This window comes from Saccopteryx leptura, chromosome 1 (assembly GCF_036850995.1).
Source record: "Saccopteryx leptura isolate mSacLep1 chromosome 1, mSacLep1_pri_phased_curated, whole genome shotgun sequence".
Taxonomy (NCBI): Eukaryota; Metazoa; Chordata; class Mammalia; order Chiroptera; family Emballonuridae; genus Saccopteryx; species Saccopteryx leptura.
In genome coordinates this window covers 218,941,798-219,185,590 of record NC_089503.1, presented here as the reverse complement: position 1 = coordinate 219,185,590, position 243,793 = coordinate 218,941,798, and the positions used below count along the sequence as shown (strand labels likewise).

General features: G+C 41.3%; 3 protein-coding genes, 2 non-coding genes and 1 pseudogene across 8 annotated transcripts; 2 read left to right on the top strand and 4 right to left on the bottom strand.

Moving 5' to 3' along the window:
• The first annotated feature begins 2,801 nt into the window (after nt 1-2,801).
• SH3D19 (SH3 domain containing 19) lies at nt 2,802-198,257 on the top strand. Of its 4 annotated transcripts, XM_066386462.1 has the most exons (22): nt 3,140-3,198; nt 92,556-92,595; nt 120,630-120,670; nt 125,389-125,429; nt 126,997-127,039; nt 135,224-135,362; nt 135,494-135,647; nt 136,382-137,386; nt 148,847-148,954; nt 152,616-152,728; nt 158,230-158,291; nt 159,351-159,615; nt 162,793-162,861; nt 163,027-163,167; nt 179,747-179,819; nt 180,758-180,888; nt 183,687-183,748; nt 186,481-186,683; nt 188,130-188,182; nt 192,069-192,255; nt 192,592-192,689; nt 196,329-198,257. In XM_066386462.1, exons 4-22 carry the CDS (start codon nt 125,414-125,416, stop codon nt 196,443-196,445), a joined length of 3,039 nt encoding a protein of 1,012 aa, XP_066242559.1. In that variant the 5' UTR covers nt 3,140-3,198; nt 92,556-92,595; nt 120,630-120,670; nt 125,389-125,413; the 3' UTR covers nt 196,446-198,257. The 4 variants fall into 4 exon arrangements, with proteins under 4 accessions (XP_066242549.1, XP_066242569.1, XP_066242559.1 ...); XM_066386452.1 differs by lacking the exon at nt 125,389-125,429 and having other exon boundaries at nt 2,802-3,198; XM_066386480.1 differs by lacking the exons at nt 3,140-3,198; nt 125,389-125,429 and adding an exon at nt 90,756-90,865.
• PRSS48 (serine protease 48) lies at nt 42,380-47,786 on the bottom strand. The gene is given in 9 exon segments (XM_066361511.1): nt 42,380-42,481; nt 42,484-42,591; nt 42,594-42,746; nt 44,441-44,607; nt 45,314-45,526; nt 45,529-45,578; nt 46,526-46,688; nt 46,844-46,888; nt 47,732-47,786. Coding segments are annotated over 9 exon segments (1,044 nt in total). The 5' UTR covers nt 47,775-47,786.
• Nucleotides 198,258-205,830: 7,573 nt separating the features above from the next.
• On the bottom strand, nt 205,831-210,610 carry RPS3A (ribosomal protein S3A). Its single transcript, XM_066386408.1, has 6 exons — nt 210,458-210,610; nt 209,716-209,819; nt 209,140-209,327; nt 207,109-207,317; nt 206,549-206,658; nt 205,831-206,003 (listed from the first exon to the last, which is right to left on the bottom strand). The coding sequence occupies exons 1-6, from the start codon at nt 210,517-210,519 to the stop codon at nt 205,882-205,884; spliced, it is 795 nt and encodes a 264-aa protein (XP_066242505.1). The 5' UTR covers nt 210,520-210,610; the 3' UTR covers nt 205,831-205,881.
• Nucleotides 206,763-206,832, bottom strand: LOC136389767 (small nucleolar RNA SNORD73). Its single transcript, XR_010748341.1, has one exon. It is a non-coding gene; the product is annotated as a small nucleolar RNA SNORD73 (small nucleolar RNA).
• LOC136389766 (small nucleolar RNA SNORD73) lies at nt 208,134-208,206 on the bottom strand. Its single transcript, XR_010748340.1, has one exon. It is a non-coding gene; the product is annotated as a small nucleolar RNA SNORD73 (small nucleolar RNA).
• A 249-nt stretch (nt 210,611-210,859) lies between the features above and the next one.
• Nucleotides 210,860-216,741, top strand: LOC136406393 (mitochondrial pyruvate carrier 2 pseudogene; annotated as a pseudogene).
• Nucleotides 216,742-243,793: the final 27,052 nt, after the last annotated feature.

The following is a 243,793-nucleotide window of genomic DNA, read 5'->3' as shown; positions in this document are numbered from 1 at the left end:
AACTGCCTTATTAAATATATGGTTTACATGTTTTTTTCACATTCTGAGAGCTGTTTTTTCACTTTCTTGATGATGTCCTTCAAAGCATAAGTTTATTTTTAGTGACTTCCAATTTATTTTTTCCTTTCATCACTTATACATTTTGTTGTCACCCTAAGAAACCATTGCCTAACCCAAGTTCAGTGATTTAATGCTTTCTTTGAAGAGCTTTATAATTCTAGCCTTTACATTTGAATCTATGATCCATTTTAAGTTAATTTTTTTTCTTTTTTTGGCAAGAGAGACAGAGAGATAGACAGACAGGGACAGACACACAGGAAGAGAGAGAGATGAAAAGCATTAATTCTTCATTGCGGCACCTAAGTTGTTCATTGATTGTTTTCTCATCCTCCCCCCGGGGGGGTCTACAGCAGAGCAATTGACCCCTTCCTCAAGCCAGCGACCTTGGGCTCAAGCCAGTGACCTTGGGCTTCAAGCCAGCGACCTTTGGGCTCCGGCCAGTGACCCTGCACTCAAGGTGGTGAGCCTGCACTCAGGCCAGATGAGCCCACACTCAAGCCGGCGACTTCAGGGTTTTGAACCTGGGTCCTCTGCATCCCAGGCCTATGCTCTATTCATTGTACCACTGCCTGGTCAGGCTTTAGTTAATTTTTGATATAGTATAAAGAAGAGGTTCAAATTCATTCTTTTGCTTGTGAATATCCATTTGTAAAGACAGAGCCTTCTCCATTGAATTATCTTGGCACCCTCATCTGAGGTTATACCTTTATTATAGAATTTACCAACTTTTGCCTTGTTTTGTGGTAAACAGTGTATATCTTCCTATGGAAATGGAGGACTGGGAACTTAGTTTGTTCATTTAAAATGAGAAAAGCTATGTGAAAAGCATCTTTCCCAGGATGGCAGAGTAAGTATTTTGTTTCTTCTGTAAATGTTCGCTGAGCATGCACCCCAGCATAAGGGTGGAGGTTCTTAAAGCTTTGACAGTGCGCGAGTTCCAGAACACTTCAGCACTTCTCAAACCAAGAATCTGAAAAATAGTAGGGGAGACCCCAACAGCTCTGCAAAGTTGTGCTGCTGTCAGGGTAGGCGCCTCCAAATGAGTTGTCATCCTTGAAGGTGAAGTGACAAATACACTTTCACTTAGAGTGAACCCAAACACTTAAAACTAACCCTGAAAGTCTAGAATCCTTTTTTTAAAATTTTTTTCTTTATTAATTTTTAGAGAGGAGAGAGAGAGAGAGAGAGAGGGAGGGAGAAAGAGAGAGAGAGAAGGGGGAGGGAGGAGCAGGAAGCATCAACTCCCATATGTGCCTTGACCAGGCAAGCCCAGGGTTTTGAACCGGCAACCTCAGCGTTCCAGGTCGACGCTTTATCCACTGTGCCACCACAGGTCAGGCCTAGAATCCTTTTTTTCTTCTTGTTTAATTCCAAGTTCTCCCGATGTCTACTTATTTAACTGCTTAACAGTTAATAAAGTTTTCACTTGTGGATTTGACCTCAATTCCACAAAATCGATTGTGGCTCTTATCTGCTTAAAAGCAGAAGGATTTTCTCAGGCGGTAACAACCACTATTGAAAAGGCAAAGAAAGAACACTCAGTTATGGCACGCAATTCTATTTCCAGTGACCTTTTTCTCCCTCTCTTTTTCTCTCTTACGGACTGAACATTAGGATCTCTCACAATCTCTCAGAAATAGAGCAAGAGGCTGAAGATAAAGACCTGTTCGTGACCCCAGGGAGTTTCCTACAAGTTCAGGTCCAGGCAGTGCTGCGTGGGTATCTTTCTCTGAGATTCCAAAAGCTGCCCCTCTCTGTGTCCAAGTGCTGAACCTAAAATGTCTGCTCTACAGATACACAATAACTTTCTTGCAACATTCTTCAGCACGGAAACACTTCTCACAGGTTTCGATGTGAAGAACATTGTCCAACATTCAGCACTGAGTCTCACAGCCAAGTGCTTCAAATTACAGCTTTTGACTCCAGAGCCCGTTCCTGCCCCTTCACCAAATCGCCTCTCTACAAAAATAGTCAGGTTCCGGGCTCTGAAGGACATTTTCTTGTTGGGATTGTGGCCATTTTGTTTTTAAATAAAATTTTTTAATTAAAAAGAAATTTAAATATAGACTTTATATTTTAGAACAGTTTTTGGTTCATAGCAAAATTGAGCAGAAGACAGATTTCCCCATACAACCCCTGCCCCACACATGCACAGCCTCACCCAGTATCGACACTCAGCAGAGAGTGGCCCATTCTACAGCCTAATAATTACCTTACCTACAGATTACACTGGGCCCATGCTTGGTCTTGCAGTCTATGGCTTTGGACAAATAACAACATTCATCCAGCATTACACTGGATTATGGAGTAGCTTCACTGTCCTAAAAATCCTGGCCTCTGGCGAGGCTCGATTTTATAAGGCAAAAGAGAGGAAAAGAAGAAAAACAAACAAACTATGCAGTCTCCACCAAAACTGCAAGCCAAGTTTGTTCCCAAGTTCAGCGGTTCCCAGCTGTCCCACGTCGCCTAGTCCCGCTAGGGGCAGGTTTCTCCTCCTCCTCTTCCTCCTCCTCCTTTTGTTTAAGTGTCAAACAAATGGGTTTCCTGTTGACACCGGAATACTGCGAAAGGGCAGGAAGAGGCCAGGCCACCTCCCCCCACCTTACTTATTTATTTTGTACACGTTTGTTTTGGTCCTGCGAGAGGGCGGTTCCATTCCAGCGTGTATGGCAGTGGGACGGGCCCTGCGGGTAACCCCTCCCCAAGGGGGCGAGGCCAGGCCCGGCCCGCGCCCTCCCGGTTCCCCTCCAAGTCCGCGGGGCGGGGAAGGGAAGAAGGAAGGGGGAAGAGTGGAGAGAGCGCAGCGAGCGAGGCCGCGGTCGCGGTGGAGGAGGAGGCGGGGAAGCTGGCTCTGCCCGCGCCGGGCCGCTCCCCCGCCAGCTGCAGGCGGAGTCCGCAGAGGTAGCAGACTCCGCGGCCGCCCGCGCCGCCGCCGCCACCTCGTTCCCGGGGCCGCCTTCCAGACCCCGAGGGTGCTGGCGTGGGGGGCCCGGTGCCCGTCCGCCGTCCCGCGGCTGCGCCTCCGCGCCTCGCCCATGGCTGAAGGCCGGCGGTGGGAGGACGAGGAGGAAGAGCTGCGGGAGCTCGGGGGCTCGCGCCGCGCTCGGGGCCGTGCGCGCTCGGGCCACCCCGCTGCAGGTGAGGGGCGCGGGGGCACGATGGGGGACGCGGGACCGAGGGCAGGGAGCCCCAGGGCCGCGCAGGTCCTGCCCGGTCAGGCAGCGGCTCCGTCACCCAACCCGATGGGACTGGTACATCTTGGAGGCGAGAGGAAGGGAGGGTGGCTTTTCCATTCTCATCCTCACTTTCAGGCGGAGCCCTAGAAATTCACACTGATCTACCTGCTAGGGTCTGGGAGCGAAAACTACAAATTTTCTGTACGCACACTAAATCCGGGAGCTGCTGGCGTGGACCTTCTGGCCCAGGTGATCACTTACCTCTAGATGAGTCAGAGACCAGAGAAAGACGACCCCTCCCGGCAGGTTTGCCTGGGCTGCCGCATCCAGGTCAAACCACGTGCTAGTAGTCTAGTCTGGTTTCGGTGTCTCTGAACTTCGGACCTGTGACTTTCATTCCTGTCCCCAACACCGCCGTAGCTCACCAGTTTTCTACAGGACTTGTTTTAGAGTTATTTTGTGAGCGCCCCGGCCCAGATGATATAGCATTCCAAAAGGCAATTCGTTTGGTTTAAGAGTCATTTCTGGGCCTAACATTACTTTTATCATCTTTTGTTTTGGGAGGGCACAAAGGTGGCATGGATCAATAGTTTGGCGCATAAATGCAGGAGTGAGTAAGTATAGATCCACACCCCTTCTGTCTTCCTGGCAGCTTTTCAATCAAACATAATAGAAAGGAGAATCTTTGGTTCTTGGTTCCAACTGGGTAAGCCAGGATAATGGCAAGAGAGAACAAATGTAGGGAATTGACTACAGAAGGGAGCTGGAGAAGTGAGAAAGATGGAGATGAGGTGAGACTCATTAAAGCCTCTTCAGAAAGTGAAATACAGTGAACATTCCATCAAGTCATGGGCAAGCTTGTACATGTGGCTTAACCTGAGAGAAGGGGAAGAATTAGAAGATACTGGATCTGTGGGGAACAAATAGAAGGTAGAAAATAGAGTGAAAGGAAAGAATTTGAATAGTATGAAGAAACGGTCAACTTGATGCCCTTAGGGCCTTGGGACCTTAAAAATAGTTCCCAATGTCCATTACTAGGGCTTTTTAATCAAAATAGTTCATCAGACACCATGCATTTTGAAAATGATCATTTTGTTCAGTATAAATCCAGACCTCATGAGAGAATGGGAAATGAGAAAATATTTCTTGTAAGAATACAAAGAAAAAACTTCAGAAAGATGTGCCACCATTGAATTAATGATTTAAACATTGTAGGCTGCCTTGGAGTCCTGTTACCTTCAGCAAAAACTTTACTTTTGTCTAAGGAGAAACATACAGTGAGTAGCTGTCTATACTGGAGGTCAGACTAGATGTGATCCAGGTATATGCTTGTCATTTAGTTACAATCTGTATTTATTCCAAGGCTAGTGGAACTGGCATTTGTATAACTTGTTTTTACCAGTTCCTTAATTTCCCAAGGCTGGCAGGGAGGCTTTTCTATGTTCTGTTATAGTGTTTTGCTGAGACATGACATGGTGTATTTTTTCACTAAGAAACTGGTATTTGCAGTTTCTAACCATTTAACATGCCCTGTCTCCATTAAGGGGTAGGGGACAGAGACATTAAGGAGTGGACAGCGGGTTAAACTTGCAATTACTGGTCTTCTTTCTTTTGGGATACATTATTTAATAGTTTACATTTCTTTACAAGCTGGGTTCCTCCATCCCCTCATTAATTACTGTGTTTTGCAGACACCATCGCATTCCTTACCAAGCTTGGGCATTTGTTCCTTATGGCTGTTGTGCATCTTGTTCTCTTTCCAAGTGAAAGTATGAACTGACCCAGAGGCTTAATCTTTCTTCCACTTAACTTTTCTTTCCAGTCTTTCCCCTTTTGTGTTCTCATCACTCCCTCCTTCCTCCACCACTTTACAATCTAAAGATGGTCTCTTTCTTTGATCTCGCATAGCTTGACACCATAAACTTGGGGTTTAGGGACTTGAGGGAGTCTGAACTCCTTCGCACCTTGCTAGTTTCAGATGTGGTGGTGGAAGTGTATTTGTTTATTTTTGCAATGTCTATTCAGAATAGGGTATAAAACCTAGAAATGATAAAATATAGGCATACCTTGGAGATACTGGAAGTTTGGTTCCTGACCGCTGCAATACAGTGAGTTGTGATCTTTTTGCCAGTGAAGGATCTACTCTTCAACGCAACATCTGGGAAGCACAATAAAACAGTATGCTTGTAAAACTCCTGTAACCTACATCCAAGTCAAGAAAGAAGACATATTATCAGTAACCTAGAAGCAGACTAATCCCTCTTACTTTCACTTTTTTGGCTTTTGTGATTATTTTCTTGTTCTTCTGTACCGTTTTGCCTGTATGCATATGTTTAACATATGCATCCCTATACAATATTATTTAGTTTTACCTATTTTACAGGTTCATGGGTGGAATCATCTTGTATGTATTTTTAGTGTCATACTTTTTTCACACACTATTAAGTTTGTAAGATTTACTCACATCGTTACGTGCAGCTGTAGTTTATTTTCACTGTATAAATATGTCACACTTTCTGTTTTATTGATTTGTTGGAGTTCTTTATACACCCTTTGTGGTTGCATATATTGCAAATATCTTCCACTCTGTGGCTTATTTTTGAAATTTCCTTATGGTCTCTTGACGTGGAAATTTCTTTTTTTTTCTTCTTTTTTTGTGAGAGAGAGATGGACAGACAGGGAGAGAGATGAGAAGCATCAATTCTTCGTGGTGGCACCTAAATTGTTCATTGATTGCTTTCTCATATGTGCCTTCACTGAGGGACTACAGCAGAGCAAGTGACCAATTGCTCAAACCAGTGACCTTAGACTCAAATCAGTGACCTTGGGCTTTAAGTCAGTGACCTTTGGGCTCAAACCAGCAACCATGGGGCCATGTCTACGATCCCACCCTCGAGCCAGGGGCCCCGGGCTCAAGCTGGTGAGCCTGTGCTCAAGCCGGGTGATCCTGTGCTCAAGCCGACAACCTCAGGGTTTCAAACCTGGGTCCTCTGCATCCCAGGCTGACGCTCTAGCCTCTGCACCACTGCACGGTCAGGCTGATGTGGACATTCTTAATTTTAATGTAGGTATAATTATGAATCTCTTTCTTTATAGTGTCCCTCCTCCCCTCACTGTCCCCTTTGGTTGATAATGTTTTCCCTACCCCAGGGTCATGAAGATATTCTCCTTTATCCCTTGTATTGTTTCCTAAAAGTTTTGTAACTTTCTTTGGAGAGAAGTGGTATAACTTTCATCAGACTGTCACCGGGTCTGAGAACCTCTGACTGATAGAGTAGGGAATATAAGATTCTAGGTCCTCCCCTAACCACCCAGAAGAGTAGTAAAGGTAGTTAATAGGCTTTAACAAATATTAAATACATGCATTCTTTCTATATGTTGATGTCTTTATGGTAAACTCTGGAAGGACTGATGTAACTTCTCTGATATGTTTTGAGTAAAATAACTAATATTGTCAGTATAAGGGCACAGAGTAAAATTTGTTGTGTTCACTGTGAGCTGGGTGCTTCTTATTTGTTATACCGTTAGGTGGTTATTATTTTCTCCATTGTGTAATTGAAAAGATTGAGGCTCAGAATATGTAAGCAACTTGCCCATGGCCCCTCAGCTAGTAAATGGGAAAATGAGAACTTGAGTCCGGGTCTTTCTGATTTGAAAGTTCGTGTTTTTTCAAACTGTCCCATTGGCTGTTAGTAATGGCCAACTGCTATCAATGCCTCACACATTTATACCTGCATGTTCCTTGTTATATATTTAGAAATATTTTACATGTGTGTTTTTTCTGCTTAGGAGGGGCTTTCAGAGCCTCATTTAACTTGATTCTTGAGAGGAAAGAGGTACACTTTACTATTCCCATGTTAAAGATAAGTAAATTGAGACTTGGAAATATTGAAGACTTAGTCTAAAATACCACAGTTAGGTATAACTGCACCTTAGTTACCTGTATGGTGTATTTCTAATCATAAACTATTGTTTCTTTGAGTTGATTTGTATAACATATGGCCCACAGTTTGTGGCTCTAATATGTTAGTTTTGAAAACTGCATTAGCACTTAGCACTTTTATCCAAGCCCAGTGATTTCCCCGTGTTGCTTTCTCCCGTCTCTCTAATCTATCACCAAGTAATTTCATGTAACCCCCTTACATCTTCCCCTCTGATTCTAATACATAAAATAAGTGGTGAAACTGCCATTTTTTGGAGCACTTTCTCAATTCATTGAGACTTTGCTTTCTGGCAATTATCTACAGTTTGGCTCAAATAAAGTCATAAAAATTCTTAGAAAGAGGCCCTGGCCGGTTGGCTCAGTGGTAGAGCGTCGGCCTGGCATGCAGGAGTCCTGGGTTCGATTCCCGGCCAGGACACAAAGGAGAAGCGCCCATCTGCTTCTCCACCCCTCCCCCTCTCCTTCCTCTCTGTCTCTCTCTTCCCCTCCCGCAGCCGAGGCTCCACTGGAGCAAAGTTGGCCCGGGCGCTGAGGATGGCTCTATGGCCTCTGCCTCAGGCGCTAGAATGGCTCTGGTTGTAACAGAGCAACGCCCCAGATGGGCAGAGCATCGCACCCTGGTGGGCATGCCAGGTGGAACCCGGTCCGGCGCATGCGGGAGTCTGTTGGACTGCCTCCATGTTTCCAACTTCAGAAAGAAAGAAAGAGAAAGAGAGAGAGAGAGAGGGAGGGAACTGCACTAGTTCTGGGCTACCATCTTACCGATTTTGTTATTAGAATTCCAAAGTTCTCTAATAAAGTCATAAAAATTCTTAAGAAAAAAAGAAAGAAAGAAAGAGAAAACTGCACTAGTTCTGGGCTACCATCTTACTGTTTTTGTTATTAGAATTCCAAAGTTCTCTAATTTATTTTGAGAAAGTTATTATGAGTCCCAAGGAAACTATAGATATATTTATACATTATTTTAAAATCCTGCACTCACTGAGTTTTTTTTATCCCCATCAGTATAATGTATGCAAAATGGTGTAGAAAATACACAGGCTACAAAGAAATATATAAAATAGGCTCCCTACTTTTAAAGAATTTGGAAATTACAGAATTACAAAAGGTAAGACCAATACACTTAAAGAAGATAAGTATATAAAGTAGTTGGTGGTGACTATCAACTGGAGTTGAGCATAAGATAACCAGACTATCTTGGTTCATTTCTTGGATAACCTCTTATTAACTGTGTGACCTTGGACAAGTTACCTAACCTCTCTGTGCTTCTACTCTTAATTTGTAAAATGAAGATATTAATAAAACCTGTTTTATAGGGTTTGCAGATTGAGTTAGTATATGTAATACCCTTAGAACACAATTAGGCACATAGTATATACCTACAAAGTTATTAGCACTCATTTACGTTCTTAACCTAAAGATAAAAGGCCAAAGTTGGGAGGCAATAGTGTTCATTTGATATCCCCCATCCTCCCAAAATAGCTGTTTGTGAAGCACTGATTCAGGCAGAAACCTAAATAAGTGTTCTGATTGTGAAGACAAAGGATTTTATGAGCAAGGGAAGGGGAATAATTGCCTGAATAGAAGGAGGGAATTTCTAAAGGTGCAAATAAGTTATTCTCTAGCTATACATAGAGCTAATTCTAAAGAATGTCTTTGCTTTTTAGTCTGGTCGTCAGAATGTCTGCTTTCCTATTAGCTTTGCAAGAATTTCTTTGGGACACAATATTGCTTTGGCTCAGTCAAGAGGTTCTTTTCCACAGTTTAAACATTCCAAAGGTTTGAGGAGTAAGACGTGCAAGGTCTCTGGGATGGCAGCTCCAACTCCATTTTGAAGTTGCTCCTTTTACATCGTTCTTCAATGTATGTCCAATTGAGCTGACTTCTGACTAAAACTCATTCATATGAGAGTATCAACAGGTACAAAGAGGACTAATAGGAAGTCCTTTCCAATTTTGGAAACAGAGAGGAAGTTACACTAAAAGAATTTGAAAAAGTGCTGGATAGGATAAGCAAATAATCATGAGTTAATATTTATCCTGCCCTGGGTTCTAGGTAGTATTCTAATTGTTTTACATATATTTTTCTTATTTAGTCCACATACATGTGCTGATTTCTTTCATTTTTACAGATGAGGAACCTGAGGCTTAGAAGGGGTAAATAATCTACTCAGGATCACACAACTAGCAAGTGACACAGTAGGATTTTGTGGCAGAGACTCCTAGTTGCCTACCCAGTATTCATTTCCTTTGTCTTTCTGAGTCAATGGAACCCTGTGTTGCTGACTGTGGCAACTTGCCCACCTACAAAACCACCTCTCCCAGCCTGCTAAGGAGATGTGGAGTTTGTACGAAAGTTCTTTTTTTTTTTAAACAGAGACAGAGAGAGAGTCAGAGAGAGGGATAGATAGGGACAGACAGACAGGAATGGAGAGAGATGAGAAGCATCAATCATTAGTTTTTCATTGTGACACCTTAGTTGTTCATTGATTACTTTCTCATATTTGCCTTGACCGTGGGTCTTTAGCAGGCCAAGTAACCCCTTGCTCGAGCCAGCGACCTTGGGTCCGAGCTGGTGAGATTTTGCTCAAACCAGATGAGCCCGCGCTCAAGCTGGTGACCTCGGGGTCTCGAACCTGGGTCCTCTGTATCCCAGTCTGACACTGTATTCACTGTACCACTGCCTGGTCAGGCAGGAAAGTTTTTTAAAGAAGACTCAACTGCACAGAATATCCTTTTATCATCTTCCTTCCCACTCCTACCAGGAAAAAGGATGCGTAGCTCACAGCAGCCATTCTGGGGCATGAGGTTACCTTGAGGATGGAATCCATGCACTCAGAATGGTGGAGCAGAAAAGTAGATGGAATCTCAGTTCCTAACAATAATAAGAGTAGTCATCCGATTTTTTTTTTTTAATTAGAGAGAGAGAGGGATAGATGGGGACAGACAGACAGTAACAGAGAGATGAGAAGCATCAATCATTAGTTTTTCATTGCACATTGTGACACCTTAGTTGTTCATTGATTGCTTTCTCATATGTGCCTTCAGCAGACCGAGTGACCCCTTGCTTAAGCCAGCGACCCTGGGTCAAGCTGGTGAGCTTTTGCTCAAACCATATGAGCCCGCGCTCAAGCTGGCGATCTCAGGGTCTCGAACTCAGGTCTTCCACATCCCAGTCCAATGCTCTATCCCCTGTGCCACTGCCCGGTCAGGTGTCATCCGAGCTTTTGATTGTATGACTCCTCCTTTATTTGAGGGAAAAAACACAAAACTCTTACCTTGTATAAGTGACTGTTATCTTAGGTCTCTATAGCTAGCTCCTAAGTGCACTTCCTACCTGATAGAAGTTCTAACTTGATCTTGTTTCTGTCTCCTTACCTCCAGGCTACAATGCATTTTGTTAACATGAGGTTTCCTCATGATACCTAGATTCTTGTTATTACCATGTTTCCCCATGTATAAGATGCTCCCATGTATAAAACGCACCTTAATTTTGAGGCTTGAATTTTAGGGAAAAAAATGTATTACATAAAGTTATTGAAGTCAAATTTTATTCATCATAAAATTCATACAACTCCTCATCACTGTCAAAACTCTCATCCATTAGCTTGTCCTTATCTGCATCTGATGACGAATCACTGTCTTCAACAATGAGCGCAAAAACAAGCATGAAAAAGTGGGAGATGCAAGTAAAAAAAATATACAACCACTCTATAAGACGCACCCAATTTTTAGACCCCAAACATTTTGGAAAAGGGTGCATCTTATACACGGGGAAATGTGGTATTTTATATTTTATTATAATGTGACCTTGGGCAAATCATGTAGAGCCCCTCTTCTTTGACTTGCACCTTCTGAATTGCAGTTATTCTCTAACTATTCTGCAACTTTATTATGGGGAATATGCTTGTAAACGTCAAGTTCTCATGTGTGACGTACTAAAAAGGAACCCTGTAGAGTCTGAAAACGGTTTTCTGTTTTTGTCATTTTGCTTAGTGCCAGGTGTGAGTACTTCTCAGGCAAGAAATAGAAGCCATGAAGGGAGGTGATTTTGTCCCTATGCTGATGCATGTGAGCAGATTAACAACTGTCGTTGCTGATGAGCCCTCTCTCGCACGCCAGGGCTGATGCTTAGGATTCGGAGTTCATTTGTTTTCAATATGGCTGCCTTCATTGTACCGGGGCATTGTTTCTTGAAGATACATTAATCATGAAATCACTTTACTGGAGGATAGCTAAATGCTTTTTCTCTGAGAGCTGGCCAAGAACAAGGTGCACAGAAGAAAGTGTTTGCACAGCGTATGGCTAATTAGTTTTTCTGGCAATAAACACTACCATTTCCAAATAGTCCTTTGAAACTAGTAGTAAGAGGTGTTCACACACAAGAAGCGTGTTCCCCTCCCTCCACCCCCAGCATGGGGCCACCCGTGTCAGTGTTCCCTTCTTGTCAACACAGTCCTTGTTTATTGTCTCACAAGGACTCTCCCTCAACATAAACCACGACTAGCTCAGGGGAGATAGCTGGAGCTGTCTGGAGATTACAAGGTAGATTTGTGTTTCTCGGCTAAGGTATAACTCCGTGGAGGATGTGGTTTGTAAGTGGAGTTCTTTTGGAATAAGGAGTGGTATTGCAAGTTCTAAAATGTGGGGATTTGCATTTGAATATCACTCTTTTTTGTGTGTGTGACAGACAGAGGGACAGGTGGGGACAGACAGGCAGGAAGGGAGGGAGATGAGAGGCATCAATTCTTTGTTCAGGATCCTTAGTCTCCTTAGTTGTTCATTGATTGCTTTCTCCTATGTGCCTTGACCAGGGGGCTGCAGCAGAGCGAGTGACCCCTTGCTCAAGCTAGTGACCTTGGGCTCAAGCCAGCAACCTTGGGCTTCAAGCCAGCAACCTTTGGGCTTAAGCCAGTGACCATGGGGTCACATCCATGATCCCTCGCTCAAGCCAGCAACCCTGTGTTCAAGCTGATGAGCCCACGTTCAAGCCGGTGACCTCGGGGTTTCGAACTTGGGTCCTCTGTGCCCCAGACTGACACTCTATCCACTGCGCCACCGCTTGATCAGGCTATCACTCTCAATTAGATGCTTAATAATGGGAAATGCCTAATATCACAAACATTTGACCTCGTGTGCTGTTCTATTTCTGTTTTCTTTTTCTTAGAAAATTTCTTGAAGTATTCAACTACTAATGGTTTGGAATTTCTCATGTTTCTGTAGCAGTTGAACCTCTAAACAGTACTTTTTATATATATATATATATTTTTTTTTTTTACAGAGACAGAGAGAGTCAGAGAGAGGGATAGATAGGAACAGACTATCTGCCTGTCTGTCCCCATCTGTCCCTCTGTCTGTCACACGCAGAGAGATGAGAAGCACCAATCATCAGTTTTTCGCTGCAACACCTTAGTTGTTCATTGATTGCTTTCTCATATGTGCCTTGACTGTGGGGCTACAGCAGACCGTGTAACCCGTTGCTCAAGCCAGCAACCTTGGGTCCAAGCTGGTTAGCTTTGCTCAAACCAGGTGAGCCCACGCTCAAGCTGGCGACCTCGGGGTTTCGAACCTATGTCCTCCACATCCCAGTCTGATGCTCTATCCACTGCGCCACCGCCTGGTCAGGCTAAACAGTACTTTTTAAACTTTAATATGCCTACCGATCACTTGGAGAGCTTATACAAATGCAGGTCCTGACTTAGGTTTGGGGTGGAGCCTGAGGTTCTGCATTTGTGACAAGCTCCGGATGCTGCTACTGCTACTGCTGCTGGTCTGGACCACATTTTGAGTAATAAGACCCCCCAGTTACTTCTTCCTCAGTGCCAGGGTTCAGAATGCTGGTGGGGCATCAGAATCAAACGGGGAGCTTTGAAAAAGACATGCTCACGACCCCACCCTCAGATTTCCAAATTAGTCACTTCTGGAAAAGTTGCTGGGAGCTGTTGGATATTTGAAGTTCTATGTGAGGTGAGATTCAGCTTAGGCTCCTGTAAAAAAATATGATGTGCCTGACCTGCGGTGGCACAGTGGGTAAAAGCATTGACCTGGAACACTGAGGTCGCCGGTTCGAAACCCCCAGCTTTCCTGGTCAAGGCACATATGGGAGTTGATGCTTTCTGCTCCTCCCTACCTTGTCTCTCTGTCTCTCTGTCTCCTCTCTCTAAAATGAATAAATAAAATCTAAAAATAAATAAATATGATGTTAAGTGGTTTCAGTGTGATTTCTTGTAACTTGAACTGTTATGTTCTTCCATCATAAGCTGTGATGACTTTTAGTCAGACAGAATAAATAAATGAATCCACCATCAATTTTATACATGAAGTTTACTCAATCTCTCTACTATCTTATATGGAAGATAAGACTCCACATTTAGTCAGGGGCACTGGCCTTGTTTTCCACAATGAATGGGGTAAGGAGCTACCTACCACTGAAGTAACTGGAAAGTAATGTATGTGATGGTTATATTATCTGATTGTGAGAAATAGAGGCCCATTCTGCTAACCTCAACTGCTACAGGCATATTATAAGGATGCACAGGTAACTTGAAAGACACAGGAAGTATTGTTAAAAGTCATTTGAAATAAGAGTAGTTCTAGGAAAGTGACAGCAAATAGCTACTCCAGAGAACATTCCTTTGTAAACTGGGATGACTATTACTCCTATGTCAGTAACATCACCATTTTTGTGACTCGTTTAATCTCTGTTTCCATGACTTCTGAAGTTACTGAGCAATTGGCTCTCTTTTGTTTTGCTTACTGTCAGCCTCCCCAAAAGAGAGGCTCTAAGTAGGATGGCCAGCCACCATTCTGCTCTGAGTGCCCCTTTTGGCTAGGGTTCTCATGCCAGTTTACCTCAGGGGCCTATGACAAACTAGGCCTACTTACCTTTTCAGACCCATCCCTGCCTGGTTCCTTGTCCTGGGTACCCCCTGGCTACCTGCATTCCAGAATTGAGAATCAGGGGCAGTGGCTGCTTCTGTCAAACGAGATCCTGGGCCTGGGGCTGTTTGAGGTTTCCTAGAATGGAGAGAGGGTAAAATTGAGGCAGACTCCATGCATGACCCAGCACTCAAGTAATGAGTTTTGTGAGGAAAGCCACTTACTGTACTTTGTTCATTGTTATAGCGCAGCAATTTTCAACCTTTTTCATCTCATGGTACCCATAAACTAATTACTAAAATTCTGTGGCACATTGAAAAACATATTTTTTGCTGATATGACAAAAAAAGAAGTATAATTTTGATTCATTCACACCAGACAGCTATTGTGGTGTTGGCTGTTGTTATTTTTTTATTTGACAATATAAGGGAAAAAGAGGTCAGTGCCCCTGATTAAATAGTCAGGTATTGCATTTTTTTAAAAACATGTTTTACGTACTGATTTTAGAGAGAGAGAGAGAGAAACATGATTTGTTGTTCCATTTATTTATGCATTCATTGTTTGATTCTTGTATGTTCCCTGACTGGACCCACAACCCTGGCATATTGGGAGGATACTGAGCAACCAAGCCAGGGTCCAGGTATTACATGTTTTATAAATTCTTATGGCACATGGGTTAAAAGTCACTGTTAGAGCCGGTGACGCAGAACAGTGCCTGGCACTTATGTTCAATACATAACTATCAAATAGAATAGAGTGTGTGTGTGTGTGTGTATGTGACAGAGGGACAGATAGGGACAGACAGACAGGAAGGGATAGAGATGAGAAGCATCAATTTCTTAGTTGCGGCACCTTAGTTGTTCATTGATTGCTTTTTCCATATGTGCCTTGAAGGGGGGGTGAGGGGGGGGACTACAGCAGACCGAGTGACCCCTTGCTCAAGCCGGAGACCTTGGGTTTCGAAAGTGGGCCTTCATCCCAGTCTGACACTCTATCCACTGTGCCACCACCTGGTCAGGTTAGAATATAATTTTTAAAAAATGATTTAATGTAACCTTTTTGTTGTTAGTTTGATTCCTTTTATTCTAACCCAAATTTTTACGTACACAATGATGGAAAGCGAATACCTATCCTGCCTGTAGCTTTCCATATTGAGAGGAAGCAATGTGATCTGGCATGCAAAAACTTCCACATATTCCAGTTCTCCTTTTAGTCATAAGAGCTTGAGACGTCTGGCCATCATTACAGCGGGTGCGACACTTTGGGCTAAGGGGCAGCGCACGGTAAGTCCAGTGCTAGGAGTCCCCGTGGACACATCTCTTACGGTCAGCTTCGTGGTGTTGGGGGGAGCAGCTCCGCAGGGCCTCAATTTCCTAGGCTCCGCCTCCCTTACGCACGCACGTGGTTCTTGCAGCCTGCAAAGCGCCTGCGCACAAGCGTCAGCTGCTGTTGGTTGGTTTCTGTGCCAGCAGCTCCTCCTGCCCCGGGCGCTGCCATCTTGTGTGCCAATTGAATCTGAGGATGAAGTTCTAATGCCTTGGTGTTTTGGCCTAGAAAAGGTGGCTGGTTTTCAGGTAGAGAGAGAGAGAGACACTGGGAAGATAGGAGTCGCCATTAGTTGCAGCAGCTGCTGCTTCTTAAAACCCCAAACCTCGCCCGTGTGTGGAATGATGTGGAGGATGGATGTTAGAAGATATTTCTGAGAAAGGGTTGACTGGCTAGGGACCTGGGATGTAGGGCAGCAAAGCCAATGACAGGCCCAGCGTCCCTAAGGTTTCCTGAATTTGGGAAAGAAGGTTGTCATTTCACAAGTCTCTCCCGGAGAGGGGTGATGACACGGAACATTTAGTGTTAAGCCTTAATTAGAGCACATTTGTTATTAGTGTTAAATATAATGACAAATACTTATGTAGCACTTTTAAACCTCTCAATCCCCCTTTGAGTGCAAGGATTTTGTAAACCTTGAAAAACGTAATTTGGAATGATCACCTCACAGGCTTCCGATGAATGTTTAATAAAGATAATGAGGAATTAGGGGATTTAATTTCAATATTCTTTCTTTTTTTTGCTCTTTTAATTGAAAACTAGGTTTCTTACTGCTGTAGTAGGTTTTTATAAAAGTACCAACTTTTTAGCATGTCTGAAAAAAGTTTCATTTATCAGCCACTTCAATGTACCAACTTTATTTTTTTTTTAATTTTTATTAAACTTTTAATTTTATTGTGTTAACATGGATTCAAGTGTCCCACTCAAAATAACACCCTCACCCCCAACAACGTGCACCCATTACACCTCTTTGCCCCCCTCCCCCGACTCCCTTCCTCCCTTCCTTCTGGGATATGCTGTCCTGCTATCTGGATCTCTGTGTTATGTATATATAATTTCACTAATCCCTTCACATTCTCTGATCCCGTCCCTTCATCCCCCTTCCCTTTTTAATTTTTTTAATTTTTATTAATTTTAATGCAGTGACATTGATAAATCAGGGTACATATGTTCCAAGAAAACACCTCCAGATTATTTTGACCTTTGATTATGCTGCATACCCCTCACCCAAAGTCAAATTGTCTTCTGTCACCTTCTATCTGGTTTTCTTTGTGCCCCTACCCTCCCCCCCTTCCTCACCTCCTCCCCCCCCTCCACCCCACACCCTGTTACCATCACATTCTTGTCCATGTCTCTGAGTCTCATTTTTATGTCCCATCTATACATGGGCTCATATAGTTCTTAGTTTTTTCTGATTTACTTATTTCACTCCGTATAATGTTATCAAGGTCCATCCATGTTATTGTAAATGATCCGATGTCATCATTTCTTATGGCTGAGTTGTATTCCATAGTATATATGTACCAAAGCTTTTTAATCCACTCGTCCTCTGATGAACACTTGGGCTGTTTCCAGATCTTCGCTATTGTGAACAATGCTGCTATAAACATGCGGGTACATTTCAACTTCTGGAACCGTTCTATGATGTCCTTGGGGTATATTCCTAAAAGTGGGATAGCTGGGTCAAAAGGCAGTTCAATTTTCAATTTTTTTTCTTTCTTTTTCTTTTTTATTTCTGAAGCTGGAAACGGGGAGAGACAGTCAGACAAACTCCTGCATGCGCCCGACCGGGATCCACCCGGCACGCCCACCAGGGGCAACGCTCTGCCCACCAGGGGGCGATGCTCTGCCCCTCCTGGGCGTCGCTCTGCCGCGACCAGAGCCACTCTAGCGCCTGGGGCAGAGGCCAAGGAGCCATCCCCAGCGCCGGGGCCATCTTTGCTCCAATGGAGCCTCGCTGCGGGAGGGGAAGAGAGAGACAGAGAGGAAGGAGGGGGGGGGGGGGTGGAGAAGCAAATGGGCGCTTCTCCTATGTGCCCTGGCCGGGAATCGAACCCGGGTTCCCCGCATGCCAGGCCGACACTCTACCACTGAGCCAACCGGCCAGGGCCCAATTTTCAATTTTTTGAGGAATCTCCATACTGTTTTCCACAGTGGCTGCACCCGTCTGCATTCCCACCAACAGTGTAGGAGGGTTCCCTTTTCTCCACATCCTCGCCAGCACTTATTCTGTGCTGTTTTGTTGATGAGCGCCATTCTGACTGGTGCGAGGTGATATTGTGGTTTTAATTTGCATTTCTCTAATGTTTAGTGATGTTGAGCATTTTTTCATATGCCTATTGGCCATCTGTATGTCCTCTTTGGAGAAGTGTCTATTCATTTCTTTTGCCCATTTTTTGATTGGGTTGTTTGTCTTTCTGGTGTTGAGATTTACAAGTTCTTTATAAATTTTGGTTATTAACCCCTTATCAGACATACTATCAAATATGTTCTCCCATTGTGTAGTTTGTCTTTTTATTCTGTTCTTATTGTCTTTGGCTGTGCAAAAGCTTTTTAGTTCGATATAGTCCCATTTGTTTATTCTGTCTTTTATTTCCCTTGCCGTGGAGATAAATCAGCAAATATATCGCTGCGAGAGATGTCGGAGAGATGTTGGAGAGATGTCGGAGAGCTTACTGCCTATGTTTTCTTCTAAGATTTTTATGGTTTCATGCCTTACTTTTAAGTCTTTCATCCATTTTGAGTTTATTTTTATGAATGGTATAAGTTGGTGGTCTAGTTTCATTTTTTTGCAGGTTGCTGTCCAATTTTCCCAACACCATTTGTTGAAGAGGCTATCTTTACTCCATTGTATGCCCTTACCTCCTTTGTCAACTATCAGTTGTCCATAGAGCTGTGGGTTTATTTCTGGGTTCTCCGTTCTGTTCCATTGATCTATGTGCCTGTTCTTATACCAGTACCAGGCTGTTTTGAGTACAATGGCCTTGTGGTATAGCTTGGTATCAGGAAGTGTGATACCTCCCCCTTTATTCTTCTTTTTTTAAGATTGCTGAGGCTATTCGTGTTCTCTTTTGGTTCCATATAAATTTTTGGAATATGTGATCTATATCTTTAAAGTATGTCATTGGTATTTTAATTGGTATTGCATTGAATTTATAAATTGCTTTGGGTAATAGAGACATTTTAATGATGTTTACTCTTCCTAATCATGAGCACGGTATATGCTTCCACTTGTTTGTATCTTCCTTGATTTCTTTTATAAATGTTTTATAATTTTCCGAGTACAAGTCTTTAGTCTCCTTGGTTAAACGTACTCCTAGGTACTTTATTTTTTTTTTGGTTGTAATAGTGAAGGGGATTGGTTCCTTAATTTCTCTTTCTGACCATTGTTGGGGTATAAAAATGTCTCTGATTTCTGTGTATTAATTTTATATGCTGTCACCTTGCTGAATTCATTTATCAGGTCCAGTAGTTTTTTGACTGAGACTTTAGGATTTTCTATATACAATATTATATCATCTGCAAATAATGATAGCTTCACTTCTTCTTTTCCAACTTGAATGCCTTTTATTTCTTCTTCTTGTCTGATTGCTGTGGCTAGGACTTCCAGGACTATGTTGAATAAGAGTGGTGAAAGGGGGCACCCCTGCCTTGTTCCTGATCTTAAGGGGATTTCTTTTAATTTTTGCCCATTGAGTATGATGTTGGCTGTGGGTTTGCATTGATGGCTTTTATCATGTTGAGGTATGTTCCCTGTATTCCCACTTTGTTGCGAGTTTTGATCATGAATGGGTGCTGGATTTTATCAAATGCTTTTTCTGCATCTATTGAAATAATCATATGGTTTTTCTTCTTCCTTTTGTTTATGTGATGAATAACATTGATAGATTTGCAAATACAGTACCATCCTTGCCTCCCCAGAATAAATCCCACTTGATCATGGTGTATGATTTTTTCCATGTATTGTTGGATCCGGTTTGCTAATATTTTGTTGATGATTTTAGCATCTATATTCATCAGGGATACTGGCCTATAATTTTCTTTCTTTGTGTTGTCTTTGCCTAGTTTTGGAATCAGAATTATGCTCGCCTCATAAAAGGAGCTTGGAAGTCTTCCTTTCTCTTGAATTTTTTGAAATAGCTTGAGAAGGATAGGTGTTAGTTCTTCTTTGAATATTTTGTAGAATTCACTTGTGAAGCCATCTGGCCCAGGACTTTTCTTTGTTGGGAGTTTTTTGATAACTGTTTTGATCTCATTTGGTGTAATAGGTCTGTTTAGGTTTTCTGATTCTTCCAGATTGATTTTTGGAAGATTGTATGTTTCAAGGAATTTGTCCATTTCATCTAGGTTGTCTAGTTTTTTGGCATACAGTTCTTCATAGTATTTTCTTACAATCCTTTGTATTTATGTTGTGTCAGTTGTTATTTCTCCACTCTCATTTCTAATTTTATTTGAGTCCTCTCTCTTTTTCTTGGTGAGTCTAGTTAAAGGTTCATCGATCTTGTTTACCTTTTCAAAAAACCAGCTCCTAGTTTCATTGATCCTCTGTATTGTTTATTTAGTCTTTATGTAATTTATTTCTGCTCTGATCTTTATTATTTCCTTCCTTCTACTACATTTGGGCTTTACTTGCTGTTCTTTTTCTAGTTCTTTTAGATGCAGGGTTAAGTTGTTTATTTGAGCTTTTTCTAGCTTCTTAAAGTGTGTCTGTAGTGCTATGAACTTCCCTCTCAGTACTGCTTTTGCTGTGTCCCATAAATTTTGAGTTGTTGTATGCTCATTATCATTTGTTTCTAGGAACTTTTTATTTCTTCTTTGATCTCATTTTTAATCCATTCGTTATTTAACAATCTGCTATTTAGTTTCCATGTGTTTGAGGATTTTTGAGCTTTTCTGTTGTGGTTGATTTCTAGTTTCATGCCATTGTGATCAGAGAAAGTGCTTGATATGATTTCAATCTTCTTAAATTTGTTGAGACCACTTTTGTGCCCTAACGTGGTCTATCCTAGAGAATGTACCATGAGCACTTGAAAACAATATCTATTCTGCTGCTTTAGAGTGAAAGGTTCTGAAGATATCTATTAAATCGAGTTGATCTAGTGTGTCCTTTAAGTCTGCTGTTTCTTTGTTAATTTTCTTTCTTGAGGATCTATCTAGTGATGTTAGTGGGGTATTAAAATCCCCTACTATTATAGTGTGGCTGTTGATCTTGCTCTTTATATCCACCAAAGTCTGCTTTATATATTTAGGTGCTCCTATATTAGGTGCGTAGATATTTATAAGAGTTATATCTTCCTGTTGGATTGCTCCATTTATCATTATGTAGTGGCCTTCTTTGTCTCTTACTATATTATTTGTTTTAAAGTCCATTTTGTCTGATATAAGTATTGCTACCCCAGCTTTTTTTTCATTTCCATTTGCATGAAATGTTTTTTTCCATCCTTTTACCTTCAACCTATGTGCATCTTTTGTTTTAAGTTGTGTCTCTTATAGACAGCATATGTACGGGTCCTGTTTTCTTATCCACGCAGCTACCCTATGTCTTTTGATTGGATCATTTAATCCATTTACGTTTAAGGTTATTATTATTATTATTATTATTATTTATAAAATCCTGTTTTTTTTTTTTTAATTTTTTATTTATCATTTTAGAGAGGAGAGGGAAAGACAGAGAGAGAGAGAGAGAGGAGAGAGACAGAGAGAGAGAAGGGGGGAGGAGCTGGAAGCATCAACTCCCATATGTGCTTCGACCAGGCAAGCCCAGCGTTTCGAACCAGCGACCTCAGCATTTCCAGGTCGATGCTTTATCCACTGTGCTACCACAGGTCAGGCTAAGGTTATTATTGATATGTAGTTGTTTATTGCCATTTTATTCTTTAAAACTGTATTCCTCTTTTGCTATATTCTTTTCCCACTTTGATCTGTTTACACCATGCCCCTTAACATTTCCTGGAGCATTGGTTTGGTTATAATGAATTCCTTGAGTTTTTTTTTTGTCTGGGAATCTTTTTATTTTTCCTTCAATTTTAAATGATAGCCTTGCTGGATAAAGTAGTCTTGGTTGTAGGTTCTTGTTCTGCATTACTTTGAATATTTCTTGCCATTCCCTTCTGGCTTCAAGTGTTTCTATTGAGAAGTCTGATGTCATCCTTATGGGAGCTCCTTTGTAGTTGATAGCCTTTTTTTCTCTCGCAGCTTTTAATATTTTCTCTTTATCACTTAGCTTTGGTATTTTAAGTATGATGTGTCTTGGTGTAGGTTTCTTTGGTTTCTCTTTAGTGGAGTTCTCTGTGCTTCTTGAACTTGTGAGAGTTTCTCCTGCATTAATTTAGGGAAATTTTCAGCTATGATATGATTGAACAAAGCCTCTATCCCTTGTTCTTTCTCTTCTTCTTCAGGAACCCCTATTATGTGGATGTTATTTCTCTTTATGTTGTCACAGAGCTCTCTTAAGAGTTTCCTCAGACTTTTTGAGTCTCTTTTATCTTCTCTGCTTTCATGCCTTCATTCCAGTTGTCCTCCAACTCACTGATTTGATCCTCAGCTCTATCCATCCTGTTTTTAATTCCTTCCATTGTGGTCTTCATTTCTGATATTGTATTTGTCATCTCCAACTGATTCTTTTTTAATATTTCAATATTCTTTTTTATACTTGCTATTTCTTTATTTAGGTGTTCGTGATGACCATCCATTGTTGTTCTAAGATCCCTAAGCATCCTTACAATCATTATTTTGAATTCCGCATCCGGAAGTTTGATTATTTCCATATCACTCAGTTCATCTCCTGAAGGTTTCTCTTGTGGTTTCATTTGGATTGCACTTCTTTGTCTTCTCATTGTGTCTGTGTGTTTGGGTGTTTTCTTTGTAGAGCTGGTTGAGTCTAGGCTTGGTGTTGTCTGCCTCCAGTTTTCACTTGTGTTATTTCTAGGTCTTCTTGGGTTGGCTTCAGCTATTATTTGTAATCCACTTTCAGATTTGGGCCACTTTGAAGTCTTGATTTGTTTGTTTTCTTAACAGGTTATTGTCTTGTTTGCTGATCTCAGCAGGGGGCTTATTTGAAACTGTATCCAGGAATGCAGTGGGTGTGACCTGAAGCTCTGAAGTCCTCTTCTGCCAGTTAATCTCTCTGGGGGTGGGTTGCTTTCTCAGCCTCATTAGGGGGAGGTGTATCTCAGATCTCCATGGAGATCTGAGTTACTGCCCCTCCTCCCCACTTCTTGTTTTCAGCTGTGTCCTATTGCGCTGATTGGAGCTGGAGAGATGTCTGTTATGTCTTTGACCTGGAAGAACTTTTGTATTTTGCTTTGCGGAAGGATCCGCCCCTCCCCCAGTTGACCACCTCCAGCACTGAATGAGTCATCTTTTCATGTTACCACCTGTATTCCTCTCCCCCTCACCATCTGTCTCTCTCACTCTCTCCTTTCTTTTTGGAAGACAAGCTGGCCCTTTCAACACACCTCGTTCCCTGGTTGCCAGGCAAGTGGCTGTGAGCAGTATTTACTGCTCTTTTCCTTGGAGTGAGAGCCCAGCCTCACCCCCCCACACACACACACACTGTTCCTGTAAGCAGGGGAGATTCAGGCGCTCTCTACCAGTTTTGTTGTGGCTTCTTCTTTGCCCCTTGGTTTTTGAAAGCTGTTCTTGTAGTCCAGATTTGGTTTTTCACACTGATTGCTCATAAATTAGTTTATAATCCAGTTTGGTGGTGTGAGCTGGCAGTCTGTGCGTCTGCCTACTCCGCTGCCATCTTCAGGTCTCTCCCCCTTCCCTCTTGACAGCTGTCCCTCTACTCCCCATAATTCCACATCTGCCTCTATTCTGTTCCTCAGTTCACCTTTATTAGATTCTACATATAAGTGAGATCATTTATTTGTCTTTCTCTGCCTGGCTTATTTCATTCACTTAGCATAATAACTTCCAGGTCCATCCATGCCATTGCAAAACATAAGATTTCCTTCTTTTGCATGGCTGTGTAGTATTCCATTGTGTATATTTACCACAGCTTTTTTATCTACTTGTCCACTGATGGACAGTTGGATCTTTCTAGATCTCGGCTATTGTAAACAATGCTACAGGCCCTGGCCGGTTGGCTCAGTGGTAGAGCGTCGGCCTGGTGTGCAGGAGTCCCGGGTTCGATTTCTGGCCAGAGCACACAGGAGAAGCACCCATCTGCTTCTCCACCCCTCCCCCTCTCCTTCCTCTCTGTCTCTCTCTTCCCCTCCTGCAGCCAAGGCTCCATTGGAGCAAAGTTGGTCCAGGCGCTGAGGATGGCTCTATGGCAGCGGTTCTCAACCTGTGCTATAGAGATTGAGAACCGCTGCTCTATGGCCTCTGCCTCAGGCGCTAGAATGGCCCTGGTTGCAACAGAGCAACGCCCCAGATGGGCAGAGCATCGCCTCCTGGTGGGCATGCCGGGTGGATCCCGGTTGGGCGCATGCAGGAGTCTATCTGACTCCCTCCCCGTTTCCAACTTCAGAAAAATACAAAAAAACCCACAAACAAACAAACAAAAAAAAAATCAAACCAATGCTACAGTAAACATGAGGAAGCATATTTTCTTTTGATTCAGTGTTTTGGGATTCTTGGGATATGTTTCTAAAAGTGGGATAGCTGGGTCAAAAGGCAGTTCCATTTTTAGTTTTTTGAGGAAATGCCAAACTGTTTTCCACAGTGGTCCCCAAGTCTGCATTCCCACCAGCAGTGCAGGAGGGTTTGCTTTTCTCCACACCCTTGTCAGCCCTTGCATATTGATTTAGCAATGAGAGGCATTTTGACAGTATCTCATTGTGGTTTTAATTTGTATTTCTCTGATGATTAATGACGTTGAACTTTTTATGTGCCTTTTGGCCATCTGTATGTCCTCTTTGGAGAAGTGTCTATTCAGTTTCTTTGCCCATTTTTTAATTGGATTGTTTACCTTCCTGATGTTGAGTTTTAGAAGTTCTTTATAAATTTTTGTTGTTAATCCCTTATCAGACATATTGACAAATATGTTCTCCCATTGTGTAGGTTGTCCTTTTATTAATGGTGTATTTTGCTATGCAAAAGCTTTTTAGTTTGATAGGGTCCTTTTTTTTTTTTACAGAGGGAGAGTCAGAGAGAGGGATAGACAGGGACAGACAGACCGGAATGGAGAGAGATGAGAAGCATCAATCATTAGTTTTTTGTGTGGCACCTTAGTTGTTCATTGATTGCTTTCTCATATGTGCCTTGACCGTGGGGCTACAGCAGACCAAGGAACCCCTTGCTCAAGCCAGCAACCTTAGGTCCAAGCTGGTGATTTTAGCTCAAACCAGTTGAGCAGCGCTCAAGCTGGTGACCTTGGGGTCTCGAACCTGGGTCCTCTGCATCCCAGTCCAACGCTCTATCCACTGCGCCACCGCCTGGTCAGGTGATAAAGTCTTATTTATTTTGTTTCACTTACCAGTGGAGCTATATCGGCCAGAATATACCTACAAGATATCAAAGCGTTTACTGCCTGTTTTCTTCCAAGATTTTTATGGTTTTGCGATTTAAATTTAAATCTTTTATCCATTTTGGGGTTTTTTTTTGTGAATGGTGTAAGTTGGTGATCTAGTTTCATTTTTTTGCATGTACCTGTCCAATTTTCCCAACTCTATATACTTTATTTTTTATTTTTATTTATTTCTTGTATTTTTCCAAAGTTAGAAGTGGGAAGGCAGTCAGACAGACTCCTGCAAATGCCTGACTGGGATCCACCCAGCATGCTCACCAGCGGACAATGCTCTGCCCACCTGGGGCATTGCTCCATTGCAGCCAGAGCCATTCTAGCATCTGAGGTGGAGGCCCGGGCCAACTTTGTTCCAATGGAGCCTTGGCTGCTGGAGGGGAAGAGAGAGATAGAGAGGAAGGAGAGGGGGAAGAGTGGAGAAGCAGATGGTCATTTTTCCTGTGTGCCCTGACTGGGAATCCTACCAGGGACTTACCCACACTAGGCCGATGCTCTACCACTGAGCCAACTGGCCAGGGTCCCAACAACATTTATTAGAGAGACTGTCTTTATTCCATTGTATATTCTTGCTTCCTTTGTCAAATATCAATTGACCATAAAGGTGTGGGTTTATTTCTGGGTTCTCTGTTCTGTTCCATTGATCTGTATGCCTGTTCTTATGCCACTACCAAGCTGCTTTGATTATAGTGACCTTGTAGTATAACTTGATATCAGGAAGTGTGATACCTCCCACTTTATTCTTCATTTTCAAGATTGCTGAGGCTATTCACCTTGCCAAATTCATTTATCAGTCTTTTGACTGAGACTTTAGGGTTTTTTATGTACAGTATCATGTCATCAGCAAATAATGACAGTCTTGCTTTTTCTTTTCCAATTTAGATACCTTTTATTTCTTCGTCCTTGTCTGAGTGCTGTGGCTAGGACTTCCAGAACGATGCTGAATAAGAGTGGTAAAAGGGGGCACCCCTGCCTTGTTCCTAATCTTATGGGATTGCTTTTCATTTTTGTCCATTGAGTGTGATGTTGGCTGTGGGTTTGTCATAGATGGCCTTTATTATGTTGAGGCATGTTCCATGTATTCCTACTTTGCTCAGAGTTTTGATCATAGTGGTTGCTGGATTTTGTCAAATGCTTTTTCTGCATCTGTTGGTATAAGCATTTGATTTTCATTCCTCATTTTGTTTATGTGATGAATCACATTTATTTATTTGCAAATATTGTATTAGCCTTGCCTACCAGGAATAAATCCCACTTGATCACGATGTATGATCTTTTTAACGTTTTGTTGGATCCGATTTGCTAATATTTTGTTGAGAATTTTAGCATCTATGTTCATCAGGGATCATTGGTCTATAGTTTTCTTTCTTTGTAGTGTCTTTACCTGGTTTTGGAATGAGGATAATGTTTGCCTCATAAAATGAGTTTGGAAGTCTTCCCTTCTCTCAAATTTTTTGGAATAGCTTGAGAAGGATAGGTGTTATTTCTTCTTTTAATGTTTGGTAAAATTCACCTGTGAAGCCCATCTGGTCCAGGACTTTTGTTTGCTGGGAGTTTTTTGATAACTGTTTCAATTTCATTTGTTGTAATCAGTCTGTTTAGGCTTTCTGATTCTTCCAAATTGAGTTTTGGAAGATTGTATGTTTCTAGGAATTTATTCATTTCGCCAAGGTTGTCCAATTTTTTTGGCATATTGATCTTCATAACATTTTCTTACAATCTTTGTATTTCTTTTCTTTTTTTGTGTGTGTATTTTTCTGAAGCTGGAAACGGGGAGGCAGTCAGACAGACTCCCACATGCGCCTGACCGGGATCCACCCGGCACGCCCACCAGGGGGCGATGCTCTGCCCATCCGGGGCATCTCTCTGTCGCGACCAGAGCCACTCTAGCGCCTGGGGCAGAGGCCAAGGAGCCATCCCCAGCGCCCGGGACATCTTTGCTCCAGTGGAGCTTCGGCTACGGGAGGGGAAGAGAGAGACAGAGGAAGGAGAGGGGGAGGGGTGGAGAAGCAGATGGGTGCCTCTCCTGTGTGCCCTGGCTGGGAATCGAACCCGGGACTTCTGAACGCCAGGCCGACGCTCTACCACTGAGCCAACCGGCCAGGGCCTTGTATTTCTTTTTTTTATTTTCCAGTGAGAGAAGGGGAGGCAGAGACATATTCCCACATGCATCCTGACTGGGATCCATCCAGCAAGTCCACTGGGGGGTGATATTCTGCCCATCTGAGGCATTGCTCCATTGCTCAGCAGCCAAGCTCTTCTTTTTGCTTGAGGCAGAGGCCATGGAGCCATCCTCGGTGCCTGGGCCAGCTCGCTTTAATTGAGCCCTGGTTGCAGGAGAAGAAGAGAGAGAGAAAGTGAGAGAGGGAGGGGTGGAGAAGCAGATGGGTGCTTCTCCTGTGTGCCCTGACTGAGAATCGAACCTGGGACATCCACATGCTTGGTCACTGCTCTACCACTGAGCCAACTGACCAGGGCCCAATCCTTTGTGTTTCTGTGATGTCAGTTGTTACTTCTCCATTTTCATTTCTAATTTTATTTATTTGGGTCCTCTCTCTTTTTTCTTGAAGAGTCTGGTTAAAGGTTCGTCAGTCTTTCTTACCTTTTCATAAAAACAGCTCTTGGTTTCATTGTTCTTTTGTATTGTTTTTTAAGCCTCTATATCATTTTTTTCTGCTCTGATCTTCATTATTTCCTTCTACTTCTTCTGGGCTTTATTTGTTGTTCTTTTTCTAGTTCTTTTAGGCGCAGGCTTAGGTTGTTTATTTGAGCTTTTTCTTGCTTTTTAAGGTATGCCTGTAATGCTATGAACTTCCCTCTCAGGACTGCTTTTGCTGTGTCCCATAGATTTTGGGTTGTTATATGTTCATTTTCACTTGTTTCCCAGGAAAATTTTATTTCTTCCTTGATTTCCTTGTTAACCCATTTATTATTTAATAACATGCTATTTAGCCTCCAAGTGTTTTAATGTTTTTCAGTTTTTTATTGTAGTTGATTTCTAGTTTCATGCCATTGTGATCAGACAAGATACTTGATATAGTTTCAATCTTCTTAAATTTATTGAGACTTGTTTTGTGTCCTAACATGTGGTGTATTCTAGAAAATGTACCATAAGCACTTGAAAAAAATATAGATTCTGCTTTGAGATGAAAGGTTTTGAAACTATCAATTAAATCCAGTTGATCTAGTTTGTCATTTAATGCTGCTATTTCTTTGTTAATTTTCTACCTGGAGGATCTATCCATTGATGTTAGTGGGGTATTAAAATCCCCTACTGGCCCTGGCCAGTTGGCTCAGTGGTAGAGTGTCGGCCTGGCGTGCAGGAGTCCCAGGTTCGATTCCCGGCCAGGGCACACAGGAGAGGCGCCCATCTGCTTCTCCACCCCTCCCCCTCTTCTTCCTCTCTGTCTCTCTCTTCCCCTCCCGCAGCGAGGCTCCATTGGAGCAAGGATGGCCCAGGCGCTGGGGATGGCTCCTTGGCCTCTGCCCCAGGCGCTAGAGTGGCTCTGGTTGCGACAGAGCAACGCCCTGGATGGGCAGAGCATCGCCCCCTGGTGGGCGTGCCGGGTGGATCCCGGTCGGGCGCATGCGGGAGTCTGTCTGACTGTCTCTCCCCGTTTCCAGCTTCAGAAAAATACACACACACAAAAAAATCCCCTACTATTATAGTATTGCTGTCTATCTCGCCCTTTGTGTCCATCAAAATCTGCTTTATATATTTAGTTGCATAGATATTTACAATGTTTATATCTTCCTGTTGGATTCCTCTCTTTATCATTATGTAGTGACCTTCTTTATCTCTTACTATAGCCTTTGTTTTAAAGGCTATTTTGTCAGAAATAAGTATTGCCATCCCAGCTTTTTTTTATTTCCATTTGCATGAAATTTTTTTTTCTATCCTTTCACTTTGAGTCTATCTGTTATCTTTTGTTCTGAGGTGGGTCTCTTGTAGACAACATATATATATATGGGTTCTGTTTTGTTTTTAGTTTTTTTACAGAGACAGAGAAAGATTCAGAGAGAGGGATAGACAGGGACAGACAGACAGGAATGGAGAGAGATGAGAAGCATCCATCATGCACATTGCAAGACCTTAGTTATTCATTGATTGCTTTCTCATATGTGCCTTGACCGTGGGCCTTCAGCAGACCCAGTAACCCCTTGCTTGAGCCAGTGACCTTGGGTCTAAGCTGGTGAGGTTTTGCTCAAACCAGATGAGCCCGGCACTCCAGCTGGTGACCTCGGGGTCTCGAACCCGTGTCCTCCGCATCCCAATCTGATGCTCTATCCACTGTGCCACTGCCTGGTCAGGCTGGGTCCTGTTTTCTTATCCTTGCAGCTACCCTATGTCTTTTGATTGGACCATTTAATCCATTTACATTTAGAGTTATTATTGATACGTGCTTATTTATTGCCACTGTATTTTTTAAACCTAGAATCCTCTTTCTCTCGATTTATTTTTTACTTTGCTCTTTTTATAGCAGGCCCCTTAACATTTCTTGCAGTACTGATTTGGTTGTAATGAATTCTTTGAGTTCTTTTTTTCTGGGAAGCTTTTCATTTCTCCTTCAAATTTAAATGATAGTCTTGCTGGATAAAGTAGTCTTGGTTTTAGGTTTTTATTTTGCATCACTTTGAATATTTCTTGCCATTCCCTCTGGCCTCAACTGTTTCTGTTCAGAAGTCAGATGTTATCCAATGGGGGCTTCTCTTTAGGTAATTAACTGCTTTTCTCTTGCAGTTTTTAGTATTCTCTCTTTGTCTCTTAACTTTGGCATTTTAATTATGATGTGTCTTGGTGTAGGCCTCCTTGGGTTCATCTTTAATGGGACTTTCTGTGCTTCTTGTACTTGTGTGACTTTTTTCTTCATCAGTTTAGGGAAATTTTCAGCTATGATTTTTTCAAACAGGTTCTCTATCCCTTGTTTGTTCTCTTCTTCAGGAACCCCTATGATGCAGATGTTGTTTCTCTTCATGTTGTCGCCGAGGTCTCTTAGAGCTTCCTCAGTCTCTTTGAGCCTCTTCTTTTTGCTGTTCTGCTTCTCTGCTTATGTTCATCTTGTCCTCTAAACTGCCGATTCGATCCTCTGCTTCATCCAGCCTGCTGTTGATTCCTTCTAGTGCAGTCTTTATTTCTGATATTTGTCATTTCTGATTTTTTTTTTATTTCAAAGTCCTTTTTGATGCTTGCTATCTCTTTAACTTCTCATTGTGACCATCCATTGTTGCTCTAAGATCCTTGAGCATTGTAAAAATCATTATTTTAAAATCTGCATCTGGTAGTTTGGTTACTTCCATTTCATTTAGTTCTTTTTCTGGGGATTTCTCTTGTTGATTCATTTGGGTACGGTTTCTTTGCCCATTTTGTCTGTGTATTTGATAGTGCTGTCTGATTTTGAAATTTGTTGTGGTGTCTTTATGAGGAAGATGGGCTCAGTGGTACTGATCTCCAAACCACCTGAGTTCCTTGCTCTAAGAATGCTTCTTGAGCATAATAGTATTTACTCTCCTGTTTTGAGTATTGAATGCAGTTGGTCCTTTCATGGGTGCTGTTATCTCTTCAGACTGGTTGACTCTAAGGGTCAACCTTGATCATGTTTTTTTAGATACTGTGCAATGTCTGTCTTGTTGGACATATTTATTCTCCACAGTGTCAGGTGCCTGCTGGACTCCTCCATTGGGCATGCTGCTTCTGTAGCTATCTGAGTCTAGCATTGGTGCTGTCTGCCACCCACTACTGATTATATTGGTTCTGGGTCTTCTTAAGTTGGCGTCAGCCATTGTCGGTAACATGCCATGGGCTACCTGTCTGGAGCTATTGCTCTGTTTGCTGTTTGTGTCTGCGTTTTCTGTGCCTGGGTAGTGTGGGAGGGGCCTACTTGTGTATAAGGACCAGCTCCCTCCTGCTTAGAGATGGTGGCAGCTCCATAAAAGCCCCAAGCTCCATAATATTTGCCTCCACTTTTCAGCTGCTCCACTACCTCTGCAGCTGCCTGGTCTTCCAACAGAGTCTCCTGTAGAAAGACTGTAGTGTGAGCTCAGACTGGCCTCACCCAACCAACCCCACTACAGGTTGTGCGCTTGGTGGTTAGGACAGCTGATGTTGGGAATACAATGTTAGTGGGACCCCCAAGGGATCTGTTGATCAGGAGCTCAGTATGGGGAAAGTGGCCCCTAAACCCTCAGGCACTGCTGGATACTCCAATTCTATTTCTTTCCAGCGAGATGAGCAGCAGGTTCAGATTGGGTGGGGCCGACAGTCCTTTTTGCAGAAGTTCTTCTAGCTGGTCCCCCCAGAAAGTGGCTAAGCCCCTCAACTGCACCAAACAACAGGCTTGCAGGGACCCACACTTTAAATGTCCGTGCTCCAAGCCTCTCCCCCATCCCCTGTGAAACCTAGCCCAGCAGGGCAGGACATCCAGCACCCAGGCTGGGCCGGCTGACTGAAGTTCCATCCTGTCCAATGCACATCAGCCACTGTGCCGGTGCTGATCACAGAGAGCAGAACTCACCTCAGCTGGGCCTGGTGTGATGAGCCCTCCCTTAGGACATGCTCCTTGCAAGGGTGTTTAGGACCTAAACCAATGCTCTCTGCAGCTGGCCACTGGATGTGCCAGCCCTGGGCCTCCCTGGCGGGAACCTGGCACAAACCAGTGGGGGACACTGCCTGTGACTGGCCCTCAGCAACCTTCTTGGAGCCACAAGCAATCCAGAGTTTGTAGCTGCCTCTGCTGGGCCCAGGTGCTCATGGAACTACCAAACCAGGGGTCCCCAAACTTTTTACACAGGGGGCCAGTTCACTGTCCCTCAGACCGTTGGAGGGCCAGACTATAAAAAAACTATGAACAAATCCCTGTGCACACTGCACATATCTTATTTTAAGGTAAAAAAACAAAACGGGAACAAATACAATATTTAAAATAAAGAACAAGTAAATTTAAATCAACAAACTGACCAGTATTTCAATGGGAACTATGGGCCTGCTTTTGGATAATGAGATGGTCAATGTCCGGTTCCATATTAGTCACTGTTAGCCGTAACAAGTGATATGACACGCTTCTGGAGCCGTGACGTGTGTGTCCCATGTCACCGGAAGTAGTACTGTATGTGAGCGACGCCGCACTTTGCGGATGCATCCTGTGCCCCCTCACTGACTGCCAATGAAAGAGGTGCCCCTTCCAGAAGTGCGGTGGGGGCGGGATAAATGGCCTCAGGGGGCCGCATGCGGCCCATGGGCTGTAGTTTGGGGACCCCTGTACCAAACTGCACACCTAGGCTGGCTTTTATCCACACCGAGTCTGAGGAAAGGTCCGCAAAAGGTCAAAGTTTCCTGAGCCCTGACTCCTGCAGCCTCTGGCTGCTTGTTGGGCTCAGCCACTAAAATAACGCCTCTGGTAGAGTCTGGAGCCTGGGGCAATTCAGGGATTAGGAAGGGTGGTGGGTGTGGCTCTGCCCCTTGGCCCCAGATGTCAGTCTGTCCAGACTTTTTTCATAGACCTCAGTATGGTGTGGCCCCAGGAGTCTAGTGGGTGTGTCCTCTGAGACTCAGAGGTGTGGTCTCCCCAGTTTCTACTGAGTCTCCCATGAGGCACAATCACCAGTTGTAGACTCTGGAGAATGCAGAGGAAAAGCTCCAGCCTCAACGCCAGAAAAGTGACATGCCACCTGCTTCCTGGTTTCTCAGAACGTCCCAGTCTCCTCAGGCTGGGGCAGGAGAAACTTCTGAGGGTGGGCCAGTTGCTCCCCCAGGCTGATGCTACATGAAGGGGACTGCTCCACCCCAGAAAGATGGCGACTGCAGTACTGGAGAATGACTCAGCACAGGGGTTCTGGTGGCCATCCCCACAGTGTCTCTCCCTGGGCCTCCAACTTCACACTCTCCTCATGCAACACCAGTCCTCTCAGTCCTCCCTCTGCCAGAGCCCTGGGTAAGCGGGTGTGAACAAGGGTTTCTGTGCTGGTCCTTTAAGATGGAGCCTGCATCCCCGAGAGTTCTGTCTCTTTCTTGCAAACAGAAACCTTGGCTGTTTTCACCAACAAATGATGTGTGGGCGCCTCTTCTAGGCCCTGGGGCTCTAGGCTGGGGCTCTGGTCTGGGGCTGAGGCCCCTCCCCTCTCAGGATAACCCTCCCTGTAGTGAGAATCCCTCCTGACCTTCCCCTGCAGCTCACTCCTGGGAGCGGGGCAGCCCTTTTCACATCTCTGCCCTTCCTACCAGTCTCGATGTGGCTTCTTCTGTGACCCTTGGTTATAGACTCCTCTTCGTTAGTCCAAGGTTGGTTTTTCAAAATAATTGCTTTTAAATTAATTTGTAATCCAATTTGGTCCTGGGAAGTGGCAGTTGGAACATCTGCCTACTCCATCACCATCTTGGAATGTCTGTCAACTATATATTTAGTTTTAATGCTAGTGGCCGAGGCCAGGTAGGTCCACATTGGATTTGGGCAGGGTCCACATTGGATTTGGGCAGACAGTAGAGAAACTGCAGAGCCCGAAAACATTGAGCCATTACCATTTAATAAAGTCTTGCAATGGTGGACAAGCAAACAGGCAAGGGAAAATGGCTTCTCAGATCCCTCACAATGGCGGGGAGGCAATCTGCCACCTGCAATTCGCGCTGAGCCTAAGCACCAGTGGCCTTACATAGACTATCCACACATGGTGCTGCCACATGCTCACACACTAATCAAGCAAAGTGCTTCCAGCTATTAAACCAGCAAGCAAGTCTAACACAGCTCTTTTCCCCACATTAGTGGTTAATATATGCCAGTGGCTCAATTGGTTCAAGCATCTACCCAGGGCATGAGAATAGCTGGATCCGAGTGTCAGTGTCAGGTGCTAAAAATAACTCAGTTGATTCTAGCATTGGCCCCAGACTGCTATTGCTAGGTGGATCCTAGTTGGGTTGGTTAAAGGTGGGAGTCTGTCTCACTATCTCTCCCATCATTAAAAAAATAGAGATTTATTCTCTTTTCATATGGTTAAAAATGAGTATCTTTTTATGTGGTTAATTACTATCCATATACAACATATTATTTTGGCAAAGAATGCTCAAATCTTTGCATGTTCTCATATTGTGTAGTGTTTTTTTTTTGGTTTTTTTTTGTATTTTTCTGAAGCTGGAAACGGGGAGGCAGTCAGACAGACTCCCGCATGCGCCCGACCGGGATCCACCCAGCACGCCCACCAGGGGGCAATGCTCTGCCCATCCGGGGCGTCGCTCTGTCACGACCAGAGCCACTCTAAGGCCCGGGGCAGAGGCCAAGGAGCCATCCCCAGTGCCCGGGCCATCTTTAGCTCCAATGGAGTTTGGCTGCGGGAGGGGAAGAGAGAGACAGAGAGGAAGGAGAGGGGGAGGGGTGGAGAAGCAGATGGGCGCCTCTCCTGTGTGCCCTGTCCGGGAATCAAACCCGGGACCTCCACATGCCAGGCCGACGCTCTACCACTGAGCCAACCGGCCAGGGCCTTGTGTAGTTTTTAAGAATTGTTTATATATTCTTTGTTGCTATGACACTTTAAATATTTCTTCTAGACGTTTTTGTTCTTCTATTAACAGTCTCGGGCCCTGGCCGGTTGGCTCAGTGGTAGAGCATCGGCCTGGCATGCGGGAGTCCTGGGTTCGATTTCCGGCCAGGGCACGTAGGAGAAGCGCCCATCTGCTTCTCCACCCCTCCCCCTCTCCTTCCTCTCTGTCTCTCTCTTCCCCTCCCGCAGCCAAGGCTCCATTGGAGCAAAGTTGGCCTGGGCCCTGTGGATGCTCTGTGGCCTCTGCCTCGGGCGCTAGAATAGCTCTGGTTGCAACAGAGCAACGCCCCAGATGGGCAGAGCATCGCCCCCTGGTGGGCATGCCGGGTAGATCCCAGTCGGGCGCATGCAGGAGTCTGTCTGACTGCCTCCCCATTTCCAACTTTAGAAAAATACAAAAAAAACCAAAAACAAAACAGTCTCTGAATATATTTTAAATAGTGGATTTGATATCTCAGCCTCTCTATGTGGATGTCTAATAGGCGTCTCAACTTTAACATGTATATATTAGTTTCCTATTGCTGCTGTAAGACATTACTACAAATTTATTTTTTTTTACAGAGACAGAGAGAGAGTCAGAGAGAGGGATAGACAGGGACAGACAGACAGGAACGGAGAGATGAGAAGCATCAATCATTAGTTTTTTGTTGCGCATTGCAACACCTTAATTGTTCATTGATTGCCTTCTCATACGTGCCTTGACCGCAGGCCTTCAGCAGACCGAGTAACCCCTTGGTCGAGCCAGAGATCTTGGGCTCAAGCTGCTGAGCTTTTGCTCAAACCAGATGAGCCCACACTCAAGCTGGCGACCTTGGAGTCTTGAACCTGGGTCTTCCGCATCCCAGTCCAATGCTCTATCCCCTGTGCCGCTGCCCGGTCAGGCACATTACTACAAATTTAGTGTCCTTAAATAACATGAATTTATTGTTCCACAGTTCTGGAGGTCAAAAGTCTGAAAAGTTTCACCGGGCTAAAATCAAGGTGTTCTTAGGGCTGCGTTCTGTCCCTAGGCTTCAGAGGAGAATCGCGTCTTTGCCTTTTTGAACTTGTAGAGGCTGGCTGTACTCCTTGGCTTGTGGCCCCTTGCTCCATCCTCAAAGCCAGCAGCATAGTGTCTTTGCTCCTCTTTTGCTCTGTTTCCATCCTTATGTCTTTTGTGTAGTCTCATAAGCATCTGAGTCTCCTGCATTCCTCTCACAAGAATATTTATGATTACACTAAGCCCAGGATAATCTCTCCATCTCAAGATACTAACTTGATCATATGTGCAAAGACCCTTTAACAGGAAAGGGAACATATTCACACGTTCTGGAGATTACAACATGGATGTCCTTGGGGGCCAGTATTCAGCCTCCCACTGGATTTGATAGCCCAACAAATCTGTTTTTCCGTGAGTCTTCCTCATTTCATTTAATAGTATGACCATTCTCAGACCAGTAACCCAGGAGTCATTCTTTTTTTGTTTTTTGTTTTTTTTAATGTTTATTTATTGATTTTAGAGAGAGAGGAAGGAAGAGAGAGAGAGAGAGAGACAGAGACAGGAACATCAATCTGTTCCTGTATGTGCCCGGACCAGGGATCAAACCGGCAACCTCTGTGCTTCGGGATGATGTTCTAACCAACTGAGCTAACTGGCAAGGGCCAGGAGTCATTCTTGATTGCTCTTTTAAAATCTTTATCTTTACCCTCCTCCACTTACCACCCTTATGTCAGTTCATTAAGTCAGTCCAAATCCATACAAACTGTTACTTCAGTTCCACTTTCTTTGAAATATACCAACTGTATCTAGACCAGGCATGGCCAACATATGGCCATGAGTTTATGCGGCCCGTGATTAAATTTTTAATATTTTCCACATGATGCACTGTGGAAATGAAATAAGTGGTACTTTTAAATCGTTATACATAAACTACGATATCTAACCATTGTACAACAATGAAAGTTAAAATCTCAGCTACTCAGAAGCAGAAGTGTCTTTGATTATTGGAAATCAAGATATTTAAGAAGATAGTGATACATGGAAAAGAATTCCGCATGTGACTAATCTAGGGTTAACTTCCAGTAATTGGTCGAATGGATTCGCAATACTTCTTTATTTTTTAAAAAAATTTCATTATAAAGATTTTTGTTAATTTGTTGTATTATACTTACATTTATTCATAAACAAATTACATAATAAAATTTTGTTTACTTAAACGAATCGTTTTTGTATTTAACATTTTTTTAATTTTAATATTTCATCTGGCCCTTGAAAAAAGTTTTCTTTTTAATCTGGCCCGGGGGCAAAAACTGTTGGCCACGCCTGATCTAGACTCCACCAACTGAATCTGGAATCTAATCTGTTCTCATTAATTTCCACTAAAAATAGAGTCCCTTTAGCATTTTGGATCCTTAGGCCCTCATCCTATTCTATCCTATCACTCTGGAGTGTTCATAGCTAACTATGGTATGAGGCAGTGTGGGCTAGGTGTCATAGAGTGGCACAAAGTGGTACAGAATAAGGTCCCAATCACTTTATTCCAACCACATGGAGATAGGAAGTAAAAAAAAATTTTTTTTTTTTAACAGAGACAGAGATTCAGAGAGAGGGATAGATAGGGACAGACAGACAGGAACAGAGAGAGATGAGAAGCATCAATCATTAGTTTTTCGTTGTGGCACCTTAGTTCATTGATTGCTTTCTCATATGAGCCTTGACCGTGGGGCTACAGCAGACCGAGTAACCCCTTGCTCAACCAGCGAGCGACCTTGGGTCCAAGCTGGTGAGCTTTTGCTCAAACCAGATGAGCCTGCACTCAAGCTGGCGACCTCGGGTCTCAAACGTGAGCCCTCTGCATCCCAGTCTGACGCTCTATCCACTGCGCCAACGCCTGGTCAGGCAGGAAGTGAAAATTTACGTGGTACAAGATGCTATGGAGAGAATTTGGGTCGGTCAGGAATAATTATCCTGAAAGGCAATTAGAATTTCCCATTAAAGCATTCAATTTTTTTTATTCTTATAATAGTGAACATTTTCTCTTAATTATTAAAAGTAGAGAATGAAATCTAATCTCTGGTTATATTGAATGACTCCTTCTCTTCCTCCCCTTCCTGAAGAAGAAACATGTTTTAACAAAATTATCAGGCAGCTGATTTCTTTTTTTTTTTTTTTTTTTTGTATTTTTCTGAAGCTGGAAACGGGGAGAGATAGACAGACTCCTGCATGCGCCCTACCGGGATCCACCCAGCACGCCCACCAGGGGGTGACGCTCTGCCCACCAGGGGGCGATGCTCTGTTGCGACCAGAGCCACTCTAGCGCCTGGGGCAGAGGCCAAGGAGCCATCCCCAGTGCCCGGGCCATCTTTGCTCCAATGGAGCCTCGCTGCGGGAGGGGAAGAGAGAGACAGAGAGGAAGGAGAGGGGGAGGGGTGGAGCAGATGGGCACTTCTCCTGTGTGCCCTGGCCGGGAATCGAACCCTGGACTTCTGCATGCCAGGCCGACGCTCTACCACTGAGCCAACCGGCCAGGGCCAGAGGCAGCTGATTTCTAGTATGCAAATAGCCGTAGATAGTCAGATTGGGTGGGGAGAACAGTATTGCTCCAGAATGAAGTTAAGCGTATGAAAAGTTGAAATAATATCCAAGTACAACTTTTGCGTTTAATTGTTCTGAATCTTTTTTCTGTAATTTTCTGTTATTTGGGGGCGATACCTTTACAATTTAGTGAAATAAGGAGAAAAATGGATGATTACTTGAAATAGTTTATTTTCTATATGAATAGATCTAAAAATAGATAACTTTCCCCCCACTTTTAGGGGGAAAAGTTGCTGACTGGATTTTCAGCAGCCTTGGTATACATAGCTTTATACACATAAAATTTAGCAAATCCTACCTTCATTGAAATTCCTCAAGATGTGAAAGTTGGAAAGGGGAGTATATCAAATCAGATATTCCAAGGAATAAGGTATTCTGTAAATTGAACACGGGTTTTTAAGGCAACAATGCTCTTCAGCCCTTTCCAAAATAGAGTGTCAAGATGTCCCTATTTATTTCCTCCTTGTTTGGTCAGTTGTAGTGTCACTGATTAAATTCGTTACCAGGAAGTGCTTGACATTTTAGTTTTGTGAATACAGATGTTTATTGATTAATCTTTTTCCTCCTGTAATGTGTTTCCAGGTGCTGTATCTCCTGTATTTGGTTAAGCTTTATATGTTGTGTTTTAGCACTTGAAACAGAAAATGTATGTAGTTAGTTTGAGACGTTTTTTGAAATATAATCACAAGAAATATTTAGAAGATCTTCAGAAAGCCCTAAATACATCACAGATTAGTCATTTGTTGTTTAAGCAGGAGAAACACTTCCCTGTTCATTTAAAAAAAAACCAACTTTATTGAGATAGAATTCACACGTACGTGTATGTGCACCCATTCCTTGTTAATTTAATAAAACATTTCGTAGAGTTCTGTCAATGTGTGTTTCAGATATTTATTGCCTACTTTTCCAATCACTGGGCAGAAATGATGGATTGAAGTGTACAAGAGAAGGGTATTCCAGGTACAGAGGGGAGATAAAAGAAGGCCTTGTGGTAGAAAGAAAATGAAGGAATGAGAACATTGGTGTGGGAAGAAGAGAAAAACAGGAGCTCTTGCCAGCTCCCGAGGTGGAACATTGGCTTCTTAAGGTCAGAGGATGGAGAGGCAGAAGTATCTGGCTTTCTTGAGCTTCTTTATGTCCCCCTGCTGTGTCATCTTGACTCGTACAGTTGTGGGCTTTCTCTTCCTATTTGTTGGTGTCTGGTTCTTCATCTTAGTCTGTCCTCTGTCCTTGCCCCTCCTTTCTTTCACAGTTGCCATTTTGCTTTGCCCTCTGTGTCATTCTAGAGCTTGCTTAGCTTGAATTCTGGTCTCTGAGAAGCCTTTTAATTTATTTGCTTTGTGTATTCTTTTCTCTCCGTTTTCTTTATGGCTGGAGAGAGCAGGCTGAAACATTCTTTCTTTATCCTTTTTTCTTTTTCTTTTTTGTGACAGAGAGAGAGAGACAGGAAGGGAAATAGATGAGAAGCATCAATTTTTCACTGTGGCACCTTAGTTGTTCATTGATTGCTTTCTCATATGTGCCTTAACCGGGGGCTAGAGCAGAGCAAATGACCCCTTGCTCAAACCAGTGACCTTGGACTCAAGCCAGCGATCATAGGGTCATGTCTTTAATCCCACACTCAAGTCAGCAACCATGTGCTCAAGCTGGTGAGCCCGTGCTCAGGCCAACGACATCAGGGTTTTGAACCTGGCTCCTCTGCGTCCCACCCAGTTCAACACTCTGGTCAGGCTTTTTATTTACTTTTTATTTGTTTAAAATTTTTATTTATTTATTTTTATTTTTTACAGGGACAGAGAGAGTCAGAGAGAGGGATAGATAGGGACAGACAGACAGGAACGGAGAGAGATGAGAAGCATCAATCATCAGTTTTTCCTTGCGACACCTTAGTTGTTCATTGATTGCTTTCTCATATGTGCCTTGACAACAGGCCTTCAGCAGACTGAGTAACCCCTTGCTCTAGCCAGCGACCTTGGGTCCAAGCTGGTGAGCTTTTTTTTTTTCTCAAGCCTGATGAGCCCACACTTAAGCTGGCGACCTCGGGGTATCGAACCTGGGTCCTTCTGCATCCTAGTCTGATGCTCTGTCCACTGCGCCACCGCCTGGTCAGGCTTATTTACTTTTTAAAAATGTATGTATTGATTTGAGAGAGAGAGACAGAAATGTCGATCTGTTTCTGTATGTCCCTAACTGGGGATCAAATCTCTGTATATCTGACAATGGTCTAACCCAGTGGTCTCCAACCCCCGGGCCGCGGACCGGTACCAGTCCGTGGGCCATTTGGTACCGGTCTGCAGAGAAAGAATAAATAACTTACATTATTTCCGTTTTATTTATATTTAAGTCTGGACAATGTTTTATTTTTTAAAAATGACCAGATTCCCTCTGTTACATCCGTCTAAGACTCACTCTTGACGCTTGTCTTGGTCACGGGATACCTTTGTTGTCCCACCCTAAAGGCAGGTCCGTGAAAATATTTTCTGACATTAAACCGGTCCATGGCCCAAAAAAGTTTGGGGACCACTGGTCTAACCAACAGAGCTATCCAGCCAGGGCATCTTGATCCTTTTGTTAATATTGAAAATCTATTTGTGTAAGATAACATGCCAGGTTCTGGGCTACCTCAGTAAATAAAACCCCCAGGTTTTCAGTTGAGGAGTCGAAAAGAGTGAGTGTTATTCATTGATTGATTCATTCATTAGCTCAATAAATATTTATTTAGAGATTGGGCTACAGTTGTTGGAAAAAATAAAAAATCTTCCTCTCATGGACAATACATTTTGATAAGATATATGTACATTAAGTAAATGATTATACAAACTAATGTTAAATTATAGATAGTTGAGCCTGACCTGTAGTGGCGCAATGAATAAAGTGTTAATCTGGAACGCTGAAGTCATCAGTTCAAAACCCCAGGCTTGCCTGGTCAAGGCATATATGAGAAGCAACTACTCTGAGTTGATGCTTCCTGCTCCTCTGCCCCTTTCTCTCTCTCTGTCTCTCTCAAATCAATACATAAAATGTGTTTTAAAATTACAGCTATGCTGAGTCCGTGAAGGAGCGCTCCATAGTGTTGTGCAAATATATATTAGGGGGGTCAGGAGAGCTGGGGACTGCCTCCCTGAGGAAGTGAAGGGTGAAATGCGATCTGAAGGCCCAGTAAGAATTAAGTAGGCAGAGGCAGCAGGAAGGAGGAACAGCAGATGCAAAAATCCAGCACTGAGAGGGGGCTTGGAGCATTTGAGGAAGTGGAAACATGGAGCTGGATGGAATGAGACGGAATGAGGATGAAGAGGCCAGTTGGGGTCACATCCTGCAGGGTTTGGTGTGTCCTGTTAAGGACTTTGGTGCTTATTCTATGAGTGATGGAATGGGTGCTACTGAAGAGCTATAAGCTGGGGATAGGGGGAGAAAAGTAAACAACACACCTTTATTTTTGAAACATAGTCTGCATACTGTGGAGAATAAATGGAGTTGAGCGCAGGTGTAAGTGAGGGAAAGGTCATGGGAATGCCAGTTAGGAAGCTGTTGCAGCAGTCCAGATGAGAAGTGAGGGTAAGGGTCAGCAAGGATTTTAAGTTTCCAGACCTACCTTCAACTTCTTATTAAATGTATTATTTATTTATACCAGAAATTATTTTTGAAAGTTGACTTACACAGATGTGATAAAACTTAAGTTCATTCAAATGAGAAATGGGTTATTTAAATAAAAAGGTATGAGTGGAATTATACCAGATAATCAAGGGTAAAAATGATGGCCGAGCTCAAGTTTAAAACTTAGCTCTGAGCTGCTGGAAACCTAGGCAGAGGAGGAAATAGGTAGTATAGATCATGTGATTTAATGTTTAACAGAAAGAAGCATGCTAGTTAAGTGAGGAATATAATCTTTTCTTTATGAACATTTAAACTACTTTTACTATACAATTGCTGTTAAACAACCTGGATTGGCTCAGGTTATTGAAACCTAAGACTTCAGCTCTTGTGGTCATGGCATTAATCCATTTTTGGCAGTAGATTACATTGGTATTTCAAAGAGTAAAAATTTCCGAACATTCCAGAGCCGAACTAAATATATGCGTTTCCCCTTGCTACAGAGGGGAAGCATAGGCTAGTAGAGGAGGTAAGAAATAATGACCAGGTAAGAGGCTCATAGTGCAGTCCATGGGCAGGAGGTAAACCCTGAATTTATTTCCTTGGCTGCTTCTCCAGTAGCTATTTGTTTCCATAAATACTTGCTCATAGAAGGCTTCCTTCTTGCTACACTTGCAAGATGCATAATCGGGGACAAAGAATGCCATGCACAGAAGTGTTAGCCTTATTTCTCAGCTCACATTTCAACCACTAAAATATACTTCTAGAATCAAGAACTTCAAAAACAGAATTGTTTCTAAGTATTTTAATGAAGTTGTCTGGAGTTCCCAGTGACTCTCAGGTCAGTTCTATAACCCTGGAGTTTATTCTGTTTTCCATTGCATTCGCTTCCGAGCCCTGTACTTGACCAATGGCTTCAGCTTTGCTGCTGACTCTCCTGGTAAGGTGTTAGCCCCAAAGGAATTGAAGAGTCCCAGGAGAGCCAGAGAGAACAGTAAAATAGGAAAAAGGAAATCAGATAAGTCCAGATTGTTGGCCTCCAAACCTCAGCTCTTGAGATAGTGGCTTCAATCCATTTTTTATAGTAGATAACGTTGGTGTAGACTCCAGGAAGAGATTTAGCACATTGGTATCCCCAGCTTACCAATCCTATCACGATCCATACACCGTTAGTATAGCATGACAGAGGCCCTCCAGAATCACCCTAAGGAAGAGATAAAGGTCATGAGCATAGTGAAGTATCTCTCAGTCTTACTTTTTCTTGTTATAACAGCCTTATTGTTATAATTCACACAGTAATACAATTCCCCCATTTAAAGTATACAAGTCATGGTTCTTAGTATATTCACAATCAATGTTCAGTTATTACCACATTGCATTTTAGAACATTTTAATTGCCTCCAAAAGGAATTCCATACCCATTAGTGATCACCCTGTTTTCCTCCCAGCACTAGGACAACCAGTAATCTACTTTCTGCCTTATGGATTTGCACATTCTGGACTTTTTGTATAAATGGAATAATATAATATATGACCTTTTGTGCCCAGCATCTTTCATTAAACATACTCCTTTCAAGATTCATCTATGTTGTAGCATATATTAATACTCTGTTCCTTTTAATGGCTGAATAATCATCCCATTATATGAATATACAACATTTTGTCTATCTAGTTATTAGTTGATGGACATTTGGGTTGTTTCATTTTTGGGCTATTATGAATAATGCTGTTGTGACCATTTATGTACAAGTTTTTATATAGACATGTTTTATTAATCTTGTGTATATACCTGGGAGTGGGATTCCTGGGTCATGTGATAACTCTAGATTTAACCTTTTGAGGAACTACTAGGCAATTTTCCAAAACAACTATACCATTTTACATTTCCAGCTAGGTGTATGAAGTTTCCAATTTTTTTCCACATCCTGTTAACTCTTGTCATTACCTATCTTGATTGTAGTCATTTTACTGAATGTGAAGTCATATCTCATTATTTGATTTACAAATAATGAATATACAGATAGAAAATCTTGGTAAAGATATAGAAAAGTATGTGTGTTAATAAGAGAGAAGTAATTCTAGAACTAAAAAATAATATGAAAAATTTCACTAGATGAATTTAATAGGAAAATATAGATGACAGGAGAAAGAGGCAATGATGCTGAATATGGATTAATTTAAAAGTATCCTAAAGAACAGAAAAAGAGAGTAAAATGAACAGATTCAGGGACCTGTGTGAAAATATCAAATGGTGTAACATAAATGTGTGGTTTTAAACAGAAGACAAGAAGAGAGAAATGAGGCTGAATAATATTTGAAGAAATCATGAATGAAAACTTTTCAAGTTTTGATGAAAGATAAAAGAGTAGACTAGCCCTGACCGGATAGCTCAGTTGGCTAGAGCATCATGCTGAAGCACAGAGGTTGTCAGTTCAATCCCCGGTCAGGGCACATACAGGAACAGGTCAATCAATATTCCTGTTGTCTCTGTCTGTCTCTCTCCTTTTTCTCTCTCTCTAAGATCAATAAAATAAACATTAAAAAAAAGAGTAGATTAAAGAAAGAAAAACTCAACAAATACCAAGAAGGATAAATACAATGGAAATCATACCTAGTGCATAACAATCAAACTTCTAACAATCAAATATGAAAGAAAATTCAAAGCAGTCAGAGCAAAACATGTCACACTCAATGGAGGAAGACACAAATGATAGCTGATTTTTCATCAGTCATGATCAGAAGACAATGGAATGGCTTCTTTTAAATGTAGAAGGGTTACACAAGAATTATTGTTAGGACCCTTGTCTTCTGATTCCTAATCCACTGTTGTTTACAGAGCAGAATACCTGGATCCACATTAAGACCTTATGTTAAAAAATTTCACGAGTAAACCCGAACCTGGCAGCTATCCTTTCTGTCACTATCACCAGCACAAATCATGTCTTCCTTGATGAACGCTTGTTCTGGCAGAAAGGAGCTGGTTGGGTTGTAGAGATATTCACAAGCTTGGCGGTCAAAGACGGATACTTCTGCTTCCTGGAGGGGGTGAATGGGATCATCAGTACCTGTAGAGATAGACGGGAAGAAAAGAAGCAACCTGGAAAGGTGCAGGGGCAGCATTCAGTCATGATGTGCAAAATTTCTGAGTGGGAATCCAAAAGCAGAATATAATCACTTTCCAATCATATTTGCTAGTGGAAGAATTTATTGGGTACATTTAATCTAAAACAATGCATAATTCAAAATTATTTCTATTCATTTGAGGTTTTTCTAAATGTGCCAGTGTGCGGGGTGTTACTAATGTTCCAAGTAAAGAGAAAATCAGATACATTTTGATTTAAGAAAGGTGTGAGTATTCTAAAGTATTCCAAAACTTTTTCCTTTCCCATTTTTCTGCTCCCAGATCTCCTGTCTTGTTTTTACTCCAGCCTGGGACAGTTGACACAACACTTTAAAGACAGATTAAAAACACACTACACTCTCTCAGGTTTCTTATCCTCTGTTTCAGAGAGGTATTTGTGTGTTTCAATTGTTAGTGTCTGCTCTTGCAGATATAGCCAGACTCTAGGCAGGATATAAGAGTAAATAAATATAGAAATGTCAAAAAGAGACATTTTATTTGAAGACTTAGAGATAATATCAATGGGTTGATTTGGTTTTGTTGAAAAAAATACTTGCGTTAGTAATGATGTGTCTAGAATCTGAATGTTCTGGAATGGGTACAAGGGGGTTCTGAAATATAAAACAACCACTTTCTCTACCCATTCTCACTTTCATTTTCCTTAACATTTCCCCATCCAGTCACCCAGCAAGCGTCAGGAAGAGTCTGCTGCTTTGTGACATTGGGCAGGCAGATGGGCAGGACCAAAGAACTGAAGGTGACTCTAGAGAGCAGTTTCAGTAAGGCGATGTCTGCCATTGTATCTTCGGATTTGGCATGCAGAATGATTTGGGACACATAATGTTTCACCCATTTTCTGAAAAGCCTACTTGTGTTGATCCCATCCACACGGTGTATAAGAAAGGAATCCATTTCCTAATGGGAAGAGAAAGAGGATAAAGGTGGACCACAGGGGTGTTACAGCTGGGTCAGAACAAGCTGCTGAAGTGTAGCGAGCAGTAACACCTGTAAGAGAAAAGTGGCAGACTTGGAGTTAGCCAGGCTGCTTCCAACTTGGACTAGGCGTGGTTTGCCTGCTTTTCTCCTTCCCTCCCTCCCTGACTGCTCCTTTTTTGTTGGCTACTCTTTCTGTGGTCTCCTCGTACATGCTTACGACCAGTGTTTTGTCCAACATCTTCTCCCTGCTTCTCTTGTTCACCTCTCCCACTCTCCCTGTCAGCCATCACCTATATGCTTAATAGTCATTGGTCTGTTTTATTGCCAATTTTGATTTCTGAGCATGAGAGCTTTATTTCTAAATAACACTTTAAAGCAAAGTATAATTACCAAAGTTATACATATACTATTTAAAATGTCAAGTAGCTTGATAAGATGTACATATTAAGTGAATGAATAAATAAATAAATACAAAAATTCTCTGCCCTCCTGCCCTAATCTAAAGGCAGTCACTTCAGGGAGGGTGTCTGCAAACTCACTTATGTTGGCAGGCTTTGAGTTTTCACTAGCTGTGGGCTGGAAGCATTTGTTTTACATGGGCCTCTCCCTAGGGCTACTCACCACATGACACCTAGCTTCTCTTGTCAGAATAGTTCAGAGAGAAAGCTTAGATTGTGTTTATGACCCCCAAAAAGCTTAAGACAAAACTCCCCGACTGGTGGTTAGGAAGTATTTAGCAAAAATTAAATGTTTCTAATATAGTGCTTCTTTTTTTTTCTTTCTATCTGTATGTCTTGTCCCTAGTCCAAGGTGACCTAGGATTTCTGTTACCCAGCTGACCACTTTCATTTGTCTGTTGGTTCATTCATGAAATCATCCCATGTTCAGAGACTCCATCTGTGTGCTAGCCACTAGCTAGAACTCACATTTGTATGCAGTGTGCTGCCGTCAGTATCCACCTGTCACTGATGAGGCACCCTCCACTGATGGGCATCTGGCTGAAGTGCAGGCTGACCTGCCAAGGCCAGCGCCCCGCAGGGACATCCTGGCCACCCACAATACGACCTGAGTATACAGGTCGTCCACACACTAGAGAAAGAGGAGAGAGGGGAAATGTGGGTCCGACTGTCTCGTGGTCCCCTTTGCTCGTCACCGCCCGCATCAGCCTCCCTAAGCCTCCACACACCATCCTAGCCCAATGCCAAACCCAGCGGTTCTGGGCCCCGGGGCGGGGGACCACTCACCTGACTGCAGATTCTTCTTTTTGGAAGAACAGCATGGGTAAGACCCTAAGACAGATAAACCGTATCATTAATGTATAATAACGCAGCATCTCAATTCACTGTACAGAGAGGTGTCCACATATTTAAATTCCTCAGATTGGTGTTGAAGGCATAATTTCTATAAATGTTTGCCCGTTAATGGGAAATTTGATAATTATGATATACCTACATGCCTTCTTTAGCAGCATACATGGAGCATAATTTAATTTTTACTCAGTGATTCAAGGCTGTCATCGGGAATATCAAGGTGTCGGTTGTAAATACGATGCCTCCAGATGCTTTGGAGGCTTATGAGCTATTTTGTCCTGTTTTCTAACTGAACTGGCATTTTGCAGTATTCATGTCCCTTTTTTTTGCCACCTGTTATCTTTTGGCTGCTCTCCGCCTACCCTGACTTTAAATCACCGTGGGCCAGAGAAATAAGCTTAGCCTGAAATCGCGGAACAGCATTTGTACGTCAGCTCCCTCTGCTTGAAATGCTCTTTTTCTAGATCCTCTTCGCGAAGTCACTGGTCTCCTTCCAGTCTTTGCTCAAATGCCTCCCTTTTTATGAAACCTTCCTTGACTACCCTATTTGAAATTATGTCTCTTGTTCCTGCAGTCTAGAGCCCCCTTTCCTCTCACCATATTTATTACTTTCTAACTGCTGTGTAATTCACATATTCAGTATGTGCGCTGAGGGCAGGGATCTGTGTTTTGTTTACTGCTACCGTCTAAAATACTTGGAAAGGTGCCTGGCATCTAGTATCCTCTCAGGACTTTGTCAGGGTGGTGTCGTCTTATTCTATACCATAACTTCTTGAGCCAAAAAACCTCTCCTCCGCCTCCCACCCCACCTCAGACTCTCACCCAGCACAAGGTACAGCAGGAAGACACGCCCGGCAGGGCCCATGTTTCCGTCCTCGGGTCAGCACTTCCTGCTTCCCGGACTGGGGCTCCGAGGCAGAGGCCAGAGGAGGGGACAGGACCAGCTCCTCTTCTTAGATGGATTCCTCTGCTTCAGCCCCTCCTCTCCTTTGATCACTCAGGGCCAGGCCCTGTGGGGACCAGACTTTAGAAGTGCAGCTGCAGGACCCAGGGGGAGGAGCCGAGCCTAGGGCGCCCCTGCTGACTAGGGAGAGCCGGCTCTGGGCTTCCTGCCTCCTGGGTGTGGGAGGGTGGTTGCAGTATCTGCCTGCCCAGGCAAGTTGGAGGGCACTGACGTAACAGGACCCTTTTCCCTAGCAAAGAGATGGAAGATGGACAGAATTCTTCAAAAGCAAACAATGGAAAAAAAGGAAATTAACCCAGCACCTGGCTAAATTTTTCCTAATTTTTTGTTTTCATCTTAGTCACAGTGTTAGCCGGAGAGTATACTGTAAGTCAGATTTTCTGGCAAATAGACTTTAAGGAAGAGAGATCTGTGTGCAAGAAGTTTATGGGGAGTGGTCTCAGGATCACCACCTCAAGGGTGGACAGAAGCAGGACTGGGCAGAGGTAGTAGAGTCCAACTCTACGGCATTTGCAGTAGAGGCCTTCACCAATTCCAGAGGTTTCTCTGCAGCTGGGGCAGCCCTTCAGAGGTGTTCTGAGCTGAGACAAGAAGGCTTGGCACCTGGACTTCTGCGGGACTGGATGCAGGCTGCCTCCGAGTAGGGGAAATTGCCTTGGGGAGGTGGTTCTGTTGGCAGTTCTTGGAATCAGACTTGGCCATGACCTGCCAGCAGCCCACACTCCTGGTTGCTAGGAGACTGAATGCTTAGGTTCTGAAGGAAAATCTGGGCAGTATAGCACCATGCCTGCCACAGAATTCTCTGTGCCTTTTAAGTTTTCCGTAACAATTGTTTATAGGGTACTGGATCTGTGGAGGAGGCAGAATTCAGTGAACTGTTAAAGCATGTTATTGTTCTCTTGTATCTTAACATACTGGGAGGTTTGAAAGATACACATGAAGCATTAAAAATAATAAAAGCCAAAAAAAGTGAAGCTGGTAAGGTTTATTCCGTTACAAGCAACAGAGACTCAAACCAGCTTAAACAAAGAGAAGGTTGTTTCAAAAAGATTGTTATGCACTGAAATGTACCCCCCCCCCAAAAAAAAATTCATATGTTGAAGTCCTAACCCCTCTATAAACACCTCTGAATGTGACCACATTTAGAGATTGTCTTTTTATTATTTGTTGAATTTATTGGGGTGATGTTGCCTAATAAAATTATACAGGTTCCAGGCGCTGGAGTTTGTTTTTATAGAGATAATTAAGGTACAAAGAGGTCATTAAGATGGGCTTTAATCTGATATTAATGTCCTTCTCAGAAGAGGAAATGTGGACAGAGGCTCATACAGAGCAAAAGATGGCTATCCACAAACTAAGGAGGCCGGATCAGATTCTCCCCACATGTCCCTCAGAAGGGACCAACCCCATGGACACCCTGATCTCAGACTTCTCACCTCTATAACTGTGGGGAAAAAAAGGTAAATTTTTATCATTTAAGCCACCCAGTCTGTCATACTTTGTTTGGGCATCCCCAGCAAAGGACTGCAGGTATCTATGAAGCAGTAAGGAGAACAGAGTAACAAGGACATCTGGACCTATCATAGGGCAGACCGGATGTCCAGGGTGGGAGAGTAGAGCTGTAAGGATATAAAGTCATGTCGCAGGTGCCCCTGTGCATGAAGGGGAGAAGGTGAGGATGCAGAAATATGGTCGGCTAAGCAGCAGGGACTGTGAGGGGCAGATGCCAGATTTTCTGTGTCCTAGTACAGTGAGATGCTTACCTCTTCAAATACTTTTTTTTTTTTTTAAACAGAGACAGAGAGTCAGAAAGAGGGATAGACAGGGACAGGGACAGAGACATGAGAAGCATCAATCATTAGTTTTTTGTTGCGACACCTTAGTGGTTCATTGATTGCTTTCTCATATGTGCCTTGACCACGGGCCTTCAGCAGACCGAGTAACCCCTTGCTCGAGCCAGCGACCTTGGGTCCAAGCTGGTGAGCTTTTGCTCAAACCAGATGAGCCTGCGCTCAAGCTGGCGACTTTGGGGTATTAAACCTGGGTCTTTCCTCATCCCAGTCCAACACTCTATCCACTGTGCCACCGCCTGGTCAGGCTCAAATACATCTTTAAAGATTTTAGAGCCTGACCTGTGGTGGCGCAGTGGATAAAACGTCGACCTGGAAATGCTGAGGTCGCCGGTTCGAAACCCTGCGCTTGCCTGGTCAAGGCACATATGGAAGTTGATACTTCCAGCTCCTCCTCCCTTCTCTCTCTCTCTCTCTCTCTCTCTCCCCCCCTCTCTAAAAATGAATTAAAAAAAAGGATTTTAGAAGTGAACACTTAAAAGAAATTCTCCAGTTCTCCAGGCCCTGGCTGGTTTGCTCAGTGGTAGAGCATTGGCCTGGCACGCAGGAGTCCCGGGTTCGATTTCTGGCCAGGGCACACAGGAGAAGCGCCCATCTGCTTCTCCACCCCTCCCCCTCTCCTTCCTCTCTGTCTCTCTCTTCCCCTCCCACAGCCAAGGCTCCATTGGAGCAAAGTTGGCCCGGTCGCTGAGGATGGCTCTGTGGCCTCTGCCTCAGGCACTAGAATGGCTCTGGTTGCAACAGAGCGATGCCCCAGATGGGCAGAGCATCGCCCCCTGGTGGGTATGCCGGGTGGATCCCGGTTGGGCGCATGCGGGAGTCTGTCCGACTGCCTCCCTGTTTCCAACTTCAGAAAAATACAAAAAAAAAAAAAAAAAGAAATAAAGAAATTCTCCATTTACTTTTTACTGACTGCCACACTATGAATTTTTACCTCATTTTGCTTATCAGATCTATTTGTTTTCATTTGTGTCTGCTTATGGGGATGAAAACCTACTACTACTATTAAATTTATGTTAGTTCCTCTGTACATTTTTAAAATCTATTTATTTATTTATTTTTGTTTATTTTTGACAGAGACAGAGAGTCAGAGAGAGGGACAGATAGGGACAGACAGAAAGGAAGGGAGAGAGATGAGAAACATCAGTTCTTCATTGTGGCACCTTAGATGTTCATTGATTGCTTTTTCATGTATACCTTGACTGGGGGGCTACAGCAGACCAAGTAACCCCTTACTCAGGCCAGTGACCTTGGGCTCAAGCCAGCAACCCCATGCTCAAGATTTTATTTATTGATTTTAGAGATAGGAGAGAGAGAGAGAGAAAGAGGGATGGGCGAGGAGCAGGAAATATCAACTTGCAGTCGTTGCTTCTCCTATGTTCCTTCCTTGACGGGCAAGCCTGGAGTTTCGAACCGGTGACCTCAGCATTCCAGGTCAATGCTTTATCCACTGTGCCACCACAGGTCAGGCTCTATACATTTTTAAATGGTGGTTCTTTGTGCAGTCTATTTTTGGGGGTTTATACATTTATTCAGGTTATGTGTCTATCATTCACTGCCCTTTTTATCATATATAATGATTCTCTTAGTACTTTTCACATTAATTTTTTTCTGAAATTAATATTGCAACCTGTGATTTTGTCCTGCTCATTTAACTGAAGAAAAATATTTGTTCATATCACAACCATCTATGTGAGTATTCCAATTAACTTATGATATTCACAGCCCATTTTAACTCTTTAGTCAACTTACTGTTTAAATATAGCTATAAAAAACGTCAGACCTTAGTTTGAGATTTGCCTTCTAGTCATGGGTGGAGTAAAGGTAGTCATATTGCAAAGACACCAAAGTTCTGGACAGGTCTTTATATTGATTTATCAAAGGAACAACACTTTGACCAGATATTTTTTTCCCTCTAAGGGTCTGTGGTTGTCCTAAATCTTTGGACTTAGTCACTATCAATAGTTTTTACATATTAGTTGGATTGTTTGCAGAATCTCTTCTTTTTCCTTTTGTTTCCCTGTTTTATAAAAATATAATTTTGGCTTTGGTTCCAGTTCAGTTGGAAATGAACTTTATTTGGAAGTAACTAAGATACCACCTTGCTCTGAAGTCGAAAGAAAAAGGAAAGAATTAAATAGTTATCTTGCTTTTCCTGCACAAACTATAGTTGACACTAACAAAATGGTTTAGTTGATGAGGGACGAATTCCAGCTAATAAATGGTGTTGGACTGATAGAATTTGAAAATCACCACTAACAGCTCCTCATGAGGTTGATTCAGGGGATGATTATCAGTAATTGAAAGCTTGAGACGAAGGGCTGGTGGAGTGCTCGAATTGTTAGAACCCTGCGATCAATCTTAACATCATGAAAAGTAGGATGAAGCAAACAAGTGCTTCCTGATGTGACATAGTATAAAGTCATACCCAATGAAACACTCTTCTTTTTTCAGAGAGAGAGAGAGAAAAAGGGGGATAAGAGTGAGAAGCATCAACTGATAGTAGTTTCTTTTTTTTTTTTTTGTATTTTTCTGAAGCTGGAAACGGGGAGAGACAGTCAGACAGACTCCCGCATGCGCCCGACCGGGATCCACCCGGCACACCCACCAGGGGCGACGCTCTGCCCACCAGGGGGCGATGTTCTGCCCCTCCGGGGCGTCGCTCTGTCGCGACCAGAGCCACTCTAGCGCCTGGGGCAGAGGCCAAGGAGCCATCCCCAGCGCCCGGGCCATCTTTGCTCCAGTGGAGCCTTGGCTGCGGGAGGGGAAGAGAGACAGAGAGGAAGGAGGGGGTGGGGGTGGAGAAGCAAATGGGCGCTTCTCCTATGTGCCCTGGCTGGGAATCGAACCCGGGTCCCCCGCACGCCAGGCCGACGCTCTACTGCTGAGCCAACCGGCCAGGGCAGTAGTTGTTTCTGTGTGTGCCCATTGACCGGGCAAGCCCAGGGTTTCGAACCGGTGACAGCATTCCAGGTTGACGCTTTATGCACTGCACCACCACAGGTCAGGCTCCAATGCAGTATTCTTACCAGAATAAGGTAAAACCTGACTCTCAAGTTACTGCTACATACAGCTAAATACAGGAGTAAAGGATCAAGTTAAATTACAACACAAGGAAGTTAACAGTCAAATCCAGAATGTGGGATGTTTTATAAAACAACTGACCAAGTTTCATAAGTCAATGATCTGAGAGTAAACAGGAAGGGAAACTCATCTAGAACAAAAGAAACTGAAGAGACAAGTGTATGTGTGGCCCTTATTTGGATCATAATGTAACAAACCAACTCTAAAAAGACATTTTGGGCTTTGGCCAATTAACTCAATTAGTTCAAAGCTTCGTCCCAAAACGACAAGGTTGTGGGTTTGATCCCCTGTCAAGGCTCACACGGGAAGCAATCAATGAATGCACGACTGAGTGAAACAACAAATGAATGCTTCCCTTCGCCTTCCCTTCTCTCTCCCTACTTCTCTCTGTCTCTCTAAACACCAATCAATAGATAAAACATTAAACCCAGACTAGCTCAGTTGGTTAGTGTCCTGTGCAGAAAGTTGCTGGTTCATGCCTCAGTCAGTGCACGTACTGGAACAGCAGGTGTTCCTGTCTGTCTCTCTATCCCTACCTCTCTAAAATAAATAAATAAATAAAACAAATGACATTTTGATAATAAGCAAGAAAATTTGGTATGACTGAGTATTGGATGGAATGAAGGAATTATTGTTAATCTTTTTTTGTTTTGTTTTTTTTGTTTTGTTTTGTTTTGTTTTTGTTTTTTTAATTTTTTTTTTTAATTCATTTTTTTAGAGAGGAGAGAGAGAGGGAGAGAGAGAGACAGAGGGAAAGAGCAGAGAGAGAGACAGAGAGAGAGAATGGGGGAGGAGCTGGAAGCATCAACTCCCATATGTGCCTTGACCAGGCAAGCCCAGGGTTTCGAACCGGCGACCTCAGCATTTCCAGGTCGACGCTTTATCCACTGCGCCACCACAGGTCAGGCCTATTGTTAATCTTAATAGGTGTGAAAATGATATTGAGTTCCGTAACAAAATGTCCATTTTTAAAGAAGGAGTTGGCATGTATAAGCCCTTTCTAAATATAAGCTAACCTCTTTTTTTTTTATTTTTTTCTTTAGCTGGAAACAGGGAGAGACAGTCAGACAGACTCCCGCATGCGCCCGACCGGGATCCACCTGGCACGCCCACCATGGGGCGACGCTCTGCCCACCAGGGGGCGATGCTCTGCCCATCCTGGGCGTCGCCATGTTGCGACCAGAGCCACTCTAGCGCTTGGGGCAGAGGCCACAGAGCCATCCCCAGCGCCCGGGCCATCTTTGCTCCAATGGAGCCTTGGCTACGGGAGGGGAAGAGAGAGACAGAGAGGAAGGTGCGGCGGAGGGGTGGAGAAGCAAATGGGCGTTTCTCCTATGTGCCCTGGCCGGGAATCGAACCCGGGTCCTCCGCACGCTAGGCCGATGCTCTACCGCTGAGCCAACCGGCCAGGGCAAGCTAACCTCTTTTAACGCACTGGAGAAATCTCTGCTTTTCGGCCCACAGTGTTACTATGTCTTTTTCATGGGGATGACTGTATGTCCTTTAGCAAGTGACCTTTCCCCCAAGGCCTGCGTTTTACTATTATAATATGAAGGAATTAGAATTAGTTGTTGATCTCAAAGATTCTTTATAAATAAAACATCAAATTAAGCATTGCTTGTTTATCTGTTTATCTTTGTTATTGCCTCTATTGTTCCCTCTGCTAATACTTTTTTTTTCCCTGAAGTGAGCAGCGGGGAGGCAGAGAAACAGACTCTGCATACACCTGACCGGGATCCACCTGGCAAGCCCACCAGGGGGTGATGTTCTGCCCGTCTGGGGCGTTGCTTCGTTGCAGCTGGAGTCATTCTAGTGCCTGAGGCAGAGGCCATGGCGCCATCCTCAGCACCCGGGCCAACTTTGCTCCAGTGGAGCCTTGGCTGTGGGAGAGGAAGAGAGAGACAGAGAGAGAGAGAGAGAGAGAGAGAGAGAATGAGAGGGGGAAGGGTGGAGAAGCAGATGGGTACTCCTTCTGTGTGCCCTGACCGGGAATTGATCCTGGGACTTCCATACGCTGGGCCGATGCTCTACAGACCCTGAGCCAACCAGCCAGGGTGTGAATACTTTATTATTTTTGACTTAGCAATTATGAAACATGTTGATTCTCACATTTTATTGCTTTCTTGTTTGAAGATAAGGACAGCCAAAGAATTGGAAGCCAGAAAGCAGGTGTTTAATGGCCACTTCATAGACTTTCCTGAAGATGCTCTTACAGCTCTCTGCCTCCCTCATGCTCTGTTGCCAGGTCTTATTTAGAGTCTGGGTTTGCAGATCATTACCCTATTATGGTTAATGTGTAAATACCTCTGCTCTGCACAATAATATTTGGTTTGGGAAGTGGCAATATGGTGTTGGTAGTAAGAGCTTTTAATTTGCTATGTAGCTGTGGCTAATTTACAACCCTTCCATTCTTGTAAAATGGAAATAATACCGTACAAAGTTTTTGTAATCAAATGAAATCTAGGGCAAGTACTTAGCTTGGATTTGGCTTATTTAAGCATGCAATAATAAATAGTAGCTGTTGTTTTTGTTGTTGTTGAACTGATACCCCAGTTTTATTTATTTGTTTATTTATTATTGAATTTATTGGGTTGACATTGGTTAATGATAGTATATAGGATTTATCTATATACTGGATTGTGTGTTCACAACCCCAAGTCGTTTCCTTCCATCACCATTTATCCACACATGCCCTCTTGTACCTCCCTCTACCCCCTTTTGTTGTCTGTTAATTACCATACTGTTGTCTGTGTCAGAGTTGGGGGGGTTGTTTGTTTGTTTTTGCTTAATCACTTCACCTTTCCACCCAATCCTCAACCCCCCTGCCCTCTGACAGCTGTCAGTCTGTTCTCTCTATCTGTGAGTCTGTTTCTGTTTTGTTTGTTAGTTCATCTTGTTTATTAGATTCCACATATGAGTAAAATCATATGGTACTGGTCTTTCTCTGACAATTTTAAGTATTAATTCTGGGAAATTAGGTCATTCATCTTGGTAATATCTTAGATTGATGTTGACAGTTCCTGTAGACCAGGTATTCTCAGCCTTGGCGCTATTGACATTTTGGGCCAGATGATTTTTTGTTGTGGGGGCTGCCCTGTGCATTATAGGATGTTAAGCAGTATCGCTGGCCTTTGTCTACTAAATACCAGGAGTACTATCCACACCCAGTTGTGACAACTAAACATGGCCCCGGATATTGCCAAATATCCCCTGGTTAAGAACCACTGCTGTACAGCTGGGATGCCACTGCAAGGGTGCAGTCTGCTCTTGGGCACCCTGAGAATAAAACGGGGGCCACAGTAGTTTTGAAAGTTTTGTAGGTAGCTTTTTATCTGTATTTCCAGGAAGGGCAAATGAATTCCATTATCTTTTTTTTTTTTTATTCAACCCATCAGATTAATTTATTATATTGGTAAATGATTAGATGGCCTTATAAAACAGTCTTCTGAGGAATAATTGATTTCTCTGGTGCATTGGTAGTGGGCCCTGGCTTTTGCCTATTCTGTCACCTTGCAGCAATAGACTCCTATGCTCTCTATTTAAAGATCCAGTCTGATCTTAGTTCTTGAACTTGATAAGAAACTTTTAGTCTAGCTTTTAGTTCCACAAACCAAAATGTCCTTGGAACTAGTCCATCTACTTGGCATCCATTATGTCAGGACCCAGCCCTGGACAACCTTTTAGAAACAATGTTCTTTCTCTTCCCAGCTCATTGCCTTATTGGCCAGTCTCTAGTTCTCCTCAGCTGCACTCACCTTCTCCATAGGGACTGGTCTTGCTCTGAGCTCCATCCAACTTGCCCAGGGCCCTGCTGCCCTTTAATCAGTTCCCCTTTGCAGGGGTTGATCTTGTTCTTTTGATCACTGGAAGAAAAATAATTTCCCTTTTTATGTTTATTTGCTTGTACTCATACTAAAGGAATTCTTCTTTACGGTTTTGACAGCTGGATTTCTATGGTCTGTAGCTCTCATTTTGTTATTCAGAAAGTAAGATTTGATATTTTCTGTTTGTAAGTCAATATACTAGATGCTAGAACATCAAGAAGATGAATAGGACAGCAGTTTCTCTTCTCAAGGTTGTTCTTATCTGTTCAGTAGAAGTAAAACTGCACCCAAATAATTACAGATGGACACTAGGAGTAGGAGTATAATTAGAGGTATAAATAACTAGAGCCAAATAGCAGATGTTATTTTGGAACAGTGTAAGGAAGAACCCTGCTTTCCAACAGTGAATGGAGGTAATTTGATCTAGTGGACAGAGCCAAATATTTTGAGTCAGGCAGTCTTGGATAAATGTGTTTAATCAGATATTAGTGGTGTGACCCTAGGCAAGTTACTTAACCACTTTGAATCTCAGTTCTGTGAGTATGCTTGTACACTTTCATTTGTAAAAGTGGGATAAATAATAATACCTTCTTGAGGTGTTAGGACTAAATAAGATATTAAAGCAACCAGTATATTAACTGATACAGAGGAAGCATTAAGAAAATGTAAGACCCTGCCACAGTTAGCGAGAGACGGTAATATTATGTCATCAGAGAATCCACGTAGGCAGATCTTTCACAGACACTTATCACTTGGCTCAAGTAATCTCGATCTGGGACCTTTACTTTTTAGTTTATGAAATTCAGGGCTTTTCAGAGCATCTAGAGCAGGGGTCCCCAAACTTTTTACACAGGGGGCCAGTTCACTGTCCCTCAGACCGTTGGAGGGCCAGACTATAAAAAAACTGAACAAATCCCTATGCACACTGCACATATCTTATTTTAAAGTAAAAAAACAAAACGGGAACAAATACAATATTTAAAATAAAGAACAAGTAAATTTAAATCAACAAACTGACCAGTATTTCAGTGGGAACTATGGGCCTGCTTTTGGCTAATGAGATGGTCAATGTCTGGTTCCATATATGTCACTGCTAGCTGTAACAAGTGATATGACTTGCTTCTGGAGCTGTGATGCATGCGTCCTGCGTCACCGGAAGTAGTACTGTATGTGAGCGACGTGGCGCTTTGCGGCACCGCCATATACAGTACTCCTCTCACTGACCACCATTGAAAGAGGTGCCCCTTCCGGAAGTGCTGCAGGGGCGGATAAATGGCCTCAGGGGGTCGCATGCGGCCTGCGGGCCATAATTTGGGGATCCCTGATCTAGAGTAAATCAAATGCAAGAGACTGACTTAACTAAGTTTTAAGAGACTTGTGTATGAACCAGAATGTTTATTTGCAATGAGGGCTATATGCATTTTCCTTTAGAATTTTCATTTTTCCCAACCAGGGCACACTTTCTTTATATGAGTAGGAAATCCAAATTAGTAAGTGGATTGTGCTTTGAAGAGGCGTCAGGGCAGAACAAATGGAAATGGTTACTCTCCACAAGCATTTCACTTAGTAGGATGAAATGTTTCTTATTTATACAAACTAGGTGAAAGAGCACTTTTCTCTAACAGGACATGTTTTTCTAAATAAATGAGAAGTTTATATTCATCATGCTCAGAGTCTTTCTCCCTTAGCAGCCTACTGTCTGGTGAACACACATAGCTACCTGGCTGTTGCTTTTTTAAATTCCATGCTCGCCATTCCTCATCCTGATACTGTTTTTATTCAATCAGGGCATAATATTGTTGAATGATTTAAGCTTTCTCAGTTATGTTCTTATTCCTGGTATATTGCTTTGAGATTATACCCAAATCTCCAAGTTTAGCTTATTTTTTTTATTTTTTAATTGATTTTAATTTATTGTGTTTACATAGTTTCTAGTGTTGCCCCAAATGCATCCCCCCCTCCCCCGTATTCCCCTCAACATTCCTCTTGCCCCCCTCCCGATAGCGCCCTCCCCCTTCCCTTCAGGTTTATCCCATCCTATCATCACCTTTCCCTCTGTTCTCTTTTCCTCTGGTCCCTTTGATCCCTCCTGTATTTCTAAAATACAAAAGGCATGTAGTAACTGAATTTTAGGGGTTCTTTCTGCAGATAACTGTCTCATTACATCTCACCCATTATGTGGGACTTGTTAAGTCCCAGCTTTAGAGGATTCTGGTGGGTAAGGGGTGGGATAATGCTGTGTAGTGAAGATACTGTAGTTGCCATCCTCCCATTCCCCACAGCTTAGTTAGTTAGTTAGTTAGTTAATTAGTTAGTTGTTTTCCAATGCTGCTGTATTAAGAAGTGAAAGGTCTATTAAACAAGCAGACTTATGCCTTCAGCTGGGAATTCTTGAGCTGAGAGTGCCTTTGAACTTTTTTATTTTTTTATTTTACAAGCTTCGTTCATCTCCTTATTGTATTTCTTGGCTCTATCATCTAGATCCATCGTCCTCTCTCACATTCTGTTATCTTTTTTACTTATTCCAAAGCGCACATGTTTAGGGAGTTTATCTTGTCTTTTGCTGAAGCATTGTCCCATGTCAGTTATGCTTTACTTATAGTACTACAGTGTTGTCTAAAAAAAGTTCCGGGAACGTCTTATTAACATAGCACAGTGCCCCTTTGAGAAAAAATTGTGAACATTCTTTTTTTTACAGAGACAGAGAGAGAGTCAGATAGGGACAGACAGACAGGAACGGAGAGAGATGAGAAGCATCAATCATCAGTTTTTTGTTGTGACATTTTAGTTATTCATTGATTGCTTTCTTATATGTGCCTTGACCGTGAGGCTACAGCAGATCAAGTAAGCACTTGCTCGAGCCAGCGACCTTGGGTCCAAGCTGGTGAGCTTTGCTCAAATCAGATGAGCCCACGCTCAAGCTGGCAACCTCGGGGTCTTGAACCTGAGTCCTCTGCATCCCAGTCCAACGCTGTATCCACTGCACCACCACCTGGTCAGGCTGTGAACATTCTTTTAATCCTACTTACACTTTATAATTTTTGCATTTGGAGGAATTAATGTTCTTTCAAAGTTTGTACTGTTTTCTTTGTGTATGTGGAAAGCTTTTTATTGGCTAAGATTAAATTCACTTATTTTTATATAATTACCTTATCTTTGTAGTTATTAATGAAAATTTTTATTTTTAAAAAATTATTTATTGATTGATTTTAGAGAGACAGGGAAAGGAAGAAGGAGAGAGAGAAAGAGAGGAGAGAAGGAGGCATTCATTTGTTGTTCCACTTAGCTGCGCATTTATTGGTTGCTTCCTGCATGTGCTCTCACTGGGGATGGAACCTACAACCTTGGTGTTTTGGGACAGTGCTCTAACTGACTGAGCTAACTGGCCGGTGTGAAAATTCTCATTTTCAAACAATGATTTTAGTATCATTCTGTGAAATTTGAGCAAGGGATGTTCACTTTGCTGTTGTTTATTCCACTGCCTTGCCAAAATTCTTCCAATGATATTTTACTATTATTTGTCAAAACAGAGCATCCATCCCATTATTGTAATCATTATCTTATGAATTCCATAAATTAACAAGGTATTGGCCAGGGTCATGCCCCATGTTGTTTTTTTTAAAGTGAGAGGAGGCCCTGGCCGGTTGGCTCAGTGGTAGAGCATCGGCCTGGTGTGCAGGAGTCCCGGGTTTGATTCCTGACCAGGGCACACAGGAGAAGCGCCCATCTGCTTCTCCACCCCTCCCCCTCTCCTTCCTCTCTGTCTCTCTCTTCCCCTCCCGCAGCCAAGGCTGCATTGGAGCAAAGTTGGCCTGGGCGCTGGGGATGGCTCTGTGGCCTCTGCCTCAGGCGCTAGAGTGCCCTGGTTGCAACAGAGCGATGCCCCAGATGGGCAGAGCATCCCCCCTGGTGGGCATGCCAGGTGGATCCCGGCCAGGTGCATGCTGGAGTCTGTCTGACTGCCTCCCCGTTTCCAACTTCAGAAAAATACAAAAAAAAAAATACAAAAAAAAATAAAGTGAGAGGAGAGGAGATAGACAACTCCCGCATGCATACCAAAGGAGATCCACCTGGCAACCCCCATCTGGGGCCAATGCTCAAATCAGCCAAGGTACCCTCAGTGCCTGTAGCCAACGCTCAAACCAATTGAGCTACTGGCTGTGGGAGGAGAAAAGAGAGAGAAGAGGGAGGGAGAGGGGAAGCGAAACAGACGATTGCTTTTCATGTGTGCCCTCACCTGAGATCAAACCTAGGGTGTCTGCCCGCCAGGCCGATGCTCTGTCTACTGAGCCATCCAGCTAGGGCCATGTCTCAGGTTCTTAATCTCCCTGTGGATGCCAGAGGCCCAGGAAAAAGATAGGGATAAAGCAGTCAAGCATTTCTTTATATGAGATATGTCCTCAGACATGTCATAGGATATTGTGAATTGGAAATTTCATTGATTACCTTCTCTAACCCGAATACACTTGTGAGCACACCCATGAAGTGCTTTCAGTGGGCAGAGTTAACAGGAGGTTCAGAAGGCCTTCTCCCCTGAGTAGTCTTTTGAAACTCCCCCATGCTTCTATTTCATCCATGGCTACTAAACACAGTCAGCCTTTGCCGCCCAGCTCCTTAATCCAGACCCTCCCTCCCTGCATCTAGGGAAGGCAGCCTTTAAGATGGCTCAGTGATCTTCACCTCCTGCCAGCCGTACCTTGTTGATCCACTAGTAAAGAACAGAACACAATAGAAGCAATGAGGCTTCAGTTTTGAGATGAGGGTATGTCCGTCTTGGGTGTTCTCTCTCACTTCGTCTTGGAGCACTCCCTCTGGGGGAAGCCAGGTGCCCTGAGGCAGCCATGTGGACTCCTGTATGAGCAAGCGCAGCAGCTCACTGACCCCTCAGACCTGCCCAGACAGGTGAAGGAGCTTGGAAGCAGGCCCTTCTCCCGATGAGCTTTGAGTGGACTGCAACGGGGGCTCATACTGCAGTAGCCTCCTGAAAGACCGCGAGCCAGCACTGTGAGCACTGACTCACAGACACCGTGAGATAACGTATGCTGTTGTTGTCAGCTGTTAAGTTTGGGGGGTAACTTATTGTCAGCAATAAGTACCTCACACACTGCCCTAGGCTCCTCTTGCCTGGCGGGCTTCCCTGAAACCTCCTGTCTTCCAGGTCCCTGCTTTTTCTTCAGAACCCAGTTTAGTCCCAGATTGGATGGTTTCCATCTCGAATTCAGCCAAGGGCAGACTAACTCAGCTCTCTGGACACCAGTTCCTTTGTCCACAGAATGTGGAGATTCTTGGGCCAAGGGATTTCCTGGTCCCTTTGAGCCCCGAAGTTCCATGCTTCTGTTTTTCCCCAATCTCTGTCTAGTTTCATTAGAAGAATGAACGTGAGAAATAATAGTTAAGAGTCAACCAAACTTTATTCACTCTGGGAATGTTGTTTTCCATGGTGACCTGGGGTTGGAGGAGGCAAGAAGCAGATTACACTAATGGGGGCTATGCCTTCGAGGTAGCAGAACTTCATTTGTCTTGCTGACTCTTCAAAATCCTCAACTTCTAGAATTTACCCATCTTCCTTGTTCTTTTTTTTTTTTTTTTTTTTTTTTTTTATTTTTCTGAAGCTGGAAACGGGGAGAGACAGTCAGACAGACTCCCGCATGCGCCCGACCGGGATCCACCCGCCACGCCCACCAGGGGCGACGCTCTGCCCACCAGGGGGCGATGCTCTGCCCCTCCGGGGCGTTGCTCTGCCACAGCCAGAGCCACTGTAGCTCCTGGGGCAGAGGCCAAGGAGCCATCCCCAGTGCCCAGGCCATCTTTGCTCCAATGGAGCCTTGGCTGCGGGAGGGAAAGAGAGAGACAGAGAGGAAGGAGGGGGGGGTGGAGAAGCAAATGGGCGCTTCTCCTATGTGCCCTGGCCGGGAATCGAACCCGGGTCCCCCGCACTCCAGGCCGACGCTCTACCACTCAGCCAACCGGCCAGGGCCTCTTCCTTGTTCTTAATTGCCACTTCACCATGGCCCAACTGACCTCAGCCTGGTAGTGTGGCCCCACGGAAATGAGCTCTGCGAGGGAAACATGTTTTCATTCCCATTTTATAGATGAGGAAACTGAGGACTTTGAAGGTTAAATGTCTTAACTAGTTACTGTGCACTAGCAAAGCTGGGAGGTGCTTCTCTTTCCTAGTCTAGTAGTCAGGTTCAGATCCAGATCTCCTGTTGCCTAGTAATCTTTCCCTTCGTGCAGACTCCCAAGGTCAAGAGACATCATTTGTTCAGCAATCATTTTTTTTGGTGCCTGTGCCAGGCATTGTTCTAGAGTGGAGGCATGACAGAAAAATCCTCTGTCCTCATGGAGCATAAATTCTGGTTTTAGATTAGACCGTGACCAGTGGGGAAACATAAAACAGGATAGCGATGATGCGGGGAGGGTATCACTGAGGAGATCTCTGTTCAAGGAGCTGAGGAAAGAGAGGCTGTGAGCCAGGTGGTTAACTGAGGGGAGAAGGGTTAAAGCACAGAGGGTGGCAGTGCAAAGTCCCTGAGGCAGGGGTGTGTTTGGACACTTGAGAAACATTAATGCTGCAGCAGAGTGAGTGGGGGGATACCAGTGATAAGAAACAAGGTCAGACCGGGTACAGGGGCCAGACCAGGAAGCCCCTCCTAGGCTATTATGAAGATGTTGATTTTCATTCCTACTAGAAGGGGAAGTTTTTTTCTGACTTAAACTTTTCAATAGATCATATTGGCTACTTGGTTGAAAATGGTCAGGGGTAAAGCAGGGAGACCGATCAGAAAACAGTTGCATTAATTTGGGCAGGAGGTGATGCAGCTTTGGACCAGAGCTGTGGGGACAGAAGTGGTAAGAAGTGGCAGATTCTGGTTTTATTTTGAAGGTAGAGTTGGTAGGACTTGCTGATAGGTTGGCTGAGGGTAGGAGAGAATGAGAGGAGTCAATAGTGATAAGGTTTCTGACCTGAACCACCGGAAGTGTGGCATCACCATTTACTGAGATGGGGCACACAGTAGGAGGAGTAGGTTTTGGGGTGGGATAAATGAGAGATTCATTCATAGCCGTGTGAAGCTCAAGATGCTTGAATGATGGCCAACTGGAGATGTCCGGTAGGCAGTTGAATATCTGAATCTGGAATCATGAGCTCCACAAACTGAGGGGCTCGATTAGGGTGTAACCAGCATGTCATCGTATTTAAAGCCATGAGATAAGGTCACCTAGGGCGTGAGTATAAACAAAGCCTACTGTGAGTATTAAGGATTGACCACACCAAAGCTGAAATGAGATAAACAGGAACCAATAAGAGGCTGAGTGGATAGCAGTGAGTTAGACAGAGAACTGATAGGAATATTCTGGAAGCCAAGTAGAGAAAGTTTTTTCAAGGGGAAAGAACTGATCGGCCGCCAAATGCTGCAGAAAATGAACTGACCATTGGAGTTAACATCCTGGAATGGATTCAAGAGAAAGAAGGGAGTAATTGCAGACAGCAAATACAGGCAGTTTTTAAAAGTAGTTTTGCTGTTAAGGGAAGTTGAGAAATAGCTGGCAGAAGAGCTTGGGTGGTGTAGGGAGTTTTTTTGTTCTCATATTGTTTAAAGATGGGAGGAATTACATCCATTTGTGAGCTAATGGAATGATTCCGTAAAGAGGGAGAAACTGATGATGCAGAAGAGCAAGCTGGAGAAATGCTGCCGTGGAGTCCTTGAGCAGAGGTCTTTCATACCACAGGAGCAAAAGCAAGCATGTGGACACAGATGCCAGTTGGTAGGCGATGTGGTGGTAGAAGTTCTCCACTGGTTGCTTCCATTTCCTCAAGTTTAGAGATCATTTACTGAGAGTGAGGATGGGAAGGGAAATGTTGAAGACTTAAGAAGACGGAGTGACCCTGGCCGGTTGGCTCAGCGGTAGAGCGTCAGCCTGGCGTGTGGGGGACCTGGGTTCAATTCCCGGCCAGGGCACATAGGAGAAGCACCCATTTGCTTCTCCACCCCCACCCCCTTCCTCTCTGTCTCTCTCTTCCCCTCCCGCAGCCAAGGCTCCATTGGAGCAAAGATGGCCCGGGCGCTGGGGATGGCTCCTTGGCCTCTGCCCCAGGCGCTACAGTGGCTCTGGTCGCGGCAGAGCGAGGCCCCGGAGGGGCAGAGCATCCCCCCTGGTGGGCAGAGCGTCACCCCTGGTGGGCATGCCGGGTGGATCCCGGTCGGGCGCATGCGGGAGTCTGTCTGTCTCTCCCCGTTTCCAGCTTCAGAAAAATACAAAAAAAAAAAAAAAAGACGGAGTGAACTAGTCATGTATGAATGTGGAAGATGAATGGACCAGAGAAATAACAATGTGGCTGCTGGGCAGCATAAAGTATCCACTTGAATTTTTAAAAATTTATTTATTTTAGAGAGAGAGGAAGGGAGAAAGAAACATCAATTTTTCGTTCCATTCATGCATTCATCACTTGATTCTTGTATATGCCCTGACTGGGGATCAAACCCACAACCGTTGCATATTGGGATGATGCTCTAACACACTGAGCTACCCAGCCGGGGATCCACTTGAATTTAAAGTGATATTGGCATTGTTGTGTGTTCACAAACAACATAGGTGGAGGCATAGAGGGTGCAGAGGGTGGGCTATAACCAGGTGGAGGTTTTCTGAAATGTGTATGATAAAGTGGGAGGGGACAAAGGAGTGATCATAATAATAAATCATGAATTTAAGCTGGAAAGGAGGGAAGAAGTAAGAAAGAAGAGGGCTGTAGAGAGTAACGAATGGTAAAAGTCAGTGGACTAGAAATCCTGATGGGGGTGACAATGATTGGAATTGGCATTCCTGCTGTCAGGAGTGCAGGATAGACTAGATGTGCTGGGAAGGTGTGGTGCTTAAAATTGAGACCATAGAGAGAATTCTTGCTGGGTATGGTATATGGTTGTTGTTGTTTTTCTCTGCAATTATTGAAACAAATTTTAAGTGCAGAGAAATGTGTAAAGCATAATAGAAACTTTCCATCCTTTACCCTCTATACTTCTGGCACCCTCATGGATTGTTTTTTGAGCATCATTCCAGACCTCTCTTTGTCTTTTCCTCTCTTTCTGCATATACATACATATTTGTGTGGGGCTTATCTACACATTTTGGTGTGTGTGTGTGTGTGTGTGTGTGTGTGTGTGTGTGTGTGTGTGTGTATCACCAAACAAGTGGAATTATTCTTCATGCAGCTTAACTTTGTCCACTCAAAGTCTTTCCATGCCAGTCTTTACTGACCTGATGACTTTTCTTTAGAACAGCTGCATAATATAACTTTAAAATCATGTCCATGTTGATGGACGCTTAGTTTTTTTCTTAATTTTTGCTATTGTAGGTTATGCTAAAGAACACAGACATTCTTTATCATTCTTTTTTGTGTATTTGTGCAATTGCTTTGCCATGAATTGCTGTGACATAGAATTATTAAAGAAAAGACCTGTGTTTTAAAGTCTGATCTCTGTTGCCCAGTCATTCTCCACAAACATCGTACCAATTTATAGAGATTGGGAACATCTCTTTTTTCACCTCCTCATTCATACTGGTTGTTTATCTTTCCACCCCTTCCATTTTAGTTACTCTGACAGGACTATTAGGAGAGAGCATTTTAAACAATACTGCATGGATTTTTTTGGTTATGGATGGGTAACAAATTGGGGAAAAGAAAAATAGGAAGATATTTCATTCTTATTACTTTTACTGTAGAGAATGAAATATTAACGCTTCTCCAAATTCTAACAGCTAAAACAGAGAGGACCTTTGTTCCTTAAAGAGAAAAACGGCCTGACCAGATGGCGCAGTGGATAGAGTGTCGGACTGGGATGTGGAAGGAACCAGGTTCGAGACCCCGAGGTTGCCAGCTTGAGCGCGGGCTCATCTGGCTTGAGCAAAAAGCTCACCAGCTTGGACCCAAGGTCACTGGCTTGAGCAAGGTGTTACTCGGTCTGCTGAAGGCCCACAGTCAAGGCACATATGAGAAAGCAATCAGTGAACAACTAAGGTGTCACAATGAAAAACTGATGATTGATGCTTCTCATCTCTCTGCATTCCTGTCTGTCTGTCTCTATCTATCCTTCTCTCTGACACTCTCTCTCTCTGTCCCAGTTAAAAAAAGAAAAGAAAGAAAAGAAGAGAAAAGAGATCAGAGGCAGGGCTGAAAAATAATGGAGTCATCAAAATAAAAAGACAGACTTTCCCTGGCCAGGTACTCAGTTGGTTTGAGCATCATCCTGATAAGCCAAGGTTATAGGTTCCATTCCTGGTCAGGGCACATACAAGAATCAACCAATGAATGAATGAATGAATAAATGGAACAACAAATAGATGTTTCTCTCCCTTTCTGTCTCTAAAATCAATCAATCAATAAAACACTTAAAAATAAAAGGACAGACCTGATTTCTCTTTTTCTGTTGCTGAAAGTGTTTCCAAACCCATTTTTTTTTTCAGCAAGTTTGCAAAGATTTCAACATTTCTGAAAAAACCTTCTATGGTATTGATTTCAGATTTTATCTAAGTTTATTTTTTAGTTAGTGGTGCCTAAATTGGAAAGTAACTTTATATCAGTAATAGTTTTTCAGATTTTTTTTTTTTTAATTTTTTTTTTTAATTTTTATTTTATTTATTCATTTTAGAGAGGAGACAGAGAGGGAGAGAGAGAGACAGGGGGAAGGAGCTGGAAGCATCAACTCCCATATGTGCCTTGACCAGGCAAGCCCAGGGTTTTGAACCGGCGACCTCAGAATTTCCAGGTTGACGCTTTATCCACTGCGCCACCACAGGTCAGGCCAGTTTTTCAGATTTTTAAACTGAATTTTATTTGGAAGATGAAACCTGTAACAGTACATATTTAAAATGTAATACTGCTGCCTGACCAGGCTGCGGTGCAGTGGATAGAGCATCAGCCTGGGAAGCAGAGGACCCAGGTTTAAAACCTTGAGGTCTCTGGCTTGAGTGTGGGCACATCTGGCTTGAGCACGGGCTCACCAGCTTGAGTGTGGGGTTGCTGGCTTGAGTGTGGGGTTATAGATATATCCCCAAGGTTGCTGGCTTGAGCCCAAGGTTACTGGCTTGAGCAAGGGGTCACTGGCTCTGCTGCAGCCCTGCCCCCCCCCCATCAAGGCACATATGAGAAAGCAATCAGTGAACAACAACTAAGGTACCACAACAAAAAATTGATGCTTCTCATCTCTCTCCATTCCTGTTTGTCCCTGTCTGTCACTCTCTCTGTCTCTAATGCTAAAAATAAAATAAATAAAGTAAAATAAAATGTAATAGTACCAATTTAATACTACTTTTAATTTTTTCATGCTTATTCTATATAGAATCTTATATTTGTGATTTCTCTTCAGTTAAAAGTCACAGTTATTATTGATGACTTGATAAGTTTCTAATACCTTTTTTAGAGAAATATTTGAAAACAAGTCTTAGGCATGAAACTAGAAGAGCTAAGTAAAATTCCTTTTATTTAATTAAGAAAATAGTTTTAAGGTTTATGTATATAACGAGTATATAGGACAGAGGGTGTGTGCAGACTCTGAATATATGTATGAGTATATGTATGTTTTGGATTCCATTATTGTGAATTCATACTTGTCAGCACAAGACTTACATACCCTTGAGTGCTTTATAGGCAGGCTTTCATGTAACTATGCATCTGTTTAAAACTCAAAACAATCTTGTAATATGCTCTTAGATGTTCTGAGGCTCACTTAATGTCTTTGAGAAGATGATAGAAGAGTAACAGATGGCCAACAAGGAGATTAAGCTGACAGGGAAGCATCTTAATTTAGTAACTAGTTCCTGAATGAAAAAATATATATATCATATAAATGTACTTTAAGGAAATCTTGGGAATATGTTTCCACTGAAGTCTTTTGTTTGCATTTTGTTTTGCAAGGGGGCTGCCAGGGAGGGACGAGGGAGAAAGGAGGGAGAGGGATTTGGACCCGTGTTTATAGCTCCTGAGCCGGTGTTCTTTCCACTTCTCCAAGTCTGTTTTATGTTGACCTTTATCATTGGAAGAAATTTTCAATGCCCAAAGCAATTTTCCCTAATCTTAGATCTAATTATGCTACTAACTAGATTATGCTTGTTTAAACATGTGAAAATATTTTCTTGTTAAATTAAGTTTAATCTTATACTTAATGTTCCCTATTGTATGGGGAGAACTTTGAAACAAGGATAAGAAATTAAATGACATTAATACTTCCTAATTAGAGAAATTTCTATTCAATGTTAACTAAAAATATATTGGCTGAACTTCTAGTCAGCTGGGCTTAATTATCAGCACTAAATTCCATAACATTACGGGTAAAGCACTTTGTCCAATTTAGAAATAGCTAGACTTTTCCAGACTCACATTTGAAAAATGTAAAAAAGAAACAAAGTCTTTTAAACCTATCTTATAGTAAGGAAATACAATTAACATGAAGTAAAGAAAAACAGCAATTTCTAGGGGTAGGGTGGTTATTGTGATCGTATTTTAATGTTTGCCTCCTATTGCTTGCTGCCAATGGGGCTAGTAAGAATTTATGGAAGTCTCAGCACAGAGTGTAGGAAAATGAGAATAATCATACTGTTTGTTTTTTCCATAAATACCAGGTAGCTTTAATGAACTATAAGAAAATTATACCACTTGTGTATAGCACATTAATTTCTTAAAAGTAACTGATTTTAATATAATCATACTATATGCAAAATATTCAAGATTTGACTTTTTATTTAATCCATATTAAATGGATGCATCTGTTTCTATGTATTAACATTATGACATTGTACTGTTAAAACAATGGAAAGGCAGGAGATAACAACAGGGATAAGTATATAAGGCAAGAGTAGTCAACCTTTTATACCTACCGCCCACTTTTGTATCTCTGTTAGTAGTAAAATTTTCTAACGGCCCACCGGTTCCACAGTAATGGTGATTTATAAAGTAGAGAAGTAACTTAACTTTATAAAATTTATAAAGCAGAGTTACAGCAAGTTAAAGCATATAATAATAATTACTTACCAAGTATTTTATGTCGGATTTTCACTGTTTGGCAAAATAAATCTTTATAAAACAACTTATTATAGTTAAATCTATCTTTTTATTTATACTTTGGTTACTCCGCTACTGCCCACCATGAAAGCTGGAATGCCCACTAGTGGATGGTAGGGACCAGGTTGACTACCACTGATATAAGGGATCTTTATAGGGTGAGGGTCATGTTCTAAAATTATGGTGATGATGACTGCAGAACTCTGTACATTTATTAAATATCATTGAATTGTATACTTCAAACAGGTAAATTTTATGGCTTGTAAATTATACCTCACTAAAGCTGCTAAATTTTTAAAAGTGAAATAGAAAATATGTGACTTTGAAAACATAGAAAATTTACCTGACCAGGCGGTGGTGCAGTGGATAGAGCATCAGACTGGGATGCAGAAGACCCAGGTTCAAGACCCTGAGGTCGCCAGCTTGATCAAGGGCTCATCTAGCTTGAGCGGAAAAGAAAAAAGAAAGAAAGCTCACCAGCTTGGACCCAAGGTCGCTGGCTCGAGCAAGGGGTTACTCAGTCTGCTGAAGGCCTGCAGTCAAGGCACATATGAGAAAGCAATCAATGAACAACTAAGGTGTCGCAATGAAAAACTGATGATTGATGCTTCTCATCTCTCTCCGTTCCTGTCTGTCTGTCCCTATCTATCCCTCTCTCTGACTCTCTCTCTGTCTCTTTAAAAAAAAAAAAAAACAAAAAAAAAACAAATGTAGAAAATCTAAAAGAAAAGTACATTTATTATTGATGAAATAAATTTGTTAAAGAGCTACCCTCCCTTCCCTCTCCTTTGGATTTGTAAGGATGTTCTACCACAACTTTAAGAAACAAATCATTCCAGTGTTATTTTAAATTGTTTCAGAATATAGAAAAATTTCCAAATTCCTTTTTATGAAGGGAAAATAACATTGATATTGAAGCAAGGAAAAGATATTTGTCCTAAAAGAAAACCAGAGATTAACTTTGTTTGTGAATATTGAAACAATAGTCCTTGAAAGAAAAATTATAGAATCTAGTATCAAATTGGAAAAGTAACACACAAAACAGCAAGTTAGTGTAGTGCTGAATAGTTTGGACTTCTGGAGCTGGAATTATGTGGGATCCTAGGACCCTCCCTCCTAACTCCATGACCTAGTAAAGTAATCAAACTTCCTTCTTTTCTCATCAGTAAAATGGAACCAGTAAATAAGAGAACTTACTTCATAGGGTTCTTGTAAAGGCCCAGTGAGTAAAGCACTTATTTAAGTGCTTGATGCTCAATAAATGTTGAAAATGATAAATGTATGTTTCATTAAAAATTATAAATGTCAAAATTTGTCATTTCTCTATTGTTGACCATTTGGATTTTCTAATGTAAAGAACATAATAGACATTTATAGGAAATTTCATCCTAAAACGTCAGATTATACATTCTTCTCCAGTATGCATGGTACATTCTCAAGGATAGACCATATGTTGGGCCAAGAAGTTTGAAATTATACCAAGCATATTTTCTGATCATGAGGTTTTGAAATTAGAATTCAACTGTAAAAAGGAAGTAAAGAAACCCACAAAAATGTGGAAATTAAACAATATAGTTTTAAAAAATGACTGGGTCAAAGAAGAAATAAAAGCAGAGATTAAAAGATATATACAGACAAATGAAAATGACAACATGTCAAAATTTCTGTGATGCAGCAAAAGCAGTAATAAAAAGGAAGTTTATATCATTACAGGCTTATATCAAGAAACAAGAGAGATCCCAAGTAAATAACCTAATATCACACCTTTAGGAACAAAAAAAAAAAGAACAAAGGCAACCAAAAGTCAGCAGAAGAAAGGAAATAGTAAAAATTAGAGCAGAACTAAATGAAATAAAGAACAAAAAAGCTATAGAAAAATTTAATATAACAAAGAGCTGGTTCTTTGAAAAGATCAATAAAATCGACAAGCCACTGGCTAGATTCCACATCCGCAAACTCATTAGTCAACAGAACCAAATATCAACAGTACAATGATTGAAGTTTCTTTTGAAAGCCAAATTTTTTTTTTTTGTATTTTTCTGAAGCTGGAAACGGGGAGAGACAGACTCCCGCATGCGCCCGACCGGGATCCACCCGGCACACCCACCAGGGGCGACGCTCTGCCCACCAGGGGGCGATGCTCTGCCCCTCCGGGGCGTTGCTCTGCTGCGACCAGAGCCACTCTAGCGCCTGGGGCAGAGGCCAAGGAGCCATCCCCAGCGCCCGGGCCATCTTTGCTCCAATGGAGCCTTGGCTGCGGGAGGGGAAGAGAGATACAGAGAGGAAGGAGGGGGGGGTGGAGAAGCAAATGGGCGCTTCTCCTATGTGCCCTGGCCGGGAATCGAACCCGGTCCGCAGCACGCCAGGCTGACACTCTACTGCTGAGCCAACCGGCCAGGGCCGAGAGCCAAATTTTTTAAACTTAAACTATATAGGAAGGTACATTCCTTATCGAGGTAGCACCGCACGTGGTATTTTGTGGAAGAGCCACACTCAGGGGCCAAAGTGCCGCATGTGGCTCGTGAGCCATGGTTTGCTGACCACTGGGCTAGACTCACTAGGGGAAAACGAGGAAGCACTTATATAAACAAAATCCAAAATGAAAGAGGAGAAATTTCCACAGACATCATAGGTATACAAAAGATCATAGTAGAATATTATGAAAGATTATATGCCACCAAATTCAAGAACCTAGAGGCAATGGAAAAATTTCTAGAACTATGCAATCTTCCTAGACTGAGTCGTGAAGAAGTGGAAAACCCAAATAGACATATAAGCAGGGAGGAAGTAGAAACAATTATCAAAAACCTCCCCAAAAACAAAAGTTCAGGACCAGATGGGTACAGTAGTGAATTCTACCAAACATTCAAAGAAGATTTGGTACCTATCCTTCTCAAAGTCTTCCAAAAAATAGAGGAAGCAGCAATACTCTCCAACATAGTTTATGAGGCCAACATAATTTTCATAACAAAACCTGGCAAGGACAACACAGAAAAAGAAAACTACAGACCAATATCTCTAATGAATACAGATGCAAAAATCCTAAACAAAAGACTAGCAAATTTAATAGAACAAAACATTAAAAAATAATATCATGATCAGGTGGGATTCATTCCAGGAGCACAAGGATGGTTCAACATACGGAAATCGTTCAACGTAATACACATCAACAGAACAAAGAACAAAAATGATATGATCCTATTAATAGATGCAGAAAAGGCATTTGATAAGAAGCAAGATCCCTTTATATTTAAAACGCTCATTAAAATTGGAATAGAAGGAAAGTACTTCAACATAATAAAGGCCATATATGACAAACCATTAGTTAATATCATACTAAGTGTTGAAAAAAATGAAAGCTTTTACTCTAAAATTAGGAACAAGACAAGGCTGCCCACTCTCTCCACTCTTATTCAACATAGTTCTGGAAGTTTTAGCCAGAGTGATCAGGCAATAGAAAGAAATAAAAGGCATTCATATCGGGAAAGAAGTAAAGGTATCACTTTTTGCAGATGACATAATCCTGTATATAGAAAACCTCAAAGACTCCACCAAAAAACTATTAGAAACAATAAAGCAATACAGTAAGTCCCAGGATACAAAATCAATATACAAAAGTCTAATGCTTTTCTATATGCCAACAATGAAACCTCGGAAAATGAACTCATAAAAACAATTCCTTTTACAACTGCAACAAAAAAGATAAAGGGCCTGGGAATAAACTTAACAAAGGATGTGAAGAACCTATATACTGAAGACTACAAAACATTATTGAAAGAATTTGAAAAAGACACAATGAAATGGAAAAATATTATACGTTCATGGATTGGAAGACTCAACATAGTTAAAATGGCCATATTACCTAAAGCAATATACAAATTTAATGCAATACCCATCAAACTCCCATTGTCATTTTTTTAAAGATATAGAACAAAAATGACCAGGTTTGTATAGAACCATATAAAATCCCAAATAGCCCAAGCAATCCTGAGGAAAAAGAACAAAGCCAGAGGTGTCACAATACCTGACTTCAAATTATACTATAGAGCTACGATAATCAAAACAGTATGGTATTGGCATAAAAACAGACACAGAGACCAATGGAACAGAATCGAGAGCCCAGAAATAAAACCACATATACATATGGGCAAATAATCTTCAACAAAGAAACCAAAAACACACAATGAAGAAAAGAAAGCTTCTTCAATAAATGGTGCTGGGAAAATTGGAAAACCATGTGCAAAAAAATGAAACTGGGCTACACCTTATCTCCCTGCACAAAAATCATTTCAAAATGGATCAAAGACCTAAATATAAGACCTAAAACTAAAAATTACATAGAAGAAAACATAGGTACTAAGCTCATGGACCTTGGCTGTAGAGAATAGTTTATGAATTTGACCCCAAAAGCAACAGAAGTAAAGGCAAAAATGAATGAATGAATGAATGAATAGGCAGCCCACTAAATGGGAGATGATAGTTGCAAACAACAGCTCTGATAAGGGGTTAATATCCAAAATATATAAAGAACTCACAAAGCTAAGCAAAAAACAAGCAAACAATCCAATTAAAAAATGGAGAGAGGACCCGAACAGACACTTCTTCCAAGAGGACATACAAATGGCTAACAGGTATGTAAAAGATGCTCATCTTGACTGGCTAGTTAAGAAATGCAACTCAAAACTACAATGAGATACCACCTCACACCTGTTAAGATTGGCTATTATCAACAAGACAGGTAATAACAAGTGTTGGAGAGACTGTGGTGAAAAAAGAACCCTCATTCACTGCTGGTGGGAATGCAAATTAGTGCAACCATTATGGAAGAAAGTGTGGTGGTTCCTCAAAACATTAAGAATAGAACTACCATATGACCCAGCAATCCCTCTACTGGGTATCTACCCCCAAAACTCGAAAGCATTGGTACATAAAGACACATGCACCCCCATGTTCATTGCAACATTATTCACAGTGGCCAAAACATGGAAACAACCAAAGTGTCCCTCAATAGAGGATTGGATAAAGAAGATGTGGTACATTCATACAATGGAATATTACTCAGCCATAAGAAATGATGACATAGTGACATTTACAACATGGATGGACCCTGAGAACATTATATTGAGTGAAATAAATAAATCAGAAAAAGCTAAGAACTATATGATTTCACACATGGGTGGTATATAAAACTGAGAGTCATGGACATAGGTAAGAGTGAAGTGATTACCAGGGGAAATGGGGTTGGGGAAGGGATTAGGGGAAGGACATAAAGAGGGACAAATATAAGGTGACAGAAAATGATTTGACTTTGGGTGATGGGTATACAACATAACTAACAGTTCAAATGCTATAGAAATGTTCACCTGAAATCTATGTACTCTTATTGATCAGTGTCATCACTTAAGTTAATTTTCTAAATAAAATTTTAAAACTTAAAAAACAAAAAGAAAAATAGAATGAGACAGTTAGCATTCTCTTTGTGTTCAGTAGCATTTTGAATGTGGTTGAGTAGATGGAAGTTCGTTAATAAAGTGGAGAGGAAGATCGGGGGCTTGACCTGGAAGAAGCAGCAGGTTGTCCAGAGAATATATCCTCTATCCCTAGGTAAAGTGACATGGCAGGGCTGGATGTGGCTTTGCCTTTCTCTGATTAAAGAAAAAAAATTTTTTTATCTCTAGATTAGAGACCAGGACTGCCCCACTGTGTATAAAAATCTCAGTTTGAACACTTAGATTAGAAAAATCCTCACTGGTGTGGGAAAGGTTTGCAGAACCTTGCTTCAGTGTAAGGTGGCTGGTATTGAAGTACTGTGGTTTTCCCTTTGTTTCCTACTTCTGTGCAGATGACAGTCTCTTGGCTACAGTGGTTTCTGATATTTGCTCATTTTGCAGAGTCAGCTATACAAGATGAAACTTTATTATGAGATCTGAGTTAATTAGAAATAAAGGAAGAGGAGATGACAAGAATGGGCCTTTTGCTCTTTAAGGAAAAGAAAATCTTTATTTTTACGGTAACAGCTGGAAAAAAAGTAACCTTAGTTTAATGTTGTCTGTGCTTTGGCACTGGAAATAACAATTTAAATCTTTGTTTTCTGGAGTCTTGTGAAAGAAAGCCATACTATCCTAAAATATGAAGGCAGATTTTAGTATTTCCATGATCTTTCATCCTGGACAGACTGCCTTTGTCTGCCTTTTAGTTCTCTTTCTCCCTCCTGCTGCTTGCTTTTAGGGCTTGTTTATCACTTCTGTCAGAAGGTGCCCTGGAAAAAGTTTTCATGGTAGCCTTTGGCACAAGAAGGCTGGAAAGGGAAAGAGGCTGGAGCCATTGGAGAAGGAAAGTTTTGGAATTTATTTATGAGTACATTCCTGTCTTTTTGACCAGTGAGAAGCAAGAGAAAAGTTTGATAGGATTAAAACAGGGACACATTTAATATAGTCTTAAAAGATCAGGGTTTGAACTGACTGGCTTGGAAGGGAGATTCTCTTGTCATTACTTCCCACTCCCTTTTGTGTTTGCATCCTGTGCCTGGCCCTGCACCAACCAGTAGGACTTCAGTTCCTTAGAGAAGTGCTGCCTATGTGTCAAGCATGGTGCTGGACATGGAGGTGACAGACACCAAGCTCTGTATAATGGAGCTCTGATATTTCAGCTCTGAAACTACTTACATAAAAGTCCAAGATCAGCCCTGGCCAGTGGCAAAATGGATAGAGCATTGTCCCAGAGTGCCGAGGTCACTGGTTCAATCCTGGGGGGATCACTGGCTTGACCCCGGGATCAGCAGCTCAATCCCAAGGACACCAGTTCAAGCTCCAGTCAGGGTTCAATCTGGCTCAGCCCCAACGGTTTCAGTTTGAGCCCATTCAGGGCTCATATGAGAAGCAGTCAATGGGTACACAACTAAGTGGAACAACAAGTTGATGCTTCTCTGTCTCTCCTCATCCTTCCCCTTCTACCTCTCCCTTCATTCCTCCCTCCCTTCCTTTCAGACAAACAAACCCGATTCAATAGTTAGTTTAACTCAACAATCAAGATGATTGAGTTGAACCATTTTAAAGAAGAATTATTAATAAAGGACTAGCAACCTGCCACTAAATAGCTGATTCTTTTTTCTTTTTTAAACATTTTTATTTATTTATTTATTTTTTACAGAGACAGAGAGTGAGTCAGAGAGAGGGATAGACAGGGACAGACAGACAGGAACGGAGAGAGATGAGAAGCATCAATCATTAGTTTTTCATTGCGCGTTGCAACACCTTAGTTGTTCATTGATTGCTTTCTCATATGTGCCTTGACCGCGGGCCTTCAGCAGACTGAATAACCCCTTGCTGGAGCCAGCGACCTTGGGTTCAAGTTGGTGGGCTTTTGCTCAAACCAGATGAGCCTGTGCTCAAGCTGGTGACCTCGGAGTCTCGAACCTGGGTCCTCTGTATCCCAGTCCAACGCCCCATCCACTGCGCCACTGCCTGGTCAGGCTGATTCTTTTTTCAATTCAAATGTGCTATAGTTTTGTTTTGTTTTTTCTCCTAAGTGTGTTTTGGTTTGGTAAGAGCTACTTTGAGACAAAAGAAGAGACAAAGTGTTGATCATTTTAGGGCAAAAGTGAGTCTTAATACTGTGTTTATGAAAAGTAAGTTATGTATGGGAATTCTTAGGAAAACATATTTTTCAGCAATATCAGATATTTCAATGAACCAACTACAACCTAAAGGACACAGGGTAGAAAAGAAAATGGAAGGGAATTAGCATTACCATTATCAACAAACATTTATAGAGGGCTGACTATGAGCAGGGTCTAAGGCAGAGTTCTGCCTTCATCAGACACTAATTATGTAAAGGGATGGACACAGCATAAAACCCTAAATAATAATACACACTGTCATGTGCTAAGTGTCAGGTGAGCAGTATAGATAGTGTGAGAGTTCAGATAGGATGTGGTAGGCAGAATCAAGTGTCGCCCTCAAAGATGCCCAAGTCCTAATCCCTGAAACCTGTGACTGTGCTGTATTGCATGGCAAAGGGGAATTAAGATTGCTTATCTACAGAACGTGACACAAGCAGATTATTTTGAATTATCCTGGGGACCCAATGTAACCGTAAGTGTCCTTTAAAGTAGAAAAAAGAGGCAGAAGGGGGAGGTCAAAGTCAGAGATTTAAAGATGCTCTATTGTTGGAGGAAGGAGCCACAAGCAAGGAATGCAGGTGACCTTGAGAAGCTGGAGAAGGCAGGAAACGGATTCTCTCCAGGAGCCACCAGAGGGAATGTTTCCCTGTAGACACCCTGGTTTTAGCCCATTGTGACCTATTTTGACTGTGGCCTTCTAGAACTTCAAGATAATTAGTTTTTGTTTTAAGTCGTGAGTTTGGTGATTTGTTACAGCAGCAATGGCAAATTAATACAAGGATGATGAGGAGAAGGAGAAGTCAGTTCCATGAAGAAGGTTGTTCTTGAGCCAGATGTTAAAGATAAAGAGTAGTCGTAACAGAATTAAAGTCATAGAATTTATGTTTCAGTTACTGGGCTAAGTAAGCTCTATGTACCCTTTAATTCATTTATCCTCACAAAAACTCTATAAAGATAGTATCTTCCCCATTTTGTAAATGAGAAAACTGAGGTTTCAAGAGGTTGAGTGAAGCAGTCACTACAACTAGTTCATAGCTAGCCTTTTAACAGTATAGTGGAAGCCGGCACTAATTGTGCTTACTGTGCATAGGCCAGGTGTGAGGGGTGTCACTGTCACTGTCTCAAGTGATCCTCTCAGTGATTTGTAATTTTTCTGAGGCACGGGTTTACCTGGCCACTAATATGGCTGAATTAGAGGGAAAGGGACTGGAACTGGAAAACCCAGTCAGGACACAACAGTCCAGTCAAGTGCTGATCAGAACCTAACGTGCAGGCATGAACAGTGGGCACGGGAAGGAGAAAATGGATCCCACAGATAATCTGCGTCTTTGTTGACACAACTCCTGTATTGAAAAGACTTGGCTTCCATCTCTAACATCGCCTCCCTGTGTGATTAGGGTGCTGCATCGTAATGAGCTAAAGCACTTTATAATTAGAATTAATGAACAGTGTCAGTGTTGACGTGCTGAAGACCCAACTTTTCCACTTAACCTGCAGAAGTGTGGGCCGAGGTCATGGCCACTTCTCTGCAGTGTGCCTCCTCCTTCTCCTGCAGCAGTAACTCACAGAAATTGTCTTGAGTTTCTTGGTGGTTTAAACCAAAAGAGATAGTAACCTTCTCATTGAGGTTCTAACAACAATAAATATATTTATTGGAAGCCTGCCATTTAAAGGAACAATATACTAGTCATATGGGAGTCTCAAAAGTGACTAAAAATCAGTTTGGGAACACAGCTGAACAAGGGCGGTAGAAAAAAATGAGAAAAAAAGAGAAGTGAATAGGTATTTCTTGGTGCTAGCAGTATTGCAGAATGAATGTGCGTCTTTTCAAGTAGACACAGATTGTCAACTTTTCTCTGCCTAAAAATAAAAACCCTTTAAAAATTTTAGAAAAGCCTCAGAAACTCTGATGTCAGATATTTAAAATTCCATCCATTTTTTTTTTAGTAGAACCAGTTTTGTTATCTTTTAAAGAGTCATCAAAGTAAGATTTGTGAATCTTTACTATCTTCTGTCTTCTAAGGATGAATTCGTTGTTTTATTTATTCTAATCATCATAAGAGAATGTGTGGATCCTTTAGTTAATATTGAATGAAGCAAAACATTTACGTAGAACTGCTCCATTCTTCAATTTATTTATTTATTTATAGAGAAAAATGGAGAGAGATGAGAGCCATCAACTTATTGTTGTGTCACTTCTTGTTCATTGATTTCTTCTCATATGTGCATTAAAGGGGCGGGGCTCAAACCAACAACCTTGAGATCATGCTGATGATCCCACGCTCAAGATGGTGACTCCATGCTCAAGTTGATGAGAACATGCTCAAGCTAGCAACCTTGGAGCTTTGAACCTGGGCCCTCAGCATCCCAGGTCGATGCTGTATCCACTGTGCCAATACTGGTCACGCTGGGGTTTTTTGTTTTTGTTTTTTTCTAATAATATGCTATATACTTACACCCAAACTTGAATTTGACAATAATGCTTGAGAGCGTGACACAGAATCCCTTCATAGATAATACTCATTCTAAAGAGAGATTGTAGTACTCCAAAATTGTACAAGACAGAGTCCTTTATACCATTTCATACTCTATTGCAAGTGTGTCTGGGTGTAATCATTCACATAGACCGAGTCTCCCCATTAATTTCAAAGAATGATTTATGATTTAGAACCTTTCACTGCCAACTTGAATTAGCAGTGTAAGTTCCAACTCAGTGGAGTTTGATTTTCTCTTCGTTTAAGTGATCAAAGCCAAATCCTTAAAGCCTGTGTGTCTTACAATAGGTTCTCAGAAGTTCTGAATTGGTCATTCTTCTTAGTTTTAATCAAAGCAAAAGATGACATTTGCATTTTTTGTAATCTTTATTTCCAAGTGTTTGTCATATTAGATTCAGAGTTACCCTGAAACGGTTACATATCATCAGTAAAATCTGTCTAGCCGCTCCCAAAAAGCTGTCCCTGCCAAAACAGGGGTAAACCTCTCTGAGCGGTTTGCCACCTAAGTACACAAACATTACAACCATGTACATCCAGATTACCTAGAACCAGAAGTCTCACGGCAGGAAAACTTGGGTAATCTGGAGTTCTCACACAGAGTCACTGACTCAGTGTTGCTTCCTACCTCTCTCCCGATTCTCAGTCCCTTTGATGTGCTCTGGGTCCCTCCCTGGTCTCCTTTACGCCTTCCCACATTTACACACATACAGCCATCAACAACAACCTTTGTAGCTGCTCTGCCTTATTTTCTGCCTTTGCTGTGCCTTGCAGGGTATTCTTCCATTTCCTCAATTAGCTTTACTGGCCAGCAGACATGGATGAGTAGGGACAGGGAATGCAAGTGCTGTCATGCTGTGCGTATGACATTACCTGCAAAACCAATAGCCTTTCACATAGCCATCAGCTGTGCTGACCTTTACATTGAGAGTGTACTGCTGATCTTTGACCTAAGTCATTATGCTCAGCTTGGTGGCCCCTGGCATTAGTGCATCATCCACAGAAAATGTGCAGCATTTGGCAACTAAATTTTAGAATTAGAGCATTCATATTTGTGGGGGGAAACCTTTTTTGTGGAGAAATGGTGAGACTTTGGGCTAGTAAGTTATTTATATGATTTCTAAGTATGTAAAAGTTCAGGAAGCCTTTGGAAGTATATTCTAATTATACGGTCTACCGGAAAGTTCTGTCCATTTTTGGAATAAAACAAAATACAAATTTTTCTTACCATCAATAAACTTTATTAAATAATATAATTGCCATTATTATTAATGATTTCTTGCCAGCGTGAGGGCAATTTCTATATCCCATTTTTGAAAAATGTTTTATCTTTTGATGTGAAAAATTGAACCAGTGCTTGTTTGATATCTTCTTCATTTTTGAATTTTTTGCCCTTCAAAAAATTTTGTAAGGACAAAAACAAGTGATAGTCGGAGGGTGTTAAGTCCAGGGAATATGGTGGATGCAACAGAATTTCCCAGCCTAGTTCTGCAATTTTTTTGATGAGTCCCCAAAGCAGCATGTGGCCTGGCATTATCATGATGCAGTATGATGTTCTTCCTATTGAACATCACCAGCCTCTTTTCTTTTCTTTTCTTTTTTTTTTTAATAATTTTTTTTTTTAATGGGGTGACATCAATAAATCAGGATACATATATTCAAAGATAACAAGTCCAGGTTATCTTGTCGTTCAATTATGTTGCATACCCACCACCCAAAGTCAGATTGTCCTCTGTCACCTTCTATCTTGTTTTCTTTGTGTCCCTCCCCACCCCCTTTCCCTCTCCCATTCCCCCCTCCCCCCCTGTAACCACCACACTCTTATCAATGTCTCTTAGTTTCACTATTATGTCCCACCTACGTATGGAATAATACAGTTCCTGGTTTTTTCTGATTTACTTATTTCGCTTCGTATCATGTTATCAAGATCCCAACATTTTGCTGTAAATGTTCTGATGTCATCATTTCTTATGGCTGAGTAGTATTCCATAGTGTATATGTGCCACATCTTCTTTATCCAGTCATCTATTGATGGGCTTTTTGGTTGTTTCCATGTCCTGGCCACTGTGAACAATGCTGCAATAAATATGGGGCTGCATGTGTCTTTACGTATCAATGTTTCTGAGTTTTTGGGATATATACCCAGTAGAGGGATTGCTGGGTCATAAGGTAGTTCTATTTTCAGTTTTTTGAGGAACCACCATACTTTCTTCCATGATGGTTGTACTACTTTACATTCCCACCAACAGTGTATGAGGGTTCCTTTTTTCTCCACAGCCTCTCCAACATTTGCTATTACCTGTCTTGCTAATGACAGCTAATCGAACAGGTGTGAGGTGGTATCTCATTGCCGTTTTGATTTGCATTTCTCTAATAGCTAAAGAAGATGAGCATCTTTTCATATATCTGTTGGCCATTTGTATTTCTTCCTGGGAGAAGTGTCTATTCATATCCTCTTCCCATTTTTTTATTGGATTGTTTGTTTGTTTGTTATTGAGTTTTATGAGTTCTTTGTATATTTTGGATATTAGGCCCTTATCTGAGCTGTTGTTTGAAAATATCATTTCCCATTTAGTTGGCTTTCTGTTTATTTTGTTATCAGTTTCTCTTGCTGAGCAAAAACTTCTTAGTCTGATGTAGTCCCATTCATTAATTTTTGCCTTCGCTTCTCTTGCCTGTGGAGTCAAATTCATAAAATGCTCTTTAAAACCCAGGTCCATGAGTTGAGTACCTATGTCGTCTTCTATGTACTTAATTGTTTCAGGTCTTATGTTTAGATCTTTGATCCATTTTGAGTTAATTTTTGTACAGGGGGAGAGACTGTAGTCCAGTTTCATTCTTTTGCATGTGGCTTTCCAGTTTTCCCAGCACCATTTATTGAAGAGGCTTTCTTTTCTCCATTGTGTGTTGTTGGCCCCTTTATCAAAAATTATTTGACTATATATATGTGGTTTTATTTCTGGACTTTCTATTCTGTTCCATTGGTCTGAGTGTCTATTTTTCTGCCAATACCATGCTGTTTTGATTGTCGTGGCCCTATAATATAGTTTGAAGTCAGGTATTGTAATGCCCCCAGCTTCATTCTTTTTCTTTAGGATTGCTTTGGCTATTCGGGGTTTTTTATAGTTCCATATAAATCTGATGATTTTTTGCTCTATTTCTTTAAAAAACGTCATTGGAAGTTTGATGGGAATTGCATTAAATTTGTATATTGCTTTGGGTAATATAGCCATCTTGATTATATTTATTCTTCCTAGCCAAGAACAAGGTATATTCTTCCATCTCATTATATCTTTTTCGATTTCCCTTAACAATGGTTTATAGTTTTCATTATATAAGTCCTTTATATTCTTTGTTATGTTTATTCCTAAGTATTTTATTTTTTTGTTGTTGCAATCGTGAAGGGGATTATTCTTTTGAGTTCCTTCTCAGTTGTTTCATTGTTGGCATATAGAAAGGCTATTGACTTCTGTATGTTAATTTTGTATCCTGCGACCTTACTGTATTGGCTTACTGTTTCTAGTAGTCTTTTTGTGGATTCTTTGGGGTTTTCGATGTATAGGATCATATCATCTGCAAAAAGTGATACCTTTACTTCTTCTTTTCCGATATGGATGCCTTTTATTTCTTTGTCTTGTCTGATTGCTCTGGCTAGATCCTCTAGTACCACATTAAATAAGAGTGGAGAGAGTGGACAACCCTGTCTTGTTCCTGATTTAAGGGGGAAAGCCTTCAGTTTAGTGCCATTTAATATGATGTTAGCTGATGGTTTATCATATATGGCCTTTATCATGTTGAGATATTTTCCTTCTATACCCATTTTGTTGAGAGTCTTAAACATAAAATTGTGTTGTATTTTATCGAAAGCCTTTTCTGCGTCTATTGATAAGATCATGTGGTTTTTGTTCTTTGTTTTGTTGATATGGTGTATTACGTTAACCGTTTTACGTATGTTGAACCATCCTTGAGATTCTGGGATGAATCCCACTTGATCATGATGTATTATTTTTTTAATATGTTGTTGTATTCGATTTGCTAGTATTTTGTTTAGTATTTTAGCATCTGTATTCATTAGAGATATTGGTCTGTAGTTTTCTTTTTTTGTGCCATCCTTGCCTGGTTTTGGTATGAGGGTTATGTTGGCCTCATAAAATGTGTTTGGAAGTATGGCTTCTTCTTCAATTTTTTGGAAGACTTTGAGTAGAATAGGAACCAAGTCTTCTTTGAATGTTTGATAAAATTCGCTGGTATAGCCGTCAGGGCCTGGACTTTTATTTTTGGGGAGGTTTTTAATGGTTTTTTCTATTTCTTCTCTACTGATAGGTCTGTTTAGGCTTTCTGCTTCTTCTTGACTTAGTCTAGGAAGGTTGTATTGTTCTAGGAATTTATCCATTTCTTCTAGGTTGTTGAATTTAGTGGCATAAAGTTTTTCATAGTATTCTACAATAATTCTTTGTATATCTACGGTGTCCGTGGTGATTTCTCCTCTTTCATTTTGGATTTTATTTATTTGAGTCCTGTGCCTTTTTTCCTTGGTAAGTCTTGCCAAGGGTTTGTCAATTTTGTTGATCTTTTCAAAGAACCAGCTCCTTGTTCTATTAATTTTTTCTATAGTTTTTCTGTTCTCTAATTCATTTATTTCTGCTCTGATTTTTATTATCTCCTTTCTTCGGCTGGTTTTGGGTTGTCTTTGTTCTTCTTTTTCTAGTTCCTTAAGGTGTGAAGTTAAGTGGTTCACTTGGGCTCTCTCTTGTTTGTTCATATATGCCTGAAGTGATATGAACTTCCCTCTTATCACTGCTTTTGCTGCATCCCATAGATTCTGATATGTCGTATTGTCATTTTCATTAGTCTGTATATATCTTTTGATCTCTGCACTTATTTCTTCTTTGACCCATTCATTTTTTAAAAGTATGTTGTTTAGTTTCCACATTTTTGTGGGATGTTTTTCCTCTTTTTTGCAGTTGAATTCTAGTTTCAAGGCTTTATGATCAGAAAATATGCTTGGTACAACTTCGATTTTTCTGAATTTGCTGATGTTGTTTTTGTGGCCCAACATATGGTCAATTCTTGAGAATGATCCATGTACACTGGAGAAAAATGTATACTCAGTCACTTTGGGATGAAATGTCCTGTAGATGTCTATCATATCCAGGTGCTCTAGTGTTTTGTTTAAGGCCACTATGTCTTTGTTGATTCTCTGTTTGGATGACCGATCTAGAGCCGTCAGCGGTGTATTGAGGTCTTCAAGTATGATTGTGTTTTTGTCAGTTTTTGTTTTAAGGTCAATAAGTAGCTGTCTTATATATTTTGGTGCTCCTTGGTTTGGTGCATATATATTAAGAATTGTTATGTCTTCTTGATTCAGTGTCCCCTTAGCCATTATGAAATGGCCATTTTTGTCTCTGAGTACTTTTCCTGTTTTGTAGTCAGCATTATCCGATATGAGTATTGCTACACCTGCTTTTTTTTTTTATGTTATTTGCTTGGAGTATTGTTTTCCAGCCTTTCACTTTGAATTTGTTTTTATCCTTGTTACTTAGATGAGTTTCCTGTAGGCAGCATACAGTTGGATTTTCTTTTTTAATCCATTCTGCTACTCTGTGCCTTTTTATTGGTGAGTTTAATCCGTTTACATTTAGTGTAATTATTGATACTCGTGAGTTCCCTATTGCCATTTTATATCTTGCTTTCTGTTAGTTTTGTGTCTTGTTTGATCCTTCTCTTTCGTTTTTCTATCTTTTGTTTTTATTTGGTTGTATTCCATACATCTTTCCTCTGTTGCTATCTTTTTTAAATCATGTGCTTCTGTGGTGGTTTTTTCAATGGTGGTTACCTTTGAGTAATGAAAAGGGTCCCTACCCTGTTCATTGTAGGGAACTATTTTGTGAGTACTTTTGCACTCCATCGTCCTTTGCTACTGTTAATCTCCATCTTCTCCCCCTCTTTCTTTTTGTTGTTGTCACAGTTTAAATTTGGTTTTATTGTATTGTGTTCTTCTTGGAGCTTTTACTTGTGGCTCTGTTTTTTTTTGTTCTTTGTATCTGATGGGAGAACCCCCTTTAGTAATTCCTGGAGTGGGGGTTTTCTGATGATAAATTCCCTCATCTTTTCTGTATCTGTGAATGTTTTTATTTCTCCTTCATATTTGAAGGATAGCTTTGATGGGTATAGTATTCGTGGCTGAAAGTTCCTCTCTTTCAGGACTTTAAATATTGGGGTCCACTCTCTTCTAGCTTGTAGAGTTTCTGCTGAGAAATCTGATGATAGTCTAATGGGCCTTCCTTTATATGTTGTATTCTTCTTTTCCCTGGCTGCCTTGAGAATTTTTTCTTTGCTGTTGGTTTGTGTCAATTTCATTATGATATGCCTTGGAGTAGGTTTGTTGGGGTTAAGAAAACTCGGAGTTCTGTTTGCTTCTTGAACTTGAGGCTTTAGTTCTTTCCACAGGCTTGGGAAGTTCTCATCTATTATTTGTTTGAGTATGTTCTCCATTCCATTTTCTCTCTCTTCTCCCTCTGATATACCTATTATTCTTATGTTATTCTTTTTGATGGAGTCAGATAATTCTTGTAGGTCTATCTCATTTTTTTTAATTTTTGAGTCTCTTTCTTCTTCTCTCTGTTGTGCCTCAAGTTGCTTGTCTTCTATTTCACTAATCCTCTCTTCTATCTGACCTGTTCTATTAGCTAAGCATGTTACTTCGTTTTTCAGCTCGTGAATTGAGTTTTTCATCTCTGTTTGATGTTTTTATAGTTTCAATTTCCTTGGACATATATTCTTTGTGTTCATTGAGTTGTTTTCTGAGCTCCCTAAATTGCCTTTCTGTGTTTTCTTGTATATCTCTGAGTATTTTTAGGATTTCTATCTTGAATTCTCTGTCATTTAGCTCCAAGATTTCCAATATATTAAATTTTTTCTCCATAGATTTTTTCCTCATCTAGCTGTGTTACCTCTCTTTCTTTTGTATCCATGATATTCGATTTTCTCTTCCTTAATGGCATCTGAGGGTGGTTTTGTTGATAGTATTAATGAGATTTAATAAAGAATAAAAAGTTAAAAAAAATAATTTAAAAAAATGAAAAAAATTTTTTTTTAAAAATTAATAATGAAATAAAGAAAAATAAAATAAAATAAAACTTTTTAAAAAAGGAAATTATTCCCCCCCTCCTTTTTTCCTCTCCTCTCCTCTCCCCTCTTTCTTGAGAAAATCTTGTGGTGAACTGTGAATTATAACAAACAATGCCTGTGATGGAGGGCCTGAATTGGGGAAAAGTAATAAAGGGGCAAAAAAAAAAAAAGAAAAAAAAAAAAGAATAAAAAAGAGCGTATGGACCCACAAAAAGCAAATAAGGAAAAAATTTGGGTCAAGAATAAAATGATTTGCTTTTAGGTGTTGGTTGTCTAAGAGTTATGATGAGAGGAATAAGAGGAAAACGGAAAAATGGGGGGACAAATTAAAAAATTACTATTGTATTTAGTGGAACAAGAACTAGATAAAATGGGGAGCCAGGGATGGGAGCACTGCTAGTGAGTCAAAAAGGTGAAGTAAAAATCCCCCAAAATGCCACAAACATAAGTTTGAGTCCCAGATAAGATAATTTGTTTGTTATTGAGGTTTGAATGAGAGGAGATGTAAAGGAGAAAGGAAGAAACTAATATAGAGGGAGAAAAGAAAGAGAGAGAGAGAGAAAAAAAGAGGGAACCACTAAAAGAAGAAAAAAGAAAGGAGAGAGAGAGAGAGAGAGAGTGTTGGGTTTTGGAGTGCAACCCTCATAGAGAGAAAGGAAGAGAAGAGAAAAGATAATGGGAGATGTAACACTTATGGGTAGTGTAGTTCAAGGAGAGGAGAGAGTCAGACCGGCAGAGAGTTAATCGGCCAAATTGGAGGAGGAAAAAAAGTATCAAGAATGAAGATAAGAGAAACAAACGAACAAATATAATAAAATGGGATAGGTTATAAAGTCTGCAGATTATTCTTGATTCTGAGAGGTTATCTTCTTGCTTTTTCTTTTCTCTCCCTCTTCCTGGTCGGTGACTCTGTACCCCGGGTTCTGCCCCTTTGGCACGCTCAGGTAGAGGTTTGCAGTTGATAAGTCTCTATGACAATGTCATGTATTGTGCTTTAGTCTCGTTGGCAGTCGAGGCTCATTAGCATTTATAGGCTCCGACAGTGAGAGAGTCCGTGTTCCTGGAGCCTTTCTCCTAGTCTTTCCTTCCTCAATTAGTAGCCTGATAATCCAGCTATGGGGTTGCTGCTGCCGCTGCCTGGATAGTAAGAGGCTCAAAGAGTTGGCAACTCCCCACTCTATTTCCACTCAGCACAGGGCTCTGGGTAAGGCTCAGTCAGTCAGAGCTGCTAGCATAATCAGGCGGGCTTTCCGCCCACTCAAAGACCTCTGGCTCTGCCACTCTGTCCGGTAACACAGGCGGGCGCCCACTTCCGGGGCGCTTGGAGGAAACTCTCACTCACTCTCTGCGCACGCAGACCAGGATATCCGGCCAGCAGTCTCACGCTCTGAGTGAAACCCCCAACCGCAGGGAAAAGTTGCAGCGTTGGAATTGAGTCTCGCTCCGTCCCCGTGCGCGGCTTTTGCAAGGCGCTGGGGCGGCCCGAGATTCCGCTTTGGCCCACACAAAGGCCCCTGACTCTGCCCCTCTGTGCGATAACACGGGCGCGCACTGCCGAGGCACTCGGAGGAATCTCTCATTCACTATCTGCGCGCACAAACCAGGATATGAGCCAGCCTCTTTTCTTGGACTGCTGTCTTTAAATTATCTAGTTGTTGACAATACTTCTCCGAATTAAGCTTTTCGTTCGGGTTTTAAAAGCTCATAATGTATTGGTCCTCGAATGTCCCACCATATACACAACATTCTCTTATTCAGAGTCAAATTTGGTTTAGAGGTGGAAGGGCTAGGTTTTCCAGGTTCACAATATGCCCTTTTCCTTATGATGTTTTCGTAGGTAATCCACTTTTCATCCCCAGTTATCATTCGGTTCAAGAAGGGCTCGATTTTGTTCCGAGCAAGCAGAGATGTGCATATGACGACTTGATCATCCAAATTCTTCTGAATTAATTCATGTGGCATCCATCTTGAATATTTCCATACCAATCCTATAATCCGAATATGGTCCGAAATGGTTTGCTGAGCTGAATTAAGCCTTTTTGCGATCTCTGATATTGTCAGAAAAGGATCTTGCTCCAACATGGTCTTAACAACATTGTCATGGATCAAAGATGGTCGCCCAGAATGTGGCTTATCAGAAAGGTCGAAATCACCTGTTTCAAATTTTTCGAATCATCTTCTGCATGTCCTATCAGAAACTGTACCTTCACCAAACACTTTCAATAAATTTTACATGGTTCTGTAGCATTTCTTCCTTGTTGAAATTCGTATACAATACAGTGACATAAATGAACTTTATCAGTAGCCATGGGTACACTATGGCTTCACACATAAGACTAACGTGAATCAACTTTGTTTTAGTTAATTTGCTACGTCAGTATGTATACATTAAGTGATCAAATTAGAGAGGCACACATGTGCCAAACAAACGTGTTTACGTGTCGAAACTTGTTGTGATAGAAACGGACAGAACTTTCCAGTAGACCTGATATTTACAAATTAGAAACTAAAAAAAATTGGGGGGACGTGCCAAAAATTTTTTGATTTGAAATAAATAAAATCCATACACTTATAGCACTGTATATAGCAAGATAAAAATTTCATGTTTGCTATAGATCAGGTCTTATTTTTCTGAAGGGGATTTTATCCAAATGTTGTATTACCATTGGCAAGATCCGGGTCTAGAATCTGCTCTTAGTGCTTTGTTTTGTTCCGTCCTAGCCTTTTTTTTTTTTAAACAATGATTTTTAAATTTCTTTTTTTTATTTTTTATTTATTCATTTTTAGAGAGGAGAGAGAGAAAGAGACAGAGAGGGAGAGAGAGGAGAGAGAGACAGAGAGAGAGAAGGGGGGAGGAGCTGGAAGCATCAACTCCCATATGTGCCTTGACCAGGTAAGCCCAGGGTTTCGAACCGGCGACCTCAGCATTTCCAGGTCGACGCTTTATCCACTGCGCCACCACAGGTCAGGCCCGTCCTAGCTTTTGGACCAAAGTAATAACCACGTATTATTTTTGCCAGAAATTCAGCATTGCCACTTATGTATTTCTTAACAATTACACAGTGTTCTTGGCTGTCACGAAAATTACTTTGCTTAAAATTAATATATAAAAATCAGTAAAATCTGTCTAGCCACTCCCAAAAAACTGACCCTGCCAGAACAGATACACATATATTTTTATATATATGTATCTCTGTCTACACATATATAAAAAAATATGTGTGTAGACACAGATACACAACATACACGCACTGCATATTTGTAGTATTCCAGCTAAGAGATGACTAATAGCAAAATTTGCAGTCCAATTACTTACATACTTTGAGAAGAAAAGATAACACCAACAATGTGTATTTTAATTTGTTTTCTATTGTCAAGAGGTAGGGGTTGGGAATATTGTAATGGATAGTTTATTCATACCTTCAAATGATCAAATATATGGGATTTAGGAGTACTGTTACAAACACTGTGTGTGCATATTTATTTACATAGAAATGTAACATTGAGTGAATTTGGTAGGAAATGTTGATAATCAATAGATTATTGATTGATGTCTTGGATCTTCATTACCAGCTCAATAGAGAAATATTGTGGGGAGACATTTGTATTTTCTTAAAACAGAAAGTGTAAAAATTTTCCTGTTTTAACCAAGAACGAAGGCGAGCTTTTAGCCTTTCGCTTCCTGAGTGGCCACATTCCAGCTGTGCAGACTGGTCATAGCACGTCTGCCAATCAGAGCAGGCCCGACAGGGAAGCCCGCAGATGCTGAGTCTTGTTTACATGCATTGTGACTCTGTTTCTCCCCTCCTCCTGTGTAGAAGGGAGGAAGATTTGCAGGGGAATTTGGGATTGCAGGCCTAAATAAACTGTACGAAACTAGGATCACAGCCACAACAAATGGTATTACGGACAGACTGAGCTCATTTTTAGCCACAGGTAAGAGTTGTTGCTTTGTTATCTGAGGATAGCTGATCTGCACCTAGTTTCTAGCTTTACTTTGAGACATTATACTTTACTTTTGTTAGCAACACTAGCCGGCTAAAAACTGAAGAGCAACATTGGAAATGTGATTATAATGTGTGCTGTATTGCTTATGACTAAATTTTTAGTACTCAACAAGTGAAAAGCCATGATATTTTTATTTAAGGGCAGGGTAAAATCAAGTTAAATTAAAGCAAAAGTTTTAAAAGCGGCAATACCACTAAGTCACTGTGTAAAGAAATTGAAACCAGAAGCATATTAACAGTGTGCATTCGGGAGAGCATTCTATCTAACAAGTATGTTTTATTGCAATATTCTTTGTTTGTCTTTCAGAGGACAGTGTCTTCCTGTGTACTCTCCTAGCTTTTTGGTTTAAAAACATTTCTTTATGATTATGAACTCATTCAGAAGGCATTGACATATGCACTTAACTATATAAATCTGATTCCTTTTCTTTGATAATTCTCTCCAGGAGTTTTACAGTACATTTTATCTGTATGCAGCATAATTAAGGAGAACAAAATAATTCATATATAATCTTTGTTTAGAGATTAAATTTTATTATATAGTAATGATTCAGAAGATACTTTAGAAAACTATTTTGACAACATTGCATAGGATTTTATTGTGGTTTTCACATTGCTTTGTGTTGTTCTTTTTTCTATAGCACTAAGACCTCTTTTACTTCACCTTATTTATTTTTAAGCATGTACTGGATCAAAAAAGACAACCTGTGGGTTTTGTGATTCTTCTTGTATATAATAGTGTTCAAGTTGATTAACGGCATTTTACAGCATTCTAAAGAGGCACTTTTGAAAACATCAATCAGTCAACTCTATCTCTTACCCTTTGGGAGGCTTTCTCAACCTCAGCACAGTTGACATTTTGGTGAGATTATGCTTTGCTGCAGAGTGATTGTAGGATGTTGAGCAGCATCCCTGGTCTCTCCCCACTAGATGGTCAGTAGCTCCTTATTCTTTGGTTGTGACAATAAAAAATATCTCCAGACGTAGCCAAATGTTAGACACAGCCCAATGTCCTCTGGGGAAGGGATTGTGAAGTCACCCTGGTTGTAGACCACTGCCCTGTAGCCCACTAGATCTAATAACCTGTGAAACATTGAAATCCAATTTCTGAAACGCTCTGGGTGGTAGAGAGTTAAGGATGAGGCAGTACTCATCTTAGTGTGTTTGCAGATGTTGCTGTAGCTGACTGCTCATTCTCCCCCCTCCCCATCCTGTTAGAAGTTTTTGCCAACCGTGTGATTCATGGAATGATTTTTTGGAGCTGAGTAATTTGTGGCTTTTCAGTTTCCTTACTTTCTTTCCTTTGTTTTGTTTTGGTTTTAGCAAAGTGTTTAAAATAGCAAAGATCTTTGAAATGAAATAATACATGTAATAATATATTTTCCAAGTAGATAGATGATTTTAACCAACATGAAAACCATATATGCTGGTCTTTTGCTGTATCCTCTCTGCCTCCTCTGTCAGTCCGCTCAACTCTGATGAAGAGCCATCTGCAAGAGAAGACATGGCAACCTTTGAACAGTTCCTGTGAAATCTAATGGTATAGAAGCTGGTATTTAAGAACTTATCCAGGGCTTTTAAAGAGCATTTTGACATGTCACCATCTTCTTTTCTTACAGATCGCAACGAACGAAATAAACCAGAACATCGTTCTTCCAGGTATGAACTTACAATATTTAATATTTCTGCATAAAGCTTCCCATGCATGTATCCTTAAAGAGTTACTGTAGATTGGAATCTTCGATGGCATTCAAAGAAGCTTTACAGGGAAATATTATTCATTCTCTGAACAGAATTTTTTAATAAAATTATTGACTACTGGGAAGATGTATTTTATTTTGAAAATTTATATCAGTGATAGGTAAATCCTTACAAAAAATTATTTTGTCCCTATTTTCTCCTTTTTGTGGTATATTTTCTCACCTTTCTTTAGTGTTTTCTAAGTGTGGATTGCTTTTTTTCCTAATTATAAATGAACATGGGATCATTGCAGAAATTTTAAAGATGTTATTTATTGATTTTTTTAGAGAGAGGATGGGGGCAGCAGGAAGCATCATCTTGTAGCAGTTGCTTCTCGTATGTGCCTTGAACAAGAAGTCCAGGGTTTCAAACTGGGAACCCCGGCATTCTAGGTCAACACTTTATCCACTGCGCCACCACAGGTCAAGCTGGACTTCTCTTTATAACATGGTCCTGGCCACTTCATTAAAACGAATGCTGAGGTCCCCAGTATGAAACCCCTGGTTTGCCTGGTCAAGACAATTATGAGAATCAACCGTGAGGAGTTAATGCTTTCAGCTCCCCCACCCTGCCTGCCCTCCAACCCCACCTTATCTCTCTTTTCTTTCTCTAAAGTAAATAAATTAAATACCTTTTACAAAGATTTTTTAAAATAAAAACATTGAGAAACAAAACAAACTAGTCTGCCTTTCATTAGCTAGAGATGGCTGGCTACCATTAAAATTTGGTGTAATTCATGCTGGATTTTTATTAGTATATATGTTTTCCAATTGAATCCTTTAAGTTCTTGTTAGACAATTTCAAATGCCAGAAAGGTTGTATTACTTAAGCCTTTTAGCCACTCTTGTGAGAGAGTGTTTCACGACATCTTCACTAGCACTGAAGAGTATTTTTTAAAGTCCTTGTCAAACTTACAAGTCGAAAATTGTTTGACTTCCACTCCTAGGCCAAAATTCAATTTTTTTAAACCAACCTCTGGGAAGGATGGTTATTTTTCTGGTATTATTTTCTCCTTATTTTACGTTCCATTGCTTTTCTTGTTGCATTTTGTGTTGTGGGAATGGATAAAATGGTGATAATGCCATTCTTTGGGTTGGCTGGCCTGGTAAACAGAACCCTGATGCTTGTGCATGGTATCAATCCCTAGACTGCATTGATTTCAAATGAATAAACCATGAATGACATCCTTAGTTAGAACAGCAATACGTTCTGCAGAAATTGTCAATAAAAAATAAGTTAGTGAGACCTACTCTGGGTGGTTTGAAATATAAGGCTGATATATTTCAGGTATAATTCACATACATTAAAATTCAGTCTTAAAAAAAAATTCAGTCTTTTTAGTGTATGATTCTGTAAGTTTTGACAAACATACAGTTATGTGACCAACACTATGGTCAGAAAAGATTGTGAGATTTTTATTTTTAATACTTAAATAATAATAATAATAGGAAAAAAAGACAGTGTAAGAGAGAGAACTTTGACAATGACTTAACTGTGAGTGACATAAAGTTGGAATGAGACAGTCAGGACCTATAAGACCTTTGACATACTGAAGGTTTGAATCAAGCAGTATGAGTTTTTTGTGTTTTTTTTTTTTTTTTTGTATTTTTCTGAAGCTGGAAACAGGGAGAGACAGTCAGACAGACTCCTGCATGCGGCCGACTGGGATCCACCCGGCACGCCCACCAGGGGCGATGCTCTGCCCCTCCGGGGCGTCGCTCTGTTGCAACAAGAGCCACTCCAGGGCCTGGGGCAGAGGCCAAGGAGCCGTCCCCAGCGCCCGGGCCATCTTTGCTCCAATGGAGCCTCGCTGCGGGAGGGGAAGAGAGAGACAGAGAGGAAGGAGAGGGGGAGGGGTGGAAGCAGATTGGTGCTTCTCCTGTGTGCCCTGGCCGGTAATCGAACCCATGACTTCTGCACGCCAGGCCGACGCTCTACCACTGAGCCAACCGGCCAGGGCAAGCAGTATGAGTTTTAATTGGAACAAACCTAAATCCTTACACTTAGATCTGAAGGAACAACTAAACATGAGATTGGGGAGATGAGACTTAACAATATGTTTAAAAAACTCTTTAGGATTTAATTCTTCATAAATCCAATGTGAGTCAGAAGTTTTACATCATTGTCTCCACTTCCTCAAACACATCAGCATTGTTAATTACATTGAAAGAATTAAGTGTCCAGTATAAAAAAATATAGTAGCTCTAGTCTAGGGGTTGGGAACCTATGGCTCGTGGACCAGATGTGGCTCTTTTGATGGCTGCATCTGGCTCACAGACAAATATTTAATAAAAAAATAATGTTAAAAATATAAAACATTCTCATGTATTACAATCCATTCATTTCCTACCACTCATGTTCATGGTTGCGGGTGGCTAGAGCCGATCACAGCTGTCCTTCAGGACAACACCAAATTTTTATTGGATAATGCGTAACATACACAGGTCATTGTGAGGTCAGGAAGTAAACTTCCCTCCTTTTAATCAAGTAGCCAGCTAGCTAATTGTAGAAACCCTTTTGACGAAGAAGATGGCTAAAAGAAAAAAAGATGAGAAGTATCGTACTTTTCAGCAGGAATGGAGAGAGGAATTCGCCTTTGTGGAGAGAGCAGGTTCTGCAGTGTGTCTAATATGCAATGATAAAATTGCATCGATGAAACAGTCAAATATAAAGCGGCACTTCAACACACATCATACTACATTTGCATCGAAATATCCAGCATGGAACAGCAGGAAGAAAGCATGTCAAGAGCTACTGTGCAGAATGCAAGTTAGTCAGCAGCAACTCCATGTTTGGACCCAACAAGGTGACTAGAATTCTGCTAGCTCTGCTGGTGCTTTTAGCAATTGTGAGAAACGGAAAGCCATTCACAGATGGGGAGTATGCCAAAACATTCATGCTTGATGTTGCCAGTGAACTTTTTGATGACTTTTTGGATAAAGACAAGATAATCAAACAAATAAAAGACATGCCTCTGTCGGCAAGAACTGTTCACGATCATACCATCATGATGGCAAATCAAATTGAGGCAACACAAGTGAAGGACATAAATGCAGCACCATTCTTTTCTCTCGCTTTGGATGAGTCAACAGATGTAAGCCATTTATCCCAGTTCAGCGCGATTGCAAGGTATGCTGTTGGTGACACACTATCTGAGGAAAGTCTTGCTGTTTTGCCTATGAAAGAGACAACAAGAGGGGAGGATTTATTCAAGTCTTTCACTAAGTTCGCTAAAGAAAAAAAATCTACTGATGGATAAACTTATCTTGGTGTGTACTGATGGTGCTCCGTGCATGGTGAGGAAAAACAGAGGATTCCTACGGCTTCTTCGTGAACATGAAAAGAGACCCATCCTAAGTTTTTACTGTATCCTGCATCAGGAGGCGCTTTGTGCTCAGATGTGTGGCGAGCAGCTTGGTGAGGTGATGTCGCTGGTCATTCGGGTGGTCAACTTTATTGTTGCCTGAGCTTTAAATGATCGCCAGTTTAAAACACTGCTGGATGAAGTTGGGAATAATTATCCTGGTCTGCTTCTGCCCAGCAATGTGCATTGGTTGTCAAGAGGGAAGGTGCTCGGCTGTTTCGCGGCTTGTCTGAGTGAAATCCAGACTTTTCTTGCAATGAAAAACGTCAAGCATCCTGAGTTAGCTAACACTGAGTGGCTCCTGAAGTTCTATCTCATGGACATGACTGAACGTCTGAACCAGCTCAATGTGAAAATGCAAGGCGTTGGAAATACAGTGTTATCCCTTCAACAAGCAGTGTTTGCATTTGAAAACAAGCTGGAACTCTTCATCGCTGACATTGAAACAGGTCGTTTACTACACTTTGAAAAACTGGGCGAGTTTAAAGATGGCATGCACAGCAAATGACCTTGCTCAACATCTTGATCTCCAGCAGCTAGCGGACTTCACATCTAATCTCCTGCAGTCATTCAAAGCATGCTTTGGAGAATTTTGTGAGCGCACTCGTCTTTTTAAGTTCATCACCCACCCACACGAGTGTGCAGTGGACAGCACCGACCTGAGTTATATCCCCAGTGTCTCTGTCAGATATTTTGAGCTACATGCTGCTGACCTGAAGGCCTCAGACATGTGGGTGAATAAGTTCAAGTCACTGAATGAAGATTTGGAAAGACTTGCACAACAGCAAGCAGAGTTGGCAAGCAAACACAAGTGGGGAGAAATGAAAATACTTCAACCCGCGGACCAGCTGATTGTCAAAACTGGAACATGCTTCCCATCACATACCACACACTGCAGTGTGTGAGTATTGCTGTACTGACAATGTTTGGCTCAATGAGCAGTCTTTCTCACATCTAAAGGATGTTAAGACCAACCTATGGTCACGTTTAACGGATGGAAGTCTCAACACCTGCATGAAGCTTAACCTCACCATGTATCAACCAGACTACAAAGCCATCAGCAAAACTATGCAGCACCAGAAGTCGCATTAATGGTAAGAAGTACTTAATTCATCATTGGTTAGCAACAGCATAACAACGTTATTAAAAAGAATTCAGAGACTTATTGTACTTTAAAAGTGTTGGTCTTACATAAAATGCACACATTTACTTATATTTAGTGTTAAACATATTGTATGGCTCTCACGGAATTACATTTGAAAATATGTGGCGTTCATGGCTCTCTCAGCCAAAAAGGTTCCCAACCCCTGCTCTAGACCATTCTTTTGATATGGTATCCAATTCTGGGTCCCCGGGGGCCTTGAAAAATCAAAGTGTACAGTCCTTAGTATCACTTGGAGGGCTTAAAAACCCAAAATACAAAAACAGAGCCTCCTGCTTCCAGAAATTCTCATTCAGTAAGTATGGAGTGAATGAATCTTGGGAATCTATATAGAGAAGAAGTCTCCTAGTGATTCTGATGGATAGCCAGGCTGGGAACCACTGGGATGGAATACAGCAGCTGAGTGTGCTCGGGGGTATCAAAGAGAAGAGTGGGGTAGAAATCAAGGCAGGTCATGAGAATACCACATAAGGAATTGAGAGAATTTAGCCTGGTGTCGAAGTTTCAGGGAGGTGTATGGGATAGAAATAACTGGCTTCAATCATGTAGAAGGCTGGCCTGTAGAAGAGACTAGCAAAATTATTCCCCATAAGTGCTATATTCTCCACAAAGAGAAAATGGAGATCCTTGGAGGAATGGCTGATTCCAGATCTGGGGAAGGGGGAAGTACAGGTTAGTCTGGACTTCTGATATGACAAAAAGATAGAAAATGTTCAATTGTGTCAAAAAGGTCTAGAAGAGCCCTGGCCCAGTTGGCTTATTGGTAGAGCATCAGTCTGGCGTGTGGAAGTCCCGGGTTTGATTCCTGGCCAGGGCACACAGGAGAAGCCTCATCTGCTTTTCCACCCCACCCCCCCTTCTCTCTATCTCTCTCTTCTCCCACGGCCAAGGCTCCACTGGAGCAAAAGTTGGCCTGGGCACTGGGGATGGCTCCATAGCCTCCGCCTCAGGTGCTCGAGTGGCTCCAGTTGCAATGGAGCAACGGCCCAGATGGACATGCCAGGTGGATCCCAGTCGGGTGCATGCAGGAGTCTGTCTCTCTGCCTCCCTGCTTCTCACTTCAGGAGAAAAAAAAAATAGCCTAGGAGGCAGCTTCAGGAGGCTCCCACTAGTCAAATTAGGGATAATTTGATTATTAACATTTTAGGCCCTGGCCGGTTGGTTCAGTGGATAGAGTGTCGGCCCAGCATATGGATGTCCCTGATTTAATTCCCAGTCAGGGCAAACAGAAGAAACAACCACCTGCTTCTCTCCCCCTCTTCTGCTTCTCTCCCTCCTTCCCTCCCATAGCTAGTGGCTTGATTGGTTCAAGGGTTGCCCAGGCACTGAGGATAGCTCAGTTGATCCGAGCGTTAGCCCCAGACCAGGTATATCCTGATTGGACACATGTGGGAGTCTGTTTCCCTTAAAAACAAAAACAAACAAAAAACATTTCAAATTATAATGGATTCTAACATATTAATTAGCTTTTTAAAAATATAAGCAGAAGAAATCCTAGAATCAGAGAATCATAATTTGGTAATGGTCAATGTAATCCTTGATTCAAACAAAGATCCTCAGTGGCTCCTAAAACTTGGGCTAAAAGTTGTTGGAGGAATAGATACACACGCTTAAAATGTGCTATTTGGTTTTTAACTACAAAGGAGGAAAGGTACTTTTTCTTCTCTTTTCTTTTCTTTCTTATTATTAAGTGAGAAATGGGGAGGCAGAGAGACAGACTCCCGCATGCTCCCCAACCAGGACCTACCTGGCAAGCCCCCTACAGGGTAATGCTCTGTCCATCTGGGGAGTACCTTCGTTGCTCAGCAGCCAAGCTATTTTAGCACCTGAGGTAAGGCCATGGAGCTATCCTCAGCACCCGGGGCCAACTTGCTCAAACCATTCAAGCCATGGCTGCAGGAGGGGAAGAGAGAGAGAGAGAGAGAGAGAGAGAGAGAGAGAGAGAGAGAAAAGGAAGAGGAGTGGAGAAGCAGATAATTGTTTTTCCTGTATGTCCTGACCAGGAATAGAACCTGGGACTTCCACATGCTAGGCTGACGCTTTACTGCAGCTGTACTTTTTCAATGAAGAGATCTGGTGGTCACATTCTTAATCTAAGTTGTCAACCTATATATCATCGTTAGTGAGACAACCAGACAGTATGTTCCTTCAGCTGATGCATTAGCAGTACCATAGATAGCACTTATATAGTAGTAGTCCTGGCAAAAAAATAATGATGTCATGAAATATACACGAGGCTCTAACAATATTCTAGATTAAAAGACACTATGAATTTCTTTTCATTTAGAATTTTAAAATCAAGATTTAAATTAAAATACTTTGGGGATAATTAAGATTTTTTTAAATTTTATTTTATTGTATTTTTCTGAAGTGAGAAGCAGGGAGGCAGAGAGACAGACTCCCACATGCGCCTGACCGGGATCCACCCGGCATGCCCACCAGGGGGCGATGCTCTGCCCATCTGGGGTGTTGCTCCGTTGCGGGTGGAGCCATTCTAGAGCCTGAGGCTGAGGCCACGGAGCCATCCTCAGTGCCCCAGCCAACTTTTCTCCAAGAAAATTTTAATGTGAATTTATTTTAGATATTAGTTTATTAACATTACTCTTTTTAGATGTTTAATAGGAATGCTGTCCTGTAGGAGAATGTCTTTATTCTTAAGAGGTAGATGCCAAAATATTAGGTGTTATTTAGTGTTATGTTTGCAATGTACTTTCAAATGATTCGTGAAAAAATAACACAACAATCGATAAAACTGAGCAAATATGGGAAGATTAATAATTGATGATTAGATGAAAAGTATATGTGTGTTAATTGTACTGTTCCTTCAACTTTTCTATAGACTGGAAAATTTCAACAAAAAGTAGCAATGTGAGGAACTGTTCTGTGTGTTCCGTGGAGCCCCAGAAGGCAGACTGTGCATCTGTGGGTGGAACATTGAGGGGCTGGATTTCTGCACAATGTGAGGACGGCTTTTGTGAGGTTGCTGGTCAAAGATGGAATGACCCACTCTGTGAGGGAACGCTGTCAGGGGAAAGCTGGACAAGCTGATGCTGGGAACAAACTAGAAAAGATTTACACATGATTGCAGCCCTTTGCCCATTCTATCGCCAAGAAATATTTGTTGAGAGGCCCTAATCCAGGCTCAGGTTACAAGAGAAAACCAGAGAAGTCTGTGCCTTCATGGAGCATGGAGTACCCACTGTTTTGGACTTACACTCTCAATCTTCAAGAGCCTGTCAATTCTAAAATTATCACCCAAGTCTTCAGTGTTTTGATATTCTTAAGAGTATTTAGAAAATATTTTATTCTTTAATTTCTAGTGTATGCTATTAGGTCCTCCAGGACTATACTCTAGCTATAGTAACCCTAGCTTAGTATAGTGAGTGCCGGGGCAACAATAAACCCCTAGTAAATAAATGTTTGTTGAGTCAAGGCTAAATGCAATTTCCAGAAAGAAAGGGAAATGCCAATATTTTCCCTTTGCAAATTGGGAAGAACCTGACTCTCAAAAGCTTGCCCATGTCTATTGTTGAATGTTTGTTACAGCAACAGCCAGAAGGAATGCCTTATGAGAGAGGAGACATGTTTTTCTAGGAAAGGCCATTGTTTTCTGCCTGGGTGTCTACCGAGAGATTGGCAATGATCCGTTCTTCCCTGCCATCCTCAGCTGAGCAGAGCTACCCCGCCAGGCCAGCAGAGCATCAGGCAGATTAATGCCTGCTGCCCCAACAGAGCAGGAAGAAGGAAACATAAACAAAAAGTCATTTAATTTAGTTTGGTGGTTCTCTTCAGGCTACTTGCCTGCAAGAATGATGGGCTCAAAGCCCAGCAAGGATGAGAGAAATGCATTTCTTTTGTTTGTTTTTCTAAAAGACAAAACACTCTGACAGCTTTCACAGTGAGAGATCAATAAATCTGGGGCGTCTGCCTGTTCTTTCCTTTTGGTGCTGAAATAAGAAGGGAAGCCTAACTCTTACCAAGTTAAAATTTGATCAGGTATAGGCCAACACTAAGACCCCATGCTAAAAAACAGTGCTGAAGCATTTTTATGTCTTGCTGGGTGCTTTTAGTTTTGATGTTGGCAATTAAAATTTTTGCTTTTTGCTGACTGACCAATATGGAAGTCGGAGATGTCTGAATTCTTCTTGTCCTTTTCTTATCTGTTTAGATATACTATTTCCTATATTGATGCCCCATGGGACATTTTTCTGTAGGCTGTTTATCAGTATTTAAGAAATAAACATTCATGCACACAATGTTTATGTAATGGTAAATTAAAACAAAATTAAAGGTATTTCTTTACTGTGACTCCACTATGAGTCTTTGATGTACTAAATAAAGGACATTATGAAACTCCAAGTGAGAGATGTACTATATAGGATTTAAAATTTTTGTTCTAATTTGTAACTTCCTTTTCCCAGACACTATTAATAACATCTAGAAAAATGTACTATGGAGTGGCAGTTTGGTAAACTAATCGAGAGGGAAGTAGGAGCTAAAGATAATAAAGTTAAGCCCTGTGGCAGTTGGTGTCACAAATGGAAAATTAGAAGCTGTTTTTTTGTTTGTTTGTTTTTACCACGCCACTAGCTCTGAGTAATAGATCCCAGTGACTTATGTGGACTGCAGAACTAGCTACTTTGTCTTAAATGTTTTACCTCCTACAAGGAAATAATGGACAGCAGCAACAAAAGAAGGCAGCAGGACAGAGAAATCTAAATCTGTTTCTCAGAAATGATCATTTGATTCTTAGTCTTTCTAAAGCCTTCTTGAAACCACCTGCTATAATCTCCTTCGATGCCTGTTCATAAAATTCAATGAAATAGAGTGAAAATCACACACACACACACAGAATTTGAACTCAATATAGTGATTCTAAAATTCATAAGGAAAAAAAGGATAACCAAAGTAGTTTTGAAGGCCAAGAGAGGGAGGGAGGAGAACTTTTGGAAGGAAGTAAGATCGAGTTTTGTTAGCAAAAAGAGAAACAGGCCAATGGAAGGAACAAAATCAAGTTCACAACAGACATAGATGGGCAGATACAATTTTGTATTGCGTGCTGTGATCCACGGGCATTACAGATCAGCGGGGAAAGTGGACAGGTCAACACATGGTGCAGAAACAATCGATTACCCATATTTATAAAAATTCAGATGCAGCTTGTTCTGTTTTATCATGTGAAGTAGAATCTAAAGTCATAAAAATACAAAAGTAAAACTGAAATATTATATATGAGACTATCTTTATGGCTTTGCAGTTGGGAAAGAGTTCTTAAGGCTTAACAAGTACAAACCACAAAGAAAAAGATTTGACTATGTGAAAAAAAATCTAAAACTTACATACATGAAGCCACAAAAGCATTAGAAAAGTCAAGTCATGGCTGTGCATTGCTCATAGATGACGAAAATCAGTGCCCAACATAAAAAAAAAAAATACACATCAGGAAGAAAAAGACAAATCACTCAGTGACACAGGTACGGGGAACTTGCAAAAGATGAAACCCAAGTAGACAAAATACAGTGTGGCCTGAAATGTACCCCACACAGGGAGGTACTCAAACTCAACATGCAAAAAATATTTGCAGCACATAGTTAAGTACACTAAGAACTAATAGTTGATGGTGTTAAAATTCACTTTGTCATTAAAATTTGAAGGGGTCTTGGTATCCTGATGTTGATCTTATAAAGATATTGAAGATTTTATTTTGACATTTTATCATCATCACATTGTGGTTTAAATAAACTAGCTAAAAGCAAAAGATTTCACTTGTTTTGCTTCTCTCCCTTCTATATATGTCTTTTAAAATGTCATGCTCTGGCCCTGGCCGGATGGCTCTGTTAGTTAGGTATCGTCCTGAAGCACAGAGGTTGCTGGTTCAATCCCAGGTCAGGGCACATACAGGAACAGATTGATGTTCCTTTCTTTCTCTCTCTCTCTCTCCCTTCCTTTCTCACAAAAATCAATAAATAAAAAAAATGTTTCCAATGTCATGCTCTGCTGGGCTTAGTTTAACTACTATAATTCTGTAGCATTCCCCTGGCCATATGTTTTGATTCCTATACCTCTGTAAACTATAGCATGTGTGTAATTACCTTCTGGCATTATGTTTTCTAAGCTATAAGAGACACATTAGTTTTGCTATAGCATCTGTAATGCTATAAACGGGGTGAAAAATTAAAGTGTATACAGGTTTTGTGGGAGAAAAAGTCCTTCTGCTGTGGGAGATGTGAAAGGATTATTAACATTTTATGTCATTCTACAGAGAATATATATATAAATATATATTTTGTTGTTTTACTGTAGTTTTAAAAGGTGTCACTGTAGCATTTCCCCCTAGGGCGATGGGAATGAAAAGAAGCATTGATGTGGTGATTCAGTTGGGTAATTGAAAGGTCTTATCAGCTGGCCTATCACTGCCAGTTTAGTGTGGCACTTAGTACTTAGTGTGGGGGCTTCTCTGAAGTCGTTTCAGATTAAACTCTCAGCAGGAGTTAACTTTGGAACAGCAGCTGCTCCTGTTTGATTACCTCTCCTCAAGATGGGCCTGTGAGTGGGGCCAACCATTTCTCAGCAGTCTAGGGAGCATGTGAACTCCTGGCCCTTCTGTTTTCTCATCCTAATTCTTTCCTCTCTTTCCCTTGGGTTAGTTATATATTGTATTAGTTACTTACTTTTCTTCAGTATAATTTAGAAGCAGTTGTTTACACAGCTCTACAAAGTCTATATTAAATAGCCTTTAGTTGAGTAAACCCTGTATACATTTTTGTGGATCTCAGTCTCTCGCTAAGTTATGGTTTTACTCCAGCTAATAAATATCCTTATACAACAGGACTTTAATTTTTAAAAAATATTTTCTCTTACTGACATAGCATATATCACATTCTTCAAATGTATTGATTAGTACTGTGAACCACAAAAGTATACAAATTCCTGGAAGAATCTCAGTATGGACAGAATTGCTAAACAGTCATTCAGTAGCCCGGTCACGTCCTGTCTCTATGAACAGTAAACTGCGGTTGATCAAAATTTAGTCCTGTCCTTATACATAAAACCCTCTGAAAACCAGAAATCAGGCCTGGTCCCAAAAAATATAACATCGGGGTTGGGGTTTTCTTTTTAATTAAGTGCTCCTCCAGGTCAGCGATTTTCAACCAACATGCTTCCAGAGATGCACTGGTGGCTGCAAGAATTTTTAAAACACGCAATCAGTACCTGACTATTTAGTCAGGGGCAGTGACCCCTTTTCCCTTAAACTGTCAAATTAAAAAATTCCAGCAGCCAACACAGTAATAGTCATCCAATGTGAATGACTCAAAATTATATCTTATCAGATTGGCAAAAAATATATTTTTGATGGACCGCAGAATTTTAGTAACTAGCTTATGTGTGCCATAAGATGAAAAAGGTTGAAAATTGCTGCTCTAGATCAGTGTTCAGTTCTGCCCTAGTGACAAGCTTTTGTCACTTCTGATCCTGTTCCGGTTGTCAAGCAGCTTTCCAGAGATGCAGAGTGAGCCTGCCCACCCTGCGTAGCACTTAAATGCCACAGAAGTGAGGCAGGCACGCTAAAGAAGGACTTGTTTATGACTCTCCCTTTGGAAAGGAGGAGACTAAGAATCGGATGCTTCAGTGATTAAGAAGATGGAAGAACAGAAGGAAAGTATGGTTTGTCTCATTGCTTTAGCAGGGGTCCCCAAACTTTTTACACAGGGGGCCAGTTCACTGTCCCTCAGACCGTTGGAGGGCCGGACTATAAAAAAAAACCTATGAACAAATCCCTATGCACACTGCACATATCTTATTTTAAAGTAAAAAACAAAACGGGAACAAATACAATATTTAAAATAAAGAACAAGTAAATTTAAATCAGCAAACTGACCAGTATTTCAATGGGAACTATGCTCCTCTCACTGACCACCAATGAAAGAGGTGCCCCTTCCGGAAGTGCTGCGAGGGCTGGATGAATGGCCTCAGGGGGCCGCATGTGGCCCACAGGCCGTAGTTTGGGGACCCCTGCTTTAGAGTAACAGTATCTAGAATACAGGGTGGGGCAAAAGTAGGTTTACAGCTGTATGTATGGAAAGTAATACAAAAATGAATAAATAATAGTACAGGAATAAACTGTTTTGCGTCCTCACAGCTGTAAACTTACTTTTGCCCCGCCCTATACAAACATCTCCTCAATTGTAAACCTGTTTCCTGGAGATGATACTTGTTCCTGGCACCCTGCCTTGTCCAGGGGTGCTATTAAAGGATGACAAGTAGGACCCAAAGTTGAGCACCAGCTGTTGCTCAATAGTTTTCTTTTGGTTACAGATTCTAAATAGAAGCTCCAAGTAGAAAAAGTCCTCGTAAGCTGAACTGTACTGTTCAGAATTTTTCTACATTGTAAATTCCTATCTTTAACACCATTGCTCTTTTTTGTTTTAAATGAAACTACATTCACTTGTTCTGATTATACAACAGAGTATGTTCCTAATAGAAAGTTTGGAAAAAATAAGTATATAAAAGAAAAAATTATAATTCCATCTCATAGTTAATCACTATTTTGATACATTTCTGGTTTTTATCTTCTCATACAATACTATAATTTTAACATAGAGGCTCATGAATATACTGTTTTTAAGTTGTTTTCCTTTAACATTATATTGTGAGTGTTTTCCAGTTTCAAGTCTTATAAATTATGATTAAGCTCTTTGCTACAAAGTAATACATTTTTATTATACAAAGTTTATTTTTTTTTAAATTACAGTCACTCATGGTCCAACCTCTGAATACTGCTGATATATTGGTGGTTCAGCCTTTCTGCTATGCATATGTGGTGTAACTTTTTTTCTTTTTTTTTTTTTTTTACAGAGACAGAGAGAGTCAGAGAAAGGGATGGACAGGGACAGAGAGATGAGAAGCATCAATCATTAGTTTTACCTTGCGACACCTTAGTTGTTCATTGATTGCTTTCTCATATGTGCCTTGACTTTGGGCCTTCAGCAGACCGAGTAACCCCTTGCTCGAGCCAGCAACCTTGGGTCCAAGCTGGTGAGCTTTGCTCAAACCAGATGAGCCCGTGCTCAAGCTGGCGACCTCAGGGTCTCAAACCTGGGTCCTCCACATCCCAGTCCGACGCTCTATCCACTGCGCCACCACCTGGTCAGGCTACTTGATGTAACTTTTTAAAAACATAATTGGGATCATACTGCACATAGCATTATATAGTTCCTCCTTTTTTTCACAAAGTAAGAATTTTTAAACATTTTCATAAGATACGATCTTTAATGATATTCCATCATGTAGGTATACCAAACTTTAATTATTTTGCTATTGTCAGACATTTGGGTTATTTCCAGTTTTTTCTATTTTAAGCAATGATGTATTATAGTTCTTACACCTGCATTTTAAAGTACCATCACCAATTACCTTCATGTGATAAAGTCCTAGTAGTGGAATTAATAGATTTAAGTTAATGAATCAAAAACTTTTTTTTTTCAGACTTTTATGTATTCTCAACAGAATAACTTTAAAGATTTCTTGCTCTATGTTGCTTATGGATGATCCAGAAGAAAATAACCAATTAGAACTTTGTTTGTTTCAACTCCACTAATACTCTACGGCCATACCACCCTGAATGCGCCAGATATCATCAACTCGACTCATATTTTTATGTTAGAATTCTCAGATTTGTTAACCGTAACCCATTTCTGTAATTTTTAGTACAGGTCCCAAAACAACACTTTCCAAAAGAATCTTGTGATTATCGATAGCCCCTGGAAATCCCTAGCCTGGAGCTTTCAGAGGCTTGGTCTGGGGGCATTTAGGAGTCGGATCACCTGGATTAGAGGCATAGACATAAGTGCCTATCCCTTGATCCTCTATTTGAAATCAAGACTGCGCTCAAGTTTGGGGAACTTTTAGGGTGACCCAAAATTAATACAAAAGAATACTCCCAGATCACGCCCGACATTGGAAAACTTTAGGGCAATCCAAAATGAGTTTTGAAAATACTTTTTTCCAGCTGTGTGGGTCCTACTCCTCTTGGTAAAAATCATTCAGAAAGGTAGTGGAATAGAAGGGGAAGTGCTGGGTTTGAACTTCCAGCTGCCTGAATTGGAATCCAGCTTTCCCACTTAGGAGCTGGGTCCCTTGGGCAGTTTCTGAATCTTCTTGTGCCTCAGTTTTACTCATCTATAAATGGGGTTGATAATAATACCTCTTAGGGTTATTATGATTTATTTAGTTGCTGTATCAATTAAGGTTCAACCAGAGAAGCAGAACCAGTAGGAGAAATTTATTAAAAGATTTATTGTAGTTAATTGGCTTATCTGGTTGTGGGGGCCAGCCAGACAAGTCAGAAACCCATAGGGCAGATCCCAGGAAGGGAGGCTGGAACTTATGCACACTGAAGCAGCATCCACAGGCACGACTTTTTCTTCATCAAAGAAGCTTCAGCTTTGTTCTTAAGGCCTTTCAACTGATTGAATGAGGCCCACTGAGAGTATCTAGGATTTTCTCCCATACTTAAAATCAACTGATTATGAACTTTAACCATATAATTTTGTGTTTGGCTGAATAACTGGTAACTGTAGCCTAAGCCAGGTTGACACACAAAGTTGCTTTGGACCTCGGTTAGGCAGACTAAACCTACTTGGGAGTGAGTATCAATGTTAACTCTGCTTTTCAAACTCAGGTCCCTGTAAATGCCTGTAGCCCTGTTCTTCCTGACAGATCTGTTAGTTTTGTCATAAGTACTGTACCATTGCATTAGTCTCTTTGGAGCCGGGGTGTCCGGTCACAGCAGGATTCTATGGAGCAACATAAACCAGTATCTGCATAAACACACTGGGTGGCATCTGCTCTAAACACATGCATGTTACCCTTACATGCTTCGATAAGCACACTGCTACACAAATCGACTTGTGTGGACTAGTGAAGTCTGAGATTGTCAGCAAGTGTTGAGTGGTCCCACAGAATTCTGCCCTAGTGACAAGATACTAGCTTTGGCTACTTAGAGAAAAGGTAGGGAGTTGGTTCTCTCTTTTTGCTAGCACTGAGTTTTCATAGCTGATTCTACGTAGCAGATGAATTTCCTTTTGGGAAGTTAATTGCGCTCCTTTGAGCATAATAAACCCTAACCTCCTCTCAGTCCGAACAGGAAGGCGGCTTCTTTGTTCCCTTTCTCAGAGTAGGAAGAGACCAGCCATTCAAGTAAAATAGCGAGTAGGAAAAGCACAAAAACATTGGTAGGATACTTCCTTGTGGTCTTGGGGTTCCAAGATTTTAGCAGTAGCTCTGGAAACAATGCCTGTTTAGTTGACCCTCTGTGGACTCACTCTCTAGGCTGACCTTTCAGTGTTTGGTTTGTCAGTCCTACAAAACGTTTACCTTGCGCAGTACTAGTGGCTGCAGTGGAAGCGGCGGCCCTTGCCTGCTTCTCTGTGAACTGCCTCCCGGCTGCAGGATAGGCTCCTGGAACCAGGTTTCCACACAGCCTTACCCCATTTGGCCATAGCTGGGAGACTTCTGGCCTCTGTTCTGTGATAATCAAGTTCTTTCTCTTGAAAGCCATGAGCCATGGTTTCCAGAGCTTGAAAATTATTTAGATTTCGGTTTGATTGGACATATATACTGATGAATACTGGCCAGGTGTGCCGATGAACAAGCAGAGAGAGTCCAACTGTAGCAGGAGATTTGAAGAGAGAAGCAGAGGTAGTGCGGGTCTCAGAGAAAGTGAGGAAGAGGAGGGCTTGTGCAAGACGCCCCCGCATTTCCCAGTTCAACATAGAGTTCACCTGCACTTCCCATCTGTGGGAATCCCGAGACACCCTTGTATGTTCATAATTAAAATGCTTTTTAGTTTGAGTTTAAAGGGGTTCCAGTTGCTTTCCCCCTCTCAAGATAATATAATGCCATAAGAAGAATAACCATGGCCCTGGCCGGTTGGCTCAGTGGTAGAGCGTCGGCCTGGAGTGTAGAAGTCCCGGGTTTGATTCCCGGCCAGGGCACACAGGAGAAGTGCCCATTTGCTTCTCCACCCCTCCCCCTCTCTTTCCTCTCTGTCTCTCTCTTCCCCTCCTGCAGCCGAGGCTCCATTGGAGCAAAGATGGCCCGGGCGCTGGGGATGGCTCCTTGGCCTCTGCCCCAGGCGCTAGAGTGGCTCTGGTCGCGGCAGAGCGACGCCCCGGAGGGGCAGAGCATCGCCCCTGGTGGGCGTGCCGGGTGGATCCCGGTCGGGCGCATGCGGGAGTCTGTCTGACTGTCTCTCCTGGTTTCTAGCTCCAGAAAAATACAAAAAAAAAAAAGAAGAAGAAGAAGAAGAAGAATAACCGTAATGACATTATAATTTAGAAATGAAAATTACATACTAAACATACTTACATTGGTTTTAGGTTTTAGGACTAACCCAGACTATATAGCCTTATTTCAGGATTTATTTCCACCTAGGTCAGGGTACCATGGATATATTGAAAAAACAGCAGAGTAAGTACTTTCAAGTATTTATGTACAAACCAAATCCCTGCCATATAATATATTGTGTGAAGAAAGAAATATATTGCTTGTCTTACACCCCTTGACATGTTATGTATTATGAATAAATTCCAGAAGTGATGAAAGCCTTAAATCATTTTCTAATACTCTTCAAAACACCTTCCCCCTTTCTCCACAATTGTCTCTGATTTAAATCTTCTAAACCCTGGGATATGCAGTGGAAGAAAACAAGTTCTCAGTGTTCCTTGGTGATTGATTCACAGTTGTCACTTATATAAGTGTTTTCTGTATTTTCCTCTCAACATTCAGCTGCAGGTGAATTTTCTGGTTTTGTTTGTTAGTTTTGCAGGTGAACTTTTTGAGAGTCAGGAAAGCATGGTAACTAAGAGCTCAGTCTTTGGAACCATACTGTCCAAGTTCAAATCCTGGCTTCATTATTTACAAGCTATGAGACCTTGGATATTTAAATTATATGAACTCTTTTCTTATCTGTAAAATTGGGATAGCAATAGTACCTTCTTCTCAGGGTGGATGTGTAGATTAAGTGAGTTGAAAGACATAAGGCATTAGAAGCGTGCTCAGTTAGGTTAGCTATTACTATTGGAGTGGATTAGTTATCAAGTCAACTCTCTTTACTCCAGTTGGATTAAGTAATTGATTCTTATTAAGTGGAATTTAAATTGGTATCTTGGAGTTTTTTAAGTTTCATATTTAAAAAAGAAAATTTAGAGTAGTAGGTATTAGGTAGAGATCATCCAAACATTTCTAATAAAGTTATAGATGAGAAACCTGACATTCAGTTATACAGTTGTGCTCACAGAGTAAGTAGTGACAGGACTGAAACTGAACCTCAACCCCTCACCATTCACACTCTATGTCTGAAAACTATCAGAAGGATCCCTGGTCCCGAGCCCTTACATAGCCTGTGTCTCTAGGCATTCATTTATAAACTGAATGCAGGCAACTGCTTTATGTACAACGGTAGGCCACCTCTCTTCTCTTCTCTTTGACCCTTTGCTTGCATAAAGAAGCAACTTGAGGCCCTGGCCGGTTGGCTCAGTGGTGGAGCGTCGGCCTGGCATGCGGGAGTCCCAGGTTTGATTCCCGGCCAGGGCACACAGGAGAAGCGCCCATCTGCTTCTCCACTCCTCCCCCTCTCCTTCCTCTCTGTCTCTCTCTTCCCCTCCCTCAGCCGAGGCTCCACTGGAGCAAGGTTGGCCCGGGCACTGAGGATGGCTCCATGGCCTCTGCCTCAGGCGCTAGAATGGCTCTGGTTGCAACAGAGCGACACCCCAGATCGACGGAGCATCGCCCCCTGGTGGGCATGCTGGGTGGATCCCAGGCGGGCGCATGCGGGAGTCTGTCTGACTGCCTCCCCGTTTCCAACTTCAGAAAAATACAAAAAAAAAAAAAAAAAGGCAACTTGATCTAGGTATTTAAATAAAGTAGTACCCTTTAATTTTTTAAAATAGTGATTACTGAGGATATAGCTTTCAAGTCCCCCATAGATTTGTTCTGCTTAAAACTGAGGCAAAACTAAATGGGAAATGATATTTTCAAACAACAGCTCAGATAAGGGCCTAATTTCCAAAATTTACAAAGAACTCATAAAACTCAACAACAAACAAACAAACAATCCAATAAAAAAATGGGAAGAAGACATGAATAGACACTTCTCCCAGGAAGAGATACAAATGGCCAACAGATATATGAAAAAGATGCTCAGCTTCATTAGTTATTAGGGAAATGCAAATCAAAACTACAATGAGATACCACCTCACCCCTGTTAGATTAGCTATTATCAACAAGACGGGTAATAGCAAATGTTGGAGAGGCTGTGGAGAAAAAGGAACCCTCATTCACTGTTGGTGGGACTGTAAAGTAGTACAACCATTATGGAGGAAAGTATGGTGGTTCCTCAAAAAACTGCAAATAGAACTACCTCATGACCCAGCAAATCCCTCTACTGGGTATATACCCCAAAACCTCAGAAACATTGATAACGTGAAGACACATGTAGCCCCATGTTCATTGCAGCACTGTTCACAGTGGCCAAGACATGGAAACAACCAAAAAGCCCTTCAATAGAAAACTGGATAAAGAAGATGTGGCACATATACACTATGGAATACTACTCAGCCATAAGAAATGATGACATCAGATCATTTACAGCAAAATGGTGGGATCTTGATAACATTATAAGGAGTGAAATAAGTAAATCAGAAAAAAACAAGAACTACATGATTCCATACATTGGTGGAACATAAAAATGAGACTAAGAGACATGGACAAGTGTGTGGTGGTTACCAGGGGTGGGGGGAGGGAGGACAGGGGGAGAGTTAGGGGGAGGGGGAGGGGCACAGAGAACTAGATAGAGGGTGGCGAAGGACAATCTGACTTTGGGCGAGGGGTATGCAACATAATTTAATGACAAGGTAACCTAGACATGTTTTCTTTGAATATATGTGCCCTGATTTATTAATGTCATCCCATTACCATTAATAAAAATTTATTTAAAAATAAATAAATAAATAAATAAATAAATAAAACTGAGGCAAAACCACAACTTGCATTTATGGTATGCCTGCTATTGGGAGGATCAGGACTTAAATAACATCTCCATGAAATATTAATCATGTATTGGAGTTTCTGTACAATGATATATTTAAAAATGGGATTCAATTATATTTAACAAATAGTTATTGTGTATGATAAGCACTTTGTTAGGCATTGTGCTAAGCCTAGGGAGTTAAAACCCTAAAAATTAAATCTGCAGAAATTTTGCCCTGCCCTAATTTATTTTATTTTATTTTGATGAGAGGAGGGGAGGCAGAGACATACTCTCGCATGTGCCCCAACCAGATCAACCCGGCAAGCCCGCTTGGGGCAATGCTCTGCCCATCTGCGGCCCTGGCTCTGTTGCAACTGGAGCCTTTTTTTTTTTTTAGCTCCTGAGGCAGAGGCCTGGGGCCAACTTGCTCTAATTGAGCCTTGACTGTGAGAGGGGAGGAGAAGAGAGAGAGAGAGGAGGAGAAAGAGAGAGAAGCGAGAGGGGGAAGGGTGGAAAAGCAGATGGGCCCTTCTCCTGTGTGCCCTGGCCAGAAATCAAATCCAGGACATCCACACACACCGGGCCAACACTCTACCACTGAGCCAACCGGCCAACGCCTACCCTGGTTTATTTTAAATTCTGTTAAGGTTAGTTGTCTTCCTGTCTCCTGAATTTTTCTTCCTTTTACTAGTACTTCTCTTCTTTGTAAAACACTGCTCCAAATAGTCTGTCTTTATGTGGTAAGCCCTGTGGATGGACCTTCTTGACCTCACTCCTCAGTTTGAACATGACTTCACCTTGAGAAAAAATATTTGGGTTTTGATCATTTTTCTTGCTCTGGGGAAAAATGCTATCATTCATTGCTTAAAGTTGGTTGTTCCATTAATGCTTATAGGGGATCTTTTCTAGTACCTTCTGTAATATATTACAAATAAAACATGGAAAAGTATAATTTGAATATCAGAGTGTTTAAAATACACATACATAATTGTGATAAATATAACATTAATGTAAAATGTAAACAGTAGGGGAAACTGGGCTGGGGTAGCTAGAAACTATTATGTTTACAACTATTTCATAAACCTAAAACTATTACAACACTTGAAAATTATTTTTAAAAAAGATTCTCCCTACAAAGCATACATACGAAATAAGTTGCAATTCAATATTAGCATGGTGAGCAGCTTTTATCCTGCTTCACCAAATAATATAAGACAAAATGATCAAAATTTAGTTATTTCAGTAAGAGAAAGGTAATTACTCCTACAGAAAGTCGTAACTTGAAAACAAACTTTGTTGTTGTTGTTTTGGCTCTAATCAGCTGCATCTTTATTTAGTGGGTTCCAGCTTAGCAATAGTACAGTAACAAGAACGGGAAGTTCAAGGGGGAGTCAGAGACGGGGATCTATCTGGTCCAGCCCTTTGCATGCAGAAGCTCCTCCACCCTTCCTACAGAGAGGAGTTGTGGGAGGGAAGGACCCACAGAAATGGGAAGGATTTGTCATAAGACACGTTCTCCAGTCTGTTTTGGGCTGGTGCTCACACATGCTGCCTGACATGGATGTTTCCAGAAGGACGAGATCCCGTTGAGAGACGCAGTGAGGGCCCAGGTGGGGAGTGGGGGTGGGGGTGGCCGTGGGCTGCAGTAAGCTGCCATCCAGAACTGGTCCGCAGGGCTCCGAGGTTTACACAAGCGAATGTTCTGTCTCTGATCTCCGAGCCACAGGATAATTGTGGGCTCAGTTTTAGCCGTCAGTATTTGTCTGGAAGGAAAACATGTAACTTTCATCACACCAGCGTTAGGTGCTTAGAGCGGCTGTCATCTCTGCTCCTCCATCAAAACCGGCATGATATTTGTTACTAGATAGGCGGATCTACAAGTAGAGGGAATTTCTAGATATTTGACCTTCTTTTTATTTATCTACACATTGATTTCAGTTGATTTCTATTACTATGAATTCTAATAACAAGAAGGGCCATGGCCTGTAAAACAATTAGTATATCTTTTAGACAGTGTGAGGTGAAGGTATGAGCAGGATAATCGTGAGTGCCCCTGGAAGTCTGAATTAGGACGGGACAGCCCTGCCAAGCCAGTTCTAAAAATGCTTAACAGCAGACCAGCTGGGAGTTTGAAGAGTGACTCTGGCTTTGGCTGCTGCAGGAAGATCAGTTTGCTATTCATATCTGCTCAGTCTTGCCAATGAGCATCTTTTTTTTTTTTCTTTTGGTGGAGATGCCGGGGAACGAACCCAGAGCCTCATACAATCTATTTTATTATTTAAAGTTTACTTACTCTTCAGTCTCTCTTTCAGTTGTATTTAGTTTGAATTAACATCTGTAATTAGTTCTATATTTGATATATTTTGGGGGGTTTATTTTGTATTTTTCTGAAGTTGGAAATGGGGAGGCAGTCAGACAGACTCCCGCATGCGCCCAACTGGGATTCACCCAGCATGTCCACCAGGGGGGATGCTCTGCCCATCTAGGGCGTTGCTCTGTTGCAACCAGAGCCATTCTAGTGCCTGAAGCAGAGGCCATGGAGCCATCCTCAGTGCCCGGGCCAACTTTGCTCCAATGGAGCCTTGGCTGCGGGAGGGGAAGAGAGAGACAGAGAGGAAGGAGATGGGGAGGGGTGGAGAAGCAGATGGGCGCTTCTCCTGTGTGCCCTGGTCAGGAATCAAACCCGGGACTCTTGCACGCCAGGCTGATGCTCTACCACTGAGCCAACCAGCAAGTGCTTGATATATTTTTTGAAGATTCTAGATATTCTTAGGTGGTTCCATGGTTTCTGATCTGTATTAAAATTGGCAGCCAAAAAAAAAAAAAGAAACCCCCCCCAGAAAACAAAAAAAAAACCCCAAACTAAAAGATTGCCTGTTTCCTTTTCTGTCTTCTCCACTTAAATGTAAGCTCTTTTAATGCAGGGGATTGTCTTTTTTACTCCTGTCTCAGTACCTAAGAGAATTCCTGAAACATATAAGACACTAAGGAAATAATAATTACATTGATGATTTTTTAAAATCCGAAGTGTTTATGTGGTTTACCCCCATAATGACATGTAAGGTTTGACCTCAGTCTGTTTCCGGAGAGTAATTAATTGTCTGATGGTTTGAATGTGATTTTAGTTATTCAAAGGTCATGAATTTAGCATGAACCAAATACTTCTTGTTTTGTTTTGTTTTTTGCCAAAGCAATTTAAAAAATAACTCAAAATTATAAAAGGAATAATGTTTATTATATAAAACTTAGAAAATATAGAAATATAGGTACATAACAAATCATAATTCTGTACCTATCAGAGCCAACTGTTACTAACATTTTGGGCAGATGCAGTGTTGTGCTCATAAATGTTTAACAACCAGTTCCCTTAGTATAATACCAATATGAATTTTGGTTGATATTTTTATTAATATTAATGAGTAAGATGAAAGTGAAACAACCAAAACAGAAGTCGGAATTTGCACTCTTTTTGTCATTGACATGAGCGACTTCTTTGCTGATTTGGATAATAGTTTTCAAATACTGGAAGAATGTTTCTTTAACTTTTTGTGCTATTCATAATATAACAGCTATAAGCACAACATGCTCCTAAGTTGAATCGGCATTATTAACATTTTTTCAAGTCTAGGCAATCAGTAAAATGATAAATTGGGCTCTGATTTGTCGGTATTTGTGATGTAAATACACCGACTCTAGCCAATTTCTTTCTCTCTCTCTCTCTCTCTTCTTTCTTTCTCTTTTCCTTTCCTTTCTTCCTTCCCTCCCTCCCTCCCTCCCTTCCTCCTTTCCTTCATTTCTTTCTTTCTTTCCTTCATTTCTTTCTTTCTTTTCTTCTTTTCTTTCTTTCTTCCCTTCTTCTCTCCTTCATCCCTTCCCTCCCTCCCTTACATGAGAGGAGGAGAGATAGTGAGACAGACTCCTGCATGTGCCCTGACCAGGATCCACCTGGCAACCCCTGTTTGGGGCCGGTGCTCAAATCCACCAACCTATCCTCAGTATCTGAGGCTGATGTTTGGACCAACCAAACTATCCTCAGCATACCATGGTAAATTTCAAGGTACCCACATGACATCACTGATGGTGAATTGGGAAGGGATTCACAGTAATACATCATTATATAGTATTCCACCATAAAGACATGATGATAGACATAAACAATCTTAAGAACATGGATAATAGTAAAGGTGGTAAGTTGATTAGGAAATGATGAGTTTTGAGTATTTATTGCCTTTGTTTTTGTGTGATTTATTTAATTAGTTTATATAACTTATTCTGCCTTTGTAACTTCATGCTAAAAAATAAATAAACACTCTCCCACCTGAAGTCTTACAAAGGCAAACCTAAAACCCACCGGAGCTACATGCAGAGAAGAAATCCAAGGTCAGGGTTTTCAAACCATTTCCCTCGAGTATTCAGGGCCCTGCAGAGGCAAAGGCTGAGCCTGGCACTGGGGCTGGCATTCACCTTTAAGATATTTTTTTTAATTATTGGTGTAGGAAAACCTTAGTTTCTCATAACAACTTAATAATTTAGGCATTTTTACTAATAACATTTAAACCAAAATACTTCCTTCACTATTTCAAATAAAAAATGGAGCTAATATTTTAGAAGTTAAACTTGTTTTATAATTTAAAGTCAGAGTTTCAGACTGACCTAATTTATTTCTAACCTGTTGGAAATATCAATTAATACTTTAATCAGTTACAGATGCTTAAAATACCTATTTGGTTTTGCAATGAAATATTGCCAAGTGTCATCTCTCACCTAGGTTTTACTGTAATACCATAAAGAATGGAGAAACATGGGATTGTGTTTTTCACCTTTTGTCTTTCCCTTGCTGTCTAATAAAGAAGTCAAGATATGCATATGTGGGGGGAAAAAAAACAACTTAAAGAAATGGGAAGTATAGGCTACATATTCTAATTTTAAATGCAGTGTGTAGTTATTACTAATAGAGTTGAAAGCCTCTTCTAGGATCTTTGAGCACTTGTGTGGGATTTCTTGCTTCACAGAGCTAAAGACATTTGAAACTCTGCAGAGCTGCATTTCACATGCCCATTTTGTGAAAGAGCATCATGGGAAGGACCTAAAGGAACCGAGATGTGTTCGTAATGGGGATAATACAGTCCTCACGAAAGCCTGGTCTGTTCTGTTCTCTTGGCTTTGGTATGCCTTCAGTTTAGGCTTTGTAGGAGATTACATATCAGAGATTAGGTACATGAGAAGTATGCGTTGTGAAACTCAGAATGTCTCTAAGTAGTGAATAATGATTGCAACTGAAATGAGAATGGTCACTTTATAAATGGAATTTATAAGGTAGGGTTATGATACCTATAGGGCAACTCAACCGATAGCTCCAAAAATTTCAGCCTCATATAATTATGAACTATAGAAATTTGTGTACTGGAAAATAGGGTAGTAAGTGTAACTAACATTTTTTTTTGAGATTCTAATATGTGCCGAGTACTGTGTGGTATATTTATGTAGTTTTTTTCATTTGGTTTTAGTAACAAGCCAAAAAGATAGGCATTAGTATCTCAAATTACAGGTGAGCAAGTAGGTAAACTGGCCAAGTTCACAGACAGTTAACTAAGTCTCTGGCTGGCTTAAGACTCTTTGCTCTTGCCGCTAGCTATGGTACTCCAAGAAGTAGATCGTGCATTATGTTTGTTTTTCCTCCATATTCTCTATGTTCACAGATTTAACTGTCAATAGAACTCATTTTACAAATTTCATAATAGGTAGAATGTGTTAATGAAACTCATTTAAATGTGTATTTGTTTTATTTGCCCTGAAATTAAACATGTAAATAAAGGTTGCACATATGGATTGCTTGTCCTTGAAAATGATAAAGTAGAAAAGTACCTGATGTAACTTGATGGACATGGTAGTATAAATCTTAAGGATTATAATTTGCCTGTCATGGCCCTTGCCAGTTAACTCAGTGGTAGAGTGTTGGTCCCGCGTGTGGATATCCCAGGTTCAATTCTTAGGGCACACAGGAGAAGCAACCATCTGCTTCTCCACTTCTCCCTTTCCCCCTCCTTTCTCTCTTTCTCTCTCTTTCTTTTCCCCTCCCATAGCCATGGCCCCAGGCACTGAGAAGGGGCTCTGCCTCAGGTGCTAAAAATAGCCCAGTTGTTGAGCATCAGAGCATAGGGGGCTTGCCAGGTAGATCATGTTCAACACACATACAGAAGTCTGTCTCTCTACTTCCCCACTTTCACTTAATTAAAATAATAATAATTGTCCTGTCATGGTGATGTAAAAGTGAATTCAGAAGTCACATAACTTTCAGGGTATTACTAGGAGTATTTTCTATCTCAATTATTTTTTCTTTATTAACGTTTATTCTGTAATCTTAAGAAATTCACCCCCTAGCCATACCCAAATTTTTATCTATGGAGGTTCATCAGAATTTTAGGAGTAAAAGATAAGTTGTTTTTATTGGTTTCAAGCAACTACACTTAATCTTTTTTTTCATTCCCCACAGTTTATCAGATCTGGCCCTATATATTGTGATGATGATATTAATTTATACACTATTAAAATGGCATCATAGCTTTATATTTGTCATAGTGGCAAATATTATTTGCTAATGCATATGTTCTCCCATTACAGAATATTGCCTTATTTTAGCAGGTAATATCAAGTGATAAAAATTTGGCTGGAAAGAAAAGTTCAGCTGGTACACACACAGGATGAAAATACTTGTGTGTTATATTTGATAATATTAGTGCTTTCTGTTTTGAGAAGCAGATCAGGGTTGGTCCAAGACTTTGTTTATTTAAATATACGTGTAATGATTTTTTTACCCCTGAAAATGCAGCAAGTCAGGGACTTTTCTGAGGTCACTGGTTCAAAGCCCTGGGCTTGCCTGGTCAAGACACATATGGGAGTTGATGCTTCCTGTTTCTCCACTCTTCTCTCTCTCTCTCTCTCTTTCTCTCTCTCCTCTCTAAAATAAATAAATTTTAAAAATTAAAAAAAGGACTTTTTTTCAGTGTAGTCTTGAAATAAGTATTATTTTTTAAAAGTGCAGGTAATTTTTGATTTGTGAACACCTGACTTATAATGGTTCTTTCATAGAATGACTGACTTTCTATGTTCCATCATAGAAAGACTCATTTTTTTCACCCTGTATAGTCTAGTACCACTTCTCTAAAACTGTTCTCGGTGCTAGAAAGTTCTTTTACTTTTCCCTGACCTCCCCAGTGCCTTTGCCCTGACCCTCATAGCCAGCCCCTGATTTTAGCCCACTCCTACCACCACCATCAAGCTGGCCATCAGAAATGGAAAAGCCGGCTTCTTTTCTGTCCATGTGAATCCAGGCATTCCTTTTTGTTGCCAGTAGCTCAGTGGTTCTCAACTGAGGACAGTCTTTCTCTCCAGGGGACATTTGGCAATGTCTGGAGACAGTTTTGGTGGTCACAACTGTCAGGGGGCTGGGAGAAGTGTGACTGTGGCATCTAGTTGGCAGGGCTGCTGCTAATCATCCGACAGTATTCAGGATGCCCCCCCCCCCCCGCTACAAATATCAATAACACAAGCGTGAGAAACCTACCCTGCTCTCTCCCTACTCAAGCATTAGGTCTGTGTTTTCTTCAGCTCTCTCAGACTACATTTAGACAACCCTCCTCCGAGTTCTCATGATACCTCGTAAAACATTTTTTCTTCATGCTCTGTTTTTATCTTTTACTTGCTGACCTTATTGACAAGACTGCATACTTTTTGAGGGAAGTTACTGTTTATTGTATATTGGAGTCCCCAGTTTTGGTGTAATGCTGGCTACCTAGTGAAAGCTCCAAAAATGAATAAATGCACACATGGATAAAATGCTCTGACTTCTCCAGTGCCTTCCCGGCACTTCCAGAAGCTTCCTCTTGCTCACTACTCTCTTCGCTTTCCTACCTCCACTTATCATTTATCTCATCAAATATTAGTGTATCAATCTTATCCATATATTTAGTTCCTAAAAATGTAGATCTTCCCACAATTGAAGACATAGACTCTCAACACTCCAGGGTTTACTCACAAACTCTTTTTAAAAGGGCACGCATAACACAAACACCATGTAATTGCTACCTGACTTCACGCAGTTCACTGGAAGACACAGCATGTAAGTAGCTATAAAAGCAACTTCAAGGCAAAATTTTATTTATACTGAAGATATTCTTCACCAGCCATGTTGCCTTCCATAAAACATCTTAAATATCAAAGGCCATTTTTAAATGTTTTTTAATTTGTGTTTTGTAAAGAAGGTAGGCCAGTAATAAACGTATCAGACTTGCTGCTTGGCGCCATATTGAGTCCCAGAAATGACCTAGCATGATGAACGATCCTTCTTCAAAAGGATTAATGAATATGTAATAAGTTTTCTTTCTTTCTTTTTCTAGCCAAGGACCCTTGTCATCCATTAGAGCGGTAATCAAGAGATGTAAGTTTGTTTTTTCCTGCTCTACATTTTCCTCTGTAATAATTTCAAATGATGGTTTAGAATTCTAGCAAGTGATTCTTATTTATTTATTATTTATTTATTTTTCTTAAGTGAGAAGCAGGGAGGCAGAGAGGCAGACTCCTGCATGCGCCCTGACTGGGATCTACCCAGCAAGCCCCCTACAGGGCGATGCTCTACTCATCTGGGGCATTGCTCCATTGCTCAGCAACTGAGCTATTTTAGCACCTGACACAAGGCCATCAAGCCATCCTCAGCGCCCAGGGCCAGCTTGGTCCAACTGAGCCATGGCTGTGGGAGGGGAAGAGAGAGGAAGAGAGAAAGGAGAGCGGGAAGGATAGAAAAGCAATGGTTGCTTCTCCTGTGTGCCCTGACCAGGAATTGAACCCAGGACATCCCTCCGCTGGACTGATACTCTATCACTGAGCCAACCGGCCAGGGCCAAGTGATTCTATTTGATGAAACTTACAAAGAATCCAAAAAGAGAAGCTCCTTCTAAGGAATAAGAAGCTATTTCAAACATGCAGTTAGTTTTTCAACTTTCTTTTCAACTGTCATTTATTGATAAGCCAGTTCCTCAGAACAATATTTTTCTCTCATAGAACTAAGCTGTTAAAAAAAAAAATCTGGATTATGTAGTCAGTTTCTATGATCTAATATAAATTTTATGTAACCATTTTCTATATGTAGAGACATCTGATGGGTTTGAAAAATACCAAACACGCCTTGTCCTTTTTGATTCATTTGTTTCCACAGTATCTTTTTTTTTTTTTCATTTTTCCATTGATTTGAGAGAGAGCAAGGGGAAGGAAGAGGAGAGAGAAGCAGGAAGGGAGGCAAAGGAGAGAGAGAGAGAGAGAAAAGAGCATCAACTCATTGTTCCACTTAGTTGTTCCATTTAGTTGTGCACTCATTGGTTGCTTCTTTTTTTTTTTTTTTTTTTTGTATTTTTCTGAAGCTGGAAACGGGGAGGGTTGCTTCTTATATGTACCCTGACCAGGGATCAAACCTGCAACCTCAGCATGCCGGGGCAATACTCTATCCACTGAGCAACCTTGCCAGGGCCTCCACAATATTTTTATTTAACAGTAAAAATGCCTATGGAGATCAGCTCACACTTCCACATACAGGATAGAAGTGCAGTAATAGAATTCTCTCCAGAATGGTAGATTCATACTTACTAACTCTTGGTTAAAGCTTTAAACATGCTCTTGGTGTATAGGATTTTAACATCCTTTTAAATAAAAGTCTCTGCAAATATCTCTTTTCCAAATAGAACATGAATTACCTGTTATAAAAAAAGATAAGGCAAGGATTTGGGATGTTCTTCACATTATTTGAGCTAAGATCACCACCCTAAGGAGGATATGTACTGTTTTTAGAAACATATTTGTGATAATGTAGTATGAGTTCAGGATCTCCACAGGCTATGTGTGAAGAGTGTGCCTTTGAACTCATTGCCATGAATAGTGTGTAAGGGTATTTATTCTGCAGTTCTCCACATCTCATTTTTGTTGTTCGTGGTGGTGAGTTATAAAAATTGGGAATGTCGCAGTTTATGTTGAGGGGAGTTCAGACAGGAGAATAAAAAATTCATGACAGCTTCACATGTCTTAGAGCCCTTGGGTGGGAGTGGGGGGAGAGAGGGGCTAGGGAGGTCATTATAATTAAGGTCTGGAGTTTAGGCAAGAATTTCTTCCTGGAGATACTATCCATTTAGGGAGGAAGTGTAGAGGATAAAGAAGATGACAGAGGACCGTGTCTTGGGGAACAGTGATGGGACTAAGCTGTGTCTTTAAAGGTGCTGCAGGGCAAAAGATGCATGACCCAGAAACCCAGCCCTGCTGAGGAGAGGGCCCCTGCCCTTGTTCTCTGGCTTCTTACCTTTCCCTCTCTTGGGTTTCAGGACTTCTTTGTTGGGGATTGTAACCTGTACCTGACTTCCCACAGATCCTTCAGGATGGGTCAATCTTACCTGGAGGCCCCGTGCCTTGCAAGGCTTAAGGAGAAGGCAGCTAAGAAGGAGTGGGCAAAAAAAGGCTGAGAAAGAAAGATCAGAGTAATAGAAAAACTCAGAGACCACTCTGTGTTAGAGGTCAAGGGAAGTGAGGTTTTCAAAAGGAATAAGTAAGCCACAAATAGCTCTGCGGGCTACAGCAAGGTGAGGCACAAGGCAGCCGAGAATCCGTCATCGTACGTGGCACTCAGGAGGTCAGCGGTGAAGTCTGCGGACATTGAAGTTGGAAGCCACACTTCAGTTTGAACAATGGATGGAATGTGGATAATAGAAGCTAGGACTGCTGGGGTAGGCCACCCTTTTATGAAATGTGGCGGTAAATAGGAGAAGAAAGGGTTGTAGCTTGAGAAAGGATGAAGATCAAGCAGAGGATATTTGAACACGTTCACAGACTGTTTAGGAAGAGGCAGAGGGGAGGAATCCTTGGAGAGGTCGGACCAGAACCAGAGAGAAGAGAAGAGCAGACAGGAGGCAAGAGGAGGTGGAACAATGGGGAAACTCTTGCTCTGGGGAACCCAGCTGTCTTTTAGTTCTAATGTGTTACTTTGTATACACTAAAATAGCAGTTGGTTGTACTTAGGGGTGATGTTTAGGTAAGAAGGCCAAACAGACCTTTACATGATGCCGTGTAAATACAGAATGAAGAATAATCGTGGCATCCCTTCTCTTTTTCCCCTTTTGCCTGTTCTGTAAGAAAAGTTGTCTACGACTTTTGTCCTACCCAACCTGCTGTAATGTTTGCTTTACTATCCCGGACTTAATCATCTAATCCTGGCAAGAAGAAAGACTTTTATCACATTTTTAGGGCAATGTTCCTTAATTGGTTATATTTTAAATTCTAGTTCCAATCAAGCCTTGAGAACTTTCTTTTTGCATTTATTCTTATGAGCCCTAAATATTTTGGATAAAGATCTTAAAGTGTTCTTACTGGATCTATCTAGAATTTCATGCTTTTTCTTTCATTACCTTTAAAAGAAAATTATCCTCTGAAACTCAGAAATAGCTAATATTCATTGCCTACTTAAGTCAGGAACTATTCACATAATATTATAAAGTAATGCCCTGCATGGTAGGTGCTAACCTCCTATTATAGATGGTAGGAATCTGAGTCTCAGAGGGGTTAAATGGCTTCACAAGGCGGAGCTTAGCTATGACTCTAGACTTCTGACCCCAAGGCCCCGAGCCTTCCATTGCATGGATGTTCTTATCACCATGTCACACGCATCATCTAACTCACACCCCGTCTGAAGCAACCGTAGTTAGTTATTTTTTATTATAGTGATTTTCTTTGGTAAGGAGTGTAGCAAAGATGCTTGTAATGTAATAATCCTTTTGTATGTTTATTTCTTCTGACCACCATTTAATCAATATTTTTGAATTATTTAGAATCAGGACAAGCATCCGGCATTCCAGGCTCCACAAGGAGTTAAACTGCTTCAAGGAGCAAACTGCGCCCAGCCCTCCCTGTAATGGGCTGTGTGCCCTGGGATAATTCATTTAACCTCTCTGTATCGCAGTCTCCCCATCTGTAAGGTTCGAGTAGGTTGATCTCTGAGAGTCCTTTCATGCTTATGATCCTGGTGAAATTAAGCAGAGTCTTTAATGGTACTAATATTGCAAAGCCAGATCACAGGCTTTTATCAAAAGCTGAATATAAGTTTGTTCTGTACCTAGAATTTAACCATATGAGCTAGAAAAGTTTCAAAACAACTCTGTAAAATGATTTGATAACTTTAACTGAAAACACTGTCTTTATTCTGGGGCCTTCATCTTAAACTCACGAGAGAATAGCAGCTCGTGGCAGGCATTAAACGGAACATGTGGGCTTCGGTGGCAAATTCAATTTTCCCGGTAACAACTACATCAAATCTGTGTAATCTGAGAAAGTGAGAATGGATTAAGTGTCTACTTAAGAAATTAGCAGGAAGAGTACGAGATACTATGTGCAAATCTGCTGTGAACATCTCTGGTGTTTCCAGCTGCTAAACGTGTTCAACACTGACAGAAAGTGCCAGTCATTCTATAAGGATCAAGAGAGAAAAGAGTTCATAGATGAGTGAATGTGGGGAAAAAATAAGAGCTGAAGAGGGAGAGGGGAAAGCAGAGCTTCTGAACCGCTGTTGAGATCTGGGAGTGTGACTGGGAGACCTTCCCGCCTCTCATTTAGGCATCCAGAGTGGGGGTGCCCCTCTGCTAACCAGGGGGCGCCTATTCCTAAGGACCTCCCCTGTGCAAGGGCAGAATCAAGTGAAAAGTCATTGACTTTAAAGGCATGTAAACTGACTACTGAATTTCCTTTTAACTATTATTTATACTTTAATATTGATTCCTGTCAAAGTAGCAAATTGATTTTGCAAAATGGTTTTTAGATCTTTTCACACTGTTAAAAACTGTAGGCAGACGGTATTTATTTATTTATCTATTTCTCTATTTATTTATTTATTTATTTTTACTGTGGTATGGTTGTGTGTGTGGATACCTGGTCTATACAGATAGGTCTTTTTGCCACAGCATGCTCTTTACTCCCTGAAGCCATGGTTCCTCAACTTCTCCTTTCCGTAAACATATGCAGAGTGGCATGGCAAGACAGTCTTGCTTGTGAATTCCTTTTAGAGCATAAGCAGCTGGGTTCATTCTTTTCTCTCCCTTTCCTCTTCTATAACCCCTTCTTTTTTTCCCTTAGCACTCATGAATAGTGCACAGCAAAAATGCCCCGTGGAAGAGGTATGTTTGTGACGATAAATAACATGATGTCTTGTACAAGTGCTGTATCTGCTGATCCTGGCTTTAGTGGTGATGGTGATGTGATTGCAGCATGCCTAGTGAGCCTCTGCCTTAATGAAACCATGCTTATGAATCAGACGCACCACTCAAGAGCTTTAGCCTCTCTTTCCTTTTATTCCAGAACATGAGATGCACCTCAGCTTGGTTTAACTGTTGATAAAAGTGTAAGTCAAACCAGTTGATGGTGTGACTAGAGGACATCCTCCAACCTGAGACCCACGGGTTTGAGTAGATTTGGCTGTCACAACTCCAGCCCCAGCTTAAATCTCATCCCCCGCCACCTCCATCCCTGCCCCCCCCCCAGGTTCGTTCGCCTCTTTGTTCAGAGAGAATCAGAAGTAAACAGGAGGAAGAAAGAAGAAAAGATGCATACCTTCAACCTTTACAAATCAGAAGAATTGAAAAAGATTGAAGAATCAGAGTATTGAAGCGATCTGAGGGCACCTACTAGAAATAGTGACTATCTGAAACACACTCCTGTTTGTGTACAAATCATTCCTGTATGGTATTTGAAGGTTTTTAAAAAAGATATCTGTAGAACGTGTTCCTCGAAAATAGGGATATTATTTTCCATCACACATATGTGTAATATGTGACCGTATATGGGATGTGTTTTTCAGATCATCTAAGGCATAATTTAATTTTAAAATAAAATTTGGAAAAAATTCAAATGATCTAGCTTTGTGAGTTTGAAGCTTGAGGGAAAATTCAGTGCTGTATATATGATAATATATGCTATAACCATGTTTATAAAAGTGATTTGAACACTTTCTGCATTTATTATCTCTTACTTTAAATACTAAAACAACTTAAAGATGGTAAAACTCCAGAAAAGTCAGAAACAAGATGAAAATCTGACCACTTTCTTTCTCTTTACAATAGAGTTATAGACAAACATTACAAAACTATAGTCATGGGTCAGAATAGATATTTAACAAATTTTTCTGCCATTGTTATTTCATGTCACTGTAATGCTCTTACAATAATACAATTTCTGTCTATTACTCTTTTTTTCCTCTGTTCATTCTTTAAAGTATTTTTAGATTTGCGGAATGTGTTTTGGAGAGTTTTTGAAATCTGTGCTTTCTTATGAATTCAAATGTATAACTAACTATAAAGGCAGTCCCCAGGTTATGAGTGGGATTGGTTCTGTAGGTTTATTCTTAAGTTCAATGTGTATGTAAGTTGAAAAGGGTACACTTACCTATTAAATGCAACTGCAATAGATGTTTGTCTTAACACAGTATTTATTTTTACCTTCCTGTGCATGTAAATACTTAAACATTTTCAAACCTATAGAACCTATGTCATACATAATGTGGAGATTGCCCATAGTAGACCATATGAAAAGATCATTTTGATTTGCTTTTTTACTGTGATGTTAAATCATATATTCAGTATGATGTCAAATTCTAGCTATATTTTTTTCAATAATATACCTGTAAAAATTTAAACCTTTATTGGATATACTAATTTTGTGCTATATTAATAATGTATTCTTTTCTAGCTTCTCGGACTTCTGTTCAGAGTGAGCTTCATCGAGATAGGAGGTATGGTCACATTTATAATAGAGGGCGTATATTCTGCTAATAATGAAATAAAAGTGTGTTACCGGTTAGCAAGTTAAATAATTCTCTTTCATAATCAGTGTACCACAGTGTTCTGCCTCATCAATACATTTCCTGAATTAATCTGTAAGTTTGAATGATAAAGATTTGCTTGAGAGAAGAAGCAATACAAACCTGAAAGTGTTCTTTTAACAGTAACTATTGTATTTACTGCTGTCAATTTCAAAATGTTTATTAAGCAACTGCTACATGTAAAGTATTATTGGAACTTTTTCAAAGAAATGCATTGTGCTTTAAAGATACTCATTAAGTGTTGTATAGATAAATGGCTGGATGACATGATAGAAAATTGAACGGAAGGAAAAGAAGAAGGTAGGCAGGCTGGATAGATAGATAACTGAATGAGTAATTGTCTAGACGGCTTGCTGGAGAAAGGGCAGGAGGGCAGGAGGAGGAACTGCATCACTGGATACGTAGAAGGAAGGACAAGTAGACAGATAAAGGGCAGAATGGGTGGAAAGGTGGGCAGATGGATAAGTAGATGGATGGGTTTTTTATAAGGCATCCTCCCAGCTTTCAAATTTTTTTTTACCTTTAAAAAATTTTTTTATTAATTTATTGTGTTTACATAGATTCTAGTGTCCCCCCGAATACATCCTCCCCTCCCCCGTGTTCCCCAGTACAACTCCCCTATCCCCCTCCCTGTAACGCCCTCTCCCCTTCCCTCTAGGATTTGCATTTCTGCTCTCATCCCATCCTATCAGCCTATCATCCCCTTTCCCTCTGTCCATTTTCCTTCTGGATCCTTTGATCCCGTCTTTCTCTATTCTGCTCCTCAGTTCATATTGTTTGTTGGATTCTTCATATGAGTGAATTCATATGATATTTTTCTTTCTCTGCCTGGCTTATTTTATTTAACATAATAGTTTCCAGGTCCATCCATGTTGTCACAAAAGTAATATTTCCTTCTTTTCCATAGCCCCATAGTATTCCATTGTGTATATGTACCATGGCTTTTTAATCCACTTGTCCACTGATGGACACTTAGGCTGTTTCCAGATCTTGGCTATTGTGAACAATGCTGCCATAAACTTGGGGTGCATTTCTCCTTTTGAATGGTTGATGTGGTGTTCTTGGGATATATTCCTAAAAGTGGGATGGCTGGGTCAAAAGGTAGTTTGATTTTTAATTTCTTGAGGAATCTCCATACTGATTTTCACAGTGGCTGCACCAGTCTGCATTCCCACCAGCAGTGCAGGAGGGTTCCCTTTTCTCCACATCCTCGCCAGCACTTATTCTGTGTTGTTTTGTTGATAAGCGCCATTCTGACTGGTGTGAGGTGATATCTCCTTGTGGTTTTAATTTGCATTTCTCTAATGATTAGTGATGTTGAGCATTTTTCCATATACCTATAGGCCATCTGTAGGTCCTCTTTGGAGAAGTGTCTATTCATTTCTTTTGCCCATTTTTTGATTGGATTATTTATCTTCCTGGTGTTGATTTTTCCAAATTCTTTACAAATTTTTGTTATTAACCCCTTATCAGATGTATTGTCGAATATGTTCTTCCACTGTGTGGTTTGCCTTTTTATTTTGTTCATATTGTCGTTAGCTGTGCAAAAGCTTTTTAGTTTGATATAGTCCCATTTGTTTATCCTGTCTTTTATATCCCCCGCGCAGGGAGATAAATCAGCAAATACATTTCTGCAAGAGATGTCGGAGAGCTTATTGCCTATGTTTTCCTCTAAGATGTTAAGGATTTCATGACTTACATTTAAGTCTTTTATCTATTTTGAGGGTTTTTTTTGTAAATGGTGTAAGTTGGTGGTCTAGTTTCATTTTTTTTGCAGGTAGCTGTCCAATTTTCCCAGGACCATTTGTTAAAGAGACTGTCTTTACTCCATGCTATTACCACCCTTTGTCAAATATCAATTGTTCATAAAGGTGCGGGTTTATTTCTGGGTTCTCTGTTCTGTTCCATTGATCTATATGCCTGTTCTTATACCAGTACCAAGCTGTTTTAGGCACAGTGGCCTAGTAGTATAACTTGATATCAGGAAGTGTGATACCACCCATGTTATTCTTCTTTTTCAAGATTGCTGAGGCTATTCGTGCTCTTTTTTGGTTCCATATGAATTTTTGGAATATGTGTTCTATATCTTTGAAGTATGTCCTTGGTATTTTAATAGGAATTGCATTAAATTTATAATTGCTTTGGGTAATATGGACATTTTAATGATGTTTATTCTTCCTAGCCATGAGCACGGTATATGCTTCCACTTGTTTGTATCTTCCTTGATTTCTTTTATCAATGTTTTCTGAGTACAAGTCTTTAACCTTCTTGGTTAAGTTTACTCCTAGGTATTTTATTTTCTTTTGTTGCAATAGTGAAGGGGATTGTTTTCTTAATTTCTCTTTAAGACAGATCATTGTTGGTGTATAAAAATGCCTCTGATTTCTGAGTATTAATTTTATATCCTGCCACCTTGCTGAATTCATTTATCATGTCAGTAGTTTTTTGACTGAGACTTTAGGGTTTTCTATGTACAGTATCATATCATCAGCAAATAATGATAGTTTTACTTCTTCTTTTCCAATTTGGATGCCTTTTATTTCTTCTTCTTGTCTGATTGCTGTGGCTTGCCTCCCAGAATAAATCCCACTTGATCATGGTTATGATTTTTTTCATGTATTGCTGGATCCGGTTTGCTAGTATTTTGTTGAGAATTTTAGCATCTAGATTTATTTCTTTGTGTTGTCTTTGCCTGGTTTTGGAATCAGAATTATGTTCGCCTCATAAAAGGAGCTTGGAAGTTTTCCCTTTTCTTGAATTTTTTGAAATAGCTTGAGAAGGATAGGAGTTAGTTCATCTTTGAATGCTTGGTAGAATTCGCCTGTGAAGACATCTGGCCCTGGGCTTTTGTTTGATGGGAGTTTTTTGATAACTGTTTTGATCTCATTTGTTGTAATCAATCTATTTTAGTTTTCTGATTCTTCCAGATTGATTTTTGAAAGATTGTCTTTTTCAAGGAATTTGTCCATTTCACCTAGGTTGTCTAATTTTTTGGTATACAGTTCTTCATAGTATTTTCTTACAATTCTTTGTATTTCTGTTGTGTCTGTTGTTACTTCTCCACCCTCATTTCTAATTTTATCTCTTTTTTTCTTGGTGAGCCTCACTAAGGGTTCATCGATCTTGTTTACTTTTTCAAAGAACAAGCTCTTGGTTCCATTGATCCTCTGTATTGTTTTTTTAGTCTCTATGTCATTTATTTCCGCTCTAATCTTTATTATTTCCTTCCTTCTACTTCCTCTAGGCTTTACTTGCTGTTCTTTTTTTAGCTCTTTTAGTTGCAGGAGTAAGTTGTTTATTTGAGCTTTTTCTAGCTTCCTTTTTTTTTTTTTTTTTTTTTTGTATTTTTCTGAAGCTGGAAACGGGGAGAGACAGTCAGACAGACTCCCGCATGCGCCCGACCGGGATCCACCCAGCACACCCACCAGGGGCGACGCTCTGCCCACCAGGGGGCGATGCTCTGCCCCTCCGGGGCGTTGCTCTGCCGCTACCAGAGCCACTCTAGCGCCTGGGGCAGAGGCCAAGGAGCCATCCCCAGCGCCCAGGCCATCTTTGCTCCAATGGAGCCTTGGCTGCGGGAGGGGAAGAGAGAGACAGAGAGGAAGGAGGGGGGGTGGGGAAGCAAATGGGCGCTTCTCCTATGTGCCCTGGCCGGGAATCGAACCCGGGTCCCCCGCACGCCAGGCCGACGCTCTACCGCTGAGCCAACCGGCCAGGGCTTTTTCTAGCTTCTTAAAGTATGCCTGTAATGCAATGAACTTCCCTCTCAGGACTGCTTTTGCTGTGTCTCACAGATTTTGAGTTGTTGTATGCTCATTTTCATTTGTTTCAAGGAAATTTTTTATTTCTTCCTTAATCTCATTGTTGATTCATTCATTATTTAATAACACGTTGTTTAGTTTTCAAGTGTTTGAGTGTTTTTCAGTTTTTTTATTGTAGTTAATTTCTAATTTCATGTCATTGTGTTCAGAGAAGATGCTTGATATGGTTTCAATCTTCTTAAATTTGTTGAGACTCTTTTGGTGTCCTAACATGTGATCTGTCCTAGAGAATGTACATGAGCACTTGAAAAGATTGTATATTCTGCTGCTTTAGGGTGAAAGGTTCTGAAGATATCTATTAAATCCAGTTGATCTAGTGTGTCCCTTAATTCTGCTGTTTCTTTGATAATTTTTTTTCTTGAGGATTTATCCATTGATGTTAGTGGGGTATTGAAATTCCCTACTATTATAGTATTGCTGTTGATCTCTCCCTTTATGTTCATCAAAATCTGCTTTATATATTTAGGTGCTTCTATATTAGGTGAATAGATATTTTTAATGGTTATCTCTTCCTGTTGGATTGCTCCCTTTATCATTATGTAGTGACCTTCTTTATCCCTTCCTATAGCCTTTGTTTTAAAGTCCATTTTGTCAGATTTAAGTATTGCTACCCTAGCTTTTTTTTCATTTCCATTTGCATGAAATACTTTTTTTCATCCTTTTACTTTCAGTCTATGTGTATCTTTTGTTTTGAGGTGGTTCTCCTGTAGACAGCATATGTACAGGTCCTGTTTTCTTATCCATTCAGCTACCCTATGTCTTTTGATTGGATCTTTTAATCCATTTACATTTAAGGTTATTATTGATATGTAGTTGTTTATTGCCATTGTTTTTCTTTAAATCTATATTTCTCTTTTTATATATATATATATTCCCCCCCCCCCAGCTTTGTTCTGTCTACAGCAGGCCCCTTAACATTTCTTGCAGCATTGGTTTGGTTTTGATGAATTCCTTGAGGTTTTTTTTGTCTGGGAAGCTTTTTATTTTTCTTTCAATTTTAAACAGTAGTCTTGCTGGATAAAGAAATCTTGGTTATAGGTTCTTGTTCTGCATTACTTTGAATATTTCTTGCCAATCCCTTCTGGCCTCAAGTGTTTTTGTTGAGAAGTTGGATGTTATCCTTATGGGTGTTCTTTTGTAGATGATTGACTGTTTTTCCCTTACAGCTTTTAATATTCTTTCTTTATCTCTTAGCTTTGGTATTTTGGTTATGATATGTCTTGGTATGAGTCTCTTTGGGTTCTTTTTTAATGAGGTTCTCTCTGCTTCTTGAGCTTGTGTGACTCTTTTCTGCATCAACTTAGGAAAATTTTCAGCTAAAATTTTTTCAGAGTTTGTCTAGTCCTTGTTCATTCTCTTCTCCTTCAGGAATTCCTATTATGTTATATTGTTTCTCTTCATGTCACAGAGCTCTCTTAGAGTTTCCTCAGACTTTTTGAGTCTCTTTTCTTTTTGCTTTTCTGCTTCTGTGCTTTTGCTTATCTTGTCGTCTAAGTTGCTGATTCAATTCTCTGCTTCATCCAGCCTGCTTTTAATTCCTTCTAGTATAGTCTTTATTTCTGATATTGTGTTTGTCATTTCTGTCTGGTTCTTCTTTATGATTTCCGTGTCTTTTATGATGCTTACTATTTCTTTATTGAAGTGTTCATTAAGTTCATCCATTGTAACTTTGACATACGTAAACATCCTAACAATCATTATTTTAAACTCTTCATCTGGTAATTTGATTACTTCCGATTCATCCAGGACTTTTTCTTTCTTTCTTTCTTTCTTTCTTTTTTTTGTATTTTTCTGAAGCTGGAAATGGGGAGAGACAGTCAGACAGACTCCCGCATGCACCCGACCAGGATCCACCCAGCACGCCCACCAAGGGTGATGCTCTGCCCGCCAGGGGACGATGCTCTGCCCCTCCGGGGCGTCGCTCTGCCACGACCAGAGCCACTCTAGCGCCTGGGGCAGAGGCCAAGGAGCCATCCCCAGCGCCCGGGCCATCCTTGCTCCAGTGGAGCCTTGGCTGCGGGAGGGGAAGAGAGAGACAGAGAGGAAGGAGGGGGTGGGGGTGGAGAAGCAAATGGGCGCTTCTCCTATGTGCCCTGGCCGGGAATCGAACCCGGGTCCCCCACACGCCAGGTCGACGCTCTACCGCTGAGCCAACCGGCCAGGGCCCATCCAGGACTTTTTCTGAGGATTTATCTTGTTGAAACATATGACTTATGCTTTCCTGCCTTCCCATTATGTATGACTTGTAGGCTTTTTGCAGTTGTGGTCTCCTTACCTAGTAGAGCTGCTTTGAAGTCTTGATTTGTTCGTTTTCTTCTCAGTTTTCTTAATCTGGTGGTAATCTTATTTGCTGATCTCAGCAGGTGGCTTATTTGAAAGTATATCCAGGAATGCAGTGGTTGTAACTTCTGAGACTCTGCCAGCTACTCTCTGGGGGGTGGGGGGGAGTGTTTTCTCAGCTTCAGTAGGGGGAGCTCTATCTCAAATCTCCTTGGAGACCTAAGTTACTGCCCCTCCTCCCCACCTCCTGTTTTCAGCTGTGTCTTTTTGCGCTTATTGGAGCTGGAGAGCTTTCTGGAGGTGGGTCACCCGGAACCACTTTAGGCTTGTGCTATGTAGAGGGATCAACCCCTCTCCCAGCTATGGCCACCTCCACACTGGACGAGTCAGCTTCTCAAGTCATCCCGTGCATTCCTCTGCCCGTTACCATCTGTCTCTCTCTCTCCCCACTTTCGTTTTGGAAGACAAGCCAGTCCTCTCAGCCCACCTCATTCCCAGGTCCCCAGGCAAGTGGTTGTGAGCAATATTCTCTGCTCTTCTCCTTGTAATGAGAGCCCTTTTGGGCTCTCAGCCTCACCTCCCCTTCGCTTCTGGAAGCAGGGGAGCCCTACTGCACCTCCGCACTTCCACCAGGCTCGGTGTGGCTTATTCTTTGCTCCTTGGTTTTTGAGACCTGTTCTTTTAGTACAGAGTTGGTTTTTCATGCTGATTGTTACTAAATTAATTTGTAATCCAGTTTGGTGGTGTGAGCCGGGAGTCTGTGCGTCTGCCTACTCCACTGCCATCTTAGTTTGCCTCAAATTTCTTATAGTATAGTATTGAGGAGTGAAGAACAGGACTTTAGAGTGAGACATTACCCAAGTTCAAATCCTGACTTGACTTTCTTACCATGTGACTTTGGGCAAGCTATTTAACCCTTCTTAGCTTTGATATCCCCATCATTAAAATAGTATAAACCAGATGATTGATAGATAGATAGATGATAGATAACCAGACCTAACTCATAAAGCTGTCATAAGATTAATGCATGTAGAGCGGTTAACATTTATTAATTAGTAACTCATTGTTTAGTTAAAGAAAAGCTATAAGCAGAGGTTCTTAGGTAATACCATTCAGTGAGCAAGTTCAACTATTTGACAGACTAGCAGGAGAGTGTGTCCATGCACAGTTTTGATAATGACAAAGCTTTCTGTTTTTGTTTTTATTTTCCATATAGTGTTATAGAAAGGAAGGGCAGGTATCATCATCCCTATTTGTTAATACAAAAAAATTGAGGCCCAGAGAGGTTGATTGATTTACTCGAAGTCACACAATTGGTGTTTGTTAGGAAATCAGGTTGAAGAGAAGATTTGAACTTGAAACTAGAATCAGGTTAAGAGAATGATGCAAGAAGCCATGCCTAAATTATGACAGCTCCTCAGTATTAAAGATTAATCTTCAAATTCGTATACAAAACTGACCAGACACTCAGGCACACATGTCAAGGTCTAGAAGTGAACACGTAAACTTTAAACACTTAAAGAGAACATGAATTGTGACAGTAGTGGAGTGAGGAGGAAGAGGACATACTGTTTACGTGCTGTCGCTTCTGATTATATTTTTTATGACAGAAAACTAAACAAGTCTGTTTGACCTGTGCTCTTTTCTACCTTGCGATTTATTTGTTTGTGCAGTAGGCCAGATAGCAGAGCTCTGGAATGAAGAGCTCATATGGGCCTTACTTAGTCCACATTCTTATCAACCAAGGCAGAGCTAAGTGTTCTTAGGGTACCTCTCTAAATGTTCGAGCACAAAATCATAGAGGATGACTGCCATTTGAACCCTTGAAGCCTGCCTGGGTGTACTCTCAGTGACAGCTCATTCCTGTGACTATGGTAGAAGTTCTTATGTAACTTTTGAGGTGGTGGTTGTTTTCATGAATCTGTGAACATTCGCAAATAGACACTAGCTTGTTATCCACCTGCCGAGCCTCACTGAGCCCTCTCTCTGCCAGGCGCCCGGAGATCACCATTGTGGCGGCGGAACCCCTGAGGCCAGCCTCATGGTTTCCAGGAGCCCCACCCCCAGGACTGGGATTTCCCCCCTCCTCCGCAGCAGGCCCGTGGAGGCCCAGTGAGCTGGTTCCTGCAGAGGTGAATAAATACCATGTTATCTCTTTGCCTTTAATGTTTAAAATGATGAAGTTCAAAGAGTAAACAGTGAGACCATTAACATGCTGGCTGTTGCCCACAGATATCTAAAATCTTCATTCTTTGTTTTATAGCTCCCACCATCTTATGAACAAGTCATAAAAGAAATCAACCAAGTTCAAGTTAACACTACCAATAATAATAATGCTGCTGCCTCTCCAAGGCACACTATTACTTCTGCAACTCAGACGGACTTTTCAGAAGAAATAGACAACCATCTGCCTCAAGGTAATGCAAGTAATTTGTCTTCCCTAATTCTGACCAACTTCTAGGAAAGTAATCAGTAGACTCTACCTTTGAAATAATTTTCAATTTGTACATAATTTATGGAGCTCTGCTTCCCAGTCAGTGTGAACATGTGTGCTTTCTTTATTTGGGTTTGCTGTAATGATAATAGTTCATTCTTAGGAGCTGAAGCCCCAGTCCCTTGGGCTCACCCTGGATCATATCACAAAACATCATCCTTTTAACTCATGGTTGGTATTACTGCTTATGCCCTTTATTCCCACTGGGAAGGATGTTATACTTAGCAACTTAAACTTGATAGAATGTTAAAGGTGTTTGTCCTGTTAGGCTTTTTAAAAGCGTTGCATTTGGATAACAGCTGAAGGTAACTTAGTTTGGAAAAGTAAACCAAGAATTGTTGGAATTTTGACAGCAAGAAAAGTCTACTGTCAAAGAAGTTCACATGTTAAGTCTACTGAGAATCTGACATTTAACGGGGCTTTAAAATATTACATGATGACTATTTTTTATATGGATAAATGTTCTTGGAACACTCCTGCAGGAAGCCGAGTGTAAACACTTGCCCATTGGTTTTGGAGTTAAGTTTTACTACTCAAGGAAACCAAATTTTCTTGATACTCTGCATGTATGTCTTTAAAAATCTGTGTATCTTCTATCATTTTTTTCTTTAAAATAATAAGATTGCATCTTCTTCTTGTCTGTTTTGGTCTTCTCAGCACTACAGGCACCTCTCAAACCTCTTCAGCCTTCCCCAGCGGTCTCAGCCAGAGATCTTCCGACCAGTGTGGCGCCTTTAATAGTCTTTGACATTTCTGAAGAACAGAATTGTCCAGAAAACTCCAATGCTACAAGATGCCCAGTGCCAAGACCAAGATCAAAAAACAACCTCAGACCAGTAGCCAGAGATACTCACATTAAAGAGCAGAATCACAAGAACATCAGCCCAGCAGCCCCAGAAGGGGAGTCTCCCCCAAGCCAACCCCAGTCTCTGTTGGACAGAACCAACAACTTGGATTGTCAGGAAGTGATGAACATTATGAACGCAGAACAAAGCCAAAATAGTATTGTTTCAAGGATCAGAGCATTTGATAGTCCGACAAATCCGGAACCCTCTGGACTGCCTAAGAAGCCCGAGATCGCTCCCCGCACACTCCCCCCAAGGCCTGCTGTTTCCTCAGGGAAGCCCGCCGTGGCTCCCAAACCAGCTGCTAACAGAGCTTCCGGAGAACTGGACTCCTGGAATGAAAACAGACTCAAGGTGGCCTCGGGGGAAGGGCTCACCACACACTCTCCACCCCAAAACCTGGGGAGCACCCCAGTAACCAAACCTGAGTTGCCAAAGAAACCGAATCCTGGCCTTACACGGAGTTTTAATCATGAGATTCTGGGAGGAGGGCCTGTGGCCGAGAGCCCCGATGGTGGGAAGAAGGCCCCTACTCCAGCTCCTCGGCCTTTGCTGCCGAAGAAACCGGTCCCTTCAGAAAACCCCACCTGCCCGGAGGCTTTGCTGAAACCCATCACTGTTCCTCCCCGACTCTCGGTGGCGTCACAGGCCAAAGCATTCAGGTCACTGGGCGAAGGGCCCTCAGCCAGCCCCCCAGTTCCAGGGCTGCAAAGCAAGCCTCTGGGGGACATCGACCTCATCAGTTTTGATGATGATGTCTTACCCACCCCACCTGGCAACGTGGTTGAAGATTCTGTTGGTTCGGAGATGCTCCTGGGTGAGTAAAAATCAGAAGGGAAGGGGACTCTAAACCCATCCTAGGGTATCTTGAACAGCGCTGGCTGTTTCAGTTTCCAGTGTGTAAGTTACTGGGGTCAGTGTGGCCGTGCATGTGTGTGTGTGGAGACGGGGTGAAACACAGAGAGGGCAAGGCGGGTGGGGCCGGGTGGGAGATAGAACGCAGTAGGGCTGGGGTAATATGGGATGAGGGAGATGGAGACAGAGAAAGAGGGAGACGCATACGTTGATGTCTTATCTGAGCCAGAAAAGAGCAGACTGGGTGAGGCTGGCTCCTGTGCTGGGCTGTGAGGCCGGCTCCTGTGCTCGGCTGTGAGGCCGGCTCCTGTGCTCGGGCAGGTGGAGGTTCGAGCGTTAGAAGGAAGCAGGGGAAACTTCTCATCATGGGAAGTCATGCAGTGGCCCCAGGAGGGCCCCTCAGACGGAACCAGCCCACTGGGAGTGCCTGGAGAGGGGCCAGCCCTGTGGAGGACCCTGGCAAGAGCAACGCAGGGCGTGAGGACCCAGCCATATGTTGCAAATTCTTTTTCCATAATATTTATATAACCTCTTCCCTTGGGAATGCAAAGTTTTGTAAATAAATACAACAGTTGTAAGTTTCCTGCCAAGATCAGGACAATTAAATTTCCCAAGAGGCAGAGAGCATGTATTTTTTTTTTCTCACACTATTCAGCTGGAGGATGTGATGGTGAAACTTATCTTTGACTTGTCAAGCCAAGCTGCTCTACTTGTCATTAATAAGATTTCTTTTACTGCTGTTTACTTATTTGGGTAGAATTTTTGATCATATAAGCTTAATATAAGTATTTTCAAAAGGTTGGCTATCATCCTAAAAATGTTTAACATGCATCAATGACGTAAGCTCTGTAATTCAAAACCAGATTCTGCATAGCATAGATGTATTTTAAATGATAACAAACATATATTTATTAAATATTTATCGTGCACACAACACGGTAGCTGGCTGTACCATGCCCCTTTTTCGTAGTGTTCCAAGCCCTCTGCTAGATATACCCTGACATCCATTATTTAATTGAATACTTAACAATAATCCTCTGCAAGGTACCATTAGCCTCAGTTTCTAAATGATGGAAATGAGGATGAGCAAGATCAGTGAGTAACTTGCCCAGTGTCATAAAACTACAATTTTCCAAGGCAGAATTCAAACTCGGTCTTTTAATTCTAAGTTTAGTGTATTTTTCCCTATATCATGTTGCTACCCAACATTCTCATGAAGCCTTAAGTCAAGCAGCACATTAAGAACTTTTCAAGTCTTGGGTATATCATTTTCTCATTTAAACCTTATTTGTGTGAAAACGTTCAGGGTAGGACAGGAATGGGTGAATTTAACAGCACCCAGCAGTTTGAGAAGTAGAAACTAGAGGCCAAAGAAATACTACTTTTTGTAGAGCCTCCTAGATTCTGTGGGGATGGTACTTAGTTAGTAATTGCTGCCCTGGCCAGTTGGCTCAGCAGCGGAGCGTTGGCCCGGCATGTGGAAGTCCTGGGTTCAATTCCCGATCAGAGCATACAGGAGAAGCACCCATCTGCTTCTCCATCCCTCTCCCTTCTCTCTCTCTCTCTCTCTCTCCCTCTCTCTCTCTCTCTCCCTCTCTCTCTCTCCCCCTCTCTCCCTCTCTCCCTCTCTCCCCCACTCCCCCACCCCTTGCAGCCATGGCTCAAACGGTTTGAGCAAGTTGGCCCTAGGCACCGAGGATGGCTCCATGGCCTCTCCTCAGGTGCTAAAAAGTTCGGTTGCCAAGCAATAGAGCAGCAGCCCCAGATAGGCAGAGCATCACCCCAGTAAGGGGCCTGCCGGGTGGATCCAGGTCAGGGCACATGCAGGAGTCTGTCTCTGCATCCCCACCTCTCACTTAATTAAAAAAAATAAATTGCTGAGACTATATTCTGTGTCATTAAGCAGATAATTACAGCCATCTTCAAAAAAGAAAGGTCAGTATATATTCAACATAAGTATAGTCTCATGTTTCATCCTCAGCATTTTCTGTTTCTTGATTTCCAACACTTCATTGCACAACGTTTAATTATTGAGGCGAGTCTTAGCAATATGTGTACCTTGCTTGCCCTATGTGATTTTAACCATTGCTCTTGACTATGGAGTCATAGTGAACCGAACACTTTATGTTGTTTCTCAGCCTGCTCCTCATCCTATATTCTGCACCTCACTTGGTGATACCGTCACGCGCCCAGCCTTCCCTAGAGAATTTTCTAGATCATCCTTAAGACCACTGTCACACAGTGGAGTCAGAGTGGCCTGCATCTACCACTTAATTGATATACGACCTTGGGCAATTTACTTAACCCCACAGTGTCTTGGTTTCCTCATCTGTAAAACATGATAATACTCCTCTTGGAAAGTCTTGCAAGGATTCCATGTGATTAGGACGGAAAGCCCTATGACATGTTCTGAAATATGTTAAGTGATCATTAAGTGGTAGCTATTGAAACTTCTTGCTCTTCATATCCAATGAGTTACCAACGCCTGCCGGTTTGCCTTCTGAATGGTTCTTGAATCCTTTTCTCATTCCCATCCCTCCTGCAACTGCCCCATTGTAGACCTTTTTGCCCAGATTATTGCATGGCGTCCTGACTTGAATCCATCCTCTCTCAATTGTATCACTGTCCACATTACAGCTACCCAAGCAATTTTTGTAGAGTGTACATTGGACCTTGTTGCTTCTTTGCGTAATGCCCTCCAGAGGCCTTCAGGATCATCTCTGAATTCCTCAACCTGTAGGGAAGGGTTTTGTTTTGTTTTTTAAAATTTTTTCATTGATCTGAGAAAGAGACGAAGGGGAGCAAGAGAGAGAGAGAGAGGCATCAACTCATTGTTCCACTTAGTTGTTCCATTTAGTTGTACACTCATTAGTTGCTTCCCACATGTGCCTTGAGCAGGGATTGAACCCGCGACCTCGGTGCGCCAAAGTGGCACTCTATCCACTGAGTCACCCAGCCAGGGCTGGGTTTTTGTTTCTTTATTAATTTGGGCTTTGTGACTTTTTGATGGTATATCAATAGCATTGTCTTTGTAAATAAAGGATTATGGTTTCTTTGTGAAACTTTGCTTAATCATCCTGGCATCAGCCAGAAACTGGAGAGGAAAGGAGAGAAACTCACAAATAAATTTGTCTTTCCTTCTCTTTCTCTTTCCTGAAAAATAAAGAAAATCTCATAAAATAGCTTTCATAAAATGAAGTTGCCATATTAATCTCAGGAAATAGAGATCAGAAAATACTGAAGCTATGAAAACATTGTAAAGATTAGAAAATTTATTAAAGGAAAACTCATAAAACAGGCAATTTAATACTAGATTCATTTCAGGGGTAGAATGCCTTCCAGGTTAATGTAATGGAGCTGAGAAGTATTAGCAATTCCTCTTCACACCTTTACAAATCATATCCAGTTGTCAAAAAAAAAAAAGCAGCATTCTGCTGTCAGCCCCATTACACAGACCAGAATAATAGTGTTAGCAGCCAATTTCTACTATTAACAGAACTCAAGGGAAAGAAATGATAGAAAAGCAAGCCAAGGATGGTGAAACTAATTTTGATGACAAGCATATTATTAGAGACTGGTAATGGGCAGAAAACTACATTATCATCAATGTTTTTCTACCCCTGGTAATGAAGAGCATGCGGGTATAGGTGTAAAGGGGCCTGCTAGTGTGGCGGCAGGTGGAGAATAATTGCTTATGTGTGTGAAGGCCTAGAAGGCCAGAATAAATACTGCAAATATTATAGAGGAAAATGCCAGTGATTTTCCTGAGATTTAGATGGAAGATCTCTTTGGAGATGCTTTGTGTTTTTTATATGGAAGCAAGAGCAAACAGTCTGTGATGGAGAGACTCACGGCACTGAAGTCCTTAACTCTTTCGAGGTCACAGAACTCAGAGAATCTGATCAGCTTGTGAATCTTTTCTCTCCCTGGAAAAGAGCCCTTTAGCTCCTCTGTGCAGAGTTGGAGGTATGGTTTACAGAACCTTAAGGGCCTATTCTTGGGCTCCAGATTAAGGACTTCTCCCACAACATGTTAGAAATAACTTTCAGGGGACTGTTTAAATAAATTGTGTTATATCCATGTAATGGAGTATTGGGTAGTGATTAAGAAGGAGGCAGATCACTTATTCTCTCATGCCATGGACTAACCACCGAGATACTACTGGGTGAAAAGGGCAAGGTAAAATAGTATTCATGGTATTTTTTTTATTATTATTATTTTTTTTTTTAGTATTCATGGTATTTTAGCAGCTGTTGGTGTTAAAACACACACACACACACACACACACACACACACACACACAAATATACAGTGTCTTTTGGAAGAATGTATAAAAAGTTGGTAAGAAAGGTTCTCATTTATGAGGAACCGGATAGACAGGAGAGGATGTGAGAACCTGGTTTTCAAATAGCTGAACATAAGCAGAATTAAGATGAAAGAAAATGGGAGAGTTAACTTTTGTCATTTTTTGCCACAAAAAGAGAGCTGCCTCTCGGCACTGATATTCGGCCTTATGATAAGTAGAAAATTTAAGAATCATATGATTTCTCTAAAGTTATATTCAAGATTATAAATAAAAGCTAATTATTATATACTAAATCTATCTAAATTAGAGAAATTTAAAAATACATGTTTGCATTATTTCCTATTAAATAGACTCACTGAGGAGTAGTATCAATAAGAGAGTTTCTGTTTTTCTAGTTACTGTATAGAAAATCTTATGCCCATATGATATTTGTCTTTCTCTGTACAACCTATTTCACTTAACACAGTACCTCTAGATTCATTCATGTTGTCACAAATAGTAAGGTTTTATATTTTTTTACATCATTCTTTTTTCCATTGTATATATGTATCACTTCTTCTTTATCCATTTGTCTATCAATGGACACTTAGGTTGCTTCCAAATCTTGGCTATTATAAAATAAATAATGCTGCAGTGAACATAGGGGTACATACATATATTTTTTCATATTAAAGTTTTGAGTTTCTTCAGATGTTTTTCCAGAAGTGGAATTGCTGGGTCATAAGGCAGTTCCACTTTTAATTTTTTGAGGTAACTCCATACTGCTTTCCACAGTGGATACATCAGTCTGCATTCGCACCAACAGTATGCAAGGATTCTTTTCTCCACATCCTCAACAATGCTTGTTTGTTGATTCATTGATGATAGTCATTCTGACAGGTATGAGGTGATATCCCATTATGGTTTATTGGGTTGTTGTTTTTGTTAATTTTTTGTGTGGTTTTTGGGGGAGTTTTTTTGGTATTTTTCTGAAGTGAGAAGTGGGGAGGCAGAGAGACAGACTCCCACATGCACCTGACTGGGATCCACCCGGCATGCCCACCAGGGGGCGATGCTCTGCCCATCTGAGGTGTTGCTCTGTTGCAACCAGAGCCTGAGGCAGAGGTCATGGAGCCATCCTCAGCGCTTGGCCCAACTTTTGCTCCAGTGGAGCTTTGGCTGCGGGAGGGAAAGAGAGAGATAGAGAGAAAGGAGAGAGGGAGGGGTGGAAAAGCAGATGGGTGCTTGTCCTGTGTGCCCTGGCCGGAAATTGAACCCGAAACCTCCACACGCTGGGCCAACACTCTACTCTACCCTGAGCCAATGGCCAGGGCTCATTATGGTTTTAATTTGCATTTCTCTTATGATTAGTGATGTTAACCATCCTTTTTTTTTATTGATTTTACCAAGGGAGCGAGAGAGAGAGAGAAGGCAGAGGGTTGGAGAAGCAGATGGTAGCTTCTTCTGTGTGCCTTGACCAGGAATCAAACCCAGGATTTCTGCATGCCAGGCTGATGCTATACCACTGAGCCAACTGGCCAGGGCTGCTTGACCATCCTTTCATATGTCTATTGGCTATCTGTATGCCCTCTGCCTATTTTTTAATCAGATAGTTCATATTTTGTTGTCAAGCTGTATGAGTTCTTTATGAATTTTGGATATTAACCCCATATCAGATGTATCATTGGTGAATATATTCTCCATTTTAGTATGTTGTTTTTTTGTTGTGTTGATGATTTCCTTTTCTCTGCAAAGACTTTTTTTTTTTTTTTTCCATTTTTCTGAAGCTGGAAACGGGGAGAGACAGTCAGACAGAATCCCTCATGCGCCTGACCGGGATCCACCCGGCACGCCCACCAGAGGGTGATGCTCTGCCCATCCGGGGCATTGCTATGTCACGACCAGAGCCACTCTAGCGCCTGGGGCAGAGGCCAAGGAGCCATCCCCAGCGCCCGGGCCATCCTTGCTCCAATGGAGCCTTGGCTGCGGGAGGGGAAGAGAGAGACAGAGAGGAAGGAGAGGGGAGGGGTGAAGAAGCAGATGGGCGCTTCTCCTGTGTGCCCTGGCCGGGAATCAAACCCGGGACTTCTTCACGCCAGGCCAACGCTCTACCACTGAGCCAACCGGCCAGGGCCTCTCTGCAAAGACTTTTTAGTTTGATGTAGTCCCGTTTATTTTTTTTTCTTTTGTTTCCTTTGCCATAAGAGACATATCCAAAAAAATATTACTACGAGATGTTAGAGTTTATTGCCTATATTTTCTTCTAGGGGTTTTATGGTTTTAAGTCTTATGTTTAAGTTTTCAATGCATTTTGTGAGTTATTTTTGTATATGGTATAAGAAAGTGATCTAGGTTCACTTTTTTTGCATGTATTTGTTCAGTTTTCTCAGTACCATTTATTGAAGAGACTGTCTTTACTCCATTGTATGTTCTTGCCACTTAAGAAATAGATTAATTTACCATATGGGTGTGGGCTTATTTCAAAGCTCTCTATTCTGTTCCATCAATCTTTGTGTCTTTTTTTTTATGCCAGTACCATGTTATTTTGATTAGTCTTGCTGTATAGTTCAATATCTAATAGCATGATACCTCCAGGTTTTGATCTGTAAATATTTTAATAGTACCAATGATCCAGTTTCCCACCTATTGCTTCCTGGAATTCTCACACATCAAGTGCTATCCTTGTTCATTTCTTGTCCACTCACATTTCTGTTGGAAAAATTACCCCCTCATGAAAAGAAATAACAAAATAAACTTCATAACTGGTTAGCTTAGAGAGAGACTTGCATACCATCATTAAGATGAAAAACAGGCCTCTTCCACCTTCTCATTGAAGTGACGCTGTTTGTCCTTTCAACTAATCTGTATAGTTGTCTGGATTACAGCCCAGGACAGCATGCAGACAGGCAGATGGCCCAGCTCACCACCTTAGTGAGCACAGCTGGGATAGGTCATTAAACAGACCCCCTCCTGCCCATCAGCCCACGGTGCTGGAACACAAAGACTTCTTTGCTCCACTGTATTGAGAGAGAATTTTTTTTTCCAGAAACACATATAGTAGAATAATCACCGATGATTTCAGTGCTAATTGTTAAAGAACAGATAATGATATTAAAAATTAAGACCAAAAAGAATGAGTGGGTAGCTAGGACACTTTGAATACTTTGTATTAAAGTTGTAGCTAAGATACTTCCATTTAAATCCTTCATGTTAAAAAAAAAATGCCTAGACCCTTTAACAGCACTAAGACCTGCTGCATAGTATGTGGGACTTGGGGAGGGACTCCCTGAGGCCAGTCCTCCAAAAGCAAGCACATCTGATGCCCCCGGTGCCAGTCCCATAAGGCACCGATTGGCCTCTTTTCTCCTTTCCCTGCCCCCCCTTGTTCAATGCCCTCACTCCTGGAATGTGAGAGACAGAGTGTAGGTGGAACACTGGCCCTGAATTTGGTGTGAGTTGGGAAACAACTGAAGTCATTCTATGCTCACGACTTCCTTTTTTCTCCATACCCACCCCCTGAGAAATCATCATAAAAAAAATTATATAATACCAGCAGATTACAGGTACCAAAAGAAGCCTTTAGAGCAGAGATGCCACTTGAAAGGTAGAACACAATAAACAACTATCAACCTTCATTCTTCTCTTGATTTTTTTTGGTCCTTTTCCCAGCAGAAAACAGAGTCCTGAGAGAATGGGATATTACAACCAAGACAAGAGGGAGAGAAGACAGACAAGTTCCTGAAGAGCCAACTCTTTGCAGCAGCTGGGGGAGGAATGTGGCCCCTGGAAGGCCACTGGGTGCCCATAGGGCCACAGAGGCAGAGTAGAGGCAATGGCAGGGGAGAGAGAAAACAGAAGGCAAAGATACACGCAGAAGATAGACACAGTGTTTCTGTAGTTGAATAAACTGTATGCCCAGATTACACGAGTCTTATTCTTTTGTTTTAGCTAGGGTTACTCAGAAGAAATGAACTATTCGAGGAGCTCAGATTTGGGTAATATTTGCAATAATGAGCATGAATACAAGCATACCTACCCCTTTTTATCCATTGGTGCTGCTGTTTCCTAAAGACCAGATGTGTATTACTCAAGTTGGAAGGGCTATTAGAATATGTAAAGTCCAAGTGTTGGGAAGACTGTCATGGCACCTTCCCCAACCTCGTCCTCCTGTTGCACGCTATGCTGCATACTGCTTCCCTTCTGTCTGCACCCGAAGTGCCTCATCTTGCTCTCCTTCCTTTTCCAGTAGTACCTCTCCCTTTGTCATATCCACATGCATTTTTTATCTATTATATTTTTTCCCCATCTGCTTGCCCGCAGTGTTAGTGCTGTGAGGGCAGAGTTCTTTGTTCACTGAAGTGTTGCCACACCTAGAAGAGTGTTTGATGTAGCAGGCACCCAACCAGTGCTGCCTAACAAAAGTGGAAAAGCAAATTACAAAGAAATATATATAAAATGGCCCCGTTTTTGTTTTTGCAAAATACCTACATAATAATACATGTACTATAGAAAAACAATTTATAGAAAGATAAACCACATTTTAGATAATAATTACTACTGGAGGGATGAGATTACAGGAAGTTTTCTGTCATGTGTTTCTTGCTATATCTCCCATTTTTACAATAAATATTACTTTTGAAGTAAAAAATAATGCTATAACAAAGTAAGGATTAAAGAATATTACTAGACCTAAAAGAAGGAGCTTTGTTTATTTGTTTTTTGGGAACATAGGTTCAGTGAAAGAAAATTATATTGTTAAAAGACCTTTTTTTTAAAGTTTGATGTTGTTTTGATAATCTTGAGTTGGTTTTTGTTTTTGTTTTTGGTTTGTATTTTTCTGAAGCTGAAACGGGGAGGCAGTCAGACTCCCACATGCACCCAACCGGGACCCACCCGGCATGCCCACCAGGGGGCGATGCTCTGCCCATCCGGGGCGTCACTCTGTTGCGACCAGAGCCACTCTAGCGCCTGAGGCAGAGGCCATGGAGCCATCCCCAGTGCCCGGACCAACTTTGCTCCAATGGAGCCTTGGCTGCAGGAGGGGAAGAGAGAGACAGAGAGGAAGGAGAGGAGGAGGGGTGGAGAAGCAGATGGGCACTTCTCCTGTGTGCCCTGGCCGGGAATCGAACCTGGGACTTCCACACGCCAGGCCGACGCTCTATTGAGTTGGTTTTTTGAACTTAGACAAGACTTGCCTCATTTGTGAACTGATAAGGTTCCACAAAGGAGTCATTAGCTTTGTTTCTCAGTAACCTAGTAATAATTTTATATACAATAATAATTTTATCTAGTATGCCTTCTTAGGTGATAGATAATACACTTAAAATAGGATTGTACTTTACTGTCATATCTCTCCACCCAGCTCTGTTACTGGCACACGGTAGACATACATATGTGAGCAAGTGGCTAGTGATTGACACCTTTGGAAGGTGTATGATGGCAGGGTTGTCTGAGAGCTGGGTGGAAGAGAAGTATAGGGAGTTGAAAGGCCTTTTTATCCTTAGTTCAGCTCCTCATGTATCCTGCAAAGAGCTGGTCAGCAAAAGGTGCTTATGGAACTGCAGCTTATAACAGGCAGAACATGAATGTTATTTATCACAGGAGCTATGGAGTGCCTTGTTTTATAGGGAGTGTCTCCCTAAGGCAAGATCTATAGAACAGGTGCAGAATTACAGCAGATACTCACTCTGCTTCTTGTTGAATAAAGGCAGAGGTGGCTTCATGAGATTCTGTGTGCTTTATAGAACAGTGGGTTTCAACCTTTTTACACTTGGGGACCAGTGAAGATAGGAGAATTATTTCAGGGACCGCTAAGGCAGAAATCACCCTGAGCATAAGCAAATTCAACTAAGATCAATGATTCTGTAATCTTCATACAACATCAGGGTGGTTAACTCTTTCACAGACCGGCATGAAATTTCTGGCGGATTGGTCCACAAACAGGCAGTTGAAAAGTATTGATACAGAGTCTCCATTATACAGCTTTTATTTTATTTTTGCTAATCTATTTATTTTTAGATTTCTTACCTTTAAAATGTTTGTATGGTCATTTTTCCAAACTACTGAAAAAAACATTGACATTAAAGGAAAAAAGACTATTCCTTTCAGTAAAAAAATTTGGTGGTTATACTTTTTTAAAGTACTTTTTTTAAGCATCTACTGTCTATCTTGGAAATCTTTTTTTTTTTTTTTTTTTTTTTTACAGAGGCAGAGATAGACAGGGACAGACAGACAGGAACGGAGAGAGATGAGAAGCATCAATCATCAGTTTCTCGTTGCGTGTTGCGACCTCTTAGTTGTTCATTGATTGCTTTCTCACATGTGCCTTGACCGTGGGCCTTCAGCAGACCGAGTAACCCCCTGCTGGAGCCAGCGACCTTGGGTCCAAGCTGGTGAGCTCTTTGCTCAAGCCAGATGAGCCCGCACTCAAGCTGGTGACCTCGGGGTCTTGAACCTGGGTCCTTCCGCATCCCAGTCCGATGCTCTATCCACTGCGCCACCACCTGGTCAGGCTCTACTGTCTATCTTAAAGGACTCAGTTAAGATGGAGAAATGCCAAATCATGTATCCTTGCCCCAAAATTAAATATTTGAAAGGAGATGTCTTATTTCATTTCCAGGATGTTTTTCATTTCGTGTCACAAAAGTGTAGTTTTACAAAGTATTGAATCCCAGACTGCTGAGCACTCATGTGCTAGGCACGATGCTGGCAAGGCTGGCAGCCTTGGTGAGCTGCGTGGCTTTACCCAGGCATGGGAGGGGGCCTTCCTTCCTGGGGGAGCCAGGAGGCTTCACCGTAGGGGGAAAATGGACTCCTCAGTTCAATTGTCCCTTACTTTTAGGCAGACACTTATGAGATGATTGCACTCTTAGCAAAGATAGCTTCTACATAATTCAGGATTGTCCTGGACCTCTCTCATCAGAGGGGAAGGAAAGCCATATGAATTATTTACAGAGCATGAAGTTATTTCCTTTCATGAGCTCCGACTTTGTTTTTTTCTCTGTAAAATGAGATTTTGTTTATCCTTGAATAGTTTTCCCTGGGGCATGAAAAATATGACTCTTTAATTATGAATGAGGCTTTTTGTTTGAGCCCATGTTAACTAAAACATGCAAAATAAACTGTGTTTTTCATTAGATCCGTTTCAGCTCCCCACAAAAACAGAGCCAACAAAAGAACGAGCAGTTCAGCCTGCACCCACCAGGAAGCCCACTGTGATTCGAATTCCAGCCAAACCAGGAAAATGTAAGCACTTCTCTGCCTTCTTTATTTGCTTCTCCAAGAGCCTGGGAGAAATACGTACTATTTTATTAATGTCTGTTTTTGAAATTATGTGTTATTGGCCATTTATTATTATCTGTAGTCAAGGACAGTTAAAAACAAGTTGTTTATTTTACAATTCTTTAGATAATTAATACAGTAAATTTGGATTTTTTCTCTTTAACATTGTCTTTAGGGAGAGAAAATAGAGGGAGACTGAAACTCAGAATAATTATAATGTCCTATCTTAGTGCCTCTGGTAAAGATATGGTAGGAAAGGAATTGAAACTGATAGCAAATAAAGTTATATATGTCTATCATAGAGCAGTGGTAGTCAACCTGGTCCCTACTGCCCACTAGTGGGCATTCCAGCTTTCATGGTGGGCGGTAGCAGAGCAACCAAAGTATAAATAAAAAGATAGATTTAACTATAGTAAGTTGTTTTATAAAGATTTATTCTGCCAAACAGTGAAAATCTGACATAAAGTACTTGGTAAGTAATTATTATTATATGCTTTAACTTGCTGTAACTCTGCTTTATAAATTTTATAAAGTAAAGTTACTTCCCTACTTTATAAATCACCATTACTGTGGAACCGGTGGGCGGTTAGAAAATTTTACTACTAACAGAGATACAAAAGTGGGCAGTAGGTATAAAAATGATATAGAGTATATTATTCTAGTATATATAGGAAGTGTATTATTCCAATCCCCATAACCTGAACAAAACTATGTCTACTCTTTTCTGCATACTTATAAATTGGACTGATAGTCCTGAAATCCTGAAACAGGCATATTGAGGAAGCAGCTTTATTTATATCCTGACACAGCTCCGGGAAGTATTAGAAAGTTGAATTTGAATTCAACTGGGATATGTGAGAGAACTGACGTGCCAGCTTCCAGAGCGTTATTTCTGTTTATATCCAAAAACCAGTTCCCCAGAATTTTATTTTTATAATGATCAAGCCACATATATATGCTGCAGAGGGGCGTGGAAAGTAGGACTTTTAGTTTCTGAAGAACGTGGAATGGACAAGTGAGGAACGGAACCAGCTTTGTGGTGCAGTACTCCTGGCCCTTCTTTGAACCTGTTGGCTCTTTCCCCGGGGACCTGTTCCTTCTGACTAGGATGTCCTTTTCCCAGACACCTGCATGGCGCCCTCTTCCACCTTTCCTTCAGGCCTTTGCTCAGATGCCACTTTTCTCATTGAGACCTCTGCTGACCACAGTATTTGAAACTGGAAATGTCTATCTGCCCCACCCACCCACCCAGATAATTCCCATGTCCCTTCCTGCCAGTCAGCCATCTCCTCTCTACTTTCAGATTGGTACTACTTTGTACCCTTAATTGTTTGTCACAACAATATTATATCCTTAGTGATTCATTACTTCCTTAAGAAGAAGGACCCTGCAGCACAGAGCTGGCTTCCAGATGGGGACTGAGTTGGAGCGTTCCTGTGTCTTTGCTCCGAGCAGCACTGCCTCTCTCTAAGACTTGCTACCTCTCGTCATTGTTTTTCTAGTAGTTGGCCTGGGTGTTTTCCTCCTTTTGAGAGTGTGTTCCTGTCTATGCACAAAATTGGAAACTGGCAGATCATCCTCTTCCTGCAGGTTTTTTATGTGAAGTGGAGGCAGAGAGTGTTCTTTTGAAAGAATGGGAAAATTCCCATCCCCTTCAAATGCCTAAGATGATGTGTAAAAGATGACTTTAGTCTCCTTTAGTATGTTACAGTCAGCCTCTCCAACTGTTTTGCACACAGATTTTAATTAGCTGTCATTTATTAAATCTGATGATCTTGGTTTTCTTTCTTTCAAAATAAGTTGAGGGTACATAATCACTGAGTTAAGGGTGTAGATCGGATGTAAAGATATTGTTTGTTAAATTGAGGAAGCAATTAAGCCCATTAATCTGGAGCTAATGAATTATAAAATACATTAACTATTTGGAGGAGGGAGAGAGAGTTGGATGCACCACCTATTAAGAAGCAGCATGCTGATTACAATGAGCATCGCCTTTTGAGTTCAGAACCCTGGTTCTAACAATGACTAGCATTAAGGCCTTGGATGGCTCGTATATTTTCTTCTCAGTTTCAGTTTCTTCATCTGTAAAATTGGTAGGATATTATCTAGTGTGATGCTATCCAATAAGACTTTCTTCAAAGATGGAAATATTCTATGTCTGCGATGTACAATATGGTAGCCATTAGCCACATGTGGCTGTTGAGCACTTGAAATGTGGCTAGTGCTGACGTGCGGTGGTGCAGTGGATAAAACATCAACCTGGAATGCTGAGGTCACCGGTTCAAACCCCTAGGCTTGCCCAGTCAAGGCACATTCAGGAAGTAACTACTATGAGTTGATGCTTCCTGCCCCTCCTCTTCTCCCCCACTCTTTTTCTCTCTCCCTATCTCTCTTTCTCCCTCTCTCCCTAAAAATCAATAAATAAAATCTAAAAAAAAAAAGAAAGAAAAAAAAATGGGGCTAGTGCAACTGAGGAACTGAAGTTTTGGTTTTATTTATTTAAGATTTAAGTTTAAAGCACCACATATGACTACTAACTACCCTGTTTCCCCAAAAATAAGACCTAGTGCAATTTTTTTCAATCTTAGAAATATAAGGGTTCCCCTGAAAATAAGACCTACTGCATCTTTAAAAGCAAAAATTAATATAAGACACTGTCTTATTTTCGGGGAAACAGGGTAGATTGTTGTACATGGAAATAGAGTCACAAGAAATTCTTGATGGAATTCAGAGTTTGGCTGGTTATGCTGATGTTTGTGATGACATGACTACAGTATATTAATAAATGTTGATTTTTTTCAACAATAAATGTGAATTCTTGTTCATGGAAAAATAAGACATCCCCTGAAAATAAGACCTAGTACGTCTTTAGGAGCAAAAATTAATTAAGACACTGTCTTATTTTGGGGGAAACACAGTACTTGGGCTGCACAGATCTAGCTCACAGACAGATGTTGGTTGGAAAAATGTGAATAAAGTGCCTTACTTTAATGCCTGGCACATAGGAGGTTCTCAGAAATGTTGGATGCTGTTGTAATTATTTAGTAGGTTTTTACTCACTATAAAATATTTTAAAACTGGGCCCTGGCCGGTTGGCTCAGTGGTAGAGCATCGGCCTGGCATGCAGGAGTCCTGGGTTTGATTCCCAGCCAGGGCACACAGGAGAAGCGCCCATCTGCTTCTCCACCCCTCCCCCTCTCCTTCCTCTCTGTCTCTCTCTTCCCCTCCTGGAGCAAAGTTGGCCCGGGCACTGAGGATGGCTCTGTGGCCTCTGCCTCAGACCCTAGAATGGCTCTGGTTGCAACAGAGCGACGCCCCAGATAGGCAGAGCATCGCCCCCTGGTGGGCGTGCCGGGTGGATCCCGGTTGGGCGCATGCAGGAGTCTGTCTGCCTACCCGTTTCCAACTTCAGAAAAATACAAAAAAATATATTTTAAAACTGGTATCTACTACCGCATCCATTTTCTGAAGTGTGCTCGGAGTTCTTTCTCAGTTGCTTATCTAGTTGTTCTTTGTGTGGATCTTTTATGGTAGCCATTTTCCTAAGGAACCAAGCTGTAACCATTTCATCCTTTGGAATCCCCAAATACCAGAAATTATTGATGAATTACTGCTATTTTTCCAGGTTTACATGAGGATCCACAAAGCCCACCTCCTCTCCCAACTGAAAAGCCTATTGGAAACACTTGCAGTACGGTATCTGGAAAACTCAGTAATGTTGACAAAACTAGAAACTTGGTAAGTGGTCATTACAGAGTGTGTTAAATTGAAGACCAAGCAATGCACTAATTTTAAATACTCAGCTAATGCCCAAAGTATTTTACTATCAGTCAGGTAAAAAAAAAAAAGAAGAACCTTTATTACAAATCATTTTATAAGTCTATGGTCTTATTTAATGTGATGTTTTATATTTTTAAAATTCCTATGGAACAAAACAGGCCAATTCATTGCACTTTATCATAAAATAATTTGTCCTATACCAATATAACAGCAATGTCTTTTAAATGGCACTAGTAATGAAGCAGTTATAAAGAATCTCTAAAAACCTGTAATCAGTTGGAAATATATTTAATGATCGGTTTTTATTTAAAATGCCAATTAGTTACATAATTTAAAGATATTTTATTTACCATAAGAATTTGTTAATCTGAAACTTAGGGAAAATTATTTTTATATTAAAAAATAGTGCTTTATTTACCATGTACTTATTAACAGATGGTGGGCAAAGAGTTTTAAACATACTTTTTTTTTTTACCTTAATACCATTTCCTCATACCTTTTGAAATTCCTATATGATAGATTATCTTTAAGGTTTGTTTCAAAAGAGACCAATTCTGGAAGTCTGTGAACCAAATTTTCAGTTCAAATATCGTACTAGTTTTACATTGTGCATTATTTTACATGCAAACCATCTAATCACCTAGTTGAAGAGAAATTTCTTTGAAGAAGACATTAAACTGAATTAGCCAATATCAAGTTAATGAGATTTTCCTGTAGGCTGAATTAAAATTTAGTGATCACTTGCATTTTCAAAGTGCTTGGTAATAAATTTTTATTAAAACTGGGCCAAAAAAAATCCCAAAAGAGGATTATAGGGCCCCTGCCCTACTGTTATTGAATAGAATAATCCCAAATTTTCACGCAGGAGAATTACCTGAGAAGGTTGCTGCACCTGCCCTCAAGGGTTATGGAAGGGAGTACGAGGGTGGTGAGTAGGCTATGTCTCATTTATTAAGTCACGATGGGCTTTGTAAACCATCAAACACTATTAACATAGTAGTTATTGCTGCATTTGGTGTTAAGCAGTCCACAAAGCAACCCCTCCATTTTAGAAAAACAAGAGGAGGAAATTAGAATAAACTAAGCCATCTGGAGAAGTGCTACATTCACAATTGTGTGTACCTCACAGGAACAACATGAGGAAAATCCTGTCCTGCGCTGTTTACAAAGGCGGGGGTGGGGGGTCAAAACGTTCTGTGCTGTAATAAACACATACCATGAGAGACACACTGGGTCCGAGGGGAGAAAAGATGAGAGACAGACCATAAGTTGAAATGATTTGGCCGAAGTCACACAAATAGATTTCCAGAGCCAGTAAATCAAATCTGGGAGAAAATCCTTTTATTTGAGAATTGCAGTTACTGAGTGGATTTTGAACAGAGGCCACAACGACTTGAGGTGTGGGCAAGGATCTCTAGAAAAACCATTCCTCCAATGTAATGACTGTGGGACAGGCTTGGTCTTTGCCACTGTGTCCTCTGATAAGCCACAAGAAAACACCCTCTACTGCTTCTCCTGCCTTGAGTGCTGGGGAACTTTCCATCTCAGGACAAATGGCCTTAGTTGCCAAATCTCACTTTCTTCATTTAAACAATGAGGGACGGTGCGGGGTTGGGGGGGCAGACATCAGGAACCACTGGAGCTATTTTATCAGCAGGAGCAGACGTGTCTGGGTGCCCTGTTGCCCCCTAGGGGAACTGAAGGTGCCCACCAGGGAACTTAAGGCGCACACCATGGGAACTCCAGATTCCCAAAGCCCTCCCGAAGGAGGGCACCAGCTGGTGCCGGAGGGGGCCACAGGTCTAGCACAGAATCCAGCTAATGAATCAGGACATAGACACAGCCCCGTGCCTGAAGAAAGCAGAGAAGCAGCATCTGCAAAGGCTGCTCAGTAATTCCAAAAGACAAGAGTAGTCTTGGAAATGTCTGTCTTTTGAAAATAAAGCACACACACACACACGCACACACACACACACACACAAAGGGGAATTATTTTGAAATTAGAATATAAGAAAGAATCCCAAAGCAGATGAACAAAAAGGATGGCATCTACGGGGACAGTACAGCAGAAAACCGAGCTTCTCTAGGAACTAAAATTCCTATCCAAACCCATCAAAAGCCAGCATGCAGGAATGTCAAAGCTGGGCAAATACAGTACCACGAGAAGCAGATGCAGAGAGGCTCGGTTATGTGTGGAATACTGAAGAGGAGGGAGGCGTCATCTTCTAAAGAACCTGAGCATACACCCGAATTTGAGCAAATACGAAGGCAAGGGCTCTGCAGTGAGCGGTCCCAAGGGCTCTGCAGTGAGCAGTCCCAAGGGCTCTGCAGTGAGCCGTCCCCAAGGGCTCTGCAGTGACCCATCCCCAAGGGCTCTGCAGTGAGCGGTCCCCAAGGGCTCTGCAGTGACCCATCCCCAAGGGCTCTGCAGTGAGCGGTCCCAAGGGTTCTGCAGTGAGCAGTCCCAAGGGCTCTGCAGTGAGCAGTCCCAAGGGCTCTGCAGTGAGCCGTCCCCAAGGGCTCTGCAGTGACCCATCCCCAAGGGCTCTGCAGTGAGCGGTCCCCAAGGGCTCTGCAGTGACCCATCCCCAAGGGCTCTGCAGTGAGCGGTCCCCAAGGGCTCTGCAGTGAGCAGTCCCAAGGGCTCTGCAGTGAGTGGTCCCAAGGGCTCTGCAGTGAGCGGTCCCAAGGGCTCTGCAGTGAGCCGTCCCCAAGGGCTCTGCAGTGAGCGGTCCCCAAGGGCTCTGCAGTGACCCGTCCCCAAGGGCTCTGCAGTGAGCGGTCCCCAAGGGCTCTGCAGTGACCCGTCCCCAAGGGCTCTGCAGTGAGCGGTCCCAAAGGCTCTGCAGTGAGCCGTCCCCAAGGGGTCTGCAGTGAGCGGTCCCAAGGGCTCTGCAGTAAGCTGTCCCCAAGGGCTCTGCAGTGAGCCGTCCCCAAGGGCTCTGCAGTAAGCCATCCCCAAGGGCTCTGCAGTGAGCGGTCCCCAAGGGCTCTGCAGTGAGCGGTCCCCAAGGGCTCTGCAGTGACCCATCCCCAAGGGCTCTGCAGTGAGCGGTCCCCAAGGGCTCTGCAGTGACCCGTCCCCAAGGACTCTGCAGTGAGCGGTCCCAAGGGCTCTGCAGTGAGCCGTCCCCAAGGGCTCTGCAGTGAGCCGTCCCCAAGGGCTCTGCAGTGAGCGGTCCCAAGGGCTCTGCAGTGAGCCGTCCCCAAGGGCTCTGCAGTGACCCGTCCCCGAGGGCTCTGCAGTGAGCGGTCCCAAGGGCTCTGCAGTGACCCGTCCCCGAGGGCTCTGCAGTGAGCGGTCCCCAAGGGCTCTGCAGTGAGGCGTCCCCGAGGGCTCTGCAGTGAGTGGTCCCCATCCTCCGTGTGAGATGCGGCAGTGCCTTTCGAAAGGTGCCTCACATTCCTCGGGGTTTGAGGACACTGCCCTCTTTCTGCTTTAGGGTGCGTTCACTGTAGGAAATTGAGAAAGAGGCATTTAATGTTGTTATAAAATAACACCATCTGGAGAAAACTACAGCATAGTAATAGGTACTAGATTAGGAGGATATGGTATGTATATTTATTACAGTACATCACCTATAACTTCCTATGTCAGACTTACACATCTGTCTTTTTTAAAACTTGCTTTTAATTATTGAGGTATCTGACAACTATAATTTTGAAAAAAGGCAAAGTCCCTGTCTGCTACAGCATTTTTCTGTTTTAATTCAAAGAAATGAGTTATTCAAGTACCGAAGCGGAACTTGTCAGGGAAATCTAGGCAGCAGCATGTTTATAGGGCCTGGATTACAGTTTGGAATATTGCAGGGAGTCTGTGAGCTGGTGGCTCTCTTCACTACATTAACTGAACTCATTGGTGAAACCAAGTTCAAAGGGCAAGCTTAATTTGTTTTTAAAAATGGAACTCTAAAACCTATTTCAGTGATCGTACTTATTTGGCAATTAATTAATCATTTGGTATTTAAGGAAGAGTTATAAATATATAGTTTGAATTTAAAACCATGGAAGTAGACTTTAACTCATTTATATAAGAGAAGGAGGAAAACAGTCTAAATTGACACAAAGGTCTCCCAAGATAGAGTTAAATGTCCTTTACAAAAAAAAAAAAAAGGTTAAAAAAGAAAGAGATTTAATTCAAATTAGAAGAATTTGGTGAGGAGTTTTCCCTACAAAACCAAAAAATCTGAAAATATTTTCCATGTATTATACTCATTTACCAATCCTCGGGCTACAGTGTATCCAGAAAATCTACTTAAATAGCCCAATTCAAATCCCTTTTCCTAGAAGAATCTTCCATTTGATCTCCACACTTCTAATTTCTCTCATCTGCTATTAAGCTAAAACATCCCAAGTTGTCTTCTGTTGTTCACATCACCCCCTCTACACTTTCATACAGAACTCTCCCTAGCACCTCCCTCCCCTTTGCTGTAGTGGTGCAAGCTCTCTGCTTTCTGGGCCTTATCCATTCTTCCTCACATGCTTTCCTTCCAGGCTATCTCTTAAGCTTCTGTTACATTCCCACCTCCTTCTAGTTCAGAACACACTGCACAATGTCTAAACCATCCAGTGGTGAGAGATCAGCCTATTCTTTTTTTTTTTTTTAAGTAAGAGGCAGGGAGGCAGAGAGACTCCTGCATGTACCCTGACCAGGATCCACCCAGCAAGCCCCCTACCAGGCCAGTGCTCTGCCCATCTGGGGCCACTGTTTCATTGCTAGGCAATCAAGTTATTTTTAGCACCTGAGGAGAGGCCATGGAGCAATCCTCAGCCCTGCCAGGGCCAACTTGCTTGAACCATTCGAGCCATGGCTGCGGGAGGTGAAGAGAGAGTGAAAGAGAAGGAGAAGAGGGGTAGGGGCAGAGAAGCAGATGGGTGCTTCTCCTGTGTGCCCTGACTGGGAATCGAACCTGGGACTTCCACATGCCTGGCCAATGCTCTACCACCCAGCCAACCAGCCAGGGCGAGATCAGCCTGTTCTAAGCAAAATAAACTAATCACCACTTCACTTACTTGTTTAAACTAAGGATCAGTGCATGTGTTACCTGCTATCATGGGATAAATAAAGGCCATATATATATATTCCCTACAGTTCCTGCTTAAATTGCTACTCTGTAATCTATTATGATTTAAAACATCATCCTTGATACCTCATGAATCTGCTGGATGCATCACCATATAGGGCAGTTAGTTGGGCCATGGTGCATATAGCAGATCCCAGGTCTCCTCCTCTCTGTCGTCACTTGTACTAGGATATGGACAATTTAAGTGGGAATGCCGGATGTATTAATATTGCTTCAGACTAAAAACTTTCTCTACTTTTCTCTCTAACTTGTTTTACTTTCTCTAACTCCACTACATTTCCACTTATATATCCAGCCAAAATGATGTCCACATGTCTCTTAACAATGTCTTGTTTCCGATTCACCTAACTAAAAACCATCCTCTGATACTTGCAGGAATCCGACCAGGCTGGTCCAACGGGAGTTTCAGTGCGAGGACCGCCAAGGCTGCCACCAAGGTAGGCGTGGGGAAGCTTCTTAAAAGTAAGTTAGAGGACAATGAATGACTCAGAGACTGGACTTTCCTTTCTGTCATCAAAAATGAGGCTGTTGGCCTTAGATCTTCTAAAGATATATCAGACTCATGAATCCACCCAGGCCACTAGCCTATAGTCTGCTTCCGACAGCAGGCTGTAGGAATCTCTGCTGCTGCTTTCCTTCAATGCAATCCAAAAACTCATAGAACACAACCGTGGACCTCTGTCACTTTTCCTCAAATGAACAAGACTCCTTTTGGAACCTAAAGCAACTCCACTCTGGAATGAACACACCCTCACATAGTCACTTCCACACTCTCACTCTCACACCTTCACATAACTCCCAGTAGGAGGAACCAGCCTGGTTTTGGCATTTCCAAAGAGACAAACTCTGTGATCTTAGCGGTGACCTGCCTTCCTGAGTTCCAGGGTTGTAGGAACAGAAAGCTGTGATGCTCTCAGAAGATGTTACTCTGCTGGAAATTAAATGGTTTTTATCACAGGGAATAAGGAAAGGCTTTCAAAGTAATGGTTTTCCTATCTCATTTTCAAAACAACTTTATATTAATCTAAACTAGAGTTGGAATAATAATTGCGATAATATGAATATTAGGGGAGTATGGTGTTCCTTTTCTAATCATGGACTAGACCCCATTGCATACACCTGACATCTTATTATAAGCTTTTCATCGCAGACTTTGGTAGAAAGTGCTTAGTCTTCTGAAACAATCATGGTGTGTTTAGGAGCAAATGGGGCCTTAGAGAGCTCTTGATAGTAAATGCTTGTTTGTCTTGAACAAATGAATCTCTAGTGCAAGATCAGAGGAAGGTGGAACATCATGGCATTTTCTCTAATAATGTTTAATGCAGCAGCCATTTGCTCTGAAATAGCATACCCTGCATGTTTAGGTAATTGTACAGTATTATACTAGAGAAAGCCGTGTGTGTGTGTGTGTGTGTGTGTGTGTGTGTGTGTGTGTGTACAAAACAAGCTAGTATTATGATCAAACACTGACTCACAGCTCCCGCATTGCCTTTCAGACCTGTAAATGGAAAAGTCATACCAGCTCGCCAGCCTCCCCCCAAGGGGGCCCCCGAGAGACCACCTCCCCCCAGACTTTCTACAGCCAGAACATCTGATAAGAAACTGCCTTTCAATCGCTCTTCTTCTGACATGGACCTTCAGAAAAAACAAAATAACTTGGCACCCAGACTCTCAAAAGCCAAGAGTCAAGTTTTTAAAAGTCAGGAGCCGGTGCTACCCCCTCGCCCTAAACCAGGACACCCTCTCTACAGGAAATACATGGTAAGTTAGCTTTTAAAAATGTCTGTGGTCAGGAGGTTTGTCCTAAGGTAATATATGAGATCCGTTATTCCTTAGAGGAAGAGGATGCAACAAATGTGGACTTGACCTTTGACTCTGAAAGTGCTTTAGATAAGTAAGTAGGCCATATTAAACCTAGATCATTAAAGCAGGCTTTCATTATTAGGAGAAATACAGGAAGAGGAAGCAGGACAGATAGGAATTGACCAAACACTGAAAACCCTTATCTAGTAGGTTGACCAGTGGTCGGCAAACTCATTAGTCAACAGAGCCAAATATCAACAGTACAACGATTGAAATTTCTTTTGAGAGCCAAAGTTTTTAAACTTAAACTATATAGATAGGTACATTCCTTATCGAGGTAGCGCCCACACGTGGTATTTTGTGGAAGAGCCACACTCAAGGGGCCAAAGAGCCGCATGTGGCTCGAGAGCTGCAGTTTGCCGACCAGGGGCTAGACTGATGGAAGTAAGTGACAGATTTTATAGTTTATATCCCTCACCCACAGAGTAAAATTTAAAATAAAATAGAAAGAAAGGTATTATTAAGATGGATGGTTTTTCCCTAATAGTCCCATTTCTAAACCTAATTATCATGGTCCATTTAAAAGTTACCAGTTAGAAGTTTTCATCAGTAATTGAGGTAGTTGAGATATTAATTATATTCTTTTTTTTTTGTTTTTTGTTTTTGTTTTTTTCCATTTTTCTGAAGCTGGAAACAGGGAGAGACAGTCAGACAGACTCCCGCATGCGCCCCACCGGGATCCACCCTGCACGCCCACCAGGGGCGAAGCTCTGCCCATCCTGGGCGTCGCCATGTTGCGACCAGAGCCACTCTAGCGCCTGAGGCAGAGGCCACAGAGCCATCCCCAGCGCCTGGGCCATCTTTGCTCCAATGGAGCCTCGGCTGCGGGAGGGGAAGAGAGAGACAGAGAGGAAGGAGAGGGGGAGGGGTGGAGAAGCAAATGGGCGCTTCTCCTGTGTGCCCTGGCCGGGAATCGAACCCGGGTCCTCCGCACGCTAGGCCAACGCTCTACCACTGAGCCAACCGGCCAGGGCTAATTATATTCTTTTATGAATATTTTTCTCATCATATGACCTTAAACCTTTGTCTTCATTTCCCACTCCTAAAAACAGAGTTGATGTGCGTTCTCCACGTTAGTCAGCTTACCTGATAAGATCCAGAACAAATAAAAATAAGGAGATCAGGGAGGGCCTGTTATTTTTTTAATTGATTTTAGAGAGAGGGGTTGGGAGAGAGAAAGAAACATAGATTTGTTTTTCCATTTATTTGTGCATTCATTGTTTCATTCTTTTACGTGTCCTGACTGGGGATCGAACCTGCAACCTTGGAATATCCAGGCAATGCTCTGACCAGTTGAGCTACCTAGCCAAAGCCCATTTGTATTTAAACAGTTGTATGGCAGTAGTTTTTACTAAGACCAGGAACTAATAATTTTATATTGTGCTATATTTCCATCATTGAGCCAGAAGTTATTTTCATTTTAAGCCATTTAGGATTTTTTTAAATCCTCCATAGACAAATAAGAAAAATATTTTATATTCATATTTATTTAAACTGATGAAATTTTTAAAAGACTTTACTGATTGATTTTAGAGAGAGGAAAGAGAGAGAAGGGTGTGGGGAGGAGCATGAAGCATCAACTGATAGTAGTTGTTTCTCGTATGCGCCTTGACTGGGCAAGCCCAGGGTTTCCAAGTTTATGAATCCGGAGAGAGTACAGTGATCAGGGAAGGTCTTTTGTTTAGCAAAAGACCACGCTCAAGGTCGACTCTATCCACTGCACTTGATCCACCACAGGTCAGGCATGATGAAATTTTTAAATGCTGAAACCCAGGGGGTATTCTTTTGGGTAGGTTACTTAAAAATAACAACTAAAAATAGTAGTTAATGTGTTGAAAGTACTTATTTGGGCCAGGTGTTGTTTGAAGCTATTATGTATATTAAATATTTCATTTATTCCTCATACCAACCCCTGTGAAGTAGATACTATTATTATCTCTTATACAAATGAGGAAAATAATAATACACAGAGCCATTAAGTAGATTATTCAGGGCCATAAAGTTAGTTAAAGGTGGAACCATCTTTTGAGCGTAGATCAACTGACTCAGAGCCCGTGCTCTTAACCATTATGCCATACTATGAAAATAGTGTTACTACTTGCAGAGTCTGTATACACTTGCTTTGTCTATTCCATGTGAAGAGCCTCATTCAGGGGACACCAGTTTGTTTATGATTCTTAGCATAGCCCTGTGATGTCAATAAAGCATTTGTAGAACTCATTAATAAGTTAAAATAATGGTATATTAGAGTAATATATCTCATTATGATATAATTCCTTAGATTCCTCATTTTTCTAAAGGTACCATACCACTAATTGCTAACCAGGAACCTGGGTACACAGGGAGCTCTGGGACTCAGACAGAAACTCTGGAAAGCATCCAGAGCATCCGCATCTTTGCTGCTGAGAGATGGAAGGGCCCAAGCAGCCTGTTTCCTTGTTGGAAGGGAGCCTATGGGATTACACTTCCCAGCTGTGTGTTTATATTGCAAAGGCTCTCTGACCTGTACTTTTCAGCCAGAGCTGACCAAGGCAGGGAACAGAGTTCCCTAGCCAGCATGGGGTGTGGTTATAAAAACCAGTCTAAGATCAGACAGAGCTGAGTGGACCAGGAAGTAATGGGCCCAGCAGTGAAAGGGTCTGAGCAGACACTTGGTAGCAGAGAGGCACTAGAAGACGAAATCCAAGGCACATGAAGCTGTCATTCAAGCACTACAGAGGAGGTGCAAGTCCCCGATCGGCCTTCAGGACTACAGCCACTGGGAGCCTGACTCAAAGTCAGGCCTCGCTCGACAGGCTGTGAGGGCAGGTGCTGAGCATTTATCCTTCAGGCACCAGGGAACTTGACAGACTTTCCTATGACCTAGAACTTCCTGGTTGTGGTTGTTAAAGAGCACTTCCGGCCCCATCCAGCTGCTGTGGGCTTGCCGCCACACCCCTCTCCATGAAGAGTGGTGCGCCCCATAGACCTAGTAAGTTGTACTTCCTTTAGGCACACTGCCAAACCCCAGATGACCAGCAGTGTAGGAGGAGGTTTCCTGACTGTGAATAATCCTTTCATTGGTTTCTGTTTAAGCTGCCTGTGCCCCATGGGATTGCCAGCAAAGACATTATCTCGCACAACCCTGGAGAACTCTCTTGCAAGGTAAGGTGGAGCTCTTTCTTTATGACAGATGTAAAAAATCACGAGCCTCTGTCACTGCTTTCCACATTATTAAATGCTTTAGGCTCCAAAGATTAAAATGTGGAAGAAAGTAATAATGCTTTATTGAATAATAATTGCTTCAGAAAGTGGTATTGTGCCTTGCAGCGTGGGGATGTACTGGTGATGCTGAAGGAGGCAGAAAATAATTACTTGGAATGCCAAAGGGGAGAAGACAGCGGCAGGGTTCACCTGTCTCAGATGAAGATCATCACTCCGCTAGAGGAACACCTCAGGAGCAGACCAGACGTAAGGAATTAATATTGTACAGCGCTCGTATCACCCATGGCAGTTCATTCTATAGGCCTATTAATTACACCTCATCCTCGGGTTTTTATTAGCGTTTTTAAAAACAGAGTAAAAATTACAGTGGCATTTTATTTCGTCTTAAGAATAAATTACTTCTAAGAGACTTGGCACGGCCTTGCTAATCACCTTGATACACAGTGACGACTGCGTGCTTTCCCTCTGTCATTTCGTGCTGACTTACAGCAACCAGAGCGCTTGGTCATTAGTTTTCAACAGCGAGAGCCATTTACTTTTTTTTTTTTTTTTTTTTTTTGTATTTTTCTGAATTTGGAAACGGGGAGGCAGTCAGACAGACTCCCGCATGCGCCCAACCAGGATCCACCCGGCACGCCCACCAGGGGTCGATGCTCTGCCCATCTGGGGCATCGCTCTGCTGCAATCGGAGCCATTCTAGCACCTGAGGCAGAGGCCACAGAGCCATCCTCAGCGCCCGGGCCAACTTTGCTCCAATGGAGCCTTGGTGCCTGGGCCAACTTTGCTCCAATGGAGCCTTGGCTGCGGGAGGGGAAGACAGAGACAGAGAGGAAGAAGAGGGGGAGGGGTGGAGAAGCAGATGGGCGCTTCTCCTGTGTGCCCTGGCCGGGAATTGAACCCAGGACTCCTGCACGCCAGGCCGACACTCTACCACTGAGCCAACCAGCCAGGGCCCCATTTACTTTTTGAATAATGTAACGATATTTACTAAAATGCCGGATTAATTTCCTAGAAAAATGGATAATTATTTTAAAAGGGTCCCTATAAATGCTAAGTCTAACATTTTTTTAGAAAAGCACTTTCTTTTAAGATTTAAGCTTAGTGTAAACCTCATTTCTCTGATTGTAGCTGATAAAGTAATGAAATAAAATCCAACAACCTGAAGTTACAGTTTACGCCTAATAAGTTTATGGATCCGGGGAGAGTATAGTGATCAGAGAAGGTCTATTGTTTAGCAAGAAAAATGCCATTCGAACTGTATTTAGAGGTGTATTTTTACGAGGGTGTCTTGACTTACCCAGTTACTGTTAGTTAATGTGGCAAACATAAGAAATACACCCACCAGTGATTGACTCTGTGTTAAGTGTTTGGTTTCCTGTTCATCCTGGCTTTGTTCTCAGAAGGCAGTTTGCTGAGAAACTAAAAATTTGTATATTAGAGAGCAGAGAAGATACATGGTAAGCTGGTTGCAACTGGAATACTGACAGCTCTCAGTGTAAGTCACATGGGGAATGTGCTTCCGTCACTTGTTTTCTCTTAGTCTTGACCCAGAGGTACCCACCTGTCAAAGCTGTCCTGCCTTTCTCTCTCAGAACGCACAGAGGGGTAACTGGGATCCGGGCTGCCAACAGCTGCTTTTTATGAAATATAAAAGCTACAAAGTTGAGAAGTCATTCTTTTTTAACAGTCCAAATTTTTTTCCACGTACACCGTGACCTGACAAAGTCCTGGCCAGATTGCTCGGTTGGTTGGAGCGTCATCCTGGAACACAGGTTACTGGTTCGATTCCCCGGTCAGGGCACATACAGCAACAGCTCAGTGTTCCTGTCTGTCTCTCTGCCCCCAGCCCCCAAAAAAGGAAACATGACCTTACTCATCTTGCAGAGTTGGCCTATGATGGACAACTACAGGTGATCCTAAAATGAATTTTCCTTTAGCCTTCTGGTTTTATGGCTAGCATTACATATTTTTTTTTTTTTTAGAAAAGAAATTTTACCTATTTGAAAGCCCAGTTTTAAGGTAAAGATTTCTAAAAATGTGTTATCTTCTCCTCTACCTTAGTAAATACAAAATATCAAATGCTAGCAGTTGAGGTTTAATCTGAAGACCATGGGGAAAGTGGGAGATTGTTACCTGGTTACAAGCCCAGACCCAGGCTTCAGGGAGCTGGGTTCCAGTTCCCCTCCACCACCTTAGGTAGTTATGTCTAAACTACGCTTCTTCAATGTATGGGTTAGGCACAGTAATTCCTCACATTGTCGGTTTTTAGAATGGACATATGTTCCATTTATATAAGAATGCAGCATAGGTAAATCCAGAAAGTAGATTAGTGGCTGCCTAGGGTTGGAGGATGGGTGTTGGTCAAGGGGAGTGACTGCTAATGGGTGGGTTTCTTCAGGGAGGCCGGGGATAGAAATAGTGTTAAACTTAGACTGTGGTGATGGTTGTACAATTCTGTGAATGTAGTAAAACAGTATACTTTAAATGGGTGCATTTCATGATATGTGAATTACATCTCAAAGATGTTTAAAAAATTAAATGAGCTAATTAATGCATATAAGGTGTTTACACAGTAAGTGAACAATGAATATTAGCTACTCTTATTATTCATTTGTAGTAGCAGTTAGAATCATATTGAAAAAGAGTTTTTGCCTGACCAGGCGGTGGCACAGTGGATAGAGTGTCAGACTGGGACGCGGAGGACCCAGGTTTGAAACCCCAAGGTCTCTGGCTTGAGCGCTGGCTCATCTGGTTTGAGCAAGGCTCACCAGCTTGAGCCCAATGTCGCCAGCTTGAGCAAAAGGTCACTCAAACTGCTGTAGCCCCCCCCAGTCAAGGCACATGTGAGAAAGCAATCAATGAACAACTAAGCTGCCACTACGAAGAACTGACGCTTCAAATCTCTTTCCCTTCCTATCTGTCTCTCTCTGTCTCTATCACAAAAAAAAGAAAAAGAAGAGAAAAAGTTTTGAAATATATTAGACATACCTACCAGTTACCCACCCTAATGGTGTGTCTGAGTTGTACTGACCACTATGGCCAATACTATACATATTTAGCCTTTTCCCCTTGCCCTTCACCCACCTGAGCAGCATTACCAGGGTTATCAATGTACTGAAGTCGGAGAGGGAAGGTAATTGGGAGTCACAAGTTATTATTCCATCTCTTCTACCCTTCCAGGCGCGGTTGTATTTAGATTGTTGTGTTCTGTGTGGGGTAGGCCTATAACTTCATTTATTTTCCAAATGGATAGTCATCCAACCTAACACAATTTTTTTAAGTGAGAAGAGGGGAGATAGTGGAACAGATTCCCACATGTGCCCTGACTGAGATCCACCCAGCAACCACCGGCTGAGGCCAATGTTCAGACCAGCCGAGCTATCCTCAGCATTTGGGCCCTTGCTTGAAACAGTCAAGCCACTGGATAAGAGAGGCAAAGAGAGAGAGAGAAGGGGGAGAGGGAGGGTAAGAGAACCACGTGCTCACTTCTCATGTGTGCCCTGACGGGGGATCAAACCCAGGATGTCTGCATGCTGGGCTGACGCTCTGTCCACTGAGCAAACCAGCCTGGGCCACACAATTTATTTATCTTTTTATTTTTATTTTCAAGTTACAGTTGACAGACAATATTATATTAGTTTCAGGTATATAACCCAGTGATTAGACATTACGTAACGTAAGTGATCATCCTGATAAATCTCGTACCCATCTAACACCATACATAGATTTTTTAGAATATTCTTGACTCTATTCCCTATGCTGTACTTTACAGCCCCAGGACAATGTTGTAATGCAGATGTGTACTTCTTAATCCCTTCTCCTTTTTCACCCCTCTTCCGAACCCCCTCCCATCTGACAACTGTCAAAATGTTCTCTGTATCTATGAGTCTGTTTCTGATCTGCTTGTTTATTTTGTTTTTGAGATTCAACTGTTGATAGATATGTATTTATTGATATTTTACTCATATTTTTTTTATAAATAAATTTTTATTTTAATGGGGTGACATCAATAAATCAGGGTACATACATTCAAAGAAAACATTTCCAGGTTATCTTGTCATTTAGTTCTGTTGCATACCCATCACCCGAAGAGAGATCGTCCTCCGCCACCCTCCATCCAGTTCTCTCTGTACCCCTTCCCCTCCCCCTCTCCCTCCTTCCCTCCCCCCACCCCCCGTAACCACCACACTCCTGTCCATGCCTCTTAGTCTCGCTTTTATGTCCCACCAATGTATGGAATCCTGCAGTTCCTGTTTTTTTCTGATTCGCTTATTTCACCCCGCACAATGCTACCAAGGCTCCACCATTCCGCTGTAAGTGATCTGATGTCATCATTTCTCCTAGACCTAGCTGAATAATATACCATGGTGTATATGTGCCCCATCTTCTTCATCCAGTCCTCTATTTTTTTTTACAGTGATTAAAAGCCTTTAAGCAAACTCTTGGCCAATACAGCAAGAATCCATAAAAGAGTAGTGTCCTTAACATGTTCACCAAGTCCAAGTTGGCCCCATCACCATGCCAAATCCCTGAAAAATGCAACCCAACCACAGTTCAGTCTGTTAGGAGCTGTCACAGGGAGCAGGAGTCCAGGAAAAGTCCACATCCAGGAAAAGTCCGCATGGCACTGGAATTGTTGTCACCATTCTATACTTTGCAGCTCATGTCCAAGTCCTAATGACCGCTGCTTCTAGCTGGTAATGATTCAGGTAGACTGGAAAAAGCCATTTGCAGCATGCGTGGATATGGAGCTTCTGTTCTCCTCTGCCTGGAGAGTTGAGACCAGGTTGCTTTTCCCTGGAGCTCTGTGACTGTGGCATGGTAAAGAGAACCTTGGGATACACTAAGCTGGGTGGCAAAGGTAAATTCATAATACAAGTTGGCAAAAGGAGGAAAGAGAGCTCTAAATTAGGAGTAGGTCCCAGCCTGAAATATGAGTGAGGCATTGAGGTAGGAGGGATAAAGGAAACACTATATATTAAGCAAAGCAGCAGAAAATAGGACTATCAACACCCACAACAGAGATCCTTGAGGGAAGAATAAAAAACCTGACTATTCAGGCAAAACATAGTTAAGTGGCCCTTGTGCAAGTGAGATCAGTTTACCTGCTTCTTGGAAGAAATACCCTAGGCTCGTCCACAGTGTCGTAGATGGGGCCGACAGCCCTGGGCACCTTCAGCCTTCAGTGGCAAACCCCAGCATTCTGGGCAAGGTTAGGTCATAGGTGGCTGGAGCAGGGCTGGAAGAGACTGAACCCTCCCTTAGAGGAGCGAGGGGGAAGCCCACCTTCCAGTGTCCCTGTTTCCTCACAGCAGAGGCGTGTAAGCCTGGCAGGCTTTAGCTCAATGACCTTCCTTTCCACTATTGAAGCAGGACCCAGATGGCATCCTATGAGACCCCTTTGGGGCGTTGGAGCCTTTAAGGGTGTATCCTAAAAGCTGGTAGTTCCCCTGATCTCTATTGGGCTTTTTCTGCCTCTAGGTATCTTAAAAGCCATTCTCAGAAGATCTCGCTGAGGAGTTTGAGGATCCCCATCCGCCTATATAAATCTTTTCCATATATCTGGAGCTATTTGGAAAAAGACAAAACAGTGTTATTAGCTAGATCTAATAAAGAAGGTAGTAGTTTGCAGGCGAAAAAGATTTGGTGTCTCCTGTTCATCAGCATTCAAAAGAAATGTAAATTTTTTTTTTTTTAGTAAAAAGCGTGATATGGTAGACCCGTAGGAGTCATTGGCCTGGTGTGCAGGATTCCCGGGTTTGATTCCTGGCCAGAGCATACAGGAGAAGCGCCCCTCTACTTCTCCACCCCTCCCCCTCTCCTTCCTCTCCGTCTCTCTCTTCCCGCCCGCAGCCAAGGCTCCACCGGAGCAAAGCCACCCCGGGCACTAAGGATGGCCCCATGGCCTCCGCCCCAGTCGCTAGAATGGCTCTGGTTGTAACAGAGCAACACCCCAGATGGGCAGAGCATTTCCCCCTGGTAGGCATGCCAGGTGGATCCCAGTCAGGCGCATGCAGGAGTCTGTCTGACTGCCTCCCCATTTCCATCTTCAGGAAAATACAAAAATAAATAAATAAAAGAAAAAATACTACGGGGAAAAAAAAAAGGGCATTCCCTTGTGCTAAAGCTCCAGGGAGCATGGAGTGAGCTTGAGTATGTCCTATGAAACATGGAGCTCTATGTTGACATATAAGTCTTTGAAGAAGGAGGAGCTGCTGAAATAGTTTATCAGCATTTGTCCCTAAGACAGCAGTTTTTATAGTGGAAACACCATACGTAAATATTTGCTGTCTGTCTATAGATTAAGGGGGGAATATGGCAAATGCTGAAAAGCCATGATCTTTGTGCCCCTCCCCTCCCCCAACCCCCTCTCTCTCCTCCCCCACCCTGTAACCCCAACACTGTTGTTCATGTCTCTGAGTCTCATCTTTATGTCCCACCTATGTATGGAATCATATAGTTCTTAATTTTTTCTGATTTACTTCTTTCACTCAGTATAATGTTCTCAAGGCCCATCCATGTTGTTGTAAAAGATCCTATGTCATCATTTCTTATGGCTGAGTAGTATTCCATAGTATATATATACCAAAGCTTTTTAATCCACTCGTCCTCTGATGGACACTTGGGCTGTTTCCAAATCTTTGCTATTGTGAACAATGCTGCCATAAACATGGGGGTGCATTTCTTCTTTTCAAACAATGCTATGGTGTTCTTGGGGTATATTCCTAACAGTGGTATAGCTGGGTCAAAAGGCAGTTCGATTTTTAATTTCTTGAGGAATCTCCATACTGTTTTCCACAGTGGCTGCACCAGTCTGCATTCCCACCAGCAGTGCAGGAGGGTTCCCTTTTCTCCACATCCTCACCAGCACTTATTCTGTGTTGTTTTATTGATGAGCGCCATTCTGACTGGTGTGAGGTGGTATCTCATTGTGGTTTTAATTTGCATTTCTCTAATCATTAGTGATGTTGAACATTTTTTCATATGCCTGTTGGCCATCTGTATGTCCTCTTTGGAGAAGTGTCTATTCATTTCTTTTGCCCATTTTTGGATTGGATTGTTTGTCTTCCTGGTATTAAGTTTTACAAGTTCTTTATAAATTTTGGTTATTAACCCCTTATCAGACACTATGTCAAATATATTCTCCCATTGTGTATTTTGTCTTTTTATTCTGTTCTTATTGTCTTTAGCTGTGCAGAAGCTTTTTAGTTTGATAAAGTCCCATTTGTTTATCCTGTCTTTTATTTCACTTGCCTGTGGAGACAAATCAGCAAATATATTGCTGTGAGAGATGTCAGAGAGCTTACTGCCTATGTTTTCTTCTAAGATGCTTATGGTTTCACGGCTTACATTCAAGTCTTTTATCCATTTTGAGTTTATTTTTGTGAGTGGTGTAAGTTGGTGGTCTAGTTTCATTTTTTTGCAGGTAGCTGTCCAGTTTTCCCAACACCATTTGTTGAAGAGGCTGTCTTTACTCCACTGTATGCTCTTACCTCCTTTGTCAAATATCAGTTGTCCATAGAGCTGTGGGTTTATTTCTGGGTTCTCTGTTCTGTTCCATTGATCTATGTGCCTGTTCTTATGCCAGTACCATGCTGTTTTGAGTACAGTGGCCTTATAATATAACTTGATATCTGGAAGTGTGATACCTCCCGCTTTTTTCTTCCTTTTCAAGATTGCTGAGGCTATTCGTGTTCTTTTTTGGTTCCATATAAATTTTTGGAATATGTGTTCTATGTCTTTGAAGTAAGTCATTGGTATTTTAATCGGTATTGCATTGAATTTATAAATTGCTTTGAGTAATATAGACATTTTAATGATGTTTATTCTTCCTAACCATGAGCACGGTATATGCCTCCACTTATTCGTATCCTCCCTGATTTCTTTTATCAATGTTTTATAATTTTCTGAGTACAAGTCTTTAATCTCCTTGGTTAGATTTATTCCTAGGTACTTTATTTTTTTGGTTGCAATAGTAAAGGGGATTGATTCCTTGATTTCTCTTTCTGACAGTTCATTATTAGTGTATAAAAATGCCTCTGATTTCTGAGTATTGATTTTATATCCTGCCACCTTGCCAAATTCATTTATCAGGTCTAGTAGTTTTTTGACTGAGACTTTAGGGTTTTCTATATACAATATCATGTCATCTGCAAATAATGATAGTTTTACTTCTTCTTTTCCAATTTGGATGCCTTTTATTTCTTTTTCTTGTCTGATTGCTGTGGCTAGGACTTCCAGAACTATGTTGAATAAGAGTGGTGAAAGGGGGCACCCCTGCTTTGTTTCGGATCTTAAGGGGATTGCTTTTAATTTTTGCCCATTGAGTATGATGTTGGCTGTGGGTTTGTCATAGATGGCCTTTATCATGTTGAGGTATGTTCCCTATATTCCCAATTTGCTGAGAGTTTTGATCATGAATGGATGCTGGACTTTATCAAATGCTTTTTCTGCATCTATTGAAATTATCATGTGGTTTTTCTCCTTTCTTTTGTTTTATGTGATGAATCACATTGATTGATTTGCGAATATTGTACCAGCCTTGCCTCCCAAGAATAAATCCTACTTGATCATGGTGATTTTTTCCATATATTGCTGGATCCGGTTGGCTAATATTTTGTTGAGGATTTTTGCATCTAAGTTCATCAGGGATATTGGCCTATAATTTTCTTTTTTTGTGTTGTCTTTGCCTGGTTTTGGAATCAGAATTATGCTCGCCTCATAAAAGGAGTTTGGAAGTCTTCCCTCCTCTTGAATTTTTTGAAATAGCTTGAGAAGGATAGGAGTTAGTTCTTCTTTGAATATTTGGTGGAATTCACTTGTGAAGTCATCAGGCCCAGGACTTTTCTTTTTTGGGACTTTTTTGATAGCTGTTTCAATCTCATTTATTGTAATTGGTCTGTTTAGGTTTTCTGATTCTTCCAGATTGATTTTTGGAAGATTATATGATTCAAGGAATTTGTCCATTTCATCTAGGTTGTCCAGTTTTTTGGCGTACAGTTCTTCATAGTATTTTCTTACAATATTTTGTATTTCTGTTGTGTCAGTGGTTTTTCTCCTTTCTTTTGTTTATGTGATGAATCACTCTCGTTGTTATTTCTCCACTCTCGTTTCTAATTTTATTTATTTGAGTCCTCTCTCTTTTTTTCTTGGTGAGTCTCGTTAAAGTTTCATCGATCTTGTTTACCTTTTCAAAGAACCAGCTCCTGGTTTCATTGATCCTCTGTATTGTTTCTTTAGCCTCTATGTCATTTATTTCTGCTCTGATCTTTATTATTTCCTTCCTTCTACTTGCTCTGGGCTCTACTTGCTGTTCTTTTTCTAGTTCTTTTAGATGCAGGGTTAAGTTGTTTATTTGAGCTTTTTCTAGCTTCTTGAGGTATGCCTGTAATGCTATAAACTTCCCTCTCAGGACTGCTTTTGCTGTGTCCCATAAATTTTGAGTTGATGTATGCTCATTATCGTTTGTTTCTAGGAATTTTTAAATTTCTTCTTTGATCTCAATGTTAACCCATTCATTGTTTAATAATGTGCTATTTAGTTTCCAAGTGTTTGAATGTTTTTCAATTTTTCTATTGTGGTTGATTTCTAGTTTAATGCCATTGTGATCAGAGAAAGTGCTTGATATGATTTCAATCTTCTTAAATTTGTTGAGCCCGCTTTTGTGCCCTAACATGTGGTCTATTCTAGAGAATGTACCGTGAGCACTTGAAAAGAATGTATATTCTGCTGTTTTAGGGTGAAAGGTTCTGAAGATATCTATTAAATCGAGTTGATCTAATATGTCCTTTAAGTCTGCTGTTTCTTTGTTAATTTTCTTTCTTGAGGATCTATCTAATGATGTTAATGGGGTATTGAAATCCCCTACTATTATAGTATTGCTGTTGATCTCGCCCTTTAAGTCCATCAAAGTCTGCTTTATATATTTAGGTGCTCCTATATTAGGTGCATAGATATTTATAATGGTTATATCTTCCTTTTGGATTGCTCCCTTTATCATTATGTAGTGACCTTCTTTATCTCTAACTATGGTCTTTGTTTTAAAGTCCATTTTGTCTGATATAAGTATTGCTACCCCAGATTTTTTTTCATTTCCATTTGCGTGAAATATTTTTTTCCATCCTTTTATCTTCAGTCTGTGTGCATCTTTTGATTTAAGGTGTGTCTCTTGTAGACAGCATATGTAAGGGTCCTGTTTTCTTATCCATGCAGCTACCCTATGTCTCTTGATCGGATCATTTAATCCATTAACATTTAAGGTTATTACTGATATGTAATTGTTTATTGCCATTTTTTTTTCTTTAAAACTGTATTTCTCTTTTCCTATATTCTTTTTTTCCTTTGATCTGTTTACAACAGGTCCCTTAGCATTTCTTGCAGCCTTGGTTTGGTTGCAGTGAAATCCTTGAGGTTTTTTTGTCTGTAAAGCTTTTTATTTCTCCTTCAATTTTAAATGATAGGCTTGCTGTATAAAATAGTCTTGGTTGTAAGTTCTTGTTCTGCATTACTTTGAATATTTCTTGCCATTCCCTTCTGGCCTCAAGTGTTTCTGTTGAGAAGTCAGAAGTCATCCTTATGGGGGCTCCTTTGTAGGTGATAGTCTTTTTTTCTCTAGCAGCTTTTAATATTTTCTCTTTATCATTTAGCTTTGGTATTTTAATTATGATGTGTCTTGGTGTTGGTTTCTTTGAGTTTCTCCTTAATGGAGTTCTCAGTGCTTCCTGAACATGTGAAATGTTTTCCTGCCTTAATTGGGGGAAGTTTTCCGCTATAATATGTTTGAACAAAGTCTCTATCCCTTGTTCTTTCTCTTCTTCTTCAGGAACCCCTATGATACGGATGTTATTTCTCTTCATGTTGTCACAGAGCTCTCTTAGAGTTTCCTCAGACTTTTTGTGTCTCTTTTCTTTTTTCTGCTCTGCTTCCATGCCTTTATTTATTGTGTCCTCTAACTCACTGATTCGATTCTCTGCTTCATCCATCCTGCTTTTAATTCCTTACATTGTATTCTTTATTTCAGATATTGTATTTGTCATTTCTGACTGATTCTTTTTTATTATTTCATTGTCCTTTTTTATATTTGTTATCTCTTTATTTAGGTTTTCGTAATGGCCATCTATGGTTGTTCTAATATATTTGAGCATCCTAACAATCGTTATTTTAAACTCTGCATCTGGTAATTTGGTTATATCTGATTCACTTAGGTCCTTTTCTGGGGATTTCTCTTGGTTTGTTTGTGTTGTATTTCTTTGCCTCCGCATTTTCTCTTCACGGGAGTGGCTGTGATCACATGCTCGGGTGCACAAGGGTTGGTGGCCTTGGCATTTGCCCCGCCCCCGTGTGTGACGATATGCTCGGTCCTGAGGGCACTGGTGAGCACCTTTGCTCAGCTGCGGGTCTCCGCCTGTTTCCGAGCTTTCACCCTGCCCTTGCAGGAGTATCCCACTCAAGGAACAGCTGCTAGCCTTGGCTCTACCGCCGGGCAGGGCTGCGTGCCCAAGCTCAGCTCCGTAGCGGAACTCCGCCTCTTCTGGGCTTTTGGCTCCACCCCCGCGGGAGGAGCCGGCTACCAAGTCAGACCGCAAGCCTGGGTTGCACGGGCGGGGCAGGGCCGTGCTCCTCTGCCCTTGCTCAGGGGCTGGTCTCCACCCTTTCCGGGGTTCCCGCCCTTCTCCCGGAGGCTGGATTAGAGGCTGCCAGCAGCTGAGCTTGACCGCTTTTGCACGCCCCCTTCTCCCCAGCCGGGCAGGATTGAGCTAACACCTGAGCCCAGTGGTGGCCAGCCGGCTTCTGCCCCTGCCAGCAAAACCGTGCTTTTGTCTCCCACTGCCGCCCGCTCTCCGGTGCGCCCTCAGCCGCGTGGGTGGGGGCGTTGCAGCTCGGACCATAAGACTCACTACTGTAGACCCGAAAGCTCCCTCCTTCTATGCGACTCTGTTCTGAATGCCACGGGGGAGCTTGTTTGGCTGCTCTCCTGCTTCCCTTTTCTGGTATTGCTGTTTCCGGGGGAAATATTCACTTCAGCTTTGGGGAGTGACTCATCCCAGGGGTTAGGGTGGCTATCTCCCAAAATGTTTCTCCCTATGCCTCCTAGATTACACTCTCTTCCTGTTACTCTGGTCCTCTCCTCTCTCCCCCCGTCCCCAGGAGCCCCGGGTGAGTGGTTTTGAGAGAGATGTTCTGCGGGGTCCCTTTAAGAAGGATCCTGGGTCTGAGAAATCAGACTCTCTCACAAACAGTATCCTGACTTGTTTCCAGCTAAATACTGTCCTTACGCCTCTTCTGGGCTCTGGGGCTGCAGGCTGGGGCTTTGTTCCTGGGGCTCAGGACCCTTTCCCCTCTGCTAAACTCACTTCCCGCCACGTGAGTCTCCCTGCTGCCATTCACTCCAGGGAGCTGGGCAGCCCTCTCCGTGTTTCCGCTTTTCCTACCAGTCTCGGTGTGGCTTCTTCAGTGTTCCTTGGTTGAAGAGTCCTCTTAGTTTAGTCCAAAGTTGGTTTTTCCAAATGATAGTTCATAAAATTAGTTTGTAATCCACTTTGGTTCTGGGAGGTAGATGCTGGTACGTCCGCCTACTCCAGCACCATCTTGTCTCCTTACTCCTATTTTTTATTTTTTATTCTTCTTACAGAACATTTAATATAATGCTGGTTTGGTGGTAATGAATTCCTTTAGCTTTTTCTTGTCTGGGAAGTGTTTGTATGTCCTTCTACAGTATTCTAAATGATTACTTTGCTGGTAAGAGTAATTTTGTTTGTAAGTCCTTGCTTTTCATCATCACTTTATTTCTTGCCAGTTCCTTCTGGTCTGCAAAGTTTCTGTTGAGAAATCATCTGACAGTCATATGGGAGCTCCCTTGTGGGTAGCCAACTGCTTTTCTCTTGCTGCTTTTAAGATTAGATCTTTAGCCTGACCAGGCGGTGGCACAGTGGATAGAGTGTCAGACTGGGATGCAGAGGACCCAGGTTCAAAACCCTGAGGTTTCCGGCTTTAGCGCGGGATCACTGGCTTGAGCACTAGGTCACTGGCTTGAGCACGGAGTCATTCGCTCTGGTGTAAATCCCCCCCCCCCAAGTCAAGGCACATGTGAGAAAGCAATCGATGAACAACTAAGGTGTCGCAACAAAGAATTGATGCTTCTCATCTTTCTCCCTTCCTGCCTGCCTGTTCCTATCTATCCCTCTCTCTGTGTCTCTCTGTCTCTCTCTCTCAAAAAAAAAAAAAAAGAAAGATTCTCTGTATGACTTTAAACTTTTGCATTTTAATTATGATGTGTTTTGGTGTAGGCCTCATTGGGTTCATCTTGTTTGGACTTTGATGGACTTGTATATCTATTTTCTTCACCAGACTAGGGAAGTCTTCTCTCATTATTTTTATATGTAGGTTTTCAATTCCTTGCTCTCTTCATCTCCCAGCACCTCATGGTGCGAATGTTGGTATGTTTAAAGTTGTCCCAGAGGCTTCTTTTACTGTCCTCAATTTTTTGGATTCTTTTCCCTTTTTTGCTATTCTGATTGGGTATTTTCTTTTTTTTTTTTTTTTTTTAAGTCTACTTTATTGATTTTTTAGAGAGAGAAGGAGGAGCAGAGAAAGAGGGAGACAGGAACAGAATCAATCTGCTCCTGTACATGCCCTGACTGGGGATTAAACCAGCAACCTCTGCACATAGCAACAATGCTCTAGCCATCTGGCCAGGGCCTGATTGGGTATTTTCTGCTTCTATATCTTCTAAACCTCTCATTTGATCCTCTGCTTCATCTACTCTTCTGTTGATTCCTGGTAATGTATTCTTCATTTCAATTAATGTATTCTTTTTTTCTGATTGGTTCTTTATGTTTCCTAGTTCCATTTTTATGTTTCCTGTCTCTTTGTTGAAGTTCTCACTACTTTCATGTACTCTTTTCCTAAGTTCATTGAGCTTCCTTATGACCAGTGTTTTGGATTCTGCATCTAGTAGATTGCTTGTCTCTATTCTGTTTACAGTAGTTCTTTTTCTGGAGTTTTGTTTTGTTCTTTCATTTGGAGAATGTTTCTTTGTCTCCTCATTTTGGCATCCTCCATGTGTTTGCTTCTATGTATTAGGTAGAGCTGCCATGTCTCCTGGGCTTGGTAGCGTGGCCTGATGTAGTAAGTGTCCTGTAGGGTCCAGTGGCACAGCTTCCCCATTCACCCAGGCTGCCCTCCAGATGCCCTCCAGAGCCTGTGGGGGCTGTGTATACCCTCATGTTATAGTTGAGCCTTGATTGCTGTTGACATATCAGTGAGGAGGATTTACCTCCAGGCAAATTAGCTGCAAGGACTGGCCATGACTACCACGGAGGATCAGCTGTGCTGAGGCCCACACTATGGAGTGAGACTTACTTCAGCAGGGCTCTGGTGCCCACTGAGTTTGCCTCTTGAGCGTGTCATTTGTAGAGGTGGTTGAGTGGTGCTTTAATGTGATCTGAAGCTGTCTACCAGGTGCACTGGCTCTGGGCCTCCCTGGAGATGCAGGCCAAGGTCAGCTGCCACCTGTGTTCTGCCTAAGGCGTCCCAGCATGAGCTACAAGGCAATCTGCAGATGGCTGCTAATTGTGCTGTGCTGGAGATGCCTAGGAGAGGCCAAGATGCAAACCAAGTCCAGCTGCGGCTACTGGCAGGCCAAGGACCACTGAAGAGATCTAGAGGGGCAAGCTGAGGCCAGATATTGATTGTTTCAGAAACCTTAGGGCAGGCCATTTGAATTAAAAAGCCACTGTAAACAGCTTGGGCAGGTCCGTAAGTTTGGTGGGGCAGGGACTCAGGGAATCACCAGGGTGGGGCAAAGAGCAGTAGCTCTGTGGGAGGAGGGTTCATCAAAGAAACAATGGCCTCTGTCAGAACTTTTACTGGGAGAAAGCTGCCTATCCAGTTCTCACCTTGATCTCAAACAATTCAGTTCCTCCCAATATGTCTTTGGGTGCCTCTTGAGCTGTTGCCCCAGCACTGGAGCTTAGAGCCAGTGGGTTCAAGAAAATCTATGCACAAACCCTTTAACAAGAATGCCTGGGACTCCAGCAGCCCTCAATCTCACTCAGCCACAACCCCCACAGCCAGAAGTTTTGGGAACTTTTCTCCCTGGCACTGGAACCCTGGGCTGGGAGGCCTGGTGTGGGACTGGGAACCCTCGCCCCTCACACCTCTGCAGCTGAGATATCCCTCCCGATTTTTATTTGCCACCCTGCAAGTGTGGGACCAGCCTGTTTCACATCTCCACCCCCTCCTACCAGTCTGGACATGGCTTCTTCTTTGTATCTTTAGTTATAGGACTTCTGTTCAGCTAGATTTCAGGTGATTCTGAATGATGGTTCTGTAGTTTGGTTGTAATTTTGATGTGGTTGTGGGAGGATGTGAATGCTGTGTTTACCTATACCACCATCCTGATGGGATGTGAGCCTTACACAATATATTGAATAGTCATTCCTTTTTCCACAGATGTAAATCAAAAATGAAAACCACACATGTGCACATACAATAAATTATGTAAATAATAATTTTTAAAAGCCCCTCCAGACTTTAAATATCTCACAATTCTTTTTCACAATCCCTGAAATCCCCATGAGGCTCATTTATTTAGGGGAAAGCATGGAGCAGCCCTTAAGAAAATGTCGGTGTTACTTTGGTAAACTCATATAATAAACTGCCATTAGTCATTACTGTCTTCTCCTAAATTGGTATTTCATTTTACTTAACCTGAGAGAATTCAGCACCCACCACAGGTGCATTTTGGTTGAAAGAGCAAGTGAGATTCAGAAAAGTTCTGAGCAGACATGCTGTAGGTAGAAATGGAGAAAGTGAACCGTTGTCCACAGCTCCATCGGATCAACCGGGCACATCATGGCCAACGGAGGGGCTGAGGAATAGAAGTGTGGGGATACACCTTAGGGGACAAGAGTCATTGAAGGAGGTGAAGAGACAAGAAGGGGCACAAAAATCTGCCTACATTTATTTCGCAGGCTTGCCAATGTTGAAGAGTTTTAGAATGTAACTCCAAATGTTACCCTTCAGTCAGATTTTATGATGAGGATGATATGGATTATTAGCCTGTCTGTTTATATAAAGAAACTGATAATAACAATTGTTTTTTAATTAGAAAAGGTCACTCTTCAACTTTCCCCTCACCCCTAGCCAATCTATGGCAGTTGGCTAGAGGGTTAGAGAATATTGAATTTTCTTTGCTAATTTACTTAGAATTGCTATTGAATACACCATTCAGATTAAATAGAAAACCCAGGCCAGGCATAGGAGGTAGTGTTGGCTTTTAAATTAGAGAAAACATTCAGTTAAGTGGTAATAAATGAAACGGATTTTACTTTTGTGAATTGTACTTTTGTGGAAATCATTAGCTCTTTTAATTATGGAAGGCAAAACCATCAATTGTAGAACTTTCTTCTTTTCCCATCTTAATGAAGATATAACTTTTAAGGCTCTGTTCTGAAGATTTGTCCTGTTCACGGTTTTAGGAAAAAGCTACTGTTGTTAGGTAAAGAAGTCAAACCACTAATTCAGGGTAAACTAAGTTCTGGTGAAACAAAACAGTTCAGTAATTCCCTTTTGTTTTACTCTCTTTTGTTAAAAAATGCTGGAGGATATTAGAATTGAGAGTTATTTCTGTCCTCCCTTGGCAAGGACACGTGCCTTTTCAACTTGATATTGATTCTCTTATTTGGCTCAACTGTGGGTTTTGCATTTTGTACTCATAATGTCAAGAGGACTCTAATGAAGGAAAAAAAAATTGGCCTCAGAGTGAATGTAAATCCAGCAACCACCCTGCATACTTCATTCACAGTCCTGTTTTCCCCCTAAGGATGCGAGCCACACACAGAAGCCTGTTGACAATAGTATTCCTCATGCTGTCGTTCTTCATGATTTTCCAGCAGGTAAGGATATAAATAATAAAGTGGTCAAGCCTTTAGGATCCTTCAGTAAGTCTCTGAAGGACATTCATTCTCTGTGCAACAGAGTCCTAAACTAGAGAGGTCATCTTACCAATCCCGCCTTCAGGAATGGTCTGTTGTACCCAACCATTCCAGGAAGCTTTGCTGCATACCCTTGCTTTTGAAACTCCCCATGAGAAAGAACAAGAGGGTATTTCCCATACACATGAATAAACAGCAAATTACCACCACTTACAAACTTTTTTAACTCTTTCAAAACAGTGGATACCAATTAATGATTATAGTGAAATTGTTTTGAATTTAATAAATGAAGTTCTTTTCTCCTAAGAATTGTAAAAGCTACACACATAGCTCATCTATTACTCATGATATGAAAATATAAATTTTAAAATAAAATTTTAAATATCTTTTATGTACAAGGCTACAGATAAACTCCTGATTTATTAATAACTTCATTTTATCCACTTGGTAGACTTATTTTTATTTTAGTATGAATAAATTTACCTGCTAAAGAGCTGTAGTATTCTGTTAGTTAATATTTTGAGATAGAAGTGATTTTTAAGCATGATTGAGAACAATAAGAATATTATACCATGTCTCTAAAACCCTTTTATTATTCAATATGTATTTGGCAGAAGGTTTTATATTGGCACAAAAGAAATCATTGGCCAGCACAATGTTTGGGTTTTTTTTAACCATTTCCTATCCGTCAGTGTCTGATAAATGTAAAAAGGAAGCTCATTTCAGCAATTAAATATATATATATTTTTTTAATCGATTTGATTTGATTAGCATAATCTATTCTCAGAATCAGAATATACTGCTTTGGTGGACAGAATTAAATACTACTTTGTGCTCTGCTTTAATCAAATGTGCAACCAGAATAATTTATCATGCATAATTATAATTTTATTTTACAGAGCAAGTTGATGATTTGAATCTCACTTCTGGAGAAGTTGTTTATCTTCTGGAAAAAATAAATACAGATTGGTACAGAGGGAAATGTAGAAACCAGACTGGGGTATTTCCTGCCAACTACGTTAAAGTAATTGTAAGTGGGTCATGCTTGTTTAAATGGGTCACGTATTCAGTGGGTTCTGTGTAACTTGCAGTCCGGAAAAAGTAACTGGAAGCCTAGACTCTTGGGTTCTAGTTCTCTCTCTCTTCCATTGATTCATTTGGTATTTGGAAAATTAAAAAAATAAAGGTTTGTTGAACTACATAGTAGTTATTGTTAATAAATTATAGGAATTTAATTCCTAAATGCTCTCTGAAATCCCGTCAGGTCAACTGGTGAATCAGCTATTCTTGGAGGGTTGGTAAGAACTTAAGAATATATGTTAATTCTTTGAAAAATTTAGTAAACAAGACTCAAAAGGCACAAGATTGTCCTGAAGGAATGGCGTGTTCTCTGAGGTTATGGTACCACTTTTCTCTTTTCTTGAAGTATGTTTTGGTTTTGGTTTCTGTCCTCTTTCCATTTCATTTATTTCCATCTTTTAGAAAAATGGATTTGGGAACCCTAAAGTACTTTCATTGGAGGTAATGGTCCATTAATAGTTTTTCACATGACAATTTCAAATTTGATTGGAAATTATTGGAATAATAAACTGTCAGAATTTTATATATCGCCACAGCCTAACTTGTAAAAGCAGACCTATATGGTCGAGCCCTAAGTGCTCAGCCCAGGTGACTGAAACATGGAGAGAAAACCGGACTGCCACTTCATAACAGGAGGAAAAATATGACTCAGTCTCTGATGGAACTTATTGATACTGGAAAATGTCAATAAAACTACCTTAAATAGTTGAGCATTAACCGCTATTTGAGCCTGGCCTATGGTTGTGCAGTGGATTGAGCAGGGGTCTCCAAACTTTTTACACAGGAAGCCAGTTCACTGTTCCTCAGACCGTTGGAGGGCCGGATTATAAAAAAAACTATGAACAAATCCCTATGCACACTGCACATATTTTAAAGTAAAAAAACAAAACGGGAACAAATACAATATTTAAAATAAAGAACAAGTAAATTTAAATCAACAAACTAACCAGTATTTCAATGGGAACTATGGGCCTGCTTTTGGCTGAGATGGTCAATGTCCGGTTCCATATTAGTCACTGCTAGCCGTAACAAGGAATATGACTTGCTTCCGGAGCTGTGACGCATGCATTCCGCGTCACCAGAAGTAGTACTGTACGTGAGCGACACCGCGCTTTGCTGTGCCACCACATACAGTACTCCAGCATCCGCATCCTGTGCTCCTCTCACTGATCACTAGTGAAAGAGGTGCCCCTTCCAGAAGTGCAGCGGGGGGCTGGATAAGTGGCCTCAGGGGGCCGCATGCGGCCCGCGGGCCATAGTTTGGGGACCCCTGGGATAGAGCATTGACCTAGAATGCTGAGGTCACTGGTTCAAAACCCTGAGCTTGTCCAGTCAAGGCACATAAGACAAGCAGTCAATGAACAACTACACTTGATCTTAGCCAAAAGGCCGAGAAGCGATTTTATGAACAATTAAAGTGAAGCAAGTATGAGTTGATACTTCTCACTCCTCCTTCCCTCTCTCTCCTCTCTCTGTAAAATCAATAAAAAATAAAATAAAAACCAAAAAGTATTTTGCGGGAACAAAGCAAATAATTCATTATATTAGAGACTTAGAAAACAAATATAACAGAACCTGTGTTTTTCAAATACAAGTTTTAATCTCTTGAATTACAAAATGTGGGCCTTAAAAATTGTCCAGTATATATAAGTTCTGATTCTTTGAAAAAATCCAACCACATTCTCTAAACTGATATTAAGAATATTGTTAGTTTTAACACTCTTCCTCATTTTTCTTCTGCCCAATGTGGCAGTACTTTAAAAAGCACAGTTACCCCTCTGAAATCAGTTATACTGAATCTGTCACATTATTGGTATAAGTATTATTTCTAAGCTTATAAGTTTTAAAAAATTGTTTTGAAACTTTGAGCTTTTAGAATTCATCAAGAAGGGCAGTGATTTATTTAATATAGGTCTCAAAAGTCTTCACTAGTTTTCAGACTGAATACTTTATGGTCAAATATTCAATTACAACCTAGTTTTACCGAGCCCTGTGAGTGAGGTATTACACAAAGTGCTTGCCACTCATTAGGTGCTCACTGAGTACTAATTCCTTCCTCCCTTCCCTTTTCACATTGATGGGGAAAATGTTCCAGAGTTAAGAAAATGAAAAGAGTCTACAAGTTTGATAAAAATGTTTTATTTTGGGCCTGACCTGTGGTGGCGCAGTGGATAAAGCGTCAACCTGGAACGCTGAGGTCACTGGTTCCAGATCCTAGGTTTGGCCGGTCAAGACACATATGGGAGTTGATGCTTCCTGCTCTCTTCCCCTTCTTGGTCTCTCTCTTTTCTCTAAAATGAATAAATTAAAAAATTTTGTTTTAATGTTTTATTTTGGGGTCGGGAAAGTATTGCAGAATTCTACCAACACTTTGAGTAGGTGTTGGGTGCCACCCAGATGCCGGCTGCCTAGTCTCTATCTTAAGTCCTCCTCATGGAGAGTTTTCAACTAGGATACGGGACAGAGAAAATTCAGTCAGGGCGGAAGGATATTACTGTGCTTATTCCAGCAAATAAGAAAAAGGAGTGATTGCCTATTTAAGGAAGGCTGCATCACAAGTTACGTATTTTTTTCAAGACCCAAATTCTGGGTTTCTTACCTTCAGCATCTATGATACCACTTAATCAATTAAACACCCATCTAAACTGGTTAAGCTCAATCATGTGTTTCCTAATCACGTAGCCTTAAATTCATCTTACTAAAATCTGAAAAAAAAACACAACTGTTGCCTTGATTCATCTTTACTAGGTGGATGTTCCCGAAGGAGGCACTGGGAAGAGAGAATCAGTTTCATCTCACTGTCTTAATAAGTAAGTGTTAATTGTGTTCTTTTGCAAAGAAGGTAAGCATTTGTATCATAATTACAGAGCTTAAACACTTCAGATGCATGATTATTGATTCCCAGTGTGTCTTTTTAATTATGAGGAAAACTTCACTTGTATAAAAGCCATAGTAGATTAAAATGCTAATGAAAACTCAACCTGCTGATACAAGCTGACCCGAGCATCGCGTGTCCTTACAGGCAGTACAGACAGCATCAAGGAGTCCGTGCACCTTGACGCGTCCCACAGCCTGGCCTCCAAGGGACGGTTCTGTCGTCCAGTGTATTTTATTTTGGGCTCATGTGTTTTAGCTATCAACCAATTATTAGAAGGGTCAAAACTTTTGTCACAGAAAATATTAAACCTTATAGTGATGTGAACCCTACAAAAGAACTGCTAGACATTTTGTGTTGTTTTACTTTTAAGAGGAAGTAGAAGCAAGTGAAGGAAGGGGCCTGACCAGGTGGTGGCGCAGTGTACAGAGCATTGGACTGGGATGCGGAGGACCCAGGTTCAAGACTCTGAGGTCACCAGCTTGAGCGCGGGCTCATCTGGTTTGAGCAAGGCTCACCAGCTTGAGCCCAAGGTCGCTGGCTCGAGCAAGGGGTTACTTGGTCTGCTGAAGGCCCGTGGTCAAGGCACATATGAGAAAGCAGTCAATGAACAACTAAGGTGTCGCAACGAAAAAGTGATGATTGATGCTTCTCATTTCTTTCTGTTCCTGTCTGTCTGTCCCTATCTATCCCTCTCTCTGACTCTGTTTCTGTAAAAAAAAAAAAGGTGAAGGAAGGGTTAAGTTGGAGGGGTCCTCCATTATGTCTGAAGACCTTTTCATGAATTTATGTACCCTTTTATGCATCATGTTACTCCTTTGTGATTTAGAACACTGCCACAATGCAACTTTATATTCCTGTTAAATGAACAAATTAATAGGATTCACTACCTGCTGAGACTGTAAACCTGTCTTTGAATAGGTCAGACATAAGGAGATGCTCCCTGAGGATGTCAGAAAGTAAATGCAAAGGTTACCACAAATAAGAACTTCTGATGTCACAATAGTTGAATTCCATCTCTTTCAGATTCAGTTTTTCTCCTATTTTTAAGCTGCACTTAATGTGTCAGCAGGTTGAATTTAAAGCGGGTGTTCACAGCCGGTGATCCATTGCCCTGACTTAAATCAGAATTTGGCTGGAGCCAGTACCACTTTCCCTCTGCAGGCAGCTGCATCTCCTTAGCCTGTCGCTATTCAACTTCCTTTCTAAAGCCTCAAACGGAAGTCTTGGTATTAAATCATGCCTTCTAGCAACACAGTTTTATCTCTGCTTTTATCTTATTTTCATTCAAAATTGCACATCATTTAAGGATTGTTCTAATTTTCAGAAATGAAGGCTTTTTAAAGGAGATACAAAAATTATTTTTAAAACAGTGTTAGTAATATTAAATGTTATAAGAATATGCCAAGTTTCTGTCTTCTTTGTCCCTTCTAGGTTTGAAGACCATTCATCTATAGATACAACTCATAATTGATTCAATATAGATAGGGTGGGACAATAGTAGATTTACAATTGTTCATGTAAGGTCGGTGGGCAATGGAGGAAGGTCATGTGAGTTCCCTAGCTGGGAACTTTGGCTAGGACCGCCCACAGCCAAGTGTGCAAAAAGAAACTTCCCAGGTGTCCTTAGGAAAAAAGCGACCGTCTGCCAGCCAGTGAGATTTCACTACGTCATATTAGCTCGACCACCCTAGGGACCCTTTAAATATCTCTCACGCAGGTCACCCCTTGCGACTTGCCTATCCTCTGTCTCCGGGGCTAGGTAACCTCGTCGGGCGGGATGCGCGCTCTGTATTCAATAAAGCCTTTTATTATTCCACACTTTGTGGCTTTGGCCCCTTCCTTCCTTCTCAGTGGGGAAAAATACCTTACAGTTCATATGGAAAATAATACAATTATTAATAAATAATAATACAAGAATAAACTGTGTTTCACAAACTTACAACTGTACACCTACATTTGCCACACCGTGTATTGAGCATTGACTCTCCCAGCTGGTGCCCATTGCATTCTGTCATGGAAGTATGACGCTTGCCCTGAGAGTCTCAGGGTTAGCACTCCTAAACTCAGTGCATTTATAGTTGAGAGTGTTTAGACTGAGCCAGGGATTCCTGTGGTCCAAGAATACAAAGACATGGAGACTGGGAAGGTTCTGTACTGTGGTAAAAGCAATTAAGAGACATGGCAGTGTAAACTGACCACCAGTTTAGAATTCCGCATATCTCTGTGACATTGACTTTAACCTTTTTGGGTGAACAGATTTGTATCTGAAAAGTGAGGACTATCATTTAGAAGTGTTGTTGTTTTTTTTGTCATAGAAAAGTTTAAATTATGCCTGGTATACCCTGCTCCATAGTAGACACAAAATATTTATTGAGCCTGACCTGTGGTGGCGCAGTGGATAAAGCACCGACCTGGAACACTGAGGTTGCCGGTTCAAAACCCTGGGCTTGCCTGGTCAAGTCACGTATGGGAGTTGATGCTTCCTGCTCCTCCCTCCTTCTCTCTCTCTCTCTCTCTCTCTCTCTCTCTCTCTCTGTCTTCCTTCTAAAATGAATAAATAAAATCTAAAAAAAAAAATTTTTATTAAAAGACTGAGTGGAGGTTTTAAAGCATCTTGAAAATTAGTACTCTGTCGTTTAACCCACAAATGTAATCTTTGTTCAGAGGTCTAAGATGTGTTGCTCGGTTTGAATATATTGGAGACCAGAAGGATGAGCTAAGTTTCATGGAGGGAGAAGTTATTATTCTTAAAGAATATGTGAATGAAGAATGGGCCAGAGGAGAACTTCGAGACAGAACTGGGATTTTCCCCCTTAACTTTGTGGAACTCATTGAGGACCATCCCACCTCTGGTGCAAATATTTTAAGTGAGTATAGAGAATATTGTTTTTTATTATGTTCTATCCTAGGTTCAAATAAACCAAATAATAGGATAATAGTTAAGCTGAACAATAATTCATATTGCCATGTTTTAAATAGTCATTTGTGTGTGATAGCTATTAATTGTGGTACTCTCTCAGAGAGCTGGTTTTGGTATTTTAGGTCATCACCGGTAGTTTCATATCAGAATGGCAGAGGAAGAATCATGGACTTTTAAACAGAAACAGACTCTAGAGCAGTGATTTTTAACCTTTTTTGAGCTGCGGCACATTTTTTACATTTACAAAATCCTGGGGCACACCACCTACCAAAATGACACTAACACAGTACATATTATACATATAGTTAATAATATAGTTTCTAAATGTATTTATACTCACTTAGTGTGAAACCTGGGCCTGTTTCGATGAACACAAAAGGGATATCCTGGCAGGAATGGTAGAAAGACACACACGAAGCTCTTCTTCAACAGTTCTCAGTCTCTCTCTGTTTTTAGTTTTTATCACAATCAAGCTTGAGAAGCTCAGCTCACATGGATATGTGGTTGAAAATGGGAGCAATGTCAAAATAGCTTTGTTGGCCAGAATGGGGAACTTCTTGGCAACAGATAACCAAAAACTGTCCAAAGGAAGATCAGCAAACTTTAGCTTTAAAGTTAGATAACATTGTGATGCCTTGTATATCACCCTCTGCAGGGCCTCTTTTAAAAAGAAAAAGGTCAAATATCTATATACACCATCAGGATAGACATAACCAGCTGAGGCTGAGGCTTCATCTAGTGGTAGCAACATTTACCTCCAGTCCTGACCAGGATTAGAAATCGGGACCATGGGGAGGAGTAGCAGCTTCAACTACTCGCCCCGACCACACAATGACAAGTGCGCGTCAGCCCAAGCAGGGACCTTCCTGGGTGTGGATGAGAGGCGGCCTACTATTGGTTCACCGCTAGTGGTCAGGATGAATCCTAGAAGGTGATTGGTCAGTGAGCGTTCCCTGTGCCTCCACTCTTTCTGTCGCTGATAGCTGGAGGGATTGTGAGGGGAATGTTTATGTTCGGATGGAGGCGGCTGGTGGTGGGCCGTATAAATAGCCTCCGCAGGCCGTAGTTTGGGGACCCATGTTTAATTTCCCCATGACACACCTGACCATGTCTCCCAGCACACTGGTTGAAAAACACTGCCCTAGAGTATAACTGATGGTATCTTTCTTCACTTCATAGTAAAGGAAAGAAGCCCAGAGAGGGCTTGCCTGGTCAGGGCTGCATAGCCAGTACGTGGAGAGAAGCCCAGAGAGGGGTGTGCCTGGTCAGGGCTGCATAGCCAGTACTGGAGAAACCGGTCTGGGGTCTGAGACTTTTCCCTCCCCTACAGTTTTTATCAGTATGATATGGTCTTTATCTCTGAAGTTTTTGCTTTTTTTTTTTTTAAACTTAGGCACAAAGGTACCACCTAAGACCAAAAAAGAAGATTCAGGAGCAAATTCTCAGGTAGGCTGCTTGAATAGATAATAAAGTTGTAATTATCAAGAGCAAATGTTACAGAATTATTTTTCAATTCATATAGTAAATGTTTGAAATAAATACAAGGGTGGGTAGAAGTAGGTTTACAGGGTTTTTTGTATTAATATTTATTAATTAATGTATTATTTATTTGCATTACAATTATAAACCTACTTTTGCCAACCCCTGTATTTAGATGGTTAATATCTTTATTGAACATAGAGTTCATGAATGAATTAGAACAGGGGTCGGGAACCTTTTTGGCTGAGAGAGCCATGAACGCCACATATTTTAAAATGTAATTCCGTGAGAGCCAATGACCCATGTACGTTACGCATTATCCAATAAAAATTTGGTGTTGTCCCAGAGGACAGCTGTGATTGGCTCCAGCCACCCGCAACCATGCACATGAGCGGTAGGAAATGAATGGATTGTAATACATGAGAATGTTTTATATTTTTATTATTATTTTTTGTATGTTTCCGAACATGGAAACGGGGAGGCAGTCAGACAGACTCCCGCATGCGCCCGACCGGGATCCACCCGGCATGCCCACCAGGGGATGATGCTCTGCCCATCTTGGGGCGTCGCTCTGTTGCAACCAGAGCCATTCTAGCACCTGAGGCAGAGGCCATGGAGCCATCCTCAGCGCCCGGGCAAAATTTGCTCCAGTGGAGCCTTGGCTGCGGGAGGGGAAGAGAGAGACAGAGAGGAAGGAGAGGGGGAGGGGTGGAGAAGCAGATGGGCGCTTCTCCTGTGTGCCCTGGCCGGGAATCGAACCCGGGACTCCTGCATGCCAGGCCAACACTCTACCACTGAGCCAGCCCGGTCAGGGCCTATTTTATATTTTTAACATTTTTTTCATTAAGTATTTGTCTGTGAACCAGATGCAGCCATCAAAAGAGCTACATCTGGCTCACGAGCCATAGGTTCCCAACCCCTGGATTAGAAAGACATGCTAGCCCTGATACAATAACCACGATCTGGAAGCAGCTCAAGTGCCCATCAGTAGATGAGTGGATAAAAAAAGCTGTGGTATAGTCACACAATGGGATACTACTCAGCTGTAAAAAAAAAAAGGAAATCTTACCCTTTGCAACAGGATGGATGGACCTGGAGAGCATTATACTAAGCCAGGCAGAGAAGGACAAGTACCATATGATTTCATTCACATGTGGAATTAAATGAACTAACAAGCAAAATAGACATAGATGGAAAGTGAGCTGACAGCTCTTGGGGGGTGAGGCTAAGTGGGGGGGGGGGGTGGAGGGATAGAGCAAAATTTAAAAAAGGAAAAACTCTTGGACATGGATAACAATGCGGTGGTTGTCGGGGGAATGGAATGGATGAGGAGGTGCAGGGGATAGGGGATGGATGCTGATGGAAGGAGACTTGACTTGAGGTGGTGAACACACAATCCAGTGTACAGATGATGTGTTACAGAATTGGGCACCTGAAATCTATATAAATTCTGTTAACCAGTATCACCCCATTAAATTCAATAAAAAGAAGGAAACAAGAAAATGGGGAAGAAACATGATTGGAGAATAAAAGAGATAAAGAGGTAGCATAAGTGGCTGATATTAAAAATTTAATTTTACTAGTAGTCAAAATGCTTGCAAAGCAACAATTAAATACCAGTTAACTCAGGACAACTCAACACTAAATAAGTAATTATATAACAGTTAAAAACAAGGAAGTACAAATGATTTTTTTTTCACTTTAGTAATAGGGTAAAAATTAGAAGGTTCTGGTCACAAAGATAGTTAAACATTCAGTTGCCCTAAAAGGGTAAGATTATAGGTATGGGGGTGTGATTTCCCACGTTTTCATACTTTTCTGAACTTACTAAATATTTAGGAGCATTTGAATTATTTTTATAATGGGAGAGAGAAAAAAAATAAGTAAAATTTTTACATACTACTATATAAAGACTTCAGAAGTCTTTAAATGGAGTAGGAATATGGGTGATTTCCATTGTTTTTTGTGACATGTTAAAAGAGTGTTGCCTGATGGAATCAATTATTTGCCAAAATGTCACTGGTAATTGGACTTCGTGTCTCTTAATTCTCTCATCCCCACCTACTGATCAAGTCAAAGAGGAAAGAAAGTGACTTAACTTCTCCAAAAGGACATGCACATGGTTGTCTCCATTTCTTGGGAATGATAAGTACCATTCTTTAAGATTGGTTACTGCAGTGCATGAGCAGGAGGGCTAATGTTAGGGGGTTTGGTTTGCTTGTTTTTATGTTTTTGTTTTATAAGCCATCTGTTGTTGAGAATTGAAGATGGGCCTGGCACTGTGCAAAACATTCTCCATGAGTTCTCATTTAATCCTCACAGCAGCTCTAAGATGAAGGCGGGGCTTAGAGAAAAGCAGTGTCTTGCCCAGTGTCAGCTAGGAAGTGGCAGAGCTGGCTCTGGAACCCAGGCCTCCCTCTCCTCCCTGCTTGAGCTTCCTGAACGCAGAACATCCCATCCCAGCTTGGCAGAGCTGCCTTTTCACAGAGCAGCACCCCCCAACACACTCGCAAAGTGTTTGGGGTAAAAGCATTCTTGGTGGCACACGCCATCATACTAGTCCAGCACATTTGGGTGGTTATTCTGCCGACCTTAGAGTAACTACACCTCATAAAATTAGAAGTGTGAGTTAACGAAGACCTGTGTCATGGAATCTGATAGCTTCTGAATCAAGTAAAGACCTAGGAATTAACAGACTGCCCATTGTGATCCTTCATAATTTAGAAGAGTTTCACTGGAAATTACATGCCTTACCAGGATTCTTTCATAGTGTCATAAATACTATGTATGAATATTGATTGTATGCTTTTACCTAATTTTTAAAATTAATGTCATAGATCATAATTAGAAAAAGTTTTTGCTTAAGTATTTATATAGCTCTTAAAAGCAGAAAGCCGCAAATTCTATCACATCTGTCATATAGAATTATATTTTAAGATAAAAAGTTAAGGCCCTGGCCCTGGCCAGATGGCTTGGTTCATTAGAGGATCATCCTGAAGCACAGAGGTTGTCGGTTTGATCCCTGGTCAGGGCACATACAGGAACAGATGGATGTTCCTATCTCTCTCTATATATATCTCTCTCTCTCTGCTGATTCAGCAGGTCTGGGAGGGGACACCCCCACTTAAGAAAGAAAAAAAAAAAGTTAAGGCCCTGGCAAGTTGGCTCAGCAGTAGAGCATTGGCCCAGCATGTGGAAGTCCTGGGTTCAATTCCTGGCCAGGGCACACAGGAGAAGCGCCCATCTGCTTCTTTACTCTTCCCCCTCTCCTTTCTCTCTATCTCTCTCTTTCCTCCCACAGCCAAGGCTCCATTGGAGCAAAGTTGGTTCGGGCACTGAGGATGGCTCCATGGCCTCCGCCTCAGGTGCTAGAGTAGCTCCAGTTGCAATGGAGCAACATCCCAGATGGGCAGAGCACGCCCCCTGGTGGGCATGCCAGGTGGATCCCAGTCAGGCACATACAGGAGTCTGTCTCTCTGCCTCCCCACTTCTCACTTCAGAAAAAAATACAAAAAAAAAAGTTATTGGAACCCTGGCCAGGCAGCTCAGTTAGAGCATCTTTGATAAGCCAAGGTTGCAAGTTCGATCCCCAGTCAGGGCACATATAAGAATCAGCCAATGATGGCATGAATAAGTGTAAAAACAAATTAATGTTTCTCTCTCTCTATCAAATTAATTTTTAAAAAGTTATTGGAAATTTTATTTCTGAAACTTGATAGCAACATAAAGCATTGGGTGATTAAAAGAAGACTTCAGACTTTGAAACGTTATGACTCTTATCTTTTTCCCCACCATTTCTTTAAGCTTTGTAATAAAACCTTACATTTCTTCTCAAACTTCTGATTTGTAACAGGATAACAGCCCTTCTGGAGAATGGTGTGAAGCTCTTCACAGTTTTGTGGCAGAGAACAGTGATGACTTGTCCTTCAAGAGGGGAGACCGGATCCTGATCCTCGAGCGCCTGGACTCCAACTGGTGCAAGGGCAGACTGCGTGGCCAGGAGGGGACCTTCCCAGCCGTCTTTGTGAGGCCCTGCCCAGGTATGGCAACTACAGAAAATGACTCTTGCTCTCTACAGGGAGTCTTAAAACGCTATAGATATCTTTTCCCTCTGGTCTTGCAAACTCTCTTCTTCATACACTTTCTTAGTTATAGGGGAAAAAGATAAAAATGCCTTCACCTGATAATGGCCAGTTTTGTCTACTAAATTATTTTCTGTAATTTTTCCTGCTAAGAAGACATCCTTCATCTTTTTTGAGTTAAATAAATTCAAAATCAATTGAAAATATTCTGTCCTGGGAGTGTCAAGGGGATTTCTTAAAGTGTTTGATGTGTGTTTTAGACCAGTGGCTTTCTATATTTTGGTGTTTTCACAGCTGAGGTGAAAAGTATGTCTCCTTTAGCCCTGAAGGGGAGGAAGGCCAAAGCCTTGTATGATTTCCGTGGGGAAAATGAAGACGAGCTCTCCTTCAAGGTCAGAATGTGTCTATTTTGTACCTATATTAAGCAGCTATACATTTTGAAGTGTCTTCTATTGAAGGGTAGACCATTTGCCAAGAATGAACAGATATCATACCTTAAATCTAAAGAACAAGATTAGAAAAAGTGAATATGGCAAATATAAATTATCAGCAGGGTGTTCAGGCACAAAAAAAAAACCTTATTAGGCCTGACCAGGCAGTGGCACAGTGGATAGAGCGTTGGACTGGGGTGCGGAGGACCTAGGTTCAAGACCCCGAGATCTCCAGCTTGAGCGTGGGCTCATCTGGTTTGAACAAGGCTCACCAGCTTGGACCCAAGGTCGCTGGCTTGAGCAAGGGTCACTCGGTCTGCTGTAGCCCCCCCTCCCCCGGTCAAGGCACACATGAGAAATCAATCAATGAACAACTAAGGAGCCACAATGAAGAATTGATGTTTCTCATCTCTCTCCCTTCCTGTCTGTCTCTCCCTATCTGTCCCTCTCTCTGACTCTTTCTGTCTCTGCCACAAAAAAGAAAGAAAAAAAACCCCACCTTATTGGGTTGGTAGCCCCATAGTTCTTAAACGAATTCTTTATTCCTAGGCCTATAGCCGGCTGTTGTCATGTACACGAAATCAGTTGGTACTACTGCAACTGGCCACTGCAGCAGAGCTTCATAAGACACTGGAGTCTCGCCCAGAAAGACACTGACTGGGAAATAATCCTAAAAAATTAAGCTGTTTTGCTAAGAGTTTTGTTTTTTTTTCCGAAGCCTACAATTTAATCTTAATCTTCATCAAAAAAGTACCCCTTTTCTCTTTTGTAAGTAAAACCAGAATATTTCCAGGCTCCTGTTTCCCAGTCATCATTGGACCCTAGTCCTCGGCAGTACTTGGGGCTGTGCCAGAGGAAGGAGGTAGGGTTAGTCGTCTTTGCTCTCAGAGGAGCCCGTGTCAGGCAGCGGTCAGTGCTCCATCCTGAAGGTACTTGGTCCGAGCCAGGATGACATGGAAAGAAAGAAAGCATTAAGGAGCAATCGGACAAGATGAGGCTTAAAGCTGTGGGTACCCAAACAAGGTGTTCACCTGTCTACCCCCACATGGCTAGAACAAGGTGATACTGCAAATGTGTAGGCTTCGGGGAGTCATGGATGGGGTAAAAGGTGCACCCTCAGATGTGTCAGCTGCAAGGTTGCTAGCTTTTCTTATTTTGTGATGGGGTTTTCCTTCTGAGAATTTCTTTTACCTTTTTCATATTAAAATGGCATTTATAGTATAAAATATTGTTAGTGAATGATAATTCTTAAGCAAAATTATAATTTGGTAACCCTGCATCTCTTTTTTTTCCTTCTTCCTTTCTTTCTAAAATGGCATGGTTCTTAAAATCCAAATGTTTGGAAGCCATTGCTCTGGTCCTCTATAGTCTTGAAAGTCAATAGCTCAAAATGTATTCCTTTTATCTTTACGTAGAATGTTAGTTAAGTGAACAATCTGGATTCAAACTTCTGGGTGTTATTCTGGCCTTCACTTAAGTTATGGCAATATAAATAGCCATATAAATAACAATTCACAGTGTCATTCAGAAAATAGGTTGTCATGTTACAAATGACCGACTAAGCAAAATAGTTCTAGAGTTTTTTTAGTTATGGGATTCTGCACTGCCTTCAGCGTTATTGATTATTACTATTTTATTAAATATCCACACAATATTAGTAGATAAAACTTTTTAGTATTGTTCTAGCCCTCAAGAAACTGACATGCTATGTATGTATGGAACAATTTTAAGGAAAAAAGTTTTAGTCAGACATTATGTTATAATTTAGGAACCAGAAGAAACTATGTATAATAGAAACTTTCACTAGCCAGAAGTTTTACAGATTTTAGCAAAGTAAATTAATGACATTTGGTAGTCAGTCAGCATTTTTCCTTTCCATTTTCCATAAAGAAAGACCTTAAACCATTTTCCCAAAGGGCTATGTACTAGGGCTACAAATAAATCCATTTAGCCTGATAAAGACATTCTTTAGAGTAGCCAGGGTCATTTTGGACCATTATAGAATCTTAAACCCAGATTCTAAGAAATGGTTAGAAACAATAAAGAACAAAGTAATTTCAGAGGATAATTCCAAAAATTATGTCATCTGTTGAGAAATTTTATTTCACACATGAATAGATGCACAGTTCCTTTGACTGTCCTAAGAGGATGAATCAGTGTTCTATGTCAGGGGAAAGCTCTTTAAGACAGGAAAGATGCAAATTTGATATTGAGGCCTAGGAGGATGCAATAAACTAAATGGTGGAGAACATTATGTGGAAGAATAAATATACAGTACAGAATGCTAAAGGTGTGGAGAAAAGACAATTATGGTAAAAGCTTTTCTAAGTGAAGAGGTTTGCTGTAAAATGTGGTGGCCATATCACCTAATTTTTAGCAATATGGGCCCTGCAATCACACTAGATTTGAATCCTATCTCTACCACTAACTAGATATGTGATGCTGAGCCAATTGCTGAATCTCTCTGAGCTTAAATTTCCTTTCCTTTAAAATAAGGAAATCTATACAAATATCTCTTTCAAATGGGGATAATAATAGTACCTAGCTCTAGGACTGCAGTATTATTTGTATGAATTAATTCCTATCAAATACATAAAATAGGACAAGGCATACAATACACACATGGCACACTTATCTCCAAGTCTTTGCTTAAATGTCACCTTCAGTGAGGTCTTCCCTGACTGCCTTAAGGAGATGGCAGCCAGCCCCACGCTTTCCTCCTCTGACAGCTTTCTTATTCGTCTCCCCACTCGAGAATGGGGTCTTTCTTCATTGCTGTATCCCTAATGCCCAGAACAAGTGTCTGAAACATAGAGGGTGCTCTTAATAAATAATTGTTTGGGGGGGAAGTGAGGAGGCAGTGTGTGCATGTTTGTGTGTGTACACACAAATACATATATATGATAGCCGATATGGTTATTTGTTAAAGAAGAATTTTAGATTAAGAGTGAATTGGGGGCCCTGGCCGGTTGGCTCAGTGGTAGAGCGTTGGCCTGGCATGCAGGAGTCCTGGGTTCGATTTCCGGCCAGGGCATACAGGAGAAGCGCCCATCTGCTTCTCCACCCCTCCCCCTCTCCTTCCTCTCTCTCTCTTCCCCTCCCGCAGCCAAGGCTCCACTGGAGCAAGGTTGGCCCAGGCGCTGGGGATGGCTCCATGTCCTCTGCCTCAGGCGCTATAATGGCTCTGGACACGACAGAGCGACACCCCAGATGGGCAGAGCATTGCCCCCTGGTGGGCATGCCGGGTGGATCCCAGTCGTGCGCATGTGGGAGTCTGTCTGACTGCCTCCCCGTTTCCAACTTCAGAAAAATACAAAAAAAAAAAAAAGAAGAAGAAGAGTGAATTGGGGAGGACAAAATATAAGCAGGAAAATAAAAGTGCAGCAAGGGTGACAATGGCAAAAAAAAAAGGCTTTGAAGAAAAAAAGTATACAAATGACATCCTTAGGTATAGATCATCTTTGTGGTATATCATTTAATCCTCTCAACAAATCATGGTAAGTTAAATGGAGAGAAGATTAGGCATGCCTCTCCAGATGGGCAGCCTACCAATGCTTATATTTCAACTAATAATTATGTCTATTTCCTGTCTTCTTGCAGGCTGGAGATACAATAACAGAGCTGGAATCTGTAGATGATGACTGGATGAGTGGAGAACTAATGGGAAAATCTGGAATATTTCCCAGAAACTATGTTCAGGTTTTACAAGTCAGCTAAAGGTGAAGCTTGACCGTCATGTTCCTTGGCACAAGAACTCACTTGAACTATTGTTTTGACTATCAGATATGGGGTTCTTTTTGCACTATTTTTTAAAACTGAAAGAAGTATCTGTGCTGTACATGGTACACCAGTTTTCTGAAAGCAGAAAATGTCTAGATTTCGTAGTTAGCTTTCACTCACAGTAGAAATGTGCACGTGAAAACCCATGAGCAAGTATCCAACTGAGGAAATCATTGAGCAGGATTAGCAAGGCAGAAAACCTACCCCCCCGGGAAGCGCCTGGTGACCTGACAGTGCAGGGAGGCTTCGAAGCAGACGTTGCATTTGGACATCTGTTTTCATCAGTAAAGTCAATTAACTTCCTTTTTCATCTTTTTACTGTCATTTAAAAAGAGGACATTTGATATTCTACATGCTAAAACTGTCAGGACATGGTTGGCAATCTAAATTTTATTTTTGATATTCAAATTAACTCCGACAACTTGAGTGCATTATTCTTAATACCAGGGCAAATTCTTGTTTTAGGAGGGGGTAGTTTATTGACTAGTTGGAGCCTTTCTAAGAACGTGGTGAATCAGTTCCTGCTCACCAAATGCTTCTTATGTTAATAAATGTTTCCCCTTTGTCTAAGGATTTGAAGGGGATTAAAATTTGATGCATTTTAGTCAAAAGAACCAAAACCATCCTGAGATGCCTCGCTAATGTGACTAACCCTTCCACATATCTGCCATACTTAGTTCTTTCCTCCATTTATACTTTATGTTAACAGGGTTGTTATAAAGCACATTTTCTGAATCTGCAATCATTCTTTTGACAATTACTGGTACCCAAAGAAAAATTCATTTTCTTTGTGTTACCCCAGTGATATATAAAAGCTGTGTCTTGTTATATAGTGTGGTACATTATGAATCACATATATCTCAGAATACAAAGCAACTGTTAAGATGGAAAACAATGCCAAGCCCCTCAGCTCATTTCTTCCCGATATAATCAGAATGAAAAATAATTTAAGAAGACCAAGGGCTGATACTCTTTTGAATTTTCCCCCCAAGTCATCCCTTCACAATTATTAGAGTAAATAAAAAACCACTTTCCTATATTCATTGTTATGCATGCCAGGCTTAAGATAAAAGCAGCTCTTTATAGGACTGAATCAATTACAGTGTATGGGCTAGAGCCAAATAAGTTGAAGACAATCTTCCAAACAGATCAATGGAATAGAATTTCATTGGAAATGTAAAACACTTTCCCAACAATATTCATGACTTTCTTCTGTTTTTCAGAAGAGTTTTCATCTACTAGGTCACTTTTCAGCTTTTGTTATTGTTTCCCATTGTCCAAAAAGTTAGGCAGCCAATGGACCATTAAGTGAACACCAGATTGGGTTCTTTAAAGGAGGAGTTATTTACTTCGTCCTTAATTAAAGGTCATCTCCCAGTTATATGGTTATAATTGACATGGAGGCTGTTTTCTCTACATGTTTCGGGTAAAGAAGACAATATAAAGAAAACTTATCAAATTTTCCTCAAGAGTAATTTCATGAGAAATGGATGATTCAAATCATTATCCCAATTAAATTCCCATTTGCAGCAAGCTATATAATAGAAAGTAGGGTGTGTGTCTAGAGTAGGACATTAGGTATATTTCTTTGCCTGTGTAATTTTAACATCTTATATTAAAGATTATGAAAACTTAGCTTTATTGTAGAAAAACATCCCTCTTAAATTTTGGCCTGTCAGCAGAATGGTAAGTGCAATAGTTGTACATCTACTTGACATTATAATAAACTGAACTGAACTTTTCAAAGTCCCTTTTTCACACTAGACTGAGTTCTTTGAGAACGAGGGTGATATCTTCTTGTTATCTCTCCAGCCATTTGCTCAATATAGTCTCAATTACAGTTGTTTGGTTGAATGGATGCATGGATGCATGGATGGATGGATGGATGGATGGATGGATGGATGGATGGATGGATGGATGGATGAATGGATGGATGGATAACTTACATATAAAGCAATACCATCTTGGATCTGAGATCTGATATCTTCTTCAATTTGTTGACAAAAATCTTTATTTAAACAAAATTTGCAGTTTTTATGTAAATCCACTTTGGCATGCTACATTTTTGTTTGTCATTTATTATCCACTCAACTGACAAGAGGACAAAAGCAGCTTGGTTTGGGTTTTCACAGGCACTTTCTTGTTCTGTATATTGAGCAAGTGTCATTTTTTTAAGCTTGTGAGTTTCATAGGGGGGAAATAGGAATGTATTGTTTTTCCTTTCAGGAATTTTAGGGGGAAACCTGATATTGTTTATCCATGCCTCCACAAAGTAGAATCTCAAAATCCTTTTTTTCTGGAAGTTATTTAATATATTACTCTTACCCTTTTTATTACCCCTTTAAACACTAAAAGACAGCAGATTTCATTAAAAGATGCCCTTGTTTACATAGCTATAGGGGTAATTAATATATCTTTCATTGTGCTCATGGAAATCCCAGGTTTTGAATAGTCTGAAACATTTCAAGTGAAATATCAGTGCATTTATCAAAATTTATTGTTAGAACTGTTATTTTAAAAAACAAAATATCCTTTTCCTATAGGTATTTTTTTATACATCAGTATTCCTAACAATAATTGTTTAATTTCTTAAGCTTAGGTAAATATACCTAGAGAAATACTGATGACTATATGGACATATTGTAAGGAGATACTTGGCATAATCATTAATGGTTTGTTCCTTTTAATTAATGTCAAATGCATATATAGGCCATTCATATGACTCATAATTCAATGCCTGTTTGAATGCCATTGAATGAAATTTTAACAGTGAATCTTTCCAGAACTAATAGGAAATCATTTTCTAACCTATGCCTTTTTACTTTGCTGTAATTATAGAGGGGGAAAAAATAGAAAGCCTATCTCAGAACAACAGCACCATCTAGGGGCCTCTCACCTAATGGCAAGTTCATGCTATTAACACCACTGAAGTCTGTAGACCAGAGCTTGGCCTGCAGAGGTTAAATGATTTGCCTAAGGCCATACAGGTATGACAACACCTAAAGCAAAATTTAGCTCTGCTGATTCCCAATTCAGTACTTGTTCTATTTGTTGTGCTGAAGTGGTACATTTCTCTTTAGCAGTTAAATAGATTAATTGATCAGTTTTTATTGACCTGTAAAAGTTGTGACTTCTAGATATAATAGGATTAGAACAAGTTACAGTGAATAAATTAAAGCCTTGAATTCCTTTCAAAAAGAAAACTGCTCAGCTTCTCACTTTTATGTAGACAGTTTATATTGATGTTATCTAGAAACTCCAACAGGAACTGATTAATTAAAAGAAACTACATTTATTTCTCCAATCATATCCAAGTTCTTCATTGGCTATAGCCCTGACTCAGAGAATCACCAGTGCCCACCGCATTGTTCCCAGGCTCCCATTTGGCCAACAGCAAAAGAGCAGAGTTGTTACTTCCAAAGAGCTTCTGAGCATGTGGCTAACCCTTCAGTGCAGTACAAACCTGCGACTATACTAGGGAGACAGTGGTGCCTTCTCTTTAGCCATATGAAATATCAGAGTTATTAAAAATAGACAGTGGTTGAAAAAAATTGTCCATTTCATCTGTATATACAGAGCGTTCTAGGAGATGAATGTAGGGGAGCAGGTAGAGGCTTGCATCTTTGCTGGTTGGAGGGACCTGGTTGGACTATGAGAAGGCCTAACTGTCTACTGCAATAAGAGAGTTGGGCCTGACTAGGCGGTGGCGCAGTGGATAGAGTGTCGGACTGGGATGAGGAAGACCCAGGTTTGAGACCCTGAGTCACCAGCTTGAGTACGGCTTCATCTGGTTTGAGCAAGGGGTCACTCAGTCTGCTGTAGCCCCACGGTCAAGGCACATATGAGAAAGCAATCAATAAACAACTAAAATACCACAACGGAAAGAAAAGAATTGATGCTTCTCATCTCTCTCCTCTCTTGTCTGTCTGTCCCTGTCTATCCCTCTCTTTGACTGTCTCTGTCAAAAAAAAAAAAAAGAGAGAGAGTTGGGGCAAGGCCTAAGAGCAGAAGAAAATAGGGCACTAAGACACTGTACATGTACGAGACTAATTACCAAGTGGAATGATTGCCCCTATGCGGGTGTGTCAGCCGTTCCTGGTGGATGGGAATGGATGGCCTCTCTAGCATATTCTGTGTGATGGTTACAAGGAGGGACTACTTTATAAAGAGAATAAGGCTAATGATGAGACCATAAAAGCCGAATACCTCAGGGGAGATGAGAATCAGGACCCTTGTTGAGCAGACCTGCACACTGTTGTTCCCCCACAAACCCAGCAGCCAGTTTGCTCAAGCTGGTTTGCCCAGCTCAGTTTGCCCAGCTTCAGAAAGTAAGATTTTCTTCTTTAGGATTTGGCAATGAGGATCACTGCCATTAGGCTATAGATCAGGGGTCCCCAAACTATGGCCCGTGGGCCGCATGCGGTCCCCTGAGGCCATTTATCCGGCCCCCGCCGCACTTCTGGAAGGGGCACCTCTTTCCTTGGTGGTCAGTGAGAGGAGCATAGTTCCCATTGAAATACTGGTCAGTTTGTTGATTTAAACTTACTTGTTCTTTATTTTAAATATTGTATTTGTTCCCGTTTTGTTTTTTTATTTTAAAATAAGATATGTGCAGTGTGCATAGGGATTTGTTCATAGTTTTTTTATAGTCCGGCCCTCCAACGGTCTGAGGGACAGTGAACTGGACCCCTGTGTAAAAAGTTTGGGGACCCCTGTTATAGATGGCAATAAAACTGACCCTGACCAGTGGAATGTTGGACATCATGGTCAGATCTGGCCATGATTCCTGGAGGTGATGCCCAGCCACCATGCAGAACTATACTTGGAGCCAAGGTCTTGAACACTGTGGCAACTAAGGAGCCCACAAAAGGAGAAAACGTTTTAGGTAGTTAGATTTGGTTCCAGACTTGAATAGGTGTGCAGGGCCAAGTTCGACTGTGTGGAAAGCATACTCCAGATTAGGACAGGCACAAAGATGCAGCAAGTCCATGACCTTGCTAGCTAGACCCATATTTTTTAATTGGGTTATGATTTGTAAAAAATGCAGATGCTAAGTATATACAATTCTGAGTTTTGATAATTGTATATGCTTATAACCACCAATAAATATACAGAACATTTTCATCTCCCTAGAAATTTCCTCAGACCTCTTTCCAGTCAGTTATACCCTCCTCTCTTCCCCTACTGTCTACACCCTGCAGCAGGAATCCCTGTTCTGATTTTTATCACCACAGATTCATTTTGCCTGTTCTGGAACTTCATAAAAACAGAGTGATAATAGTATCTGCTCTTTTCTTCTGGATTCTTTTGCTCAAATATATTTGGGCCCTGGCCTGTTGTCTCAGTGGATAGAACATTGGCCCGGCATGTCATGTCCCAGGTTCAATGCCTGGTCAGGGCACACGTGAGAAGCAACCATCTGCTTCTCTTCTCCTCCCTCTACTTCTCTCTCTTCCCCTCTCGCAGCCAGTGGGTCCACTGGTTCTAGCATCAGCACACAGCCAGTGGCTCCATTGGTTCAAGCGTCAGCACTGGGCTCTGAGGATAGTTCCGTTGGTCTTAGTGTCAGCCTCAGGTGCTGAGGATAACTTGGTTGATTTGAGCATCGGCCCCAGACAAGGGTTGCCAGGTAGATCCGGTCAGGGTACATGCAGAAATCTGTCTTTCTTCCCTCCTCACAGTTAATATATAATATATATATATATATATATATATATATATATATATATATATATATATATATATATATATATATGGTCTACCGGAAAGTTCTGTTCGTTTCTATCACAAGTTTTGACACGTAAGCACGTTTATTTGGAGCATGTGTGCCTATTTTTATCACTTAATGTATACATACTGATGTAGCAAATTAACTAAAACAAAGTTGATTCACGTTAGTCTTATGTGTGAAGCGATAGTGTACCCATGGCTACTGATAAAGTTCATTTACGCCACTGTAATTTTTACGAATTTCAACAAGGAAGAAATGCTACAGAAGCATGTCTGTCGCATCCACCATATTCCCCGGACTTAGCACCTCGACTATCACTTGTTTTTGTCCTTACAAATTTTTTGAAGGACAAAAAATTCAAAAATGAAGAAGATATCAAATAAGCACTGGTTCAGTTTTTCGCATCAAAAGATATTTTTCAAAAATGGGATATACAAATTGCCCTCATGCTGGCAAGAAATCAATAATAATGGCAATTATATTATTTAATAAAGTATTGACAGTAAGAAAAATTTGTATTTTGTTTTATTCCAAAAATGGACAGAACTTTCCGGTAGACCACATATATATATATATACATACACACACACACACACACACACACACACACACACACACACAAAATACTTTACCCAATGTGTAACAATTCATTCCCTTATTACTCAGTAGTACTTCATTATATGAATATCAAATTTACCATTCTATGCAGTTTTATCCAGTTTTTAGCTATTATGAATAAAGCCAGTATGAACACTTTTTTCCAGGTTTACTGAGATATAACTGACCAGTTGACATTTGTGCACATGGGATTTCATTTCTTTTGGATAAAAACCTAGGAGTGAAGTGTTTTCCAAAGTGGTTGTATCATTTTGCACTCTACTATTAAAATGTTTTGAGTTTCGGTACTCCACACCCTTACCAACCTTCGGGCTAGAGCTGGTGACCTTGGGTGTCAGTGATAGTACACTCAAACCAGGAACCCTACACCCCATCTACTGTGCCGCCACACCTTACCAGGCTCCTTACCAACATTTTATCAGTCTGTTTTATTTGTATTGTCAGTTTCAGCCACTGTAGTTACATCTTGACACAAAACAATCACAGTACTTCAGACTTCAGAGTTAATGACAGTTGCAGTAATTTCTTGACCTTGACTTTATGGTCTTAGCAAATGCAAGTTAACTACCCTTCATATTTGCATTGCCTGTAACTTTTTTTTTTCTAAGCGAGAGAACGAGAGGCAGAAAGGGAGAGTGATAAGAGGCATTAGCACATTGACTGCTTTTTCATACGTGCCTTGACCAAAGGCTCTAGCAGAGCCAGTGACCCGTTGCTCAAACCATTGACCTTGGGCTCAAGCCAGTGACATGGGGTCATGTTATGGCCCCACACTCAACCTTGATGAGCCCAAATTCAAGCCGGTGACCTCGCGGTTTCAAACCTGGGTCCTCAGCATCCCAGGCCGATGCTCTGTCCACTGTGGCACATTAAATTGCTGACTGGAATTATATTAAGGAATTACAGAAATTTAGGTGTTAATGATTATGGTTGTTTCCTTTTAAAAAAATTTTAGATACACATACTAAAATACTGTTTCAAAATAATTGGGAAGTGTCAGGAATTGTGCTATTTTGACATTTTACCCAACTTAGCTTAAAAAGTTAGCCTGCCTGTTTCATGGACACTGACAAGACACAAGACTCCTGGGTCAGAAAAAAAGGACTTTATTACTCACTGTAAAAGCCCACCAAATGCCACAGAAGTGATGCAAAGGGCCCACTACATGGTGGGTTGAATTACAGAACACTTAAGACTTACCACTACTATAGGAAGTTGAGCCTTTTTTCCAGGGAGACATTACCTCATCCCTCAAGGTTTCTCACGAGGACGCAAGTACAACCAAGTAGTGGCCCAGATAAAGAGCAGTCAGAGAACTGTATTCCTGGCGAACCCAAGAGCAAGCAGACCCTCAGGATCTAGTTTGTCTCACATTTCACTCCTCCGCAGGACACTTGAAAACAATATGCTCCTCCATCAGCCACTGATTCATCTCAGAGGTTAGACTCTCACACGTTTAACCCATAAATCTCAAAGTAGCAAATGTAACCAACTTGTGGTATTGAATGAACCTCAGCCATTCTTTATAGGTTCCCAGACTGAGTTAAATCCAAGGGAGGGTGGGGCAGCAGGTCTGACTTTAAGCCACCAGACTATAATTCATTATAACCTGTGCAGATGAGTTGAAACTGATTTGCTAATCTTGGGTGTTAAAAACCCGAGATGGAGACACCTCCTGACCGTTTTTATCCCCACATACAAAAAGATAACTCAAAAGGGCACAGGTCACTTCCCCGGGACTACTGGTAAATGTCCAAGGACTGAGCCTAGGGTCTATCCACTAAGGTCTGAGGATGAACTAGCAAAGGAATAACCAGTGATGAGAGAAACAAAAACTCAAGTTAGACTTTGAAGGATAGTTAAAAACAGAAGGTATCAATTGTCTAACATCACCAGCAGAGTTCAAGTAAAATGAAGGCCAAAAATGAACCATTGGACTTAAGCAACAAAGGCAATGGTATTCTTGATAGCAACATCCCAAGAGCAGTGTCCAGGGGGACGGGAGCCCAATTCCAGCAGCTTTTAAAAGAGCACAAAAATATGGTTAATTCTTGGCTTTGCTATACAAGATTCTAGAAGGAATATTAACAAATATTGAGACTTGCTGGAGCCATAAGCTTGATTGGGCAGGAGGAAGAAAAATCTGATGTTCACATGGGATGCTTGCCCTAACAATTCATTAACAAGGCAGAAAACATGAATGCGTGCAGATAGCAGGGTGGAAGGAATGGGAATCAGCTAAATGCAAATGAAAGGTTTGAAGAGAGGAAGGGTACAGGACAGTGGATAAGTCACTAGACAGTGGGCTGCATTGTGTTCACTTAATAGACCAATAATCAATTTCTCGAGCCACATTCAGCTTCACAGTACAGGTACACAGTGGGCATTTACAACTAGAAGAGCATTTGAATTTTAAAACAAATCCAATTGGCTTCTTTCCATCCATCAGTGGGTCTTTAAGTATGGCCCCTGGGAATCAGTATCACATGAAAACTTTGGAAACTGGGGGTAGGGCCCTGCAATGTTTTTTTAACAAGCCTTCCAGAGGATTTAAGCCATGTTAAAAGACTTCCTTTTATTAGACTTCTCTAACACCTCCAATCACTACAGCTTAAAATAATCACAACCTGCCTGACTGGTGGTAGTGCAGTGGATTGAGTGTTGGTCCAGGTTGCTGAGCTCTAGTTCAAGACACCAAGGTCACTAGGCAAGAGGTCAATGGCTTAGCTTGACCCCTTAGTCAAGGTACATAACGAGAAGCAATCGATACAAGTGAAGGAACTACCAGTTTATGCTTTTCATCTCTCTCCTCTCCTCTCCCTCCTGTCTCTCTCTCACTAAAAATAAAAACCTTTCTCAGCTACATAGAGCAATAAATAAAATCCACACAACAGGACAGAAAAGTTCACATTACTATCACTTCAGAACATGATTCACCAAACTATAAGATTATTTTAAAAGAATGATCAGAAATAAAATATCACAAATAGGACTTTTTATTTGTCACCATTAAACCTCTGAATTTTAAACAGATTCTTGGACTGGGGGTTCATATCCATCAGCTCGTTCAACTTTAGCACCTGTCTCATCTCCAGTAGCTTTTCCAGAACTGCTACCTTCACCGTGAAGTTCCATGAGTTTTCCCACTAAACAGAAAAACACTGTTAGCTGCAGAGTATCAGAGCTTGAAACAATGGTCCTTCAATAAATACTATGTAGGCATAACAGAAAAAAGCCAGTATCTGGCCCAAATAAACAAACACCAAAATAAGTATTTGACCACATAATCTTTTTTAAGAAATCCAGTGAGGCCCTGGCCGGTTGGCTCAGCGGTAGAGCGTCAGCCTGGCGTGCAGGAGTCCCGGGTTCGATTCCCGGCCAGGGCACACAGGAGAAGCGCCCATCTGCTTCTCCACCCCTCCCCCTCTCTTTCCTCTCTGTCTCTCTCTTCCCCTCCCGCAGCCAAGGCTCCATTGGAGCAAAGATGGCCCGGGTACTGAGGATGGCTCTGTGGCCTCTGCCTCAGGTGCTAGAGTGGCTCTGGATGCAACAGAGCGACGCCCCAGAAGGGCAGAGCATCGCCCCTTGGTGGGCATGCCGGGTGGATCCCGGTCGGGTGCATGCGGGAGTCTGTCTACCTCCCCGTTTCCAGCTTTGGGAAAAAAGAAATCCAGTGATTTTTTTCACTTACATTCAAACTTGGGCTTCTTCAGCATTTTGACTTTTCTAACAAAGACATCATGGAGTGGATAAATCGATTGGCAAGCCTTTTCTATGTCTTTTCCAATGCTATCTGGAATCCTGCAAACCAGTAACAATAGATTTAGTAGCAAAGTAGCATTTGAGTCTTCCCAGCCCCAAGCCTTCTGCCTTTTCCATTGCACCCTCCTAGTCAACTGCATGGGAACATCAGAAAAATGTTAAGTTTTATCACTGCTCATCATTTGGGACCGAAACGTATTGTCATCATTTATTCCCATACACTGCTGATTGTGGAGGGCTTGCCTGTCAGTGTGTTTCCTAATTATGACAAAAGCATCTGTATGCTTCAAGTCAAACTGCCAAAAGCTCCATCCAAGAAAAGGACAAAGAAACCAAATCACGTTACTGAGTCCTTAGTATGCTTTCATTTCAAGAGATATAGCTAGATGGTTTCAGAGACAGGATTTAAACACAGGTCTGACTCCACCTTGTCTTACATGCTTTCCCTCAGCTCAGAGTTCTGTTGTGTGAGGCAAAAGAAACACCTACAACTTATTGACCACTTCTTTCAAGTCATTTGTCTGCACTTCTCGGGTCATTATTTCCATCATCTTCTTCCGGATTTGGCGGACCTGTTGATGCTGAGCGTAAGAAGTCTTCCGAATCTGATTGTTGCGTTTTTTAGTAAAACCAACACAAAATAGACGAAGCAAATAACCATCGGTAGTCTTGACATCAACATGAGCCTCAATCATGGTCTAGTGGAAAAAAAATACTGTCAGATGATAAAAGGTTTTAATGTTACCAGTTTTTAACCCTCAGAATTTTTATACAGGGTGGGGTAAAAGTAGATTTACAATTGTTTGTATGGAAAACACAATTATTAATAAATACGAGGATAAACTTTGTGTTTCACACTCAGCTGTAAACTTACTTTTGCCCCACCCTATATAAAAAAGCTGTAAGTTCAAGTACTCATCATGCAATATAAAGTATAATATAAATTACAAAACAAATTTCAGAATTTCCTTGAAGTGAACTCACCTAATTCTTACCATCTTTCATATGCAATTATGTAAGTCAGTCCTCTCAACGATCCTCCCTCCTCCTATCCCCACCATCTCTGGCCACCCCCACATTTTACAAATACATGACAGCTTTTAACAGTCCTCTCCCCTGAATCAACAGTACAATTATGCAACACAAGAGGAAAATAGGATCTATGAGAAACTCTACAAATATAGATCTCTGCACTTATTCCATCTTTTAAGTGTTGTGAATACGTAAAATGTTATTAATGCCAAATGAATATACTTTTAAATGCCCTTTATGTTCCAAACTAAAAGCCACACTGAGGATTAAACAATCAATTTCATGGCTAAAATACAATTTAAAAATCCATTAGTCATATTACGGCCTGGATGTAAAAACCAAAATCTATCTTAGGTAGCAACAAAAACTGAAGTGCCTCCTCTCCATTTTGTAAATTTTATACCTTAGTTAAAAAACTGAATACAATGATAGCAAAAGAACCTTAATATACTCCCAAAAATGAAACCATAGAACCTTAGGAGAATGTCAGAAATAAACATAATAGTATAATCAGTATGTATCTTCTGGGACCAAAACATTTTGTCATCGTTCACTTCAAATATACAACATATCCCAAAGCCAAATGGTTCGTTCGCCAGACACATCTGAACCAATGCACTCTCTTCCTCTACAATCATACTGTTAGCAAATGCTGTGTCAAGCTCTGGGTTAAGCATGTTTATGTGGACTTCACATTCCTAACTCCATGAGATGATACCCTTACGCACATTTTAAAAATAAAGAAATCAGGTTTAGCAAGCTTTAAGTTAATTGCCAAAGAGAACACAATTGGGAAATGGAGCCAAGACTTCAACTTTACACCCGAGTTTCTGCTACTATTATGCTGTATTGCCAGAGGTCATCATGACTAGCCTAAACCACCTTTTTAGGTTAAAATCTATTTGATTTTTTATTTATTGATTTTAGAAAGGGAGGGGAAGAAGGGCCAGGGGGATGATGAGCAGAAGCAGTGTGTTGTGTGTGTGAGAGGAGTGAGAGAGAATGATTAGATGTTCCACTTATTTACATATTCACTGGTTGACTCCTGTATGTGTCCTGACCAGGGATCGAACCAGCCATCTTGTGTTGTAGGGATGACACTCTTAACCAACTGAGCTAACTAGCCAAGGCCTACAATCCATCTGATTTTGAGGTCCAAAGATTCTGAAGACAGGCAAAATTGTACACAAACCTGAATCCAGATGTTCCTCAATCAGCCACTAATCTATGCAGCAAAAATCTTCAACCCAATTATTAAATCTTGAACGCAAATTTAAATAAATTGGAGGATCATGGCTTCCTTGCTGCTACTGCTCAAGCTCGAGTACGAATTCCAGAGTCAGCACTCAGTAACAGCAAGAACACACCAAGGCTTTAAAATGAGATCTAAAACTGAACTGGAAAAAATGCTCCTTGCTGTAATTACACCACATGACATTATACTTCAGTCATCCGCGCACCGTGACTCTAAGGAACTTTTGTTCTCACCTGCCACTTTTTGACCATGGAGCACATCTTGTCACGGGTAAGATCCATGCCATGAAAATTAGTCAGGCAGTTTTTGCCTTGAACATCCTCAGTAATTAGCTTGAATTTTCTAAATGCAACTTCATCATTCTGCAGGTCAGCCAGGCTCACTTCGAAAACACGGCCCTTGAGACCATCAGATGCAATTTCTAGAAAACAAGAATCAATTGTCTTATTAACGTTAGGTACCATGTAAGCAGAGTCAAGCCAACAAAAGATAATGTTCTTGCACAAAGTTGAGCTCAGAAAGTGAATGGTAAATTACATCAAGACCTTGACTTTTTTAACCAAATCCATGTGGACACCAATGACTGACAGTGCCCATCAAAAGTTTAAAACTACCCACGCACATTTTCTTAGAAACCCTATAGTAAGTACTACCTTGTTTCTACAAGCGTCCCCAAACCAAGCACCACAGAGGCCAAAGCTGCGACCCAGAGCTGACATTTTCTTAAGGTCTCCCAGCGCAGGACCAACAGTAGGCCGAGATACACACACGTCTCTAAGAAAAATAAAAACCAAGAATCAGATACTCACTGGTTCCTTGAGTTCTTGTGACCAGTGTTTTCCCAATATTTCTTATATTGAACATAGCTGGTGCTTTCACATCATACCAATCTTTCTTAGAAAATGGATCAACCCTGGATTTAAAAAAAAAATGGCTTAAGTTTTACCGCAGATCACATTCTTGACGTTTTCACGTTCCTCCTTCTCTTGACTTGAAAAGTTAACTGGCATGCAGACACCGCGGCAAACTCCTCGGTGAGCCGCGAGTGTGCACACTGCCCACCCTTATCAGTCAGTCCACCACACAGACAGCGCCGCCTCCAACAGCACGTGTGTCGCCTGAACTTGACTGGCACACGAGAACACATCCTAGTGACCCAGGCGAGCCCACCTGGAGCTCCCAGGTCTCACCCGGCCCGAGGTCCCGTATGGACAAGAGTTCCGTCCCCAACTCCAGCTCTCCCAGTGGCACCCACTACCCGTGGAATTTACGAGGCTGGTGAGCCCACAATACGGAACACTCCAGCCCCGAGCCACGGCGGTAATTCTGCTCCAAGGGGGCGCGCACAGCCCCAGGCCGGGGGAAAGACAGCCCGTCCGCCGCGACGCAGCGCCCACATCTGCCAGGCCGCTGTTCGGAGTTTACTAACCCAGCCCGGCCAACACAATCCGGGTGGCATCCTCGCCATCCGGCCCAGGCCACGACCTAGAACCCGCCTGCCGACTCTAGCTAGACCCCAAACAGCAGAGAGCCCCGACAGTCACTACTTACACTTTCTTCTTGGCTCCCTTTTTGCCGCCTTTCGTAAGGCGCTTGTTCTTGCCCACCGCCATGGTGCTGCTCCGAGAGCCAAAAGGGCGGAAGTGTAACTCGCGCGAGAACTTAGGCGTAAGGGACGGGGCGGAGCGGGGCGGGGCGCGGCGTTGGCGTGACCTTTGACCTCCTGCGTTCCTCCAGCATTAAGAATATCGCGACAACAGAAAGCACTCCCCCGCGCGTCGCACACTGCGACAGCGCCCTCGGATGGGGGGGATGGGGGGGATGGGGGACGGTTAGCTGTGAAGCTGCGCTGCGGTCGGCACTGCCCGCCCGAGGTGCAGGCTTCTGGTTCCCGGCGGTTTCTGGGGCTCTGGTGCCCGGAAATAAGTTTCCGTAGAAGGAGACGCCCACCACACGTCGTTCAAAGCTGAACTCAGCTGCTCACCCATAAGCCTGTTTCTTCTCCAGAACTTGGGATTTGGAATCAGGAGATCCAGGTTCAAATGCTACTACCGTCAAGAATATTTAGACTTGTGACCTGTCTATGTTTCAGTGTCCTCGTATTTCAAATGAAGATAGTATCAGAATCTACCTCATAGTGTTGTTAGTAGAATTAAATAAGTATAACGTAAGGGGTGCTGGTCATTTCTGCTTGTGGATGATACGGGTGCTAGTGAGTGGGCTAGGTGAGCTTTGTGGGGTCTACAAAGCCCTGCACTCATTTGTGCACTCTTCTATGGGATTCTCCTACACTGATACGTAGTTTCCTTTTTTTAAAAAAGGGAAGTGAACTCTGCTGGTAGTTTCCCTGAGAGACAATGGCTACAATGTTCCCATATATGTTGATTTTTTTTCCAAGAGAAGCTGGAATTTTTTTTTATTATTATTATTCGGTGAGAGGAAGGGAAAGCAGAGACAGACTCCCGCATGTGCCCTGACCAGGATCCAGGAAAGCCCACTAGGGGGTGATGTTCTGCCCATCTGGGGCGGTGCTCTGTTGCTTAGCAACCAAGCTCTTTGCGCTTGAGGCAGAAGCCATGGAGCCATCCTCAGTGCCAGGAGCCAGTTCCCTCCATTCTAGCCATGGCTGCAGGAGGGGAAAAGAGAGAGAGAGAGAAGTGAGAGGGGAGGGAGAGGAGAGGCGAAGCAGATGGTTGCTACTCCTGTGTGCCCTGATTAGGAATCGAACCTGGGACATCCACACATTGGGCCAACACGCTACCACTGAGCCAACCGGGCAGGGCCACAAAAATTTGAATATTTTTGTATGGAATCAAATTTTTTAATTTTGGCTAGTTATCAAAAAAAAATTTTTTTTAATTGTAGGGAGTTAAACAAAACTATATCCTGGCTAGATGCAGCCCCCTGGCTTTGAGCGTGCAGCCTCTGGAAAGCTGACCCATACAGGCTGGACCACAGCCAGTGAGAGGTTGAGTTCCTTTCTCTGACTTCCCCTCTGGCAAATAATCCTGTGACCAACCCAGAAACTCCCACTCACAAGGCCCCACAAGCCTTCAAATCCTGTAATCCCTTCCAGTCCATCCCCTGCCTGCTATGACCCCTACCTTCTTCTAAAACAATCTTCCTAAATCTCCAGTCCTATCCTAAAATCTTTCATAATTCTGTTCATCTCAGTTGCTTATAGGATCGTGTCAAAGTCCTTATTTCACAACAGTATGAATATTCTTTTTTTAAAAGAAAGATTTTATTCATTTTATAGAGGAGAGAGAGAAAGGCAGGAAGGCGGGAGCAGGAAACATGAATTCACAGTTGCTTCTCATATGTACCTTGACCCTTGACCCGTCAAGCCTGGAGTTTCGAACTGGTGACCTCAGCATTCCAGTCAATGCTTTATCCACTGCACCACCACAGGGCAGGCAGTATGAATATTCTTTTTTTTTTTTTTAATTTTCCATTGATTTTTAAAAAATTTTATTTATTCATTTTAGAAAGGAGAGAGAAAGGGAGAGAGAGAGGAGAGCGATAGAGAGAGAAGGGGGGAGGAGCAGGAAGCATCAACTCCCATATGTGCCTTGACCAGGCAAGCCCAGGGTTTCGAACCGGCGACCTCAGCATTTCCAGGTCGACACTTTATCCACTGCGCCACCACAGGTCAGGCAGTATGAATATTCTTAATCCTACTGAATTGTATGCTTAAAATGGTTAAGATTTAAAATTTTATGTTCTTTTTTTTAACCACAATTAAAACAAAAAATATCAAAGTCCTTAGCCACGCCTGTAAAAACTCTTTTATCAAGCCCTATTCACTTACCCTTTTCATCTGCATCATGTCTTAGCCTTTACCAAGTACCCCAACTCCAGTCAGCTAGAACTATTTACAGCTCCCTGAACAAAATGATTTTCTCTTGCCTTCATTCCTTTTCCCTTGTCAGCAGGCAGGTACCTGTGCATTTTCAAGAGAGCTCAGCTTCTTTTTCCTCTTTCAGTTAAGAGAGTGATTCCCCCAAACAGGCTTCCAGGAAACCCAGCACTGTTTAACTTCCTCATGACTGGCGATTGAACTTGTCCCTTTCTCTCTGTGAGCAGGAGGGCACACAGTGCAGTCTTTCTCATATTTGTGCTGTTCCATCTCTTAGCACATAGTAGGTCCTCAGAATATTTGCTGGATGAACAAATAAGAGGTAGATGATAGCAGTGCTGGTCCCAATTTTTGAACTTTATGAATCAATCCAGATTTTCAAAATACTTATGGGAACCAATAGGACTGCAATTTAAAATTTTCACGGCCCTGGCCGGTTGGCTCAGCAGTAGAGCGTCGGCCTAGCGTGCGGAGGACCCGGGTTCGATTCCCGGCCAGGGCACACAGGAGAAGCGCCCATTTGCTTCTCCACCCCTCCGCCGCGCTTTCCTCTCTGTCTCTCTCTTCCCCTTCCACAGCCAAGGCTCCATTGGAGCAAAGATGGCCCGGGCGCTGGGGATGGCTCTGTGACCTCTGCCTCAGGCGCTAGAGTGGCTCTGGTCGCAACATGGCGACGCCCAGGATGGGCAGAGCATCGCCCCCTGGTGGGCAGAGCGTCGCCCCCTGGTGGGCGTGCCGGGTGGATCCCTGTCGGGCGCATGCGGGAGTCTGTCTGACTGTCTCTCCCTGTTTCCAGCTTCAGAAAAATGAAAAAAAAAAAAAAAAAAAAATTCACTATGTCCGCCTGACCAGGCTGTGGTGTATTGCAGTGATCCCCAACCCCCGGACTGTGGACCGGTAGTGGTCCGTGGGCCATTTGGTACCGGTCCGCAGAGAAAGAATAAATAACTTACATTATTTCCATTTTATTTATATTTAAGTCTGAACGATGTTTTATTTTTTTTAAATGACCAGATTCCCTCTGTTACATCCGTCAAGACTCACTCTTGATGCTTGTCTCGGTCACGTGATACATTTATCCGTCCCACCCTAAAGGCCGGTTCGTGAAAATATTTTCTGACATTAAACCGGTCCGTGGCCCAAAAAAGGTTGGGGACCACTGGTGTAGTGGATAGAGCATCAGCCTGGGATGCTGAGGACTCAGGTTTGAAACCCCAAGGTCATCGGCTTGAGCAAAGGCTCATCTGGCTTGAGTGCATTCTCACCAGCTTTAGCACAGGGTTGCCAGTTTGAGCTTGGGATCATAGATCCCTGGCTTGAGCCCCAGGTCGCTGGCTTGAAGCCCAAGGTCGCTGGCTTGAGCAAGGGGTCACTCACTCTGCTACAGGTCCCCTATCAAGGCACATATGAGAAAGCAATCAATGAACAACTAAGGTGCTGCAACAAAGACTTGATGCTTTTCATCTCTCTCCCTTCCTTTCTGTCCCTCCCTGTCCCTCTCTCTGTCTCTGTCTCTCTTGCTAAAGAAAAAAAAATTTTTTTTTAATTTCACCATATCATAAAACAGAAAACAACTGTCGTTTTCATTTTAAAATTGTCTTGACCCGTCAAAAATAAAGAACATATCCTCTAAAAGGTTGATACTTTTATTTTTTTTCTGTGATTGCCACAAAAGGTTAATCCTTTTATTTTTTTAAGGTTAATCCTTTTAAATAAGTAAATCAGCTTTATGAAAAACTCTTTGGACATTATTTTTCTAGTCTAGTTTTAGACTGGTGAAAACTAATGACCAGCAGAAATCAGTGATTCTTTCCAAATATAATATTGAGTCTAATAAACTCTGTATTAATTCTATCCTTATAATAACCCTAAGTTTACTTTATAGATGGCAGTTCACTCACTAGTTTAAAACTTTCCCAATGGAAAATGTTATAGATTCCAAGGCTACATATCCCAGAATCAAAACCAAACTTGCCTTTTCCTAGTCTGATTCTTCTTTCTGTGTGAGAGTGAAAAAGCCACAGGGGAGGGAATAAAGCCACAGGGCAGGCATTAATGAAGTCATCTGCATTTAGTTTATTCTAGCAACAAACTTAAGGAATTTGTCCGAGTTATGTATTTCAGTCCTCAACTTTGTTTTGTAATAAAACCTTTAATTTTTTTTTTTTTTAATTTACTCATTTTAGAAAGGAGAGAGAGAGGGAGAGGAGAGAGAGACAGAGAGAGAGAAGGGGGGAGGAGCAAGAAGCATCAACTTTCATATGTGCCTTGACCAGGCAAGCCCAGGGTTTCGAACCGGCGACCTCAGCATTTCCAGGTCGACGTTTTATCCACTGCGCCACCACAGGTCAGGCCAATAAAACCTTTAAAAAAATATTTTCCCACCTGGCCCGTGGGGGCACAGTGGCTAAAGCATTGACCTGAAACACAGAGGTTGTGGGTTCAAAACCCCCGGGCTTGCCTGGTCAAGGCACATAGGACAAGCAAGCAATGAATAACTAAACTGAAGCAACTAGGAGTTGATACACCCCCCTCTCTCTGTAAAATCAATAAAATGAAATGGAACAATTATTGATTTAAATTATATATATTTATATATATATTATTTTATTTTTTTTACAGAGACAGAGAGAGGGATAGATAGGGACAGACAGACAGGAACGGAGAGAGATGAGAAGCATCAATCATCAGTTTTTTGTTGTGACACCTTAGTTGTTCATTGATTGCTTTCTCATCTGTGCCTTGACCGCGGGCCTTCAGCAGACTGAGTAACCCCTTGCTCGAGCCAGCGACCCTGGGTCCAAGCTGGTGAGCTTTGCTCAAAGCTGATGAGCCCGCGCTCAAGCTGGCGATCTCAGGGTCTCGAACCTGGGTTCTCCACATCCCAGTCCGATGCTCTATCCACTGCGCCACCGCCTGGTCAGGCTAAACTATATTTTAAAAAGGAGAGGATGGGGGTAAAAAATCAGTTTATTGGGTCTCAACCATCTGAGAATTTGAAAATTAAGATAAAATATTACTATAGAATACAATAAAATAGAAAATGTCAAAAGATATCAAACCTAGTAAGGTGTCCATATTTCATTAATTTTCTTTTCATCTGTGACTCATCTATTAAACGCATCCAATGGTTTTGGAATTTTTCTACTGTGTTTTTTATTCTGAAAGATTCATTTAGTTCTTTTCCCATTTATATTACTGTAGGTTCTTATTCTTTGCAGGCATCTTCCATATAGATTTAGGAGGGCCAGGCTGAGTGGCCACGGAAAGAGCAGCAGAAGGGAGAGGAGGAGCCAAGGCCTACAGCAGGGGAAAGTGACAAGCTGCCCTTCCTCATCAGCCAGGGAACAGGACGCTGCCACCCTTCCGCCCACTCGGCTGGCCACCCACAATCCCTGCAGAGATGCCCGCCTCCAGCGCCCGGGGCCTCAGGGCAACCTACCACTGGCTCCTCAATAGAGTGGAGCTCCTGCTGCCTGAGAAACTGAGGCCACTGTACAACCACCCAGCAGGTCCCAGAACAATTTTTTTCTGGGCTCCAATGATGAAATGGGGCTTGGTGTGCGCTGGACTGGCTGACATGGCCAGACCTGCCGAAAAGCTCAGCACAGCGCAATCTGCTGTTTTGATGACTACAGGATTTATTTGGTCAAGATACTCAATGGTAATTATTCCAAAAAACTGGAATCTGTTCGCTGTTAATTTCTTTGTTGGGACAGCAGGAGCCTCTCAGCTTTTCCGTATTTGGCGATATAACCAAGAACTAAAAGCTAAAGCAAACAAATAAAGAGTTCCTGATCATCCCAACCACCTAGATGTGGACATAACCCCTGGGACCTAGTTTAACTTGTTATTTGGTTGTTGGTAAGGTGATGCTAACTATGCTAATGATTGGAACATGTAAAAAAAAAAATCTAACCTAACTGGGAGCTAATGCTTGATTCAGCAGAGAAATAAAGCAAATTTATAATTAAAATATATATATATGTATATGTATATATAAATGGATAGATAGATTTAAACTCATTAAGCATAGCATGATTACCCTCATAGCATGATTAGAAAAACTGCACATTTCAGACTGGACCAATTAGAAATTAATGGTATCACATCTCAAGTCTTTGGGGTCCTTGTCAGTACTTTTACCTGTCAGGAACCCTTCTCCTGCCTCTCAGTGTCTGACTATTCCAGTCCCTCACGTGCTCCCCCTGTCCTTACCTTGGTGCTGTCCCATGTCATGTTTAGGAAATGATCTTTTTGGCTACTTCAAATAATGTGGGAGCTTGCAGACTATAGTATATTCTCTGGACATTTTTCTGTGGGGAATGAAAAGCCATTGGAAGATTCTGAACATGGGAGTGACACTGTGTCTGTTGTGTGGAGAGTACAATGTAGTAGAGCCAGAGTAGAATAAAGAAGTTAAGCCTGACCAGGCGGTGGCTCAGTGGAGCAGTGGATAGAGAAGGGGTCCCCAAACTATGGCCTGCGGGCCACATGCGGCCCCCTGAGGCCATTTATCCAGCCCCGCCTCACTTCCGGAAGGGGCACCTCTTTCATTGGTGGTCAGTGATCACCATGCAAAGCACAGAGTCGCTCACGTACAGTACTATTTCCGGTGATGGGGGACACGCATCACGGCTCCAGAAGCGTGTCATATCACTTGTTACGGCTAACAGTGACAAATATGGAACCTGACATTGACCATCTCATTAGCCAAAAGCAGGCCCATAGTTCCCATTGAAATACTGGTCAGTTTGTTGATTTAAATTTACTTGTTCTTTATTTTAAATATTGTATTTGTTCCCGTTTTGTTTTTTTTTACTTTAAAATATGTACAGTGTACATAGGGATTTGTTCATAGTTTTTTTATAGTCCGGCCCTCCAATGGTCTGAGGGACAGTGAACTGGTCCCTTGTGTAAAAAGCTTGGGGACTCCTGGGATAGAGCATCAACTGGGACGCAGAAGACCCAAGTTCAAAACCTCAAGGTCATTGCCTTGAGCATGGGCTCATCAGTTTGAGCTCGGGGTCTCTGGCTTGAGTGTGGGATCATAGACATGACCCGATGGTCACTGGCTTGAGCCTAGAGGTCACTGGCTTGAAGCCCAAGGTCACTGGCTTGAGCTGTAGGATCGCTCTGCTTTTGGATCCTCCACCCCCATCAAGGCAGATATGAGAAAGCATCACTGAACAACTAAGGAGCTGCAATGAAGAATCGATGCTTCTTATCTCTCCCTTCCTGTCTGTCCCTCTTTGTCTCTTTCACACACACAAAAATAAAAATTGAAAATCAAAGTGGTAGCTTGGTCTAGGGAGGTAAAGGAAGAAGTGCAAAGGGTGGATGGGGAGTGGGGGAAACGACACCATTCCTAGAGACTAAGACGGAAGTGACACCATCTGGAGCTGTGAAATGTAGTTGCCCTGATGGAGGGATGCAGTGAAGATTCTGGTTATATTTTGAAGATATAAGATTATTGAAATGAACTCTACACCCATGCGTCTCAAAGCACAGTCATCAGAACAGTTAGAGGTCAACAAACTATTATCAGTTGGCAATGAGCTAAGACAACTGTTAATGGTTTCGTCAGAATGAAATCAGCTGTGTCACTAAACACATTTTAGTTCAGCTAATTTTGTTCTCTATAGTAAAACTTTGTTAAGGAAATAGTACACAGATTTGCATTCTGGCTTAAGCCCATTATCCTGTTTCCAAGTTGCATCTTTTGTTGCAGAACTAAGGATCAGCTGGATTCCATAAATGCTGCTGAATATTTTATTGGGCCTGCCAAAAAAATTAAAATGCCTGGTAGATTTCCTTTTTTTTTTTTTTTTTTTTGTGACAGAGACAGAGAGAGGGACAGACAGACAGGAAGGGAGAGAGATGAGAAGCATCAATTCTTTGTTGCGGCACCTTCGTTGTTCATTGATTGTTTTCTCATATGTGCCTTGACCAGGGGCGGGGGAGGGTGCTACAGAGCAAGTGACCCCTTGCTCAAGCCAGAGACCTCAGGATTTTGAACCTGGCTTCTCTGAGTCCCAGTCCAACGCTCTATCCACTGCACCACAGCCTGGTCAGGCAGGCCTGGTAAATTTCTTAAAGCCCCAAGATAATCTTCAGAGTTATATAGAGGAGATGATATATTGGAAAATGAGAAAATGAAGTTTTTGAAAGGACTTCAAAACATTGAAAGGCAGCAAGATGTACTAGTAGAAAGAACATGAATTTTGTAGTCAGCTTGGGTTTTAAATCCCTGCTATGTCACCTGCTCTGTGACTTTACATTGTCTTTTTTATTTTCTCACCAGTAAGTGAGAATGATACTGTTAAATAACAAAAATTCAAGTAAATTTTAAAGATCTAATTGGCTGAACGGTTACTGAACTGAACAATTTGAGTCACGCAGCATCCCGTCTAGCAAATAGAAAGGAATTCTGCAGAGCTAATATAGAAGACGAGAGTTTTTAAAGGTGCAAAGGGAGAGAACAAAGGAAATTATTAGCTAAGAATGTACTGTCTCAAGGAAGGTCATCCCCTAAGGAACTAAAGGGACTGTCAGGCAGATTGCCTCATTAGGCTGACCAGGTCGTTCCATGTTGACTGATTAAAGGTCACATTCCTGAAAAACTGAAACTGCAGTTTGATTAAGGATTAAATCTTGCCTTGGTTTGCTGACGTAAGGCTTAGCACAAGTTACTCCATTTTGGTCCTTTTGTTTCTCTCTCTCTCTCTCTCTCTCTCTCTCTGTGAGAGAGAAAAGCATCAACTCATTGTTCCACTTAGTTATGCCATTAATTGCTTCTCATAGGTGCCCTGACCAGGGTTCAATTCAGTGACCGTGGGGTTGAGCCGGTGCCCTCAGGATCAGGGTCCTTGGGATCAGATTAAGACAGTGACCCTGGGATCAAGCCAGCAAGCTCAGTGCTCTGGGGCAGCACTCTGTTCACTGCACCACCAGCCAGGGACTGTTGTCTCCCTTTCAAACAATCCCTACTGCCTGAGATTATTTAAGATTTAAGTGACATAGTATACATTAGAAGCCTAGAACAGGGCTTAGCATGTAGTAGGCATTTGGTAACTATTTACTCTCCTTTTCTCTCTCTCTCCAAAATAAATGTCAGCTGCCCACTCACACTCATGTCAACACCCCTCTATCCTTAACCTTGTTAAATGTCAGGTGTTGTTCTAACTGGATTGATATCCCCTGCCTACCTCTTCCTGGATGGTTTGTTGTGGATAGCAGATGGAAAGAAGGAACTTGTTTCAGGAGGCAGAGCAAGAGAATTGAGAAGGAAAACTGAGATTAAATCTGTACACAGTGAGATCCTGGCCGGTTGGCCCAGTGGTAGAGCATTGGCCTGGTGTGCAGGAGTCCTGGGTTCGATTCCTGGCCAGGGCACACAGGAGAAGCGCCCATCTGCTTCTCCACCCCTCCCCCTCTCCTTCCTCTCTGTTTCTCTCTTCCCCTCCTGCAGCCAAGGCTCCATTGGAGCAAAGTTGGCCCAGGTGCTGAGGATGGCTCCATGGCCTCTGCCTCAGGCGCTAGAATGGCTCTGGTTGCAACAGAGCAACGCCCTAAGATGGACAGAGCATCGCCCCCTGGTGGGCATGCCAGGTGGATCCCTGTCGGGCACGTGCAGGAGTCTGTCTGACTGCCTCCCTGTTTCCAGCTTCAGAAAAATGAAAAAAAAAAATCTGTACACAGTGATATTAGTGTCATTACAAAAGTATAGCAGTGGTCGGCAAACTCATTAGTCAACAGAGCCAAATATCAACAGTACAACGATTGAAATTTCTTTTGAGAGCCTGTGCCATGTCTCCCATCTCCCAACTGACTGACACCCCCATGTGTACCTGCACACCTGCACGTGGTATTTTGTGGAAGAACCACACTCAAGGGGCCAAAGAGCCGCATGTGGCTCGCGAGCTGTGGTTTGCTGACCACTGGAGTGATACAATCAAATTAGATTCCTTATGCCTAACCTGTGGTGGCACAGTGGATAAAGCGTTGACCTGGAACGCTGAAGTTGCCGGTTCAAAACCCTGGGCTTGCCTGGACAAGGCACATATGGGAGTTAAAGCTTCCTGCTCCTCCCCTCTTCTCTCTCTCTCTCTCTCTCTCTCTCTCTCTCTCTCTCGATCTCTCTCTCTCTCTCCTCTAAAATAAATAAATAAATAAAAATAATTAAAAGAGTGTTACTAAATAAAATCATACAGATTAAAAAAAAAACTTAAAAAAATAGATTCCTTATTACCATTGCTATCACTGAGAATGGCTCCCATCCATGAGACACTTTTTTTCCATACCCACACAGCCATTGTTGTTGTGTTCTGAGGTGGGAACTGAAACCACTCCCCTTACACTGTAAGAGTACAAGTAGTGGAAGTTTCCGTCTTTGGTCAACATTTCAAAAAGTGAAGATTGATGGCTAGAATCTAGTATTGTCACTATTTCGTATCATGTAGATCTGGGTTCAGTCTCACTTTATCATAGACTAGTTTGACTTAAGAAAAGTTTTTTTTGTTTGTTTTTCTTTTTTAGAGAGAGAAAGACAGACAGGGACAGACTGACAGAAAGGGAGTGAGATGAGACGCATCAGTTTTTCATTGTGGCATCTTAGTTGTTCACTGATTGCTTTCTCATATGTGCCCTGACTGGGGAGTTCCAGCAGAGTAAGTGGCCCCTTGCTCAAGCCCAGCGACCCTGCACTCAAGCTGGTGAGCCCACACTCAAGCTGAATGAGCCCACACTCAAGCCAGCAACCTCAGGGTTTCGAACCTGAGTCCTCAGCATCCCAGTCTGACCCTCTATCCACTGCAACACCACCTGATCAGGCAAGAAAATTTTTAATTATTCTGAATTTGTTTTTTCTTACTCTTCTAGTTGGAGGTTCAGTTCAAGGTCGACATGTTATACAACACCTGGTAGGCCACTCATATAGATTGCACAGGGAATTAAAAGCCTTTATTTAGAAACTGTAACAAAGACCTAAATAATAGACATAAACTAGGTAGAAATTATTTCTTACTTGTATGACTGTATAAGAGTATACAGTCCAGGGCTGATGTATAGGTTCTGTAGTGTTGGAAACATAGATTTTCACAATTTCAGCAGTCTTATTACTCTGCCATCCATAACATGTTGCTCTTATCCATGTGGTCCAAAATGAAAAGTCAACATTTAATCCTGCAGAGAGGGAAAGCAAAGAGGAGGACGTGCTCCTTACCAGCCAAAAGTTCCACACCTCCATTCTGCTCATGTCACTTTGCTATCCCTAGCTGTAAGAGAAGCCGGGAAATGTAAACCTTAGTCATATGGCCATGTGCCACCAAAAGTTCTGTTACTTTCCAAGAATTGAAGTATGGATAAACGTTTAGGAACAACTACTCTCTGTCTGCCTTGTTAGTTTGTTTGGTGTTTTTTGGGGGGGGAATTTAAATATATAACAAAGTACATGACACAAAGTAGGTGCTTAAAAAAGTTTTTCCTTTCTTTTTCTCTTTTATACCACAAAAGGGAACTATTCCCAACAGCCGCTTATAGCAATATATTTACAACACATCAATGAGAATTATATAGATTTTTTTTTCCTGTTAACTGGCTTATCACAAAGTTCATCTCTTTTAATAGTGTGGAACACTATAATGAATGCATGAAAGGTGCTGCAGAAATTTAAAGCTCAGTAAAGGGAAGCACCAGAACTCTGAATCTGCTGATTTTGATCAGAGGCTTGGTTTATAAGAACTGAGTGATACAATGGAAATGGCCATAAACAAATTTATGTGAGCGGTTCAGTGGACCCCAACATAGTCAGGGTCCAAAGGACTATGCCAGTCACTTTGATCTGTTACTTAAGGGATAAATTAGTGCACTGGGGAGGAAAGGATCTTGGTTCTTGAGGGAATATAGTCTGGGCTTGGGTGGAAATACTTTTATTAACAAGAGAGAGAAGAAACCTCAAGGGTCAGATATAAGAAAAGTGCTTTTGACAAGATGGGGATTACACACAGGATGATTTTAAAGAAAGTGAGTTCATTTACTCGTATACATATTCATTCATTAGTGGTAGGCACTGGGAAGTGGGGGGAAGAAACACAGGCTACACTGCTCACTTTGGCAGCACGTATACTACAAGTAGAACGACAGAGGGTTAGCTTGGCTCCTGAGAAGGATGACATGCAAATTCATGAAGCATTCCATATTTGTAAAAAATAAAAGCCCTAGCTGGTGGCTCGGTGGATAGAGCATCGGCCCAGTGTATGGATATCCTGGCTTCCACTCCTGGTCAGGGCACACAGGAGAAACGACCACCTGCTTCTCCCTGCTCCCTCTCCCTCTTCTCTTTCTCATCTCCTCCCACAGCCATGGCTTGATTGGTTCAAGCAAATCAGCCCAGGCACTGAGGATAGCTCCATGGAGCCTCTACCTCAGGTGCTAAAAAATAGCTCAGTTGCAAGCATGGCTCCCGATGGGAATAGCATTGGCCCCAGATGGGATTGCCAGGTGGATCCCAGTCGGGCACATGTGGGAGTGTACCTCACTATCTCCCTCCCTCTCGCCTAAAAATTAATTAATTAATTAAACAAAAAGAAAACATAGACTGTGCCTTTGAGAATTTTAGTATGCTAAGTAGTAATAGGCCTGTATATTTACACATTGCCTACTCTATATATGGGTTCTACTCAGTGACACCTTCAAATGGTACAGTAAAACAGCAGCACATGTACGATCACAAAGTCCATGCATAGTCAAATCAAATTATAAAGCCTTCATAAACATTATGCCTGTTATTTAAATGTTTGTTTAGAATAAACAGCCACTACATGCTTCCTACCCTCTGCTCTCAAAATCTGTATTGCAAAGCATAGTCTCCTCCTAAATAGTATGGAGATCCTTTTAAATAAGATCTATGCAGTGGTACTCATTGCAACCAATTTTTACTTATAAATCAGATATTTATTCAATAGTATTATTTAAATATTTGAGACCTCAAAAACTTAGATACTATGTAATTTGCAATTAATTGACATGGTTTCAATCTCATCTTCCCCACCAGCCAGTCCTATACTAACTGGTAAGTCATTTACTCCCTCTGATGTACAGGTTCCTACACAGTGGAGATAGTGATGCCAGCCCTATCCACCTTACAGGATTATTGCCATGATCTCAGTAGAAGTAAAAAAAAAAATTACATAGAACAGTGATTATTTTCTTTAAAAATTGCTATAGTTTCAGGCCTTGAGCATACACCAGCATCCAGAGTAATATTTAAATTGTTACCTAATTCTTCTTAGTACCTTGAAAGATGAGCCCAGATTGAATTTTTCTCTGCTAAACCACCAAACAGCCTTATGTTCTTTATTCCCACTCCTGTTTCTGCATTTTCTTCTTCCTAATAACTGTTGAAATAAGAAGTGGTGTAAGTGGGTAAAACCCTGGAAGTTACACTGAAGATACTGAGGAAAAGGGTAGTAGTTTTTATTATATTATGGCAATGGGAGAGAAAAATTAATGTTACGGAAGTCCTGACCTAGTAGTATAATTACTTACATATCTCACTTAATCTCTTAGTCTTCACAACAGTGCTGTAGGGTAGGATTATTTAATTATTATTATTATTTTTTGAGGGTAGGATTATTTAATGAAGAAACAAGACTCAGTGGTTTAGTGACTTGCCCCAAATCACACAGCAGTAAGTGTAGAGCTGGGATTCAAACCCAAGTTTGATTACAGAGATTAAGTTTTCTTTTCCTAACAAATTCCCAGGTGATGTTATTCTGCTGGTCTGGGATCCATGTTTCAAGAACCACTGGGCAAGACTCTGCTATATTTACCATCTAGTATCTGTAATACTGTATTAAACATTGGTTTGGAAGCCAAGAATATATTGACTAGGGAACAACTCAGGTTACCATTCTTAAAACATACTCACTCCTTTTCTGTGCACTATAGAAATATAAGTTAGGCCCTGGCCAGTTGGCTTAGCGGTAGAGCATTGGCCCGGTGTGTGGAAGTCCTGGGTTCGATTCACAGCCAGGACACACAGGAGAAGCACCCATCTGCTTCTCCACTGCTCCCCCTCTCCTTTCTTTCTGTCTCTCTTTTCCTCTTTCACAGTTAAGGCTCCATTGGAGCAAAGTTGGCTTGGATGCTGAGGATGGCTCCATGGCCTCTGCCTCAGGCACTAGAATGGCTCTGGTTGCAACGGAGCAATGCCCCAGATGGGTAGAGCATCACCCCCTGGTGGGCATGCCAGGTGGATTCTGGTCAGGCACATGCGGGAGTCTGTCTGTTTGCCCCCCCACACCCCGCTTCTCAGGAAAAGTACCAAAAAAAAATAGTTAAAGGAACAAAAAAGTTATACCTGAAATAGCTATATTAAAAAAGAAGAAAGATCTTTAATCAGTAACTTAACCTTCTACTTTAAAACACTGGAAAAAAGAGAAAACTAAATCTTAAGCAAGCAGAATAAAGGAAATAATAAAGATGAGAGGAAATGAATGAAATGAGAATAGGAAAACAATAGAGAAAGTAAGTGAAAACAAAAGCTGGTCCTGTGAGATCAACAAAACTGACAAACCTTTAGCTAGATTGGCCAAGAAAATATATAAAAGACTGAAATTATTAGAATCAGAAATAATATAGGGGACATTATTGCTTACTTCACAGAAATAAAAAGAATTATAAAGGAATATTATAGACAATTGTATGTCAATAAATTAGATAACTTAGATGAAATGAACAGATTCTTACGAAGACACAAAACTGACTCAGGAAAACACAACCTTAATAAAAAAATGTATTGGTAATAAAAAAAATCTACCCACACACTGGAAAAACCAAGGCCCAGACAGCTTCATTGGTGAAGACTACCAAACATTTAAGAATTAATACCAGTTTATCACAAACTCTTATAAAAAATTAAAGATAGGAAAATGCTTCCCATTCTCATTCTATGATGCTAGTATTACTCTCATAGCAAACCTAGATAGAGATATCATTAAAGGAAAACTAAAATCCAGTATGTCTCATGGATATGATGCAAAATACTCAACAAAATACTATCACATGAAATTCAATAACATATAAAAGTTATGCACCATGACCAGATGGGATATATTTTAGGAAAGTAACATTGGTTTAATATCCAAAAATCAGTAAGTGTAACATATCAACACAAAAGCAAAAACCATCTAATCAACTCAATAGATGCAGAAAAGGCAGTGACAAAATACAAAACACTTTCATAATAAAAACACAACAAATTAGAATAGAAGAGATCTTCCTCAATCTGATAAAGAGCATCTATGAAAATCTCACCATTAAAAAAGAAGAAATTCCACATTTAACAGTATACTTAATGGTGAGAAATGGTGAAAGACTGGGTGATTTCTCTCTAAGATCAGGAATAAGACAAGGATGGCTGCTATTGTTACTTTCATTCAACATTATATGGAGTTCCTAGAAGGAAAATTAGGCAAAAAGGAAAAAGAAATAAAAGACTTAAGATTGGAAAAGAAGTAAAACTATATTTACAGATGATATGATCTTGTATATAGAAAATCAAGAGATATCCATCAAAAAATATTATAATTCATGAACAAGTACAGTAAGGTTACAGGATACAAGATCAGTGTACCAAAATCAATGATATTTTTGTACACTAGCAATGAACAGAAAATGAAATTAAGAAATAATTCTATTTACAATAGCATCAAAAAGAACAAAATACTTACATATAAATTTAATAAGGGAAATGCAAAATAAATATATAGAAATAACCTATGTGTCTGTGGTTAACTGATTTTCTGCAAGAGAACCAAGAACATTCAATAGAGAAAGAATAGTCTTTTCAGCAGATGAAGCTGGGACAACTAGATAGCCAAATGCAAAAGAATGAAGCTGGATCCTTCCCTCATTCCATACACAAAAATTAACTCAAAATGGGCCAAAGATCTATTTTTTTAAATATTACATTTAAAAAATTTTTTTATTTATTCTTTTTTTTTTTTTTAGAGAGAGGAGAGAGAGTGAGAGAGAGAGAGAGAGAGAGAGAGAAAGGGGGGAGGAGCAGGCAGCATCAACTCTTAAATGTGCCTTGACCAGACAAGTGCAGAGTTTAGAACCGGCGACCTCAGTGTTCCAGGTCGACGGTTTATCCACTGTGCCACCACAGGTCAGGCCTTCACCAAAGATCTAAATTTATTATATTATAAAACACTTAACAGAAAATCCTCAAATGTGTTGACTCTTAGATGTGGCACAAACAAACAAAATAAGTAAGTTGTGTTTCATCAAGATTTAAAACTTTTTAGCTTCAAATGACACTATCAACAGAAAAGCTAATCCACAGAATGGGAGAAAATATTTGCAAAACATATTTGGTAAGTGGTTTGTATTTAGAATATATATATATAAAAAACCTATCAACTCAATAATAAAAGACATTATCCAATTAAAATGGGCAAAAGTTCTGATGGGACGTTTCTCAAATATATATAACAAACAAACACATGTAAAATTGAATGCTATCAGTAGTCATTAGGGAAATGCAAATCAAAGTTATAATGAGATATTACTTCACACTACTAATATGGCTATAATCAAAAAGTCAGATAATCACAAATGTTGGTGAAGATGTTAAGAGATCAGAACATTTATACACTGTTGGTGGGAATGCAAATTAGTGTAGTGACTTTGCAAAACAGATTGGCTGTGGCCCTGGCCAGGTGGTTCAGTGGATGGAGTGTCATCCTGGTGTGCCAAGGTCACAGGTTCAATACCCGGTCAAGACACATATGAGAAGCAACCAGTGACTGCACAACTAAATGGAACAACTAAGTGGAACGAGTTGATTCTCTCTCTCTCTCTCTCTCTCTCTCTCTCTCTCTCTCTCTCTCTCTTTCTCAAATCAATGGAAAAATTCTTTTGAAATAAAAAAATTGGCAGTTTTCCAAAATGTCAGACATAGTGTTTCCATACGACCTGGAAATTCCACTCCTGGGTATATAACTTAAAGAGTTGAAAACAGGTGTTCAAACAAAAACTTGCTCACAAATATTTATATGAGCAGTATTCACAATAGCCAAAAGGTGAAAATAACCCAAACTGTCCATCATCAGATAAATGGATAAACCAAAGGTGGTATATCCTTGCAATGGAATTATTCACCCATAAAAAAATGGCACATAGCCCTGGCCGGTTGGCTCAGCGGTAGAGCGTGGGCCTGGCGTGCGGGGGACCCTGGTTCGATTCCTGGCCAGGGCACATAGGAGAAGCGCCCATTTGCTTCTCCACCCCCCCCCACCCCCTCCTTCCTCTCTGTCTCTCTCTTCCCCTCCCGCAGCCAAGGCTCCATTGGAGCAAAGATGGCCCGGGCGCTGGGGATGGCTCCTTGGCCTCTGCCCCAGGCGCTACAGTGGCTCTGGTCGCGGCAGAGCGACGCCCCAGAGGGGCAGAGCATCGCCCCCTGGTGGGCAGAGCGTCGCCCCTGGTGGGCGTGCCGGGTGGATCCTGGTCGGGCGCATGCGGGAGTCTGTCTGACTGTCTCTCCCCGTTTCCAGCTTCGGAAAAATACAAAAAAAAAAAAAAAAAAAAAAGGCACATATTACAACATAGATGAGCCTTGTAAACATTATGCTGAGTCAAAGAATCCAGACACACAGGACCATATACTATATGATCCCATTTATTAAAGTCACCAGAGTTGCCAGATCCTTAACAAAAGAAACCAGATTAGTAGCACCCATGGCTGGGATAGGGATAGGTGAGGAGGGGGAGGAATGAGGAGTAACTTTAATGGCAGGATTTCCTTTCGGGGTGATGAAAATGTTCAGGAACTAGATAATGGTGATGGTTTCACAACATTGTGAATATGCTAAATGAGAGTAATGGTAAATTTTACTTGTATTTTACCACAATAATTTTTAAAAAGCCCATGTAACCTACCTCCAGTTTAAGAAGTAAAACTTTTCAAATACAGAAAAAGCAAACTGACTTCAACAATAAAAATGGGTTTAAAAAAAATTTTTTTGAAAAGCAAGTTAGAGCCTTTTACTTCATATGGTATGGCAGATGCCAAAATCTACAGTTCAGAGTTACTTTGGTAGGTTATGGGGAGCCATGGTAATTTATTGAACAGTGAAATGACATAGTCCGAACTCTGCTTTGGGAAATCCATCTGGCATCACAAACTTAATCAGAAGGAGAGGAACTGGAGGCCAGCCCCACTTATAATAGCCTGAGCTCCATAAGTCCCAGATTGGGCATAGTAGGAATGGAAAGAAACATATGAAAACTTTATTTGCCCTTTTGTCTTCTTTTATATCCGCTGCACCTACAATGAGTTTTCTTTTGTAGTAGAAGTTAGCAGACGAGAAGATAAATAGCAGTATCCTTCTAGATCCAGTCATAGCTATATCTCCCCCGGGAAAACATCAGACCAGGAAATACTAGGCAGCCTGAAACACTTTTTGCTAAGCAAGGAGTTTATAATATTTTCTTTCTATTTTTAAAGGATTGATTGATTTTTAGAAAGAGAGGAAGGGAGAAAGAAGCATTGATTTGTTGTTCCACTTACTTATGCATTCATTGGTTGATTCTTGTATGTGTCCTGATCAGGGATTGAACCTGCAACATTAGCTTTCCGGGACAATGCTCTTAACCAAGCTACTTGGCCAGGGCCAATGTTTGCTTTCTTAGTCTATCTTAGTCTATCACTGTGAAGTGAGTACCACTTAGGCCCATCTATGGATGTGTAAACTGAGGTAAGTGAGAAGAAGGTAAGGTAGGAGAGTTGGACTTCACACCTGACTTCAAAACCTGTGCACTTAAGCAAAAAGGAGAAAACTAGTTAAAATTTAGAAGCCTGATGTTTTTTTACTGCTCTAATCATGCCTGTATTCCATCTGCACTCATCCTGGTTTTCTTTCAGATGGGCCAGGGTAAATGTATTGCTTCCTGGAAGTTTGAACGTATTTATTTTAACCAGTCCTTTGGTGCTCACGGAAAGACTTCTTTATGCACATCTCTTATAGGAATGCTTACCTGTTACAGTGTAGTCCGAGAAGGACAAAGCCAGCAAGCAAGGTGACGTTCCTGAGATAGGGCGTGAGGGCCTCCAGGGAGGAATTGGACTTTTACCATGCGAAGTGTCAGAGAAGTGTCAGAGAAGAGGTGGGAACTGAAACAAGAAACCAGAAACTAGAGGACCAAGAGGGGGAACTGCAAGTGTCTGGCTGAGAGTCACTCTGTAGTTTTCTTCAGAATTCAGTTTAAGGCCATCCTGGAAGAAAAAGAAAAGCTGACCTCTGTGTCGGCCTCAGCACCAAAGCTGAAGATGAATGAGCCTTATCTTAACAAAAGATTATCTGGGTTCAGGTTACTGTTTTTGTTCGTTTCCCTCTTTTTATCCCTAGGCCTTTGGAAAAAAATCTTATTTAAATGTTTCAGTCTGATTTAACTAGGCCACGGGGAGTTAAAATTAAAAAGAAAAAAGAGCTCTGCCCAACTTAGACCAGAGGCTAAAAGATGGGAGTAGGCCCCCTTGAGGCCAGCTTGGTGGTGGTAGCATTCATTGTGAGTTTCCAAAAGAAGGGTAAAACTTTCATAGTTGTCTAGGGTAAGGTCTCCTCTCCACTACCTGTTAAGGAGAAACAGAGAGGTGATTTATATTAAGGGAACCAGGGTTTCCTTATCCATTTACTTAGAACAGTGTTTTCCAACCTGTGGGTCCAGACCCGTTAGTATGTCGTGAAATCAATTTAGTGGGTGTCAACCGGCACCTGTTTTTAAAGGAAATGAAATAGAAACTATCGTGTACTTAGAAAGTTTATTGTTCTATGAGCATTTATTTCCGTTTCTAAAAACGGTGTATGAGTGTATTGGGTCACCACATGAAATGTATTTCTAACTGTGGGTTATGATCAGAAAAGTTTGAAAACCATTGATACTGGTATATATCTAATGAAATCAGAGTTATCAAGGAGAAAAATCCTTACATTTCCTTGTGGGTTATTTTTTTTTTTTCAACTTAATTTGTGCACTCAGAGATTTTTCCCTTTAACACATGTAAAAAATAACCTTCCTTTAAAAAACTCTTTTGCATGCTTTCATTCAGGAGTTTGCACTACTTAATAGTTTCCAACTCTGTCACCATCTTTATTTGGCCTTCCGGGAATGAAGATAAATCTTCTGGTGAGGTCAGGTGCCTGGAAATAGTGACCTTTGGTTGGGTCTGAACTTTTTTAACTTCTTCTTTCAAAAATTAAAGGTTTAGCCCTTCCCCTGTCACGTGTGTGTCAGATTCACCTATGCCTGCTGACGGACAGGAACACTGTGACTCTACCTACCAGCTGTAACCTAGAGACAAGGAACTACTACTACTCATCACCCCTTAATTGCTTGGTTCTTGTAGTCTTTATTTGATGCTAGATAGATAAGCTCAAGTGTCATTGTATAATGTAAATGTCTTTGGAATCAAAACAGGTCACAATGCTCCCTCTCACACCCCCTGCTCCCTTGAGTTCAATCGGAAGTATTTATACCATTAATTCTGACCCTTCATCATATAGAATTACATGTGATTAAACTGTTCCGTACATGTATGCCATACTTAATGTGAATTCATTGACCTCCCAGGCATATTTCATCATGTTATAGGTTTGGTTTAGAAGCTGAGTACTCAGATAAATCCATTTATCACAGAAGGACAGCACCAGCTCGGTTATGGCTTCATCTCTTGCGGGTGAGGGTTGGGGAAGTTCTTTACCAAAACAGATGAGCAAAAGATTAACTGATATTTATAGGCACTTTAAGGAAAAATAAGAAAATCCCAATATAAGCAAAATCTTACTGAGCATAAATAGTCGACTGATATTTTTTCCTGGGGACCAGTCTAAAACAATTAATATCATTTTATTATCCTTGCCTGTAATTGGTTCCAAATTAGTCATATAGTCGATTATGCCAGGGTTCTTAAAAATACTTTCTTACTCCTAGGAGTGGTCTTCTTTCTCTGGATGGTGACATGTCTGAGTTATGTTGCCAGAAATTTCTGCTATCACCTTTCTGTTGCCTGAGAATGAAGTTGTTACATGAAGGACGAAGGATGGCAGAGTAAAGGGATGGAAGAACCCTGGACACTTCATGACATTTTGTGCAACTGCATCTGGCAACCCTGCCCTACTTCTGAACTTCCTTGTTATATGACATAATAAATTTCTTATTGTTTGAGTATTATTGGTTTTATTAATTATTTACAGCAAAAGCATTCTAACTAATCTACTGAATGTTACTGCCACTTGGAAACACTGATTTTCCCCAGATGCTGCTCAAATGTTTTCTATAACTCCAGTATTTTCCAGCGTAGTTACAAAACCCTCTGGAGAATATACATGGCTCCAAGATTTTAGAAACTCTCCTAGGTACCCAGCCCTCAATATCTTGCAGGATTAGTTTATGTTAAAAACTTCTATTCCCCTCCTTTTAGTCACTGACACTCATTTCAGATTCAAGCCAGGTTAATTCTTTCCTTAACTGGAAGCATAAAAAGTTCCCAGTTAAGATCCTGCTTCCTGCTGGTGCCTATATCTGGTACTTGAACTCGGCTGAAGTTCTGAACTCTTTTGACTAGATTTCTTGAATAGGTTTCTGACTTAATATGGCCCTTCTTCTTGCCTGTGTGACTGGTAACTGGAAGGCACTACCTCCAGTCTTACCCTGAAGAGCTCCCTCATTGTTTAACCCTCACCAGCCTACCTGAATTCTCGATCCATTCCTTCTCTGATTTTCTGTGTCCTCATGTTTATTTACAGCATGATAAAAAGTATTTACAAGAAGGAAATGACTAGCCTCGAAGTACACTGGAGAAGTATTTAACAGGAGTGACCACAAACGTGGTTCCTATTTCTTATGCCTGTTTTCTTTCCTGAGGTAAGGAGAATTTACAAGCTGTTAACTTCGTATGCTCTGCACGAACTGTTGTAAAAGTTTCAGATGCATATTGAATTTAGTTTTTTAACTACCAAAGATTCCAAAGAGAGAGGAGAAATTAACCAGGAAGATTTATTTCAAGAGCAACTTTTATTTAAAATATCATTAGCAATAGTTCAGTATATAAAGGTAATAACTTCTTTAATATAGCCATTTGTCATTTATAGACACCACCCCATTAACCTGAGTAATCAACTCTGTTTCCCTTCAGTTTCATTTAGTCAGGTTTAGGGCTAACCACAGATTTTTCTATGGCTTGTGTTATAAAATAGCTTCTTGCAATCTGCTCTATGTGCATTTACACATATGAAAAAAGTCAAAATATATTAGAGAGCCTTAATTCTCATATATTAACTATGTGAAATTTAATTTCTTACCTATTAAAATATTTTTGTTTTTAATTATCAATAGTTCCTTTTGTTCTTGTAATATACTACTGAATTACTTTTCTATCTGCTATAAAATTCTATGAAACTATTCATTTGTAATAGGAGAACATTATTCTTGATCCAGATCTCCAAAGACTTGTTTAAAAAGCAACTTATCATCAAAAATTTAAAATTGTTATGCTTCAAAGAACATTATTAAGAAAATAAAAAGATAACCCAAAGAATGGAAGAAAATAGGTGTAAAACACATATCTGATGAGAGACTTGTATCCAGAATATAAAAAGAGCTCTTTTATACTCAATAATAAAAAGACAGGCCCTGGCCGGTTGGCTCAGTAGTAGAGCGTCGGCCTGGCGTGCAGGAGTCCCGGGTTCGATTCCTGGCCAGGGCACACAGGAGAAGCACCCATCTGCTTCTCCACCCCTCCCCCTCTCCTTCCTCTCTGTCTCTCTCTTCCCCTCCTGTAGCCAAGGCTCCATTGGAGCAAAGTTTGCCCGGGCGCTGAGGATGGCTCTGTGGCCTCTGTCTCAGGCGCTAGAATGGCTCTGGTTGCAACAGAGCAACGCCCCAAGATGGGCAGAGCATCGCCCCCTGGTGGGCATGCTGGGTGGATCCTGGTCGGGCGCATGCGGGAGCCTGTCTGACTGCCTCCCTGTTTCTAACTTCGGAAAAATACAAAAAAAATAAAAATAAAAAAATAAAAAGATAACCCAATTAAAAATGGGCAAAAGGCCTGACCAGGCGGTGGTGCAGTGGATAGAGTGTCAATCTGGGATGCTGAGGACCCAGCTTTGAAACCCGGAGGTCACCAGCTTGAACCCAGGCTCATCTGGCTTGAGCGTGGGCTCACCAGCTTGAGCAAGTGGCATGACTGGCTTGAGCATGGGATCATAGACATGACCCCATGGTCGCTGGCTTGAGCCCAAAGTTACTGGCTTGATCAAGGGGCCCCTTGGTCAGGGCACATCTGAGAAAGCAATCAGTGAACAACTAAGGTGCTCCAATGAAGAATTGATGCTTCTCATCTCTCTCCCTTCATGTCTGTCTGTCCCTCTATCTCTTGCTGAAAAAAAATATGGGAAGAAGATTTAGAGACATTTCTCTAAAGAAGATATACAGATGACCAATCAGCATACAAAAAGATGGTCAACCTCATTAGTTATTAAGGAAATACAAATCAAAACCACAATGAGACACCGCTTCACTGGTTTTAATGGAAAAGACAGACAATAACAAGCATTGGTGAGGATCTGAAGAAATTGGAACCTCCATATAATGCTGGTAGGACTGTAAAATGCTGCAGACATTTGGGAAATCAGATTTGCATTTTCTTGAGTAGTTAAACATAGAGTTACTATGTCAGTTAGTAATTCCACTCCTAATTATAAACCTAAGGGAATTGAAAACATGTCCACACAAACCTTGTACACAAGTATTTATAATAGCAAAAAGAGTGGAAACTGTCAACTGATGAATGGATAGGCAAAATGTGTTATACGTGGTATATCCATATGATGGAATATTAGTATTGGGTTCTGTTATGGACTGAATGTTTGTTTCTCCCCCAGATTCATATATTGAAGCCTTCACTTCCAAGGTAGTGTTATTAGGAGATGGAGCTTTTGAGACATAATTAGGTTTTTGTGAGGTCATGAGAATGAAGCCTCCCTGGTGGGATTAGTGCCTTTAAAAAAAAAAAGGAAGAGACACTGGAGCATCCTCTCTCTGCCAGGTGAGGATATAGTGAGAAGGTGGACATCTATAGGCCAGGAAGAGGTCCCTCACCAAGAATCAAATCTGCCAGCACCCTGGTCTTGCCAGGAGCTGGGAGGAAGACAGAAGAATGAGGAAGAACTGCAAATGGGTATGAAACTTTTTTGGGGGGTGATAAAATTGTCCTAAAATTAGACAGTGATGTATAACTTTGAGTATACTGAAAACTACTGAACTTACTATATTTTAAAAGGGTGAATTGAATAATATGTAAATTATATAATATCTCAATATAAAAGCAATTCAATTTTCTATTTAGGTTTCGTTATTTAATAAAACTCTTAAGTCTAGTATATTCAGAATCATTTCTGAAATATTTGACTTAGTAGAGATTATGTATTTCATAATTTAAAGAAGTACATAAAAATATCAGTAGTTAGCAATGATGAATCATATTTGAATTCACATTTTATTCTCTAAAATATTTTCCCCATCATTTACACACATATTGTTTCCCCTGATTTACTGCTCTCTGCATTGAAATAACAACTACGTCTAGAAAGCTCTCTAAATGTCCTTGGGGAGGTGAAGGATACAATTATAGTAATAGCCCATCTATTGCCACTGACTGGAAGTGGAGTCAAAATTAGCATTCATCTTTGTTGCTGCAACCAATCTGTTTCAAACCGTCAAAGAGGTTTCAAAAAGAAACCAAGTGTCAGTTATCACCCAAAGACTGCATTCTCTGTCTCTTAAGTAAGATTTTTAAAAGGGAGAAATTTTAGAAACTTTAGGTTTTAATTACATTTGCCGATTATAACATCTGTCACCATTTCTTAGTAAGCGTAGGAAAGAATTCCATAGATGGTACAAGTAAAACTGTGAAAAGATGCTTAACCTCACCAACAGTGAAGGAAGTGTGTTTTAATATAACAAGAAATCATTTTAGTCCTTCCAGATTGGGAATGATTTAAAAGATAATAAAAAAAGAAAAGAGAACAAAACAAACACACAAAAAAAGATCTCCCCCCCCCAAAAAAAAAAAATTGATAATATCCAGTGTGGAAGAGTGTTTGGAAATAAGCATTTGCATCTTACTGGGAGAATATAAAGGTATGATTGATTTGGATAGTAATTTTCAATGTTGATTATTTAATTTTAATTATGTATACCTCTTGACTCATTGAGTCTATTTCTTTTTTTTTTTTTTTTTTTTACAAAGACAGAGAGAGTCAGAGAGAGGGATAGTTAGGGACAGACAGACAGGAACAGAAAGAGATGAGAGCATCAATCATTAGTTTTTCGTTGCAACACCTTCAGTTGTTCATTGATTGCTTTCTCATATGTGCCTTGATCGTGGGGCTACAGCAGACCGAGTAACCCCTGCTCAAGCCAGAGACCTTGGGTCCAAGCTAGTGAGCTCTTGCTCAAACTAGATGAGCCCGCGCTCAAGCTGGCAACCTCGGGGTCTTGAGCCTGGGTCTTCCGCATTCCAATCCAACAGGGTCTCAAACCTGGGTCTTCCACATCCCAGTCTGACGCTCTATCCACTGCGCCACCACCTGGTCAGGCTTATTGAGTCTATTTTTTTTTTTAATTTTTATTTTATTTATTCATTTTTAGAGAGGAAAGAGAGAGGAGAGAGAGATAGAGAAAGAGAAGGGGGGAGGAGCTGGAAGCATCAACTCCCATATGTGCCTTGACCAGGCAAGCCCAGGGTTTTGAACCGGCGACCTCAGCATTTCCAGGTCGATGCTTTATCCACTGCGCCACCACAGGTCAGGCTTGAGTCTATTTCAATGAACCTATTTCTGAAAAAAATTTCACAAGTCTGTGAAGATAAAAGCACAAGAATAATTACTGAAAGTTCATTCATAATGAATATTGGAAACAATTAATAATCCATTAATGGAGCAAGCAGAATACAATTCTGCAGTATTCCAAGATTCCTCATTAAGTGAAAAATGAAAGTGGTTTGAATAGGATGTACTGGGTAAGTAATATGATTATATTTTTGTAAAATTAATATTCATATGACTTTATTTAAGTACATAATAGATACTCATTAAATATTCAGTTTAGGTTAGAACTAAACATATAGGTTAAAGTGTGCATTTAAAATCTAGAATTTTGTGCAAAAAATTACTGAAGATTAATTTTGAGTGGTTATAGTAGATTTTGATTTTCTAAATTGTACATTACTGAAATATTTGACTTTGGAGAGATTATGCATTTCATAATTTTAAAAATTTGTTCTTTTAAAAAAGATTAATGATTTTAGGGCAATGAAAATACTCTATATGGCATTATAACAATGAATATATGTCATTATACTTTTGTCCAAACCCATAGAATGTACAGTACCAAGATTCAAGACTAAGGAAACCTATGGACTTTGGGTTGTTATGATGTGTAAATGTTGGTTTATCCCTGGTTAAAAAAAAGTATGATTCTGGTGAGCGATGTTTACAATAGGGGAGGCTATGCATGTGTGAGGGAAGGAGGTATATAGGAAATTTCTGTCCCTTACTCTCAATTTTATTATGAACCTAAAACTTCTATTCTTAAAAAGTCTTTAAAAGAAAAAATAAAAGTGAAAATTCCCAAGTATAGCAATGGACCAGGACCCAGATGCACATTTGCCTACGCTTCCCTTCTCTAAATTCCTTACAACTTTAGATGGAAGTTACCAGGAAAGAGAGTGAGAACAAGAAGAAATTCACAGAATTACACTGCTCACCAAAATTAGGGGCTATCTTATTGCTTCATATTCATTTTAAATATCCCCTAATTTTGGTGAGCAGTATAAAACTTTGATATCTGAAAGAACCTTGGTCCAACCACTTCCTTTTACAGAGCAGTAACCAGAAATCAATGACTCGTCTAAGGTCACATCATAGAAGCAGGGCCATGTCCAGAGCCCACGTCTTTTGACTCTAAATAAAATGGTTCTTCTGTTAAAAGGAATAACAACAAAAAATAGTGAGACCTCTTTTTTTCCTGCTTATCAAAAACCTATATATTTTACTTTGATTAGATGTCCTAGTCAGATCACTGATTCTTAACTTGAAATACACTTCCTTAATTTACAGTACACATCTATGCTACTAAAAATAGCCATTCTAAAGATGTTTGTTTCATATTTTGCAAAACCAGTACAACATTTAAAGGTGTAATTTTATTCATATTTATTTATTTATTTTTGGTTTTCTTTTCTCCAAAAAGGGAAAGGAATTATTTAGAAACTGAAGTAGACAAGATTTATAACACTAAATACATTTTTATATTGTTGGTTTTTAAAATCTTATGAATTGTGCTTTCTTTCTTTAGTCTAAAAATTATTGTGTCATTTAAAAAATTTGTATATTCTCTTAGTATAGTAACACTTTAATTAGAAAGCAAATGAGTAGAAGATAAATATCAAAGAGGATATTATATCTAATATTAACTTTATTTCAGCTGGGTTAGAAAACTAAGATTTTATTTATTTATTTTTGTCACAAGTAACAGTGACTCTAAGTACCTCAAAGAAATAGAAAGTGAAATAGACATTAACTGCTGTTCAGTTCCTGCAAGGCTTGAGTGTTCAGATTGAAAGGGCACTTAGAGACCCACACAGGTATAATACTTTTATAGTTATCGAATAATTTAATAAAGAATACTTATCAAGTTTTATAGGCCACTAGGCTTACCAAGGTATTGGATTTACTCCTGATATTACTTTAAACCCCCTAGCCTTCAGAAGATATGGCAAGAATTCCTGAAAGTAAATTGGTCAATATCTGAAACAATGTTTTAGTAGGCTCCCTATTCTCTCAATAGGGGTTTTAATTGTAAGATAAAGGAGATAATTAAAAAATATATATTAGAGATAAATGAGCCTGAACTGTGGTGGCTCAGTGGATAAAGCATCAGCCTGGAACACTGAGGTCACTGGTTCAAGGTCCTAGGCTTGCCTGGTCAAGGCACAAATTGGTGCTTCCTGCTCCTCCCCCCTTCTCTCTCTCTCTCTCTTTCTCTCTCTTTCTCTCTCCTCTCTAAAATGAATAAAGAAAATCTTTAAAAAAATTTTTTTAAAAGACTATAAAACAGACCAATATTTACCATGGCAATAAAAACAGAATTCTAGAAAATTAAAAATGAAACCCACTTTATAGAAATAAACAATACACTTCCATTGAAGAATACCAAAATAAACTGCAGGCATAGTAACAATTTTCAAAATAAGAGCAAAACTCTGAAAAGAAAGTATTTTACTTTTCAAGAAACAAAAATAAGGGAGAAGAACATTTTTTTAATTTGGATTACGTGTGAAATGGAAAGGGACACTAACTAGAGTGAAATAGTCCCCATGAAGTGGAGTTACATATTCTCGTCCTGTTTGCATCATAATGAACAGGTTCAGGAATCACCAGTGTAGGGATGTGTATAATCATTGTGGAAATTCTATGTATAATTCTCTCTAAATATAATTAAAAATCAGAAGGTGGATGGGCTAAGAGATAATTCTTACAATTAAAGTGCTATAGACACAGTGGCAGTATGTATCACCAGCACTTTAACACCCAGAGCATGACAACAAGGACTTGAGTAACTCAACTAGAGCCAAGATTGCAAGTCACACTTAACAACTGTATAAGAACTGCTTTTTAAAAGAATAATTGTGGCCCTGGTTGGTTAGCTCAGTGGTAGAGCATTGACCTGGCTTATGGAATCACAGGTTCAATTCCTGGTCGGGGCACACAGGAGAGGCAACCATCTGCTTCTCTCCCCATCTCCTCTTCCCCCTTCTCTCTTTCTCTCTCTCTCCCTCTCTTCCCCTCCCACAGCCATGGCTTGATTGATTTGAGCACATAGGCCCAGGCACTGAGGATGGCTCTATGGAGCCTCTGACTCAGGTGCTAAAAAGAGCTTGGTTGTAAGCATGGCCCCTGATGGGCAGAGCATCGGCCCCAGACAGGGTTTACCCCATGGATCCAGGTTGGGGTGCATGTGGGAGTCTGTCTCTCTATCTCCCTTACTCTCACTAAAAGAAAAAAAATAATAATCGTGAATATGTTTTTATTTATCAGATCCTCTGGCATAAACAAGAAATCACACTCTAATTCAAGTTGCTTTTCAGTTATAGATAATTATTTTTCACCGTAAAATACTTTGATAAGTAATGAAGCATAATTTAGAAATAAATTTACAATGTTTATAAACCCAGAGGCTCATTTTCACAATAGAGTGGGCCCTTCCCCATCTCAGCAATAGCAACTGAATTCTTCCAGTGGAGCTCACTTTAGATTACCCTCTTCTCTCTCTCTCTTTTATATTCCACATCTAAAATCTATTAGCTCTATCTTCAAAATCTACTATATTCAGAAACTGTCCACTTCTCAGCATTTCCATTGCTACTACCCTGGTCAAAGCCGTCATCATCTCTTGCCAGATTCTTCTTGGTACTTTGGCTTTTGCTCTGACTTCAGCCTATTCCCAACCCAGCAGCCAGAGCGGCTCTTTATGCCCATCATGTCCATCCTCTCTGCTCAAGACCTTTCTGTGGCTTTCCATCACACTCCTCAAAATGGCCGACAAGACCATTCACGATCTGGTCCCTTAATTTTCTGATACCATCTACAACCATCTTTCGTTTATTCCACTGAAGTCACACTGGCCGCTTCCGCAAACACACCTGGCACACTCCGTCATGAGGCCTTTGTACTTGCTTTCCCCCTGTCTAAACTGTTCTTCATCCAGTTATTCTCAGGTCTCAGGTCCTTAATCACCAACTTTGCTCAAAGGCCACTTTCTCCAAGAGGCCTTTTGTCAACGACCCTATTTAAAATTGCAACTTTCATGACATACATATTCCTTGCCCACTTTATTTTCCTTCACATTTTTTCTTACTGTCTTACTTGCTGTGTAATGTACCTATATTTTCATCATCTGCTCTCCCATTAGAATGTTAAGTTCTGTGAAATCAGGGATTTTGGACTTTTTTATATACTGATGTATCAAAAACACCTAATACAGTGCTTGGCATATAGTGGGTATTTAGTAAAATTTTGTTTAATTAGTTAACTAGCAAGACCTCACTTCTTACAATAGGGACTTTTATATAGAAAGTTCTTAGGCTGTTAATAATTAGAGCAATTGACTTATTTTTAGTTTTAGATTGTCATTTGCTTTTCAATTGCAGTACATATTAGAAAAAGTAGATATAATTAGTATTTTTCAGGTTTAAGGTGAATTTCAGTTTTCATGAATGATGAATCAGATAAGCCCTGGGCATAGGTAAAATTAGGTAATTTGCCTGAAGCAATGTGTCCAGAGGAACATTAAAATTTTCTTAACTATCACTTATATTTAGTCAAGCTAGAAGACTATTTGCATGTTTTATGAACCTTTGTAAAACTCCTTTACCTGATCTCAGCAGTGATTCAGGGGTTAAAAATAAAACAAACAAAATCTAAAACAGAGACAGACATCAAAATATCACTGTATTTCATCAGCTAGTTTCAAAACCAAAGGTAAGCAGATTCACTTTAGATTGCCACAACTGGTTTTGTAAATAACTCTGAATATGCCCTGGCCGGTTGGCTCAGCGGTAGAGCGTCGGCCTAGCGTGCGGAGGACCCGGGTTCGATTCCCGGCCAGGGCACATAGGAGAAGCGCCCATTTGCTTCTCCACCCCTCCGCTGCGCTTTCCTCTCTGTCTCTCTCTTCCCCTCCCGCAGCCAAGGCTCCATTGGAGCAAAGATGGCCCGGGCGCTGGGCATGGCTCTGTGGCCTCTGCCTCAGGCGCTAGAGTGGCTCTGGTCGCAATATGGCGACGCCCAGGATGGGCAGAGCATCGCCCCCTGGGGGGCAGAGCACCGCCCCTGGTGGGGTTGCCGGGTGGATCCCGGTCGGGCGCATGCGGGAGTCTGTCTGACTGTCTCTCCCTGTTTCCAGCTTCAGAAAAATGAAAAAAAAAAAAATAAAAAAAAAATAACTCTGAATATATAGTTAACCCTTTGAGTACTGAGTTTTCTTCATGCTCGCTGACCCCCGGGAGTGAGTTTCTTTTTCAAAAAATTAAATTAGTTTCAGTTACACTTTTATTAATTTAAAATCATGCTTGTCTGATAACCAATTTATGGAAACAAGAAGAACATACATTTGCCTTTTTTTTAATGTTGCCTTACACATTTTTTAAAAAATCGATTGTACTCTGGATGGTCAGGAGGCACGAGGACGTACATGAACGTTCGAACTACTCAAAGGGTTAAGTATTTTAAAAAGTTAAATCGCCCTGGCCGGTTGGCTCAGCGGTAGAGCGTCGGCCTAGCGTGCGGAGGACCCGGGTTCGATTCCCGGCCAGGGCACACAGGAGAAGCGCCCATTTGCTTCTCCACCCCTCCGCCGCGCTTTCCTCTCTGTCTCTCTCTTCCCCTCCTGCAGCCAAGGCTCCATTGGAGCAAAGATGGCCCGGGCGCTGGGGATGGCTCTGTGGCCTCTGCCTCAGGCGCTAGAGTGGCTCTGGTCGCAACATGGCGACGCCCAGGATGGGCAGAGCGTCGCCCCCTGGTGGGCAGAGCGTCGCCCCATGGTGGGCGTGCCGGGTGGATCCCGGTCGGGCGCATGCGGGAGTCTGTCTGACTGTCTCTCCCTGTTTCCAGCTTCAGAAAAATGAAAAAAGAAAAAAAAAAAAAAAAAAAAAAAAAAAAAAAAGTTAAATCATATTGTGATTGTTAAATTAGTGACATTGGATACTCTGATTTTAATATACTTTTATTAAATTGCCTAATTAAATAATGTTCCTGTTAATTTATTTTATATTTATTTGAATAGTTTATAGAGCTGCTTACAGAATTATCACAAATATTGAACAAATAGTACTAATTTTTTATATTTCTAGTATAAGCAAGTATGTTGCCAGTCAATGGAAAAGAAAATTTACTCAGTGCAAAGCATGCTCCATTATGCTTATTTGGGAGAAAATTGCTTTCTGGCTTCTACATATCAGCAGTATCATATCATTTGATTTCCTTTTGGATGGAATGTTCCAGGAGTATAGGAGAAATGAAGATTTCTTTTTTAAAAATTTTTTCATTTATTGATTTCAGCAAGAGAGAAAGGGGGGATGTGCCCTGATTGGATATTGAACCAGCAACCTCTGCATGTTGGGACAATGGTCTAGCCAGCTGAGCTATCTGGCCAGGCCCTAAATAAATAAATTAATTAATTATTAATATTTATTTTATTGATTTTAGAAAGAAGAAAGGGGAGAGTAAGAGAGAGACAGTAACATCAATCTGTTCCTGTATGTGCCCTGACCAGGGATCGAACTGGCAACCTCTGTAATTCAGAACAATGCTCTACCCAACCAAGCTATCTAGCTAGGGCATCGATATGTTGTTCCACTTATTTATGCATTCATTGGTTGATTCTTCTTTTCTTTTTTTCTTTTTTTAGAGAGAGACAGAGAAAGAGACAGATAGGAAGGGAGAGAGAAGAGAAGCATCAATTCTTTGTTGTGGCACTTCATTGATTGCTGTCTCATATGTGTCTTGACCTGGGGGCTCCAGCTGAGCCAGTGACCCCTTGCTCAAGCCAGAGACCTTGGGCTCAAGCCAGAGACCATGGGGTCATGTCTATGATGCCATGCTCAAGCCAGTGACCCCACACTCAAGCTGGCAAGCCTGTGCTCAAGCCAGTGACCTTGGGGTTTCAAACCTAGGTCCTCTGTGTCCCAGGCAGAGGCTCTATCCACTGAGCCACTGCCTGGTCAGGCCATCGGTTGATTCTTGAATATGCCCTGACAAAGGAATTGAACTAGTAAACCTGGCATATTGGGATGACTTTCTAACCAACTGAGCTACCCAGGGCCTCTAGTCACTTCTTTTTTTTCAAATGAGAGGAGGGGATATAGACAGACTCTCACATGCACCCTAACTGGGATCCACCCA

Excerpts from the sequence above, each read along its gene's own strand:
- SH3D19 (XM_066386452.1), top strand. The coding sequence starts at position 3,096 with ATGGCTGAAGGCCGGCGGTGGGAGGACGAGGAGGAAGAGCTGCGGGAG. Across the intron at positions 148,955-152,615 it reads TCCAGCCAAACCAGGAAAAT|GTTTACATGAGGATCCACAA; the intron begins GTAAGCACTTCT and ends CTATTTTTCCAG. Across the intron at positions 186,684-188,129 it reads CTCTGGTGCAAATATTTTAA|GCACAAAGGTACCACCTAAG; the intron begins GTGAGTATAGAG and ends TTTTAAACTTAG.
- RPS3A (XM_066386408.1), bottom strand. The coding sequence starts at position 210,519 with ATGGCGGTGGGCAAGAACAAGCGCCTTACGAAAGGCGGCAAAAAGGGA. Across the intron at positions 209,328-209,715 it reads CACAAGAACTCAAGGAACCA|AAATTGCATCTGATGGTCTC; the intron begins GTGAGTATCTGA and ends CTTGTTTTCTAG. Across the intron at positions 207,318-209,139 it reads CCATGGTCAAAAAGTGGCAG|ACCATGATTGAGGCTCATGT; the intron begins GTGAGAACAAAA and ends TTTTTCCACTAG.